General features: G+C 54.0%; 8 protein-coding genes and 1 non-coding gene across 16 annotated transcripts; 2 read left to right on the top strand and 7 right to left on the bottom strand.

The window, feature by feature from the left end:
- Window positions 1–56311: 56311 nt before the first annotated feature.
- On the bottom strand, window positions 56312–94652 carry UACA (uveal autoantigen with coiled-coil domains and ankyrin repeats). Of its 5 annotated transcripts, none has more exons than XM_088063068.1 (18): window positions 94623–94652; window positions 71559–71692; window positions 71009–71097; window positions 70148–70212; window positions 69296–69353; window positions 68704–68774; window positions 68502–68608; window positions 67478–67659; window positions 67004–67041; window positions 66773–66856; window positions 66132–66239; window positions 64603–64701; window positions 64357–64393; window positions 63534–63586; window positions 59753–62422; window positions 59064–59216; window positions 58091–58156; window positions 56312–57998 (listed from the first exon to the last, which is right to left on the bottom strand). In XM_088063068.1, exons 1-18 carry the CDS (start codon window positions 94635–94637, stop codon window positions 57927–57929), a joined length of 4101 nt encoding a protein of 1366 aa, XP_087919194.1. In that variant the 5' UTR covers window positions 94638–94652; the 3' UTR covers window positions 56312–57926. The 5 variants fall into 5 exon arrangements, with proteins under 5 accessions (XP_087919194.1, XP_014106535.2, XP_014106536.2 ...); XM_014251060.2 differs by lacking the exon at window positions 94623–94652 and adding an exon at window positions 82976–83099; XM_014251061.2 differs by lacking the exon at window positions 94623–94652 and adding an exon at window positions 74171–74380.
- A 2397-nt stretch (window positions 94653–97049) lies between these two features.
- Window positions 97050–111025, bottom strand: MORF4L1 (mortality factor 4 like 1). The gene is made up of 13 exons (XM_005521670.2): window positions 110897–111025; window positions 108394–108440; window positions 106240–106307; window positions 104016–104102; window positions 103725–103805; window positions 102079–102141; window positions 101535–101560; window positions 100878–100966; window positions 100673–100774; window positions 100348–100436; window positions 99130–99302; window positions 98758–98842; window positions 97050–97728 (listed from the first exon to the last, which is right to left on the bottom strand). Exons 1-13 carry the CDS (start codon window positions 110934–110936, stop codon window positions 97644–97646), a joined length of 1035 nt encoding a protein of 344 aa, XP_005521727.1. The 5' UTR covers window positions 110937–111025; the 3' UTR covers window positions 97050–97643.
- A 161-nt stretch (window positions 111026–111186) lies between these two features.
- Window positions 111187–111259, bottom strand: TRNAK-CUU (transfer RNA lysine (anticodon CUU)). The gene has a single exon. It is a non-coding gene; the product is annotated as a tRNA-Lys (tRNA).
- A 1710-nt stretch (window positions 111260–112969) lies between these two features.
- ADAMTS7 (ADAM metallopeptidase with thrombospondin type 1 motif 7) lies at window positions 112970–148053 on the top strand. The gene is made up of 24 exons (XM_014250995.2): window positions 112970–113063; window positions 114004–114356; window positions 114880–115051; window positions 116841–117037; window positions 117682–117765; window positions 118287–118411; window positions 119420–119569; window positions 120161–120304; window positions 123507–123651; window positions 124036–124128; window positions 124656–124801; window positions 126065–126234; window positions 126410–126543; window positions 127339–127459; window positions 127712–127956; window positions 129569–129710; window positions 131389–131515; window positions 131936–132149; window positions 134660–136582; window positions 137052–137204; window positions 137881–138054; window positions 138458–138604; window positions 139296–139455; window positions 146233–148053. The coding sequence occupies exons 1-24, from the start codon at window positions 112970–112972 to the stop codon at window positions 146394–146396; spliced, it is 5577 nt and encodes a 1858-aa protein (XP_014106470.2). The 3' UTR covers window positions 146397–148053.
- Window positions 148054–153433: 5380 nt separating this feature from the next.
- On the bottom strand, window positions 153434–156115 carry CIAO2A (cytosolic iron-sulfur assembly component 2A). The gene is made up of 5 exons (XM_005521672.3): window positions 155957–156115; window positions 155509–155673; window positions 154951–155000; window positions 154560–154605; window positions 153434–153873 (listed from the first exon to the last, which is right to left on the bottom strand). Exons 1-5 carry the CDS (start codon window positions 156078–156080, stop codon window positions 153776–153778), a joined length of 483 nt encoding a protein of 160 aa, XP_005521729.1. The 5' UTR covers window positions 156081–156115; the 3' UTR covers window positions 153434–153775.
- A 668-nt stretch (window positions 156116–156783) lies between these two features.
- Window positions 156784–184517, top strand: SPG11 (SPG11 vesicle trafficking associated, spatacsin). The gene is made up of 41 exons (XM_088063377.1): window positions 156784–157022; window positions 157861–158045; window positions 158770–158997; window positions 159529–159715; window positions 160200–160337; window positions 160887–161365; window positions 161591–161736; window positions 162388–162520; window positions 163176–163331; window positions 163785–163963; window positions 164106–164282; window positions 164657–164728; window positions 165126–165253; window positions 165808–165974; window positions 166628–166835; window positions 167298–167501; window positions 168165–168271; window positions 169050–169195; window positions 169507–169668; window positions 170019–170085; window positions 170536–170698; window positions 171680–171882; window positions 172377–172485; window positions 172711–172870; window positions 173689–173901; window positions 174024–174224; window positions 174550–174657; window positions 175034–175193; window positions 175297–175511; window positions 175928–176374; window positions 176546–176897; window positions 177645–177787; window positions 178324–178522; window positions 179081–179218; window positions 179737–179870; window positions 180873–180980; window positions 181436–181604; window positions 182122–182210; window positions 182860–183015; window positions 183430–183581; window positions 184141–184517. The coding sequence occupies exons 1-41, from the start codon at window positions 156820–156822 to the stop codon at window positions 184319–184321; spliced, it is 7272 nt and encodes a 2423-aa protein (XP_087919503.1). The 5' UTR covers window positions 156784–156819; the 3' UTR covers window positions 184322–184517.
- Window positions 184518–184956: 439 nt separating this feature from the next.
- Window positions 184957–194617, bottom strand: EIF3J (eukaryotic translation initiation factor 3 subunit J). Its single transcript, XM_005521673.3, has 8 exons — window positions 194518–194617; window positions 194317–194417; window positions 189000–189057; window positions 188697–188788; window positions 188181–188295; window positions 187217–187375; window positions 186212–186285; window positions 184957–185943 (listed from the first exon to the last, which is right to left on the bottom strand). Exons 1-8 carry the CDS (start codon window positions 194543–194545, stop codon window positions 185815–185817), a joined length of 756 nt encoding a protein of 251 aa, XP_005521730.1. The 5' UTR covers window positions 194546–194617; the 3' UTR covers window positions 184957–185814.
- A 4454-nt stretch (window positions 194618–199071) lies between these two features.
- CTDSPL2 (CTD small phosphatase like 2) lies at window positions 199072–226682 on the bottom strand. Its single transcript, XM_005521675.3, has 13 exons — window positions 226628–226682; window positions 208506–208714; window positions 206828–206966; window positions 205762–205911; window positions 205098–205310; window positions 204020–204098; window positions 203647–203758; window positions 202737–202823; window positions 201940–202002; window positions 201769–201848; window positions 200024–200150; window positions 199664–199759; window positions 199072–199216 (listed from the first exon to the last, which is right to left on the bottom strand). Exons 2-13 carry the CDS (start codon window positions 208695–208697, stop codon window positions 199151–199153), a joined length of 1404 nt encoding a protein of 467 aa, XP_005521732.1. The 5' UTR covers window positions 208698–208714; window positions 226628–226682; the 3' UTR covers window positions 199072–199150.
- A 4597-nt stretch (window positions 226683–231279) lies between these two features.
- GOLM2 (golgi membrane protein 2) lies at window positions 231280–248885 on the bottom strand. Of its 4 annotated transcripts, none has more exons than XM_014251063.2 (10): window positions 248464–248884; window positions 243344–243398; window positions 242277–242379; window positions 241163–241253; window positions 240160–240307; window positions 239862–239942; window positions 239425–239523; window positions 238740–238913; window positions 235921–236088; window positions 231280–232495 (listed from the first exon to the last, which is right to left on the bottom strand). In XM_014251063.2, exons 1-10 carry the CDS (start codon window positions 248788–248790, stop codon window positions 232422–232424), a joined length of 1320 nt encoding a protein of 439 aa, XP_014106538.1. In that variant the 5' UTR covers window positions 248791–248884; the 3' UTR covers window positions 231280–232421. The 4 variants fall into 4 exon arrangements, with proteins under 4 accessions (XP_014106538.1, XP_014106539.1, XP_087919502.1 ...); XM_014251064.2 differs by having other exon boundaries at window positions 240160–240304; XM_088063376.1 differs by lacking the exon at window positions 235921–236088 and having other exon boundaries at window positions 248464–248885.
- Between the last annotated feature and the right edge of the window lie 29417 nt (window positions 248886–278302).

Genomic DNA, 278302 nt, shown 5'->3' with positions numbered 1-278302 from the left:
TCTATTTCTATTTCTATTTCTATTTCTATTTCTATTTCTATTTCTATTTATATTTATATATTTTTATATTATTTATATTATTTATATTATTTATTTATTATTTATTTATTATTATCTGGAGCCCATTAATTAATTAATCATTCCACAGGAAACCCGCTGAGGCCTGGTATGTCCAGCAGGACTTTGGGAGTTTTTGGGTTAAATCAGGCCTTACCCAGGGCACCTTCTCTCTCCCAGTATATCTGATTTCTGTCCCATATATGGATATCTGATATCTCTCCCAATATATCAATATCTGATATCCTTCCCAATATATCAATATCTGATATCCTTCCCAATATATCAATATCTGATATCTGTCCCATATATGGATATCTGATACCTGTCCCAATATATCGATACCTGATATATTTCAATATCTGATATCTCCCAATATATTGATCAGGTTTGATGTGCCTGCAGCAAGGGCTGGATCCAGGGAGCAGCAGCAGCTCTGCCCATCCCCAATTAGTGGAAGGGAAAGGGGCACTAATTGTGGAAGGAAAAGTGGAAGGGCTGGGATTTCCATGGCTGTGGTGCTGCTCCAGCTCCTGGGATGACCTGCCAGGCCTCTGGGAATTTCAAATACAAGGTAAATGAATTTTAAATACCAGGTAAATGAATTTTAAATACAAGGTAAATGAATTTTAAATACCAGGTAACAGGTTTAATGGGAGCACGGCACCGCTGAGCACTCCGGAGCAGCTCGGCTCTGGCTCCCAGGGATGCACCAGGGTCGGATCCACAGCAGGCCAGGCTGCACAAAAAGGGCCAGACACGATGGCAAACACTTCCCTGCTCTTCCCTTTTGGGTTGGGAGGCACTCCTGCTTTGCTCCCAGCTCATCCCAAACCAAACCTGCACACCAATAACTGCCCTGCTCCCTGTGGTGCTGCCCGGGGAGGGACACCGACCATTCCAGGGCTTCTTCCAGCTCCAGCAGGAGAGAGGAGAAGGCTTGGTTTGGGTGGGAAGGGACCTTAAACATCATCCAGCGCCACCCTTGATGCCTTGAGTTTTCTCTTTTGTATTTTTCACATTCTGCCCTGCCCAGGTGTGTGGTTTTGAGCTTCCTATTCAGCGTCAATGAGCTCTCTTCACAGAGTGGGCAGAGAAAACAATTCCTTTTCCAGCTTGGTACCAAGGACAATCGTTACAAGCTTCAGGCCCAAAAGCAGGAACAGCGCTGGGCTGGAGAGAGAAAACAAGAAGGGTGGGACTCCATAACCTGAAGCTGTAATTGGACAATTAACCCCAACATGCAGATGGACCAAAACTTATAAAAATGTGAGCCCTCGAGAGCAGTTGTCTGTTTTGTGACCATTTTTGGTCCATCTTGTGTGCAGCCCTGGCCGGGCTCTTGTGCTGCCCAAGGTGTGTCCTTCAATCCTTCCAATAAATCCCTGCTTTATCCTGAACTCTGCTCTAGGTCAGCCTTCTCCAGGCACCAACCCCATTCCACGAGCACCCTGCAGTCCCACAGGAACCGGGATTTACGGCCTGGATCACCCCCGCAGAGCTCTGGGATCCCATGGCCGGTTTTCCATGGATATTTCTCGGCAGAGCAGCGGTGCCGGTGCCGGATGGGCAGCGCTGCTGTCGGGGCGAGCCCGCCCTCAGCCACGGCCCCGCTGCCTGGGCCGGGCATTAATTATTAACTCCGAGCAGGAGATTTGCCTCTCTGCCAGCACCAGGAGCTGCAATAGTTCCCCACATAAAAGAGCATTAAGTGAAAGCCGGGATAAAGCCGATGCCTTGGCGAAGTGACGTCCCCGCTTTCAAGGCCTATTGCTCGGCAGGAAAATTTACAATCCTTTAATTCCATTTACAAGGCGGCAACACAAAAGGGAGCTGGAGACGGAGGCTGGAAGCCGGGAGACTGAAGGGGAGGAATAAAATAAACAGGAGTCCAAGGGAGCCGGGATCAGGTCCCCCCCTCCGAAATTCAGCCGCTCAGTAAATTCCAGGCGGGATTAGGGGCGGAAAGCGCCGGGTGAGGCTCTCGCTGCTGTTCAACGTGTATTAAGTTATATGGGTTCCATCTTGTCCCTATTCACACCAAGCCAGGTTGTCTATACCCGAGCAGCTCGGCGTAATTTGCTTATAAATAATTGACTTCTTGGCGATTAAAATCTCTGGAGGGGCTCTGGGTTTATTCACAACAAGCCGCCTCGGCCTGCCGTGCAAATTAGGCCTTTCAAACCTGTCTCATCTCCAACAGAAATGTTATGAAGAGTGATTTTTTTATCCCCTGTAATAACCTTCAACTAACCTTTAAACTGAAGTGAATAATTTAAATCTTATTTTCATATCAATGGGGGAGTCAAGCCAAGCAATTATCTTTTATCTGTATACTCTGTCGTCAGAGCGAGGCATAATAAAGTTTTCCCAAGTGGGCAGAGCGAGGCAGGAGAGGAGGAGAGAGCGGGAGCGCGCTGGGATCTGAAGCCATTAATGCGGTGATGAATTATTCAGTAATGAGGACAAGATCTGGCGGCGAGGATCCGCAGCTCGACACAAATCGCCGGATATTCGGCACCACCAGAGCTGGCCCGGCGGGCTGGGCTGGTGGCACCCCCTGCCCGGGGAGGCTGCATCCCCCTCCAGGGTGAGGGACCAAAAAACAGGGAAAACCCCCCCAAAAAAACCAAATTCCCCCCAGAGTTCCCCTCCCTGCTCAAGGCGTTGGGGGAGAGCGGTGCTGAAATTCCCCCCCGTGCTCATTAAGACTCTGCCGGGCTCGCTGCTCCCCTCATCCTGCCGGACCCTCCGTGATCTTCTTTTCCATGAATTCATAAAAGATCGTCGCCGTGATCGAGGCGCTGATTGCGCCAGGGCCGAACGCGGAGCTGCGGGAATATCGGGAATATCGCGCGTTCCAAGCTCAGCCCGGGCCGGGGAAAACACGGCCTGGCATCAAATATTCATCCCTTGCCTTGGCCTGGGGCAGGCAGGAGCGGGATGGGGGCCTGGGATGAGGGGAAAAAGGAAAATAATCACTGCTCCGAGCCTTGCTGAAGTGCCACAGACAGATCCCTCTTCTCCAGCCGGAAAGAGGCTTTAACCTGCAGCTCCCAAATTTAGGATCTCCAAATTCCCCTGGCATCATCCATAAAAGAGATGGCAGCGCCTCACAATCCAGGGGATTAATTCGTGTCACCAACAGCAGGAGGGACAGGGACAGCCAGGGCTGGGACCCTGCTCCATCCATCCATCCATGGATACATCCATCCATCCATCATCCATTCATCCATCATCCATCCATCATCCATCATCCATCCATCCATCCATCCATCATCCATCCATCCCTCCATCCTCCATCCATCATCCATCCATCCATCCATCATCCATCCATCATCCATCCATCATCCATCCATCCATCCATCATCCATCCATCATCCATCCATCCCTCATCCATCCATCATCCATCCATCCATCATCCATCCATCCATCCATCCATGAATTCCATCCATCCATCCATCCATCCATCATCCATCCATCATCCATCCATCATCCATCCATCATCCATCATCCATCCATCATCCATCCATCATCCATCCATCATCCATCATCCATCCATCATCCATCCATCATCCATCCATCCATCATCCATCATCCATCCATCCATCATCCATCATCCATCATCCATCCATCCATCCATCCATCCATCATCCATCCATCATCCATCCATCCATCCATCCATCCATCCATCCATCCATCATCCATCCATCCATCATCCATCCATCCATCATCCATCCATCATCCATCCATCATCCATCCATCATCCATCCATCCATCCATCCATCCATCATCCATCATCCATCCATCATCCATCCATCATCCATCCATCCATCCATCCATCATCCATCCATCATCCATCCATCCATCCATCATCCATCATCCATCCATCATCCATCCATCATCCATCCATCCATCCATCCATCATCCATCCATCATCCATCCATCATCCATCATCCATCCATCATCCATCCATCATCCATCCATCCATCCATCCATGGATACATCCATCCATCCATCCATCCATCCTCCATCCATCCATCCATGGATACATCCATCCATCCATCATCCATCCATCATCCATCCATCATCCATCCATCCATCCATCCATCATCCATCCATCATCCATCATCCATCCATCCATCCATCCATCCATCCATCCATCCATCATCCATCCATCCCTCCATCCCTGCCAGCCCAGAGATGTTCACACCACAGCAGACACGTGTCCAGGGCTTTCCTCTTTGGGCTTTTCCACCTGGCGCTGGGAATTGATGGACACCAGGGGAAAATCCCAGCAGGTGCAGAAAAGCAGGAGCCAGAACAATCCCAGGGAGGGAGCAGTGCTGGATTAGATGTCAGGACAGCTCTGGCACCGAGTATTAAATATCTTCATGTAATCTTTCCACTTAAACCAATGATTAAACAGATTTAGCAGATGATTAAACAAATAAAGATTAATGAAACAAGCAAAGCAATCAAATCTTTATGGGGGAATAAATGCGTGATCCAAAACAATATTAGGACAAATTGTCTAAAACTAATCGAGGCTGTGCTGCTTTTGTCTAAACAGCGTTTGTTATGTTCGCACTTGGGTGCAATCAAAATATTTGCTCAAACCAGGATGGAACTGAAAATCCCAAACACCGTCGAGGATTAAAGGAAAAATAAGGAATGTTTTGCAGGATTCCCTGCGCTCCCGGGCAGAGCCAGCAGCTCCTGCCCAGCCTGGGTGCCTGAGGGAGCCCATGGAAATTGGGCTGAGGATGGAGAGGATGGGGATGGCCCCGGGAATGGCAAGGGATGGGACAGCTGGAGCACAGCCAGAGGGACCCTGGAGCGGCTCCATCCCACAGCCATTGGTGCTGGTCCCTCTTGCATTAATTTTATGGGAACTACGGGATCCCTGAGGTCCCTCCAAGCCAACCCATCCCATCATTCCATGAACTCACAGCTGTGGTTGCTCCAGCAGCAGCAGCAGCAGCAGTGCCGGGGTTTTCGAGCTGTAAGTCTTTTTCTTTCATCAATTTTGCATAGGGGAAGATCGTGTTTGCTCTAAATACTTTTGTTTTTAAAGCCTCCTAAATTTTTGAAATGAAAATAACAAGGGGGAGAAAAGAGAAAAGACTTTTCCAGACAAACCGTCAGGAGGCTGCAGCATCCAAGGAACACAAACAGAGCTGTGCTTCGTTAGGGGGAAGGGAAGGAGGTGCCAAATCCAGGGATAGCTGTGTTCCCTGGAGGGATGTGCCGGGCTGCAGCACCCTGGGGTGTCCCTGCTGGGGATGGGGTGTCCCAGCGTGGGTTTCCGTGTTTTCCTGGGCACTGGGATGCTCTTGGACAAAACCACTCCGAGTGGTTTGGCTGCAACTCCTAAACGTTTGCTGAGGAAATGGCAGTAGTGTTAATGTTCATTGACACTAATGCACACCCCTGTTTCCAAAAACGGTGGGGTGGGATGGGGGGAATTCCTCGTTTGCCAGGGAGGAATCAGGTCCCTCCATTCGGGCCAGAGCTGGAACTGAGAGCAGAAACAGCCTCACCCCCCATCACTGCAGCTGAACATCCCTGCTGGGGGAGTCACAGCATCCCGGGGTTGTTCCTGCTGGAAAAGCCCTCGGAGACCATCGAGTCCAACCATTCCCGAGGCCACCATAACTTCCCGAAGTGCCCCTTCCCCAGGGCTCTGGATCTGTGGGAATGGGGGCTGCAGCCCGGCCATCACCTTGCCCAGCTGGAGCTGCAGGGCTGGCAGGGAGCAGCAGGTTGGAACAGAGGGACCCACGTGCTGCCAGAGTCCTGTCCTGTCCTCCTGTGCCTCTGTCCCCGCAGGCGGAACGGGGCAGGACACAGCCGCAATTCCAGCGGCAATTCCCGGCGGCAGGGCAAGGGCAGGAGCAGGTGGATGCCGTGGGCACGGGGACACCTCCAGCAGCTTTGGCCCCCGTGCCACCCCCGGCAGCCCCAGCCCAGCCTCTGGCACCGTCCCTGGTGGCCCAGGGATCCCCACATCCCCCGGTGCTGCCATTCCCAATGGGAATTCCGGACCCTCCGGCTGAGCCGCTGTCTCGGCTCTGCTTGGGCATGGAGAGGAGATTTGCATCCTGCAGCTGCAGCAGGAGAATCCAGCAAATCCATGACATGAATTCCAAGTCTCCCTCCCTCAAGGAAAGGCTGGAGCCAGCTCAGCATCCCTCCTCTCCTCTCCTCTCCTCTCTCTCCCCCCTCCTCCTCCTTCTCTTTTTTTTTTTTTTGGAGACTCATTACTATATTGTGGATATTCTCCACTAAAGGGCATCTCTTTGAATGCATTTGCTTTTTTATTAATGTGTGCTAAGACAAGTCAAGCCTGATTATCATGAAGACAATTGCTGAATTCCCTCCTGGAGAAATCTCATCTAGACTGTGTAGGCGTTTTAATTTCAGAGACCCATTAATTGGCACAATTGCTTAAGCAGCTGCTTTCCGTGTCATTTTAGGACCACTTTATGAAAAACAGAGCTTGAAAAAAAAAAAAAAGAAAAAGAAAAAAAATAAAAAAAATATGACAGGCCAGAGCTTTCTACATGGCAACATAATTAATGCAAGGAGCTTCCTTGGAGCAGCAGAGCAACAAAAAGCCACCAAAATACGGCTGCCCTGCGCTGGCTGCACGTGGGGAGTGGAGCCCAGCACCAGCTCCCCCGGAATCAGCTGGGAAGGCTGCTCAGCACCCTGTGCTGCCACAAACACCTCCCCAGCCCGGGAGCTGGGGAGAATAAACCCCTGGGCAGAGGGAAAAGCAGGGGGATCTGGCAGGAGCCAGCCCAGCGCTCCCCAAGGGGGGCTCAGCCCCGGAGCACCAGCATTGAGGGTGCCCGGGGGGCAGGGGGGGCTCTCCCTGCTCTGGGGGTGATGAGGAGGGCTCTGGAGGAGGGGGAGGCCCTGGAAGGGAGGTGTGAGAGGCAGCAGGAGCAGAGGGCTCCAAAGGCCCCGAGCTGACCCCAAACATTGCTTCTCCCAGCACTGCTGCCGTGCCGGTGCATCCCAGCACATCCCAGCACACCCCAGTTCATCCCAGCTCATCCCAGTGCATCCCAGCACATCCCAGCACATCCCAGTGCATCCCAGTGCATCCCAGTACATCCCAGCACATCCCAGTGCATCCCAGTACATCCCAGCACACCCCTGCACATCCCAGCTCATCCCAGCACATCCCAGCACATCCCAGTGCATCCCAGTACATCCCAGCACACCCCTGCACATCCCAGCTCATCCCAGCACATCCCAGCACATCCCAGTGCATCCCAGTGCATCCCAGTACATCCCAGCACATCCCAGTGCATCCCAGTACATCCCAGCACACCCCTGCACGTCCCAGTACATCCCAGCACATCCCAGCACATCCCAGTGCATCCCAGTACATCCCAGCACACCCCTGCACATCCCAGCCCAGCCCAGCACATCCCAGCCCATCCCAGTGCATCCCAGTGCATCCCAGTACATCCCAGCACATCCCAGCCCATCCCAGCACATCCCAGCACATCCCAGCCCATCCCAGCACAGCCCAGTACATCCCAGTACATCCCAGTACACCCCTGCACATCCCAGCCCATCCCAGCCCATCCCAGCCCATCCCAGCCCATCCCAGCCCATCCCAGCCCATCCCAGCTCTCCTGGATCGATCCCGGTGCTCGGGACAGGGGCAGGCGGTGCCAGATTCCCGTGGCCCCCGGGGCTCCCTGGATCTCCCTGGATTCCGTCCCGGCACACGCCGGCCGCGCGCGGCTCCCGGCCTTCGGTTAATTACGGAATTAATGAAGGCCCGGGAGCAGCGGCCGGCCCGAGTTCCACGCTGCTCTTCGCCACGGGCAAAACCACACATTCCCGATTATTAATAAATAAATAACGCCCTATCAATGCCCTAAATTATCGGCGGAATAGATTTGCTAACCCAAAGCAATAGCAGGAACAATTACTTATTAATAAAGCAATAGCTAAATCTAATTACATCCCCATCAGATCCTGCAAGTAATAAAACCACAGTTGCCTTCCAGAGCTGAGGGACCTGCTGACCTCAAATCAAAGTTTAAACCATCCATCAGCTCCCAATACATTCCCAGCACATCCAGCAATTACCATGCCCTCCATCGGCTCCCCCGGCAGGGGCAGGGGTCACCCCATGTGCTGCACGGCTGTGAGCAGGAACAGAGCCTCAGAAATCTCATTATCCTGTTAACCATACATTTATCTGACAAGATAAAAGAGACTAGGTGACCAAGCTATCATTAAAGATTAATAGAAAGTATAAAAAATTCAGCTGCAACCAGCATTACTGTTTAGTGCCTGTGATAGGCCTGACAGGATTATTAATCAGGCAGCCAAAAAGATTTAGGGCTTTGCTCTTGGTTTTTGCGTTTCAAGTCTGCGGTGTCGTCCCCTCTCCCTAGCAGGCAGAGCCCGGGTCAGGGGGGCCGCTGCTTAATTGGTTCTGGGGGTTTGGCAGGGGTGGCTCGGATCAATTATTAAACCCAGGGCTGAGGTGAGGACCGGGATGCTCCGGAGAGGACCGGGGTGTTTATGGCAGCGGCTCCTCTCCCGTGCCAGGCTATTAATAAATTGTACAGATCAATGCCGGGATTAATTTTAATCGAGGGCTACAAGGATCACGCAGCTCCCAGGGTGATTTTCCCCTCATTCTTAATTCCATTTAAGTTTAACATGAAAGATTCCCAGGTAACATCTACACAGGAAGAAACGAGATTTCCCTGTTTTTAAGTCTTAAGTATTCTTTTTATTCTGCTTTGCCTTTTCCCTTTTGATCATAAATCAATGTCCGTCGCCGCTTTCCCGGGAAGGCGGGCTGCAGGCAGGGCTGCCCTGCATTTCCCCACCTGCCACAGACAAAAACCAATAAATCAGGGAAGGAGTTTTCTAAAAAACTCTGTGGAGGTGGAGCTGGGGTGGGTGGGGGTCCCTGGCACCTCCCAGCTCTTCCCATCCCTCCCTTCCAGGGATCCCTGCTGGGATCTCCCTCCAAACACACATTTAAAGCAGGGAATGTCCCTGAAGGCTTGACCAGCCTTTTTGGGTCCAGCCCAGGGGCTTGGAACCTCCCAGCCCAGATTTTCTGGGATTCTGTGATTCCACAAAAAACAACGTTTTCTTTTTCTCCCATGAAAACCTCCCAGTGGGAGCTTGGAGAGGCTCAGACCAGCCTTTCCCACAAAAATGAGACAAACCAGAGCAGTACCTGTAAGCATCCCAGGAGAAAAATTTACCTCCAAACAACCCAAAAAAATATTTGTTCCCTGGAAGAAGTGCAAATCAACCTCTGGAAGCCCAGGAAAGGATCCAAGCAAGCGGCAAGAGGAGCAGGGAAACACGGAAGTGTCTGAGCACGGCCCAGAGCCTGGCTGGGAACATCATCTCCGTAAGAACCTGGTTTCCATCCCAGTACCTCATGGAACCCTTCACTGGGAGGTTTCTCTGCTGAAAAAAAAAAAAAAAAAAATCACATTTTAAAGTGTTTCCCCCCTGAATTTCCACGTTTTCCATCAATTCCCTCCATTGTGTGGGATCCTGCAGCTGGCAGTCAGTGATCAGACATAACTGGAATTAGGCACGGAGTGAACTGGGCCTGGAGAGGTGCTCAGAGAGGTCTGGGGACACGGGACGGGGCACACGGACTGGGATGCACTGGAGGCATCGGTGTGGGCCAGATCCTTCCTTGAGGAAGGAGCAGCAGCACCAGAACAAGTTCCTGCTTTTCCAGCAGTGCAGAAACCCTGCAAATCTTCAAGGAATCGTGGAATGTTTGGGCTTGGAAAGGACCTTAAGGCCCACCTTCTTCACCTTCCGCTATTCCAGGGTGGTGCAAGCCCAATCCAACCGGGCCTGGAACATTCCAGGGATCCAGGGGCAGCCACAGCTTCTCTGGGCAGCATGAAAGGGCCTCAGCACCTTCCCAGAAAACAATTCCTTCCCAAAACCCCATCTGTCCCTCCCTCTGGCAGCGGGAAGCCGTTCCCCAGCTCACTCCATCCCTGCTCCCACACCTGTGCTGGACTCGGGAGTTTTCCTGTGAAATTCCTGCCCTCAGGAGCAGGGCCTGGATAATCCCCAGCTGCAGGAAGGTAGGACTCGGCTTCCCGGCCTCTTTGAAGCTCACAAGAGTGAGATAAAAGAGAAATGTTAAAGCTTCTGCAGAGCGAGCGGGAGGGGATCCGGGGAAGCGGCCGCGCACGGCAGAGCTCGGATCTTTCTGCCTCTGACAAACCTGGGATGAAAGGGAAACCTCCAGCACATCCCTCGTGCTTCAGTGAGGAAACTCCACGAGTTCCTCCCGCCTCACATCGATGCCATCAGGGTTGTGGCTCAGTTTGGGGCAAAAAGTGCTGCTTTCAGCCGTGTGACATCGCGTGCAGCCGGGCCCGGCACCGCGGCGTCGCTCCTGCAAGAGGAAAAGCAAATCAAGGCTCAATTCATCTTACAGGGATCCAAACCACAAGGAAACAGCTGGAAATTCGAAACATTCCCAGTTTTTTGTGGTATCCCCGCCCGGAGGGCTGGGAGGACCCCTCAGGCCAATGAAAACCAGGTGCCAGGAGCTGCTGGAGGGGGGCTGGGGCTGGAGGGGCTTCACAGGAACGCTTTGGGTCTGGGACATCTCATTCCATAAAAATCCACGGGATTCTTGCTGAAAATACTCCCCCACATCCCCATTTCTCCTGGCCTGGAGCGGGAGAATTCCCCCACATCCCTGTTGCCACAGGATGCTCCAGCCCCGCCGGGTGACCCAAGGACGCCGCTGCTCTCCCTGGAGGCTCCAGGCAGAAACTCTTCCGTGCTGGGGACCAGAAACATTTGGGAGGAGAATCCATTCCTTTCCCGGGGAGGAACTGTCCGAAGTCGATGGAAGATAAAGTCCAATTAATTATTTACTTCCATGAGCTCATGGAAATCTTCCCTGGAGCCTGGCAGGACCAGCGGGCTCCCAGCTTTTATCTGTTTACCAGGATGAGATGGGAGAAGGGGATGGGGGGTGGGGGAAGGAGCTTAATGACGGTGTCTGTTGATCATCAACGCGAGAAAAATGAATTGCTTCCCTGAACCTGAGAAATATCAAACTGCATAAATAAATCCATTTCAATTATTAATAAAGGAATTTACATTCGGAGCCTGAGCATGAGAATTAATTTCATTTCTTATGCTAAAGTGGCCAGTACGGCTGAGGAGTCGAGAATTAAAAGATTAAAATGAAGGTAGGGGTGGGTTTGGAGGGGAAAAGAGGCAAAGTGGAAATTCCTGGTCCTAAACAAAAACATCTTCCAGCGGCTGTAAAGGAAAGGAAATGGGAATAAAAAGGCAGTTTGGGGTGGGAAGGTGTTGCAGGAACGAGGGTTCCGCTCCGTCACCATCCTCGATGCTCTCCTGGCCAACATCTCCCATGGAAAGAGCTCCATGCAGGATGCCAAGGACAGCACCTTTGGGGACAGCCAGTGCTGGCCCACAATTGATAAAAACCAGATCTAAGAAAACCCAGGACTGAAATCCTTCCCAAGCCACCAGCTGTGCCCTCCCTGCCCCAGCCCCGGGGCCGCTCCCTCGCTCCCAAGGGACCCCGATGGTTTGGGGTAAAGGCTGGCCTGCAGCTTGGGCAGGGCAGAAATCCCACCTGGCTTTTGACCTCTGTGAGAAATGACCCCAGAAATGATGCCAGAAAGTGGCAGTGCCGTATGGCTGCCACTGCTGGGGAGTTTGGGGCAGGAAAGTGAGGTTTGGGCGCTTCCCAGCACCCCAGGGGCTGGAACGGGGCAGTTTCCCAAGGCTGGGGCTTGGTCCCACGCACAGGAGCCACATCAGCCCCTTCCCTGTACCCCAGCCCCTGGGAAGTCCCCCCTCTCCTGCTGTTTTCCCATTCCCAGCATAAACAACCCCATTTCTTTCCATCCGCCCTCTTTGGTGGCGTTCCCCAGAGCTCTGGAGCAGCTCCCTGGGAAGCAGGAGCTGGAGGGGGTGCCCAGCCCCTCTCCCAGCCCCCATTCCCATGTCCATGGGGAGCAGGGGCAGCGCTGCCCCGCTCCTGCCCCAGCTGCAGACCCAGGCCCCGGAGAGCGCAGCGCCGCTCACCCCGCGCTGCCGGGCTGAAACCTTCTCCCAACGCCCCCTTCCCGGAGCAGCCTCCTCCTCGCATTGTTCCTTGGTGTGATGAGACATTCCAGGAAAACCTGCTCAAATCAAAACAGACATTTGGAGGGGCTTTTGTTTGGCTTTTCCCCAGCTCCCCCTGCCCTGACTCCTGTGAAGGCACTTGTCGAGTTGATTTGCTCGCGCTGCCTCCGGAGCCCGGCCTTGCTCCGGAGCTGCTGCTCTTTTCAGTCGGCTCCTCAGAATGAGAAGAAAAACTTGGCAAAGCAACAATAGGGAAGGGGAAAAAAAAAAAAAGGAATAATCTCGGTACAGAAGTTGCATTATGTGATGTGGTTGCCATGTGGTCGAGGCTGGGAGAGGATCATGAGAGCGCATCGTGGGAGAAGTGATAACGGGAGAGATGATCCCGAGGAGCGCCGGGCTTTGGGAACCAAGGCTGGGATGCAAACCCGGTGCTACCAACACAGCCCGGTGCCAAGAGATCCATGAGAGTCCCTCAGACCTGGCTGGGGGAGCCTGGATGAGGACAAAAGTGCTGGTGGCCGTTCCCTGTGCCGGGCACACCCAGCTCCGGTGCCTTTGGCCGCGCGGATTCCCGATGTGCGGATTTAGGCTGGGGGATGTGGGATCCCTGCTGGCAGGGAATTCCTGCAGGTGCAAACCCCAAACCTCGCCGGGGGGAGAATCATCACACAAAGATGGGACCTGGGTGCTGCAACCAACACCAGCAGGACCTGGAGCTGCGGGAGCGAGTCCAGAGGAGGCCCTGGAGCTGCTCCAAGGGCTGGAGTCCCTCTGGAGCCAGGCTGAGAGAGCTGGGAATGTTCCCCTGGAGAAGGGAAGGATCCAGGGAGAGCTGGGAATGTTCCCCTGGAGAAGGGAAGGATCCAGGGAGAGCTGGGAATGTTCCCCTGGAGAAGGGAAGGATCCAGGGAGAGCTCAGAGCCCCTTGCAGGGCCTGAAGGGGCTCCAGGAGAGCTGGAGAGGGATTTGGGATAAGGGATGGAGGGACAGGACACAGGGAATGGCTCCCAGTGCCAGGGGACAGGGCTGGATGGGATATTGGGAAGGAATTCCCAGCTGGGAGGGTGGGGAGGGGCTGGGCTGGAATTCCCAGAGCAGCTGTGGCTGCCCCTGGATCCCTGGAATGTCCAAGGCCAGGCTGGACAGGGCTTGGAGCAGCCTGGGACAGTGGAAGGGGTGGCACTGAATGGGCTTTAAGGACCTGTCAGCAGAAAGCTGCAGGGTCTGGGTGCAGGGGACAGAGGTGGCCCCACTGCCCTTGTCCTGGTGAAGGGGACAGAGGTGGCCCCGGGCCCACAGAGCCCCAGAGCCCCGGGCCTGCTCTGCTCCAGGAGCTCCCGAGCTCCCACACTCAGCTCCTGGAGTGCGGCAGCGGGATCCAAACCCCTCATTCGGCCTGATTAAAGCTTAATGATCCCAGCTCCATGATGAAGGAGCTGCCCCAATTTCCTGGTCCCAAGCAGCGCAGCCTGCCAGGACTCAGGTGGATGGGCACGGCTGGGGCTCGGCCTGGGGGACACCGGGAGCAAACCGGGAATTTCAATGGCTCGGGCGCAGGGAGGAGGATCCCGGACTCCTGCCCGCAGCTGAGCCGCTTCTGAGCGGTGGGAGACATTAAATAAAGTGTGTTAATGAGCGTTTCAGGATGAAAAACAACCTGGCCGCCTCTCAGGCAGCAGAGCAGCGCTGGGTGCAGTCACTGGAGGGCCCAGAGCCCAGGCTGGGGCTGCAGGCCCTGCTCCCCATGGCACCCCCAGCCAGGGCCGGGTCACCCCCAGGGCTGGGGGACACGGGGGTCCCATGGAGAAGGGAATCGCTCCGGTTCCTCGCCAGCCCTCCTCAGGCAGCGTCCCTGGAGGAGCCCCGGCAGCAAACGGAGCTCCCCATCTGCACACGAGCTCTGGACCCCATTAGAGCGGGGCCGGGGGGAGCGGGGCGGCCGCAATGCACACAAGGTGCTCTCCTCATGAAAGCATCTTTTGATTATGTTATTGCAGCTATCAAAATATTGCCGAGTTCAGAGCATTCCTCCGGGATCCCCGAGCTCTTCAAAGGCCGGAGCACCACGGCTGGGGAAAAAGAGGCCTTTAATTATGTCGGCTTCCACGCTCGTTCTGCCGTGGTTTCCTCGCAGAAAAAAAAGGCCTTTAATGAGGAGAAGCCCATATGGCTGCATTGTTCAAACAGGGAAATAAAGCTGATTTGGGGGCTTTCTGCAATAGATGTGCCAGTTCCCTCCCAGCCCCGCATTCCGAAGGGCTCTGGAGCACAGGGACAGTGCTGTGGAAATCCCAGCCTGGCTGCAGAGCTGCTCCCATCCCCATCCCAATCCCAGCCCCAATCCCACCCCAACCCCAGCCCACGCTCCTGCCATTCCCCACCACTTTCACAGCCTCCAGCAGCCTTTCCTTCCTTCCCAGCCCCATTAAGCCCCACACACGTCAGGACTGAGAGACTGCAGTGGGTGCTTTCCACAAACCCCCTCATTTTGCTCAGGTTCCATTTGAATTTCAATGTAAAACCTCATTTTTACCCCCCAAACATAAATAGCAAAGCAGAGCCGTGTGCTACACACTTTAAAGAATTTATTGCGTATATTCTGCTAATAAATTCTCCTATCTGGGGGATGTAATTAAAGGCCAGCATGCACTGCAGGATCCCAGCAGTTCTGCGAAGCTTTTGGATGCTTGGAGTTCTAATAAAGAGAGTTTTGTTCGAGAACTCGCAGGGAACAACCACAATTAATTGCCAAGGAGGGTGTGTGCCTCACTGGAGTGACTAAGCATGAAAAATGATGGAGCAGAGGGTACAAAAAAGCAACAAACCCACGGGGTTTTTGAGCGGAGTGAGGGCTGTGACGTGGCAATTCCTGCCCTTCCCACATCCCACCCAGCTCCCGGCTTCCCCAGGGGGTTCTGAGCAGTGAGGAAGCTTCTGTAGACAGCAGGTCTCAAATCCACCAAGCACCACGGAATCATGGAATGCTTTGGGTGGGAAGGCTCCTCCGAGCTCCTCTCATTCCATGGGCAGGGAAGCTTCCACCATCCCAGGCTGTTCCAAGCCCCGTCCATTCACACGGGAGAAACAAACCCACAAACCCAAACAAGGCAAGGAAACCCAAGACAAGTCACTCAATGGAAGTCAAAGTTTTTCCTGGGAATGTTTCCCCGTCCTTCCTCCCCAAAGCTGTGGAGCAGAGCAGAATTTGCTCCCCCTTTTCCTGAGGATCTGCGGGCAGAGTTTGAGTCTCACAGGGGATCACGTTTACTACCAAAACACAAATATTTATACTTCAATAAAAGATTCGTTTCCCACAAAGGATTAAAATCCACCTGAAGCCCGAGGTTCAGACTTTCCCTATTCCACATCACCAAAAATCCCCAGCCCCCAGTCCTCTGCTTCCCAGACGGAATTACAAAGAACAACTTCTCAAGGGCTGTAGAGGCAGCAGTGGCATTTTAGCGATTTTAGCTGCCAATTTCTTTGCTTTCCATGTTTTACATGACAATTGAGGGAAATCTTCCCCAGACAGCAATTCCCCGTCCCGGTCAGCGGGACACCGGCACCACAATACACAAATTACAGCGCTGGCAGCGAGGAGCAGCCAGAGCTGGAGACGCGACATTGATGCCAAAAAATTCCCATTTCAAGCCACCACAAAGGCAGAACTTTGCTGTGTTTCCCATGCAAATAATCAGGCAGGAGAGCAGCGGCACCTCTGCCTCGGGGAGCAGAGCGGGGCCAGAGCCAAGGGCAGGGCGGATAAGGTTTAGGGAAAAGCTCAGAAAGCTTGTTCGGCATCAGGGAAATCCGATGGATCTGACCCTCAAAATCCCGTGGATCTGAGCCTCCCGTGGATCTGAGTCTCCCGTGGATCTGAGTCTCCCGTGGATCTGAGCCTCCCGTGGATCTGAGTCTCCCGTGGATCTGAGTCTCCCGTGGATCTGAGCCTCCCGTGGATCTGAGCCTCCCGTGGATCTGAGCCTCCCGTGGATCTGAGTCTCCCGTGGATCCGACCCTCCCACAGACCCAGCCCTTGCTGCCTGGGAGTGACCCTGGGTCCGTGCCCACCTCCAGGGCAGGGAGCCCCTCAGCCCCCCTCCCGTGCTCCCCCTGCATCCCAATCCCACCATGCCCAGGATGTGGACAGGGATCTGTCCCATCCTCCAAGCCCCTGATGTCCCCAGAGCTGGGCACCTCCTGCTCAGGAGGTGTTTCCAGCTGGACATCCAGTGGCATCCCGGCCCTGGAGCTTGTTTCCCAAGCACGTGCAGGGATTCAGGGGCTGGAGAATCCCAGGTGAAGGTTCAGCTGTAAATCCAGCCCAGGCACCTGCCAAGGGTGAGGCAGAGCAGGGGGCACGAAGGGATTTAACCCCCAATTCCTGAGGTCACAGCCCTCACACTTCCCAGCTGGGGCCGAAGATGTGCTTCCACGGCAGCCTGCGGGATGTGGGAGCAATCCACAGGGATGCAGGAACAGCCCACAGGGATGCAGGAACAGCCCACAGGGATGCAGGAACAGCCCACAGGGATGCAGGAACAGCCCACAGGGATGCAAGAACAGCCCACAGGGATGCAGGAACAGCCCCTATGGATGCAGGAATAGCCCACAGGGATGCAGGAATAGCCCACAGGGATGCAGGAACAGCCCACAGGGATGCAGGAACAGCCCCTATGGATGCAGGAATAGCCCCTATGGATGCAGGAGCAGCCCACAGGGATGCAGGAACAGCCCACAGGGATGCAGGAACAGCCCACAGGGATGCAGGAACAGCCCCTATGGATGCAGGAACAGCCCACAGGGATGCAGGAGCAGGTCCAGTGTGGCAGGAGAGGCTTTCCATGAACTTTCCCAAAACCCCAGCTCAGCGAGAGGCCACGTCCTGCCCCTGCCTCCCCAGCCCTGAACGCTCCATGCTACAGCCACCAACATCCCGCCCTGATTTCATCGGGCAGGAATGCTGTAAGCTTCCAGAACAATTTTTTCCCTGCAATTTCTTCTCGGGGTAGAAGCGGCTGGCTTTTCCAAGAGTCTCTTTTTTCCAGAGGAAAGCGGGACGTTAACCATTGGAGTGAAGGCGTTCGGTTCCCTATCGTGGCCTTCCAGAACCAGGATTAAAAATGGAAAGGGGCACCTTTAAAACTTTAATACCATTTAAATGTTGCAGTCTCCCTCCTGCACCAGATCGTTCCGTAAAGCAGCTAATTAAAAAATGGCTGCTGTGATGACAGACTCGATTAATAGCTTTTGAAGAGCAGCCAGTGCACCAACTGCTCCTGGAGCCATGATGAAAGCTAATAATGTAGAAAATTCTGCCAATTCTTCTAATTCATGAATATTTAAGCCTGTGAAAAATCTGTCAGATTATAGCACTTCTCTGGTGATTTTCTGCTTAAGTACAGGGATGGGTCCTTGCCAGGGGCTCCCAAACTTCAGGGAAGTTTTATTGTCTGCAGCTCCAGAGCCCTGCGCCCTCCTCTGGCTCCTTAACTCCTGCCAGGGCAGCGGGAGCCAGGGAAAAGGCTGGGCTGGGCTCAGAGGGACACCCAGATGGACACAGGGACACCCAGATGGACATAGGGACACCCAGATGGACACAGGGTACTCAGAGGGACACAGGGACACCCAGATGGACAGGGGGTACCAATGAAGGGTCAGCGCTGGCAGCAGTGAAGGGTCAGTGCTGTGAGGGGTCAGTGCTGTGAGGGGTCAGTGCTGTGAAGGGTCAGTGCTGGTGAAGGGTCAGTGCTGTCACCAATAAAGGGTCAGTGCTGTGAGGGGTCAGTGCTGTGAGGGGTCAGTGCTGTGAAGGGTCAGTGCTGTGAGGGGTCAGTGCTGTGAGGGGTCAGTGCTGTGAAGGGTCAGTGCTGTGAAGGGTCAGTGCTGTGAGGGGTCAGTGCTGTCACCAATAAAGGGTCAGTGCTGTGAAGGGTCAGTGCTGTGAAGGGTCAGTGCTGTGAGGGGTCAGTGCTGTGAAGGGTCAGTGCTGTGAGGGGTCAGTGCTGTGAAGGGTCAGTGCTGTGAGGGGTCAGTGCTGTGAGGGGTCAGTGCTGTGAGGGGTCAGTGCTGTGAAGGGTCAGTGCTGGCACCAATAAAGGGTCAGTGCTGTGAGGGGTCAGTGCTGTGAGGGGTCAGTGCTGTGAAGGGTCAGTGCTGTGAAGGGTCAGTGCTGTGACCAATAAAGGGTCAGTGCTGTCACCAATAAAGGGTCAGTGCTGTGAAGGGTCAGTGCTGTGACCAATAAGGGGTCAGTGCTGTGAAGGGTCAGTGCTGTGAAGGGTCAGTGCTGTGAGGGGTCAGTGCTGTGACCAATAAAGGGTCAGTGCTGTGAGGGGTCAGTGCTGTGAAGGGTCAGTGCTGTCACCAATAAAGGGTCAGTGCTGTGAGGGGTCAGTGCTGTGAAGGGTCAGTGCTGTCACCAATAAAGGGTCAGTGCTGTGAGGGGTCAGTGCTGTGAAGGGTCAGTGCTGTCACCAATAAAGGGTCAGTGCTGTGAGGGGTCAGTGCTGTGAAGGGTCAGTGCTGTCACCAATAAAGGGTCAGTGCTGTGAAGGGTCAGTGCTGTGAAGGGTCAGTGCTGGTGAAGGGTCAGTGCTGTGAAGGGTCAGTGCTGTGAAGGGTCAGTGCTGTGAGGGGTCAGCGCTGGCAGCAGCTCCGCTCCCCAGCTGGCTCTGCAGAGCCCAGCACACGAGGCTGTCTGAGGCACGAGTGCTCTGCTGGCAGCAGCTCCCTGGCAGCGCCGCTCTCCTCGCGGGGGGCTCGTGCTGCTCTGCCAGGTGACTCATTGACAGCGATTTCCAAAATCCAAAGAAGTGCAGCCGGTGGGAACGTCAGCAGCTCCTCTGCTCCGCCGAGCGCTGGAGGCTGGGAGCGGGGGGTGATCCTCCACACTGCCACACAAGGGATGCTCTTTTCCATCCTTCCCAGCATTTTCCCTGCTCAACCCACCTGATTCTCAGTGCTGGACCTTGGAGGAGAATAAAGTCAAGCAGCAGCAGCAGCAACGGGCCCTTCTCCACTTCTTTCCCATCAGGAAAGTTCACTGGGAGGTGGCCAGGGCTTGGTGCTGCCCTTCCAGCCGGGATATTCCTGTGGGAAGGGTCTGGGGACAGAGCAGGAGAGCTCTCCCTGCCCACGGGGGAGGGTGAGTGGGGAGGGGGCAGCAGAAAAGGGGGAGAGGGAAATCCCTGGGGGGATGCTCGGCTGTCCCTCAGCGCAGGGAGGCCTCACTTCAGAGCATTTCAGGAAGTGAAGCACGGAGTGACTTTGAAACAAAAATGAGGAAACAAAAATAAAGGTTCCCACCATGTTACCTATGGCTGAAAAGGCAGCTCAGCCCTGGCCTGGCTGGTGAGGGAATGCTGCTGTGGCACCCGAAACTCCCCCTCCCCATCCCAGCCTCCCCATCCCAGCCTCCCCATCCCAGCCTCCCCATTCCTGCCTCCCCATCCCTGCCTCCCCATCCCAGCCTCCCCATTCCTGCCTCCCCATCCCTGCCTCCCCATCCCTGCCTCCCCATCCCAGCCTCCCCATCCCAGCCTCCCCATCCCAGCCTCCCCATCCCAGCCTCCCCATCCCAGCCTCCCCATCCCTGCCTCCCCATCCCAGCCTCCCCATCCCAGCCTCCCCAGCCCTGCCGCTGCCCCACAAACATCGTTCTGCAATTAGGGCTCACAGGGTTTGCAGCTCTGGGTTTTGTGGTGGGAAACAACTCCATTAAAGCTCTCAAGGTTTAGTGGGTCAGCCTAACCCCAAGGAATTCTCACCTCCAGGAATACCTGGCCATTCTCCAGGAATACCCGGCCAACCTGGGCTGGCTTGGGCACCTCTTGGAGGTGAAGTTGCTCCTGGCTCCCTTCCTGCGGCACCCACAGGTTCTCTGTCCCACTGGGAATGAGCTTTGCAGGCTCAGGGGGGATTTTTGACCTTCACTGGGGGCCGGGATTTCTGCCCAGCTGCAGAGGGATCCACCCATCCCATCCCCAGAGAAGCCAGGGAACAGCCGAGCCCCCCTTCCCCTGCTCATCACAGACCTTCAGCCACTTACAATGTCACTTCAGCTGAGTAATAAGCAATTATGATTTAATTACTCCAATGCTCTTCAGCAGAATTTTCTGAATAATAATAGTCACTTTTATGGCACCTCATTTATCCTTTCTGCTCCTCATCTGGATTTATCCCGCACTGCCGCCAGCCTCGGCGCTGCCAGCGCCACCAGAGCCGGTCACCTTGCCTGGGCTGCCACCAGCCAGGCCTCTGCTTTCCCCACCATCCCTGCCTCTGCTTTCCCCACCATCCCTGCCTCTGCTTTCCCCACCATCCCTGCCTCTGCTTTCCCCACCATCCCTGCCTTTGCTTTCCCCACCATCCCTGCCTCTGCTTTCCCCACCATCCCTGCCTCTGCTTTCCCCACCATCCCTGCCTTTGCTTTTCCCACCATCCCTGCCTTTGCTTTTCCCAGCATCCAGGCCTTCGCTCTTCCCACCCTCGGCAGTTTGGCACGGCGGGATCGCAGCCACACTCACTCCCATCCTGGAAACTCTCAGCTCACAGAGAACCCGACAAGTGCCGCTAATTCATAAATATTTAACACCCAAATCTGCTGCCTCCTGATAGCTTTTTCCAGAGTTTCTATTCTAATCCATATTCCACCCTCTTCCCCTCCCCACCGGCCCTCCTCGGGTTTTTTTTTTCCCTTCCTCTTTGCCGGGCACGATTCCAAGTGCTGAGATGACTGTTTCACTTCCCTGCTGTCATCAGTTGTTTTTATCTTATCTGGCCCGTGGATGCCAGTCAGCACCCGCTGCCAGCGGCCTGACCCCGGCGGATCCGGGCCCTCAGCGTGGCCGTCAGCACTTCTGGGGGGAGAAGGGGCAGAAGGAGCAAATCCCAGCAGCAGCCAGAGCTGACAGCTCGGGGTGAGAGCTCCTTCCCGCTGGGAATTCCGTGCTGCTGCTGGCGGTGCTCGGCCAAAGCCCCCCCCTCCTGCTCTCTTGGAGCAGCTCCGAGGTGTCCCCAGAGCCTTCCCTTCCCAAATCTCTTCCTTCTCCCTGCACCCACAGCCTCGTCCTTCCCCCGTTCCCCATCCCCTTCCCGCCTCACCTCCGGGCTCTCGCAGCACCCATTTCCACGGTTAATTTATCAGTTTAATAATGGCATCGTGGGGAAGGGCGAAGCGAGGCCAGCACCGAGCCAGCTCGACTTTATATACATCTCACCCAGAGTAAAAACGTCATGTAAGATTTACTCAACATGCATTTTATCAAAGTGCTCAAGCGCTGAAGTAAAAGGGCTTTTAGTTCCAGCAGATTGAAGGGGGTGGCATGTGGGGAAGGAGGAGAGAACGGATGGATTTGAGCTCTGCCAGAAGCTCTTGTTGCTTTTGCATCAACATCTTTATTTTCCAAGAGAGGATTTAAGACCTTGTTGTGTATAAACAAGCGAGACTGGAGGAACTTGAACGGTGAGGAACTGTAAAAGGTTATACTGAAAAATGCTCTTAGTCTGCATGAAATAAGATTCTTCCTGGAAACATGACACTGAACATTGAAGGGAGGGGGAGGAATAGCTGTAAAATGGCTCTAGAAAAGGGGTTACAAATTAAATATAATAAAAAGAATCCTTTTGAATGAGATCTTAATTTAACCTCAACATCATGACCATATATTTCAGGAAATTAATCCCTTGGCCTCCAATAAATCCAAAGTATAACACAACCACTTACGGCTCAGCAATGAGCCATTAGTATGGGCTCCAGATCCTGCTAAACCAGCGGAGCCATTCTTTAGGAATGTGCTGAATTCCCCGCGGCCATCGGGGCTGCGCTGCTCCTGGCACCGGCCTCGGGAGGAGCCGGGGGGCTGCGGGGTCCCCAGCCAGCCCATCCCACCCTGCCAGCACCCGCTCCTGGTCCGCAGCCACCGCCTGCAGCGGGATGGGGAGCGCAAGGAGCGAGAGAAAACCTCCCGAGGAGCCTCTCGGGGCTGCTCCGCGCTGCCAGCTTGGCACCGGCCCCTCCTGCACATGCCCCAGGATGAGGGAAGGAGCTTCTAATGAGCCGGGAGTGGAACCTTGCTCTGAGAGGGAACATATGCCACCGCAGCTCCCTTGGCACCCGCTCCTGGAGCCGGCTGCTGCCAGGGAATGCTCTCCCAGCCAGCCCCAGACACTTCGGGGCTCTGAGCGGGAGCACACGGGCCAGGTGAGGAGCACTGGAGCTCTGCAGGAGTCACAGAACCTGCTGGAAGAGCTGATGGTGTCAGGGGGTTCCTCCTGGAGACACAGCCCTGCAGACCCACGGGGATATCGGGGATCAGGTGGGGTCTGGGTGGGAAAGGGGACATTGGGGATCAGGTGGGGTCTGGGTGGGAAAGGGGACATTGGGGATCAGGTGGGGTCTGGGTGGGAAAGGGGACATTGGGGATCAGGTGGGGTCTGGGTGGGAAAGGGGACATTGGGGATCAGGTGGGGTCTGGGTGGGAAAAGGGCTCGTTACAAAGAGCAGCCACCCCCTGTGACGTGAGGGACATCAGGGTCCCGGCTGGGATCTGAGAGCCAGCCCCTGTCCCAGCTGTCCTTGCAGGCAGGAGGAAGGAGCAGGAGTGGGAGTGTGTCTGTCCCAATAGACAGCCCTGCTCAGAGCTGGTTCAAGCTGGAAATGACATTCTGACAGGCAGAAAAAAAACCCAGTTCCCCATCAGAAAGTGTTTTTGTCAACAGCACAAGCACAGGGCAAAACCCCAGCACTGAGTCCCAGAGCATCCCAGGAAGCAGGCACAGGAAAAGAGGCAAAAGTGCAACTTTTGGTGGGGAATCACAAATAGATGGGCAGGAGCCAGGGAATGGCTGGAGCTGTGTTAGGCTGGATATTGGGAAGAGGTTCTCCACCCTGAGGTGGAGGTTCCCCAAGGAACGGGCACAGCCCCGAGGCTGCCGGAGCTCCAGGAGCCTTTGGAACACAATCCCAGGGATTGTTCCAGGCTGGGATTGTTGGGGGGTCTGGGCAGGGCCTGGCACTGGGCAGGATGGCCCCGATGGGCCTCTCCCATCAGGGATATTCCATGATTCCATGGGACCATTCCTGCAGCCCAGCAAGCTCCTTTCCCACAGGGCACCCCCTCGGGGCCGTCCCCCCGACGGGACCCCCGTGAGCACCACCCCGACCCCTTCACCCCAAAAACTTCCCAAATCCACGGCAGGATCTCCCTCCCGCGGCCGCTCCAGGGGTTCCCCAGCTGCGATGGAGGAAGGTGGGAACCAGGGCAGCTCTGTTTTCTCATCGAGCAGCCAGGTTCCCCCTCGGTTCCCAAATCACCAGCGCGGCTCTGCCGGGGCGGACGCTGCGGTTTGGGGCTGGGGAAGCAGCTGGAACAGAGCTGGGCCCGCACGTCCCGCTGGGAGCCTTTCAATTGATGGGCTTACAAGAGATGAAATATTCAGGAGGATTAAGAATTTGGAGGAGGTGGAAATCAAAGTGAAAAAGAAAACAAGCAAAAACAGCTTAATCTGGCCTTGGAGCGTTAATTGTCATTGGGATTCGGGCTAAAACAAACACAACACAACGAGCTGCCAATTTGAAAGGGGAAGGAAGAGGGTGAAGACGATTCCCGTGGAAAGCAGCGTTTGTTTGGTCCCTGCAGCCCCGGGAGGGAACAGCCCCGTTCAGGTGGAGCCCCCGCCCTGCGGGTGCCCCAGTCCGGCCTGGGCACGGTGACAAGGCGGGCACAGCTTGGATTCCGTCACCTTGGAGGGCTTTTCCAGCCTCGGGAATTCCATGATCGCCCTCCTGCCCGGGCAGGGGTGTGTTCAGCCCTGCTGCCACCACCCCAAACCCCTTCAGAGCAGCCCCCCGGAGCTGCAGCCCCCTCTCCCCCCTGTCCTGCAGGGCGAGCAGAGCCCCGGGGCTGAGGCTCAGGGAGATTCTCTGCAGCCCCAGCTCAGTTATCCAACACTGCAATTTAAGTTGACAATTACATGGTAACCGACTTGCACACAAAAAGAGGCTCTGGAAGTATTCCCAGAATACAGAAGTCTGACAGTATCCACCCAATTTGTTGCAACAACAAAGAATACTGGAATATGTCCTTTCATTTGGCAGAGGACTCTTTTATTTTTTAAGGCTAGGTGGGGAAATTTAGCCTGCTATTTAGGGAGCGTGTTGTGCCTTGAGAGTGACAAGCCAAGAGTTTCACTCGAAAGCCAAACTCCAACACAAATTGCAGCCTGCCACCCAAGGAAACTGCAGCAGGGAGAGGAATCAGTGGGATGCATCTGTTGTGGGGGGCTCTGGCTCGGGAAGGTGGGGGCCTTATAGAGCTCCCTGATGTGTCTTCCCTCTCTGCAGGAGCTCCAGGGACAGGAGAATCCCAGCTGTAAAAAAAAAAATCCCTTTCTAAAAATTTCTCTGTCCGTGGCAAAGCCGGATCACGAGGGTGGGCAGGCGCTGGCACAGGGTGCCCAGAGCAGCTGTGGCTGCCCCTGGATCCCTGGCAGTGCCCCAGGCCAGGCTGGATGGGCTTGGAGCAGCCTGGGATGGTGGAAGTGTCCCTGCCATGGCAGGGGTGGGATGGGGTGGGTTTGGCTTTAAATCCCTTCCGAGCCAAATCTCTCTGGGGTTCTGGATTCCACGTGGGGCCTGGGAGCAGAGCCTGCCTGGGGATGCCCAGCTCCTCTCTCCCAGCCCTGCTCCTGCCCTTGAATCACCCTCAGGGCTGCAGGAGGCTGGAAGGAAGTGGTTTGTGGAACGGTGGCAGCGCTGAGCCAGCTCAGAACGTGGCCGTGGCTTGAGGTTTGTGCCCTGGAACGCTGACTAACTTCCACCAGAAACAAGACCACAGGAATAAAAACCATCCCAAGAAAGGCCTGTGTCACCAGCTTCTGGCACAGAGCTGTGGGGGAGGCTGAGGGGCTCGGGGACCTGGGGGTGCCCAGAGCTGAGTCCTGGGGCTGAGTGTCCCCCCTGTGCCAGGGCCTGCCCACCCTCCCAGGGAGCTCTTCCAGCATCCCACCCACTCTGGCAGTGGGAATTCCCTGGGTCCTGTCCCTCCACCCTTGTCCCAAGTCCCTGCCATGCCCGGCAGTGGCACAGGGACCTCACCTGTGCCAGGTGCCAGCCCACGCCCCCAGAGCCCCCGCTCAGGGCACAGTCAGCCCCTGGGACAGGGCTGGGCGAGGGGAGGCTCCGGGAACGCAGCTCTGGAGCTGTGGGGTCAGGGATGTGGGTGGCTCTGGAGCTGTTCCCTGTGGGGTCAGGGATGCTGTTCCCTGTCAGGGATGTGGGTGGCTCTGGAGCTGTTCCCTGTCAGGGATGTGGGTGGCTCTGGAGCTGTTCCCTGTCAGGGATGTGGGTGGCTCTGGAGCTGTTCCCTGTCAGGGATGTGGGTGGCTCTGGAGCTGTGGGGTCAGGGATGTGGGTGGCTCTGGAGCTGTTCCCTGTGGGGTCAGGGATGCTGTTCCCTGTCAGGGATGTGGGTGGCTCTGGAGCTGTTCCCTGTCAGGGATGTGGGTGGCTCTGGAGCTGTTCCCTGTCAGGGATGTGGGTGGCTCTGGAGCTGTTCCCTGTCAGGGATGTGGGTGGCTCTGGAGCTGTTCCCTGTGGGGTCAGGGATGCTGTTCCCTGTCAGGGATGTGGGTGGCTCTGGAGCTGTTCCCTGTCAGGGATGTGGGTGGCTCTGGAGCTGTGGGGTCAGGGATGTGGGTGGCTCTGGAGCTGTTCTCTGCAGGGCCAGGGATGCTCGATGTGGGTGGCTCTGCCTGCCAGGCCCTGCCACAGCCCCCGGCTGCTGCTGCTGCTGAGGAGGAACCTGGCAGAGGAGAACTCCAGAGCCGCTGGAAAAGGCAGAGGCAATCCCGAGCAACCGGGAGCTGCTGCAGCCACGGGCCGGGATCCCGGGGAGAGCTGAGAGCCACGGCAGGGACTCCGGGGTCCCTCAGGGTGGCACTGGGGTGGCACTGGAGGGCCTGGGTGGCTCTGGGCCAGGCTGGGCTCAAGCACCAGCACCACAAACCATCCCCTAATGACACCCGGGGCTGTGGGAAGGGCTCGGGGACCACCCAGGCACCTCCTGCAGGCTGGCCAAACACCCCCGTGCCACCCAGGCTCGGGAGCCAGGTGCCCCCACGGCCCCGCTGGCAGCAGCCAGCATGGCACAGCTCCCCAAAACAGCCCCCGGGTTCACACACACGGCAGCTCCTCCCCCGAGCCAGCAGCACAATTAGGAGGAGGAAAGTAATTACGTGGTAGAAAAACATGAGGGAGAGAGAGCAAAGCGTGTTTTGGGGGGGAGATGTTATCTGTGGAGCTAAACCGTGCTCTCGGGAGCTTTGGCAGGTTTGGAATGTTCCACTGGAGCACCACAGCACAGGAATAAACCCTGTCAGGCACAGCCACATCCCTGCCACCAGAGAGGCTGGCTCTGCTCCATCCCAGACAGACACTCCCAGCCCTTAGACACATCCTTAGACAAATCCAGCCTTTTTCCACCCAAAACCTGCCCCCAGCAGCAGCAGGAGCAGCACAGCTCCCTCTGTGCAGGCCCAGAGCAAACCAACCCATGTCCAAGGGCCTCTGAGCATGGCAGGGCAGGAATACCCAGCTCCCATTCCATGCTGTTTCAGGGCTCCAGGAATACCCAGCTCCCATTCCATGCTGTTTCAGGGCTCCAGGAATACCCAGCTCCCATTCCATGCTGTTTCAGGGCTCCAGGAATACCCAGCTCCCATTCCATGCTGTTTCAGGGCTCCAGGAATACCCAGCTCCCATTCCATGCTGTTTCAGGGCTCCAGGAATACCCAGCTCCCATTCCATGCTGTTTCAGGGCTCCAGGAATACCCAGCTCCCATTCCATGCTGTTTCAGGGCTCCAGGAATACCCAGCTCCCATTCCATGCTGTTTCAGGGCTGCTGGAGCTGCTGGAGCAGCCACGTGCAGCTCTCCCCGCCGAGGGTTTTGCTCCTGGCTCAGGTGATCCAAACCTGTGCCCCGAGTTGGCTCAGCAGGAGCCGCAGCCACTTCAAAACCCGGGCTGGGCTGGCATTCACCGCCAGCAGCGCTGCCCCGGGAGGAACACGGAGCCTTTCCCCTCCCTCCCGCCTGCCTTGCTCTTTCTCAACCTTTTTGGCTCCTTTATTAAAGCAACTGAACAGTTTAGAGGTTGGTTTGTTTTCGGTTCTTTCCCTCCCCCCTCCTCCTGTGTGGCTCTGGGTGTAATCTGCCTTGAATATTTGATGTGGAATCTCTGGTGAGAGCGAGCAGGGTTTTTATGGGCGCTGGAGGAAAACTCTTGCAAGGCAGAAGTGGTAATGAGCACCCCTGAGTCCCCTCTCGCTTTCACAACCGCCTGTCTTTAAAAACGAGCAGGAATTGGGCAAGCGGTTCTCGTGTGGGAGCGGCGCAGCCTCGCGCTCCCAGCGCTGCTCTGCCTTCCAGGAGCCCAGCAACACTTCTTTATTCCAATTGAAGCCGACACCAGCGGCAGGCCAGCCCAAGCAGACGAGCTCGTGTGTGTCCTGTTTTATTTCCAACCCGGATTAACAGCGTCTCTTTAATTCCTAACGGCCCGTTCTGGGATTTGCAGGCGCTCTTCAAACACCAGCCCGGGCCGTGTTGCTTGTGTCCCTCCTCTGCCGGGGTCCCTCCGTGCCCAGCTCCGTGATTTCACACCCGGAGAGAGCTCCCAGCCCAATTACACGGGATGAGCTCCTGGGAAGCTTTTCATCACACCCACACTCATTTCTTTTCCACATCCAGGTCTCTGAATTTAACGCAGCAGACAGGATTCCTCTCCTTTTCAAAGGCAAAATATTCCCTTTCATTTCCAGCCCTCTGTACATCATAACCCTGAGCAAACTCCACGGGAGCTGCTCGGCAACGCTGCGGCTCCGGCTCGGGGAAAACAGCGAGGAGAGTCCTGGGGGGTCCCTGCTCATCCCCAGAGGGGTTTGCCCCCAAAGCACACACCTGTGGAGCACCTGGCCAGGCCGGCAGGGCTGGGCTCTGGCAGGGGTGATGGGGTGGGGGCTGCGGTGGTGATCTGGGCGTGTCGGAGCTCCCTGTGCCTGCAGCAGCCCCTGCACCCCTCAGGATCACCTGAACCCCGATAGGGCCATCAGCACCCCCACAGGGTCACCTGCATCCCAAAAGGATCAGCTGCACACCAACAGGATCACCTACACACCAACAGGATCACCTGCACACCAACAGGATCACCTGCACACCAACAGGATCACCTACACACCAAAAGGATCAGCTGCACACCAACAGGATCACCTACACACCAACAGGATCACCTACACACCAACAGGATCACCTATATCTTGACAGGACCATCTACATCCCAGCAGGATCACCTCCATCCTGACAGGATCATCTGCACCCTGACAGGATCACCTCCATCCCAGCAGGATCACCTGCACCCTGACAGGATCACCTCCATCCCGACAGGATCACCTCCACCCCAGCAGGATCACCTCCATCCCGACAGGATCACCTCCACCCCAGCAGCCCCGCCTGCACCCCCAGGGCTGGCAGTCCCGAGTTCCAAGGGCCAGCAGATGCGGGATGCTGCAGAGCAGGGCGCTCCCAGCCCGGCAGGACGCGCAGGGGACGGGGCTGGGCGGCAGATCCCGTTCGGGGACAGTCGGGGACAGTGGTGAAGCAGCCACACGGGAGGAGAGAGGGACAGAGGGACAGAGGGGCTCGCCGGGGTCCTGCCAGAGCCGGCTGTGGGAGCAGGAGCCGCAGAGATGCCCGGCCGGGCAGCCAAACCCAGCACGGAGCTGGCCCGGGGTCCCGCTCGGCCGGGCAGAGCCTGGCTCTCGGCAGAGGATTAAGGAGTTGCTGATTAGTGAGGCTCGGGCAGGGCTGGGGTTCCCTGCCGGGCTTTGTGCTGGGCTGCCCCGTCCTTCCCCTGCCCTCCTCTCAGCCAAGCGAGACCCCGGCGGGACCCTCCGGCTGCTCCGTGCCAAGGCCGGCTCCAGGAAGCCCCCGCAGAGCCCCGGGGTCACAGCTGCTGCCCACAGCCCCTCAGGGACAGCCAAAGGGGCACCTCACAGCCCTGCTCCCCACCGGGGTACAGCTCCTGGAAAAGGCGTAAGGGATCCAGGACTTTTCTGGGATGTGCTGAGGTTAATTCCCTTCTCCAAGTGACAAGGCCAGCTTGGACGAGGCTTGGAGCAGCCTGGGATAGCGGAAGGTGTCCTTGCCCAGGGCAGGGGGTGGAACAGGGCGAGTTTAAGGCTTTTTGCCACCCAAATCATTCCAGGATTTTCTGATTCCGGTCCCAGCGCTGTGCCAGCTGCCCCCTGCTCGCTCCATGATCCGGGCTGGGGAGCACCAGGGCTCCCCCGGGCTCTCAGCTGATCCAGCACCTTGCAGAAACATGGGAAGGAGATGTGGTTCCCCCGAGCTGGCTCCAGCCCCTCCCTGCCGAGCTGCAGCAGGATCAGAGAACATTATTAAAATAGTGTCATGTTACCTATCAATAATAAATGACCAGAATAAATTCACTGCTCCCTGCTTAATAACCCTGCCGGATTTCCATACAAATATCTGCACAGAAATGGGTCCTGTTTCCAGGAGCCCTTCAGATGGACACCAGTGCCACACCTCCGACACAGCCCGGCAGGACCCAGCCCAGCTTTAATGGGAGAATTATTTTTTCCTGGTGCAGAGGGAGGAGGGGGAATTTGGCAGAGACGAAATGAATCCCGTATCAGCGGTGTGCTCACGTTTAGATGCAGCCCGAGCACCCCCAGCCTCAGCTCCCCCCAGGCATTTGCAGCTGGGCAGTGCTACCCCTGCAGGGTCCCTGGGCCAGCAGCAGCCCAGGGGTTCATTCCCAGCGCTCTGGGGCTGTGGCCAGCACAGATGCAGCACAACAGCAAAGCTGTCCTGGGGCTCCCCCACCTCGCACAGGCTGGGGCAGAGCCCCCAAGGCCCCCAGGGCAAAGGATGGAACTCGCCACCGAAGCCCTTCAGAGCTGCCCAGCACAGGGAGCGGCAATGCCGGCAGAGCCTGGTCTGTGCTGCTGCTCCTCAGCCCTGCTGATCCCAAATCCAAGCCCTGGGGAGGCTCTGCTGCTTCCCAGGAGCGTCTGAGCCCAGCTGGCTCCGGTGTTCCCGATGCCCCAGGCCCGAGGGGCTGCTTTTCGGCTGAGGCTCCTGCAGGGCGATGGAGCTGGGTGGGAGGTGCCTTACAGCCCAAAAAATCCCTTTTTCCACCGCTGCCAAGCGGGACGCAGCGAGGGGCCAGCACAAACAAGCCCCTGGCAAGGCCCAGCCGCCCCGTGCCCTCCTCCTGCGGCACCGCCCGTGCCAGCCCCGCTGTGCCCTGGCAGGGGTGGCAGGACAGGGCCAGCACCCTCTGACACCCACGCTGGACGTGACCCAGAGCCCCCCGTGGGGCACAGACCAGCCCTGGCTCTTCCTCCGACTCAGGGGCGATGCCACACCTGCCTGGGAATGCCCAGCTGGGAATCTGCAGGGCCAGAGGGGGCTGGAGCCGGGGGATCCCACCAAAGCTGGGAGCTCGGAGCCGGCTGCCCGCCGTGCTGCTCCATCCGTGCAGCCCAGCGTGCCAGGGGGCTCTTGCGTGCCTTTTATTTGGCTTTTTCAACATGTCAAAGCAGACTGCTTCCCTCCCAGCGCTCTCAGATGTGGTCAGATTGTTTTCGCCAAAACTTCCCAAATACAAAGTTTCAACCTAAAGCAGACGCTGCCCACAGAAAGCTTTTCCCCCCCGAGCTAACTGTAAAGTTATAAGCAAATAAAACTGGATTTAATAATGGGAAATATTCCTCATTCTTGTGCATACTCCTCTGAAGTCAAACCACCCTCGTTGAAGACGTCCTTCTCCAGCAAAGGGGGTCTGTGCTGGATGCTCGGTGCTCTTTGCACCAAAGCACATGGAAAACTGGCTTTGTTTCCCTTCATGTGGGCACAACCTCCTGGCAGTATTTAAATCTCCTTCCCTCAGAGCCTCAAAATTACCGAGGAGCTGCTTTGTTCCAGCCTTTTTCCAAGAGCTCCCCAAGCCAGGCTCTCCCAAAGCTTCCCAGCCCAGCCCTTGGGTCTGCCGGCATCCCGAATCCCACCGGGCACCTCATGGGCACAGGAGCGTCCCCCTGCAGTTCTCAGTCCAAAACCAGGGCTGAGGGCTCTGGGGACACCTGGCAGCCGCTGCAGGAGGGGTGGCAGGAGGGCACTGTGGAAATACCCGGCAGAGCAGGCAGAGAGCATCCCTGGCACGTCCCACCCCGGCACCACCGCCACAGCCAGCGAGGTTTGACTTTGCCGCGGTCCTCAGCACCTCCAAGCTCTTTGTTCTCCTAATTTAAAACCTAATTAAACCCGAGCCAGGCTGCCTTTCACATTCCCCGCCTTTTATTTATTTTTTTTTTTAATGCCGTAAATCACGAGAGAAACACCCCGGAGTGCCAAAGCACAAGGCAGAGCCTCGGCAGCCACGCAAACATCCACGGGCGGCTTCTCACGCCACGGAGCCGTCGGGCCTTTCCTAAACGCAGCTTGGAAAGGCAGAGCCTGGGTAATGCCAGGCTCCCACAGGAGCGCCGGCCCCGGCGGGCAGGATCAGGCAGGAACATGTGTCTGGATGTGTTTGGGGCGGGAGGCTCCGGCCCGGGAGCTGCTGCAATTTGTTCCTTGCGCAAGGGGCACCGCCGGGCGTCGGGCTCTGCGCGGAGGGGCCGCCCCTCGCCCCTCGCTGTGGGGCTGCGGGAAGGGCGGCCCGAGGCGCCCCGGGTGCCCAGGGAGGTGCTGCCAGGCTGCTCCCACCCCCAGGCAGCCCCCTGCCCCTCCAGTGCCACCCAGGCACCGGGCGGGGCTCAAACTGGGGTTTCGCAGCTCGAGGTTTGCACCGGAGCGTGAGGTTTACCAAGGGGGTTGGAGACAGGAAAATAAGCAGGAAGATAAAAGTCCACTTCAATCAAGAGCAGTGTACAGACAAATCTCTCCCAGGATGTGAGAGGGGAGGAAAACCAACAGTGCTCCAGGCTGTTTTTCTCTGGCAGGGATCCGGAGCGACGGAGAGGAGCACAGCCAGCGGAGCAGCGCTGCACACACCAGGTGCGTTGGAAATTCGGGATGGGAGCAGCACTTTGCCTCAATCAACAAAGCCTCCAGCTCCTCTCCCCGCAGCCCTGGGCTAGCGGGACCGAGCTGGGCCCGACCTGCTGGAGCTGGCACTGCTGCAGGTCCTCGTGTCCCCCACGGGAAGGGACATGGCCAGGCCCAAGGCTCGGTGTGGTGGCACATCCCTGCTGATGGTCCCAAGCGGAGCCCTGGGAGACACCCAGGCCACAGCCCCAGGCTCCTTTCATCCCAAAAATAACACAAGAGGTGAGAAGATCTCACGTGAGATGGGGACAATGTCCCACTTTGGTGCAGGAGGCCACACCTGCCTGGAGCGATGTGTCCAGCAGGACGCACCTCCCAGCTGTGCCCAGGAGGAGGAGGAGCGGCTGAGGAAGGACACTGCGAGTTCTGCCTCTCTGACACACTCGGTCTCGTTCCCTCCCAGTCCCATCCACCACGTGCCCGTGTCGGGAGCCTGGGGGAAGGTCGCGCTCCGAACCCCGCATCAAGGCACCTCCCAGCCGGGGAGTTTATTGTTCTCCCCGATAAGCTGTGATCCCTTAAAGACACTTCCCCGTATCCTTCCATCTTACACAGCTCTTCCCTGCCAGCCTGGGAGCTGCTCTGAGCTGCTGCCTCTGGTTTAAATGGAGGATCACAGGCACGGCTGGAAAGGCGGCGGTGGGGAAGTGACAAATCTCCCGTTTCCCCAGGAGCATCCGAGCAAAGCTCCTCTCCCTGAAAAGGAAGAGAAGGAAAAAGAGCAATGCTTCAAAAATCAGAGCTTCCTTTACAGGGATTTAAAAGGGGAAAGATGCAACAGACGCCGTAAATTCCCCTCTGTGCGAGGCAGAGCTGCGGAGGCGACGGCACAGCCGCCTGACAAGGGCAGCACGGCACAGCCCCCTCTGAACACCTCCCTGGAGCCTGGAGATCCCTTCACTTCCACCCTGGGGACAGGGATTCTTGAGAGGGTTACGGGAGGGACAGCGCCGGCTTCATCCGAAAATCCTGGACGCCTTTGGGGCCACCAAAAGCACTCCCCCACAGCCTCCCTCGCCCTGCCCGTGGCACCGAGGGTGGCCCCAGGGAGGGGACACAGGGAAGAGTCACCTGGACACTGCACAAACCTCCCTGGGACTCTGCACAAACCTCCCTGGTGCTGGGCTGAGGAGGGGCCTCGCTGCTCCTCGTTAATTTTGCATTCTGAGCCTGCAAAACAAGCCCAAGCCACGGCCCCAGCAGGAATGAGCTGCCCCGTATCCCAGTCACTCCTCTGCAGGGGAGGAAAGGATTTATAGAAATCAAGAATTCAAGGCTGGGAATAATGTATCAATCAACAACCTCTTCTTTTGGGCTCACCGAGTGCCATTCAAAGCGCTCAGAAAAAAACAGTGATTCATCTGTGGTGTTATTGTTAAAATCCACACCAAGGTGCTTTTAACAACTATCAAGTGCTCTGGGGAAGAGCATCAGGAATAAAGACCTTTAAAAAAATTAGTATTTCTTTCAAAAGAGAGCTGATTTCTTACATTTTAATCCTAAAATCCATAGTCAGAGAGTCCAGAGGAGGCCATGGGCAGGCACAGGGTGCCCAGAGCAGCTGGGGCTGCCCCTGGATCCCTGGCAGTGCCCAAGGCCAGGCTGGACAGGGCTGGGAGCAGCTGGGACAGTGGGAGGTGTCTTTGCCATGGCTGGGGTGGCACTGGGGGGGATTTCAGGATCCCAACCCACTGCAGAGCTCCTGTGAGTGCTGAGGAATGCAGGGGTTGTTCCTGCGCCTCTGGAGCTCCCCACACGCTGCTGAGCCCTTGGCACAAGCAGGAACAGCCGGGAGCTGAAGGATCGAGCCCTCCATCACCCCTGTCCGGGATCCTGGGAGCTCAGGGCAGGATCCAGAGGGATCCAGGATCCCTCCCGCCATCCCCTCCCCAGCACGAGCAGCCCCAAATGCTAATGCAGATGCCAAACCCTTGTAAAATGCCTGCTGAATTCTGGGGAATTAGGAAATTTCCATTTCAATTCAAATACAAATTAAACTCCAAGTTGTCATCAAAGAAAAGAAGAAGATGAGGATCAAAGTGATGCAACACTCTGGGAAAGGAAAAGATTAAAGAAAGTAAATTGAACAAGATTTTAAAGAGATATTAAAAGGTGTTAATGCAAGCTAATGCGGCTAATGAAGAGAAAGGGAGGCTATTCAATTAACATTTGCAGCAAGGAGAGGAGAGCTTTCTACACCTCCGCTACAACATCAAAGGCTGGATGCTACCTCTTATTAAAAGGGAACATAGAATATTTAAAAGGCAGAATAGATTAAAATAGATTTCAGATAATTACGTCTACCTCCATAATGGCAACAGTTTATCATTATATTCCAAAAACAAATCTAATAATATGTGCCACATACTGCGGTTAGAAACATTCTTTGAAGTGTTCCAGAAAAGCAGCAATTAGAGCCGAGCACAGACGGGTCTATGGTTTCTCGGGAGCCCCGGGATGTCCAGCAGAAGATGGGAACGGTGCCGGGCAGGGCGCTCCGCAGGGAGCGGGGTTGGGATTGGGAGCTGCCTGTTCCCCCGAGAGCTGCCCCGCTCCCAGCCGCACATCCCGCTCCTGCAGCAGGTGGGAAGGGGGAAAAGCCTGGAGAACACAGAGCCTGGTTAGCCACAGGCGAGCAGCCAAAACCTCTTCCCAGAGCAGCCAAAACCTCTTCCCAGAGCAGCCAAAACCTCTTCCCAGAGCAGCCAAAACCTCTTCCCAGAGCAGCCAAAACCTCTTCCCAGAGCAGCCAAAACCTCTTCCCAGAGCAGCCAAAACCTCTTCCCACGGCCCCTGCGGCGCTCCGGGGCTGCCGGCAGCCGGAGGCTCCCCTTGCTCCCGGGGCAGCCCGCGGGGCCAGCGCTGCTCAGCCCGGGCCAGGCTGCCTGGGAGGTTTTCTGCAGCAATTACAGAGAATTCAGGAATGTGCAGACACCTCCAAACCGGACAGTGCGGCCCCAGCGCAGCCCCGCGGGTCTGGGTGCTCCAAGGGTTGGGATTTACCTGCAGGGATCTCCTGCAGAGCTCGGCATTCCCGCAGGGATCTTTGTCACACAGCACCACCGGGAAGAGAAATGACAGAGCTGAGTCCCGGGAAGAGCACAGAGCCACGATTCTGCTGCTCACAGGGAGCAACAAAGCCCCAAACCCAGCGTGGGGGCAGCCAGGGCAAGGCTGGAGAGCAAACGTGGGATGTGGGGACTGTGCTGGAATCAGCTCCCAGCCAGAACCTCTCTGAGAGGCTGCAGGTGTGGGGTGTGCAGAGGACAGGCCCTGAAGCCATGCCTTGTCCCCTTGTCCCTGTGTTCTTCTGCTCCCCATGCCAGAAGGAAGGGAGATTCCAAGCTCCCATCCCATCCCATCCCATCAATCCCATCCCATCCCATCCCATCCCATCCCATCCCATCCCATCCCATCCCATCCCATCCCATCCCATCCCATCCCATCCCATCCCATCCCATCCCATCCCATCCCATCCCATCCCATCCCATCAATGCCATCCCATCAATCCCATCCCATCCCACAGAGGCACAGGCAGCTCCGGATCCCACAGCAGACCCCCTTTCCCAAGAGCATTTCTGCCCTCCCCTGCTCTTGAACACTTCCAGCTCATCCATCTGGCCCCGGGGAGGATTGACTTGTTCCGGATCCCCTCCAGCCTCTCCCGGTGACGCTGCTGCCCCTCAGTGCAGCTCGGAGCTGTCTCCATCCAGCAGGGAGAGGGATGGATCCCACAGGATCCCTCAGGCCGGGGACACCAAGGACCGGGCAGGGATCTCCGGGAGGCTCCGGCTCCGCTCCCCTGTGCAGGGCGGGGGTGGTGAAGGGTCGGAGCCTCCCCAGCGCCGGCTGCGGCTGGCGGGAGGTGTCAGTCCCCATCTCATCCCGCTCCCTCGCCCTTCCAGGACCTGCTCCCGCCCGTCACAGCCGCTCAGCCTCAGCCGTGCCCTGGAGCGGGAGCGCTCTGTGCCACCGGAGCGGGCGGCGGGGGCGAGAAATCCTCCTGGCCACGAGGGAGCTCCTGCTCCTCTGTGTCTGGAACCGCCCCGGGGCCCTGCAGGAGGGAGGGAGGGAGAGAGGGACATCCTGCTGCTGCACTGCTGCCCTGCACTGCTGTCCTGCCCTGCACTGCTGTCCTGCCCTGCACTGCTGTCCTGCCCTGCACAGCTGTCCTGCACAGCTGCCCTGTCCTGCACAGCTGTCCTGCCCTGCACTGCTGTCCTGCCCTGCACATCTGTCCTGCCCTGCACAGCTGTCCTGCCCTGCACATCTGTCCTGCCCTGCACAGCTGTCCTGCACAGCTGCCCTGTCCTGCACAGCTGCCCTGTCCTGCACAGCTGTCCTGCCCTGCACTGCTGTCCTGCACATCTGTCCTGCCCTGCACAGCTGTCCTGCACAGCTGCCCTGTCCTGCACAGCTGCCCTGCACAGCTGTCCTGCCCTGCACAGCTGTCCTGCACATCTGTCCTGTCCTGCACATCTGTCCTGCCCTGCACAGCTGTCCTGCCCTGCACAGCTGTCCTGCCCTGCACAGCTGCCCTGCACATCTGTCCTGTCCTGCACTGCTGTCCCACACCAGAGCTCACCTGCGTGACCCGAGCGTTGCCCCGAGATGGAATCGGTGATGCCCAGGCCCGGAGCGCTCGGCCTGGAGGAAAGGCAGCGCCTCTCCACCCCAGCAAGGGCGTGTGAACCCAGGGCAATTAGCAGAGCTCGTTACTGCACGTGCCAGAGGGTTTGGAGTCACATCGCCCTGTGAGCGGCTCCGCTCTGCCACCGAGCCTCATCCCAGGGCAGCTGGAACAGCTGGAACAGCTGGAGCGGGTCTGGCCACCGAGACCCCCAAGGATCCCCCTCCAAACGCCACCATCACCTGCCCAGACTCCACCCTGGGAACCCTGCTCACCCCTGCTTGGAGAGACCCCCCGGTTTGGGGAATCTTTCACAGGCAAATGTCAGCTCTGCTGAAACATTTAAATTTTCCCATGGGAGACGTCTAAACAAAACATTAACATTTTGACTTAAAATGTCATTTCATTCTGGTTCTTCAATTAAAAACAAAATGACATTTCAAGTCAAAACGTTGATTTGAAACGGATTTTTTCTTGTTGTTTTACTTCAGAAACCAAAATTCTATTTCAAGTAAGAGAGACAAGAGAGGCTCCTTCAGAGCTGGTTCCTCCCAGGTTTGCTGAACAAACGCCCCAGGAAACCCAAATTCTGGAAACAACCTGCTTGAGAGGATTTTTTTTATTTAAAAAAGATCTGACAGGAGGATGCTGGTCCCTGGGCGAATTCATCCCACGAAGGAAAGCTCAGCGAGGGGGGCTGGGATTGTCCCCATGTCCCCAGGGCTCTGCCGGGATTGAGGCATCACCTGAGCTCCAGGTGCCCTGCCCGGAGAGCCCCTCCCCTCCCTGTGCCACTTGTCACCCTTGTCACCCTGGGACCAGCCTTGGCTCATTTCCTTTTCATTCAGCATCCCCACCACAGCATGATTTTCCCTCTGGTAAAATCTGAGTCCGGCAAAAACTCCCTGAGCAATTTTCTGGAGGAATTTAACATCCTTTCCCTGCCTGTTTTCTTCTCTCTGCACATGAAATATTCTTTTCTGTGCTACAAAAACACTTTGAAACCGCTTCATCCTTAAGTGCTACGAGGCCTTTTTCTTCCAGCAGCAGAAACATGGTGGAGCAGCTTGGGCTGTCCCCCGGGGGCCGTGGGGTCGCTCCCTGGCACCTCGGGGCACATTTGGGAAGCCCAGGGGAGGTTGTGGAGGGTCCCAGGGAGTATCCAGTGCTGCAGTTTAAACACGGAATGAGCAGCTCTGTGTTTGAAGCTGGTGAAATGCTCACAGTGAGCTTCAAACCACCCCCAGAGCCCCTTGGTTGTGGCCTGGGTGCAGATCCCAGCTCAGGATGTGTCCAGGGCTGTGTGAGAGCCAGCTCAGCCGGGAGGAATCCCAGAGTTTTCCCCTGAAATCCAGGAGCAGCCAGCTGGGGTGGGGCTGCCCCAGGGCTGTGTTCCAGCCTGGGCTCCTCCACCTCCAGCTCTCCTGGAAGCTGCTCCAGAGGCTGCTCCGGCCCCAGGATCAGGAGATGGCAGCTGAGGGACAGCCAGTGTCCAGCTGCTGGACGTGGAGGGTGAGGTCCTGCGTGGATCAGGGCTTGCATTTCCCATCTGGATGCTCCCAGGAATAGCAGGGCCGGATTTAGATGCCCGAGTTGTTTTGGGATGGAGCCTCGGTGGCTCCCAGCAGGATCCAGGCCTGTTACGGATACACAGACGTGGTTTCGCTCCAAGGAGGTCACTTATAAGGCAAGGCTGGCAGAGGAGAGGAAAAGCAGCCCAGGGTTGAGGAGAAATTTGCTGGAGGCCACCCCAAAGCAGTGCCAGAGCAGGGAACAGCATCCAGGGCTCAGCTCCCAGCCCGACACACAAACCACATCCAAGGGCTTCCCGGAGAGGAGCCAAACCCAACCGCAGACCCGGGCAGCGCTCTCAGCTCCCTTTGTCTGAGGCAAACAAAGAGATGGGGAAAGTAAATCCATCCTTTCCCTCTGATCCTTCCCAAACCTTTCTCCCGACAAGACACTCCCACTTGGCTCCCACAGAGCCAAGCCCAGAGGAAAGGGAGGATGAGGTTTTGTGGGCTCACCACCCCTGGAAGTGTCCAAGGCCAGGTTGGATGGGGTTTGGAGCAGCCTGGGACAGTGGGAAATGTCCCTGCCCATGGCAGGGGCTGGCATTGGATGGGCTTTAAGGTCCCTTCCCACCTGAACCATTCCATGACTGCCGGAGCTCCAGCCCCCAGCCCTGTGCCCCGCTCCAGGCGCTGCCTCCAGGAGCCTTTGGGGGCTGTTGGCAGCGATCTCCTGCTTCCCACGACACTTCCAGCACTGATCCAACACACAGAGTTCCCACATTCCCTGTGCTGGCAGCGCTGCCCTCCCGAGACCCTGCAGACGGGGCTGAGGAAGGACAGAGCTGGGCCCTGTCCCCCCTGTCCCCCCTGTCCCCCCTGTCCCCCCCCGTCACCTCCTGTCCCCCCTGTCCCCCTGTCCCGGGCGCTGGCAGCCGGGAGCTCTGCAGGCACACCGAGCTCCTTCCCGAGCAGGGGAGAAACTGTCACTTGGCTCTAATTAGCCAGATAGGTCCCTAATTAGCTGATGTAATTACTCCGAAGAAGTGATTTCATTTAAGAAAAACTTTATTCGTGAAAGCAGACGGAGCCAGCCCAGCAGCAGCAGGAAGGGCCGGTGGTGGCTGTCACCGGGGTGGGGACAGGATGGTGTGGGGACGGGATGGTGTGGGGATGGGACAGGACAGGGATGGGGACAGGATGGGGATGGGGACAGGATGGGGATGGTAGACAAGGGGACAGGACAGGGACAGTGGACAAGGGGACAGGACAGGGACAGTGGACAAGGGGACAAGACAGGGACAGTGGACAAGGGGACAGGACAGGGACAGTGGACAAGGGGACAGGACAGGGACAGTGGAAAGGGGACAGGACAGGGTGGCCAGGCTGCCCCAGCTGCCCGCGGGGCCGGCGGACGCGGCTCATCCCCTCCACCCCCAGCCCGAGCGGAGTCAGAACCCACAAAGCGCTTCCCACCAACAATTTGTTCTCTCACAAGAGATCAGATAAGCTAATCAGCGCGGCTCCATCTGTCGAAAGGATGGGGGGCGGGGGGAAATAATACTGCTTATTTACATTTTTTTCCTTTTCTTGATGTAACTTCTAGATCTAATCAGCACCAAGCTGTGCTTTAATTGGAATTATGGAACAGACGTGCATTTCTCTACAGCTCGTTTGTCTCCTCAGCACAAAATACCCTCGGTCGGTGCCCAAGGTGGCTCTCGGATCTTCCTGCCCGGGTGTGATGGGGCTGAGGGACCGCCCGGGCCCCGCCCGGTCCTTCCCGCAGCCGGGGGAGGCGGGGGAAGGCCGGGAGATGCTGCAGGGGACTCGGGCACTCGGGGGAAGGCCGGGAGATGCTGCAGGGGACTCGGGCACTCGGGGGAAGGCCGGGAGATGCTGCAGGGGACTCGGGCACTCGGGGGAAGGCCGGGAGATGCTGCAGGGGACTCGGGCACTCGGACGAGCCCTCCTCGAACGGGAAGAGCTATTTCGGTGTGACGCGGCCAACAGCTCGGCTCTGCTCTCCCGAATGAGAGCCGACAAGCACGAGATCTCCCCCGGCCCTGCGGCGGCCCGAGCTGTAAAAGTCGCTGCAGATGCGGTGACCTTTGCAGGAGGCAGGGATCGGGAGCTTGGCGCGGCGTTTCCAGGTCAGCAGAGACGGAGCAGCCCCAGCCCCGGCTCCTCGGGCTCGGCCCCGGGGAAGCCGCCCCTGGAACGGCCCCGGCCCGGCTCGTCCCTGGAGCACCAATTTGGCACCGATGGTTTTGAGCTGCAAATGAGCGGTCGGAAAGCGTTAAGTGCTGCAATTGAAGCGGGTTAACCAGAAAGGGATGGGGACAGGGACGAGACGCCCCGTCTGCTCCCCAAAGCGCCCCATTAAGGCAGAATTAATGCGCGGTGCCGGGCGGGTCAGCAGAGGACAGCGATGTTTGCGCTCCTTTCCCACAGCCCGGCTGGTGGCTAAGCTGGAAAAATCCCCGAGATGGGCAAATGCCAACACACTAAACTGCGGTTTATGTCACCTAGAGCATTCCGCAAAGTCTCAGCGATCTGCAAATAATTAAAGGAGAAGGCAATCAATCTTGTTGTTCAAAACAGCGATTAGCCCGGGAGAGCCCGGCATTGTAATTCCACCGGCACCCCGGGGGGAAGATGCCGCATGCATAATGAGAGCTGCGAGTCCTCACAAGTTGAAGGAGCAGGGGCTGTTCTGGGCTGCCGGTGGGAATTTCCTGTGTCACGCCGTGTTTCACAAGCGCTCCGCCGGAGGAGCGGCCCCGGCTCTTCCCAGGATGGGATGCAGGAGCCCCGTGTGGGGACAGAAGGCCGGGAGGCTTCACCTGGACAGCGGTGCCCCTTTTTAGAATCATTTCGCTCGGAAACTCCTCTAAGATCAAATCCAAGCGTTCCCCCAGCACTGCCAAGGCCGCCACTAATCCACTTGTGTCCCCAAGTGTCGCATCCACAGGGCTGTTAAATCCCCCCAGGGATGGGGACTCCAGCACTGCCCTGGAGCCCGTTCCAATGCTCCTTTCAGTGAGAGAACTGTCCCCAGACTTGTCCTGGCACAGCTGGCAGACCAGCCTTCCTCACAGAGGAGGTTTAGGGCTCCCACAGCCGCCGTGTCCTGCCCTTGTCCCCAGGTGTGACCAGAGCAGAGCTCTGCAGGGCAGGGCCAGGGCAGGGCCAGGGCAGCACGGAGCCACCTCCGGGAGCCGAGAGCCCCAGCCCAGAGCCCGGCAGGTCCGGCAGGAGCCGAGAGCCCCAGCCCAGAGCCCGGCAGGTCCGGCAGGAGCCGAGAGCCCCAGCCCAGAGCCCGGCAGGTCCGGCAGGAGCCGAGAGCCCCAGCCCAGAGCCCGGCAGGTCCGGCAGGAGCCGAGAGCCCCAGCCCAGAGCCCGGCAGGTCCGGCAAGAGCCGAGAGCCCCAGCCCAGAGCCCGGCAGGTCCGGCAGGAGCTCGGCTCTTCCCCGGGAGCAGCAGGGAGGGAAAATGCGGCTCCGAGCAGCACAGACAGGGGTGCAGGGCCGTGCAGCACCTCCCACCCACCTTCTGTGCCGAGTTTGGAGTCAGACCCCGCGTCTGAGGCTCAGGCAGCCCTGGAGAGCCGGAGGGATCGCCCCGAGCTCTGCCGGCCCGGGGTGGGGAGCTGGCTCGAGTCGTTCCGTGGTTTCACAGCTCCCATCCCGCCTCACCACAAGGCCAAGAGGAAATTGCAATCATTTGCTGACGGTTTTTCGGAGCCCTCATCCAAGCCCAGTGCAGCTCCCCCAAAGCCATCCCTTCCCAAGCGCTGCCACAGCAGCTCCCTGGCTGTGCTTCACCACCAAGCTGCTGCTCCCCAGCTCCTCTGCCAAGCCCCTTCCCAGGGCGGCTGTGGGAAGCCTTGGCTTGGAAAAAAATAATATTCCACAACCTAAAAGGGAGAAAGGCAGAAAAGTTTCCCCTCAGCCCCCCTGCTGCATTCCAGAGCCGCTGTGGCCATGAGGAGACCCCAGCCCGGAGCAGGGAGCCTTTCCCTGCAGGGATGAACATTTCTGTGCGCAGATCCGGCCTCCGTGGAATTCAGAAGGAATTTCCACCGGGTTTTCCGTGCAGAGCCCCGAGTTTCTGCGTCCCCAGCAGCCCAGTGTGCCCAGGAGCCGGGCTTTGGACAGAACACCTGGATAACTGCAGTGAGCTTGGATCCAGGTCTGCTCCTCCATGGCCCTGTGGGGACTTTCCTGACAGAACTGCAGCGTTTGCTGCTGCTGGCCTGTCCCTGCCAGGGCAGGAAATGGAGGCAGAGAGTGGTCAGGCTTGGAAAAAACCGCTGAGATCATCCAGCCCAGCCATAAACCCGGAGCCAGCACAGGCAGGGCTGTCTTTGGCACGAGGGTCTCCCCACCAAGGGTTCCTTCCTTCTGCTGCACGAGGAACACAAAGCCATAAGAGATCCAGAACAGGTTTTATTTTTATTTTTATTTTTATTTTTATTTTTATTTTTATTTTTATTTTTATTCAGGTTCTGGATCTCATGAGAGATCCAGAACAGGTTTTACCTCCTGGACATCAAATCAAATAAAAGTTTTTTTGGACAGGCTGATGCTCAGCTCCACCTGGCCTCTGGAAGCACCTGCAGGTTGTTTGCAGCCAGCCCTGGAGGTGACACAAACAGGAGATGGGAAAACTCTCCATGTAACAAAGGCAGAGCACGAGTTTGGGCTGGAGCTCAGTGGCTGAAGGCCCTCGGCCCATCTCGTGCTCGGGGCTGTTCTCACAGAGCTGGACACGGCTCTGAGGCTGCAGAACTCCTGCTCTGTGCAATCTGAGCCAGCTCCAGCCCCACCACGAACTGGGAACCAACCTCAGAGCTGCTCAGCAACCTCAGAGCCCTCAGCACGGTCACCCCACAGCCCCTCTGCCACAGGCTGGGCACCAGGAGCAATTTCCCCATGGAACGGGGGCCTGGCCTTGGCAGAGGCTGCCCGGGGTGGGGGTTGCAGTGCCCAAAGAATCCCTGGGGGTGCCCAAGGAATCCCTGGAGGTGCCCAAGGAATCCCTGGGGGTGCCCAAGGAATCCCTGGGGGTGCCCAAGGAATCCCTGGAAGTGGCACTCAGAGCTCCGGGCTGGGGACAAGGCGGGCACAGCTCGGACTGGATGGTCCCGGAGGGATTTTCCAGCCTGGATGTCCCTGGGATCGTGCTCCAGTCCCAAGGTCTGGCTGCGGGGGGCAGGCACGGCTGGCTCTGGGGAGCATCCTCACCTCTCCCGGACCCAGACTGCGCTCCCGGGCAGGGCGGGCCCCGCGGGGGAACGGGGAGGGATTTGCGGGGGAACGGGGAGGGATTTGCGGGGGAACGGGGAGGGATTTGCGGGAGAACGAGGAGGGATTTGCGGGGGAACGGGGAGGGATTTGCGGGGGAACGGGGAGGGATTTGCATCTGCGGCTGAAAGCTGTGGGAGCGGCGCTGGAATTTCGCGGGAGGCGATGAGAGGGGCCGTCCCAGCGAGAGAGGCTCGGCTGCAATTAGGAAGCCAATTTGGGTAATGTTTTGATTGGGAGGGGTTTACATGCCGGTGGTCTCCGGAGGCAGAACTCCTGCCTGGGAGGGTTTTCCTCTCAGCCCATCCCTTTGTGCGATACTCAGCCTAAGCTGCATCTGAAAGAATCAGCCTCACTTATTATCAAAGCCACAAACCATCTGGTTCCACTTTGCTGGGGAAAGGCAATGAGTGGAAATCTGGTTTCACTTGGGTTTTCCTTCCCCGGGTTATGGTTTGCTCCGTGTTTAATGTTGTTACTGCAATTCGATAGTTGGGCAGTGGGTGGCCCGGTTCCCCCATTTGAAACTAATTTACAGCTTTGTCTGGCAAAATTGTTGCTTCCAATCAATTAGCGCTGACACCGAAATTAAACCGTCCTGGGGTCTCGGCACATAAGGAAGCAGGTCCTCGTTTTTTGGAAGGAATTAGCTCTTCAGAGGGGAATCTGGTGGCTCACCCTTCCCCCGTGCCAAGCTGGGGGTTTGTTTTTAAAGATCCAGCGTGTGTTTCTTTTCAGGAGGTTTAACAGGGAAGGCTGAGATCCCTCGTGGATGCTATTTTTGTTTTACAGCCGTGACCTTGTTAAAGAGATGGACAAACAAGCCAGAAATGGAACATTAATAAATAAAGCCTGAATCCATCAAAACATCCACAGGCACCTCCATCAGCCCTGCAGAAAGCCTGGGAGTGTTCCCAGCACCTTTCCCTGCCTCCCCCTCGTCCCAGCCCGCAGGGCCCTGCAGAGCTGCAGCTCCACGGGAGCACCCCCAGAACTCCCGGGTTTATTGTCCTGCCCTGGTTCTGAGAGCCCCCCGAGGCTGGGGACAGCCCAGGCCAGCCCTGCTGAGCCACTGCCAAAGCTTGGCCTAAGCCCACCCAGGCAAGGCTTGACTCTGTGCACAGGCAGCAATCCCAGCTCGGGGAGCTTTGGCTGCAAACACCGGGATTTTGGAGTCCCTGGAGGACAAAGGATGCCCCGAGACAGGGAAAGCTCCACGGGGAGCTGCAGGATTTGGGCTGGGAGCTGGCAGGGAACAGGACACACTCCGTGTGGCGATGCCACCCTCAGCCCTCTCTCTCCTCAGCCAGAAATCCTCAGTTCCCTGTGCGTGGAGCCAGATGCACAGCGGGCTGGGACCCAGAGCAGGGCTCCAGCCTCCTCCCGGAGCTCAGGGCAGGCTCCAGGAGCCGAACAAGGGCTGGAAACTGCTCCTTGCTTTGCCCTCGGCTCCAGGGTCACACGTGTGGCAGGGACAGGTGGCCCTGGGCAGAGTCCCTGTCCCTTCACTGCTGCAGGGGCTGTGACCTCCCAGCTGTGCCTCCCCTCCTGCCTGGGGGCTCCTCTGCCCTGGCCGGGCCAGCAGGCTCCGAGCAGCTCTGGGACAGCAGCAGCAAAGCTGCCACGATCCCGGGAGTGCTGGCCCGGGCACCGAGCCCCGTCTGCTGCAGCCCTGTGGGGGCAAAGCTCGGCCCCAGCTGCTTCTCTGAGCCCTTCGCTCCCCGATCCCTCGCCCTTCCCACGGCACAGGAGCTGCTCTGGGACATGGCACAGACACCTCCTGCCAGAGCTCAGCACAAACCTGCCCTTCCCAAAGCTTCCCCCAGCACACGGACCCTCAGCAGAGCTGGGCTGTTTAGAACGAGCAAACACGACTGAAAAAACAAAAAAAAATTTAAAAAAATGGAACCTCTCTCCCAACAGGAAGAAAAATATTTTTTAAAGCCTTGAAGTTTTTACAGCTGGTGAGAGGCAGCACCGGGAAGGCTGGAGGGCAGCCCTGGCCAGCAAATTCCAGCCAAAGTAGGAGCATGGGAGAATACCAAAGCAGACAGGAAAAAAGAGATGAAGAAGAAGAAAGGAGATGAAGCAGCTGAGATAAAAATGAGATCGCTGACAGGCTGGTGCCCACGGAGCAGGGCACCAGAGCCTCCTGTCTGAAGATGCACCAGCTAGAGCTGGGAAAATTCCCTGGCTTTGAAGACCAGGTCTTCCTGGAGACAAACAGCTCTAATCCACACTCCTGAGTAATTCTCTCTTTGGCAGCACATCATACCAGCATCGATTTAAACCTCAGGGCAGCTGCTCTGGCTTTAATCTGGGTTTTATTTTTGTAAACTCCAGTTTCAAGGAGCTGCTCACAGAGCAGAGCGGGGCTGGGTGGCAGGAGCAGAGCCAGAATCACTCAGGGCTGCAGTGGAAACACTTGAGCTTCTTCAAGAACAGCGACCAAATGTGAAAAGCTTTGATCCTAAAAAGGTAACAGCCCTGTCAGGGGGAAAAGGGGTCAACCTGCTCCGCTTGTGCTGGGGCAGCTCCCTCTGCTGCCTTGGCTCCGCGGCTGCTCCCAGGAGGAGCAGGGCAGGCCCGGATGGGCTCCCGGCAGTGCTCAGCCACACGGGCTCGTTCCTCTGCTCTGGAAAGTTCTCACTGCCAAGGAACAGCCACCAAACCCGAGCGGGCAAATGTCTGAGCTGCCCCACTGGGGACCCGGCTGGATCGGCCGTGGGGATCAATCCCTGTTCATTGCAGGGGGAATAAATCCTCGTTTGTTCCAGGGGGATCAATCCCCGTTCGTTCCATGGGGATCAATCCCTGTTCATTCCTGGGGGATCAATCCCCGTTCATTGCAGGGGGATCAATCCCTGTTCCTTCCATAGGGGATCAATCCCTGTTCATTGCAGGGGGAATAAATCCCCGTTCGTTCCAGGGGGATCAATCCCTGTTCATTCCTGGGGGGTCAATCCCCGTTCGTTCCAGGGGGATCAATCCCTGTTCATTGCAGGGGGAATAAATCCTCGTTTGTTCCAGGGGGATCAATCCCCGTTCGTTCCATGGGGATCAATCCCTGTTCCTTCCATAGGGGATCAATCCCTGTTCCTTCCATAGGGGATCAATCCCTGTTCATTCTTGGGGGATCAATCCCCGTTCATTCCAGGGGGATCAATCCCTGTTCATTCCTGGGGGATCAATCCCCGTTCGTTCCAGGGGGATCAATCCCCGTTCATTCCTGGGGGATCAATCCCCGTTCATTCCAGGGGGATCAATCCCCGTTGGTTCCAGGGGGATCAATCCCCGTTGGTTCCATGGGGATCAATCCCTGTTCATTCCTGGGGGATCAATCCCCGTTCGTTCCAGGGGGATCAATCCCTGTTCCTTCCATAGGGGATCAATCCCTGTTCATTCCTGGGGGATCAATCCCTGTTCCTTCCATAGGGGATCAATCCCCGTTGGTTCCATGGGGATCAATCCCTGTTCATTCCAGGGGGATCAATCCCTGTTCATTCCTGGGGGATCAATCCCTGTTCATTCCATAGGGGATCAATCCCCGTTGGTTCCATGGGGATCAATCCCTGTTCATTCCGGGGGGTCAGTAGCCCACCGGGAGCAGCAGGAGGGGCCGGGGCTGCTCTGTCGGAAGCTGGAGCTGACCGCACTGCAGGTGCCCGGAGCAGGGGCACGGTGGCACCGTGAGACAGCTCTGGAAATGAAGAGATCAGCCCTGGATGTGTGCGAGCCGTGGCAGGGGCGCTGCTGCTCCCCACAGCCCTGCTGGCTCCGGGAGAGGAGAACCCCACAGCCCTGCTGGCTCCGGGAGAGGAGAACCCCACAGCCCGCCTGAGCCCGTGTGGAGCCCTGGGACATTCGTGGCAGTGTCTCCGAGGACATTCCGAAGGAGTGACATTCCGGGGAGATGCTCGGGGACAGCCAAACCACAATCGCTGGAGGGCTCGGGCTGGAAGGGGAGACCCGTGGGGTGCCCTGCTCCAACCTACAGACACAGGATGGAAAAGGGATCCGGCGTGAGCCCCCCGGAACGCTCTCGGGGCAGATTTCCTCCCCATCTCCCCTCATTTCCCGGCTTTAGCCCCGGATTCCCCCCGAGCAGCAGCTCTGCTCAGCTTTGTCCCCGTCTCTGGCACCATCTGCAGGTGGCAGCGCAGTTCCCTCCCGAAGGATGGAATATCTGGAGATCTGCAGGATCCCCCAGCCGGCTGTTCAAGCCCAGAATCCCAGCTCGGCTGAGCCCTCCCAGCCCAGCCTTCCCTGGGAATGGTCCCTGCAACCAAGAGCGAGCCCCCAGGGCTCCTCCAGCCCAGCCGTGTCCCTGGGAAGGGCCGCGGGCGCTCGGGGGTGTTGGCACCGAGCTCTCCCTCAGCCTGAGCCTGCCCAAACCTCCATCCCACGTTCCACAATTCCCCCTGTGTTCATCCTCCCCACTGTGCTTTCCTCGGGAGCTCACAGGCAGCTCCTGGAGCCCAGGGTGACCTGGGGACCAGCCCAAACCCTCCCTGCCCGGCCAGAAATCTCCCTGCGGCTTCCCAACAGAGCCCCTCGGTGAGACAGAGCCAAGGGAGCCCCTGCAGCGCTTCCAGCAGGGACTGAAGAAAGGTTTGGAAAGCTCCTGGGCTGAAGGGGAGGTGCAGGAGCCGCCCAGGACGGGGGATCTGATCCCACCCTGCTCCCAGCCAGAATTCCCAGCAGGAACGGGCACAGGCCAAAGGCAGGGCTGGAAGATCTGCAAGGCTCAGTCAGGAGGGAAGGATGCACTGACAGAGCCTCAGTTCCCAAATCCTGCCCAGTGAGGTTCTCCCCCGCCCCAGTAGCACCCAGTTCTCATGTCTGAGCTGCAGGTGAGCAGGCCAAGGAGAAGGAAGGAAGGAGGAAAGCGTTTCAGGGAGAACAGAGCCGCTCTGAGCCTCGCTGGGCTCCAGCTGCACATCCCGTGGCCATCCCGAGCCCATCCCACGCTCCAGCCGTCCCCAGCCTGGCAGCCTCACCTGTTCCAGGGCAGGTGCGGGGCTCAGCCTCTCCCAGGAACAAGGGATGAGTTTCCAAGGCTGCCTGGCAGCAGGTGGGAAGCACCTTCCCCCCAGTCCCCTCTCGCCCCTGCTGATGGCACTTCCAGCAGTGCCCAGGTCTTGGCCGGAGCTCAGGGAGTTTATTTCTCTTTCTTTGGAGGAGGAAACAGCTGGGAGAGCTCTGGGGAAGGAATTGTGGTGAAAAGGAGCTGCTGGCACGGGGCTGGAGGGTTCAGGAGTGCTGCAGAGCTGGGTTTTCGGGAGGAGGGCACGCGGCTCCCGGCCCACCTTGCACGAGCAGGGGGCAGCACAAGGACTCCCAGCCCCAGGCAGCGATCCAGGCCCTCTGTGGAAGGCAGATTGTTCCCAGCCACGGAGCCGGGCCCAGCTGCCATTCCACGCTCCGGGTGGGAGCGGGGAATTCTTCCCCTGGCTCCCTGGCACCGGAGCTGGCCGCTCTCCCAGCCCCGTGTCAGGCAGCCAACACCTCCCAGCGGGAAAAACAAACAAGCAGGGAGGCTGCTGAGGAGCTCTGGCTCCGGATTTATCATGGAGAGTGCTGGGGATTGAACGTTCCCGCTGCTCCCAACACCTGGAAGTGCTTCCTCAGGTATCCGCTCAGCAGAGCTCAGCTCTGAGGAAATCCCGTACTGAGGCTCCCCTCGAGCCATCCCTCTCGTGCAGAGTCTCCAGCACACATCCGTGAATGCAGTAATTATCCTGAGCAGCGCTGGTGCTGGGCACCTCAGCCAGAACAGACGGAACCCAAGTGAGGAAATGGAAAAAGCCTTCATTCCACAGACTCGTATCACCAAAGGGATTCCAAACACTGCATTCCCAGCACGATGAGAGATGCCGCAGGATTGGCACGTTTCCTTCCTGAAGAATTTGCAAAATTTCCTTTTTCTTTTTTTTTTCTTTTTTTCCTGCAGCAAAATCAAAGCCAGACTCAGCCTCAAATGATTAAAGGTTAACGAAGACTTCAAACAATCTCACGCGATGGGTCGTTCTCTCAAGAATGATGGGACATAAACTGGGCTTGGGTTTAATATCTGCCTTTAATTAGGGCCGTGTCAGAGGGTGATGAGCAGGGAAAGAGGCTCTGGCACAGATGGGAGATGTGCTCTGGAAATTCTTTGGAAAGAAAAATATTGCTGCACCTGTTCAGGGCAAAATCCTGCCCCGGGGAAAGCGTCCCGAGCTTGGGGTGAAGTGGAATTGGAGCTGTTTTAAAACAAGATTCCACTGAAATGTGCTGCGGGTTTGTTCTCTGGAAAACAAGGTGAGCTGGCTCGGGATGTGAGGAGGCAAACACAGCCCAGGCTGGAGCCAGCTCCGGGAATTGGTCACGTTCCCAGCGCTGCCCGAGCTCCAGGAGCGCTGGGACAGCGCAGGCACAGGGTGGGATTTTGGGGGGTCTGTGCAGGGCCAGGGGTTGGATCAATGATCCCTGTGGGTCCCTTCCAGCTCAGGGTGTTCCATGACTCCCTGGGGTTGGATTCTCCTCGAGGAATTGGACTCTGGGAACCAGGAGCAGCGAACAGAGGAGCACAAACCCCGCAGCCAGAGCTGCTCCAGGCACCACCTCTGCGCCAGCCCTCGCTGCAGCCCAGTCCCAGCAGCATTTTAATTAAAAGAGGTGGCTCCGTGCACCTTTTTCCTATTGATCTGCAGTCAACAAGAGCCCATAAACCAAGAAATTAAAGCCATAATTTACAGCCCTTGGCCGGGCTGCCTGCGAGCTCTGGTTGCCACATTGTACACGATGGTTTCCTGCCTCTGCCAGGACATAAACTCCACACAACAGCTCCAAAAAGAAAAAAAACAACCCTTAACCTCCCCCAGCCTTACGAGGCTTCCTCCAGGAGCCAGCTCCGAGGATGGTTTTCAGCTCCCCGTGTCTGATGTGGGGCCAAGCCGTGGTTCCAATCAGAGCAGAGAGCTGGAGATGAAAGGGCAGCCCTGGTTCTGCACAGCCCGAGCCAGGTGTGCAGCTGGCACCCGCAGCCTCCCGGGGCACTGCTCCAGTGCAGACATGTAAAAGTAATAAAAATAAAATGAGGAACATGTGGCTAAAAACAGCCACTCGTTTCACTGATTTCTATAAATGAGTTTTCCCAGGGCAAGGTTTGGGGTTTCTTTAAACAGGGATTCCAGCACTTCGATCCCTGGGAGAGGCTGGGAACGTGGTGGAGCAGCTCTCCTCCAAGCAGCCTCTTATTTACAGTTGTGCGGGCTCAAAGAGCTGACTTAAACCTTCAAATGACAACAATTCCTCCGAGGCGAGATGCCAGAGTTGAGCAAACAATTTGTAGGGAATGTTAAGTGGCGGGGGAAGCCGCGGAGCTTGTAATGAAGCCGTGGTGGTGTTTCCAATCAGGGCTGAACCCGGCACGGCAGAGCTGCCGAGGGATCCGACAGACCAGGGCCGGGGGGAGGCCGGGCTGGGGTAAAATATCCTTTTCTGTGGCTTGTTGAACAACGTGACGTGGTTGCTGCCTGGTGCTGCTGGCACAGAGCACAGAACCAGCTGCAGCTCTGAGCCTTCCAGGGCAGATTGCAGAGCCCAGGTGCTTTGAGGACTGAGAAAAGGTTCTTAAATGAAGTCGCTTTCACGCCCTCGATGCCGCTTTGAGGCATTACACATGCACAAGGTACAGGACGAGGGGATGGCCTCAAGCTGGAGGAGAGGAGGCTCAGATCGGGCAGCAGGGAAGACACAGAGAGGTGAGGCTGCTCCAAGCTCCATCCAACCCGGCCTTGGACACTTCCAGGGAGTCAGGGGCAGCCACAGCTTCTCTGGGCTCCCAGGGAATGGTTCCTTCCCAACACCCCATCCATCCCTGCCCTCTGCCAGGGGGAGCATTCCCGTGTCCTGGCACTCACTGCTCCGCACTTTGCCCGCGGAGGCATCCAGCTGACACAGGTAATGTTACACCTTCTTACAGCCCCAGGAAAACCCCTGAGCAGCGTTTGCAACCTCTCCCGGGCATCTCGATTTCACCAGGAACACGAGGCTCCTGCCTGAGCACGGCAGATAAGCACATTCCTGGGGACTGCTCTGGGGGCAGAGCCCGGTGCTCCCTCCCGGCCCCACTGCAGAGCTCCAGAGCTGGGGGAAGGCAGCCAGGAGAGCTGGAGACACAGGACAGGGAGCTGGAGACACAGGACAGAGCTGGAGACACAGGACAGGGAGCTGGAGACACAGGACAGAGAGCTGGAGACACAGGACAGGGAGCTGGAGACACAGGACAGAGAGCTGGAGAAACAGGACAGAGCTGGAGACACAGGACAGAGAGCTGGAGACACAGGACAGAGCTGGAGACACAGGACAGGGAGCTGGAGACACAGGACAGAGAGCTGGAGACACAGGACAGAGAGCTGGAGACACAGGACAGAGCTGGAGACACAGGACAGGGAGCTGGAGACACAGGACAGAGCTGGAGACACAGGACAGAGCTGGAGACACAGGACAGAGAGCTGGAGACACAGGACAGAGAGCTGGAGACACAGGACAGAGCTGGAGACACAGGGCAGAGCTGGAGACACAGGACAGGGAGCTGGAGACACAGGACAGAGAGCTGGAGACACAGGACAGAGCTGGAGACACAGGACAGAGCTGGAGACACAGGACAGAGCTGGGGGTGCCTGGCAATTAAACACCTCTGAGAGCACCCAGGGAAGGTGCAGCTTCCAGAGGAACAGCTGACAGGAGCTGGGATGAGCCAGACCCTTCTCCCCCACAGCCCAGCAGGCTCTGCTAGGCCAGGTCTAACTCCCTCGAGTTTTCATCTTTCCTAGAACACCTCAGAGCCTTCCTGCCCCCTGGGCCCCCCCGGCCCCAAAAAGGATCTGGAGACAATGGACACCTGAACATCCCAAACCTGCGCAGAAACGGCACCTCCAAGGGCTGAGAGCAGAAATCAAACCAGTTTGTGACACAACAGCCAGAGGGGGAAGAGACCCCTTCCTGGTGTTTTCATCACCCTGCAGCTCAGAGGCGTCTGAGCCAGGGTGGAAATGCTGGAAGTGGAGCCCAGAAGTGCTGATCAGTCAAACGCCCTGAGCCAGTTCAAACACATTCCCAAGGGCTGGCACAGCAACTTTGCCCTGGCAGGCGCCGTGCCAGGGCAGGGACCTCTGTCCTCACCTCTGTCCTCACCCTGCGGCAGCAGGGAGCTCTGCCCCCGCGGGCACTGCCCCTTCCAGCTGCTCCCACAAAGGCACCAGCAGGATTCCTCTGGAGCCAGAGGGATTTGAACCCAGGCGGTCCCACAGCACAGGGGAATGTTGTCAGTGACCCCGAACCCAGAGCCAGAAATACCTGGAACAGGGCCCCAAACACACCGGGAACAGAGCCCCAAACACACCGGGAACAGGGCCCCAAACACACCGGGAACAGGGCCCCAAACACACCGGGAACCGGGCCCCAAACACACCGGGAACAGGGCCTCAGATACACCGGGAACAGGGCCCCAAACACACCGGGAACAGAGCCCCAAACACACCGGGAACAGGGCCTCAGATACACCGGGAACAGAGCCCCAAACACACCGGGAACAGGGCCCCAAACACACCGGGAACAGAGCCCCAAACACACCGGGAACAGAGCCCCAAACACACTGGGAACAGAGCCTCAGATACACCGGGAACAGGGCCCCAAACACACCGGGAACAGGGCCCCAAACACACCGGGAACAGGGCCCCAAACACACCGGGAACAGAGCCCCAAACACACCGGGAACAGAGCCCCAAACACACCGGGAACAGAGCCCCAAACACACCGGGAACAGAGCCCCAAAAACACCGGGAACAGAGCCTCAGATACACCGGGAACAGAGCCCCAAACACACCGGGAACAGAGCCTCAGATACACCGGGAACAGAGCCCCAAACACACCGGGAACAGGGCCCCAAACACACCGGGAACAGGGCCCCAAACACACCGGGAACAGGGCCCCAAACACACCGGGAACAGGGCCCCAAACACACCGGGAACAGAGCCTCAGATACACCGGGAACAGAGCCCCAAACACACCGGGAACAGAGCCTCAGATACACCGGGAACAGAGCCCCAAACACACCGGGAACAGAGCCTCAGATACACCGGGAACAGAGCCCCAAACACACCGGGAACAGAGCCCCAAACACACCGGGAACAGGGCCCCAAACACACCGGGAACAGAGCCCCAAACACACCGGGAACAGGGCCCCAAACACACCGGGAACAGGGCCCCAAACACACCGGGAACAGGGCCCCAAACACACCGGGAACAGGGCCCCAAACACACCGGGAACAGAGCCTCAGATACACCGGGAACAGAGCCCCAAACACACCGGGAACAGAGCCCCAAACACACCGGGAACAGGGCCTCAGATACACCGGGAACAGGACCCCAAACACACCGGGTTTATTTGTTCCATGTAATTTATTTCCACATGTGTCCCTGGAGCCCCCTTCCATTGCACTGGGGATACTGCAAAGGTGACGGGGAAGGTTTTGTTCCTTCCCAATGTCCCATGTCACCTTCCCCCTGGCAGTGGGAGCCCCTGGTGTATCCTTGCCCCTCTGTGGATGTGGATTTCCCTGTGGATACACCCCAGGGAATCCCCAGAGCCCTCTCTCTTCCTCAGGTCTGTTTATGTCCTCACTCAGGAGAGGAAAAATACAAAAAACAGACTGCCAGAATTCATCAAAGCTGCCCAAATGATTGCATTTTTGTACCCTTCCCTCTCTCCAGGTGAAGCTGAAGCCTCAGGGGAACCCTGCCAGCCTTTCCTCAGGTCCTGCTCTCCCTGCCCACACGCTCCTACAAGGCTCTGCTGCTTGCCAAGGAACTCCTTCTCATCCCAGCTTCGCTGCCCGCTGATTTCTCGCCTTTTTCACCTTTCAGCAGGAGTGGGATGTGGGAGACGTCACAGCCTGGGGCTGGAGGAGACACAGGAGCAGGGGCTCGGGAATCCTGAGGATTTCTCATCAGGAGCACACGGGAACAGCCGAGGTCCCAGTGCAGCCTCCCACTCCATGTCAGCGTGCAGGATTCGGCACAGCACCTCCAAAACCTCCAACAGCTCGAGGCTGCCAGCCTGACGAGCTGAGATCCACCCTGAGCTGCCTTCCATCCGGATTTTCGGCAATTTGACAGCTCCATGGAGCTGCAGCTCAGAGCAGCTGCCGACAGCTCAGGGGAGGAGATGGGGTCATTCCCTTCCCGGCAAGGAAATCATGGATATCACCCCTGGGAATTCCACAGTCCATGCTGGAACTGCTGGCTCCCGTAAAATCAGCTGTTGAAGGATCTGCTGCACTGCCAAAGCCTCCAAAGCCCCATTTCCCCTCCAGCTCCCCCAGGTGCTGCCTGGGCTGGGCTGGAGCTCCTTCAACACCAGCAGGAGAAATCACCCCCAAATGTCCAACTTCTGTCCCCGCTCTGAGCAGGATCTGAGATCCTGCAGCACTTCCCACTCGTTTGTCCCCTGGGACAGAAGGCACAACATTCCCAATCCCAAACTCCATCAAGTTGTACTGTGAGACAAGGGCAGCCAGAAGTGTCTCTGAACTCACACTAACTCTTACCCCAGCCCTGATCCTCCTTAGACAGATCCCATCTCCCTCTGAAATTCCTCATTACATTATAAAACTGTAACTTGATGCCCTGCTGAGAATTTTTAAATCTTCTCCACTGTATTCTTAAAGTATATAAGCAAAACCCCCATCACTTAATGAAGTGTAAAACTAATTATTATGAAATAAAACTAGCTGTTCACCAAGTGGAAAACCAGCCCATTTTCATGTCCTATTTTCCTCTGCAATGTATTCCCTCCCCTGCTCCGCAAATGTAGAAATAAATATCCCTCCCAGCGTCGTGCTGCCTGGAGGCTGCAGCCCACCAATGAAAACCTGCACAATTTAATGTAACCATTTACATTTAATGCAACCATAATTTAACCATTAAACGCTCAGCATCTTTTTCTCTTCCTGTAAAATCCATCTGACCTAATGGCCGTGACAATTACGTGTATGGCCTTCCTATTAAAAGGTAATTTTCTGAGTTGGCAGAGCAACACAGGCAGATGACAAAAGCAGTAAACTCCAAGTTGCCAGCACTCCCAGCCGCTCCTGAGCCAGCTCCTCAAGACAAAAAGGCAGAATTCCCTTTCCAGGGAGCTGTTCCACAGCAGAGCCTCGTGCCAACACCAGCTCCAGGCTCCATTACCTCGGTAATGTGGCGCTGCTGCCCCGGGGGACACCGAGCCTCTCTGGTGGCATTTGACATTCTGGTGACCTCCCCTTTCCTCCTCTCACTCCTGCCCGTGGATGTGGAACCTTCCCCAGGGAGGGGACAGCGTTGTGCTTTGACTTTTCATTCCAGGAGCCTGGAGACACCTCCCCCCCATTCTCCCAGGATTTACACAATCCACACCTATTAAAGCTCAAAACTCCACTGATATTTCTGTACCTTAAAAAGAACTGACCACCACAACACGAAAAAAAGAAGAAACCTTTTTATTGCTGTTGTAATACGGGAGAGATTTAGAAAAACATACCTAGAACTCCCTGGGTAAGGAAACACAATATCAAAATAGGCCAGTTAGTACAACAAAACAAATCCTCTCCAATAAGTTTCAAGTAATGCAATCATAAAAGAATTTGGCTAAAAAGTAACTCTTTACTCTGAGATGTTTTCTGTAATAGTCCTCTAAGAAACTAAAGGAAAGCAGCAGCAGATCTGTTTTGCTACAGACACGTATTTAGTAAATATATTAAGGGTATTTCTATATAAAAACTGCCCTGCACATCCATCACTGTCTGGAGCTTCCACGTGGCCTCTTCAATCCTACAAGACTCTGCCCAAAAAGGGACAAAAAAAAAAAAAGAGATAAACACAACCCTGCTGTAAGAAAAGGAGCCCAGGGCCTGGAGGGGCAGCTGGGGGAGCCCAAACAGCGCAGAGCAGGGAACTCTGACTCCAGCCCTCATTTTTCAGGAGCACGGAGAGGAAGTTTGGCTTTTCTGCATCAGGATGCCACATTCCCCCTTGGTGGTTATCAGCAAAGGCTTTTAAAAAGTAGTGTGAGGTCAGCACTCCCTGGTGCTCAATTTAAACAGCCCCATTTGTTAACAGGCTCATTTCTCAAAGACTTCCCTTGAACAGTAACAAATTTCATAGGTTTTTTTTTATGAAACTTCCTTATGGAAACCATCCTTCAGTTAAAAATGAAGCCTTGCTTCATGGGGAGATTCCAGCAATTAAAAATTCTCCTTTCATTAATCCTCACTACTGACATCTTCCCCCGTAAGTAAGATTAAAGCACATCATTTACAGCTCAGACTTCCAGGAGCTGGTGTTTGAAAATGCAATACCTGAACTGCCTCAGTGAGTCCCACCCTGATGAGGAATGGAATTGTGCAGCAGCAGCAGGGCACTGGGATCCCAGTGCTGCTCCCCACTCCAGCCCCACTCCTCCAGCCTGCAGGAGTCAGGATTGAAGCACTCGGGAACAACCTGGGGGGAGGGACTGTTCGTTTTTGGATGGAAAACCTGATTTTTTTTAAGTCTTGTAGAAGTAAAGGCACTAAATCTTAAGCTTATATATTAAATAAAGGCTGTAACTTGGCCAGCCAAGTTACAAGAGACACCGAAACACCTTCCTGTGTGTGTCACAGCACATCCTGCTCAGCCAGTGTGACAAATGAGCCACTTGCTCTTAATGATTAAGGGACATCCACAGCTACAACACTCAGCCACACTCCTCTGCACAGTTTATTTTTAACCATCCCATGAGAGTTCAAGTTCAAGGATCAACTGGAGCTTCTGGGTATAGGTCCTGCTGTAATAAGTGGTCAATCAGACATTAAATTAATTTAACCTCTATGTCATCATTTTGACAGTTTTACAAGATGTTCTCTACCTTTCATCCATCTCATGAAAACAGTGTCAGGCCTGAAATGCCATAGCCCTGGTTTAGTGTTTTATCAGAAGAAAATGCTTCAGCTTTGAGAGTTGTTTCATACTGGGAGGCTGTAACTGCAGCTTTCTCAGCATCACTCATTTAATATCCACATAAAGCCCTGAAGGTTCTCATCCCACAGGCACAGCAGCCCTCAGCAAACCAGGCCCTGCCTCATCCGGATGATCTGGAGCAGGGCAGCCTGGACATCTTCATCCATGTGACCCTGGAGGAGCAAACATTGGTCACAAACGCTGAGTTCCACCCTGAGCACCACCCCCCAGCCCCAGCCCCAGCAGGTTCCTCACTCAGCATCACCTGGACAGCGCTGAGCAGGTGTGTCCTGTACACCGACACCACCTCCTGGTGCTGCTGCTTGGCGTCCTAGGAGAGACAACAGGGACACCAGGTGAGCTCCCCACCCTCCAGCCCCTGCCCCTGCCAGCCCTGGCCACCTGCTCTTGGGCACTGCCAGACCAGCCAAAGCTGAATTTCCAGGTGGAAGTTTTATCCCCTCCGCTAATCAAGGAAGAAAAGTCGCTGGTGTTTCGCTGGGAGGCTGCCAGAGCCAGCCAGGAGCTGAGATCACAGAACCACAGAATGCCCTGAGCTGGAAAGGACCATCAGAGCCCAGCTCCTCACCTTGCACACTTGTTCCATCAGCAGCAGCAGGTACTTGGTTAAAACCACCCCAATTTTACAACACTTTGCCTTGTAAGAATCAACCCTGCAAATACTCTGACGTGTATTTGTGAACCTGAGCAGGAGGAGAACTCACTTTGCTCAGCCACATTTAATAATGAGCTTTACTGAGGCCAGGTCCCAGCACTCAGGACGTGTCCCCTGCTCTGTCACTGCCTCATGACAAACACCTCACACAGGGCTTGCAGGCAGAGGAACACAACTCAAAGCCATAAAGAAATTACCACCTCAGCCTTTTGAGGTGAGAAAGAACACATGGTCATAAGAAATGGCTAAAGCTGCATTCAGAAATGGTCTTGGCAGGATCATAGCACAGTATCCCATAAGCACAAATTCTCCTGCTTTGCTCACATCCTTTTCATCTGGAAAAACTGCCAAGTGTTGCAACTCAAACTGAAGAGGAGAGCAGAAAAAAATTACAGAGAAGCAACAACTCAGGGGAAAAAACCCCAAGAAAATCATGGCTACTGCACCTGTGAAGTGTGAGGCTGCAGCCCCTGCTCCAGCGGGCACATCCAGATTTCCCTGTTTATACAGGGAATTAAGCAATGCTACTGCACGTCAGACAACACCTTGTGTGAGCACTTACAGCCAGCTGCTGCTGGAGTGTTTTCACTTGGCTCTGGAGCAGTTCCACCTGCTGGTTGTGCCTCTTGGAGGGGATCCCAGTGGTGTATGTCAGCTGGGACAAGCCGTTGAGAGCCTGCTTCAACCGCTCCACGTCGTTCAGCAGCTCTGTTATCTTTTTTTAAAAAAAAAACCCACAGAAAACACCATTTAAGGATGTCTCAGTGCAAAGTGTTCTTTAGCAATCCTTCGAGTCTGAGGAAGCCCAGCAAGCACTGAAGGGTCTCTGTCCCAGCTTGCTGAGAGAGGCGCTGGTTCGCCCTGTGCTCCCTGGGGTGTGCCAGGTACAGACCCTGCAGGCCAGCAGTGACAAAGGGCACTGGAAAAAGGGGGGATCTAAGCATATTCCAGGCCTAACTTCCAGAAGGAACAGTGAACCTTTAGGAGGCAAGTCAGAGATAGCCAACAAACACAGCTCCAGTGGGTGGAGGATGTGCCCAGAAGTCTGTCTGAAGCTTTAACAGAATTTAAACACCACACAATGTCCAGAACATATAAGGGACAGGAAAAACTTTGCATAATGTAAAATCAGGACTTCAGCTGCTTTGGGGCAGCCCTGGGCTCAGCACAAAGTGCTGCTGGAACACATCAGGAGCTGCAGCCCAGTCCCCAAACACCGAGAGCATCAGGAGAGTGAAACCCAGATCTCACCTTGTTGTCCTTGGCTTCCACCTGCTTTGCAGACTCCTGGATCCTCTTCTGCAGGTCAATAATGGTTGTCAGCGATTTGTCACACCTTTCCTTCTGGTCCTTGATCTCCTGCTCGATGCTGCAGCTGCGCAGCTGGAGCAGCTCCTTCTCGTCCTTGAGGGACAGCTCGCTCCTCCTGGCCTGCAGAGCCTCCTCGCAGGCCTGCTCGTACTTGTGGCTCATGCTGGCCAGGTGGCCAGCCATGCTGCTGACCTGGGCCTCCAGGGCGCTCTTCATGGAGCTGTACTCTGCCACAGCCACCTCCTGCTGGCCCTGCAGCTCGGCCAAGGCCCGCTGGCTCAGCCGCAGCTCCGCCTGCAGCCCCAGCACCTCCTCGCTCTTGGCTTGGCTTTCCGCCTCCTTCTCCTCCAGGCTGGACTTGAGGGCCGCCATCTCCCCCTGCAGCCCCTCCTTCAGCTGGGTGTATTCCACCAGAGGCACCGAGCCCTCCTTCAGCTCAGCCAGCTCCCGCTGCAGCTCCCGCACCAGGAGCGTCTCCCGGCCGTATCGCTCCTCCTTCCTGCTCAGGGCCTCCTGCAGCTCCTGCACCGTGCCAGCCAGAGCCTCCCTCAGCGCCTCCACGTGCTGTGCCGGGGGCTGCCGCGCCAGGGCCCCGTCCTGCTGCCCCTCCTGCTCCTCCTGGCCCGAGTGCTTGCCCAGCAGAGCCCTCAGCTGCAGGTTGAGCTCCTCCATGCCGTGGGCACACAGCTGCTCCAGCTGGCGGGACCTCTCGGCCAGCACGTGGCTCTGCTGCAGGTCCCTCTGGATGGACACCACCCCGCTCTGCAGCTTCTCCTTCTCCTCCCTGCACCTCTGCGCCTCCTCCTCGCTCTCCCTGCGCCTCTGCTCCTGCTCCTGCAGCTGTGCCCTTAACTCCTTCACTGTGGCCTCCAAGCTCTGCTCCCTCTCCTCAAAGGAGGCCACCGGGGCATATTTTGACTTGATGCACTCTTGAATTGTGTCCAGTTCCTTCTTCTGGGCTTCGATCTCTGCGTGCAACTGTAAGATTTCGTCCTGCCCCCTCTCGTGCTCAGCCCTAACAGCAGCATTGTTCTCCTGCAGCTCTTGCACGCTTTTATTTAAAGTAGTTACCGTGGTTTCGTGATCCTTTAAACTTATATACTCCGTCTTTAATTGGTTCTGTAAGAGTTTCACCTGATCTTTTAAAGCTCCATTTTCTTCATTTACCCTCAGGAACTCTTGCTTTATCTCTCCAATTTTGCCCTTCAGATCTGACAGCTCCCCGTTGGTCTTTTCCAGGGTGCTGTTCAGGACAGTTTTGACCTCCTCGTGCGTGGTGGCCAGCACGTACTGATCCCTCAGGCTGTCCCTCAAGCCTGTGTTCTCGCTCACCAGTTTGCCCACTTTCGCTTGCTCCTCCTCGTATTTCTCCTGGAGCTCAGCAAGCTGCTTTTCAAGGGCAATCCCATTCGATTTTAAAGCTTCCACCTCTTTCTTGTGCTGCTCTGGAGACAGGTAGGCAGCTTGCAAGTGGCTGATGTTCTCACTTAAGTCCTTCTTCTCTGCCAGCAACTTTTCAGCTTCTGCTTTGCTTTCATTGTACTTCTTTGTTATTTCAAAAAGCTTTTTTGTCAGGTCACCCACAGCCAGATCGTTTGTTTTCTTCAACTCCTCATGAATTTTTAAAGGCACATTCTGGCTTTTAATTTCAGTTTTTAGCATCTGGACTTGCTGCTTCAGCACCTTGTTATCAGCCTGCAATCTTTCAAGTTCCTTCTGCAGAGTCTCATTCTTCTGAGATAGCTCAGAAATTGCCTTCCCCAGCTCCTCTTTCCTCTGCTCAAACCCACTCCTCATCTGCTCGTGCTCCTCTGGCTTCACATGCTGTGCCAGCTGAGCTCTCTGGCTCTCAGACTGCCTCTGTAACAGCACAACCTCTGCCTGCAGCTTCTCCCGCTCCCCCTCCGCCTCTGCTAATCTCCTTGCTTTCTCATTCACCTCGTTTGACAGCAAACTCTTCATGTTCTCGAACTTCTCTGCGCTCACAGACTGGGCCAGTTTGGCTGCTGTCTCTCTCAGCTGCCCTTCCAACTCCTCGACATTCCTGCCCCTTTTATCTCGCTCCATCTCCAACTTCACAAGCTCCTTCTGCAACCTTTTGTTTTCCTCCACCAGCCTCCCCTCGTCCCTCTGGAACTCTGCCACCAGCAATTCATTCTGCTTGATCTGGTTCCTCAGTTTCCCCACCTCAGCAGAGGCTCCCTCGTACTTGGTTTTCATCTCCCGGAGCTGCTCCTTGAGCTCCTCGGTGGCCTTGGTGCTTCCCGAGGCCACCTCGTTGCTCAGGTGGTCCTTCAGAGCGAGGAAGTGGCTCTGCATCTGCTTCACTTTGCCCTCAGAGTCAAACATCCTCTTCTGCACGTCCTTCAGAGCATCCTCCAGCTGTCTGATCTGCCCGTCTGCCTCCGCCTTGCTCCTCTGGCACTCCGAGGCCAGGGCTTGGCACTCGGAGCCCTTCAGGGCCAGCTCCCTCTGCAGCCTGCTGATCTCCTCCTTGGCTGCACCAAAGCAGCTCCTCAGGCCCTCCAGTTCCTTCTTTAAAGCTTCCTTCTCTGAGCTGGGTGACTGGGTGGGCAGGGAGAGCTCCAGGGGCCTCAGCATAGACCTGGACTGAAGGGAAATTGGCACAAAAAACAAAAGTTCACAACTCTGACAGGTCACATACACGTGTTTATTGCTCATTATTTAATATGGGAACTGCCATTTTTTAATCTGGGACCTCTCTAAAATCCAGTTGATCTGAGAATAACTTGTACAAGAGATTTCTTTTTTTTTTTTTACACTGAGTTATCCTTGCCCCTCTTAGAGAACAGCTTCTAACAGCAAAAATACTGAATATAGCTCTACATTATTGCTTCCCAGTCATGGAATGGTTTGGGTTGGAAGGGACCCTAAAGCCCACCCTGTGCCACCCCTTCCACTGTCCCAGGCTGCCCCAAGCCCCGTCCAGCCTGGCCTTGGACATTCCAGGGATCCAGGGGCAGCCCCAGCTGCTCTGGGAATTCCATCCCAGCCCCTCCCCACCCTCCCAGGGAACAATTCCTGCCCAATATCCCATCAAAACCTAGAGGGGCAGGTATAATGCATCCATTCCACTTCACCTGTTCTGCATTCATATTTAATCACTCATCTGCTAGAACAAATTTAATTTATTAAGGTATTTCTCCCATCCCTCAAGTGTGTGAAAATAACTTCATAAGGAATCAGAGCAGAGAATGCCATAACAGAGCCTTCCTGCTGAGAAGACTGAGGAATGCAGTCATTTGGAATTCCAGAAGGGTCTGGGTTGGAAGGGACCTTAAAGACCACCTCATTCCACCCCCAAGGGTCTGCTGGACCTCATTTATACCCAAATTGTTGCTTTAAAAGGTTGATAGCGATCAGGATTATTATATAGCAGACAGGAAAATGAAATCATCTCTTTATTAGCTGAATTTAAATTAGAAAAATATGATGGAGATGAATGCCCAGTTCACGGAGTGACTCTGTAAAAACACGTTTAGGAGGGCTCCTGACAGAGCCTGCAGTTCCCAGCATTTACAGCCCTGTCACAGACAGGACTCTAGAGGGCACCCACAGTTAAAAACAAACATGGAAAAGCCAGAATTCCTCAAAACTGTGCGTTCAGAAGCAATGCTAAATAAACACACATTTACAAGCACATTTAGCTTTCCCAACACGACTGTCTCACAGTTCCTTCCAGTGGTAAAATATTTATTACCTGCGATTCCACTGCAAATGCTTGGCCTTGTTTAAGTAATAAATCTTCTTTCCCTGGATTTTCAAAGCAAACAGCGTTTAGGCTCTGGTTAAAAACAGTAACACAATCACAAGAACACTGATTTTCCTGCCCAGCTTTACTCTGGTCACTGGGGTCACACTAGGCTGAAGGCTGGTGTGTAAGTACTTGTTATTAAAACAACTTCTACTCAATTAATCCCCGCAGGAAGCCTGGCCAAAGTCCTCCTGAGGAGGAGAGAAGTGTTTTACCAGGCTGGATTCTGGTCCTGCGGAAGGGTCAGAGCTGGCAGCTTGCCCAGCTCGTGTCTGCACTGAGCACAGCAGGGAAAGCATCCCCAGCACTGCACATCCAGCACTCCTCCTGCCAGGCACTCCAAATGTCATTGAAGCTGTCAAGAGCCCTTGTGTGACACAGGGCAGGGCAGGTCTGCAGCTGGGCAGGGTGCAGGAGGCTCCAGCTGCTCGCAGCAGTGGCAGCTCAGGTGCTGTGCTGGGAGTCAAAGCTCTGACAGCTGCTGCCCCTCAGCCAGGAAGGATGGCAGGAGCAGGGATCCTGCTCAGCTCGTTCCTCAGCTCACCAGAGGACACAGCAGAGCCCCAGACACATTTCCCAAGGGCAGGCAGCCCTGGGAGATTGGTCAGTGGTGCCCTGCAGCCCCTACAAACACAGCTCTGCTCGGGGCGCTCCGGGCTCACACAGGGCCTGGCTGCATTTCAGAGCAGCAGTAGGAGGAGGAGACCAAAACCCCTTTATTCTAACACTCCATCATGCACAGCAAGCTTCAACAATCAGCTGTACTTACTGTTTCCAAAGTTACCTCCAGACCCCGCAGACTCACCCTAAAATCAAAGAGCAAGGAACAAAAGTAAAGAAAAACTGGAAACTGGAAACTTATCTCAAATTTCTGCTCTGTGTTAAACTAGGGGTGAAGGGGCAGGGCAAGCTTTTGCAATGAGAGCCATTCAACAGCTTCAGCAATTTAAAATGCTGAAGTATTTCCTACTGTAAATCTCAATTGCTATACCCCATTTCAAACCACTCAACATACTTCATAATACTTGAGTTTAGCTTTGAGAGCTTCAATAGTCCTTAAACTTTCTTCCTGCTGCTTTTCCTTGGTAGTCAGGATTTTCTTCAACTCATCTTTCTGAAAGAGAAGGAGTGCCACATAGCCAAAGCCACAAGAATGGATAGGTTTGTAAGAACTTAAGTAACTTTTTAAAGAGTTTAGACAGAACTTCAACCAAGATCAGCACCGAAAGAATCCCTAATTTTTTGCTTCTGGAATCATTCTTCAGGACTGCTCCTCTACAGGAGGAGTCCTGAAGAACGAGTGAAGAATATCCACCAACATCACCTGCTATGTTTAATTAATGCAGATTTGTTAGTCTGGCATTACTGGAAGTCACTAGAGAGATGCCTAATGCTGTCAGTGTGCTGAATATCCTAAGTGTGCTCCAAAGGAGCCATGGGAATGATAATTATTTGTAGTACCAGAAATGCTGTGGAGCTGCACAAACTGATCCAGAGCAGCAGATACCTCATTTGGCATTTTTAGGTAGCTTTTAAGTAATGTATTTAAAACTGCAGAGGAAATAAAAGAGAGAGTTGCTTCCCCTGCTCCCCAGTCCTGTCACACCTGCAGGTGACACATCCTACCTCATTCTCAAGATCATCTGCAAACATTTGCTCCTGAAAAAAATACACAAAAAAAATCCCCCCCAAGTCATTTGTCAGTGATGTTTAAGGGGCTCACACACAGTTCATCAGCTGACACATCCACCCCACTTTCTAATGCTCCCTTCCAAATTCCAGCCAGCTTCATCGCTCTATTTTCCATTTCTCTTGCCAGGAGTTAAGGATGTCTGACAGGGTAATGTCTCTGGAAACTGCAGTCTCTCCTGTTCTCTAGCTCAGACAGCACCCAGGCAGCAGAGCACAGCTCTTCAGAAGAAGTTTGCTGATTTTGGGAAGTGATTATTAAGAGGTTTGTTTTATAAAGGCAGTGCTTAAAACAGGAGTTCAGACAAGCCAGTGGCTGCACTAAGAAATATTATTTCTATCCGTGGGCTACATTTAGGAGAAGCTGCATAAATGTACCTCTACGAAAATACAGCAAAGAAACAGCCTCCACAAAGCAAAAACCCAGCAAAAAATCCTGTTTATGCCTTCCTTCTACTGGTCACACTTAGACCTCCAAAAAGAAGGAATGTTTCTTTAAAAATCAACATTTCAAATCTGTGTGAGAAACTTCTGTTGAAAACCTTTGGCTTTGTTTTCTTGCCAACTGAAGATTTATTTTTTCCCCATGCTGCCACGTCCAGTAACAGCTGGAGAACCAGCTGATGACAAAGCCCTGCCACGCAGCACCTACATCCAGAGGAGAGATGAAGCTCAGCCTCCGAATTCCAGAGCAGCACTGGGAGGCAGAGCCACAGGTGCTCACATGTCTGGGTGTCAGGGAAGGACACTGCATCAGCCTGGAGTGACACACATGGCAGTAATTCCCAGGAAAGCAGTGATTCCATCCCATCCTGATTCCATGTGCTCAGCACCAGCTGGGTGTTGCAGCTTTACCTCAGTCAGCTGCAGCTGCAGCCCACTGATTCTGTCCAGCAGCATCCTCTGCTCCTCCTGCACTTCTCTCATTCGATCTTTCAAGTCTTGGTTTTCCAACTCCAACTCCTTAAAGGTAAAATATGAAATTAAAAAAAGAAAACAACAGATAAAGACCTTCCCACACTACACACACACTGGGAAAGGTGAAGACTCTGAACCAGCAGATTTACTGAGGACTCCAAGTCCTGCCTAGCCTTTTGAAAACTGCAGTGACATGGGAATGAGATGGGAAAATTAATGCTGGTTAGTAGAATAATTATGATTCAGATTATTTTTAGTAAGACACAAACATACATCTCTTGAGAATGTTAAAAAAAAAAAATCTTCCTCATTTGGACTGATTTTACTGCAGAGGCAGAAGGTTAAGGGGGAGGAAAGGTTAAGACAGGGACATTTCCAACTATTCATTACCCAGAAAAGTGCAGTTTTTTCCTGAAAAAGTTTACAGCTCATCTGCAGAAGTGCCACACTCCACATCAGACAATTAGGTTTGAAGCAAACAGCAATACAGGACCTTTTCTGATGGGATCACTGTGCTGACTCCAGCAGCCCAGCCTGTCCTCACCCCTGTGGGAATGCACAGGCTCCTCCCCACCCACCTGAGCGCTGGGATCCTTCTGGAACATTCTGAGCTCCTCCTGCGCTCCATAGCCCCGGCCCCACTTCTGGGACACGCTGGTGACCTGTCAGTGCAGCAGGAGAACATTCCTTTACAGCCATGCCAGCCTCCCAAATTCCCAGTGGGATGGGGGAATTCACCCTGACTGCCCTCAGCCCCCAGGGAGGATCCCCCTCTCAACACCCCGCTGACAAACAGCCCCAGCCAGTACCTTCTGCTCAGCCTGCCCTCTCTTCACGCTGTCTCTTCCTAAAAAGGCACCACAAAAATAGCAAGTTACATAAGGCATTTCATTCAGATTCGTGCAACAATGCCACACATTCAGCTAATTCTATCCCCTTCCCACCCTGCGAGGAGGACATTGCAAAAAACAGCTCACCCCGCCCCCCAATTAATCAAACGTGGAAACATCCACAGCGTTTTCTATAAAATAAAGGCTATTTCTTGCTATAAAATAAAGGCTATTTCTATAAATTAGGGTAAATAACTCCCATGATCAATACTGTTAAGCCCTCAAGGCATCAGAGCCAGCAACCACCTTAAAAGCTTTGCTAAAACCACACAACCCCAAAAACTGTCTTTCCCTCCCTTTGTGGTCAAAGGTCCGCCCTCCAAAACAGCTCCTGGGGTCACAGGAGCAGGGACACAATCCCAGCCAAAGGAAAGTGCTGTAGGTTCCTCCTACCTCTGCTGGAGTCCTCAAGGGCAGCTTTTATTAAAGCCAAAATGTCGATATTGTCCCCAATCCTGGCATAGTAAGCACAGTCATGCCCGAGGCCGTCGGTCAAGCCAACGTCAGCACCGTTCCTGAGCAGCACCTCCACGGCATCCTTGCAGCCATACTCACAGCCCAGCATCAGGGCAGTCCTGGGATGGGACACAGATGGCACTGCCAGATCCAGGGATCCCACAGAGCCCACTCACAGAGCCAGCCCTGCCACCTCCGTGTCTGATCACAGAAACCTCAGCCAAGGCACCTTCCCCTCCGTCCACAGAGGAAACCGCCCTCAAAAGTCACTCAGGCAACGTTTAAGTATTTGTGAAAAAGCAAACAAACCCACCAGAACAGCAGTATTCCCACAAAACCAGCACAGACCTGCTGCCTTTGGAAGTCACCCTGTGTTTGGGAACTCCCAGGACTTCGGGCTCCTCCAGCACACACAAATCTCAGCAGACACAAGCAGCACCAGGCAAGGAGTTTAGACAGGGTTTGGAGAGGGGGTGCCTGGGGGGAGCCCTGGCAGTGCTTCCCCAAACACTTCCAGGCTCTGTCCCACGCCAGCCTCGTGCAATGGAGGAATTCTCCAAGAAATAACTGGCAAAAGCAGCAGCTACAAGCAGAACCCCCCCTGCCCTGCCCCCAGGAATAAACAGCTCAAGGTCCCTTGGGGGCTCCAATGGACTCAGGACTCGTTGCCAGAGCACCACCTTTGCCCACTGTGCACAAAGGCTGCTCTGGACAGAAAATCCCTTTGAACAACCAAGTGTAGGTTCCCTGCTGGCAAGACCAAGCCCGGGAATATTCTGGATGCGAGCAGGAGCAGGGAAAAAATGCCAGGTTTATCTGCGGTGTGGAATTGGCAGATCCACCTCTGAACAAAATCCCAGGCTCTCTTCCCCCAGACTTAGCACACTTCCCGTGCCAAGGGGCAGCTTTCCAGCAGGAATTCCAGCAATGAGGAATTTCAGCAATGCCCTGCAGGCCTCACCTGCTCTGCTTGTCCCTGGCGTTGACATCGGCCCCCCTGTCGATGAGCAGCTGGCAGACCGAGGGGCGACACATCTGGGTGGCCAGCACCAGCGGTGTCCTCCCGTCCTGGGGGACAAAGGGGACAGGGGGACGGGGTGAGGGCAGGGGAGGGGGCAGGGAAGCCCAGCAGGTCTGTGCAGAGGAAGGGGAGGGCTCCTTACCCCGTCCTTGGAGTTGACGGCGGCGCCGTGGTCGCAGAGCAGCTGGATGCTGGCGGAGCAGTCGGACATGGCTGGGGACAGAGCAGGGAGGGGGGGGACACAGGGCAGGGAGGGGAGGTCAAGCTGTGAGAGCAGCCCAGGGAGGCTCCAGGCACATCCCTGGGTGTATCTGCTTCACCAAAATCCCCAGAGCCGAGTTAAAGCCTGGCAAGGCTGCAGGGCTCAGCTCTCACACCACCCAAAGCACCCAAAAGAAATCAAACACCCCCGTGAGATCAAACACCCCTGTGCCACATGCTCTGCAGCAGCAGGAGGATGCAGAAAACCCAGACAAAAGGGTCCTAACCCACTCTCAGCACTGCCCTAAAACTCTGCTTGTGGTACTTGAAGATTTTACTCAATTTCATCTCAAACCTCCAAGCTCCATAAGACTGTCACGTTCATTTTCGAGGACAAATGTCATGACAATATAAAACACTCTCTCCTCCTACAGTCACCAAAATTAAAAGAGAAGAATCCAGCCCATCTGGAAGTGAATCCATCAATTAAATCTTCATTTCCATACAGTTGCCAGCAAAGCAAAGCCCTTCACCTGCATCATGAAGAGCAGTTCTTCCCTGGAGATCCACGTTCTCTGTTGGACAATTGTACTGTTAAAATAAATAGTTATCAGTCAGAATCCAGACTGCATTTACAACATCAGCTGCTTTGAGGTGCAAATTAAAGCAACAAAATATTATTTCAGTAAAAAATAAGCAAGTTTGGAGCTACAAATATAGTGACAGACATGAAAGAAAGAGCTCTGGGTCTGTGCACTTTAGGGCTCTAAACACACACAGTGTAAAACAAATTTAAGGCTGTGCACAGGAATTGCACAATTCATTAGACCTTTCACAGATTATGAGCCTTTAGCTCTGCATGGAGACATGCAACAAATAAAAGTTTAAAAGGACCCATTAGAAATAACAACAAGAAAAAAATAAAAATCAAATGAGCATGCACTGACCAGGAATAAATGAAGAAAAAATAAACATCACACAAACATAAGACAACCCCCCAACATTGTTTCATTAGTGACAGTTTGTGGCTATAAACACCCAGCTTTTGAAGCAGCCAGTGTTACTGTTTGTAAACTGCATTCAGACAGGGAACTGCAATCTTTACAAGACACTCAGCCCCATTTTCTTCAACAACCACAAACTACAACTTGATTTGATGGTCTATGAAAAGATTTTAAAAAAAAAAAAGTTTATTTTCTTTATTTTAGCCCTCTTTCAGTCCCAACCTGAACGAGAAGGTCTTTTCCCCATGAATCTTATTTTTAAAATAAGAGTCTGATTAGTTAAGAAAGGAATCACATATCCCAATTTTGAATCAGTGTACTTAAAGCCACCCTTTCCCCCTCAATTCAAGAGCTGTAAGAGACAAGCTGTATTTTCAGTACCTGCAAGAGCTTCTGCAAGCACAAAGCGTGGCCATACTTTGCAGCCAAATGCAGGGCGTTTCTGCCTAAAAACACAACAGCAGCTCAGGGTTAGGGATGAGTGAATTCCTGATGAATAACTCCCAGCATTTGAGATACAACAGTTCCTGTGTGCTCTGACATCTCCTGTCCACACCTCACTCTGCTACAGCCTTTTCCTGTTCCAGTGAATCTCCAGTCAGGGATCAGAGCTCTTCTGGGAAATCCATCTCAAGATGCTGCATCTGACTCCACACAAGGATTTAATAAATAAACTCTTCCCATAAGAGGAAGAGGCCAAGTTATCTCTGGGAACTTTCTTGTTTTCAGATTCATGTTAAACCTATTAAATTCTGGTCATTTCAGGTAAGAAGCTGGAAATTAGCACCTGTTTTTAGCTGTCTCTTCCACATGGCGTCCCACAAGCTCTGCTATCACACAAGGAAATGTGAAAGGTACAGATGAACTCTGAGCTCCTGAGGCTCAGCTGGGCACACAAACACCACCCACAACATTCCACTGCAATCCTCACCTCGACTTCATTTAAAACTGTTCTTATCCTGCTGTTCTCACCCAGAAATGCTGATCCCACCAGTGAGTCTGGAGCATGTTATAAACACAATTATAGCAGCGCAAGCCCACGTTCCTCAAGTTCTGCTGCATTCATGAATTCCCTGACAGGACATAGCCAGTTTCCTCAAGACCAGCAACAAGTCACACCAATAACTCATTTTTTGCCAGCTACAGAAAGAAGGAAGAGCTATCCTGTGGTTCAGCTTAACTTCACTGCAGAATGAAACCCAGCTGAGAGCATTTTCGGGTTCCCCTGGTGAGGAAACCCACCTGCAGCATCCGTGGCTGTGATATCAACTCCGTGCACCAGGATGGTGTTCAGGCAATCCAGGTTTCCCTTTGATGCTACAACATGGAACCTACAACAAAAAAGGGGCAAGACCTTGCTTAGGCACAGCTGGTTTGTACGCAAAAATGGCAATATTGGCCAGGAAAGCCAGCAGATGTGTAAGGGAAGCGTTAGGGGGGCCAGCTCTGGACAGCATCCAAACTTCAGGGTTCTGCAAATATTACTTCAAGGAACAAGGCAAATTTCTTGAGAAACAACCATTATTTACCTGGATCCCTGAACCAGGTGAAATACCAGTGTGGTTTCAGTTTCTCTTTAATATCCAAACCTGGCAAGAGCAAGTCTTTAAACACTCATCTTCACTTGCAAGTGAAGATTGACTGAGACTTTCCTGTTCTAGCCAGCTGGATTCCAGCTCAGTGAAGCTAGATTTAGATGAGATTTGTGTACTCAAAAAGGCTTCTAGAGCAGCAGAAATACAATTTTCAGCAGCTTCCCACCACCATTCCCGGAGCTCTGGACGTCACTTACGCGGATCTCCCTTCCACATCCAGCTTGGTGGGACTGACCCCTTTCTTGGCCAGGATGGATGAAACCTTCTCCACATCGCCCCTCTCAGCTGCCTTCATTAACCTGTCATCGTACTTGTTCCAGTCGGGGTTCAGCTGCGAGACACAATCACAAAGTGAGCTCAAGCTGAGCCACGAGGCAAACGGGACAGCACAAAACCCACCTTGGTTTCCAAAGCGCTGTAGCCAGCAGGGTGTTTGGAGTTATCTGTGCTACATCCCCGTGACACTGCTCTGGTGTTCAATCTGCAGAGCTCTGGGACAGCCTGCTTAAGCCACTTTGGTCCTAAAGGAGACCTTTAGGATCAGACTTCTTTGGTTTTCCTCATTCTGTTTCAGTTTGTCTCTGCTCAGTTTTCGTGTTCCCACAACAAATGGATGCACTAAAAATACGCTGCAGGACGTGGCTTTTCCTGGCTGTGCCAGACTGTTCAGTGGGTCATAAATTAGCTAAGGGTGATATTCAAGGGAAGAACATCTACTGAGCTGCCAAAGAAAGAAACTCCAAGCTGATAGTTTTGAATTGCCTGCAATTCCCAAAGCACTGTGGAGGGCAGAGAAAGCCCCAGGCAGTTACAAACAGACCAGCAGCCATTCAGCCCCAGACAGTCCTCACCCCCCAGCCCTCTCCTGTTTACCTCAAATTTCGAATTTCAGGCCCCAGGCCAAGCCTCCCACCCCAAATGCAGAGTTTGTTCTCTTCCCTGCCAAACCATCCCTCTGAATGGATCAGGGCTTTTCAGGAGACTGGTGTGTGACAGAAACCTCACATCCAAGCTGGACACTGATGACTTGATATTCATCAAGGCTTCCAAAGGAATATTATACTCAAAACAGGAGGACAGCATTCAAATCTAACTCTGCACAGCAAGAGAATTTGCTGGTGGGACACAAGCAACCTGTGGGTGCATGAAGTTACTTTCCACTGTGGGTCAGAAATTCCTCAGAACAAAGAACATTAAACCAGGTAACCCCAACCCAGGGTTTGTTTAAGTAAAAGAAGGTACACAAAAAGAACAACCCCAAAAATGCACTGCCACCACCTGCATCTGCAGTGGTTTGTAAAAGGGAGCTGCACTCATGGTCAGAGGAACCAGAGGGGGTCCCATCAATCCATGCAAACATCTCCAAGGGGTGTCAGAGGATGACTCCACGCTGTTCAGTGGTACCTGGGACAAGAAGCAATGGCCAGAAACTAAAATACAAGAATTTCCACCTCAATGTGAGGAAGAACTTCTTTCCACAGGGGGCGCAGAGCCCTGAGCAGCCGCCCAGGGAGGGCTGGATTCTCCATCTCTGGAGACATCCCAAGCCCACCTGGCCACGTTCCTGTGTCACCTGCTCCAGGTGAGCCTGCCTGTGCAGGGGGCTGGCCTGGAGGATCTCCAGAGGGCCCTTCCAGCCCTAACAACTGCGGGTGATTATCTTTACTCTGCTTTCCCACAATGAACAAGATTACAGTAATCATGAAGGCTTAGCAGCAGCTAACCCAGTCCAACCCTGCTAGAAGTGACAGGAGTATTAAAAATAGAGCACTAATGACATTAGCACCAGTGCTGCCCGGCTGAGGTGCAGCACTGACTCATCAATCAATTAACACATCCATTAGCCTGAGAGCCAAGGCAGCCTGGCCTGGGAGGTCACTGCACTGGTGACATGGCCTGTGCCATGTCCCTCCCCAGCTTGGACAGGCTGCCCTGCAAAGCCACCTCCTCGTGCAAGGCTTAGCTTCCCATGTCAAATACCCGAGAGACTCTACCTACACCAAGCTCTGCGCTCCCTAAATTCTCCTGGCACCTTCCCATCCCTACAGGACAGGGATCTCACCTTGGGTGATCACACTGGGGTGGGATTGCTGGGATGTACCTCTGCAGCCCATACCTGCCAGCAGAACTCACCCAAATGTACAGAACTCACCCAAATGTACAGAAAATCCTCCCAGTCCCCCCCAGCCAGTCCTCACCCCCATTTCATAAGAGTTCTGATCAACAGAAGCATTACTTTCAAAAAACAATCAACCAAACCCAAACAAATCCATCACCTTCATATTTTTTCCCTTTGATTATGACACTTCAGTAACTTGTATCCACGGCCCATGGTGTGCTAAGTTTAAAAGGGGACGGAGGGACAGGACACAGGGAATGGTTTCCTACTGCCAGAGGTTGGATGGGATATGGGGAAGGAATTCCTGGCTGGCAGGGTGGGCAGGCCCTGGCACAGGTGCCCAGAGCAGCTGGGGCTGCCCCTGGATCTCTGGAATGTCCCAGGCCAGGCTGGACACTGGGATTTGGACACCCTGGGACAGTGGGAGGTGTCCCTGCCATGGCAGGGGTGACACTGGGTGGGCTTTAAATCCCTTCCAACCCAAACCATTCCATGATTAAATAATTATACACTTAACAAATGCATTTCACACTTGAGGAAAACCCCTCGCAGGAGGAGCTGCTAAGGAGATACAACACTCATTAATTAAACAGAAGCGCTACACCACATTTGCACAAGCCAAGCGTTCGCATTTCGCAGCTGTAAATTACTGCCAGGACACGAAAGCTCAGCCAGACCTGCGGTACCTACGGCGTTTTTGGCTGCACAAGAGAACCAACAAATCATGCTGAACTCGGGCTGCCAGGAGCCACCAGCCCCCGGCACATCAGCTCACAGCGAGGAACGGCTGCTCGGCTCCTCCTGCTCCATCCTTCACTTAGCTGGGCTCCCCGAGGGTGATTTCCCCATCTTCAGCATCATCTTCAGCCTTCATAACTCCGGGAAGCGTCGCTGGCCAGAGGAGCGGCGAGTGCGGCCGCGCTGCCCGGAGCCAGAGCGGTAATTCAGGAAACAGCCAAACGCAGCCGAGCATCTTGTAAACAATACGTAACCAGTGTCATCAGCCCCATCTATTTTCTGATAAGGCACTACTGGACAGGCAGCATAGAAAGCAATAGCTATTAATACATTCCCGTGCCCTGAGTCAGGCCGGCGGTGTGTGAACTCAGGGGACAGGCACGCTCTGCAGACACCAAACCCTCCTTCAAAATAACCAACACGCTGCTGACATCCACGGGGCACCCACACCGAGCAAGGTCACACTCAGCACTAATAAATAACACACCAGGACTGAAATACTCCCGGCAGGAATTTTTTCCCCGTTCCACCGCGCCACAGAGCCGTAACCAGACTCGGGCTCAGACGGTTACGACTGCGGAGCAGATGGAATGCGTGATCCTATTTTGACAGAAATGTAACCCATTTTAAATTAGAAAACACACATGCCTCTGCTTTAAAAAAAAAATCTCCTTTTACAGCGCTGAAACCCTTTCTGAATAAAACCTGGTTTCAGCTTACTGCTGCTGCCAGTCTGTCTCCCAACATGTGAAACGAGAGGAGTCACAGAGGCTGTGAAAACATTAAATAGACAGCACAATGATTAACAGGAGGGAGATGGAGAATCCCCTTTCACAAGTTTTAAATTTAAATGGAGATCTCCCAAGTGCCGTATTTAGAGGAGTAGGTCAACAAGACAAGCAATGCACTGTTTTGTCTGCAGGAGAGAAACCTGGTCCGGGGCCAGGAAAAGCACTTACACACACCCTGGAGGACACACACAGCAGAGACTGTGAATAACCATTTATTAATGGATCTTCTCAGCAGAGAACTTTCAAATCAATCACTCAGATTTGGGCAGATTCTCTCTTCCCCAGTAAGTTCTGAACTATCCCCCATCCCCTGTGAGAGCACCAGCCTTTGCCCCACAGCACAAACATTGCCCAAGGAATGTTCCAAGACCTCTCTGCAATTAGCATCCATGTGACAAAGCCACTCCAAAAAAGTGCAGTGACTGTGCTGTCTTCTGACCACAGCCGAGTCTGTCTCCTCAAGCTAAGAATGGCTGTTTTTGGAGGGGTGGAACAAATACATCTCCCAAGTGGCAGCCACAGAAAAGCCCCACTTCACCAAAATCAGTTTGGTGAGAAATGCAGGTAAGGCTGCGGCTCCCAGGTGTACAGTCTGCTCCAGAGTATTCATCCCAAAGGTTTTCCTTGTCTCCACCTGCCTGCAAACATTGAGCTGCACTCATCCTGCAGCCCCTTTGTGCTGCACATCCTCCTGAGACAGCCCTGACCACAAGATTTAGGCTGAACCGCATTCCCCAGCCTGGCACAGAGCAGCTTCCATGGCTCCATCAGCACCGAGCAGCTTCAGGAAACACAGCCCAGCTACAAACCCCAGGGATGAAACCTTCTCCAAGGCAGCTGAACCCAGAGAGCTCAAAGGCACCAGCTTAAAAATGCTCTTTAAAGTAAATGAAGTGTATAACTTAATTCAGATTTTTTTTCCAAAATTAAGACCAGAAACATCATCAGACCCCAGCAGCGCAGATCTCTGGAGCTGCTACATCACCCTCCACACCACAGATGCCTGCCCAGGGCTGATCTTGCCCATTCTGTGTTAACACAGAGCACCTGTTCTCCTAAGCTCAGCCTGCCAGGAATCCTTCCATCCTGCAGCAGGATGCAGACACGTTCCCAGCAGCCTGATCAGGGACACAACACAAACCCACTGTGCCCTCCTGGCTCCCAGTGAGGGACAAACTTCCTGGCTGAAAGAATTCCTCTCCCCACTTGCTCAAGTCCAGGTAAGCTCTGAGCATCCTCCACCCCCTCTGCTGAGAAACTACAGCTTGGGGGAATGGAGTGACAGGACAAGGGGCAATGGCCTCCCACAGAAAGAAAGGAGCTTTAGGTTGGTTTGGAGGAAATTCTTCCCCCTAAGGGTGGGCGGGCCCTGGCACAGGGTGCCCAGAGCAGCTGGGGCTGCCCCTGGATCCCAGGAAGTGCCCAAGGCCAGGCTGGATGGAGCTTGGAGCACCTGGGACAGTGGGAGGTGTCCCTGCCATGGCAGGGGTGGCACTGGATGAGCTCTAAGGTCACCTAACCCAGCTCAGAAATACCAGCTGTAAATCAAAGCAGCTCCTAAGCCCTTGACAGAGAGCTGGGATAAAGCTGTGAAAGTGAGGCCAGCTCCTGTCACCACGAGGCCAGGCTGATCCCATCCCCAGCACAGCCCAGCGGGGACACGGCCCCTGTAATGCCATTAGTGGGTGACATAAGCACACAGGAGAGCAGAGAGCTCTGGTGACACTGCCAGCACCAACACAGCACAGCTCACACGCTCCCAAGGGCCCTTCACACAGCCCCAGGAGAGGCTGGAAGGGATTTAAAGCCCACCCAGCCCCACCCTGCCATGGCAGGGACACCTTCCCCTGTCCCAGGGTGTCCCAGCCCCAGTGTCCAGCCTGGCCTTGGGCACTGCCAGGGATCCAGGGGCAGCCCCAGCTGCTCTGGGCACCTGTGCCAGGGCTGCCCACCCTGCCAGGGAGGAATTTCCTCCCAACATCCCATCCCAACCATCTCTTTCAGAGCCAGGGGCAGGCTCCCACATCCACCGGGCCCCACACTTGGAGTGCCTGCTCTTTCTCCACAGGTCAGAGTACATCTGTCATCAAAACAACGTGAGGACAGACACACCCTGCGCCTTCAATGGCACAAAGTGACAAATGCTTCTGAAGTACTTTGATTTATTTCAAAACAGCACAGACAGAACGGAAGAGTAATCTAGATTAGAAAACTGGTTTTTAGAAATGTTCCCCAAGCGCAGCCTCCCCTGCAGCGCAGGGGCACTTCACTAAACCCACCTCTCCTGAAGAATTTGGCTTACCTGCCCAAAAAAATACTGCACACACTGGGTTAAACCGCACTGGGGGGAGTGGAAATGGTCATTTATGTTTTACAAGCGTATCTCACTTCCCAGGACACGTCTGTCTCCACGTGTAAATGCCCTGCAGTGTCAGAAGCAGCAGTGAGATGTGGGGTTGAGTCTGTGCAAGGGAAAAGCAGACACAGCCTGAACACAGGGTTCCTTTTTCACCCAGCACCTTCCCACAGGCAGCACTCTGTGTTACCACCTCATTCACCAAAAATCCTGCAGAATAAAAAAGCCATTGAATGCCGCCAAGTGGGCAAGGCTTAGTCCAAACTGGGATCAAAAGCAGCATTTCCCTTAGGCCTGGCCTGGTGCTGAAAACACTCCTGTCAAAGCCTCCCCTGAACAGCTGTGCTGTGCCTGCTGTTTAAATCTAACTGCATTAACGCAGGTAACTCTGGCCTAACCAACAGCTTAAAGCAGGCCACCAAATCTCCTTAAACATTCCTGATTTTACCCTATTCTGAAGGCTTTTTCCTCCCAAGTCAGCATATCCCATCAAGATCAATTTATTAAGAATCAAGAAACAATTCAAATCGACTTCTGGCTCTGTTAGAGGTTAAAAATATCCTCTCAAAAATCAACAGGTTCCTCACAGCAGTGCCAGTTTCTCTTTTCCAGGCTGTGCCAGAGGAAAATCCACCAGCACCAGCCACAAGAGCTCAGAGGCTGTACTGGAAGTGCCAAAGGATTCTGCCTATAACCCCTGCAGGAGGCAAAGCCTGCTCAAAGAATTAAAAACAGTCCCCGTTATGTTTTGAAATGACCTTCTCACGTCTCCTGGCCAGCAGTTTATTGCTACAGCAGCCTCAGCCTGGCAGCCCTGAGGCACAGGGACACCAGTCCCAGCCACCCGAGGGGCACAAACAGCATTTCCAACCCTGCTCAGGACATTTCACAGTGACTGGGGCCAGACTGGCTCACACAGAGAACTTCACACCCGGCTGAGGAACGGGAGCCCTGCGAGCCCAGCTCCTGCTGCAGCCTGCCTTCACCCCACAGCTGCCCTGGAGAAATATTTCCCCTTTCAACAGGAGCAGAGTCCAGCTCCCACCTTCCCGTGACTCCAGGCACAGCATTAGCTGCAATTTCTGAGCTCTCAGGCAAGGCCCCATTGATTTGTGCAGCTCCATTTATTAAAGCATCAGGAAATATCAGGGGTGATGAAAGCCAATGTGACCATTGCATCCAGCACATGGGGAAGGGAGCAACAAATCCCACCCTGGGCAGTCACCAGTGGCTGATGAAAACAGCATCAGCCTCAGATGTTCAAGCATGTGCTTGCTAATATTAATATTCAAATACTGACAAAATAGTCCGTAAGTTGCTTCTACACAAAAGGTCATATGAACTCCAAACGCACCGAGCTTATCGGTGTAATTATGTCTGCAAATCTGCTCAGGACACTGAACTCCCAAGCCTGTACTGGACCTCCACTCTTTTAAATATGTTTAATTGCTATATTCCCAAGTGATAAAGCATTAATACTCCTTTCTACGGAGCCTGAAAATTACAATGCACCTGTAAACAGGCTGCACCACAAATTGCCCGTTGTGTTTCTTCAGCTTCACCCCAAACATCACACAAACAAGCTCTAATTCCAGTTAACTAGATGCAAATGAATCACAAAGAGATTTTTCCATGAACAAACACATTAGCACGAGCCTGAATAAAGCTTCCTGGAACCAAGCATGCTCCAAGGAACAACCCCAGCCAGGCCAGGAATGGCATTGGAATATTACAGTGCTGTGAGTGCTTGGCTGCAGCGCCCGAGGATGCCACAGCAAAGTCACCTCAGGCTGCCCCAGGGAGGAGGGACGGGACAGAACTGCTCCAGCAGCAGCAGCAACACTGGAAAAACTCTGCTGATGGGCCAGGGCACTGGGATCAGCCTGGCTGCCAAACTGCTCTGTGTCCTTGCACAGGGCAGAGTCAGGATGCCACAAAAGCCTTGCTCGTGCACAAACCCTCGTGTGCCCCCAGCAGCACCAGCTTCTTCGTCTGTAAACGACCTTGAATCTTTAAAGGGTTAAAATTAGCTTATCAAACACCTATTTTTCACTTCACCCCTTCAGTTACTAATGCACATTTGACAGCACACTGGGGCTATAGAGCACAGGTAACATTTATTATTATTTTAACACCAACAGGAAGGCGGTGCAGATGAATTAGCAAATCCAAGCAGCACACTCCATTCCCTTAACACAGTGGGTCAGCCCAGAAGAGGAGGTGGTACCTGCTCTCTCTGCTGCTCACAGGGCAGAAGATGTTTCGTGGTGAATTGGGTCACCCCACCAAGCTCCACTCCTCTCCCAGATGAAGACTCATCCATTTAACAGAGCTTTCCACAGGGAAAGAAGTGTTGACACAACCTTGAACAAACTCACCTGTCACTAACTCCAGAGCTTGTTCAGATATTCATTTAATAATCACAGCTCATCATACCAGGGCAAGTGCTCAGGTGTCCCTTTGTTCCTTATACAATGGTTTCTGCTAATTACACGGCAGGTTTGGTCTCTCTTAATTGAACAAAAGCCAGCACCACTTTTCCCAGAGGAGAAAGGATTGGTAGGAGCTTTCACATGGTTTTGTATTTTCCCATTCCCACCAGTGCAGGTGAGCCCCAGGCAGTGCTGGTGGGATCCCACACCCCGGGGTGCAGCTCCAGCTCTGCTCAGAGCACCACCAGGAATTCCACATTTCCCAGTAACTCCAGGCGCCCCTTCCCTAAATTCCAGGGCTGATCACAAGGGACAGCAAGGCTAAAACCCCACCTGAGGGGATAACACACCTGAGACTGAGCAGAGCCCCTCCCCAGCAGCTTCCCCAGAGTTAGAAGAAGAAGCAGGTGCCAGTCAGAACTCACCACTGAAAAGCCATTTGCAAAGGTCTGACCCAGACAGAACTTTGCAGAACAACAAACAAACCCTTCCCCAATTGGCTTCTCAAGAGAGACCAACCAGTATCTCACTGGTGCAGACACAATTCCTAACTCTGCTGGAAAAACACATTTCCTTATCACAACCCAGGTCCCAAACACACCTTTATCGTGTCAGGATGTATTCTGGAATCTCAGAAGCACAGCCAGTGGCAGCTGAGTGGGACTGAGTACATGAATTAAGATCTTTCTTGTAAATGCTGGCAAATGAGGCACTCCTGACCTTGGTGCCCCACAGAAGCCCACATCCAGCTTTCCAGCCTGCCCTCCTGCTAGTGACAGGCATTTGTCTCACCATGCAGGGCAGTGAACACACTGCTCAGATGATTTTCCAAGCACCATCAGCCAGCTGGAGCTGGCAAAACCAGCTAATTCCACTTTCAGGCACAGCATTGTGGATAATCGTGGAATTGGTAATAACTAATGTGGTTTTTATTTTCTGCTGCTTCTCGTGGCTTCACTGATCAGAAATCAGTAATAAAGCTATTTATTCCCAACAGATCCCCCTCAGAAGGTACTTAACTGCTACCTTCACCTGGAGGAAAACTTCCAAAAGCAGGCTGGATTGGGTTTCTCTCCTCCCCCCAGGAAATAGCACTGGGTGGGGAGAGGAGAGAGGGATGAAGTTTCTCAAACAGGCAATTCTTGTACACTCCTTTCAAGCAGGATCTCTAAAGCTGCCGCTGGCAGGGTTCCCACCCACTTCCCCTCCTTCCCAGCAGAACAGAGACCCGGCTTCATCCCACCAGCGAACACCCACCCACGGGGATGGATTTGTCCCCCCACAGAGGAGATTAAACTATTTCTCTGTTTGATGAGATGCTGGAGTGAGCACACAAGCAAACTATGTAATAAACAGGGGAAATAAGTTTACTATGGACAAAAAAAATCCTGTTTTTACAGGATCTTGCTGAAAGCAATTTCCCTTCACATATTTTAGAGTAACTTCAGCTCTCAAAGGTATTAAAACTGCTCAAACCTCCTCTGAATGGAAGGTTTATTGGAAGTGAAAAATCTCCATGTCTATTCAAAACCAGACACAGGTGCTGTCAGTCTTTGTTTGAATTTAATTATTGGGCTAATTAGAGAATAACAAACAGCTCTGAAGTCCAGGACAACTAATGAACACAGAGCAGTGCCAGCCCACAGATGACAAATCCTCATAGCAGCCTCATGAATCACTGCTGCTCTCCGTGGATCCTGGGGCACGGGGATGGGAGCTGTCATCCGCCAGGGAGTTCCGTGTCCACTTGGAGCAGCTCCAGCTCCTCCTCACGAGCTGTTATTGTCAGCTAAAAGCCTCGGAGCCAAGGCAAAGGCACGGGAGGATTTCAGAGACAGCCGGTATCCCAAAGGGTAACTGATAAAAGCCAGAGTCCCACATTCACCTCCCGCTATTCCACGGAGCCAGCGGCGAGCTCAGCAGAGGAACACAGGGATACGCTCAGGATGGATTCCTGGGGAAGCATTTACTCAACAGGCACAATTAGAGATGATTTACCATGATTTCCAAACACAGCTTTCTCCAGTTACAAAAACCTCCTCTCTCAACTAAAGCCATCCGCAGGGATGAATGAAGTAAAAAATAAAATAAATAAAGACCAAGATAGCCAGTTAAAGCCAGCTAAAACCAGCCTCAATTTTGGAAGCCGGACAAGAAGGCACAGACAACCCCACCATCACAAAGGTGAATTTCCAGAGGCTCTGGAAAGCATTCCAGCCTGGATGATCAGCAATCACAGCTGCACACTCCCCAGCCTCTGAAAGCTTTCTGTCCACTCTCTACCCAAATCCTCCTTCCGTTAACTCCCAGCGCGGGCCCCGCTCCTGCCCGTGCCCTGCACACCGACTGCCGGGGACAAAAAGCGCTCATTTGTGCCAGAGCCAGGCAGCAGCAGCCAGGCACAGGTAACTCCAGCACAGGTAACTCCAGTACGGGTAACCCCTGTACGGGTAACCCCTGTACGGGTAACCCCTGTACGGGTAACCCCTGTACGGGTAACTCCAGCACGGGTAACTCCTGTACGGGTAACCCCTGTACGGGTAACTCCAGCACGGGTAACCCCTGTACGGGTAACTAGCGTATGGATAACCCCTGTACAGCTAACCCCTGCACAGGTAACCCACGTACGGGTCACCCCGTACAGGTAACCAGCGCACAGGTAATCCCTTTACAGCTAACCCCTGTACAGGTAAGCCCCGCACAGGTAATCCCTTTACAGCTAACCCCCGCACAGGTAAGCCCCGCACAGGTAAGCCCCGCACAGGTAAGCCCCGCACAGGTAAGCCCCGCACAGGTAAGCCCCGCACAGGTAAGCCCCGCACAGGTAAGCCCCGCACAGGTAAGCCGCTGGGCCGGCTGCTCCGAGAGCGCCCGGGGACCGCTCGGCCCCGCTCCTCCAGCCCAGCCCCGCGCCCCGAACACCGCTCCCGGATCCCGGGCTCTCTCCCCCCGCCCTACCGCGGCTCCCAGCGAAGTCCCCGTTCCCCGCAGAGCCGGAATCCTCCGTGCTCTGTCCCTCCCGGAGCTGGGACCCCCGAACTCTGCGCCCCCAGGAGCCGCGACCCTCCGTTCTCTGCCCCTCCCGGAGCCGGGACCCCCGTGCTCCGTCCCACCCCCCTCAGACCCCCGTGCTCTGCCCCAGCCCAGGAACCCGCGGGGGTCCTGCCCCGGCACCCACCGCGCTGCCCCCGATGACCGCTTCGTGTTTTTTCAGCCGGGACTTGAGGCTCTTCATGGCGCGGCCGCGGGCGGGGGGCGCGCACCGGCCCCGTCCCGCTCCCGCCGCCGCCGCCACGGCCGGGACGCGCTGGCCCCGCCCGGCCCCGCCCTCCCGCGGCGCAGCCAATCACCGCCCGCCCTCGCGGGAGCTGCGGCCAATCAGCGGGCGGGGTGGGGCGGGGGGGCGGGACTTCCCCGCGCTGGAGGGGCGCTGCCCGGCGCGGAGCCGCCCGGCCGGCAGGGGGCGCTCTGCGGGCGGGGCAGGCGCGCGGCGGGAGCGGCGGCGCTCTGGCCCGGGCCGAGCCCTCAGGGCACCACCGAGAGGGCGGGACTGAGGCTGCTGAGGCACCGCGATAGCGACCGGGGAAAGCACCGGGAAAAACACCGGGGCAGGTGTACCTGGTGCCACGGAGAGCCCGCCTCCGTCCCTCCAGGTACAGAGCTCCCGGGGGCTGAGAAGGAAGCTCAGAGCCCTCCCGCTCACCTGCACGAGCCAATGGCCGCCGTGCAAACAGTCCCTGCAACAAACACGACATCTGTGCACAAAGGGATGAAGAGGTCACACAGCAGAGGCCCGAGCTGGCCATAGGCAGCGCTTTAAACAACACAATTAACTCCAGCCTCGGCCTGAGCATACCCGAGTTTGAGTTCAGTTCTGCTCATCCCAACGCTTATTTACTGTCCCCTACTCAACCCATTTTCCTCACAGCCCCATCACACTGCACTGATGACAGAAGGTTTTAAAATTTATTTGAGATGTATTTAATTACAGCCCATGGGTTGGGTTTAAGACCTTGGTTATTAGAGCTGGAACGGGGCTGTTTGATCAATGGACCTCTAATACAAGCGAGGCTGGAGGTAAATGTCACTGCCCTTTAATCAATCTGAGCAAATGCTGTTCAAACACTTGGGTTACTCTATAGGTGGCCTGTTGAGAAGTGAAGAAAATGGTGCCATTAAATATAAACTCATTTTGTGCACAGCAGGGTGGCTGGGGAGTCCAGAGAACGCCAAAATGGAAACCTTGGCACTGTGAGCCCTCATCCAGCAGGAATTAATCGCAGATTTGGGCTCTCTGGAGACACACTGCTTATGTCTCAAACAACAGTTAAAGGTTGTGGTGTTTTCTCCCTGAAGAGCCATGTTTTGGGCAGCATCTCTCCTTTCATTCCCCCATGGAAGCCTCCACTCTGCCAGGCACCAGCAGAACTCCAGCATCTCCTGGAGCAGAAGCCACAGCTCTGGACACCCCTCAGCAAACGTTTACCAAAAGTTTCAGCTTTACTTTACTTATTTACAAAATATCATCACATTCTCAGGACCAAGCTAACACCAGTAGCTTTCCCCTTTTGCCACCAAATCTCTGCTGTCTAAAGGAAGCTCCTTCTGAGTCATTCCACTACGAGGGAAAGCAGAATCTTAAAAATAACTCCTTGCTCTGGAGTCAGTGCCGAGAAGCTGCACGGAGCAGTTCCAAGTGCTCGGCCAATTCCAGCGCTGTCCCCTGATAATCACACACATCCAGGAGTTTGTCCCAGCCAGCTCTGCTCTGTGAGGGCTCAGCCGGTGCCATGCTGGGAGGATGGCATCCAGCCCTGTGATCCAGCTGGATTCCCAGGGGAAAGGCTCTTGCTGGCCAGCTCTGTGCGGGGTAGAGCCTTCAGCCAGAGCAGCTGGAGCTGCCCATTTTCCCCTGCTGTCAAAGCAGGAAGTTCCCTATCTGAACACCATCTCCCAGGCCTATGTGTCAGCACCAGAACATGATGTTTCATGTTGAATTACTGGAGCCTGACTTGTCGGTGTGAGTGACAGCCCCGGGAGCCCAGCTAACCAACCTCACCTCACAGTCCCCAGGCCAAGCTGGGCCGCTCCAGTGCAGTCCGGGCAGATTCCATGTCTGGTCCTTCCCTGACCACACTGCCAGGACTATTCCCTCATTCTGGACACTTCTACAGCATTTTTCTCCAGACTCCTCACTTTGCTCTTCAAATTAATTCAGGCTGCTGCTGTTAAGATTCTTGGCATGTAGTTCCCACTTCATCACCCCTCTGCATGTCCCATCCCCTCTAGATGATTAGCTAGGTGATGTATCATGGAGTCATAAAACTCTGGAGTGCTCTGGGCTGGAAGGGACCTCAAAGGGCATCCAGTTCCAGCCCCTGCCATGGGCAGGGGCAGCTTCCACAGACCAGGTTGCTCCAAGCCTCGTTTTTGTTTCTGGCCCCTGATTTTGTTTCGCTCTTGCCATCACTCCATTCCTGGTTCTTGGCTCCTGTCCCTCATTGTCTGGCCAGACATTCTCCCAGCTCTCTTGGAAGTGAGACGAGCCGGGACAAGCCAGCCTGCTGTGGTTTGTGTTGCCGGTGCGTGGGCACCAAGAGCAGAGCACAACCCGAGGCTGGTGAGATAAGGTCACTTCATGCTTTCCAAACAGAAATCTGGAGCTCCTGCTGGAGACTCGTTCCCCGCTCTCCCCAGCCCCGTGGTTTCTCTGTCTGTGACTTTGCCCCCAAAGCGCAGGTTTCCTCAGAGCGGTGGCTGACGCTGCACATCTCTGTGCCCTGACTCAGGGGCTGGTGGATGCTGTGCCTCAGCAGTTCCGTGAGCAGGGAAGCCGTGTCCGCCGGGAGCTGCCTGTGCTGACACACGCTCAGTGCCATCCCAGTGACCAGGGCTGGCGTCTGAGCTCAGCGAGCAGCTCATGCAGCTCCCAAACCATCGCCCTGTGTCTGCTCAAATGGCTCATTTTTGTGACAACCTTCGCTTACAGCAGCACAACAAAGGGGAGATTTAGCCCGACAATGTTTGCCTGATAAGTGCCGAGTTAATGGCACACGAAATGTGCTGGCTGGTCTGCTGCAGGCCTGGGATCTAATTAATCTCTGGCAAGTCCCCCTGAAATAGAAGCAGTGTTGGCCTGCGCATGTAGCAGTCAAGACCAACTAATTGGAGCCAAACCGTACAGCCAGGCAGGAGGAAGGAATTGCTGCAGCACGGTGGGATTTCCAGAGTTACGGTGCCAGAGCCTGGGTTTCTGCTCCAGTGGAAGAGCATTTGTGCCATTCTCTTACCCCAGCCAGAACTCGGAGAGCTTTTGGATCAGTCACAAAAGCACAGAGCTAGGTGGTCACACACTCCACAAAATGGGGTGGTAGCGACTGTCTGAGAGGGTGAGGCCCATATCCATAGGGATGTGACTCCAGAACCTCCACCTGTGCTCAGTGACACCTTCCTGCAGCCCCACAGGAGCTGGGGAGCCCCCTCTGCACAAGCCATGGCATATGTCCCCAAAAAGAGGCTCAGCAAGCTCTGGTTCTCAGCAGTTTCATACGACAGAGAAGCAGATCACTGTGAATATATTCCACTTCTCCAGGGGGTTCATTTATCAATCCATTTGTAACAGGACATAAAAATCAAACCCCAGCACGACTGAAAGGGAAACATGCTCTTGGCTTTCTATTTCCACCTGGGTCATTAAATTACCCAGCCACCTCCTGCATCACTTGCTCCTTTAATCATCCGGATAAATTAATCCCCGTGCCAGACACACATGGAGGAGGATATAATTTTATCTCCCTCTGCTCCTGAGCCCAGGAAGAGTCCCAGTCTCCAGTGCAAGGATAGAGCAGGGCCATGCTGCCATGGCTGGGTGCAGTGTCCCCAGCAGGAGCCGGGTGTCCCAGGGTGACACCAGGAGCACACACACTGTCACTGCCGGGCCCAGCAGCCCCCACAGCCTGGCTGACCCCCACCTTCCCCAGGAGCTGCAGCCAGGTGTGCACAAACCTGCACTGCTGCATGGGGAGGGGACACGGCCCCAGGGACCTACAGACAAGCAGTGGGAAGGTTTAACAACGCATAGCCAAAGCAAACCGGTGTCCAAGCTCTGGAGAATCACGGAATTATGGAATTGTTAAGGCTGGAAAAGACCTCTAAGTTCATCGAGTCCAGATGTCAATCATGCAACACCAACGTGCTCAGCACTAAACTTTGTCCTCGAATGTCATATCCATGTGGTTTTTTGAACACTTCCAGGGATGACGACTTCACCACTTCCCTGGGCAGCCTCTTCCAAAGCTTGATAACCCTTTCAGTGAAGAAATTTTTCAAAATACCCAACCTAAACCTCCACTGGCACAACCTGAGGCTGTTTGCCCTTGTCCTGTGGGTTGTTCCTCAGGAGAAGAGCTCGATGCCACATCACTACGACCTCCTTTCTTCTTGCTCCTTTCACCCCCATCTTGTCCTGGGTTCCCAGAAAGGGAGGAGGAAGGGAACGTGTTTAGACGGCAACCTGCGCTCAGCAGTGTTTGCACACCGAGCTCTGAGCCCGCCTGGCCCGAGGCCGAGCTCAGGAAAAACAAAGCGCGTGCCAACCTCTCGGGAGCCGAGCGCGACGAGCGCCCGGTGCCAGCTTGGCTGCTCTCCCTCGCTCCTCGCGGCTACTCCAGAGCAGAGCCCGACAGGCACAGGGAACGCTCGCCCCGCGCACGGAGCCGTGCCCAGACCCAGCGCCAGACCGTGCCTGGCAGGAGCTCCTGGAGAAGCGCGCTGTGCGGGCAGCGCTGGCAATGGGAACAGGTGGGAAACGGCTTCCCAAAGCTGTATGTCAGGTCACAAGTGGGTGTAGAAACCAGGGCTGCTGCCTGCTGCCGGGAGAGCCAACAGAACAGATTGTCCTGTGAATTCATTACGGATTAAAACACATCCCAGAAGAGGAAAACGCCCCAAAGGAAGGGAATCTGTTTTGGCAGCAAAGGAGGGTAAAGTTCAGACTGTGGATGAAGACTGAAAACAGCTCCTCAGCTTTTTCCCACTCACACGTGCTTTCAGGGGAGTGGTGAATTTAATTTTCTTGACTGCAGTAAACTCTTGTTCCAGATGCCAGGAGAAAGTTTTGGAATGTCACTGGGTAAGGTGTACAGTGAAGGCATCTTTTCTTGGAGCTCCAAGCCTTGCTGAGCACATCAGCTGCTGAGAGAAAGCAAATTCACTGTCAGAGAAGCGGAATTGTGCTGAGGCACGGAGAGACAGCCAGCAAAGCCCTGTTCACTGTGGTCACAGTATCTGTGTGATAAATGGTGTTAATTAAGCAGCACATTCCAGCAAGTTCGAGTTCCCAAGTGAGCAAAGTTCCACACAGACTGAGCTGTGCCACATGTGCTCTGGTTGTAGAATCAGAAACAGAAGTGGATGCAAGGGACATACCAAAAACTTCTCACGTTCCCATCAGGACATTGTTGCCACAGGTTCTGGTTCCGCTCACTCCAGACAGAAGTGAGGTTTGCTTGGTGTATCAGCACGAGCAGGCAGGCTTTCAATGGGACTGTGGAACACGGGAGCAGAAGCAAAAGGGACCTCGGATCAGGGCTCCTGGGGCTGCACCAAGGGACAGAGCAATGGCAGGAGAAACCCTGATCTCCCCTGGACTGGCTTGACCCCCGAGATAAAGCCTTACCCTGGCCTATGGTAAATGGGAGGACAGACAAACAGCAGGCATAAGGAGAAGTGATAAGGAGCCAAAAGAATGTAAAGATCAAAAGGAACTTAAGCAGAGCTGAATGCCTTCCTGCACAGAGCAGTCTGGCCAGGGAGTGACCACGCTGCAGTTTAACCGTTTCATTTGCAGCAAAAGAGAGAGAAAAATGGGACTCTGTGGCAACAGAGTGTGTGAATCCATCAGAGCAGTGGCAGAGCTGCAGACAGTTCTCCAGGGAGACAATGCTCTAGCTGTGGGGAGCCAGCCCGGCTCAGGGAAAAGCATCTCAAATAGCTGCTGTCATCAGCACAATCTTCCTCCATCCTCATGGATGGGCAGGCCGGCTGCACTGGAAACCAGAGCTCCCAGGCAACCACGGCGCACTTTCCAAAGCTTTAGAGTCAGTAGCAAAGGCAAAGCTCTTCCTAAGCTTCTTACCCTTGTGTGTGTGTGATGACTGGGGTTGGACCATCATCAGCTCGGAGCCTTGTTTGAGCTCAAGTGGATCAACAGTGAAACCGGAGCCCCGTGACCTTCAGTAGCTCCCTCACCCTCTGTCCCTTCTTGGCAACTCCTGTCAGCACCGGAGAGGTCCTGGATTCATTTTTAGGGTGATGAGGAGCAAAGCAAGCAGGGTCCCAGGTTAGCAACCATCCAGGCATGCAGGATTTGCAGTGTAATAATAGCAACCCCAGCGTCTCCCGCAGTAATCCCAACCAGCAGCGTCTCCTGAAGCCGCAGAAACCCCACACAGCTCCCCGAGCCTCACAAATTAGCTCCATTATCTTGGCCGTGCCTTCCCTGCTCCCCATCTGCTCTGAGCAGTGGGAAACCAGCGGGGTTTGAACTCCTGCCTGCTCAGAACCTGCAGCAGCCAAACCAGCCCGGGCTGACAGAGCGGAGAGAGGCTGGGGCATGAACAGCCCCTGGCACAGGAGAACAGGGAGACCTGAGGCTGGCCCACGACTGTCACTCGCGCCAGGTACTGCACCCCCAGCTTCACGGTGCTCCTGCAAAGTAAATCCCGTGGCTGCTGGTGCTGCTCTCTCTTGGATGCTGGCCGATGGCAAACGGGGGCTGAATTTCCTGTGAATGGGATTCGTTCTGGAAAGGAGCTTCGGCTCCCGCTAGGCAGCAATCTGCACACAAATCTGGGAGCTGGTCTCGCTGTGGAGCACAGGCCTCGGCCCTTGGAGCAGCCCTGGAAGAAGGGGCAGGCACACTGTGTCCTAATTCCACTGGCACCCCACAGCCCGCTGGACAAAGCCGCGAGGCTGCCCGAAATACCTGCTGGATGGGTTCGGCAGCTGGGAAACCTGAGCCAGCTCCCTGCGGATCTCTGCTGCCCGAGCTATTCAGGGATGGCTTTTCTCAAAGTCTTGGCATTTCAAGAGAAGGGAAAAAATACCCGTGGGCAGAGCACCCAAACAGCCTGGGAACCTGTCCGGGAGTGCTGTGCCCTTTGTCCCGACATCAGCCCCTCCAGCACGCTGGGATGGTGTCTGCTGTGGGGCATCCCACCTGGGATCCACCTGGGAATGCTTCCCTGGCTGCACAGGCAGCTCCTGCTCCTCTCTTCAGGGTTTCTTTTAGCTGGTGAGAGTCCAGCCCTGCTAAACAGTGTCAGTGCCCATCGCCCGTCCTTGTATTCCATTGTTTGAACACTCTGCTCTGTCTCTCAAGTGCAGTGAGCAATCTGCAAACTCCATGGAGAAAATAACCTCTGTCCTGCTACAGGGAAGCTTTCCCACTCAAATTCCACTTCACATCCAGCCTGGGATGCGTTCCAGAGTGGTCTCTACCGCAAGAGCCTCTCAAACAACCTGCTGTATGCAGAGATCACAGCGTGTGTGATTGCACAGCTTCGCTCCCTCTCCATCCCCTGCAGGGCCCGGCAGCCCTCCAAGAGTGTGCAAGTGGGGGAAGAGGCACAGCGAAATCCAAACCAGATCCAGTTCTGCTGGACTGGGATGAACTCTGCCCTAGGGGTTTCCCCTGTGCCGCAGCTCCACATCCTCCTGCATTTCCAGCTCAGATGAGAACACAGGATCACAGAATCCCAGACTGGTTTGGGTTGGAAGGGATCTTAAAGCTGTGTGAAGTCATTCCCACTTGTCCTGTACCTCCAGGACCTTGTTCCAAGTCCTTCTCCAGGGACTTTCAGAGTCCCCTCATCTGCCCAGCCTGGGTGTGTCCCCTGCAGCCCCACTGGGTCACCGCCTGTCGTGACCCCTGTCCCTGGCAGTGCAGTGCCAGGAGCAGCGTGGCTGGGATGTTTGTGCTCACACTAATGAGCTGCTGCTTTGCTGTGCCCTCAGCGCAGCGTTCCAGGCCGCTGCACACTCCATGTGCCAGTTCCAGCTGCTCTGCGCTTGGACATTCTGGTGTTTGCAGCGAGGAGGGAAAGAAAATGGCTTGTATTTTAAATAACAGCTTAAATCCTGGAGCATGAGACCCAAACTTTGGGGAGGACAGCCTGTTGCCAAGCCACCCTAATCCCAGCCTTTTCCTTCTCTTTGTTTAGCATTCCTCTAATGGAATTTGGACTACAGCTAATGCTGATTAACATTTCCATGTTAGTTATTTCACATAATCTCTTCTCCAGCTGTGGCAGAGCCTGGAAACGCACCATTTATCCTTGTTCAGTCTCTGCTTCCCAAGCTCTTCCCAGCCAGAGCCCTGGGACTGAAAGGCTACTCTGTTCAGCTGCCTCTGACATGGATTAATTCCCAGATGCAGGAATGGCATCCTTTCCCTCTAAACCTGCACCTGGATAACAAGATTGATCCTGAGGTGGGAACAGGGCAGCTTGGGAGGCAGCAGCACAGACACCACAGAGCCGGACAGTTCCGTGATGGAGCACTGGTAACAGCCAGCCCAGAAATAATCCAGCTAATTTTACACCTGCACTCATTCTTCCCTGCGGGGATCCAGCGCCAGAGACCAGTGCCTAAAATTAGGGCAGGTTACAGACGCGATCCTCAGCGTGTTAAAAGTAGAAACATGCCGATGGATGCTCTCATCCCACCGCCCCAGCCGCTTCCCTCTCGGGCCGGGGACAAAGCAGACACCCCTGGGGCACCTCCCGGCTGTGCCTGCGGGGCTCGGCTCGGGGCAGCCACACACGAGGGCAGGAGGTGCCCGGGCTGTGCAGGTCAGCCACCCAAACTTCAGTCACCGCTGTCACCGCTGTCCCAGCCGGCCGTGCCGGGCAGACCCACCGTGCTCCCACCCCAGCTCCAGCTCCAGCTCCAGCTCCAGCTCCAGCTCCAGCTCCAGCCGGGGCCGCTCTCCTGCAGCCTCCAGCACCGCCCCGGGCTCGGGGGTGCAGGAGCTGAGCATGGAACAGAGGTGACAGGGTCCCCAAACCAACCACTGACACCTCTCCCGCAGCCTCCAGCACTGCCCTGGGCTCGGGGGTGCAGGAGCTGAGCATGGAACGGAGGTGACAGGGTCCCCAAACCAACCACTGACAGTTCTCCGTCCTACTGCACCTTCTCCTTCCAGCTCCAGCCTGCTCCACCAGCCCTCACCTCCGTCCTCCTCGGTTTTCCCTGCTCCTGGAGTACTGATCCCATCTCCTCACAGGGCTGGCAGAGGCACCAGTTTGGGATTATTCTGGCAGAACTGTGTTTTCCCCTCGTTAAAGAAAAAATAAAAACTCCCTTTTGGTGACACACCAGTTGTTAATAAAAATTAATTTTTCTCTATCATTAATTCTCCAAGGGTGAAGAAAAATATCATGGACACTGTGACTGCATGTTTGCACGATATAATCGACGCCCACTGTGATGTTGACTTTATGGAGGGACCAGCGTTTTCTTTGCCCAGACCTGCGGGCAGGTGAGGCAGCAGCTGCCGCACAGGTTCAGCTGGGGCAACGACACTTAGAGCAAATCACGGGGAACAGCTTTGCTGGGAAACTCCGAGAGACAAAGGATCACGAGGAGCTCCTCCCCGGCCGCTCCCAAGCGCTAATTGCTGAGCCGCTGGACCAAGAAGCACGCGAGGAAGGACAGTAATTATCCCTCCTCCTCCTCGGAGCATCACCTCCACCTGCGGCCGGGTTCCAGCGCAGGCTTGGGGGTGTCGGGGCCAGGGCTCCCCGCACAGGTTTGGGTGTGGTGGCGATACCTGCCCTGGGCCGGGCTGGCAGCGGCAGGAGGAGCTCGGCCAGCCCTGCATTCCTCGCTCCCAGCATCACTCAAGTGCTGAGCAACCCAGGGAGGGAACAGGGGGAATCCGCACAGCCCGGTCCCTGCCGTGCAGCTCTCCTGCTCTGCCCCGCTGTCCCTCGGATGTCAGCGGGAACTGGAATAGCAGTGCTGGGGAGGGCACAGGGACCGGGACATCCTCTCGGTTCGGGGAGGGCACAGGGACCGGGACATCCTCTCGGTTCGGGGAGGGCACAGGGACCGGGACATCCTCTCGGTTCGGGGAGGGCACAGGGACCGGGACATCCTCTCGGTTCGGGGAGGGCACAGGGACCGGGACATCCTCTCAATCCGGGGAGGGCACAGGGACCGGGACATCCTCTCGGTTCGGGGAGGGCACAGGGACCGGGACATCCTCTCGGTTCGGGGAGGGCACAGGGACCGGGGCATCCTCTCGGTTCGGGGAGGGCACAGGGACCGGGACATCCTCTCAATCCGGGGAGGGCACAGGGACCGGGGCATCCTCTCAATCCAGGGAAGGCACAGCTGTTTTGGTGACAGCTCGGAGCCCCAGCCCTGCTAACGCGTGTGGGACTCGCGGGGATGATGTTGATCACGTTTCCATGGAGAGCGCGATAGAGATCGGAAGAGATGGAGAGGGGTGGGATCAGTGCGATTCCGAGCACTGGGGCCCTGCATAACGAACCCGTGTTGATTTATAGGGGAAGGGACGCGGCTTTCCACTCCGCACGCAGTTCAGAAACAAAAGCAGCGATTGTCCGGCTGAGAGCGCCTCCGCCGCTCCGCAGGGAGCGTGTCCCAGCCAGCGCACACCTCACGGCCGCTGGAAAAGCGCTGTCCCCGTTCCTGGGGCTGTGCCGGGGGCTGTCGCAGGGCCGGGAGCCTGGGCAGGTGCTCGGTGTCCCGAGAAGGGCTCCCCGGTTCAGGTGTGCCCGCACCGGGGATTCGTGCACAGGTTTGTGTTTCCCAGCTCCATTAGCTGGCCTAACGAGGTAATGACACCCCTGTCCGGCCCTGGCCTTTCCCAGATCAGCGAGCTGCTTTAAAGGCTGTTTTAGAGAATAAACTAATTAGCCAGCAGCGTTCACTGCTGCGTTTAACAACCCCTCAGTGCCTATTACAGGTGAGAGCAGCGGCTGAGCCACAGCTGCTCCCTGGCCCTGCTGCCCTGGCTGCTCCTGCCAAGGACAGGGAGTGGATCCCATGGGACTCCCATCCTCTCACACTGCCAGTGGGTGCTGCCTGGCCAAGGCCTTGCAGATCCTCCAGCAGCTGGTGAAGCCACGGGAACACCATGGGAATGAAAACCTAACGGTGGCACCCAGCAGCAGGGTCCTCAAGGGGACACACGGCTCCTGGCACCCCCTGCTCATGGCCCAGGGCAGCTGCAGAAAGCTGCTTTGCTCCAGGGAAGCCGATTACAGCTCCCTGACACCCAGGAGGGCCACACAGGCACCAGAACCCACGGTGGGGCTGGAGGCTCGGGTGCCACCTTTGCTCCGGGGGCACCAGCAGGTCCTTGGGGTGAGGGGCCAGGGGATCATCAGGCAGTGCTCCCTGCATCTCTCCACCCTTCATCTCATCAATGCCAGTTAATAATTAACAGGAGAGAGCAGGGCCAGGCCTTGGCACAATGCCGCTGTGGCATTAGAGCGTGTGGAAAGCCGGGTGAGCCTGTGCCTATTGCAGGTAACAGGAGCCCCACGGAGCCTTAATGGGCTTTGGGACCCGTTAGCTCCTTATCCCCAGCAATAAGCTCCTTATCTCTGCTCCAGAACCCCCCACAGCTCCCACAGCCCCGGCTCCTTCCCGGGCCGTGTCAGGGCTGAGCCCCCTCACCCTGAGCCAGCCCCACGGTGCCGTGTGTGCTCGGCCAGCAGTGAGCTCCAGGCACAGCTGCCAGCACACCCCGAGGCTGACGCAGGACACAGCCAGGTGGGGGGGACACTCACCTGTGCGGCTGCCATGGCTGAGCTGGGGCAGCGCTCCCTGCCCCGCTCTGTCCCGCGGAGCCCCGGCAGAGCCCGGCGCAGGGACCGGCCCTGGGATCGCATCTGGCACGGGCAGGCTCGAAAGGGCAGCAGGAAAACAGGGCGAGGATGGGCCCGGCCCTCGGCACAGGAAACCACCCTCACACTGGAGCAAAGGAAGGAAAAAGGCGAAGCAGAGTGTGGGGCAGGATGTACAGCTGGAACATCGGGAATGGCACAGCTGGAACACCGGGAATGGCACAGCTGGAACACCGGGAATGGCACAGCTGGAACATCGGGAATGGCACTGCTGGAACACCGGGAATGGCACAGCTGGAACACCGGGAATGGCACAGCTGGAACATCGGGAATGGCACTGCTGGAACACCGGGAATGGCACAGCTGGAACACCGGGAATGGCACAGCTGGAACATTGGGAATGGCACAGCTGGAACATTGGGAATGGCACAGCCGGAACACCGGCAATGGCACAGCTGGAACACCGGGAATGGCACAGCTGGAACATTGGGAATGGCACAGCCGGAACACCGGGAATGGCACAGCCGGAACATTGGGAATGGCACAGCTGGAACATCGGGAATGGCACAGCTGGAACATTGGGAATGGCACAGCTGGAACATCGGGAATGGCACAGCTGGAACACCGGGAATGGCACAGCTGGAACACCGGCAATGGCACAGCTGGAACACCGGGAATGGCACAGCTGGAACATTGGGAATGGCACAGCTGGAACACCGGGAATGGCACAGCTGGAACATTGGGAATGGCACAGCTGGAACATTGGGAATGGCACAGCCGGAACACCGGCAATGGCACAGCTGGAACACCGGGAATGGCACAGCTGGAACATTGGGAATGGCACAGCCGGAACACCGGGAATGGCACAGCCGGAACACCGGGAATGGCACAGCCGGAACACCGGGAATGGCACAGCTGGAACACCGGCAATGGCACAGCTGGAACACCGGGAATGGCACAGCTGGAACACCGGGAATGGCACAGCTGGAACACCAAGAACAGCATGGTCCCACCCTCCCGCCGAGGTCACCTCAACAGGGACAGTTCATCACTGCTCCTCACGGTGATGATTCCTCACAATCATTTTCCATGTGAAAAGCACTTTTCCAGGAGGGAGCTCGGCCAGCTGCGCTCCCCCAGGCTGTCACAGGGTGCTGTGCCAGGGACTCCACTTCCAAGAGCCTCCCTTCCTGGGCACGGGGCTTGGCCTCCAGCAGTCCATCCTGGCAAAGATTTCATTTCCTGCTCCACAAACCCCTCAGCTCCTCCAGGGGATGCAGCCCTGACAGAGGAACCACAACCCTGAGCACACCCAGCCTCCATGGGGTACCAAGGAAGCCAAGGATTCCTGCCTCAGGCCAGCCTGGAAGAGCTCACCCTTTCCTGGAGGAGCTGGAAAGAGCAGAGGCTCCCAGCTTGGAGGGGCAATAAAGCACCAGGTGTCCTCTCCCTGGGAACCTTGGTTTGGCAGCAGGAGCCCAGGGACCTTCCCACATAAAACAGAATCACCAGAAGCTCCCAACAGCCTTGGTACAAACCCTGTTCTGGGAACACTGAGTGAACACAAGGCCGTTCTCACTCTTGGGGTAGTTGGCAAAGGATAAATCCATTGTTCAGACTGGAACATGATCCTGGCTCCGGGTAATGGCCAGGATAAATAATGAGAAGTGGCTAATTAACAATGCTGAGGTGAGCAGGCAGTGATTGGAACAGCACCAGGAGCCAGAGGAGCACCCACCTTCCCACACGGCTCCAGCCCAGAGCTGGGCAGGGAACCCACAGTGCCCCTTCCCTACTCCCTGCCTGCCCTGGACAGAATTCCGAGTGGGAACCCGCCTTGGGAGTGCCACAGCTGCTCCCAGCCGTGCCTCAGTTTCCATGGCAACTTCCCCTCAGCCCATTGCTCAATGTTGTTCTTTTTCCATGTAACAGCACATCCTGCTGCTTTTTCCAACAGCTCCTTATCCAACCGGCCCATCCCATCCCCAGCAGCTCTGCAGGCTGTGCTCAGCCCAGGAGGGCACAGGGCAGGGTGGGACACGACCCTGCTGGATTCCTGGCCAGGGAATGTGCAGCCCAGCCCGTGCTGGGGACAGTGTGGGACCCTCCTGCCCCTCAGCCCCCGCAGGAAAGGCTCAGTCCCACCCCAGCTGCACCTGGGCCAGGATGGCTCCCAGCTCCCTGGCCACTGGGGCTTCCTGCAGCGACATCTGTGATTAAAACCTGCTATTTTGCCTGCAAACAGCAGCTACTCAGAGCCAAGCCACACAATGCCTTTGAGAGATCCAAACCCCTCATTGCCTTGATCAGCCTGGCCAGGACACTCACACAGCAGTGCCTGATGTAAACACAAACATCAGAAACCACATCTGAAATTAAAAAAAGTTTATTTGCAGATCTGTAAAACAGCCCTGCGAAAGACCAACATTTCCAAACACTACGAGATGAGAATGCATTTTCCTATCATTAGAATATAAAAAAAACAGTCACAGTCCTTCAACTACCCCATGAAAAGCAGACATTTATGAACCAAACATTGAACTTCCAACATCAAAAAGTCACTGGGGTGAGTGAGACAGTCAATAGCACCAGCACAGGTGACACAGGCCTCGTGGCTCTGTCATTACTATGGAATAAAGCAGGTTAGCGAGGCCAAGCCTCTGGGGAGAGCAGCCCTACGAGCACTGAGTTCAGACAATGACACACCAGAACACATTCCTTTACATCCCAGCGATGCAAACACCAAGCCAGAAACACCACAGAGCTCCGGGGAGCTCCGAGCTTCCACTTCAGGACAAGAAACTCCGCAGGAGAAATCTTCTGGACTTATGTGGCAGTTCCATTTCACACACACAACTTTATTCACTTCATGTTTGCAGGAGCTGTGTGACGGGGAGGCGAAGGACAGGATGCAGAAGTGGACAGCGGTGCAGGATCCAAGCCTGGCTCCATGGAAAAGCGGGATTACACCGCTTTCCTGTGGTACTCTGGAGGGGCCACCTCATAGTCACTGGCACTGAACAACGCAGAGGAATTCTTTGCTAAATATCTACAAAAACATAAAAACGTTACATGGCCTCCTGCCCAAACCCTCTGCTGCTCAGTGAGTCTGTGAATCGGGGGGTGTTTGCCCAGACACACCGCAGGCCTTGAGAAGCACCGGCCCCACACACAGCTGCTCACGTCAGCTCTGCCAAGCACTCCAGCCAAAAAATCCCTTCCCAACGAGCTGCCAGGCACCTCTGGCTGCTCAGGATTAGCAGGGGGAAGCCCTTGGTGCCTGAGATCTTGTACCAAGAGCGATACCAGGAAGCTCTGCACAAACAGGGACCCTCAAGGGTGGCAAAACAAGGAATGGCCAGAGGTAAGGGTTGTGTGCCATTAATTCTCATGGAATGGGTTCAGGATGGGCTCACATTTCTGCCTCACAGCCAGAGCTCTTCAGCACCTGCAGCGACCTCAGCCTGCCCCAAAAGAGCAGGGCTATCCCAGGGCAGGATTTCCCCAGCTCCCAGGCTGATTCCTCTCAAGCCCCGCTGCAGAGCCGTCCTGGATTTACTGAGGGTTTGCTTTCAGCTCCCAATAGCTCCTAATCATGGAATGATTTGGGTTGGAAGGGACCTTAAAGCTCACCTCATTTCACATTGAAGTGTTTTATTATTATCAGGATGTTCTCCTCCTAACCATCCCACGGCTACAGGGCACACTAAAGCCCCAGTGACAAAGTCTGTCCCAGAAATAACATTCCTAAAGTTCATCAGTTTTTAAACATTTGCTCAGTTGTTGTTGACTAACTGTTGTGTAATTTAATAGCTTGCTGGAATTATCATCTGCTTTTTTTAGCAGCTATAAATAAAAGCTGAAGCACTTCTTTTGCAAGGAGGAGCAGATGGGACAGGGTAGGAGTGCAGATTAACGCAGCCAGGGAAGTGGAGTCTGAGAGGCTTCACTGCAGCCGTGGGCAGGATCCCACACAAAGGCCCCAGTGAGACAACAATTCACTGAAAGGGGCAGCCTCGCAGCAGCCTGAGCTCCCTGACCTTCCTCTTTCTTGCTGGAAGACCTCGCAAGTACTCACTTCAAGAAGTCATGCAAGTAGTTCAAGAGCAAAGCCAGGCTCTTCTCATCCAGGGGCGTGTAGGCCAGCATGGCCCCGATCCGCACTGCTCGAGGGAAGGACACTTGTCACAAGCACTGCTTCAAGCCCTTGTGTGAGTCCACTTCACACAGAAAAGCAGCCCAGGAATCTATTCCAATTATCTACAATTTCACCCAAACCAACCAGAACTGAAATATTCATTTCCAGCCCAAACCCCGCAACGGCTCTGAGCCTTTTGGATACACGGAGAGGGAACGGACCCGCGCTTTAGAGCTGCCTGTCACAGGCAGAGAGAGGGAAATAAGCACTTGAACCCTTCCCAGAGCTGTTCACCGCCCAGCTGGCACTCACCAAAGAGCCTCAGGAGGTGTGGGGCCCCGTAGACCTGGGACATGGGAGCATCCGGGTGATCCGCCAGGATCTCGGCGTACTGGGGCCTCTCGAACTTGTACAGCAGCTGAGTGCCCAGCATGACATTGAAATACTCCTTGATCCCAGCCACCACCTCGTTGACAGCGTATTCCCTGGGGACAGAGAGCTCTGCAAGGCCTGCTCCAGGGCCAGGCTGGCCTTGGGGACACCACCAAAATCGGGAGGGCCTTTTACAGGCATTCACCTCTCACACGGAAATTTGTCTGGAGACCTTAAACTCCACAGCCCCAGGGAGGGATGCAATTCCAGACCTCCCTGTTCTGAAGTGAGCCAGGATTTAGGCAAACCAAGAGCGGCAGTTCTCAGTCATCCTCTCCAAGGGACGGACCTGGAGCAGCCCTTCCGAAGGCACAGGCAGCACTGGGGACATCCAGAGCTTCCTGCTGTCACCCAGAGCTCACCCCAGCTTCAAAGGACACCACTGGGTTAACTGCACCCAACGGGGGGACAGCCCCTCGTATTCCAGGCACCTGCTCCCTTCCTCCCAGGCCCCTCCTGCCAGGTTCCTGCAGGCCTCCAACCTCACCCAGCCTGGTCAGGAGCTGGCAGTGACAGGAGCACAACCCTCACCACACCCTGCCAACAAATTTACAACAGGCATCAGGACAATTACATCAGAGGAGGTTAAAACACCCCGACAAGTCAATAATCTGCTTCCTCCTGAATGGAAGAAAACTACTTCCCCTTTCTGTTCTCCCTTTCAAACAGGAAAGTTCCCTGCAGAGTAAACACACCTTGTTTTGCTCAGGGCTGATTGCTGGGGTAATTACAAACAATAATTAGCTTTGCCCATCTGAGTATTTACAAGTCCCCTGCACCTCCCTGGCCCCTGGCCCTGTGAGGGAGCCATGGGGCACTGAGCACACCCCACACAGCTTTTCTGGGAAGTTTCTACCAGCTTCCTTCAGGAAAAGGCTCGGGGCAAGTGGGGAAGCAGAAATCCTATCCAGAAAGCAGAAGTGCAGTTTGGAATTGCTCCCTCAGGATTTCTGAACACCTCCATCACCTTGGGCTTGGAACAGGGCACTGGACACGGGGCTGGGTCAGTTTTCACACCCTTATTCCATTTTCCATGGAATCCCAGCCCAACAACAGCAGCCAAGGAGGGGTTGAAGGCTGGCAGTGAACACTACTCACTTGTTATCAGTATTTCCTCGGGATTTTTTGTAGTTTGCATAATCCTCTAAAATGGAGTCCACATTCTTCTTGGCAGGGAGGTAGAAGAGCTACAAATGCAAAATGAAACAAATACAAGTTTGTCTCATTCCAGCAGACATTTACACCTGTGAGCTGAACCTTTCTCACCAGGACATTTCTAGGATGAAATCAGCAGGATAAGGTGGTACAGGTTGGGAAAGAAACTCCTGCAAGAGTTTACCTGGGCATTAAAAAGCCAACCATGCTGGACAAGCTGGGGCAGTGGAAGGTGTCCCCCAGAGCTGGGCAGGATTTCCACAGGTACCTGTTTCTGCCTGGTGATCAAGTCCCAGTCATCCACCAGCCATGGCTTCAGCTCCTCGGGGATCTTCACCTTCACTTCAACTCTGTTCATAAACGTCTCCTCCTGAGAAAAGCCAGGCCAGGCTAATTACTCTCAGGTACTAATTGGGAGCACAACACTCTGTTTTCCACCCTAAAATCCCTGGGAAGGAGTGGAAAATACTCACACTTTCAACTGTTGGGTCCACCCGAGCCCTCTTCTTCCTGGGAGGCTGGGGAGTCTCGCTGGTGCTGCTGCCCTCCCCAATGCCTGGAGCTGTGCACAGCACACACAGCAGCAGGGAAAAACAGCAGCCAAGATTTAGGAGGAGGATTTCAAAGTAAGGCTCAGATTTTTCTCAGGTCACCTTTGCACCTGTTGGGGTTTTTTTTTGTTGTTGTTGGTTTTTTTTGTTTTAAATATTACTTGTGTTCTGGGAGTCCCCTGGTTGTGCCAGTTGGAACTGCTGCACTGGCACTCATCTGAGGTTGGTTTCTGCACTAGCACCACACCAGTCTGTCACATTTTTGGGGAGGATTTTTGGGACCCAGCAGCTCAGCTCTGCAGTCACATCTCCATCTCAGTAACAAAACCTAAGTTTGACTTTGGAAATTATTTCAGCAGATCAGTTTTGCTTTTCAAATGCAAGAGCTCAAAATCCTGACAGACTAAAACAAGTAGGTTTTGTACCAACCAGGAAAGTGTGAACCTTCCTGAGCAGGGAGAGCCCCAGGAGGGACAGCACAAGCTGCCAGTGAATCACTGGGGCAGGCTGAAGGTTTTATTTCAGCTACAAATCCCTCACTAGAGAGACCCACTCAGATGCAAAATAAAACACACTTACTTTTCTGCTTGTTCTTTTTTGTTTTCCTGCAAGAAGAACACAAATTATTGCACATGTCAAGAGAGTGGTACTTAAGGAAGCCACAGCAGAAAGCCAGAAAATGTTTCAAGCCTTCAGGGAGCAGATCCTCAGGGCAGTGTTTGGCTGAGGACACACAGAGGAAACACAAGCTGTAACTTGGCTCCAGAGCTATGGTACCACGAGATTCCTCATGGAATAAGAATGGTTAGAATTCACCATTTTTGGCAAGTTTTGTCCTTCCCAAGTGCTCTTGGAGAGCTACATGAGGTTTGCAGCTGTTTTATTTCAGGCAGCATATGGCACAAGGAAACAGAAGTGCTGGGAATTCCCAGAAAAACCTCACTCATCTGAATTAACTTCCAGTAAAAGATTGGAAATGAACTTCCAGCTTTAGCACTGCAGCAGCAGAGGGAAGATCGGGAGAACTTCATCTAGTACCATTTTCAGGACAGCCAAGGGCTCCCAGGGAGCAGGGGGGACAGGGAGGTCCCAGGGGTCAGTCTGTGTGCCAGCCCTCACTCACCGTGTGGAGATGGCCGGGGTCTCCAGGCAGCAAACGGTGTGGGCTCCATCCCGCCGGAAAAACCTGTGGACAGGGCACACACAGGCTCAGGGCAGCCCTCCCACAGCCCCAGAGCTGCTCTCCTGGCAGCTGAGCACTCCTGGGGGACAAGCCGTGCTTGCATCACTGCCACTCCTGCTTGGCCATCTAAGGAATAAACTGTAGAGTGCAATTTACCTCTCCCTCAGAGCCTGCAGGAGTGCTCAGAAGGTAAATGCTGAGGCACACAGGGCCAGTGTTACCCTTTTGGAACAGCTGTGTGAACAGTTCCTCCTCACCAGCAGTGCTTTCTGTACCTGCAGTGAGCTCACACACACGAGGCCACAATCCAGAGGTTCTGTTTTGGAAGTGTATTTTGGGAAGCATCATTCTGTACTGCAAACAACACACACTCATAGCTGAGTCAAACTCAGCCACAGTCAGCTCCCTCCCACCTGACAGGGAGACACTCGGGTCAAACAGCCCCTTAAGCAGCCAAATTAGTGCTGGTCATCATTTAGACCTGTTTTAATTAAGTTTTAACGACTCGTTATCAGCTGCCCAGGCAGGGCTGGGCTTTGTCTGACCTGCAGGAGGACAGGCAGTGCCAGCTCCTGGGGAGCTCACCTGGAGCACCTGAGCAGGGGATCCAGCAGAGCCAGGGGGATCCAGAACATTCCACTGGCTCCCCTTTCCCCAGCCCAGCAGCCAGCTCCAGCCCTGGGCAATCCCAAAGTGAAGCTCTCCAGGATGCAAAGCCCAGCTCCCTGTCCCCAGCTGTGCTGCACCCTCAAAGCCATGGCTCACCTTTCACACCAAAGCTGCCCTGAATGAGCCACAGCCTGAGGCTGCTGCCAAACCCACCTCTGAGGGCTGCTGGCACTTCAGCAGCTTCCTTAGGGAGGCCAGAATCACAGATGAGGTCAGGGATTCAAAACATCCCATTAGTTAAGGGCCACAAGTGAAACCCTCCCCAAAACCAGCAGATGACAAATGAGCAGAGCTGGACCGATGGTCTGAAAATCTACCATCAAGTCTGCCCTGAAACACCTGAAGGATGGAGTGAAGGAAATCTGACAGTCACAGCTCAAGTTAAGGTTTCCCAGTAGATGCCTGAGCTTGCTTCTGGTCTCTCAGGATGCAAACCCACTTTTAATTGTGTATTTATTGGTTTAGTTTTGTCAAAACCAGCCAAAGAAAGGCTCCTTTGACAACTGCACCATGGCAGAAGGTGAGACATTGTAAAGATTTTATTCCAAAGTGCTTGGAAGAGCTGGGAAATTCTTTAGAGAAACTGATTTTACTCAGCTGTACAAGACTTAGGAGGAATCACCACTTTTTGAGTGTCAGGTCACCAACAACAGAGTGCAAAAAATGCAGAATGTGTCTACTCAGCACCTCAGCTCAACACTAACTCTGCATCATCTGAAAGGCATTTTTAATGAAATACTTTAACAAAGGCCTTTTTGGAACCATTAAGCTGCTTTTGCCCAGGCTGTGCCACAAGAAATGGAGCTCAGCCATTAAAAACAAAACTGAGGAGCCAAAAGCTGGGGGGTGTTTTGGGCAGGGTTTGGGGGTGGGTTGTCTTCCTTGGGTTTTTTATTTTTAAATAAAGAGAATCTTACACTTCAACGTTCTTCTGCTGCAGACCAGAAGTCTTCTTGCCTGGAGCAGCTCCTCTCATCTTCCCCTCTGCATATTGTTCCCTTTAAACAGAGAAGATGCAGAAATAAGGTTTTGGTGGAAAAAGAAACTTCTTTGGTTTAGGTTTGAAACTCAGTAACTTCCCCTGGTAACTTTGGATTGGAGCTCTGTTAATATTAATAATACCTTATTATTATTAATAATAATAATTACATTAATTATTGATAGTATGTTAAATATTCCCTGATAAGCCCTTCTCCCCCACTACTCACTGGTTGGCCTTCTGGAGTTCTTTTTGTTTCTGCAGGTTGGTATCCACGTATTTGAGCACTCTGCTTTCTGGAACCCATTCATCCCAGCTGGAAAAAACCAGAGATAAATAAATCATCACTCAAAACCATCCCCTGACTGCCTTCCACCCACAACAGTTCATTAAAAGCTTCACAGAATTTGGGACTAAACTCTGCTCTGTGTCAGACTGGCACAACTCAGAGGTGCCAAACCTTCCCCACTGACTGCAGCTGGAATGATTTCTCTAGGGAAGTGTAACCCTCTGTCATTTCCAGCTTCCAAAACTTGAAGGATTGACAATTTTATGAGAGAATTAAATTCAAAATTTCAAAATTCAAAAGAAGAATCACAGGGAAAAAAAAAAAGCTTACAAAATTATGGGATATCTGTAGCCATATATATTACTGAGAGAGTTTCCTTTATCTATTCCAACATTCTATAGGTTAACAAATTCAGCAATAGGATCTTACTGTAAGGAGCTCTGATTTCTGTCTGTGGAGGAAACCAAGCTGGCATGAATATTTGCAGAATGTGAACGATTTAAGAGAACAGGTGTTGGGGAAATTGCTGTTACCAGCAGGAATTCCACCCCAACACAGAGTGGCTCAGCTGAGCAATCTGACATCTCAAATAAAACACATTAAAAGTGGCCAAGCTCTTCTAAAGTACATCAGTTAAAGCTCCTTGTGAAGAGCTCTGTGCCATCTTTCAGCAGCTGCCAGTCTCAGAGCATCGCTGTTGCTCCAGGAGCACCATCAGAGGCTGGAGAGAAGGCAAGGGCAGCATCTCCAAACTGCAGAGAAACATCTCCAGCTGTGCACAAAGGCTGGGCTTTGGGCAGTGCTTCGCTCAGCTCTGTGAGCCACTTATCCCACTCCTGCCTGTCCAGCTGTGAGAGACCTTCCAGAAGTGCTGTGTGACCGAGGGACACCTCAGTGCCCCACAGTGACACCTCAGTGCCCCACGGTGACACCTCAGTGCCCCACAGTGACACCTCAGTGCCCCACAGTGACAAAGCTTTCTGGCATCCTGACTGTTGGCACTGGCAAAATAATCCCAAGCCAGGCCCTTCCAGCTGCAGAGGGCCAGATGAAGGCTGTGCTGCCCTGGCTCCTGCAGCAACGCCACTTTTAATATCCTTAACTGGAAGCTTGAAGGCAAAAATAACAACTCAAGCAGCACAAGCAAGAAGAGCGGGATCAGGACACCACTTCTGGTCCCCTCCACGGCACAAACAAGGGAAGGAAGGGCCAAATTGATGCTGCCTCGTTAGCAGGAGCCGCCACACAAAGTGATTATGGCCCTGTAAGTGTTGTGTTTACACCGAGACATCCCCTGCCCCTCTGGCAGGAGGGGGAGCGGATGCAATTAAAAGTCACGTCTGAAACACCAGGTTCAGCTTTTAGTCACCTCAGAGATCAAGACTGATGTGACTAAGAGTCCTCAGCATTGAAATGAAACCAAACCAAACAGGAAACTGCTCTCTGGGACTTCTGGGTCTGAAGAGCTGAGGTTTTTAATCACTTAGAAAAAAAACCTCCACTTTTTCTAAATTCAAACTGACAGGTCGAAAACAACTCAAAAAAAGGGAGAAAAGTGCATCAATGTAACAACCTCATGGAAGCTTTCACCTTTAATGGGCTCAGCATTTATTTCACAGAGGTTCCTGTGTCACTCAGCCGTCTCTCACCTGGAACCCTGCCAGTTTTACAGGAGGGAAGAGTACCTGTAAGTTTACTTTAACCTGAGAGGCTGGAACTGAAACACAGGCTACACCTGCTGCTCAGCCAGCCCCCAGCAAGCTGGGCTGCAAAATCCCCTGCCAAAGCTGGCCCAGGAGGCAAGGGCAGGGCATCTGAGAGGTTCTGCCCCACCTGGGTAGGAGCTGCCCTTCCTCCCAAGGTGTAACAAGGAACTTTTCACAGCTGACTTTTCTGCCAGGGAGGAATTCCAGTGTTCCTCACCCTGAACAACCAGAACGTTCCAGAGCATTCCCAGCAGGCTCCTGACAGCCCTGCAGGAAATGGCCAGGTTGGCAATGCTCTCTCTGTGTTCCATCAATCCCCAGCTCGGGTAGAAAACCACTGTGGTCAGTCCCTGAGGATCTGCCAGCAGCAGGGACATGGCAGTGCTGCTGCCCACACTCACACAAAGCATCTCCCTAGAAAGGAAAGAAATCCTGCTTTTATTCCATGCAGTACTTACTTTTTATTCCAACCACTGTAATGGATAAAGTATTTCACTTGTTTGTCCTTTATGGCAACCTTTACACACTGGAACAGAGAAGAAAGGTCAGTCAGCCCCAGGGAAAACAAGGAGATCTCAGGGAATTTTGCTGCTTTAGCTTGCAGAGTTTGCCTTGCCCCTGAACCTCTTGGCTGTACAAATCAAATCCACCAACTCAACACTTCCTCCAGGAAGTTCAAGTCCTGTTCTGGAGGTGCTGAGATGCTGCAGTCCCCTGAGCAGTGACAGAATGAGGCTGCTGTAAAACCTGCAGGGCTCCAGATCTGAGCCTCTCTAGAAGGGGTTTTTCATCCACTGAAGTATAAACGACTCACAGAAGTTATAATTGGTGTTTTCTTGGCACGCAGAGCCACCTCCAAGCATTGGGGAGGGCAGAACCTTTGGCTACACAGCATTTTGTCAAGACCATGCTGGGCTGTACCCACCTCAACTACAAAATATTGCCACAGAGGAACCTCCTGCTTCAGGAAACATCTGCAAAGTGCCACACATGGAACTTAAACCCAGGCTCACGTGAGCCTGCAGCCAGGACTAAGGTTCTGCTCCTGCTGGATCCTCTGCAGCAGCAGTGGCTTGTTCTGGGATCCTGGAGTTAAAGCCAGCCACACACAGCCTGGGCCTGTCCCTGCTTGTTTTGGGCAATAAAGGGGCTGAGCGCCAAGCAAAGCATGAGTCAAACACAGCTCTGTAGAAAAGTATTTTCCCTGCTGGAGGTTAGAAAGGCCTGAAGTGAATCTCCTTTAATTCTGCATGGCAGAGATGCAGGAACAGCTCCTGTTTGCCACGAGCTCACAATGCTCCCACACAAAGAGCTGCTCTGACCACCTTGCTGTGGGACACCAAGGATGTGGTCAGGAACAAAACAACTGCTGGACTGACAACCACGGGAGAAAAATAGATCAAAGGAGCAGGAAGAAAGCCAAGGTTGTTATTCATTATTACTGACAAAGCAGCTTTTAAAATTAAACCCCTGAAAATAAACAAGTCAAACCTTTTTTAAAATGAAACTGCCAGTTCTTCCTGCCAGTGCAGGAGCTCAGAAGGATCCACTCAGTACAAGCAGCCAGGCAAAACCCACTTGTGAGCTGGGAATTCCCTGGCAGCACCCAGCTGGCACAGCCTGACCCTGCAGCACTCGTTCCTCTCTGGAAAAAGGAGGGTTGTGGCACGGGCAGGCACAGCTGCTGGCCAGCCTGGGCTGTCCAAGTGGCACAGGGTCATCTCCTCAAAAGCAGAAGCCTCAGGCACCCTCCTCTGCAGGCACAACAACCCCCAGCACACATTCCCAACAAAAAGTGGGAATTGTCATACATTCCCAACAACCCTCCTGTTCCAGACAGGAAGGAGCAGAGTAGGAACCCTGAGGTGGGAATGGTCTGGAGCAGCCAAAGCCTCCCAGTGCTCTGGGTGTGATTTTAACATCACAACAACTCCTTCTCCTGAAGAGAGGAGCTGAGTGTTTCTCCTGCCTCCCTGTGTTAACATTTACTGACAGCAGATCCTAAAGGATTTCAATTCCCCCAGGAATTTCTGCAGGCCCCCCAACCCCGAGAGCTCCCAGAGCTGCCCTTTCAGAGGGACTGGGAGCTGTGCCTGCAGTGACCCTGAGGCAGCAGGGACACAGACCTGCACTGCAGGCTCCTGTGGTTAAACAGCAGGACTGGGACACAGAACTGGCACTGTCCCTTCCTCTGTCACTGCAGTGCAGCTCCCCCTGGGCACTGCTGCTGCGGAGGACCACGGGCTGCACCCAGCCACCTCCCCCTGAGGAAGCTCCAGGGGCAGGTGACTGGAGCTCAGGCACCAAATCCTGCAGGCACAAAGTGTTCTGGGATATTTCCAGTGTTCTGGGATATTTCCAGTGTTCTGGGATATTTCCAGTGTTCTGGGATATTCTAACAGCCTCTGGGAGCTTCCCAGAATAGCTGCACCGTGCCACTGGGCTTCCTGAAATTGTTCTGGAATAGAGCTCCAGGGTATAAAATTGATTTCAGACAGGTTTTTGTTAATTCTAGTTCCAGTCCTTGGTCCCATCTAGAGGCACAGCAGACACAAGCATTGCCTGGTTTTCCTGGGGAGCAGCAGGAGGCACCTGCAGCCTCACACACCTACCTTGGCTTCATAAAGGAGAGGTCCATGGAAGCAAAGCACTCGCTCACCTGCAAGGGAAGCAGAGGAACAGCTCAGAGCTCCAGAGGGCCTTTTCCAGAACCTGTGTCATCAGGAACAGCACAGAGCCAGCCCAGGGCAGCCTGGGGAGCAGCTCCAAGGCAGGAACTGACTGCAGCAGCAAATTCACTCTCCACCAAAGGGGATCAGGGCTGTGATTATTTGGATTATTTGGATGCCAGAGCAGAGCTCCCTGAGGAGTGCAGGAGCAGCTGCACACAAACAGCAGTGCCAGCGACCTGGGCAGCACCTGGCACCAAACCCCACATCTCTGCCCCTCCCTGAGCCACCAGCACTGCCAGACCTCCCCCCAGCCCCAATTCAGGCCACAGCCCCACACCAGGCTGGGCTCAGGCACTCCCAGGGAAAGCTCTGAGGGTCGGTGATGCAGGATACTCCTCTGAGGGTCAGTGATGCAGGACACTCCTCTGAGGGTCAGTGATGCAGGACACTCTCAGATAAAGCTCTGAGGGTCAGTGATGCAGGACACTCCTCTGAGGGTCAGTGATGCAGGACACTCCTCTGAGGGTTAGTGATGCAGGACACTCCTCTGAGGGTCGGTGATGCAGGACACTCCTCTGAGGGTCGGTGATGCAGGACACTCCCAGGTAAGGCTCTGAGGGTCGGTGATGCAGGGCACTCTCAGATAAAGCTCTGAGGGTCAGTGGTGCAGGACACTCCTCTGAGGGTCAGTGATGCAGGACACTCCTCTGAGGGTCGGTGATGCAGGACACTCCTCTGAGGGTTAGTGATGCAGGACACTCCTCTGAGGGTCAGTGATGCAGGACACTCCTCTGAGGGTCGGTGATGCAGGACACTCCTCTGAGGGTCGGTGATGCAGGACACTCCCAGGTAAGGCTCTGAGGGTCGGTGATGCAGGGCACTCTCAGATAAAGCTCTGAGGGTCAGTGGTGCAGGACACTCCTCTGAGGGTCAGTGATGCAGGGCACTCCTCTGAGGGTCAGTGATGCAGGGCACTCCTCTGAGGGTCAGTGATGCAGGGCACTCCTCTGAGGGTCAGTGATGCAGGGCACTCCTCTGAGGGTCAGTGATGCAGGGCACTCCTCTGAGGGTCAGTGATGCAGGGCACTCCTCTGAGGGTCAGTGATGCAGGGCACTCCTCTGAGGGTCAGTGGTGCAGGACACTTCCTCGAGAGCCCACCCTGCAGCTGAAAGCCGCTGAAACCCTAACCCTGTCCTTCTCCTGCAGCACGAGCAGCACCAGTGCTCCCAGTTCAGGGCAGTTCAGAGCCCCAGGCTGCTTCCCCACCCAGCCTGTGGGACAGGCCAGCAGCAGAACATCCTCACTCCGGGGTTTTAAACAGGATGAGATTGTGCTGGTTTTATCTCCTCTCTGGCCAAGCCTCACAGTGTGGCTGCGCTGTGGGAGGCACATCTGAGGCCACACAGATATTCCTGGGAGCTGCAGTGCCTCACCCTTCTGGGGAGATGAGCTGCAAACTGTGAAACAGTGAAACAGCCTCTGTGTATCAACAAAGAGGAAGGCTCAGAAGGGCTCTCCCGGAGCCCCGGTACATCACACAGTCTCTGCTTTTATTTCAAAATGTCCCTACAGAGAGGGCTGACAAGCAGAGGTGACATTTCCACCCTCCCTGTCACAGGGCTGCCGGGAGACACCTCCGCTCCAGCGTTTCCCAGGAGAGGTGCCCACAGCTACCGAGGAACATTCATTTTTCAAAACCACACGGACGATCTGCAGAAAGGGCTCTTTGTCTCTGTGATAGCCCGGCAGGCTCCGGCTCCCTCACACCAGGGCTGTCCCCTGCAGCCACACGCTGTTCCTCAAAGCAAAGATCATCCCTGCCGTGGGCAAGGACACCTTCAGTGCCCCAGGCTGCTCCCAGCCCTGTCCAACCTGCCCTCGGACACTCCAGGCAGGGGGCATCCATCTTAAACTACATTGCTATTTTTATTTATCTCACTTACATTGCTCTCAACCGCGACCATTACCTAAAAATCAAAATCCAGGCAGGAAAATCCTCCTAATAAGCCCAATCCATCTTCCTTCACCTAAACCCTGGGCTCTGCTGCAGATGTGGATTCCAGCTGTGCCTCCATGGATCCTGCTGCTCCCTTCCAGGGCACGATAAATAACAACCACCTTTCAAACGCATTAAAATAAATCCCCCCGACAATCCAGAGGGGACTGCAGCACTTCTAATGTCCAATGTCCGCGCAGGAAAACCCAGCATATTTGGAACAGCGGGGTGGGAAGGGCCCGCGTGTTATTGCGGGGGAAGAGGAGGGTCAGGAGGAGACAAAGGCTGCGGGAATTCGTCTTCCCCACCTATTGGAACCTCCGGGGCCGGGCAGGGAGCGAGGAGAGCCCAGCCCAGCCCGGGCCCGGGCCCGAGAGGCGAGGCCCCCGCGCCGGCCGCAGCCCCGGGCCCGGCCCGCCCGCAGCCCCGAGCCCTGCCGCACTCACCCTCCTGGAACTTGGGCTTGGGGTCCTGCTTGGGCGCCATTTATAAGGGCCGGTCCCTCCTCCGGCCGCTCCCCGCGGGGCCCCGGCGCTGCCCGGCCCGGCCCCGGCGCTGCCCGGCCCGCCCCCGCCGCGCAGCCGCGCCTCGGGCATGCCGGGACATGCAGTCCGCGGGGCTGCGGGGGCGGCTCGGCTGCCGAGCCTGGGCTGCCCGCGCCGGGAGGAGCCGGCCCGCGGGGTGGGGAGAGTGAAAAATTACTAAAAAACGAGAAAGAAAAGAGGAAAAGGCAATTCGCCCAACGTGGGGCTCGAACCCACGACCCTGGGATTAAGAGTCCCATGCTCTACCGACTGAGCTAGCCGGGCGCCACGCGCACCCAGTGGCCGCCGCGGGTGTCGGCAGCGGCCCCCCCCTCCCCCGGCCCCGGGTGCTCCCCGCGCAGGCCGCCAGAGGGCGCGTGCCACGGCTGATTTGCATATTTAACATCCTCGCCTAATTAAACGTTATCCCAAAGCCGGCGGTGTGGAGAGCCGGGACGTGCGGCCCGCCCGGGTAAGCTGTGGGATGCCGGGGTCGCGAGCAGCCCCCGAGGGTTTCATTAATAGCGCCGGCTAATTCCGGTTGTCTGGTCCCGGGGCGCTTTAACCTGAGAGAAACTAAAAAGAGGCAGCTACGAGCAGCCCCGACTGAGGACGGGGGGACATGGCGGACAAACACCTTTTTTCATTTTTGACCGAAAATTCGCTGAATTTTTGTGATTTTTTTAATCGCAATGCTCACGGCGGGGCAGCCGAAGCAACGCGGCAAAGGAGCGCCAGGGGACGCCATGGGCCACGGCGGAAACGCGGAGCATCAGCCCCTTGCTGTGCATAACCACGCCCACCTCATCTGCATAACCCCGCCCACATGAAGTGCATTGATGCCTTCAGAGGCTGGGCCGAGTTAAAGGAATAAAATGGGGATTTATTAAAAACGCCTTCCAAGGATGCACCTTGGGCAGCCCAAGAGCCCGGCCGAGGCTCCACCCAACATGGATTGCAGGTCACGAGTTTTCACACTTTGATCGGTTTTGGTTCATTTCCATAGTGGGGTTAATTGTGCAATTCCAGCCTCAGGTGATGCAGTCCCACCCTCCCAGATTGCTCTCCTCAGTTCATTGCTGGTCACACTTTCTGGGCCCGGAGCTGTAACGGTGTCCTTGGTTCTGGGGCTGGAAAAGGACTGGTGTGTGTGTGTGCCTGAGCTGTGAGGAGACCCTGCTGACACTGTGTGTGGAGTTCAGAGCTGTGAATGCAGAAACTGGAAAATGTGAGAGCTGAAACTTGAGGCATCAGTGTAAACCCGCCCATCTGCTGTGCATAGCCCCGCCCACTGTTGTGCATAGCCCCGCCCACTGTTGTGCATAGCCCCGCCCATCTGCTGTGCATAGCCCCGCCCATCTGTTGTGCATAGCCCCGCCCATCTGTTGTACATAGCCCCGCCCATCTGTTGTGCATAGCCCCGCCCATCTGATGTGCATAGCCCCGCCCATCTGTTGTACATAGCCCCGCCCATCTGCTGTGCATAGCCCCTCCCACTGTTGTGCATAACCCCGCCCACTGTTGTGCATAGCTCCGCCCATCTGTTGTGCATAGCCCCGCCCATCTGTTGTGCATAGCCCCGCCCATCTGTTGTGCATAGCACCGCCCATCTGCTGTGCATAGCTCCGCCCATCTGTTGTACATAGCCCCGCCCATCTGATGTGCATAGCCCCGCCCATCTGTTGTACATAGCCCCGCCCATCTGCTGTGCATAGCCCCTCCCACTGTTGTGCATAACCCCGCCCACTGTTGTGCATAGCTCCGCCCATCTGTTGTGCATAGCCCCGCCCATCTGTTGTGCATAGCCCCGCCCATCTGTTGTGCATAGCTCCGCCCATCTGTTGTGCATAGCCCCGCCCATCTGCTGTGCATAGCTCCGCCCATCTGTTGTGCATAGCCCCGCCCATCTGCTGTGCATAGCCCCGCCCCCAGCCCGTGGCCCCGCCCCCCGTTGTGCAGGGCCCCGCCCGGCGCGGACCCCAGCCCGCCGCAGCCATGGCGGCCCCGGCCGCGCTGCGCCCGCTCCTGCCCCTCGTCCCCGTGGCCGCCGCGCTGGCGCTGGCTGCGGGCGGGGGCATCGCGGGGACAGGTCCGCGGGGACAGCACGGCGGGGACCGCGGGAGGGGCGCGGGGTCCCGCGGGGAGGAGCGCCGGGTGTCGGCGGCGAGGCGGGCGGGATGTCCTGGAGCTCCCGGTGTCGGCGGGGATGAGCGCTCGGTGTCGGCGGGGCTGAGCGCCCGGTGTCGGTGGGGATGAGCGGGATGAGCGCCCGGTGTCGGCGGGACTGAACGGGATGAGCGCTCGGTGTCTCCGGGGCTGAGCGGGATGAGCGCTCGGTGTCGGCGGGGATGAGCGGGATGAGCGCTCGGTGTCCCCGGGGCTGAGCGGGATGAGCGCTCGGTGTCGGCGGGGATGAGCGGGATGAGCTCCCGGTGTCGGCGGCGATGCGGGCGGGATGCCCGTGGAAATGAGTGCCGGGTGCCGCGGGGATGCTCGCGGGGCGCTCGGCGGGTCGCAGGGCCCGGTGGCCCCGCAGCTGCCGCGCTCGCCCCCCGGGCTGGGCACGGTGGAGCCCCGGTGCCGGTCCCGGCTCCCCGCGGCCGCAGCGCTGAGCCCGGGCTGGGCAGGCTCCGGGGCGGTCCCTGCCCGGGAATGCTTTGCCTTTAGAGACGGCGTCCCCAGCATCGTCTCAAAGTGGGGATTTGATTTTTGCGGAGTTTGTTTCGTTGTTTGTTCGGTGATTTTTTTACTGGCAGCCGGAGTTTAACAGCGGGAGCGTGTGCGTGGTGACCGGGGCCAGCCGGGGCAGAGCCGAGCTCCGGAGCTGCCTGACTCCCCTCACCCTGACCTTCACGCTGCCCCCCGGCAAGCCCCAGCCCTGACCCGGGGTCGCTGCTGTCCCTGCTCCGTGCCGTCCCGGTGGGCTCCGGTGACCAGACCCAGCTGCGGTCCCTGTCCCCACGGGAGGAGGGAGTGTGGGGGGAAAGGTGAAGAATCCCGCAGGTAACCACTGCACCCCCTCTCCCCAGAGCCGCCCCCGCCGCGCTCCGCCAGCGACATCGTCCATCCCATCAAGGTCGACGAGAGCGGATCCTTCCTGTCCTACGACTTGTCCCACCGGGCCCTCCACCGGAGGTCTCCGGCCTCCAGGAGCAAGCTTCCCGCCTTCTATGAGCTGCAGTACCGAGGGCAACCCCTGAAATTCAACCTGAGCCTCAACAGGCACCTCCTGGCTCCGGGGTTTGTCAGCGAGAGGCGCTTCGGGGGCATCGCCGGTGCCAAGATCCAGCCTCACTCCTACAACTCCTGCCACATGATCGGGGAGGTGCGGGGCCGGGCGCTGCAGCGGGGGCTGGCTGCCCTCAGCACCTGCGATGGGCTGGTGAGTACAGCCCCGAGCCACCCGCAGCCTCAGTCCATGGGGGAATAGCAGGAGCGGGGTGAAACCCTTTGTTCTGCCAAAAGTGGCACCAAAATTCTGAGCAGCAGCAGCAGCACCGGCAGCAGCATCTCATCACAGGGGTGTGGCACAACCATGGATGAGCTGACTGAATTTCCCATGGGTTGCAGTGGTTTGGGAGCTCTCTGGGGATGGATTTACCTGTTTGGGATGTTGGGAAGTTCTTCCCTGGCAGGGTGGGAAGAGGCTGGGCTGGGATTCCCAAAGCAGCTGGGGCTGCCCCTGCATCCCTGGCAGTGCCCAAGGCCAGGCTGGACATTGGACTGGAGCAGCCTGGGACAGTGGGAGGTGTCCCTGCCATGCAGGGGTGGCACTGGGGGGGATTTAAGGTCCCTCCCCACCCGAAGCATTCCGTGGTGCTGTCATTCCGTGGTCACTCCCAGTGCCAGGCTGCTCAGGGTGAGCTGGGGTGGCCTCACGGTGCCACTTTGTGTCTCCCTGGCAGAAAGGTGTGTTCCAGCTGATGAACGAGGACTATTTCATCGAGCCCGTGTCCAGCAGCCCTCGGGAGGAGGGGGCAGCACAGCCCCACAGGATCTACAAGCGCCAGGTGCCCAAGGACAGGGCGGAGCAGGGCAGGAGAGCCCCGGCCCCGCGGGAATCCTGCGGCGTGCGAGGTACTGTCCCTTCCTCTGGGCAGGGTCTGTGACACCAGGGACCTGCTGGGTCTTGCTGGACCTCAGGCCTCTCGCCCTCATCTGCTCCCAGCCCTGCTGCAGGCAGGGGGATGATGTGCAGACAGAGCATTTGCTTGCATTTCCATGAAAACTTTGCTCTGTGACCTGCCAGGGCATTGGACTTTGGGAGTGGAACTCGGTCGCTGCCCCAGGAGCTCCCACTGTGGGCAGAGTGCATGTGGGTCCTTCCCTGAGCACAGCAGATGGGCTGGATAAACTCCTAAATGCAGGATTTCAAGTTCTGGGGAATTCAGTGCATTCCCAGAAGCTCACGGGCACTTTACTCCCTGATGGAGCTGCAGTGCATTACGTGCTGCACATTTCCTGGAGCTGTCTGCTTTCACAAACTGGGGTTTGCTTCTATAATAGGGTTATCTTCAGGCATTCTTCTGATAATCTAAATTAATTATTTAATCTGTGGCAATAATCTTAATGGCTGCTTCTAGGCTTTGAAGTCTGTTCTTGACTCAAGTCCATTCTGGACTTTGAAGTCTATTCTTGCAAATTAATTTCTCTGGGTATAGCATGGCCTGTGTGTAGCTCATGTGGATCTCCTCTGTAATCAGGGCTAGCGGGGTGGGTGTGCTGGGCATGCCCTGGAGAGGAATCCCAAAGGAATCCCAAAGTCTGTAGGATTTTGGTGACTGCCATCCTCTCCTTGAGCTCTGCTGGTGGTTCTTTGCTTTGCCCGCCACAGGCAGATGCTGCTGGTGTTGTTCAGCTCCTGTCAAAGCCCAGGGCTGCTCAGCTGGGGGCTGTTTGACAGGGATCATCCCGGGGGAAATGCCCCAGGAGCCCCCTGGGAGCTCAGGGACACGATGGGAAGGAGCTCTGAGGAAGCTGATGGGATCAGACTGTCACAGCAATTGGCCAAGAGGTCCGGATAGCTGGGATTTTTCAGGCTGGGGGATAAGACACCCTTTCACAGCACACGTTCAGTGCAGCCCAGGAAATGTGGGAGACCATTGTCAGGGAAGTGAGGCTGAGCCCTCTGAAACTGTCCATGAAAGCGATTCCCACTGTGTGGGATGAGGTTTGTAAAGCCTTCACCCGGCTTGGGGCTGACCCTGACCTCGCTCTTGGAGCCACGTCACAGGAAAAGTCCCCGCTGGAGAATTCCCAGTGGCTGGTGTGCGTGAGGAGCGCCCAGCTCTCCTCCTCCTCCTCAGCCCCACCAACATTCCCGGCTTTCCCCTGGGGAAGGAGCAGAGTCCGGGTCTCTGAGGGGATCTCTGTGCTGGCCTGCAGTGTCCCTGCCTGCCAGTCCGGCTTTGGGGGCACAGAGTTTATCCTGATGGGAACTGTCCCTTCCTGAAAAGTTCACATTGGGGGTGACCCAAAACATTGAGCCACCGGGGTTTTTTTCTCAGGCTGTTTCTCAAGCACCTCTGCAGGGCTGTCTGTAAACTCCTGTGCCCACACAAACACTAAGGCTCTGCTTTGGGAGGCTCCCTGTTCCTTGTGGAATACTGCAAACCCTCTTCTGGTCAAAGAAATTCTTTCAAATACTTTGTTTATTGTTTTTGTGTCCTGCTCACACGCAGCAGGCTGAGCTCAGAGTCCTTTGGAACAGAGCACAGCAAAACGCACGTGAGTTATTGAGTTATGGGTCTAAGCGTGGAGCCTTCTCCACATCAAAGATGATTCCTTTGGACTAAAAAAGAAGATATTAAAGTTGCAGGCATTTTCTCAAGGAAAAAAGTCCTTTTTTTCCCCTTGAATGGCTCAGAGTCTCGGGAAGGCCTGGAGCGGTCTGAGCGGCGCAGGGAGAGGTGGGAGCAGAGGCAGCAGAGGAGGAGAAGGATCAAGCGGCGCTCCATCAGCAGGGAGAAGTGGGTGGAGACGCTGGTGGTGGCAGACACCAAGATGGTGGAGTTCCACGGCAGTGCCAACGTCGAGAAGTACGTGCTGACCGTCATGAACATGGTGAGTGCACGGGGAGCCGCGGAAAGGCCTGGAACACCCCGGGTGGGGAGGCACTCGGAGCTCAGCCAGGCCCCCCCTGGCACGGGCAGGGCCACCTTCCCTGGTGTGGTTCCTTCCCCCCGTGGAGGTGCCAGAGGACAGCTGAGGCGAGGAGAGCCAGGTCCTGATGGTCTCTGCTGGGAAGCTGGGGGGCTCTGCTGGTGCCAAGCAGGAGAGGGGGTGGCTCAGTCTGGCCCTCTGCTCACCTCTGCACCGCGGAGAAAAGCTTTGGTTGATGCCAGGAGAGGGTGGGATTGGGCAGAGGACCTCAGGTAACATCCCCGGGTTTCTGGGGGGTGCTGAAGGCACCCAAAGATGTTAAGGCATCCTTTGAGATGTTAAACACTCCCAACAGGAGTGAGAGCAGAGGGGTTCCCCGGGCGTTCCTGGCTGAGTTCCAGTGTCTGCACTGATCCCATCAAGTGTAAATGGATTTCATGGCCCGTGTCTGTTCTTGCCTCCCATGCGGGGAATTCCTGAGATGCTGTCGGCAGCCTGCAGCAGCTTCCCCTGCAGGAGCTGCTGGTGCTGCAGCTGGAGGTGGCAGCAGCAGTGTCCTGGCTGCTCTGTGACCCAGCTCTGTCCCCGTGGCTGTCCCACTGCAGGTGGCCGGGCTGTTCCACCACGCCAGCATCGGGAACCCCATCAACATCGCCATAGTGCGGCTCATCCTGCTGGAGCACGAGGAGGTGAGGGCCAAACTGCGCCAGGCTGGGCTGGGCTGGAAGAGCAGGCTCCCTCCTGGGCTGTCCTCGTGGCCTGGCCGAGTGTGTGGGGGAGAAACCCACGTTTGCCTCCTTGTCCTGGCTGTAGAGCCAGGGATGGCGTGGGCAGAGGAGCTGCAGAGCCCAGGTTTTGGGGTGGTTTGTGGTGGCAGAGGGCTCTGGGTCACTGGGTGGTTCTGTCCAAGCTGTCCTGGGGGGCCTGAGGCCACTCAGGGTCTCCACAGCCACATCCTTCTCTCTCAGCCAGCACAGGGGGTTTTCTGCAGTGGTTCTTGACCCCTGTTACTGGATGATTTAATGTTTTGGTTGAATCACAGATGAAAAGACAGCAGGAAAAGGGCTGTCTTCCCACCCAGCCTACAAGCCATAAACATGGAGCAATTCCATCTGGATGGCAGTCACTCCCACCCTGACGTGTCTGGGGTCAGACCCCTCCCCATCCCCAGATCCAAACAGCTCCAGCACATCTCCCTTTATGTTGGCAGGAGGACCTGAAGATCTCCCACCACGCAGACAACACCTTGAAAAGCTTCTGCAAGTGGCAGAAGAGCATCAACGTGAAGGGAGACTCCCACCCCCTGCACCACGACGTCGCCGTCCTGCTCACCAGGTGTGCAGCCCACGCACAGGTTTGGGGCTGTGGCAGCCAAAAGCTCACCTGGCTGCAGCTGGGGGCAGGCAGGGAAACACCTCCGTGGGAGCTGCTGAAATCTCGCTCTCCCTGCCTGGACACAGCGTGTCAGGTCTGTAATGTGGAATTGGGGATGGTTCCTGACGCTGGAGCTGCTGTGGAAGGTGGCCCTGCCCATGGCAGGGGGGTGGAATTAGATGATCTTTAGGATCCCCTCCAACCCAAACCTTTCCATGAGTCTGTGATTCTCTGGGCTGGTCTCAGATCTCGGGTTTAAACCCGGGCACAGCTCCCAGTTGGGCTTTCCAAGCCAGGTTTTCACCGTGGCCCTGTTGCCAAGCCCCAGAAGGGCTGGATCCTCCCAGCAGTTGTACACTGGATTATCTCTCCTTTTTACCCTCCCAGGCTGGGCTTGCCAGAGGAGCCTCTGGGAAGCCCCTGGCCTCCCATGGAGCTGGCAGGAATTCCTGCCTCCGGCCAAGTTTGTGTACCTTGCAGTCAGAGCCTGCTTTGAGGCTTTCAGGCTGCCGTGGTCTGCCTGTCCTGGTGGTTTGGTGGTGATTCACAACCCACAGCTGCTTTATCTTCTCTGGGAGGTTTCTTTGTAGCAGAAGTGAGGCACTTGAGGCCTTGGAGCTGTTCTTCCTGGGTGGCTGGAGCTGCCCTGGAAAACCACAGCACCTCTGGGATGTGCTTCCCCAAGGCCTTGCTTGATTATCCCCAGCATCAGCTTTATTTATACAAGGGGATAAACGTAGCCAGGCTGGCCAGCAGCTCCCATTAATCAGCCTCAGGCATGGGCTGGGGATACTGGGAGAGGAGAGAGGAAAGGAAAGGTCAGAAATGTTTCCCCTGTGGAAGGATGTTGGATGTCTCCATTCCCGCTCCTGTTTGGCCGCCGTCCGTGTGCCGGGCCCTGCCGCCTTCCAACGCCCTCTCTGCTCTGTGTCTGTCTGTCTGTCCGTGTGTCCTGGTCCCCCTGCCCAGGAAGGACATCTGTGCAGCCATGAACAGGCCCTGTGAGACCTTGGGGCTGTCCCACGTGGCTGGGATGTGCCAACCCCACCGGAGCTGCAACATCAACGAGGACACGGGGCTGCCCCTCGCCTTCACCGTGGCCCACGAGCTCGGACACAGGTACCTCCCTCCTCCTCCTCCTCCTCCTCCTCCTCCTCCTCCTCCTCCCGTTCCTCTGTGTGCACCCCGGGGCTGGAGAAGGCACGGGGGGAAGTTGGGAGATGGTTCCCAAGCGGTTCCTCAGGGCTGCAAACACTCCCTTGCTCCCTGAGGGTTTCATCCCAGAGCTGAGTTTGGGGATGTCCCAGGTTTAGTGAGAACCACCTAATCCAAGGCAAGCTGGAGAAGTTGCACTTGTGTATGGTCCTGGGGTGGGAAGGTTTTGGTGCAGGGGTTGCCCACTGAGAAGTTTTAAAGTAGGATCTGTCTGTAGCATCAGCGACAGAATTTTGCCCCAGTCTCAGTTAGATTTTCACAAGGTCACTCGAACGCTGCAGTTCCCAGCAGACATCTGTGTGTGGGAAAACACCCACCAGCATGACCTTGCTGAGTACTCCTGCGTTTCCAGTGGGAAAGCTGAAGTGAAAGCACGGGACAGGGCTCAGGGCTGTCACCCCAGGGCAGGTCCCCTCTCCGGGGCCGGGAGCGGTGGCTGTGCTGGCTGTGCTGCTCGTGCCTCACCTCCCCTCCGTGGGCTGTGCTCTTACACAGTTTTGGGATTCAGCATGATGGAAGCAGCAATGACTGTGAGCCAGTTGGGAAAAGACCTTTCATCATGTCTCCACAGCTCCTGTATGACACGTCCCCTCTCACCTGGTCCCGCTGCAGCCGCGAGTACATCACACGCTTCCTCGAGTGAGTGCTTCCTCCTCTTCTTCCTCACTGCTGGCAGCTGGGGGTGGGAGCCAGGCATGGGGGCTGCTCTTACCTCTGAGATCTTCTCTCTGAGAGTGTTGGGGGTCTTTGCCCAGAGCAGCCGTGGCTGCCCCATCCCTGGGGGTGTCCTTGGAGCAGCCTGGGGTGGTGGAAGGGGTCCCTGCCCGTGGCAGGGTTGGGATGAGCTGTAAGATTCCTTCCCACCAAACCATTCCATGATTCCGTGGATCCTCCCTGGGTTACTCCCTGTGTGCTGTGAAGGGGGGTCAGGAGCTGTGGTGGGGGGCACAGGGGCTGTGATTGCACAGATAAAACCGGGGTGTTTTCCCTCTGCAGGTTCTGCAGAATCTCTTCCATTCCGTCTGCCTGACATGGGCAAACCAGGCCCAGCCAAATTCTTCCCTGCCTTTGTTTATTTTTAGCACCCGTGGCTGATTTTTCAGCCCGTTGTTAGGAAGTTCCAAGGAACAGAGCCCGGAGTTTGGTTTGTCAGCTTGCACTGGAGAAACATTTTCCTCCCTTGCTGGGGGAGGTTTGAAAACAGTGAGGAGCAGCGAGGGGAGAGCCAGGCCAGGGCCAGGCCCTCGCTCCCAAATCCCAGCCTGGGACGTGTGGGCTTGGCCCTGGGCAGGAGGAATTCCTGCTGATTTATGGCTTTAAAGGAACGGAGCTTTCCCGCATCCGCAGCGCTCTTGGCCCGCTGTTTTAACCTTCACTTGGGGATGAAGAATGTCCTGCTTGTGATGACCCTGGGCTGCTGTGAGCTGTGATGGGGGAGACAGAGCAGCTGGAAGCTGTTCTGCTGGGGTTTGTGTCTCTGCTGTCCCAGAAGGAGCAGCTCTGTCAGCGCTGTGACACCCCCGGGGACAGCAGGGACAGGAGCTGCTCTAACGGGATGCTGGCAGGAGAGCGGGAGGGAGGGAGCCAGGAAAGGGACCCTGCTGAGCTGGCTGAGCTTGGAACAGGCCCCACCTTTGGAAGAACCACGCTCTCCAATGGTGATTATTATTATTTTACACAAGATAATTCTTAGTTCACAAGCACAGCCCAGTGTTGGAGCATCTGAAAGCGATGTCCCGGCACTGCGGTCAGCACTGGCTGCAGCGGGGGCTTCAGTCAGGGTCTGCCTGGACACGAGGGGACACTGGGACAGGTCCTGTCCCTGCTGTGGCAGCAGTGTCCCCAGGGAAGCTGTCCCCTCGCTCAGGCCAGCGTGGGATGCTGGCACAGGGTGGCTGGTGATGCTCTGGTGCTGGAGGGACACTTCAGTCTTTGCTCTACATCACACAAGCAGATTTTCATCCTCTTCCCACAGTGCTGGAGCTCTCCTTCCATCATCTTCCTCCTGCCAGGGCCTGGGGCCTGCTGGCCTTCCCCTGCCCGTGCCAACCCCTGCCAGCCCCACCAGCTCCACGGCTGTGCAGCTCACTCCTCCCAAGCTCCAAGCTCTGCCTTTGTTTTTGTTGAATTCTGTCCTGGCTTCTTTGGACCCTTCCTCCAGTTCTCTGGGAGCTTTTGGAATTTTAATCCTGCTCTCAAATGTATCTGCAGATCCTCTCAGGCTGCTCACAGATGGGGATTTAATCATTGTTCCATCCACTCCGTCCCCCAGCTTGTTAAGGAACGGGCTGGAACAGGCAGAGCAGTGCAGGCCCCTGCATCTTTCCCTGTGGACTGGGATTTACTGCAGATCCCTGGAAGCCAGAGGGAAACTCAGGCCAATTTTTCCCTTCTTGGAGATGTGTTTTGGCCAATTGAACAGACCAGGAGAATGACTGTGAAGTATTTAACAAAGAAATAAATTCTGGAAAAGCTGGGAAGTTGAGGCAGATCCCAATCAGCCCCAGACCAGACAGAGACCCCTCTGTGAGCTGGGGCAGGACAGGGAGTGTCCCCAGCAGGTCAGAGGAGCTGGGGACAGTGTAGGGGGGACCTGTGGGGCCCCAGTGCTGGGACCCAAACAGGCAGAGGGTGAAGAGTCCAGGGCAGCACCGCTGTCACACTGGGGCTCATCCAGGGTGAGCTGCTTGAGCCAGGGCTTTTTCCAGCAGGGATACCAGTCCTGTTTCTAGAGAAAACACTGCAAGTGTCGGGAATGGGATGAGCTTTAAGTCTCCTTCCAAGCCAAACCATTCCAGGGGTGTGTGGTTCTGTGGAAATCCGTGTGGAGGTGCCGTGCAGCCCGTGCCTGACACAGGACCCTGTGTCCAGCTGCCCAGTCCCTGCTCCATCCACCCCAGCTCAGCCCCACATCACCCTCAGCCACCCCACCCTGCCCTTCCCACCGAGCTCCTGCTGTTGGGAGCTGGGAAACCGAGACTTCCGAGCCCCTGGGCTGCTGACAGCAACCCATTTCCTGGTTTTTCCCTTAGGAAAATGCATTTCAGTGAGGATATACATGGGAGTTTGAGGGGCTGACTCCAGCCAAGGGAGCTGTCTGCAGTGTCCGGTGTGGAGCTCGGTGGGTGGGATGGGAAAGGGAGGAGGGGGTGCTGGTTCTGCTGGGCATCACCCCCTGGCACTGCCAGCACCCCAAAGCAGCAGCTCTCCTGCTTCCAGCCCTTGTCTCCCTGCTGCTGGTTGGGGTTAAAAAGGAATCTTCATTTCGAGTTAATTCAGAGCCGTTCCCAATCACAACAAGCCCGAGTAATCTGATCCACCACCACAGCCTTGCCAGAGGCTCGGAACCAAGCTGGAAACGAGTTTGTTTAAATCATCACCGCGGGCTGCACTGGTGACAATTCCGTGTGTGTTTGGGAAGTGTGGGAGCAGCTGGAGCAGAGGGAGGCACTGCCTGCCTTGGCCACTCCAGTGCCACCTCTGCTCCAGAGAAATCCTGTCCAGCCTGGTTTGAGCCCTCTGTGGCAGCAGCATGGGGGTGATGAGCACGTTTGGCTGCTGGCAGCCTCCTTTATCCCTGTTAGCAGGGCTTGCAGGGACCTTTATGGTTGCTGCCCCTCCTGTCTTTGTCCCTTCACCCGTGTCCTGCCACCCCGGGGGGACCTGGGGGATCACTCTGGGGGGCTCCCAGCCCAGGAGGGTCCCAGAGGAGCCCGTGCACAGCGGAGCAGCTCCAGGGTGGTGTGGGTGGGAAATGCTGGTTGCTCCCTGTCCTGGGTTCCCCGGCTCCGGCCGGAGGGCTGGGACAGCTGTGGTGACCCTGCCCTGCTGTCTCTTGCAGCCGGGGCTGGGGGCTGTGCCTGGATGACCCCCCGGCCCAGGAGGTGCTGGACTTTCCCCTGGTGCCCCCGGGTGTCCTGTATGACGTGGGCCACCAGTGCCGGCTGCAGTACGGCCCCTACTCCACCTTCTGCGACGACATGGACGTAAGGGGGTCCCCTGGGGGCCTGGGGGCTCTGCTGGGGCTGATCTGTGCTGGATCTGTGCCTGGGGGATGGGTTTGTGCCTGGGGGATGGATCTGAGGGATCTGATCTGTGCCTGAGGGATGGATCTGAGGGATCTGATCTGTGCCTGGGGGATGGATCTGATCTGTGCCTGAGGGATGGATCTGTGCCTGAGGGATGGATCTGTGCCTGAGGGATGGATCTGATCTGTGCCTGGGGGATGGATCTGATCTGTGCCTGGGGGATGGATCTGTGCCTGAGGGATGGATCTGATCTGTGCCTGGGGGATGGATCTGAGGGATCTGATCTGTGCCTGAGGGACGGATCTGTGCTGGGCAGGAACCATGTCCCTCTGCTTCCCACAGAGTGTCTGCCACACGCTGTGGTGCTCCGTGGGGAACACGTGTCACTCCAAGCTGGACGCGGCTGTGGACGGCACGGCGTGTGGGGAGAGCAAGGTAACGGGGGGGACACCCCTCCCTGGCCTCGGGGACACTCCTCCCTGGCCTCGGGGACACTCCTCCCTGGCCTTGGGGACATCCCTCCCTGGCCTCGGGGATCCCTGCTCCTGCACACACAGGGGCTCTGCAGGGTCTAGTGCAGGCATGGGCTCATCCCTCTGCCCTCGCTCTGCCCGAACACCCTCTGGCCCCAGCAGGGATGCCCTCACTTGGGATCACCTGAGTCCCCTGGGAAGGTGAAACCCACAGTTAATGACCATGGCAGGAGAGCACCAGGCTCTCCCTGGGGAGGCACCTCTGAGCCCCTCTGGGCTGTGAATCCCCTTGCTGAGGGGTCTCCATGGAGCTTTGGGTGCGTTGCCTCCCTCAAATCCTCAAACAGCCCAGCACCTCTGAGATTCCCATGGCTTGAGGAGCTCCAGGCTGTGGCAGAGCCCAGCTGACCCCAGGCACCTCCCTGCAGGCAGAGCAGGGATTCCCAGGGGTCAGCGCTCCCCATCCTCAAGCTGTTCTCCCCTTCCCAGTGGTGCTTCAACGGCGAGTGCGTTCCCGTGGGATTCCGGCCCGAGCCCATCGACGGCGGCTGGAGCTCCTGGAGCTCCTGGGCCTCGTGCTCCCGCAGCTGTGGTGCAGGAGTGCAGAGCGCTGAGAGGCACTGCAGCCACCCCACGTAAGCCAGCCCCGAGCCCCGGGACAGCCACGGAAGCCTGGGCTGGTTTGGGTTGGAAGGGACCTGGTTCCATCCCCTGCCCCGGGAGTGTTGCAGCGTGACTCAAACAAGGGGCAGAGACTCCACGCTCGGGGATGTGAAACACATCCAGTGCCCTTCAGTGACACAACAGCAAACCAGGCATTCCTGGAGCCTGATTCAGAGTTGTTTTGAAAAATCCTGCTGCAGTTTATCACCCTGCTGCGTTCCAGGAGCCAGCGCTGGCTCCTGCCTGGAAGTGTCCGGGCGCTGCTGGAGGAGCTGCCATCTCCACCCTGGGATTTCTGGGCTGACCCATCTGCTTCCCAGATGTCCCCTTGGTCACCAAATCACCATTGCACTGGATTCAGCCAAAACCCCTGGTGCCAGAGCACCCTGGGGTGGGGGGAAAAGGGCTTTGTAGAGATGTTCCAGGGGGTGGCATGGGAGCTCTGGCAGCCCCAGGAGTGAGCTCCTGACGCTTCCAGACGTGTTCTGCCCATCCTCTTCCTCGGGTGAGTTTAGCACGTGCTGCCGGGCTCCCGAGGGAAGTGCTCTGTCATCTCGGTCCTGGGTCAGGACCTGGACTGGGGTTTGACATGAACTGTGGCAGAGGTGCTGTGGTGGTTTATGGAGTGCTCCAGACACAGCTGTGGGCAGGCAGGAGAGCAAACACTGGGAACTTCCCGGGCAGTGTTTGCTTTGGCCCCTGGAGGTAAATCTTCAGCTTTGCCCTTGGGATGAAGTGAGGAAATGTGTGCTGGGCATCCCCCCTCCCACAGCCGTTCCCTCAGGGCAGAGCATGTAAACACAGCCCTGAAATAATCCTGAGCTTCATTCTCTTCAGCAAAGTGTGCCCAGGAGAAGGAATTTTCACGAGGTCAGGGGACACGGGCCATGGACAGAGGTGTGACGGAAGGGAAGGGCAGGCGGGAGATGGTGGCCGTGGTGTGAGGGTCTGCTGGCATCTGAGAAAAACATCGTTGATGCTTCTCAAGTCTCTCTTGCTTTAAAATGTCCAGTGTCAGCTTTGCCATTCCCTGGGCAGTAGAGGAGCAGAGTCAGGAGCTCTGGGTGGGGTGGGGAGCAGGCTGGACAGCCCGGTCTGTGGGAGGTGTCCCTGCCCATCCCAGCCGCTGGAACAGGACTTTAAGGTCCCTTCCAACCCAAACCGCTGCACAGCTCTGTGATCCCGAGGGCTGTGCCCCTCTCAGCCCCCTGTGCCTCCTGTTTTCCCTGCCACAGGCCCAAGTATGGGGGCCGGTACTGCCTGGGGGAGCGGAAGCGGTTCCGGATCTGCAACGTGCGGCGCTGTCCCCCGGACAAGCCCTCCTTCCGCCAGCTCCAGTGCAGCCAGTTCAACCCCATGCTCTACAAGGGGAAGCTCTACAAGTGGACACCAGTGCCCAACAGCAGTGAGTGGAGGGCAGAGAGCTCGCAGCTCGGGGCTGGCTGGTGGTGTCGCAGCGTTGCCCTGCGGGCCGTGGCTGCTGTGTTCTGCGTTTTACGCCGTGGCTGGGCTCGCAGGGCTGGTTTGTGCTGTCAGAGCCAGCCCAGGGCGCTGGGGCTGAGCCTGTGCCTGTTCCCCAGTGAACCCCTGCGAGCTGCACTGCCGGCCCGAGCACGAGTACTTCGCGGAGAAGCTGCGGGACGCGGTGGTGGACGGGACGCCCTGCTACGACAGCGACGCCAGCCGCGACATCTGCATCAACGGCATCTGCAAGGTACACGGGGACACAAAACACGGCTGGCAGCCACCCTTGGGTGCTCTGCATCAATGGCATCTGCAAGGTACACGGGGACACAAAACACGGCTGGCAGCCACCCTTGGGTGCTCTGCATCCCCTGCCTCTCATGCTGAGCTGGCTCCTTTTGCCGTTCCCCACCTGGAGAGCGTTCGTGGGGTGAGCTGTGTCAGCCTCTGCGCTGGCCTCCAGGAGCCGGAGACAGCCCAGGCCAGGATGGACGGGGCTTGGAGCAGCCTGGTGCCAGGGAAGGTGTCCCTGCCCATGGCAGGGGGGTGCCAGGATTGCGTGAATGGCTTGGGGACGGTGCAGCCGGTGCTGTGAGTGCCTGGGGGTGCTGCTGTGAGTGCCTGGGGGTGCTGTGAGTGCCTGGGGGTGCTGCTGTGAGTGCCTGGGGGTGCTGCTGTGAGTGCCTGGGGTGCTGCTGTGAGTGCCTGGGGGTGCTGCTGTGAGTGCCTGGGGTGCTGTGAGTGCCTGGGGTGCTGTGAGTGCCTGGGGTGCTGTGAGTGCCTGGGGGTGCTGTGAGTGCCTGGGGGTGCTGCTGTGAGTGCCTGGGGTGCTGCTGTGAGTGCCTGGGGTGCTGCTGTGAGTGCCTGGGGGTGCTGTGAGTGCCTGGGGGTGCTGCTGTGAGTGCCTGGGGGTGCTGTGAGTGCCTGGGGTGCTGTGAGTGCCTGGGGGTGCTGCTGTGAGTGCCTGGGGGTGCTGTGAGTGCCTGGGCGTGCTGCTGTGAGTGCCTGGGGGTGCTGCTGTGGGGCTGACGGGGCTCCCTTGCAGAACGTGGGCTGTGACTACGAGATCGACTCGCAGGCGGTGGAGGATCGCTGCGGGGTCTGCCACGGGGACGGCTCCACCTGCCACACCGTGCACAAGACCTTCGAGGACAGCGAGGGGCTGGGTAAGGGCACCTCCTGCTGCCCCCAGAGCACGGCGGGCCCAGCACAGCTGCTGCTGCTGCTCCTTTAGCTGCAATTTGTCCATTTTCTGGGGATAAGACAGCAGGGAACTCGGGTGGGCTCAGAGCAAGGCAGGGTTTGGTGCCTCACAGAGGTGTAAGGATTGGCACGGGGGACACTGCACCCACCCGAGGACAAAAATCGTCTGTGACTCCTCTGACTCCACCCAGACCAATGCTCAGTTCCACTCCCAGGTTATGTCGACATTGGGATCATCCCCGTGGGAGCGCGGGAGATCCGGATTGAAGAGGTGGCAGAAGCCGGGAATTTCCTGGCGCTGCGGAGCGAGGACCCGGAGAGATATTTCCTGAATGGTGGCTGGACCATCCAGTGGAACGGGGACTACAGGGTGGCAGGGACCACCTTCACCTACAGGAGGACGGGGAACTGGGAGAACCTCACCTCTCCAGGGCCAACCGTGGAGCCCGTGTGGATCCAGGTAGGATGGATCCTGCCTTCCTTGTGGGGCTGAGCTGCCGTGGTCCCTCACAGCCCCTCCCCACATCCCGGGATGGGCTCTGCCCTCCTCGGGGTGTGTTCAGCCAGCGCTGGAGCAGCCGAGCAGGCGCTGCTGGCCCGGGAAGTGTTTCCAGCCCACAGCACTTCCAGCTGAGCCTCATCCCCTTTGCGACATTCGGTAAAATATTTACATGGGAGAGTGAGAGGAAGGAGAAGGAGCCATTCCCTGAGGCCTTTCCCACCTCTCATCAGGAGCAGGGAAAGAGCCCCCAGTGCTTCTGGCTGGGCTGGACACTCGGGAGTGGGGCAGCTGCCAGTTCATGCGAAGCTGTTGGGAGTCGATGTCCTCGTGACCGGGAGGCCGAGCCTGGCTCTGCTGACACCAGTGGCAATCATCCCACAGATGATGGCACAGCTGGCACCAGGCTGGAGACCCTCGTGGTGCCATGGTGCAGAGGTGGTGATGGCCACGGAGCTGCACCCCAGGGACCCCCAGGATCCCCCTGCCCTGGCAGCCGGGGCTCAGCCCAGCGCGGTCCCTGGAGCATCCCCGCCTTTGCACGGGCTCACCCAGAGCTCGGCCCCCGAGCAGCCAAAATCTGCTCCTGCCCTTCCTTCAGCAGCAGCTCGGGGTGGGATGTGAGGGCCAAGGGCTGCTGTTAATGGGAATGCTGGCGTGCTCAGCACCCACAGATCACTTTCTGGGATTCACGGACTAATTAAAACCTTCGGAGGAGAACGTTTCGATATTCATGGAGAGGTTTTGGAAAGACTCCCTGGCTCCCGCCAAAGCTCCAAGAACAACAAAGCTTTGGCAATAATGGGAGTGCTTAGGCTAAGAAAAACAGGGATGAACTCCCAGCCCTGGCGAGCGCGGGTGCGGGAGGCGCTGTGAGCAGGGCTTGTGTCAAGCACAGGAGCAGCAGGAGCCCGTGGTTTGCAGGGGGAAGCAGTTTAGGAAATTCCACCCGTGGGCCGGGACACCTTCCACAAACCGTGTTACTCCAATTTCCATCCAGCTCTGTTGTGGAGCTGGGCACAGGCTCAGTCCTTCTGCCCCTGCTGGGCAGTTCCTTCTCTCCTGAGAAGCCCCCAGGGCAATGCCACCCTGCACTGCCCTGCCCGGCCACCTCCTGCTGTCCCCTGTGTCCCCAGCTGCCATTCACCCCTGCTGTCCCCTGTGTCCCCAGCTCCTGTTCACCCCTGCTGTCCCCTGTGTCCCCAGCTCCTGTTCACCCCTGCTGTCCCCTGTGTCCCCTAGCTGCCATTCACCCCTGCTGTCCCCTGCTGTCCCCTGTGTCCCCAGCTCCTGTTCACCCCTGCTGTCCCCTGCTGTCCCCTGTGTCCCCAGCTCCTGTTCACCCCTGCTGTCCCCTGTGTCCCCTGTGTCCCCAGCTCCTGTTCACCCCTGCTGTCCCCTGTGTCCCCCAGCTGCCATTCACCCCTGCTGTCCCCTGCTGTCCCCTGTGTCCCCCAGCTCCTGTTCACCCCTGCTGTCCCCTGCTGTCCCCTGTGTCCCCAGCTCCTGTTCACCCCTGCTGTCCCCTGTGTCCCCAGCTCCTGTTCACCCCTGCTGTCCCCTGTGTCCCCAGCTGCTGTTCCAGGAGACCAACCCCGGGGTGAGGTACCAGTACACGATCCAGCGCCCGGCCGACAGCGAGAACGAGATCGAGCAGCCCGAGTTCCTCTGGCGCTTTGGCTCCTGGAGCAGCTGCACGGCCACCTGCGGGACAGGTGAGTGCAGCCCCTCGGGACCCCCGCTCCGGGCACTGCAGCATCCCTGGGGAGCCTTGGGGATTGCTGGCGCTTGGGTTTCGCGAGGTGTTGGGGAGGAAGAAAGGGACATCTGCTGAGGTCACGGCTCGGTGCTCCCCGGGAGCCCCGGGGCTTTGTCAGCGCTCGCTCCCGGCTCGGTGTCCTGTTACCCGGCAGGGGATGGACACAAAAGAGCTTTAGAGAAATCGGGGAGTGTGGAAGGGCCTCTGCAGGGGGGGATATCCAGGGTTTTCCGGAGGGCGCTGGGGTCCCGCAGTGTCCGGGTGGGGACATTTGCTTGTCCCCATCCTGCCCCCCGGGCTGGGCATCCCGGGGTCCCCAGGGCAGCTCTTGGGGCAGCTGATGCAGAGGGAAACTTCTGGAACATTGCCAGGAGAGGCTGCGAGCAGCGAGCCCTTCCTGGAGAGCAGCTGGCGCTGGATAAAAGGGGAACTCAAGGACACTCGTGCTTTCTAGGTAGCACAGAGCGCCAGGACATGGGCTTTGCTTAAAACCAGCTTTCCTTTGTATGATTGGAGCACTTGGCTTGCAGAAGAGAAGGGAAATAGAGGAGTGAATCGGGCAGGAGTCGGGTGAGGGTGAGCAGCTGGAGGAGGGCTGAGCCCCTCTTCCTGCACTGAGTGATGATGTGAGAGGAGCCGTGGGTTTGGGAGAGCTGACACTGAGTCTCTGGTGAGTCCCAGGGCCCTGGCAGCTCCCAAGTGCTGGAGCCAGAGCTCAGCAGCTTCAGCAGGGTTCTGTCAGTCTCAGCTGAGCCTGTGGTGACAGCTCTCCGTGTCACAGGTCAAGTACGTGCTGCAGAAACGGGGGCAGAGGCCGGAGCGTGGTGAGGTGACGCTCAGAAACCCCTGCGAGCAGGCTGGGACAGGGGGCTTTGGGCAGTGCCTTGTCCCCGGGCTGGGCTGGGGCTGCCACAGGGGCTCCCCACAGCCCTGGGCACACGGGCTGGGGTGGCTGGCTGGCTGTAGCAGCTCCGTGCCTGCAGCGCCTGAGCTGCCGTGGGGCAGCCTCAGCACCCCTGGGCTTGCAGCTTCAGCCGCTGGTTTCATTTTCTTTCTGCTGTCCTGGTGGCTCAGGCTCACCGAGGGCCTCCTGTCAGCTGCTGGCTGCTTGGGTTGGGTTTGTGAAGCTGCACCAGTGCCAGTGTGGTGCCCAGCAGTGACCTGGGGTGCCCAGCAGTGCTCCAGGGTGCCCAGCAGTGCCCCAGGGTGCCCAGCAGTGCCCATCAGTGCCCCAGGGTGCCCAACAGTGCCTCAGGGTGCCCAGCAGTGCCCATCAGTGCCCCAGGGTGCCCAGCAGTGCCCCAGGGTGCCCAGCAGTGCCTCAGGGTGCCCAGCAGTGCCCATCAGTGCCCCAGGGTGCCCAGCAGTGCCCCAGGGTGCCCAGCAGTGCCCAGCAGTGCCCCAGGGTGCCCAGCAGTGACCTGGGGTGCCCAGCAGTGCCCCAGGGTGCCCAACAGTGCCCCAGGGTGCCCAGCAGTGCCCAGCAGTGCCCCAGGGTGCCCAGCAGTGCCCAGCAGTGCCCAGCAGTGCCCCAGGGTGCCCAGCAGTGCCCAGCAGTGCCCCAAGGTGCCCAGCAGTGCCCAGCAGTGCCCAGCAGTGCCCCAGGGTGCTCTCAGTGTCCGTCCCACCCGCAGGGGTGCAGCGGCAGGCCGTGCACTGCGTGGAGAGGCTGGCAGGCCTGGTGGAGGAGCGGTTCTGCGACGCGCTCACCCGCCCTGACGACCAGCAGCGCACCTGCAGCGAGGAGCCCTGCCCGGCCAGGTGAGAGCCCCTGCTCCCCTCCCCTCTCCCCAGCCTGGGGATGGCTCCCCAGCCCTGTGCTGCTCCAGGGCAGCGTCCCTGGGGCTGCCTGACCACTGCAGGGCATTGCCTGCCCACAGGCTGAGCTCCCATCCTGGCAGGATCTCCTCTCTGCCTCTGTGCACGTAACCTGGCACAGCTCAGGGACCATCCCATCCCTGACCCCCCCCGTCTGAGCTCCCAGACCTTGGGCTGACACATTTGGGATCCTCCTTTCCCCACGGCCCCCCGTGACGGGCAGTGGGATGGATCCTGGGGCACAGCTCCTTGCTCTGGCTGAGATCTTTCCTTTTCCCCTTGTTCCTTTCCCCTGTCCCTCCCTGTCCCTCCCTGTCCCTCCCTGTCCCTCCCTGTCCCTCCCTGTCCCTCCCGTCCCCGCAGGTGGTGGGTGGGTGAGTGGCAGGCGTGCTCAGCCACGTGTGGCCGCCCGGGGCTGATGAAGAGGACGGTGCTGTGCATCCAGAGCGTGGGGCTGGACGAGCAGAGGGCCCTGCAGCCAGAGCACTGCCAGCACCTGGCCAGGCCGGACGCCACCGCGCCCTGTCACCCACAGCTGCCCTGTCCCTCCCCGTGGGCTGTGGGCAACTGGTCTGAGGTGAGAGGGAGCGCCGGGGGTGTCCCAGTGTCCTGCAGAGGGGTGGGAGCCGGGCCCAGGTGTCCCCAGACACCCCAGCCTGGCCGGGAGCGATGGGTGTGCTGACAGAAAACCCGGGGCCGTGTCTCTGTGGGCTCTGCAGCTCCCAGGGACGGGAATTCCATTGCTGGAGAGGTCTCAGGGCGAGGAAGGAGCGCTGGGCAGTTGAACTCTGCCCCATCTCTGAGCTCACACACAGGGTGCCCAGGAGGGCAGGGGTGAGGTTTCCAACTGGACATGGTCAGAACAGCCTGCTGTGGTGGAAGGTGTCCCCGTGTCCCTGCCCACGGCAGGGGGTGGAACTGGGTGATCTTCAAGGTCCTTTCCAACCCAGATGATTCCATGGGGTCATTAATGGTGACACTCTGTGTAGCCTTGATTTATTTTTGTGTTTATGGGAATCAGCTTAGCCACAGGCTGAGGGTTTCGACCAGCAAATGATAACTCCTGATTTAAGCAGCCGTTCCAAAAGTGTTCAGAGTGAAGACAAATGTCAGGAGAGAAAGGAGAGAGCCTGGGAACAGAGCTTGTTGCTAAGGAACAAATGGAATCAAATGGGAGCAGAGAATTTGAAGGCTAGATGAGAGCGGGTTGGGAATATTTTTCTAGGGGCCCACAAAAACCACAATTAAGGGCTGAGAAAGATGGATGCAATGGTTCAACAGGAAAATTACAGTTTGTTGGTGGGTCAGTGCTGGGCAGGGCCAGCCCCAGCCCTCACAGCTGTCCTCTGCGCTGGTGGCACCAATGGATTTGTGAGCCCAGGAGAAATGTGTTTGGGATTTTGAGGTTCTGTCATTTTTCTGTCCTTTAATTTAAAGGGAGAGCCCTCTTTCTTTTCCATTTCCACCACCACCATAATTAGGGGAGTTGGAGGGGTTTGGAAGCTCCCCAGAGCCGTGGTCCTTCTGTCAGCAGCAGCAGCAGGCTGGGGCAGGAGCACGTGTGCCCGTCTGGCACTGGAGCACCTGGCACCCAGAGGGGCTCTCTGGGGTTTGGGTGGCCCCAGCTGCTTCAGCACTGGGACTTGGTACCCCAGAAGGACCCTGAAGCACCACACATCCAGCCTGATGGACGTTCCAAAGAGGCTGATGCTGTCAGAAGGCTGGTTTGTTGTTCTCCAGCTCCCCCACGGGATGGCTGTGCCCTGGCAGGAGCATGTCCCGCCGTGCCAGCCTGCCCCGATGCCTCCTGCTCAAGGCTGAACCCTCCATCGAGCTCGGTGTGTTCCCACACGGGGCTCCTGGCAGCCCTCACTCCTTATCTGTGTCCCAAGGGCTCTCCTGATAACCCAGCCCTGGTAAATAACCTCCCTGCGTCCCCCCTGCGAGCGCTGCGGTGCCTGGAGTTATCTCCTGGATGGAGCTGGAGGCCTTGGCTGGGCAGTTCCAGCTCGGTGGGAGCTGGGCTGTTTTCCCTGGCTGCTGTGCGGTCCCAGGGGGAGGAGCAGCTCCGTGCAGCCCTCTCTCAGGTGCTGGTGTGTGGCTGTTTGGTTCCAGCTCCTGGAAATGCCTGGTGCTGGCCAAGTGCTGTTACCAGAGAACCCTGGAATGTTCCGGGGTGGAAGGGACCTTAAAGCTCATCCAGTTCCACCCCCGTGCCATGGGCAGGGACACCTTTCACTAGTCTGGGTTGCTCCAAGCCCCAAATGCAGCAGAAAATGCTGCTCTTCTCCTTCCCAGCTTCTCTTGTACTGAGCCATCTCAAAGAGCCCATTATGGGGGTGTGCTGTGTCCCCAACAAAGCTCCTTCCTGACCTCTGCCTTTTCCCTACTGGGACAACACCCGTGTTGTTATTCCCTGCTTCAAAGAATGCTCTTGTAGAAGAAGAGATGCAATTCATGGCACTAGGTCACAGGAAAGACCTATTAGATCATCCCAGCCCTGCCCTGCCCAGCGTCCATCTCCCGGGAAAGCTGTTTGTGCCTGGAGTGCAGGTCAGGGATCACCCTGAGCAAAGTGTCCCCAGCACCAGCCCTGCTCGGGGCTGCTCTGCCGCGGGGACAGCCACAGAGGGAGGTTTGGGCAGTGATGCTGATGTCCAGGGTGAGCAGAACCTGCAGGCTGGCCCAGGGGCAGGGTGACACGGAGGGGACACCAGGAGCTGCCCAGGGGCAGGGTGACACGGAGGGGACACCAGGAGCTGCCCAAAGGCAGGGTGACACGGAGAGGACACCAGGAGCTGCCCAAAGGCAGGGTGACACAGAGGGGACATGAGGAGCTGCCCAGGGGCAGGGTGACACGGAGGGGACACCAGGAGCTGCCCAAAGGCAGGGTGACACGGAGAGGACACCAGGAGCTGCCCAAAGGCAGGGTGGCACAGAGGGGACACCAGGAGCTGCCCAAAGGCAGGGTGACACGGAGAGGACACCAGGAGCTGCCCAGGGGCAGGGTGACACGGAAGGGAGGGAGCAGCACTGGCACCACTCCTGGCCTGCCCCACAGACCTGTCCCTCTCTGTCCCTTGCCAGTGCTCGGTGACCTGTGGGAACGGGACCCAGAGCCGCCCTGTCCACTGCAGCAACAGCACGGGGGCCGCCTGTGACCCTGCCCAGCGACCCAGCCCGCACAGGGGCTGCTCCCTGCCACAGTGCCACAAGGAATGGGACAGTGCCAACGCAGACTGGTCTGGCAGCGGCTCCTCCAGCAGGGAGATATTTAACGAAATCCATTACGTCCCCAGCAGCCGCATTCCTAAATTTAACCCCTTAATCCCAAGCATCCCCGAGTCCAACGATGTCAATGTGATCACCGAGGAGGACTTCTCAGCCAGGAAAGGAAATATCTTTGTTGACGATTTTTACTACGATTACAACTTCATCAACTTCCATGAGGATCTGTCTTACTATCCCTTCACGGAGAAGGAGAGCAAAGGCGAGGAGCCAAAGCCCGAGCAGGGCACTGAGGGCACGGAGGGGCCCTGGGAGCTGCCCACCGAGGGGCTGCTCACCCCCGAGCTGGGAGGAGAGAGCCAGGAGCCCCCCGGCACCGAGGAGAACGCTCCTGTGCATGAGCGAGAGACACAGCCCGGCCACTCAGCCACCAGGGACAGCCTGAGCGTGCTCCCCGAGGATGTGGGACCAGCCACCCCCAGATACAGCACCCCCGGCTTTCTGGGCCAGGAGGAGGAGGAGGAGGAGGAGGAGGATGCGGTGCTCGTGCCCCGTTCTGAGCACCACCCGCCCACCCAGAGCTCTGCAAGCCACGGCCACCCACCCTGGGATGAGCCCCACGGGGCTGTGCCCACCCGGAGCAGCCTTGGGCGGGATGGTCCCCGGGGTCCCCAGGCAGCGGGTCCGGAGGTGTCCCCTGGGCCAGGAGCTCCGGGCAGCACACAGGGACGTGGCCCAGCCAGGGCTGCAGGGAGCGGCCACCGGGACCCCGGGGAAAGGGGTCTGGCCACCAGCAGCGACAGCAGCGGTGCAGCCCCGCAGGCCACGGAGCGGCACGGCTGGGCAGGAGTGCCCGGGGGGATGCTGGACACGCAGTCCCCTGGGATGCGGAGGGCAGATCCTGCCTCGCCCACACCGCTGGGCTGGGGGCTGGCAGGGAGTGCTGGCAGCCCCCACCCTGCCGTGAGTCCCCCTCCTGCGGGTGCTGCTGGGGCTCCCGTGGGACACCAGCCAGGGCTGCACGCCCCCACAGCCCCCACCTCAGTGCCCTCGGTGGCCACAACAGCCCCTCCAGTGCCCTTGCCCCCTGCCACACCCGAGCCACCCACCCAGCTCAGCTCCAGCGGCCTCACCCAGCAGGATGCTCTGGTGCCAGCCCTGCCCACAGCCCCAGCTCGTGGCCCGCCTGCCCACGCAGCAGGGTCACCCCTGGAATGGGGGACACAGGGGGTGTCCCAGCACCTGGACCCGCCCCACACCGAGCTGACCTCCCATGGGACCCTGCTCAGCGTCACTGCTGGGGCACCCTCACCATGGACACCCCCAGGGACATCACCGAGGGACCCCTCACCATGGACACCCCCAGGGACATCACCAGGGGACCCCTCGCCATGGACACCCCCATGGACATCACCAGGGGACCCCTCGCCATGGACACCCCCAGGGACATCACCAGGGGACCCCTCACCATGGACATCACCAGGGACATCACCGAGGGACCCCTCACCATGGACATCACCAGGGGACCCCTCACCATGGACATCACCAGGGGACCCCTCACCATGGACACCCCCAGAGACATCACCGAGGGACCCCTCACCATGGACATCACCAGGGACATCTGCCTCTGGTGATGGGGGACACGAATTGTCCCAGGCCACCCCTTGGCCCCCCCTGCTGTGGGAGAAGAGGCTGGAGGAGGAGGAGGAGGCTCTGCTTCCACTGTCAGCCACCGCAGCAGCCACTGCCAAGCCCAGCTGGGAGGTCGGGAACTGGAGTGAGGTACGTGGTGAGTCCCATGAAAAGTGACACGGCCAGTGCGGATGTGAGACCTGTGCAGGCTGGCTCTGGGCTCCTGGCAGCAGTCAGTGACTGCGGTCATTAATGCTAATTAAGAAACAAAAGCTAAAGGCTCCCCCAGCCCCGGGGTGCTGCCCCTTTTCCCCCTGTGCTGTGGGCAGCCCTGGCCCCGAGAATCCTCCTGGGAGCCAGCAGAGCAGGGAGAGGAAGGGTCAGTCCCACCCAGAGCAGAAACACTGGAATGGGCTGTGGAGGAGCGTGTTCCTCCTCCTCCTCCTCCTCCTCCCCTGGGCTGAGCGCTGCTCAGAGGGGAAGCTCCTCTCCCCACATCACCCCACAGCCCCTTCCTGGTGTTCCAGGCCGGAGCTGTGTCCCCGGGGCTCCCTCGGTGGCCGGCCCCAGGGCAGGGCTGCTGGCGGTGGGGTGGCCACAGCAGGTCCCTGTGTTGCAGTGCTCGGCCACGTGCGGTGTGGGCGCGGTGTGGAGGCCGGTGCGCTGCAGCAGCGGTGCCGAGAGCGGCTGTGCCGCGGCCGACAGACCCGTTCCTGCCCGGAGGTGCTCCCTGAGACCCTGCTCGGCCTGGCGTGTGGGCAACTGGAGCAAGGTAAGGGGCCCTGCGGGGAGGGAAGGTCCCCAAAACCCGCGGGACAAGGCGGCTGTGGGGCTCACGCCTGCTCCTTGCCCCACGGCTCACGTGGGTAAAGGTTTGCACTTGCCACAGGGTTTAAACTACTCATCCCACAGTACTTTCATTTTTCCTGCTCTTGGGCTGTAAAAAAATCGGGAATTTGCAAAAGCTGAACGAAGTGGTTTGATGAAGGGCCAGGCTGGCTGGGGCTGGACAGCCTGGTCTAGCGGGTGTCATCATCCCATCACAGGGGCCTGGAGCAAGGTGCTCTTTGAGGTCCATCCCAAACCAGTCTGTGGCTTGTCAGTCTCTGGACAGTGTTCTGGCCACTCTGCACTGCAGTGCCAGGGGATGTCTGCAGTTGGGTTGGGTGGATTCGGTGGGTTTGGTGGTGGGGAACAGCCCTCCTTGCTCTGGGTGGTTGCTGTTCCTTGGGATCATCGGTTCCTCAAGGCATAAAGACTGTTGTTGTTAGTGATGGGAGCCAGCTGCTTCCAGAGGGGTGCTGGTGACGGACGAGCTGCACACACCGTGCTCTAGCTTGGCCTGCAGCAAGAGGGGAAGGGACGTGGTGTCAGCTCAACCCAAAGTGGTCCCTGGGGCCGCTCGGGCCGTGCTGCCCTTCCCAGCGCGGTGCTGTGTCCTTCCCCAGTGCTCCAGGAGCTGCGGCGGGGGCACCAAGGTGCGGGATGTTCACTGCATCGACACCCGGGACCGGCGGCTGCTGCGGCCCTTCCACTGCCGGGCCGCGCTGCCGCCGCCGCCGGCACAGCTGCCGTGCCGGAGCGCGCCGTGCCTGGCCTGGTACACGTCCTCCTGGAGAGAGGTACGGGCTGCCCTGGGGACAGCTCATCCCTGGCAGGGTCACCTCCCCCTGTCCCAGGCTGCTCCAGCCCCAGTGTCCAGCCTGGACTGGGGCACTGCCAGGGATCCAGGGGCAGCCCCAGCTGCTCTGGCAATTCCATCCCAGCTCCTCACCACCCTCCCAGGGAACAATTCCTGCCCAAGATCCCATCCAGCCCTGCTCTCTGGCACGGGGAGCCATTCCCTGTGTCCTGTCCCTCCATCCCTTGTCCCCAGTCCCTCTCCAGCTCTCCTGGAGCCCCTTCAGGCCCTGCAAGGGGCTCTGAGCTCTCCCTGGAGCTTCTCCTGTCCAGGTGAGCCCCCCCAGCTGTGTCCATGGCGGAGGGGCTGCAGCCCCTGACGCTGCTCCCCGCTTTGTCCCGCAGTGCTCGGAGCCCTGCGGTGGCGGGGAGCAGGCGCGCCTGGTGACGTGCCCGGAGCCGGGGCGCTGCGAGGAGACATCGAGACCCAACAGCACCCGGCCCTGCAACAGCCAGCCCTGCACCACCTGGCTGGTGGGCTCCTGGGGACAGGTCAGGGGTCCTGAGGGGAGCAGGGATCCCAGCCCTGCACAGGGTGGGAATGGGGATCCCAGCCCTGCACAGGGTGGGAATGGAGATCCCAGCCCTGCACAGGGTGGGAATGGAGATCCCAGCCCTGCACAGGATGGGAATGGGGATCCCAGCCCTGCACAGGGTGGGAATGGGGATCCCAGCCCTGCACAGGATGGGAATGGGGATCCCAGCCCTGCAGTGGGATGGGAATGGGGATCCCAGCCCTGCACAGGATGGGAATGGAGATCCCAGCCCTGCACAGGATGGGAATGGAGATCCCAGCCCTGCAGTGGGATGGGAATGGGGATCCCAGCCCTGCACAGGATGGGAATGGGGATCCCAGCCCTGCACAGGGTGGGAATGGGGATCCCAGCCCTGCACAGGATGGGAATGGGGATCCCAGCCCTGCACAGGATGGGAATGGGGATCCCAGCCCTGCACAGGATGGGAATGGGGATCCCAGCCCTGCACAGGATGGGAATGGGGATCCCAGCCCTGCACAGGATGGGAATGGGGATCCCAGCCCTGCACAGGGTGGGAATGGGGATCCCAGCCCTGCACAGGGTGGGAATGGGGATCCCAGCCCTGCACAGGGTGGGAATGGGGATCCCAGCCCTGCACAGGTGGGAATGGGGGCTCTCCCCAGCCTGACCCCGCTCCCATTGCGCAGTGCTCTGCTCCGTGCGGAGGGGGCATCCAGCGGCGCCAGGTGAAGTGCATCGACACCAGGACGGGGGTGGCCGAGGAGGACAGCAGCCTGTGTGACCACGAGCCCTGGCCAGAGAGCACCCAGAAGTGCAACCCCCAGGACTGTGACGGCTCCGAGCCGGGTGAGCCAAGGCACAGCCAGCCTGGGAAGTGGGAAGGGTGCGGGGAGATGGAGCGGGCGTTTCGGTCATGGGTTGTGTAAGGCCGACTCGGCCTTACAATTAATTATCAATTGATAATTAAGTGGGAATGTTATAACTGTCTAGAAACGTCCAGAGCAGCCGTCCCTGAAGGGGCCAAGCAGGGTTTTGCTGGCACAGATGTGGGCTGGGATGTGCTTGGAGTGTCAGTGTCACCACAGGGACAGTGTCAGTGTCACCCCGAGGGACCCTGTGGGGTGAAGGGATCCCATCCAGGGGCAATGGGGAGTTCAGGAAAAGGAAGGCAGAGGGCAATACCCAGTGCTGAGCTCTCAGGAAGATGTTTAGTGGTTTAGTCCCAGAACACACAAGACTTGTGAAACAAGCTGGGCCCAGCATAAGGAAATAAAATAAAGGAGCAGCTCTCCAGCATCTTCAGGTGTGCCTGAGCAGGGAGCCAGGGAGCCAGCCCCATTTTAACCTGTTTGTCATTGACCTGCCCCAGCTGCAGCCACAGTGCTGAGCCACACCACGGGCACTCACTTGGCTTCTTCTCCCTCCTCCACTCACAGAGATCCGTCCCCAGCACCAGGCAGTTCCCTGGCAGACAGAAATCTGGGGATGCAAGGGTTAACAGCACTTACAGAAAAGCAACATAATGAGGGATCAGATGTCACTGATATCAGCCTGTCAGTCACTTACCAGCTTTATCTTTTTAATGTGTCTGAGCAAAAGAAAAGCTCTTTGGCTGCCCAGAAAGTATTGCTGGACAAAGGGAGGGCTGACAGGTGGGGCAGGGGGCAGCAGTAGCTGGTGCCTGGGGTGGAGGAGCCGGATCCACGGCTGCTCCACACATCCCTGAGCCCATTCCAGCCTTCCAGCTCTTTCTGTTTATCCCATGCCCAGTGTGTTCCTCCTGACACCTATCCCAGAGCAGGCAGGAGCGCTGGCTTTGCTTGACTGGGATTTGGGCACTGGCACTGTTGGCCATCAGGATGTTTTTAGCCATGAATCTGCTCCTTTTTGGAGCATTTGCAGGGCCGTGGGGCACTCCAGCGTTTAGGAAATGATGAGTCAGCCCTGCTCAAGACACGATGTGCGGTTTTGGTCAGGGGAAAATTTCCGTGCCAGGCTTGGTGATGAGAGCTATGGAGCCGAGGCTGGACCAGAATAACCACTGAGATGAGTAGGAAGCACACAAATAAATGGTAAAATCCTGGATCAAAAATGACATAAATGCTCTGGCTGCAACCCAGGGCAGGAAACGCCTCTTGGAAATACAAACGTTTCCAGCCAAAGCATGAAGGGGAGCAAAACTTTCACATGGCAGGAAATCCCAGATGTGTAAATGCGCAGTCAAAGGCTCCCAGAAAGACATAAATGTAACTCCAGCCCTTTCCTGTGCTTTAGGGGATCTTCAGTGCACAGGATGGGTTCAGGCTGGAGCAATCCATGTTTTTGTGGGGAGCCTCTCCCTCCTCTGGCGCGAGGTTCCCCAGTGCCAGCAGAACCGGGGCTGGGTCTGTCAGTGGTCATGTCCTCACTGGACACAAAAGTGCCAATAACCCCAGCAGGGTTTAAATGTTCCAGCATTATCAGATGGAACAGATGAAGCACAAACATCTCACAGCAATCGGCTCCTCAATTAAAGGGGGTCGGGATTAATTAGAAGCAGAGTCCTGGTCTGTTGCCAGGTTATAAATGAATTGAAGATTCCACCAAGGTTATTTCTGAATTTTGTCCTACAGCTGCAGCCAGCTGTGAGTCCTCAGATGGCTCCTGGGAGCTGCAGAGCCGTGGGCACCCCAGTGCCTCCGTGTGATGCTCCAGAGGCTGGGAACATTTCTCTGGGAATTGTTGAGGGTGTCTTGGAAGGGAGCTGAGCCCCAGGTCGGGATGAGGGCCTGGAGAAACCTGCAGCAGTTTATCCAGCAGATCAGACAGAATTAAACCAGAAAGGTGGGAGCTGCTGTGTGACTGGAGGAGGGAGCAGGGGTGGATGGAGCTGCTCACTCAGCTGGTCACTGCAGGCTGGTGGCTGTGCTGGACACGGCACGTCCTGCTGGCACTGACACCTCCCTGCCCAGGACAGAGCAGGGCTCTGGGTGCTCATCTGGCCGTGCCATGGGATGAATCACTTCCCTCGTGCCCATTTCTCCAGATCTGATACCTGGGAGGTCTCTGAGCTCCCCAAATCTGCCCCAGGCAGGTGCCAGCCAGGTGAAGGGGCCAATTCTGGGCTCCAACAGCAAACACAGCTGTTCCACAGGTGTCTCAGCTTGGAATTCCAAAGGGATGAGGTAAAGACTTCACTGGCTCAAGGACAAGTGTGTATGAAGTGGTGCAGTTGCTCTGGGAACGGGACAGAGCCCAGCCCTGTGTCCTGAGAGCCCAGTCCTGTGTCCTGAGAGCCCAGCCCTGTGTCCTGAGAGCCCAGCCCTGTGTCCTGAGAGCCCAGTCCTGTGTCCTGAGAGCCCAGCCCTGTGTCCTGACAGCCCAGCCCTGTGTCCTGACAGCCCAGTCCTGTGTCCTGAGAGCCCAGTCCTGTGTCCTGAGAGCCCAGCCCTGTGTCCTGAGAGCCCAGCCCCGTGTCCTGAGAGCCCAGCCCTGTGTCCTGACAGCCCAGCCCCGTGTCCTGAGAGCCCAGCCCTGTGTCCTGACAGCCCAGCCCTGTGTCCTGAGAGCCCAGCCCTGTGTCCCAGGAGCAGCCAGCACAGGGGATGGTGCTGGGGGCTGTGGGGCCCCAGGAGTGAAGGCTCTGCTCACACTGGGTCAGACACCCATGGCTCTCCCACTGCTCCCATTTCCCGGCTCGTTATCCGGGGCTGGCTGCATTTGGAGTCGCCACAAGATTAATTGGCAATTAAATGTGCTGCTCCTGCTTGCTCTGAGCGAGGAAATGAAATTGTTTGTGGTTCTGCAAGTCACAGAGTTCATCCACAAGGGATCCATGTGGGAAATAATTGCAGCAAATGCCAATTTTCTCTGTCATTTGAGCGTGTCCCTATCCAAGTGGTGAGGCCAGGAGAGCAATTAATTAACTGCTAATTGACAACAGGAGTCAGTGGGAAAGGGATGCTCCAGAAAGGACTCCCTGTTTTGATAAAATGTGAGAGAAAGATGTTGCCTGCAGCAGGGCTGACCCCTGAAAACTCTGGGGGTTGTGGGTTTCTCCCAGTTTTCCCAGCTGTGGCTGTGTCAGGGCCAGCCTGTGCAGGCCAGGCTGGCAGCTGGGAATGCATCCCACCCATCCCATCCCATCAATCCCATCCCATCCCATCCCATCCCATCCCATCAATCCCATCCCATCCCATCCCATCCCATCCCATCCCATCCCATCCCATCCCACTGATCCCATCCCATCCCATCCCATCCCATCCCATCCCATCCCATCCCATCCCATCAATCCCATCCCATCCCATCAATCCCATCAATCCCATCCCATCCCATCCCATCCCATCCCATCAATCCCATCAATCCCATCCCATCCCATCAATCCCATCCCATCCCATCCCATCCCACTGATCCCATCCCATCCCATCCCACTGATCCCATCCCATCCCACTGATCCCATCCCATCCCATCCCATCCCATCAATCCCATCAATCCCATCCCATCCCACTGATCCCATCCCATCCCACTGATCCCATCCCATCCCATCCCATCCCATCCCACTGATCCCATCCCATCCCATCCCATCCCATCCCATCCCATCCCATCCCATCAATCCCATCCCATCCCATCCCATCAATCCCATCCCATCCCATCCCATCCCACTGATCCCATCCCATCCCATCCCATCCCATCCCATCCCATCAATCCCATCCCATCCCATCCCACTGACCAGAGGCCACAGGGAGGCACCTCATCCCCAGAGCAGGACCCTGGGATAATTTTCTTGTTAAATTCAGCCCTGGCTCCGAGAGCATCCCGAGGGCCAGAGGTCAGCAGCCTAATTCCCTGGATTTGCTAGCTCAGCTCCAAGCTCAACCTTTCCTTGTTTTTACAAAACGTGTTCCAGGAAGTTTATTTTTCCCAGGAATAAAAGTAAAAGCTTAGGTCTGGCTGGCAGAAGCTTAAATGAAATTTAAAGCGACTTCCACACCGACCTAAAAAAACAGCCCCAGAAAAGTGGGGGTTTTCAGTCTCTCATGTGCTGACTTAGCCTGGATTTTTAAAGCCCTGCTTTAAGCTATTTCTTCAGCCTGAGGTTTGGCATGGACTTACAGAACGTGGGTCCAAATGAAGTGCGAGGATTATATAAAAAATTGTTAATAGAAAGAAATAGCAGTAGAAGGATTAAATGAGAATTGGGTGGGTTCTGTAGGTCCCTCTCTGAAGAGCTGACAAATTAAGTGCTTATTACGGCTTCCCTTGCCCAAGACCGAATTCCAGGGAGGAATCCCAAGCCCAGCCAAGCTTTTCAGAGCTGAGCCTGACCCCGCAGACATCCACCCTGAGACTGCAGCAGGATCTGGGAAAGGGATGGGAACTCAACCCCTCAGCAGCTCCCTTTGACTTCACCAGGGAGCGTTGGGAAAGCGCTCTCAGGGGTGGGGTGGGACTGTGGGGGTGTCCTGTGCAGGGCCAGGGCTTGGGCTGGATGATCCCTGTGGGTCCCTTCCCATGGATATTCTGTGATCCATGAGGTCATTTGGCTTTGGAGCCCTGGGGTCTCCAAAGGTCAGCAGAGCCTCCAGCCAAGGGTGGTGGCTCTTCTCCCCCATTCCCGAGCCCATCCCTGCTGTGTTCCCCAGGAATCCCATCCTCTGTGGGTGAGGAGGGGTTCAGGGAGCAGGAACCCCTGGCAGGGTGTGCTCACTGCTGCCTGGGCATGGGGCAGGGACAGGAATTTCCTGATGGGCCCAGGGCGCTGAGCCGCTGGAAAGGGATCAGGAAAGAGCTGAACCATCGCTCCAAGCCTGGAAAGCGGCCTCCCAGTGTGAGCTTCACAGCTCTTTCCAAGGAAGGCAGGAGGCAGCTTGGTTGTGATCCATAAATAACTTTCTAGGAAGCTGAGGGAGCTAAAAATACTGAGGGGCTGTGCAGGGTCTGCCCAGGAGAGCATTCCCCAGCAGTGCCCAGGACATTCCCACCCGCCCATGGGCATCCAGGCTGAGTCCCGCTCTCATGGGACACCCCAGAGGTGTTCCAGGGCCCTGCTGAGCCATCCCTGTCCTGCAGCACATGGGAATAGCTGTACTGCTGTGCTCCAGTGCAGCCTGGGCGATCAGGGAATGTTATCCTGACAGCCCCCGGAGCAGAGCTCCAACAAACACTGCCCTGTTTCCAGTGGCTCTGGGATGTTCTGCACACCCGACCCTGCCCAGGCTGGGCAGAGATTTCTCACCTGCTCTGCTCCCCCAGCAGGGAAAAGGCACTGCTGCTGTCCCAGCAGGCAGGGGCTGGAGCGAGCCCCCCGCCTGCAGGAGTGATGTGAAGCTGGGATCCCCTCGATCCCTCTCTGAATTTATCTCTCAGTGATAAATTGCTTTTCTGGGGGCACAGGGACACTCTGGCCGGGCACAAAGAGCTGCAGCTCGGGAGGCAGGGAGGAAATACCTCAGCTGAAACAGAAAATGAAGTTTAGAGCAGTGTAGTGACCTCCTCACCGCTGGGCTGGGGGCTGGGGCCGAGACTGAAATCCCAAGCCGGGGGAAAAGTCTCTGCTCTGCATCTGCGGCGGGTCAGAATTCCCGTGGGAATGGGGGCAGCGGCCGTTCCCTGGGCACAGCCTTTGTTCCCAGAGGGGACAGGCCGAGGGGCAGTGGTCAGCGAGAGCTCCCCGGGCTCGGGGGCCTTTCCCCTGCACAGGAGTGTCCTGAGAAAGAGAAAAGCCCCTTCGCCTGCCCCTCTTCTGGAGGAAGGGTGCCCGGGACAAGCGATGGGGGGTTGGCCCCAGAGTGCCTCAGCTCTGCCCTTTCCCAGAGAAAAGCTGTCATGTATTTTAATTCCTTCTACAGGAGGCAAAATTGGAATTGCAGAACCACAGACTTTAAGCTTAGGCTCGTTTTGGAGTTGATGCAGTTTAAGCGAGGCTTGCAGCGCTGGGTGAGGAGCTGCAGGGCTCAGGGGGTCGTGCCTTGCTCTGAGATAAAGTAGAGAAGGAGGAAACCAAAAATTCAAAGAAACCAGCTCGGTATCCATATGAAGCAGGTGTATTTGGTGGTGGCTCTGTGCTGCTGGGCTGAGCCCAGCTGGGGCCTGGTGGAGCCCGGGCTGCCACGGGAGCAGCCTTCCCAAACAAAGCCCATCCTCAGAGCGGCACCAGAGTTGTTTTGAGGGCTGCAGGACACCTGCAGGAAGCGAACCAGATGATTCAGGTTCTCAAAATAACCGGAACAATTCAAAGAAAAAGGAATTCTGGCCTTTCTGCCGCTCTGCTGGCACTGGGGGGCTGGGGACTGGCAGGATGGGAGGGGGCTGTGCCCTGCACCTCGGTTCTGTTCCTGGAGCCCTGGGGAGGAGTTCTGGAGCTGCTGGCAGCAGCACAGGTTTTCCTGGAGCCCTGGGGAGGAGTTCTGGAGCTGCTGGCAGCAGCACAGGTGCAGTTTCTGCCGGGTGGGTGCCCAGGCACAGGAGGGCTCTGAGCTGGGGGAGCTCTGTCCGTGCCCCTCCAGGCGGTGCCAGCTCCCACAGAGTCCTGGGATGGTTTGGGATGGAAGGGCCCGGAAGGATCATCTCCTCCCACGTTGTCACATCAGACACCCGTCGGCCGTGGTGGCACTGACAGCCTCCTGTGCTCTGCCTCCCCTCCAGGTGCGCCCTGCGAGCGCGACCGCCTGAGCTTCGCCTTCTGCCGGACCCTGCGGCTGCTGGGCCGGTGCCAGCTGCCCACCGTGCGCGCCCAGTGCTGCCACAGCTGCCACCAGCACGGGCTGCTGGCACCCGGCCGCGGTCACCAGCGGCTCTCCCGGAGGTGACAGCGCTGGCCCAGCACGGGGCTCCTCCGGGCCAGCCCCGGCTCCCCGGGCCCTGCCGCTCTCTCACGGTGCTCGGCCATCAGCGGGGCTGGGCTGCGGCTGCCGCTGCTCCCCACGCACTGCCGGGACCACGCGGGGAAAGGGGAGCTGAAAGCAGCAAGAGTTCGGGGAACAGCTCCCAGAAACGCTTATGGTGCTATCATTCGACATGTGCAGCCTCTCGGAGGTGTTGGCTGGCCAGCACAAACCTTGATTATTTTTTTTTTATTATTTTTTTTGTATCTCTGAGGTGAGCATCCAACATTCCACCGGCTCTGCCGACCCTTTGGGGTAGGGATTTTTGGTTTTTTTTTTTTTTTTATCCTTGAAGGGACTTGAAGCTGGCAACCCATTCCTGTCATTTTCATTAAAATGTTTACGCACTGAAGCTGAATAGATTTAATTTAAGAAGTGGAGACAGGGCAGAGGAATAAAGTTTCAGCTTCAGTTGGGGGCGTGCAGGGCTCCTACCCTGTCTCCCCACTGCTGTGTCCCCCTGGAGCAGAGGGCACCACAGGGATGCCGAGGTTTGGAGGCCACCAGCTGCTTCCCTTGCGTGCATTTGGAAGAGGGAAGCTGTGGCACATCCCCTCCCTGCTGGGCAGCCAAGCGCTCAGCCCCTGCATTTCTGGATGTGTAGCACTGTAATGCTTGGTTAAGGTGTTTTTCTGTGGCCCTACAGGCTGAACCCTTTTTTTTTCCCCTGCTTATCTAGATTCTCCTCTGTTAAGGTTAGCTGATTTTTAACTAGAATATCCAATTTACTCTGAGGCACAGCCCCTGCCGCCGGCTCCCGGAGCGGTGTGGGAATGAATCCCTGCCCGTCTCAGGGTGGGTTTGCTGGCAGGTTGGTCTCTGGAGGAGGGCAGGAGTGTTTAGGTAGGAATCCCTCTCCCTGTTCAGGCTGTGGAGGATGCCCCAAACCTGGGGGACCTTGAGGGGCAATGCTGCCCGCGCTGGGCAGTCAGGCTGGAGCCCATCCCGGGCTGCAGAGCTCCAGGTGCATCCAGGGCTGTCGGGAGCAGCTCTCAGTCCAAGGGGGAAATTCCTGTGTGTGATTTGTATGTAAAACACAAGCCATGACTTCACCATTTGTGCTTTATTCTGTTCCAAGGTGGTGTCAGTTTTTATGGTCCAAGAAGCCGTGTCCAGTCCTGGTTTCCTTGTCCCCGGCACCATCTGTCCCCCAGCCTGTCTCCCTCCCAGGACTGCAAAGGGCCAGCCCTTGTGCTGGGCTCTCACGGCTCACGAGTGTGTTAAATTAAACAGTTACTGAAGGAAACAGGTGGGTTTCACATTTTCTCTTCCCCGTGGGGAATGCTGAAGGTTTTCAGTTAATTGGAGATGGTTCAGGCGCTGGCAGCAGGAAGGAACGATCAGTTTGCACGCGAAAATCATTCACAGCTGCCGTTTGCAACTGGGATTTGCTGATTAAAACATGAGCCGGGTTGATGGGGTAGATCAGTTCTGCAAATCAATTTATTTGTGGCACAGGATCTGGTGAGCCTCTCCTGCAGGGCCTTTCCACGTGCAGGGTCCCATCTGTGCCCGGCTGAGGGCACGGGATAATCCCTCCTGTGGGACACCAGGCTGTTCCTGGCCACGTAACAAGCCAGGCCTCCCACCAGCACAGAAACTGCTTCATCAGTGACAATAAAACACATCTGGCTTAAATATCTGCAGTATTTTCTTGCAGTGAGACACCTCCAGTGAGGGTCTCTGCAGAGAGGCTCTTCACAAGGGCCTGGCGTGACAGCAGAACAGGGAATGGCTTCCCACTGACGGGGCAGGGTTGGATGGGACACAGAAATGGCTTTTTTTCTTCTTCTAAAGATGCTGTTATTGTCCCAACACAAGCAGGATGTTATTCAGACAGAGCTGCTGCAGCGGGGCGAAAGGAGGAAAGGGCTCACGGATCAAAAGATGCTTGAAATAGGATCATGGAATGGTTTGGGTGGGAAGGGACCTTGAAGGGACCTTAAAGCCCATCCAGTTCCTCCCCGTGGCAGGGGGTGGGACTGGATGGGCCTTAAGGTCCCTTCCCACCCAAACCATTCCATGATCTCCTGGAGGACTCTCTGAGAGGGCCTTTTGGCTTCAGATCAGCAGTCAGAGCTTTGTGCCTGCCTCGGTCACTGCCAGACATTTCCATGCTGGACACAGGAAGGAAGAGGAGCTCGTTGGGAAGCAGCAGCTGCTGCTGGAGGAGCTTGTTTGTGTCTCAGATCCTCCTGGCAGAGCACCTGTGGTGTTCCAGCTCTCAGCCCTCACCAGGGGCCTCTGTCCAGCCCAGGTGGCCCCAGCTTGGGGGGGTTTTAATTCCCAGGGAGCCAAAGGTCATCGCTCCTTCATCAGCTGCACGGGGAGGGGCACGGATCCAACCTGGGCAGGCAGCGGGACCAGCAACAGCTCAGCTCCCACCTGCCCCTAACAACAGGAAAGGGATTTATTTCTTCTTGTTGTTAAAAGCTCCTGGTGCTGCTCAGAAAGGGCTCACGGGGTTCCCACAGCACAGAGGGGCAGGACAGCAAGGGAAGGATTTGAGAAATGTCACTGCTTTATCTTTTTGTTCGGATTTTAATTGGCAGCTGAGCCCTGCCAGCTGCTCCGGTAGGGAACGGCCTTCACCCACCCCCTGCACCCGGTCACTGCCCCGGCAGCTCATCCCGGGATGTTCCCGGGATCATTCCCGGTGGGAAGGGAAGGGAAACTCATCCTGGGACTGCCGGGAAGGGAAGGGAAGGTGCGGGAAGGGAAGGGAAGGTGCGGGAAGGGAAGGGAAGGTGCGGGAAGGGAAGGGAAGGTGCGGGAAGGTGCGGGAAGGTGCGGGAAGGGAAGGTGCGGGAAGGGAAGGGAAGGTGCGGGAAGGGAAGGGAAGGGAAGGTGCGGGAAGGGAAGGGAAGGGAAGGGAAGGGAAGGTGCGGGAAGGGAAGGGAAGGTGCGGGAAGGGAAGGGAAGGACAGAAACGGGAGGGAAAGGAGCTGCCGCAGCCGCTAGCAAGGCGCGGTGTGTTTGCTCACCCGGAGCAACCATTCGGTTGGGAAATTCAACAATGCTGCTCCACATGTGCTGTAGGAGGGCAGAGCTGCCACCAGCCACAGCCCCCTGCCCTGAGCTCAGCCGGGTGTAAACATTTAGAAACATCTACCTGCTAAAAACAGCTCTGTACTGAGTGCTCCGCTGCCAGCTGCCGTGAGTAATAGTTACACCCCGAGTAAAGTGTGAGTAAACATCGGCCCGGCGGGGCAGGGGAGCAGCCCCGTCCCGCTTCCTCCAGCCTGGAGATCTGGGATGGGAAGGTGATTTCCGAGCTGGGAACGGCAGCTGGAGATGCAGGGGCTGCAGGAGATGCAGAGGCTGCAGGAGATGCAGAGGCTGCAGGAGATGCAGGGGCAGCTGGAGATCCAGGGGCTGCAGGAGATGCAGGGGCTGCAGGAGATGCGATCCAGGGGCTGCAGGAGATGCAGGGGCTGCAGGAGATGTAGGGGCAGCTGGAGATGCAGGGGCAGCTGGAGATGCAGGGGCTGCAGGAGATGTAGGGGCAGCTGGAGATCCAGGGGCTGCAGGAGATGCGATCCAGGGGCTGCAGGAGATGCAGGGGCTGCAGGAGATGCAGGGGCTGCAGGAGATGCAATCCAGGGGCTGCAGGAGATGCAGGGGCTGCAGGAGATGCAATGCAGGGGCTGCAGGAGATGCAATGCAGGGGCTGCAGGAGATGCAGAGGCTGCTGAGATCCCTTGGCGTGTCGGGGCTCGGGCAGAGGGGCAGGGGACGGTGCTGGCTCTGCCTGGGGGGAGCAGAGCGGGGAATGGTCCGGGGCGAGGCAGGAGCTAAAGCTGGGCTTGGGGTGCTCCCTCCTGCTTGGAGGGCGATCCCGGGGGGAGGAGGATTCCCCCAGCCCCAGTTCTGGGCTTTGCTGTGCTCTCTGTCCCTCCGCGTCCCTGCACAGGTGAGTGCAGAAACCCAACCTAGACCCAAAGCCAGCCTAACCCTAAACCTAAGCCTAAACCTAACCCTAAAGCCAAGCCTGCCGGCGCAGCTGCTCCCGGGGCGGGGACACGGCCCCTCCGGCCCAGGCTGTCCAGTGATGGACCCCAGCCAACAGCACCGAGCGGGGACAACCTGCACGGCTCAAACCCCTGCTGGGCTTCATCGGCTTCCTCCGCTCCTCCAGCACACCCGGGAGCCCCTGCAGCCCCAGCGGTGCTGCTGCTGAGAGCACCGGCGAGCCCGCGGGGTCCTCGGGATGTTCCCGGAGCCCGCGGGGTCCCCGGGGTGCTCTCGGGATGTTCCCGGGATGTTCCCGGGATGTTCCCGGGATGTTCCCGGGATGTTCCCGGGATGTTCCCGGGATGCTCTCGGGATGCTCTCGGGATGTTCCCGGGATGTTCCCGGGATGTTCCCGGGATGTTCCCGGGATGTTCCCGGGATGTTCCCGGGATGCTCTCGGGATGCTCTCTGGATGTTCCCGGGATGTTCCCGGGATGCTCTCGGGATGCTCCCGGGATGCTCTCGGGATGTTCCCGGGATGCTCCCGGGATGCTCCCGGGATGCTCCCGGGATGTTCCCGGGATGTTCCCGGGATGCTCCCGGGATGCTCCCGGGATGCTCCCGGGATGCTCTCTGGATGCTCTCGGGATGTTCCCGGGATGTTCCCGGGATGTTCCCGGGATGTTCCCGGGATGTTCCCGGGATGCTCTCGGGATGCTCTCGGGATGTTCCCGGGATGTTCCCGGGATGCTCTCGGGATGCTCTCGGGATGTTCCCGGGATGTTCCCGGGATGTTCCCGGGATGCTCTCGGGATGCTCTCGGGATGTTCCCGGGATGTTCCCGGGATGCTCCCGGGATGTTCCCGGGGTGCTCTCGGGATGTTCCCGGGATGTTCCCGGGATGTTCCCGGGATGCTCCCGGGATGCTCTCGGGATGCTCTCGGGATGCTCCCGGGATGCTCCCGGGATGCTCTCGGGATGTTCCCGGGATGCTCCCGGGATGCTCCCGGGATGTTCCCGGGATGTTCCCGGGATGTTCCCGGGATGCTCCCGGGATGCTCCCGGGATGCTCCCGGGATGCTCTCTGGATGTTCCCGGGATGCTCCCGGGATGTTCCCGGGATGCTCCCGGAGCCCGGCCGGGTAGGCTCCTCCCGGCACGGCAGTGCTGTGAGTTGCTGGTGCCCTCTGCAGTTGTCCCTCCCTGCTGTAAACGCAAAGGATTCATAATCCGAAGGAACAATTTTAGGGCTTTTTGATCCAGGCGAGGGCGGTGGCCCGCGGGTGTCCTCCCGGGTTTGGAGGAACACCCCCAGCACTTGAGGTGTTGGCACCCCCTGTCCCTGTCCCTGCTGCTCCCCAGCTGCTCCTCTGTCACCCCCAGTGTCCCCACAGGCCGATGGCACCAAAGCCTCTGCCCAGCCCGGGCTGTGGATGGACACAGAGCCCAAGGCCAGTTCAAATGGGAATGTTGGGAAGCGCAGCAGATCCTGGGGAGTCACCTCCCAGTGCCCCAGCCACGAGCCACTGCCCGAGGAATTGGGAATATTCCTGGTTTCAGAGGCCTGGTTTTGGGATCAGGCCCATTTTCCCAAATTGTTGCTCCAGAGAAGAACTTTTAACCTCTGTGCCCCAGCACAAAGCCCTCAGGGCAGTGCAGGAGCAAGGAGAGCCACCCTGCTGTCACCAGAGCATCCCGTTCCCTGTGCTGCCAGCTTTGCTCAGAGCTGGGGATGCAGCTGTGGTGGTGCCACCGAGCTGAGCAGGGGCAGAGGGCACAGAGAGCCCTCAGGTTAGCCCTTCACGCTATCTCGTGGCCCCAGGATGCACAGAACCTCCTTGCTGGCACAGATAGCTGCGTTCTGAAAACAAAACATCAACCCTGCTGCTGAAGGGCAAAAAAACCAACCAAATTCCAGGAAAGAAGCCAACAGATAACGACAGCTCAGGCTCCCTGGAGCATTTGGTTCATCCCTGCAGGTGTTCCGTGCCTGGACCCCTTCCCACACTGGGGTGGGACACAGGACGTGTCCCCTGGGCTGGCACATTTGTCCATGGGGGTACAAAGGAGTTGGAAATTTAACTGAAATTTAATTGAAGCTGAGTAACTGAAGTTGAAAAGTGTTTTTTTCACACCTGTGGACAAAAGGGGATTGTTCTCCTCCTCCTTCCTCCCCTCTAATTAATTTTTTTCAGCTAATTTGGCACTTGAGGGGAAGGGCCTTGCTGTGCCATGGAGCAGTTCAGTGGTTTACCAAGGGGAATATTCATTCCCCTGTTTGCAATGCTGAGTCCATTCCATCTTCCATGCCCTCAGGAAAGCTTTATGGGGATTATTAAAACAGCCACAAATCCCTGAAATCCCAGCAGATGTTTGCACTGCCCTGCAAGGATCCCTCACCATGGAAGCAGCACTGCAGGGAGGAGCAGGAGCCACTGCAGCAGATCCTGAACGCCTGCCCTGGGAGGAGGAGCTGGGAGGGCACTGCCTGGTTCCAGGGAAAGGTAAATCCAGGCTCAGACCCAGAGCTGCACTGGAAAGGAAACCTGGGAGTGTCTCCCGTGGGAAAGGTGGGACAGCTGGAGGTGTGAGGGATGCTCCAGGTAGGATCAGGGAGGGAGCAGTGACAGGAACAGGACAGAGGGAGCCAGCAGGAGGAGGAGCTGTGGGATGCTCTCACCTCCCACCCTGCAGGAAAGTCAGAAGGAAAAGCAGGATCGAGTTCTCATCCATAGGGAAACTTCACCTTCAGGGTGGTTATAAAGCAAAGCTTCCAGAATCAGAAATGTGTAACATGAACAGGGAAAAGAGCACAAGGATTTAGCAGGAATTGAAGAAATTTCCTTGTTCTAGTCCACTCCCTCAGCTCCAAATTATTTTTCTGAATTAATTTCAGCTTTAATGTTTATTGACACTGAAGAAGCTGAATGAAATTAATTTCTCTGACAGAAATCTAAACTTAATCCTTAAGAAAAAAACAAAACAAATTCAGGACCCAGAAAACAGCATTTCAGTACAAGAATCTGTTTTATTTTTACAGTGCAGTGATTGAAACAATGTAGAAATTTAACTTGCAAAACTGAATTTATATCACAACGTCTCTCAGAAGGCAATGTGGATGTGTTGCTTTGAATCACAAAATATTCCTCTGGACACCAAAAATTACAAACTTCCAGCACTATACACTGGCCTTTCTTTAGAGACTGATTCCTCATAATTTAAATCTATCTTATAAACGATTTCTCTTTAAAAAAACACATGGAAGATAAAAACTCAAGTATTAAGCTCAAGGCCTTGATTATTATTATTTTCCTCAGCTTGCAGCAGGGCTGTCCCCAGGGACAGGCTCCCTAGTCGGGCTCAGTCACGCACTGCTCCACGATCTCCCGCAGGTTCGGGTTCTCCATGGCCGCCGCCACCCTCTCCTTGTCATTGATCTGTTTATTGACTGCAAAACAGCCAGCACAGGGGGTCAGGAGCTCCAGGGACACCCGAGGGTGCCCAGGAGAAAAGGACACGATGAGGAGGGTCACTGGGAAACGGGGAACGAGGCAAACGCAAGCTCAGTCACAACACAGCCATGGGAAATGGTCATTTCTGTCTCTGTTCTAGGTCAGGGAAGGATGTAAGGTGTTCCTGTGGTGTGTCCCAAAATCAAGACTGAAACTGAGGAGCAATCAGCAGCCCAGGTTCTCCAGGTTCAGTTTGCAGCTCTTTAACCAAAATATCCCATTTCTGGCAGAGGCTGGAGGCTCGAGCCCAGGGCACTGCTGGGACTGCAGGGCTGCTGGGGGCAGTGCCTGGCTCAGAACATCCACATCCTGCAAGCCTCACTGCAGAAACTGACTGAGAAACATCAGCTTTTGGTGTCAGGCTTTCAGGACAGTGAGATGAACTGGTGAGGCAGCTCCTCATGTCAATGATCCTTTTGTTACAAACACACCACCTGCCAGAACTGAGGGGCTTTTGTTCTAAAACCAAACCTGCAGCAAGCAGCTGGTCACAGAGCCACCACAGGCTGGGGAACACCTTGATGCCACCTGGTTCTCAAGCTTTCACAGGGGATTAATTTCTGGGAAGGCAGGGGAGGAGAGGACAGAGCACAAAGCAGCAGCATGCACAGGCTCTACTCACTGTCCTCCTCCGTGGAATGCGTGCCCTCAGAAATGTAGATTTCCAGCTAGGGGAGAGATCAGCAGCGTTAGGAGCAGCACAGCAGTGGAAAACATTCCTTCCTGGAAGGAAACCACCTCCCCCTGCACACCCAGGGCCTGTCACCCCTGCTGCCACGCCAGGGGCTGCTGGCCAGAGCTCCCCTTCCAGAGCTCAGCTGGGAGCGTGGAGCCAGCAGCTACGAACACAAAACAACCACCCAAAACTCAACTGCAGAAACCCTCAGGTAATGAAGGTATTCTTTAAATTATTTTGCTCAAGTCTCTAAAGGTCTGTGGATCACTGTGCTTAATTTAGGGAGGTTGCCATTCATTCATGGAATTTAAAATAGGCTTCAAAGCAGGAACTTTACCTTGTGTCTAAAAGGCAAACATCTCTGAAGTTTTATTCTTAAACAGAGGCCTGTTAAAACACAACACAAAAGAGATTTTCCTGTAAAATTCAAGGTCTGGGGTGCATTTTCAGAGACTCCATGTCTAACAACCAGTGTAACTAACAATGTCCTTTTGTATTCTGAGCAGCACAAGCCACAGAGGGAAAGGGAACAAGCAGAAAGTTGTCATTTTGTGGTTGTTTTAAATTTAAGAGCTGTCAAACTGTAAATTAATAACATTAATGAAGTAACTTGGAGAATACAAAGAAGGAATTCTGTACCACTTCCCAGCAGAGTTTTGAGAGGTTCTCTTTGAAGGGATTCCCTAACACGACACAAACAGATGGGTGTCCCCATTTCTCTGGATTTGGGGTTTTTTCTCTTGGTTTGGTTTGGGTTTTGGTTTGGTTGCACTGGTGGCTGGGTTCTCAAGATGCAATTCCTGGTCCAGCCAGCACAGCCAGGCAAGACTGACTGTGAGACAAGCTGCAGTCAGCTGTGTGCTCCTCGTTTCTGGTTTATCTAAAGGAACCTCACCGATGAGAGTGGCCAAGGAGCAGTGAGGTACTGTCGGTGTAAACCTGATGATGACCAGATATTCATCCTCCCCTATCTCCTGCACTTCCACGCAGTTTTCTGTCACCACTTCCAGTTCTTCCAAAGTGTTGGGCTTCTCCGGGTCCCGGATAGTCCGGATTATATCTGAGGCACAAACGAGCAGCAATAAGGAATCTCCCCGCATTCCATAAAAAGGTATTTTCGTGAGCAGCCCCCTCCCAGCGCTGCTGGCGTTCCACTCTGGAAGCCACAACAAAGGAGCCCAACGAGCCAAACGCGGCCCTTTCCCCCTGCCCGGCCCCTCGGGGCCCCTTCACGGCTCCGAGCCCCTCAGGACCCGCCGCGGTTCTTCCCCTCAGGCCCCCAAGGGCAAACCGGGACCACCCCCGGGGCTCCCCCCGCGGCCCTCGCGCCCTCCGGCAGTCACCGTAGACCTCCATGGCCCTGTCGTGCTCCATGGCGCGGCTCGGGGGCGCATGGCGGGCGCTACTGCCGGAGCTCCGCCACACCCGGCCCAGCGCCTGCGACAGCAGCGCCAGCACCAGCGCCATGGCCGCGCTCCGCCATCGGCCCGCGGGCCGCGGCACTTCCGCGTGGGGCGGGGCAGCGCGCTGGCCAATGGCCGCGAGGGGCGTGGCCAAGGAGAACCAACGGGCGGGGAGATGCTGGGAGACCACGCCCATGTTCGGGGCGTGGCCTCGCTGTCCGCGCGGGGAGCCGCGTGCGGGGTGGGGACACGGAGAGGGACCCGGGACAGGGACCCGGGACACGGAGAGGGACCCGGGACAGGGACCCGGGACACGGAGAGGGACCCGGGACAGGGACCCGGGACACGGAGAGGGACCCGGGACAGGGACCCGGGACACGGAGAGGGACCCGGGACAGGCGGAGACACCCCCCCGGGACACGGAGAGGGACCCCGGGATAGGGAGAGAGATCCCTGGCAGACGGAGGAACCCCCTGGGACATGGAGAGACCCCCTCGGGGCACGGAGAGACACGAAGAGCGATCCCGGGACACAGAGTGGGGACACAGAATGGGGACACAGAGGGACCCCCCCCAGGACAGCCCCGGCCCCAGAGTGGGGACACAGAAATGACAGAGATAATTCTACTTAAAGAGAGTTCTGCTTAAAGACCGGTGCGGCGGGGACTACGGCTCCCAGCGTGCATTGCGGCGCCGCGGTGCGTGCCGGGGGTTGTAGTCGCGGCTCGGCTCCGTCCAGCTGACCGGAACGAGGGGCGGCCGTGCCGGGCGGCTCTGAGGGGAAGGAGGAGGAGGAGGAGGAGGATGGCGGCGGGGGCCCGGGCGGAGCTGCGTGTGCTCCTGGTGCCCCGCTCGGAGGAGCCGCAGGGATGGGCGCGGGTGCGGCTGAGCAGAGCCCGGGACGCCCTGGGCACCCTCCTGCTCCCCGGCGGGATCTGCCTGGAGTCGCTGTGGCCGGGCGGGCCCGGGCGGGCCGGGGGCAGCGTCCTGCCGGGAGCCTGGGCTGAGTAAGTGCGGCTCGGGCAGGGCCAGGGGAGCCGGGGCTGCGGCCTCGGAACGGGGAGCGCTCCCCGGGGCTGCGGCCGTGCTGGGTGTGCCCACAGCACGGGGGGTTTCTGTGGAAGGCTGCTGTGGCTCCACAGCCCTGCGTGCCCCGGGCCGGCCGCGGTGCCACTCGGCACTCACACGGTGCCTCCGAGATCTGCTCCGGCAGCCAAAAGCCTTGCGGTGCCCCGCAGCACCGGCGCTGCTCAGACACACAACCCCAGCCTGGTTCGGCTCGGAGGGACCCTGAGGCCCATCCCGTGGCACGGACACCTGCGGCTGGGCCAGGCTGCTCCGAGCCCCCGCAGCCTGGCCTGGGGCTGGGACACGGCTCTGCTCTCCGCTTTGCTCTGCCCCAGGCCGAGCTGGTCCCTCTCTGTCCCCTCCCCATCACCACGGAGCAGCTGCGACACACCTGGAGAATTCCTCGGCTCAAAACCAGGGAGAAATCTGGGGATGGACAATGTGTTCTGCTCTCCCTTGCCAGCAGGGAGGTTTTCCCTCCTGGAAATCCTGAAACAAAACATCCCTCGTGTCCTGCGTGACTAAAGTGCAAAACACACCAGGGTGGAGAGCCCTTTATCCTAGAGAGGAGGAGGAGGAGGAGGAGTTGGGATTGCTCAGGCTCTGTCCTGCCAGGGATGAAGCAGTTCCAGTGCTGGGAGGGACAGGGTGGCAGCAGTGAAGTTTCCCTGCTGAAGTGAAGGTGTTCCCCATCACCAGTGCACGTCCAGAATTGTTCAGCTGGGAGATGGGGAGAGGGAATAAAGGCAATAACCTTCCTGAATGTTTTATCTTCAGCTTCGTGTGGGACAGCGCAGATGATGATGGTTCGCACTCAAACAAGACAAAACTCCTGGCTCTTGGTCAAAACCATGACCTGTTTGTCTATGAATTCAATGTAGAAGATGGAGAACACAACCCGAATTCCCTGCACAGTTGTAAGGAAGAGACGCTTAAAAAGCTCCTTGAAGCTAAAAACATCAGTGAGTAAATTTCAGTCTGTTGCACGTGTGGAATATTGCAGGGCTGGTTCTGCTGCTCCTGCTGGGGTGGATCAGGGAATGGGATTGAGCACTAGGGAATTTCGGGTACCTCCACACTGATCCAGTGTGATCAGCAGGATTCGTGGAATTGAAAAATAATGGGGACATTTCATAATTAAACTCTTGCAGGGTCATGTTTGAGTGATACAAAGTTTTAAAAATAAATTTTAAGAAAATATATGCAACCCTGCTCTTTCAAATTTTAACTTTAATATTGGGACTGATGGGAAGAAAAGAGAGCCAGGGCTCATCAATAACCCTGCAAAGACTAATTAAACATTTAACCTTGTATTTTATGATTAGCAAACATAGTGTGCAGTTAGACCTTTGCTGTTCTTAAACAGTCTCCCTTCCTAAAATATTTTATTTCCAAAGTTTGTAGCTTTTCCTCTCAGTGCTTACTGAAATCCTATTTTGTGCTGATTTTTTATGTCCTTAATAGTATTGTCCACTGAAAAAGCCACATAAAGAGTTTTGGGAAATGGTTCTAGAATTAATGTCCCTGGCACAGAAAATGAGATTTAAAACCAACCACCCCAACTCACAATCTGTTAGGATGGTAACTGGGACAATGAATTTGAGCTGTCATTTTCTTGGGATCCCTTTACAAATCAAAAGTCCCACCTGGCTGTAATACAAACTTTAAATATCTTTAAATTTACAGGTCTGCCTTCAATTTTCTCTATGAAGATTCTGTCCTTTGGAAGTAACAAGTGCAAACTTCTGCTCAACCAGTTTATCCTTGTGCACCTGACCTTTCCTGGGGAGGACTCACCCCCAGAGACCTGTGACTGCTTCCCCCTGGCTCTGCCTCCAGAAGCTGTGGCGAGAGTAACAGACTCCCAGTTCTGCAGGGGGATCCTGTTCCTGTTGGACAGTGCTGGCTGGATTTGTATCCTTTGCAGGAGAGATCAGGGAGAATCATCTGGAAGAACAAAGTTGCTTTTCTTTGCTGTCAGGGCTGAGCAGAATTTTTTTAAAGACGTTTAAGTGATGCCTGTGAAGAAGGTTGTGTGGCCACGTCCTGGTTGTTGTAGTGAGGGGCCACAGTTGTGTTGGGTTTCCCAGCACCCCACTGGAGATCTGCTTCCCTCTGGATTCATGGGTTTCATTCAGGTTTGATTTGTGGGCCTGGGTATAACAGCCTGACTTCTACTGCCACCTGATTGCTTAATTCAGATTAATGAATGTGATTGCAGGGATCAGAGCCTGGGAGGCAGGTCTGTGTGTTGGGATGAGCAGGGGCCCAGACCTGGCACTTCCACCTGGATTGAGCCTGTTCCTGGGCATCTTCTCTGGCACATTCAAGTACAGTAAAGTCAGGTTGTGTGTCCCTCCTCTTGGAGCCAGAATTCACCACCTTCCCCTGGTGGGTAACTCCTCTGCTGGGCACTCCAGGGCTTTTCCTTGATGCTGTTTGCAGACATATTTGGCTGCTCTGATGGTGCCACCTTAGGGAAGGTCAGCGTGGCCCTGGGGGCTGGGCAGGGGCAGGGCCCAGCCCCTGGGGCTCCCCTGGCTGGCCTGGCAGTGTCCCCTGACCTCAGCACGGCCGTGGTGACCGGCACCTGCCACCGTGCCCTGGCTGTGCAGCTCAACTCCTACTTCAGGTCAGCTCCCAGGGCAGTGCTGGCAGCTTTTCATCCTGTGCTAGAGCAGAAACTTCCTCTTTGTTTGAAAATTGTCCTTTTGCTGTTTGCTCTGATTTATTCTCTGCCACTTTCACAAAGGAAAATGTACCACATCTCTTTATTTTAATCTAGCTGTTAACAACTAGATAAACTTTATCTTGCCCTTTGTGTTTTTTTCCAGGAAGATGAGGTGCTCCCAGTGCCAGGGGTGGGTGGTAGCACCTTTTAGAAATACTGTGGGCTACAGAATTATCAAACTCTACTGTGTTGATTTAGCTTGATAAATTAGGGCCAGGTGGTAATTAAGAGGTGGTGTCAGCCTCAGAGGAAGGAGCAGCAGGTTTTGGTGGCCCACCTGTTATCCTGAGAAAAAACTGCATCCAGAGCTCCTGGAGGACTTAAACGTGAAAAAACACCTTAAATCATCTGAGCAAGGTGAAATTTCGTACTTATTTCTTTACAGACAGTTCCCTGAACATTTGCTCTGTAAGAGGGATCCAGAAAATCTTCCAGTGCAGCCTCCAGAGGGGCTGGATGAGGATGAGCTGGCCAGTTCTGAGCACAGCATGGAGCTGCTGTCGCAGCCGTTCCGCACAGACAGGTACGGAGGGGAAGAACCTCCTGACACAGCCAGGGCTTTGCCTCCCTTGGGTCACTGATAATAAACTGCTGATTTGTTCTTTCAGCTGTAGTTGTGACAGGTGAAATCAGCCCATTCTGCTGTAAACCTTTTGAATTTAGGGTGGACTAAGCTTTACGTACGGCATTGAGCAGCTTCAGGGATTGCTGCTTTGGGGTTACCTTTGAGTCTTACTGATACTAATGAAGCATGTCAGTTACAACTTGATGTGTGGATGAGAAAGATTCAGTTCTGGAATTAATTCTGTTTTTTGATTGATGGGGCATTTTCTGTGTGGAAAAGAGAACTTTTTCCTAGAAATGCTAAACATGGATGTTGTCAGCTGATGCATCTGTGATCATTCAGCTGCAGGGAGTATTTAAGTGCAGATAAAGAGGCCATGGTAAGGTTAAAATGCAGGATGCTGGATGGATTTTATAAGCTCAAAGTGCATTTTATTTAACTGAGAAAGCTTTGCCTGCCTTGTTCTTGGAGTTCTTGGTGTTACAGGTGACTTTGTGCCCTCGGCAGGTCCTGGAAGGCACAGTTGTCCTCACTGTGGGACAGAGTAAGGAGAAGAAGAACACCAGCTTCTCCAGATTTTCACTCCAGTCAAGTGAACAACTGGAATTTGCCTTGGTATCAGTTTTTTACCCATCTTGAAGATCACGATCCTGCAATTTGTGATGATCCAGAGAGGATGGTGGCCTTTGTTCCCCGGGCTGTTACGTGGGCGGCTTCCCGGGCGCTCCAAAGCCAGGGCACGGCCCGTGGGGATGCAGGACAGCAGTGGGCACAGATCCCCGTGGCAGCACCCCAGGAAATGGTCAAACTGGAGTGTAAACTGGTGACTGCAGCTAAAGCTGTGTTTGTGGTGCTGGCACAGGACACGGGGCTGTCTCTGGCGCTTTGGGATTTTGAGTCCCAGGACGTGACGTGTTCCCACTTCGGCAGGAGCAGTGTCTTCGTGGAGTGCAGTGCAGAGCTGCCACTGTGCCTGCTGCTGACAGGTGAGGGGCCATAAACTGTCCTGACACAGCTGCTTCAGGGTTTCAGTGTTTTACCTGCTTGCCTGGCTGCTGTTGGGTAACTTCCATTGCATTCCTGCTCGGCTGGAATCCAAACACAGCCGCTGCAGCTTTGCCTCGCTCTTTTGGAAGCAGCAGTGGGTAGAAATGCTGCTGCCCAGGGAGAGGCTGCTCTGTCCTTAGCTGTGGCTTGGTTCTGTCGTTCAGAGCGTGGCCTGTCCCTGGTCCTGTTTGGTTTGACTCAGGAGGAGTTCCTGAGCAGGCTGATGATGTTCGGCAGCGCCGCAGTCGTGGATGCCGTGTGTCACCTCAATGGCTGGGAGAGGTGCTCCATTCCCATCCATGCCCTCGAGGTAAGGAAAGCTGCCAAAGAATAAACTCTGCATTTCAAGCAGGGTGGGTTTAGACACAGTTAAAATCATGCCTCGAACGCAGGGGCAAAAGGAAGTGGTTTAGTTGTTAAATAAGCAGTAAAACAGTTAATTTAACAGTTGTTAAATAAGCAGATGAGTAACCCAAAGGAAGAAACAGAGCAGCAAAGTGAATGCACTTTAATAAAATAAAAGAAAATGCAGCAGTGCTCACAGTTCCCTCTTAGTTGGACCCAAAAGCAATTTTGCCAATTTCTGCAGCAGTTTTTGTCCTTTTGCAAAGTGTTAAATATGAAAAGAAATCCTTGGAACTGGATTTCTGGCTTTACTGTACTGTTCATGTAAAATTGCTGTGAGCTTATTCAGAGTCCTGATTCTCATAGCATTTACTGTATATTGCTGCAATAACATTTTGTGTGTGAAGATGCAGGGCAGGGGTCAAAGGAGCCTGCCAGGTACTCTACAGGTCACCTTCTTATTTCAGGCTGCAGGTGCTGCACACAGAGTTTAAATCCCTTCTGCTTTTCTGTGTTCGTAGTTTGTCACTGAGGATGGAGTAAGAATTCCAGCAGGAAGTGCTCAGTGTATGGGTTTAGAATCCCTTCTTGATTGTTCTGTTTCGTGTTTGTCTAGGCAGGTTTGGAAAATCGCCAGCTGGACACAGTGGACTTGTTTTTAAAAAGCAAAGAAAGTGTTTTCAGTCTGTCTGCACCCTGTCCTGGGCCTGAGCACCCTGGGGATGGCACCTCCCAGTCCTACCTGAGAAGTAAGTGAAGAAGCTGCAGCTGCACAGAGGTGCATTTCCTTCTGAGAAATACACCGAGGTGCATTTCCTTCTGAGAAATACACCGAGGTGCATTTCCTGCTGACAAATACACCGAGGTGCATTTCCTTCTGAGAAATACACCGAGGTGCATTTCATTCTGAGAAATACACCGAGGTGCATTTCCTTCTGACAAATACACCGAGGTGCATTTTGTTCTGACAAATACACCGAGGTGCATTTCATTCTGACAAATACACCGAGGTGCATTTCCTGCTGACAAATACACCGAGGTGCATTTCATTCTGACAAATACACCGAGGTGCATTTCATTCTGACAAATACACCGAGGTGCATTTCATTCTGAGAAATACACCGAGGTGCATTTTGTTCTGACAAATACACCGAGGTGCATTTTGTTCTGACAAATACACCGAGGTGCATTTCATTCTGAGAAATACACCGAGGTGCATTTCCTGCTGACAAATACACCGAGGTGCATTTCATTCTGAGAAATACACCGAGGTGCATTTCCTGCTGACAAATACACCGAGGTGCATTTCATTCTGAGAAATACACCGAGGTGCATTTCATTCCCTCTCTCCCTGTGGCTGGGTGTGGGCTGCAGATGTGTGAACTGTTTGTGGAACCATTGCAGATTTGGAGGAGCTCAGGCCAGCTTTAAACTTGCTCTGCTCAGCAATCCAGGACAGTGACATGGAGCCTCACAGCAAGCAGTTCTCTGAGCAGCTCCTGAGCCTCACCCTGACCTTCCTTACCAAGCAGCTGGAGGAAATCTTTGTGCACACACAGGGTAAGATCCCTCCTGCTGGGTCATATCTAGTAGTGTCATCATTTCATCATTTAAGTAAGAGCAGCTAATTCTTTTAATTAAAAGCTTAAATTTGCCTAGAATTAACATAAAAATACTAGAATTAAGTGAGTGAAAGATGCTCATCCCTGTCTTTTAGATTGGACTTACCTGACTAATATCTGGTTGGATTAATACAAAATTTCAGTTCTCCTTTACTGGTCCCTGGGCAGGAAAACCCCTGAGTGAGGGCAGGGAGCTCTGTGGAGTTGTGGCTGTGTCCTGTGTGCTGGGAGTGCTGGGCTGTCACTGCCTGCACAGGGGACAGAGCTGATGTGCTCTTCCCTCCGAGGGGTTTCTGTTTATTAATCAGCACATTCATTAATTCAGCATTGCTAGACATTAAAATCTGTCCGTTCATTCCCATTTTATTGATGTCTTGGGTGCTTTTGGCAGAACCTGATGAATCCCTGCAGAAGGCTGCAGATATTTTAACTGACTACATCATTAAACTGAGAAAATTCCTGAGGAAATATCCTCGAGCACCGATGACTCCGGGGCACACGGCAGCTGACCTGGATGAAGACCTGCCTGAGATAGAAGAGAGCCAAGAATGGGAAAAACTGACACCAGAGGTGAAACTGAGTCACCCAGATTTTAGTGCTGTGATGGAGTTTATATTAGGAGATGATTTACGTGGAAATACCTTAAAGGACAGGGGAAGAAGATCAGCACAGGGCTGGTATAGATCCGTTTGTTCCTTGTTTTTCCCTTTAGGAGGTCATTGCCGAGGCCATCCTGAGCAACAAAGTGCCAGAGGCCCAGATCTTCTTCCGAAGGCAGCAGCATCCTGCTGAGAGTCTGCAGGAGTTTATCCAGACGGGTTTGAGCCTGGCCTATGACTGTCTGCTGAAGGGCAGCACCAGGGAGGCCTCGCAGCTGCTGAGGAACCTGGTGAGAGCTGCTGGGGTGGGGCTGGCGAGGAGCACGGGGAGCTTCTGGGGCTGCTCTGGGTCCACTGGCTCCACCAGAACCAGGTGGGATTGCAGTGAAAATGGGATTCTTTGAGGGGCTGCTGAGCGAGCCTGGCCATGGGGGTGTGTTGGCTGAGCTGCTGAGCAGCAGGGTCAGGGTGGCTCTGCCTGGGGAGGTGTCCCAGGCTTTGGGGACATCGGGGACATCCCTGTGGGAGCTGCTGCAGGGCCTGTCACAAGCCTGTTTGTCAGGGCTGTGTGCTTTGGAAGGAAAGCAGCTGTGTGTATTCTGTGTTTGATCTTTCCAGTGTATTCTGTTGGCACATTTTACAGTGGGTGTCTTCTCTGTGCCAGGGCTTCGACGTGAAGCAGGAGCTGCACAAGATCTGCTTCCACACAGAGGACAAACACGTACGGGAGCTCCTGGTGAGTGCAGCAAAGGCTCCTCCAGTCCAGGTCTGAGCCCTGGAGCCTGGGGTGTGTTTGTGCTGAGACTGAGCTGACCTTCAGAGCAGAGACAGCCAGGGCTTGTGCCTTCCTCCTCCTGGAGCATCCCTGTCCCTGTCCATTTGCAGTTAAAGTACAGAGCTCTTCAAATGTCATTTATTTGTCCTGGCTCTGATCAGGTTCTCTCACACAGTCTGGAGTCCTCTTGCCATTTAAGTGTATTGCTCTCTGCTTCCAGCATTTTTTTCCTGCAGTTGGTTGTTGTTTGCACTTGCAGGATCATTTACAACTGGAATGTATTAAAGACAGATTAAACTGGGGGTAATTGGAGGTAATACTTTAACAGTTGGAGGTAATGCTTTAATTTGAATTAAAGGTGAAAGTCTTACAAGAAGAAAACTATTTTTCTGAAAAAGAGAAGAAAATGATAGACTTTGTGCATCAGGTTGAAAGCTTCTACTCAGAATCCTTCCAGGAAAATAAAGAGACTCAGTCTCTTTCCAGGTAATGTGGGTTATTAATTTTAATAATTAATTAATAGCATTAATAGGGTTTAAAATGTGCTGGATTCTACATTCTGTGGGATTTACTGCACTAACAGATACAGTCTTTAGCTTCATTGATTTCACACTGCACATTTGCAGAAATCAGAGTCAGTGTGGGGACTGAGTCATTTTCTCATTAATGTAGCAGTTCATGTTCTCTCATGACAAACTCCTGTGTGAGTCATGACAAACTATTGTGAGGGTGACAGAGCTCTTCTTCAAATGAAGAGTTTTTAATAATAATACTAGAATTACTACTCAGTTATTCGTGTTCAGATGTTTGCTCTGTTTTTGATCTAGGATGTCTGTAGCACAGCAAAGGAAATAAGCTGCAGAAATCCTTTTCCAGTTAAATAATGGTGAAACCGTTATGATACTGATAATTTGTTATGTCAGCTTTGGGAAAACGAGGCAGCTCTTTAGCTGTCAGAGCTGGAGTCAGTCCCTCTGGCACCCTCAGGGAGCTGTGCTGAGCTGGGGGGCTGAGGCCAGGCTGACCCCAGCCCGTTGCAGTTTCAGCAGCTGCAGGAGGCAGCAGCAGGAGCTGTGCAGGCACCAGGCAGTGCTGGGCTCGCAGCTGCGCCGGGGCAGCAGCAGGATCAGGGTGCTGCTGAGCTGGGCTCTCTGGTGGGATGAGCTGCTGCAGGAGATGATTCTGCTCCCCTGGAAACCTCGCCAAGGTAAGTACTGTGGCACTGAGGGCTGAAACTGGGAATGAGGATCTCTTTGGGACAGCACAGCCGCTGTGTGGGGCTGGCAGGGGCACAGAGGTCACTTATTTCTTATTTGTGTTACCAGTGGAAGTGGGTAACGATGGCTTTCAGCCTATTCCATCCTGGATCCGGGCTCTTCCTGTAGAGAAGGGTTTGGAAGTGGCTGGAAGGGCCTTGGCTGAGGCATGGCCACGTGTGAGTGCCACCCTCTGCCATGTCCTGCCCTGCTCCCTGTGCTGGGGAGCCACTCCCAGCTCTGCCAGCACGAGGTTCCAAAAGCTGGAGCAGTAGCCTTGATCTCAGCACCATGTTTACAGCTGTTCATTAAAAATTGGTACCTGGAGGGACAGGACACAGGGAATGGCTCCCAGTGCCAGGGGACAGGGCTGGATGGGATTTTGGGCAGGAATTGTTCCCTGGCAGGGTGGGCAGGCCCTGGATCCCTGGCAGTGGCCCAGGCCAGGCTGGGATGGTGAAAGATGTCCCTGCCCAAGGAACTTGATGCACTTTAAGGTCCCAGCCCAAACCATTCCACAATTCTGTGTAAGAAAATCCCAGTATTTCCCTCAGAAGTGTTTGTGTGTGTGCTGATTTCATGCATTCACCTTTTTGAAACCCAGAACTCAAGACCTGCAGTCCTGAGGCCCTCTGGATGCACCTGACAGCCCAGCATGACTGGGTCAGCATTTGCTCCTGGATTGAGGAGTCAGAGCCCAGCCAGGCTCCGTGTGGCCGCTCTGCCTGGCCCCCCCTGAGCCCTGACATCGTTGACAGGAGCACTGTGTGCAGCACCTACATGAGACAGGACATCCTGAACAAGCTGGCCAGGTAGGGCCCCCAGGGCTTCACACTCTCTCTCCTTCCTGTGTGAAGCCAAAATCAGAAATAAAATCCTTGACACATAGTAATTTTTATACTGCTCTTTTTGGAAACAGCACGAATCCATGGGTAAGTGTGATTTTAGTCTTCTACTTTGGGTTGTCTGAAACACTAAGAGCACTCCTCCCTCAGCCCCTGGATGTTTCCCAATGGATATATTCCTGATTCCAGCTTTAATGCAAGGGGGAAATTCTGAGCATTTCACAGCTGGTTCTCTGCAGTGATCACAGTGTTGCTGGGGCACAAGCAGATGGATTTTGGCACATTGTGTTTGTCTCAGTGGGGAATTAATGCCTGAGAGGGAAAGGTCTGCTCTAATTCTGGGCTGAAAGCACCCATCAGAACTTGTCAAAGAGAACTGAACTTGTCAAAGAGAGCTGTGTGATCAGTGTCTGTGCTTTTTTCTGACAGCAAGGGAATCTTTGTCCGTTCTGAGCTGGAAGATTTTGAGCTCTTGCTCCAGAGGCTGTCGTGCCTGGGGGGAGTCCTGCAGAATCCTCACCCTGTTCCAAAATACAGCACTGCCAGTGGCCTGGACTTCCATGGCCAGTTCGTCCTGCACTGCCTGGAGCACAGCCTGCAGTACCTGCTCTACACTTACCTGGACTATTACAGGTAGCAACCCTTCCCATCCCTCAAATCCCGCGAGGGATCCCGGATTTGAAGGAGGAAACACAACTTGAAGAGTTGGTAGGGAGAGTTTTCCTCAGCCCTGGCAGCGTCATTTCACAGAAACTCTGGGGCAGTGTGTGAGATTTTAAGCCATATTTTGCAGCTTTATTCAGATTGTCTTAATATTAATTTGCGTGTCAGTCACAAAAAGAAACAATTGCAGCTGTAATTAGTGTGATGCTGTAAGCAGTACAATCCTAAATGAGCCAAGTTGCTCTTCAGAAGCTCAGAATATGCAGAATTCAGAAACTTTCTTAAGCACAAGTGTGAATTTACTCCTGATATGTTCAAATAAGGAAATTGCTGGTTTCCACCTAAACCAGGGTTAGCTGGGATTTGAAGGTGTAACCAGTGTTAGGTATTGGATGAATACTTCCCAATGAATGGATACTTGGCAATTACAATTTCTGAGCTCTAACTCCAGTCTAACGCTGGAATTATCAGGAATGTAGAAGTGGACAGAAAAAAAGCCACTACCTCATTTTCTGGTTTGTCTAACCACTTGTATTTGGCATAACACCCATGGGATGCTGCAGATCTTTAATGCTGTGTTACATCAGTGGTTACAAGTCCTGTGTTTTCACTCTGCTGCTCATTCATTTCCAGTTTAACCCCTTCAAGCTGCCCTATCCTGGATAACAAGGAGCTGCACGAAGCCCATCCCTGGTTTGAGTTCCTCGTGCAGTGCCGAGGGGTTGCCAGCAATCCCCGAGGTAGGGATCTCGCTGCAGAGCGGGGCTGATGCTCCTGCCCTAGCCCAGGGTTGGGCACAGCTGGGTTAAACCTCTGCCCTGCTGCAAACCCTCTGGCCATGGCCAGCCACCTCCCTGTCCATCACTTGCTCATCTCTGAAATCTGGGTTGTGATTCCTGCTTGAACTGCCCTTGAAGATCTGGAGGCTGCACAGAAGTGAGAATCATTCTGTGTAGGATCATCGTTACCTCCAGCTCAGTCACGTTCCCAAGAGGCTGAACAAGAAGGGAGAAGGGAGAATTCATGAGAAATTCATGAGAAAATACACATCCCATTGGAATGAAACCTTCCTCTAGTCCCTGTGGTACATGTTGATTTCTCTGCCCTTGGATTATGTGTTGGCTTTACTGAAAGCCAGTAGAACTTGTGCCCCTAACTCATCGTGCTTTTTAAACATTTCATCTTCAGAGTCACATTTACAAAAGACAAAAATAATCCCAAGTGAAGGTTTTTTTTAGGAAGTGTGATCAGTGTAGGATAAAGAATTGAAGCACTCCAGTGCTAAACTGTGGGGCTCAACCCCTGGGCAGGCAAAGCTGTAGTTTGAGCAGGGAAAGCTTGGTAAACCTTAGCTCATCTTACCTGTGCTTATTGGCAAAGAGAGGAAAATCAGTATGGACAACAAAAAATAGAAAATTCAGCATTTTTCGCAGTCAGAGGACAGCTGTAACATGTGATTGATGATTTAACACTGGTTTTGCATGGAATTAAGTGTCACTTTTTTTTTTTTCTTTGAAGATCCCAAGATGATTTTCCAGGCCAGTCTGGCCAATGCTCAGATGCTGATTCCCAGCAGCCAGGGGGGTGTGAGCAGCATCCTGCTGGAGGGCAGGACCCTGCTGGCCCTGGCCACCACCGTGTACGGGCCTGGGGGCATCGACCAGGTACTGCCTGGGGCACCTGGGGCCCTGATCCCTGTCCTGCTGCTGCCCTGCCCTCGTGGCTTTGATAGAAAATGTCCCCTGAGCCACGTGTTGGAATGGCCAGAGTGTCACAGCACAGGCACCTGCAGCATCAGCTGCTGGGGAAGATGGGGCTGATACAATTTGAGAACATTTTACAGGAAAAAAGATGATGCTTTCTGTGTTGTCACTGCATGTCAAATTCCCCTGAGGGAGATTGGCACACCCCAAAGTTGTTTTGTTGTCATTTAGTGCAGTTTCCTCCTAATTAATTTTGCTTGCTTGCAATGTAGGTCCTTCAGAACGAAGATACAGAAAAACCTCTGAAGAAAGTTGATCCCCAGCTCTTAAAAATGGCCTTGACCCCTTACCCCAAGCTGAAGGCTGCTCTCTTTCCCTCCTGCACTGCTCATGGAATTTTGCCTCCTGACATCTCTCTCTACCACCTTCTGCAGGTACACAAAGTGCTTTTGGCAGGACACAAGGAAAGAGAAGTTTGGTGTCAGCTGAAGGGGGTGGGAGCCAGGGCTTGTTTTGGGATGCTTAATGTGGAGCTGAAGTTCCCAGCTTCATCCTGAACTGCTTTTTCAAGTGGTCTCTACACCCTGTGACTTGGCACTGCTGGAATGGCAGAGAGGGATATTCTTGCAGTGCTCAGTGGGCAAGGTGTTTAATATTGCAGAAATTACAATATTTAAATTTTAAGATGTTTGTAACGGTAAGAGGATCAGAAATTGAGAATTAGATAGGACAGTGATGTGAAATTCTTAAGCTGCCTCAATATATTTTGTTTCTGATCTTTCAGTCATTAATGCCCTTTGATCCCACAAAATTATTTGGCTGGCAATCAACAAACACTCTTGCTGTGTCAGGTATGTTTCCTGCCAAGGTTTACATGCTTTCCTAGCCTAAGCACCCAAAACAAATTGCGTTCCAGGGGAATTATTTGGCAGATAAATTTACTCAAAAGGCCATTTCTTTCACAGGAAAAATAGTGTAATTTACTAAAACTGGGTTTTGAACTAGAATTCTAGATTTTTGCATTAAGCTCTTCACAGGCAGATCTTTCTCTAAATATCAGAAAGAAAACCACTGTTTTATTTTAAAAGCAAGCTGAGGTGATGCAGAGCACTGATTTTCCAGCGAGGAGTGGGGTTTTGGTGTGGATTTGGGTCTGCCAAGGTCTGGATGAGAGCTGGGGAGCCGCGTTTGATCCTGCCCCACGTTCTGCAGCCGCAGGAGCTGCTGCTGTTGGGTTCAGCTGTTGTCACTGAACATTGTTGTTCATTGTTGTCATTGCTGGTGCTGCTGTGTCATTCCAGATGCCTGGAGCGAGCTGCCCCACTTCTCCTGGCCCGAGCTGGTGAGCAGGCACGCCGTGGTGGAGAGGCTGGGCTTCCTCTTCTACCTGCGCCACGGCCGCCCTGCCTTCGCCTTCGGCACCTTCCTGCAGCAGCTGGCCAGGAGCAAAGCCCCCAGGCAGCTGTGAGTGTCCTCAGCAGGCACAGAACTGAGCACGGGGGGATTCACCCTCCCCAGCAGCCCCTGGGTGTGTCCTAAAGGTCAGAAATCAGCACCTGAAAGGAGGAGAGCCGAGTTTGGAATTACCGCAGTGGAATCCACACAAGGGAAGCGAGGAAAATATTCCAGTCAGATCAAACGTGGGTGGGCTCTTCTTTTAGGAACCTGAGCCCCTAGATGACTTTGTAGGAGAGTGATGCTCCTTTTCTTTGACATTTCCTAATGTCCTTTGAAATTTCCTAATTCTTTAGTTTATCAGTAAGGCAAAAAAAGGGAAAAAGTGCTCTGGAGGCTGATGGATTTAAATGTTCTGGCTGAAGCTTCAAAATCAGGTGTTCAGAAGGGTTACAGTCAAATGGCACATCTTGCTTGAATACCTGGAATTCGCTGTTTAGTGTGAGAATTAGGAGAAATCACTTTGTTTCTGGGATGTCTGGTTTGTGCATTAGTCACTGTTTGTTTCTCTCCATCGTTTCCACACAGATCGGTTTCTCTTGTGTAAACAGGTAAAACTGGAGCAAAAAGGGAAGCAGGCATTAATGCAGAGTGAAACAATGGTTCAGCAGTTCAGGGACACAGGATTATTTCAGTGGCTGCTGTGGGAAAACCCTTTGGGTACATTTTTCTCATTGCACCATCTGCAGGTCAGACTCGGCTTCCTGGTGCTGCAGTGGATTGGAAATCTGCAAATGTGCAGATCTCTTTGTGCCCTCAGCTGCTGAGGGGATGTTCAGTGAATTTTAACACCAATTCCACTGCCTTTAGCTTTTGATAAATGTACTGAATTGCAAACTCTGCTTGTCACGTGTGAGCCTTCATTCCCACCCCCCCCATTTTCTGTAAACATGGAAGTGGTGGCTGAGGGTTCTCTTTGTGGCTGATGGCTGTGGGGTTCAGAGGAGCACACAGCTGCAGCTCCCCGTGTGTGTGTGCTGCTCCCTGCAGGGTCCAGCAGGCAGCACGGGAGGCCCGGCTGGTGGCCCTGTCCTCCTTGGGTGTCCCGTCGGTGGCAGCAGCCTGCGTGTGCTTCCTGGAGCTGCTGGGGCTGGACAGCCTGGGGCTGCGCGTGGATCTCAGAGCTGCCAGCAGCATCGGCACCCACAGGAGCAGGAGCGAGGGCTCTCACCACAGCCACGGGGACAGCCTGGGTAAGGAGCCTTTGGCTGCTGTGCAGTGGGGAGGGTGCAGAGGTGCTGCCTGCTGGCTCAGCAAGTGCAGTAAAAGCATCTGAGAGCTTTGCTGTTCTTTTGTTCCTGGTTTTGTACTAATTTTGAAGGTGCACGTTGATCCTGTGGTGTGGGGTAAGGCAGGAAGAGTGATACAGCTGTATCAGGAGCTAACAGACACTGTCCAGCAGCTGCTAAGGCTGATATTAGTGAGGTTCAGCCTTGTAATGATGTTCCACAGAGTTAAACAAATGCCAAATCTCCTTTCTCCCTCCTGTTTGAAAGCTGTCTTACACCTGCAGGGAGATCAGGTGTTCAAAGCTGTAGGGAAATTAAATTTATCCTAGAAATAACTTCAGAAAGTTGAATTTCTAACTCTAGGGCCACAGGTGGCTGCTTTCCCAACCAGTACCCTTGGAAACGCTGCCCTGGCTCTGAGCCCAAACAGCAACTCAGGAATGTCTTCTCCTCAACAGCTGAGAAGTTTACAAAGTTGGCTGATGGTGAAAAAGCAGCAGCAGCAGCAGTTCTGAGCTCCTTGGAGGAGGCCTTCTGGGATGGCATTGAGCAGCAAGGAGTAAAGAGGTGAGAGCAGCCTGGTTTGAGGGGTTATCTGGGGAAGGGGGCTGAGCACTGGCTGCTCACTGGTGTTTGTGTGTCAGGGCACAGCAAAGAGGCCAGGACAGGACAGTGCCTGCCTCAGTGGCAGCTCCCAGGGCTGTGTGCAGGGTCACAGGGTCACTTCACACCTGAACATCTGCTGCAAATACTGCAGCTCATGGCAGCTGAAGCTCTCTGAATTCCCTGCAGGACATCCAGTGACTCCAGAAGGCAGTGGTCCTTGGTCATGCAGTTCTGCAGAGTCCATAACCTGGAGCTGAGCACGTCCTTCCTGAGGGAATGTGCCAAATCCAACGAGTGGCTGCAGTTCCTCGTCCAGACCCAGCTCCACGGCCACCAGCCAGCCCAGGTGAGCCGGGGGTGCATTAAACTGAGTCTTGTAGCAAGAGGATATCCCAGTGTGGAGACAACAGGGGCCTCAGCAGTTCCTGGGCTTTGGTTCTCTTGGGATGTTGAAACCCTTGGCCTGTGGTAGCCCTTCCCTTGCAGCCAAATAAATTTAAACTCAAGCAGTTACTGCTTTTTTTAATTGAAGAGCTGCCAGATGTTCAGTGTAAGTTATAATAAAGCCACTCATCTTTCCTTTCAAAATGCAAATTGATTTCTTGGTAAAGATACTTAAACTTTTGAGAATCCAATTTTTCCACCTTTGGTTTTGAATGTGATTTAAAAATGAATAAAATACTTCCATAAAAGCAATTGGGAAAAGCCATGTGAGGAAGCTAACTGGGTAATTCCAGGTAAGATGATGCTTAGCAGGCCTAGGATTTTAACTTGGATCTCCTCGTTGTTTTGAAGAATCTGTAACTACTAAAGTAGACCCTTTTCATGCTCTGTTGCTGCCCTACAAGAGAGAACAGAGCTGAGGTTCTCTAGGAGACATTTGAGCTTTGTGGAAAAGGATGAGCTTCAATCTTTCATTAGAATTATTATTTCATTATTAATAATAATTTCATTAGAATAATTATTTATTAGAATAATCTAAATAATTAGAATAATTTATTAATAATAATAATTCACACCTACAGAACCCGTTTTCCTCTCTAGGTCTCCAAAGCTGTTCTAAAAACCAGATTTGAAGAGTGTTTTGTCTTTGTGTATTCAGTGCTTCCATCCTCCTGCCCTCTCCTCTGAGCCTGACGAGGTTTTGGTGCTTTTCCCCAACAGGTCGTTCCCCTCCTGCAGGATTTCCCTCCCGTGCTACGAGATCACCTGCTGCTGGCCCTGGGCAAGCTGCTGTGTGCTGAGGCTGCCCGTGCAGGGAGCGTGTTCCAGGTGCTGCTGCAGTGCCAGGAGGAGCCCAGCCCCTGCTGGCACCTGCTGGCAGAGGGGCTGCGGGCACACGCGCCCATCCTCAGCGTGCTGGCAGCCTGCTGCCCCGTGAGTTACCTGTTGAGGAGAGAGCAGGAGCTTCCTGCACCTGCCTCAAACCTGCTGCTGCTCCTGTGGGACCCCTTCCAGCGGGCAGCTGGGCTATAAACCCATCCTTCTGGCACTTGCAGGATGCAAACCCCATCTCCTGCCTCTGTGTGTGGATCATCACTTCTGTGGATGGTGCCACCAGGGCTGAGGCCACCGCCCACACCCAGAGCCTGGCAGGGAGTCCCCAGTGGGACCTGCAGGACCTCGCTGCCATCTGGAAAGTCCTCCTGAGGAAGCAAAAGAGTAAAACACTTCTCAATGGCTTCCAGCTCTTTTTGAAGGTGAGGGAATGTGGTTTCAGGGTATATTTGATGTGTCTCGCACCTCCTGGGCCTGTAAATCCCCTTCTATCTTGCTTTGTGCCAAGGATAACCTGGCTGTCCACTGAAATTCCCAGCCAAATTAGAAGTTCTTCCAGTTGTCACAGATTTGTAGATCCTACATCAACCTTGCATGCAATTTTAATAAATTAAAACTTCATTGTTCTGCTGCTGAGGAAACAAATTCTACATTTATTGAATGAAATAATAGATGATTTTTTTTAAAGTATGATTTATTTATTGAGGTACTTTTGGGAATTTATCATCTGTTTTTTTTGTGTTAAAGGATTCCCCTTTGCTGCACATCCTGGAGATGTATGAACTGTGCATGAACTGTAAAAAGTACAACGAAGCTAAAACCAAACTGGAGAAATTTCAGGAAAGCCTCACAGAAGTAAGGACACGGATTTTCTCTAAATGTCATTGCTGGGATTTAGCAGCTGGGCTGAGAGTTTTCACAGCCTGCTCCTTGTCTCTCAGTGCAGATGTTTGAACAATTCTTTCCATCCCACTTTTCTGGTTCCCTGAGTATGCTGCTAACTAACATTCCCTGTCACGAGTGGGTTTCCTTCCTGCACCTCAGCAGCTCAGTTCCCTTTCCCTTCACGAGCTGTGCTTGGACAGCGGCAGGGACTGTTTGTCCAGCAGTTCATTAATTCTGCCTGGCCACTGCTGGTCCTGCTGCCACCTCTGATGTCCCCGTGAGGGAGCAGCAGGGCCTTGTTCCCCAGGGAAAGGGACCCCTGAGCCTTGCCCCCTTGTTTCCGCAGCTGGGAGCCGCGGCAGGGGCGGCCCCCGAGGTGCCGGGGCCGTGGCTGCGCTCGCAGGCGCTGTTCCTGCTGGAGCTGATGCTGCAGCAGAGCCGCACCGACTACGAGCTGGGCAAGCTCCTGCAGCTCCTGGCTGCCACAGAGAACCTCCTGCTGGATGGTGAGGACACCGTGGAGCCCGGCCCCTCTGGCAGGGCTGAATCCTGAGGGAAGCTCGGCCTCCCCCGGGGCTCAGCTCTCCTGAGCTGTTCTCTTTAACACAGGTCCCCACGTGAAGAGGCTCTGTGCCCTCAGTGAGGCTCTGAGGGACTCCTCCATCTCCATCAGCCGCTCCATCCTGACCTCCTGCAGCCTGCAGGCCTTCCAGGAGGAGTGCAGCTCCATTCTGGAGCAGCTGCAGGACAAAGCAATGTTCAGCCTGGCTCGGGAGGTGGCAGCCCTGGCTGAGCTGCCCGTGGACAGCGTTGTCACACACGAGGTACAGTTAGTGACAGTCACCTCTTCTTCCTGCTGCTGCCAGCATCGGGCACGCAGCTTCTCAGCCTTCCTGAAACGTTCATTCTTTGTTAAGTAATTTTTTATTTTAAATGTAAGTGCACCAAACACACTGGCTGCACGTGCTGAGCTGCAGGGTTCAGGACAACTCTCCTTATTCTCTTATTTTTTTTATTCATATGCAATCAGTTTTATTTGGGGAGAAAAACAGACAGGTTTGTCTATCAGGGGGTGGAACTAAATGATCTTTAAGCTCCCTTCCAACCCAAACCAATTCTGTGCCTTGTTGCATATTGGAGCACTTACCTAAACCCAGTGTTTCAGTGCTGGCCATCCTGTGTCAGTTGGAGTTTTCTTGCTTGGAAAGATAATTGTGCTAAACCTCTGTATGTTTTACAGGTTCTGAGAGATCTACATCATTTAAGAGACACTGGACAGTGGCATCACACCCAGACAAGAGCTGACTTCTGGAAAAAGTGCAACGACACCTTCAGCAAACATTCCGTCTGCAGCCGAGCCGCAGCGGCGTTCTTCCTCGAGCAGGCCAACAGCGTGTGGGAATGCCCGGGGCAGGAGAACACAGCCGGCCTGCTGGAGAGGCAGCTGCTGCTGACGCTGGCCGGGCACTGGCTGGCGCTGGAGGAGCCCGAGGTGGCGGTGCCGGAGCTGCAGGAGCTGGAGAAGCGGATCTGGCAGTGCCGCGTGGCCGAGCGAGCGCTGGCGGCCGAGGGCTCGGGGCAGGGTCCCTGCGGGCCGGGCCGGGAGCTGCCCTTCGCCAGCCTGGCCCGGCGCTTCTCCTTCGCACAGCTGCCGGCGCTGAGGGCGGCCGGGCCCCGCGGCCTGCAGGCCCTGGGGCCGGGGGAGCCCCTGGGGCCCGGGGAGCCCCGGCAAGCTCCGGAGCCCCGGCAGGCTCTGGGGCCCGGGGGGCCTCTGGGGCCCGGGGAGCCCCGGCAGGCTCCGGAGCCCCGGCAGGCTCAGGGGCCCGGGGAGCCCCGGCAGGCTCAGGAGCCCCGGCAGGGTCTGGGGCCCGGGGAGCCCCGGCAGGCTCTGGGGCCCGGGGAGCCCCGGCAGGCTCCGGAGCCCCGGCGGGCTCTGGGGCCCGGGGAGCCCCGGCAGGCTCTGGAGCCCCGGGAGCGAGCGGCGCTGGCCGCGCTGCTGGGAGCCCTGCTGGACGAGGGCAGCGTGCCCGAGGCCGCCCGAGTGTGCCGCTACTTCCAGCTGTGGCCCAGGGACGTGTCGCTGGTGCTGCACTGCCGGGCGCTGGCCTCGGGGGAGGCCGGGCTGGAGCAGCTGCAGCCCGAGGTGCGGGCCCTGCTGGCGGCCAGAGCCGGGACACGCGAGGCCGGCGCGGCGAGCGGAGCCCCCAGCAGTGAGTGACTCCCTGCCCTGCCTCCCCTCTCTTTGCATCTCCCCAAAACTGCTGCAGAAATCTGGCTCTCCCTGCTTTCTCTCCCTGGTTCCTGAATGCTGTCGTGACAGGAGTTGGAAGCCCGCTGTGCTCCAGGCAGGGTGTTCTGTGAACGGCTGCCATAGATCCCGAACCTCCCCTTTGTTACCTTTGCTCTCAGTTCTGGCCCAGTAAAGCAGCACTGGGCCTCAGCCCTGCTCCTGCCTTCAGAAAACACATTCTACTAACTTTGTTTTTCTGTAGCTGAAGCAGGGAGATGCTTTAATTAATATACTTTCCTGACTCTTTTGCATTCTGAAGGGTTTAGTGTTTCTTGTTTAATAGCAAGGCTAAGGCTGAGAATGTCTGTAAAGTTCTCTGCATGTCTGTGAAATCTGAGTGAGTTTCAGCTGGAACATCCCTTTCTCATACTGATGTGTAAAGCTGAATAGACAGAAGAGCATAAATGAATCCTAACCCATTGGGAAGGCTGCAGGACCCTCATTCAATCTAATGCTTAGAAATTTTATATCTGAGATATTACTTGGGATGTTTGTGTTATGTTACATTGAAACAAATGTAAAATTTAAAAAATCAAGGTGTAAAAATCTCGGTTTTCAAAGACTGAGCAAGTGTCACGCAATTGCTGTAGATTTGGGGAGCTTTGCCTGGGTGTAAGGGAGCTGTGTGCCTTCATGAGATAGGAATTGATGTTTTTTTTGTTTCCAGCATCCAGCCTGGAGGAGTGGACCCCTCTGGGGGCCCCGAGTGGGGACGATGCCGTGGTGGCAGCACTGAAGGCTCTGGCAGAGGAGTGTGTCCATGGCAGGGGCTACTGCCGGCAGGTGCTGTGCCTCTACGAGCTCTCCAAGGTAAGGCTGGGCGTGGGGAAGGGAGGAAGGTCCTCAGCAGGGGCCTGGAGGAGCTGCAGAGGGTGAAATTCCAACCCTTTGTGTGGAAAAAGGCCAGTGGGCTTGGGCATGGTGTGGGTGAGCTGGACTGTCAGCCTGGCCAGTCCCTGCTCTGAGCCCAGCCCAGCTCAGAGCCTGGCTCTGTCTGGTGGCCTTTCCACAGCCTCCCCAGCAGGTCTGTTCACCCTGCCCTCTTCCTTTTCGGGTGTTCCTGCAGGAGCTGAGCTGTTCCTTTGGGGAGGTGTTGGTGGGGTTGCTCTGACTGGGATTTTGGGTGTTCCTGCAGGAGCTGAGCTGTTCCTTTGGGGAGGTGTTGTGTGGGGGATGCTCTGACTGGGATTTTGGGTGTTCCTGCAGGAGCTGAGCTGTTCCTTTGGGGAGGTGTTGGTGGGGGATGCTCTGACTGGGATTTTGGGTGTTCCTGCAGGAGCTGAGCTGTTCCTTTGGGGAGGTGTTGGTGGGGGATGCTCTGACTGGGATTTTGGGTGTTCCTGCAGGAGCTGAGCTGTTCCTTTGGGGAGGTGTCGGCGCGGGAGCCGCGGGAGGTGCTGGGGGCCATCCTGGCCCGGCGGGGGCCGGAGCGCAGCCGCAGAGCCCAGGCCTTCATCACCTGCCAGGGGCTGTCCCCTGCCACTGTGGCACCACTGCTGGCACAGCAGATCACCCAGGAGCTGCTGGCCTCGGCACAGGGAAAAGGTGGGGACACACCTGGGCTTTGGTCCCTGAGAGCTCAGCACAGCCAGGGGTGTCTGAGCAGCTCTGCCCTGTGAGCAATGCCTGCCTGATGTAAAGTTGTGTACAAACGTTCATTTGTAGTTACTCCTGTGTCCAGTGTGGTGTTGCAGTAGTTAAGGTTGTATTTCTATGGACATAAATTCAATATTTTTTTAAAAAAAGGATTTTTAACAGTGGTCTTTGCTGCCCCACATGATCTGACTTGGGAATATCATGTACATTTCTCTGTGTAAAGCATGACAAAAGGTTTTCCCTTTCCTTTTTTCCTTTGGGAAATGAGGGGCAGCTGTATGGCTGTCCAGTAGGATTTTATTGATTTGAACTGGCAAAAAAGTATTTTCTGATTGTTAAATTTAAGCAGTAACACCCAAAGTCTTTAGGATTGTAGTCCCAAGACCTCAGTCAGTCTGGATGATGTCAGATTGGTTTGTTTGGGGGTTGTTAATTAATGATAAACAATAATAGGAGTTCTCTCCTGCATAATTAGCAGTGGTGACAGAATTCTCTCTCTGGCCACAGGGCAGAAGCAGGTTTGGAACCCTGCAGTGGAGAGCCAGGCACTCCTGCAGCTTGCCAAGCTGTGCCAGGATCACACCTTGGTTGGGATGAAGTTACTGGATAAAATCTCCTCTGTCCCCCGTGGGGAGCTGTCCTGCAGTGAGTACATGGGAAATCCTACCTGGTGTAACCTGTGTGTAACTACCGTGGCATTGTTGGCTTAAACTCACAGCTCAAAGGGAGCTCTGCTGCTGATCTCAAGTTTGATATTCCATTTGTAGGGCTGAGGATATGCACAGTAGATAAGGGCGTTGCGTAGGGGGTTATTATCTGAACAAAATTCAGATTTCTGTGCTGAGCAGGAGGTGGGAAATGCAGTCAGGGAGTGACCTGAGCTGTCGTGGTGGTTTGTTTGAGAAGGGGCATTGTGACTTTGTTCATATTCATCACAGTTAGGGATTTTTCAAACCCAAAAGCAAAACTCGTGTCCTTCCTTTTGCAAGCACAGAGCTGGCAGGCAGTGCAGCGATGATGTGTTACACATTCGTCAGCTTCTCCTGGAGGAGGCTGCAAGTTCTGTGCTTCGCATGCATTTTGTGTTTTCTCTTCTGGAGAGAGGCAGTAATTCACTTCCTCAGCCCTTTCAACTGAAATAGCAGAATTCTTCTGCTCTCCAGTCACAGAGCTGCTGATCCTGGCCCACAGCTGCTTCAGCCTGACGTGCCACATGGAGGGGATCACACGCGTGCTCCAGGCAGCTCGGCTGCTCACCGAGGAGCACCTGGCTCCCAGGGAGGAGTATGGGCTGGTGGTGAGTGCTTGTGGGGCTGGGCTGTGGGGCTGTGCTTGTGGGGCTGTGCTTGTGGGGCTGGGCTGTGCCTGTGGGGCTGTGCTTGTGGGGCTGTGCTTGTGGGGCTGTGCTTGTGGGGCTGTGCTTGTGGGGCTGGGCTGTGGGGCTGTGCTTGTGGGGCTGTACCTGTGGGGCTGGGCTGTACCTGTGGGGCAGGGCTGTACCTGTGGGGCAGGGCTGTGCCTGTGGGGCAGGGCAGTGGGGCTGTACCTGTGGGGCTGGGCAGTACCTGTGGGGCTGTACCTGTGGGGCAGGGCAGTGGGGCTGTACCTGTGGGGCAGGGCAGTGGGGCTGTGCCTGTGGGGCTGTACCTGTGGGGCTGTACCTGTGGGGCAGGGCAGTGGGGCTGTACCTGTGGGGCTGTACCTGTGGGGCTGTACCTGTGGGGCAGGGCTGTACCTGTGGGGCAGGGCAGTGGGGCTGTACCTGTGGGGCAGGGCAGTGGGGCTGTACCTGTGGGGCAGGGCAGTGGGGCTGTGCCTGTGGGGCTGTACCTGTGGGGCAGGGCAGTGGGGCTGTGCCTGTGGGGCTGTACCTGTGGGGCTGTACCTGTGGGGCTGTACCTGTGGGGCTGTGCCTGTGGGGCTGTACCTGTGGGGCAGGGCAGTGGGGCTGTGCCTGTGGGGCTGTACCTGTGGGGCTGTACCTGTGGGGCTGTACCTGTGGGGCAGGGCAGTGGGGCTGTACCTGTGGGGCAGGGCAGTGGGGCTGTGCCTGTACACAGGTGATTCAGCCGCTGGGGAAATGCTGCTCTGTAGGGCAGGGGCTCTTTGGCATCCTGAAGGAACTCCTGGAGCCTGGGACGTGCCCAGTGGCGCGGGGTCGGCGCTGAAAGCTTCCCTGCCCGTTTTTCTGTGCTGAAACGATGCAGTTTGGGCTGGTTTGGGAGTCCCCCGTGGCTCCACGGGAATGCCTGCAGCTGCTGTGCCTGGGGAGCTCCTGACGCGCCCTGGCTGCCCCCAGGTGCGGCTGCTGACCGGCATCGGCAGGTACAATGAGATGACCTACATCTTCGAGCTGCTGCACCACAAACACTACTTCGAGGTGCTCATGAGGAAGAAACTGGACCCGGTACGTGAGGGACAAACGTGCAGGGAGTTGTGTGGCTGCATTGGAAGCACAGGGTGAAATTGTCTGGGCATTTGACTTCCTGAGTGCAGGAATCGAGAGTCAGCTTTCACAGAAGTAAATTAATGCTGGGGCTTATTCTCATTTTAGTTGAACCATTTTTCCTTAATTAGTTGAGGGCTACGAGTGCAGCATTGAAACTTAAACTTGGCATTGTCAGTGTTTTCAGACCCCGCTTTATTTGCAGTTAAAGTTTCACGGGGGCTTTAAAAAACCATAAATCCTCATAGCTTTGTTTAAGTCACCAAGAAAGGTCAGGTTTTGACATTTGTGTCGGTGCTAGGTTCTGGTGCCCGGCTGAGCGGGTGTGAGGCTGCTGTTGGGTTTTGGGTGCACTGTGGGAGATGGTGGGTGCAGGAGGAGGCGGGAGCCGTGCTCAGTGTGCCCTGTGTGCCCAGAGCGGGACGCTGAAGGCGGCGCTGCTGGACTACACCAAGCGCTGCCGGCCCGGTGACAGCGAGAAGCACAACATGATCGCGCTGTGCTTCAGCATGTGCAGGGAGATCGGCCAGAACCACGAGGCTGCTGCCTCCACCCAGCTCAAACTCATCGAGTGCCGGCCCTGGGGTGAGCGGGGAGGCAGGGAGGGGAGGTCCCTTGTGTTTGCAGAGGGTGGGATTTAGGGCTCTCTCCCGGTGTGACATTGCCCCGGTGGCTCCTCTGGAGCAGGGACAGACCCAGCTGGGTTTGCAGGGCTCCTGTGAAGTGCTGGGCTCTGTGTGTGGCACCCACGGGCTGAGCTCTGCGGCCTGGGCAGCCCGTGCTGCAGCACCAGCGACAGCAGGAGCTGTGCCAGGGGATTTCTGAATGGATCTGCCCACGGTCAGTGCTGGGCTCTGCCACAAACGTGTGCTTGGGGTTTCTTTCCAGTCTCCAGTCACTCGACCAGGCTGTAGCAAAGCTTTGATCCATCAGCTGAACAGCCAGTGTGTTCCTTCTGCTGTTTTAATTCATCAGTTATGGTTCAGTTTGTTGGTGCTTTCTGAGAGAACGCCAGGGACAGACTTGGCACTGGGAGGGAGTTTTGTAACTTAACTTTGTCACCTTTATGAATAAATGGTTATTCCTTCTTTTTCTGTTTCAGAGGAGTCTCTTCAGGATGTTGCAAATTTAAAGAAGCTGCTGCTGAAAGCTCTGACTCTCTTCATTGATGCAGCAGAAAGTTACTCCAAGGTAAAGTGAGATGGAACAGAAGGACTTGTGGGCAGTGCTGGGAGCTCGTGAGGAGTGGGCTGTGCTGGGAGAACACAGAGTTGCCCCAGGGAGGGCTCCTGGCTCTGTGTCTCTGCAGCACAGCTGTAGCTGAGCATGCCATGCTGGCCCTGCTCAGCCTTTAACCCCTGGGGCTACAGGTGGGTTCCCCACTGTCAGAGCAGGGACCGTGAGCTTAATTAGCAAGGATAGAACAAATGAAGTATTTAAAGCCAAGTGCAATAATGATGGAAGCATTTGTGGGAGTGAAGCTTTGTTTAAGGCTCATGGGATACGATGAACAGGAGGCTGCAGTGCTCTCAGTCACTGCAGAACCCGAGCTGCTCTCAGGGCTGTGTCCAGGCTGCCCTGCAGCTCTCAGTGCTGTGTTGCAGGACTCCTGCTCTCAGGGCTGTGTCCAGGCTGCCCTGCAGCTCTCAGTGCTGTGTTGCAGGACTCCTGCTCTCAGGGCTGTGTCCAGGCTGCCCTGCAGCTCTCAGTGCTGTGTTGCAGGACTCCTGCTCTCAGGGCTGTGTCCAGGCTGCCCTGCAGCTCTCAGTGCTGTGTTGCAGGACTCCTGCTCTCAGGGCTGTGTCCAGGCTGCCCTGCAGCTCTCAGTGCTGTGTTGCAGGACTCGTGTGTGCGGCAGGCGCTGCGCTGCCGCCGCCTGACGCGGCTCATCACGCTGCAGCTGCACTTCCTGGCCTTGGGCCAGAGCACCAGGATCATCAACCTGGGCAGGCAGGACCTGCCTGGAGCCATCCTGGCCCTGCCCAGGTTCTACCAGGTGAGCTGGGGTCCTTCTGGGGGGAGTGACCGTGTCACTGCAGTGCCCCAGCTCCTCCTCCTGGCCTCTGTGTCCTCTTACCCCAACCTTGTATCCTGTGGGATACATGGGATGGAGGAGCAGGACACAGGGAATGGCTCCCAGTGCCAGAGGGCAGGGCTGGATGGGATTTGGGGCAGGAATTGTTCCCTGGCAGGGTGGGCAGGCCCTGGCACAGGGTACCCAGAGCAGCTGGGACAATGGGAGGTGTCCCTGCTCAGGGGCTGAGGAAGGTTGTTCACAGTGTTTTGTTAGCCTGTATTTCACAGCTGCTCTCAACAGCAGCAAGGGGTGGCTCAAACTGAAGCTCCCAGTAGTGAGGATCCACACAGTGTGGAATGTTCTGTGCAATCCCTGTTCCTGCTCTCCCTGCAGGCAGCCATCCTGGCCGAGGCCTACGAGTTCCTGCCGGACTGGGCTGAGGTTCTGTTCCAGCAGGTGATCACCAGGGGTGACTTCGTGTACCTGGAGGAGTTCAAGCAGCAGCGGCCACTGCGGCCCAGCCTGTTCGAGGAGGTGGCCAAGAGGTGAGTGAGGGTCAGGGGAAAAACTGCAGGCCCTGAGAGGGGCAGGAGGAAAGGGTTATTAAACTGTTCAACCTGTTACAGGGGAAGGTTTCATACAGGGGACTTGAGATAGAATTCCAGAATGGTTTGGGTGGGAAGGGACCTTAAAGCCCAGCCAGTGCCACCCCTGCCATGGCAGGGACACCTCCCACTGTCCCAGCTGCTCCCAGCCCTGTCCAGCCTGGCCTTGGGCACTTCCAGGGATCCAGGGGCAGCCCCAGCTGCTCTGGGCACTGTGCCAGGGCTGCCCACCCTGCCAGGGGAGGATTTGTCGGTTTGGTTCCTGAGCACAGCATGGAAGTCACTCTGACCCAGCCTTGTCCTTGAGCTGGACAAGGAGGGAGCTCAGGGCTGGCCAGAGCAAATCTTTGAAATGAATCAGATCAAATAAACAACCAGGAGGTTCAAATGTAGGTGTTGAGTACAACCTCTTGTTGAAAATGTCATTCTTGCAGGCCCAGAGCAAGTCTCAGGGGCCTGGGAAGCTTCTGTGTCTCAGTTCCATGTGCTGTTGCTCCAGGGTCCAGCAGCACGCCCCTGCTGACGCTGCCCTGAGGAACCTGAAGCGGTTCCTCACCCACTGCGAGGACATCTACACCTACTACAGGCTGGCCTACGAACACAAGTTCTATGACGTGGTGAACTCCCTGCTGAAGGACCCTCAGACTGCCTGCTGCCTCAACGACCTCTTATCCAACTGAATTCCAGCCAAATTCCAGCCTGGAGACGAGCGCAGGGTCAGTGCTGATTGACACAGATTTTATCAGTGACCTGCACCCAGGGCACTGCTGCTCTGCAAAAATTACTCCAGAAAAATGGACAGGGTTGTAAATATTTAAAATGCTGAAACTATTAACCTAAAATTGTGTTTTGTATAATAAATCTGTTTATAAATTACTTGAGTCACCAGCAAACAGTGACTGGCCCAGGTGGGGGGGTGAAGCAGAGATCCAGCAGCTCTTTAAATCAGGGGAAGGGAGCACCCCAGGAATTGTGCCCAAGGGGCTGAAACAGATGTGCAGAATGTCCAGGCAAAGGGGTGGAATAAGCAGAAGCAGTGAAGGTTTCAGGTACCCAGTAGACTAATGTGTTCTGTGAGTCAAATCTGATCTCTAAACTTTTGTACAGCTTTAAACAGCACATTCCTAATTCTGCTGTCTTGGAGTAAAAGAAATAATCAAGTACAAATGTATTTTTACAGTTATTAAATAGAAATTCCTTTCCATGCCCAAGCTGTGGGCACACTCCCAGCACAGCACAGCTCAGCTCTGCAACTCTCCCACTTCAGGTATTTTTCCTGTCAGGCCCCAAAAGAACTCCTCCAAGGCCAGCCTGGTGAAGTCCTCAATAGTGATTTTTATTAAATTAGTTGCTTTATAAAACATTGCAGATGTTGTAATTGTTAACATAACAATTTGCCCAACTGTAGGAACTGCTGCAGTTTGCTAAGCAAGTTTGGTTTTTAATGAAAGAAAACGGCCGAGTCGTGAGAGACCCACCACAACCCAGGAGAGCCCCAAGGATGTTGTGTGGTTTGGTTCTTTCTTTTACACTTAACCCCGTAATTAACTGTTAAAGAACACCCAACCCAGACAGCTGCATTAGTAGAAATTTAAATGAATGGAACTAAACTTCATCCTGGAGACACAAGTGGGTTTTGCCTTGCTCTGCCCCACCAGGTGCTGTTCAGGTGTCAGGCTCTGGAGTAGTGGCTGTCCCAGGGGCCACACTCCCAGGTGCAGTATTCCACACTGAAGTTAGCAGTTCCCTTCCCAAAATACTGAAATCCTCAAGCTCTAACTCAAGACAAAGCGACTGGAACTCTACGTGCACACCCTGCCCTTGCTGCAAACTGCTCGTGCTCAGCCCTGGCCCTGGAGCAGGGACAGTTAAGGCCATGTCATGGAGCTGTGCTGGTTATAATCCTTCACCTTGTTCCAATTCCTTCCCAATTTAGTGGCTGTTGCTATAAATAGCAGCAGTGCCCATTATCAGAATTTTGGGTTTTTAACTGCAATTTACAGACCTTTTCCATTCCACCCCGGCCCGGAGCTTCCTCCCGGCACCTCCAGCCCCCAGCACACAGATACTGCAATTCTGATTGTAGCATTTGGCAGAATTTAGAGGAAGAAAGGTTGTGCTACATGTTTAAGGGATTATGGGCAACAGAAAGACAACAGAAGGGAGATAAATGTCACATGAAGTCTTCAAAGTCTTGTACGTACTCGCCGTCGTAGCCGCCGTAGTCGGCCAGGTCGTCTTTCATCGTCGCCTTCAGCCCCCCGCCAGGCACAACACCTTTTTTCTTCTTTTTGGCTTTATTCTGTGCCAAGAGGATGAGGATGGTTATTTGGACAGGCCCAGAGCTCTGCACTGCCCCAGCCAGGGTCAGCCCCGTGGCACTGAGCGGTTTCCACCCCACACATTTCTCTTCCTCGGGAAGCTGTGAGCGTTGCAGGTGTCCCCAGCTCCCTGCACCACAGCCCTGCCCGCCTTTTGCCTTCATCCTGTTTCCCCTGGACTCTCAACAAGTAACTAATAAATGCAGGGGAGCCCCAAGCAGGGGCTGGGAGGAACAGCCCCACTCTTACCTTCTCTTGTTTTTGCTTTTCACTGCATAATACTGTCAGGGTGTTTGTGATCTTTTTCAAATCATCCACCTCCACTGCATCAGGGGGAAAAAAAAGGAAAAAAAAAATTCCTTATCAATGTTGTTCTTATAAGGCAGTTAAATAACATCCACAGACTCTAGAACTAGAAATAAGCATTAGTGTAGCTTTGGGCAATTACTTGATTTAAATCAGCAGAACACAGAGTGGGTGGTTCTGGTCCTTACAAGCCCAACAAGGATTCCAGCTGGTTCCTTGGAAGCCTGAGCATTGTAGAGGGTAAAACTTGCAAATAAAGTTACTGAGCACAAGAGTCTTACTGAGACATTTGAACAGGAAAATGTGGAGACAGTAAAATACAGTAAAATGTATCAAAAGGAGCACTGGATTAACAAGGAATTATGATGTTTATCAATAAATGGTGGAAGAGACTGGAGACCCTCCTGTCTGGAGCTCTGGAATCCCTCTGAGATGGAAGCTGCCAGCTGGGAGGATGGATGTGCCCAGCTCTGCTGGGATCGAGTTACCCCCACTGAAGGACAACACAGGACAGGGAACCTTCCCAGCCACTGCTCCAGCCACCAGGACAGTGGGAAAAGGAGCTTCAATTACTTCATCTCTGTATAGTTACATGCTGAATTCCAGAACAGTTAATCTGCAGATCCAGAACTACATGAACTCGATTTTGCAATGGTTTCCCTCCAAATGAGGTACTCAAATTATCTGCCTCAGAGAATTTACTCTAATTATTTTAGAAATGGTTTCAATAAATACACACATGGTTTAGATCAGCATAAAAATTTACACTTTTTAGATGACGTGCAGCAAGAGCAGCTCTTGCACGAGGAGAGGACCCTTGCTGGAGTTTGTGGGAATAGAACCAGGCCAGTGCTTCATTTAGCACAGACTACCAGAGCCATCCCCTCTGAGCACTGACTTCAGCTCCAGCACAGCTCTGGCAGCAGAGCTGGGGCTGTCTGGACTTACAGGAAATACAGATGTCCCGAAGCAACGCTTCCAAAAACCCGGCGTAATGTAACGACTTCTCGTACTGTGTGATTTTCTCCTTGAGGAGCTTCCCAAATTCCGTGAAGTCATCTTTTGAAGAGGGATTCATGGCATCTATTCCACAAGTGCTATTTACACCTGCAGGGACAGGCAGAGAATGTGAGCTGTGAGCCCTAACAGGGGAGCTGGCTCCCACCTCCCTGAGCTCCCCCCGCAGCCAGGGCCCATCCCTGGCTTACAGGAAGGAAGGAAGTTTGCTGCAAAACTCAGTCATTTCATAGAATCCCAGAATGGGTTGGATTGGAAGGGACATTAAAGCCCCTCCAGTGCCACTCTCTCAGGGCAGGGACACCTTCCACAATCCCAGGTTGCTCCAAGTCCATCCAACACCATCTTGGGCACTTCCAGGGATTTAGGGGCAGCCACAGCTTCTCTGGGCACCCTGTGCCAGGGCCTCATCCCCTCACAAGGAACAATTCCTCCCCAACGTCCCATCTAACAGTGCCCTTTGTCAGTGGAAAGCTGTTCTCCTTTGTTGTCACTCAACACCCTTGTCCAAAGTCTCTGTCCACCAAAGCTGAGTCAAACTCAGCAATTTGACCCAGCTATTCCTGTTCTCTGGACAACCTGCACCAGGAAGCCTCTTCTTCCCTCAAATAAACCAGAACCCAGCTGGCTCTCTGCAGCTGTAGCCAGTGCACACCCCCCAAGCACTGTGCTCTGTGACAACTCACTGAGCACAGCCTCTCCTGAGCAATGAGCTGAATCATTCACCATCATCAAGGAAACGCTTCCATGTTTGAGGAATGCTGCTGTGCATCAGCATCTCTGCCACTTCTTTGTTCTCAGAGCCACGAGCTCTGTGTGCTGGGAGCCAAACCCTGCTCGTGCTCTGCAGGGTCCCACAGGTGCCAGGGGTTGATTTCCTGCTGCTTTAACTCACCAAAGGTTTCCTTTGCCAGCTCCAGGTCCGACTCCTCCTGTAACTTCTTTAGCCGTAGTTTGTCTGCCAGCTGTTCTTCTGGCGTGAGCTCCTTCTGTTCCTCGGGTGCCTCTAACTGCAGGGACAGCACAGAGGGAGAGGGTGGCACGCTGAACACACGGAGCCTTCTCCAGAGCCACTCAATCACCCACTGCTGCCTCGACTCAGGGCACATGGAAAACATGGAAGCCATTCCCTGAGTCTCAACAAATTGTGCATTTCACAAGGAATGGGAAGAAACACCGAACTCCCACTGCTGCCTGTTCCATCACACAAAGGAGCTGGGTAACACTGATCCAATCACTGGTTAAATTATATGGGAATTAAAGCTCCCAGCCCCAGATGGGATCACGTACAAGACCTAAGTTGGGTTTATCAGATGAATCCAGACCTTTTCAGATCTTGCTCAACCTACAAAAAACCAAATCAAACCCACCCTCTGAATTTTCTGTGACCCAGAAAGAAACCAGAAGTTACCCTTTTTTTAAGCTCCTCTTGCTTTTTCTTCTGTAGCTTTTCTTTTTCTTTGATTTTTTCTGCTATTTTCTTTTTTTCCGAGACTTTCGGTTCTGTAAAAAGTGGAACAACAAACGCAGCTCTCACAAGTCTGGTGATTTTTTTCTCCCCCCCACAACCACAGCCACCCTGGAAGGCACCGAGCTCAGCTCCTGGGACTGAGCACAGAGCTAAAGCCATTTCTGTTAAACCCAGCCCCGCTCAGGTTTGATCCTCACACACACACAGTGGCTGTTCCCGTGCTGACAGAGCCTTAAATCTCACCTTGTTTTACCTCTGTCTCCTTCACCTCCTCCTCTTCCTCCTCATCATCCCAGTTATCCTGCAAGACAGTTATGATTCTTTTACAGATACCTGTGGCCTCTTCCAGTGCCCAGTCCCACTGGTCTGCTGTCAGAGTGAGGGAGCCATGGCAGCTGTACCTCAGCGGTTTTTGGAGCTGTCTGAGCTGGCTGGGGCCAGTTCTTACCATGAAAAAGGCAGGTTTTGGTCAAACAGCCAGCTTGTGTCAATAATTACAACAGCCAGGTCACAAGCAGTCAAACAGCACCCCCATGCCCAGGACTTTATTCTCATTTCTGCTGTTGTGAGACACTGAACATGAGCTAGACCAGCACAGGCTGCTCTCTCCTCTCCCACGGCACCCAGGGACCCTCTCCTGTGCTGGGAAAAGCATTCCCGTGGCTGCAGGGGTTTTCTGGGAGGCTGCAGCCCCACGGGATGTGCTGATCCAAGCAAGGAGACACCCGAGTCCCTGCGCCAGCTCACCCCGGATAATTGGCACCTGCAGGGGACTCGGCTTCCCTTCCACATTCCACGGAGCTGACTTGAATTTGGAGCAGCATTATTTTAGCTCACATCTAATTAAGTTTGTTACACCCACTGCTTAAATAGCTCCACTCAGCACTGAGGAGCTGCCTCAGCCCCGGCCTGGCCAGGCTGGCAGTCAGATGCAAACTGCAGAGGAAGGGCAGCCTGGCCATGAGGGATTCATCCATGGCACTGGGACACCTGGAGACTTCACAGAGGGCACGTGGGCAAGGACTGCACACCACGAGATGTGCCCTGACCCCATCCTGCCAGCCAGGCCTGCTTTATAAACCCAGGGAGCTCTCCTGGAGGAAGAGGCAGCTGCCTCAGTGCTGTGTCCTTGCAGTGATACGGTAATTCCCAGAGAACACCTTTACTCCACAGCATTTCAGCACTGTTCCCACGTCCTGGACTACACCAGGGCTCCAGAACATCCTCCCCACAGCGAGGCTGGGAGGTGGCAGGGGCTGGGCACTGCCCCGCTCTGGCTGTGCCAGCCCTGAGTCAATAGATGAAAATTCCTTGGCAGGAGGCCTGGCTTCTGGGAAACATGTGCTGGGGAACACTGAGAGGAGTTTTGTTACCAAAGGTGCTAATTTTAAACCCGGGAAGTTGATGTTTCCCAAATTAACAGGTACTGCAAGTTCATTACTAAAAAACCTTCCAAAACACAGATCTGCAGACACAAAGCACCTTGCAAAATGCGAGATGCCTTAAGAAAGCCATGGCCAGAAAACAGTTCATGCTGCTACCCTAGCCCACGTCACTTCTCTCACGTGGGGATCTCGCCACCGTGGGCCCTCGCACTGAGGCATCCAGAGCCTGAGCAAGGGACCTTTGGGAATCTGGCAGGAAGAGCAAATCAAAGGAAAATAAACCAAAATAAAACACCTTTCTCTGCTGGATCCTCTCTAGATGCAGCTCTGGCACTAAATCCATAATCCCTTGGAAACAGTTAAGCAGCTACATCCTTACTGTGTGTAAGATGCAAAATGTGTTCCCAGTGCCAGAAGGCAGGGATGGATGGGATATCAGGCAGGAATTGTTCCCTGGGAGGGTGGGGAGGGGCTGGGATGGAATTCCCAGAGCAGCTGTGGCTGCCCCTGGATCCCAGGAAGTGTCCAAGGCCAGGCTGGACGGGGCTTGGAGCAGCCTGGGACAGTGGGAGGTGTCCCTGCCATGGCTGGGGTGGCACTGGAGGGGCTTTAAGGTCCCTTAAACCCAAACCATCCCGGGATTCCATGTGGGAAATATTTGCTCCTTTATTAAACAGGCAGAGAGCCCTCAGCTCTCTGAGAACCACTCTGGTCCAGCTCTCCCAGACACTTCTATCCTGCAGGAAAGCCTCTCACTTCCTAAGGAAGGAGGAAAAGCAAATGTCACAGACAGTCTGAGCTACAGGTGTCTGCACACACCTGTCAATCACACACACCCCTGTGTCTGTCACACACACCTGTCAATCACACACACCCCTGTGTCTGTCACACACACACCTGTCAATCACACACACCCCTGTGTCTGTCACACACACCCCTGTGTCTGTCACACACACACCTGTCAGTCACACACACCCGTGTCAGTCACACACACACCTGTCAGTCACACACACCCCTGTGTCTGTCACACACACACCTGTCAGTCACACACCCCTGTGTCTGTCACACACACACCTGTCAATCACACACACCTGTCAGTCACACACACCCCTGTGTCTGTCACACACACACCTGTGTCTGTCACACACACCCCTGTCAGTCACACACACCCCTGTGTCTGTCACACACACCCCTGTCAGTCACACACCCCTGTGTCTGTCACACACACACCTGTCAGTCACACACACCCCTGTGTCTGTCACACACACCTGTGTCAGTCACACACACCCCTGTCAGTCACACACCCCTGTGTCAGTCACACACACACCCGTGTCAGTCACACACACCCCTGTGTCTGTCACACACACCCCTGTGTCAGTCACACACACACCTGTGTCAATCACACACACCTGTGTCAGTCACACACACCCCTGTGTCTGTCACACACACACCTGTCAATCACACACACCTGTGTCTGTCACACACACACCTGTGTCAATCACACACACACCTGTCAATCACACACACCCGTGTCAGTCACACACACACCTGTGTCAGTCACACACACCTGTGTCTGTCACACACACACCTGTCAATCACACACACCTGTGTCAGTCACACACCCCTGTGTCTGTCACACACACACCTGTCAGTCACACACACCCCTGTGTCTGTCACACACACCCCTGTGTCTGTCACACACACCCCTGTGTCTGTCACACACCCCTGTGTCTGTCACACACACACCTGTCAGTCACACACACCCCTGTGTCTGTCACACACACCCCTGTGTCTGTCACACACACCCCTGTGTCAGTCACACACACCCCTGTGTCAGTCACACACACACCTGTCTGTCACACACACACCTGTGTCTGTCACACACACACCTGTGTCTGTCACACACACCCGTGTCAGTCACACACACACCTGTGTCAGTCACACACACACCTGTGTCAGTCACACACACACCTGTGTCAGTCACACACACACCTGTGTCAGTCACACACACCTGTGTCTGTCACACACACCCCTGTGTCAGTCACACACACACCTGTGTCAGTCACACACACACCTGTGTCAGTCACACACACACCTGTGTCAGTCACACACACCCCTGTGTCAGTCACACACACACCTGTCTGTCACACACACACCTGTGTCAGTCACACACACACCTGTGTCAGTCACACACACCCCTGTGTCAGTCACACACACCCCTGTGTCAGTCACACACACCCCTGTGTCTGTCACACACACCCGTGTCAGTCACACACACCCCTGTGTCAATCACACACACACCTGTGTCTGTCACACACACCCCTGTGTCTGTCACACACACCCCTGTGTCTGTCACACACACACCTGTGTCTGTCACACACACCCCTGTGTCTGTCACACACACCCCTGTGTCTGTCACACACACCCGTGTCAGTCACACACACCCCTGTGTCAATCACACACACCCGTGTCTGTCACACACACCCCTGTGTCAGTCACACACACACCTGTGTCAGTCACACACACACCTGTGTCAATCACACACACACCTGTCAATCACACACACCCGTGTCAGTCACACACACACCTGTGTCAGTCACACACACACCTGTGTCAGTCACACACCCCTGTGTCTGTCACACACACCCCTGTGTCAATCACACACACCTGTGTCAGTCACACACACCCCTGTGTCAGTCACACACACCTGTGTCAGTCACACACACACCTGTGTCAGTCACACACACACCCGTGTCAGTCACACACACCTGTGTCAGTCACACACCCCTGTGTCAGTCACACACCCCTGTGTCACTTCCACGCTGTCCACACTCATTCCCAGCGCCTGGAGCTGCTGTTCACACACCTGTCCTTGTCCTGCTGCTCTAATGTGACACTTGGGACACTGGGCTGTGGCAACTAATTAGTTTAAGAAGTTAAATTACACACAGAATCACAGGATCTTGGTAACTTTAGGGTTTTTAAGAGCACATGAACTACTTTTTCTGTACTGCTCATGAGAAGAACTCCACCTGAGCCCAAATATAAACTCCTGGTGCTTTTCAGAGATTCTGGTAACAGTGTCCTCAAAACCAACCCTGAGTCCTCACCCAGTGTTACAATGTCCCAGGGCTGGAGGAAACAAAAAGGTCTTTTTCAGTTGCCTTATTCTACTTGGAGAATCCCGGGATGGTTTGGCTGGGAAGGGACCTCAGAGACCACCCAATTCCACCCTCTGCCGTGGGCAGGGACACCTTCCACTAGAGCAGGCTGCCCCAAGCCCTGTCCAGCCTGGCCTTGACACCCATCCTAACCCTAACCCTAACCCTAACCCTAACCCTAACCCTAACCCTGGCATCCCTTTGCATTATCCACATGAGCAAACGGAGCTTTATGTGGCACCACCACCGTGCCAAGGGCAGCTGGAGCCGGGCAGGAGCAAACGGCCTTTGAGGGAGCTCTGCCTTCAGCAGCACCAGGAATGCTGATCCACGCTTTATTCCCACTCAGGTGCAGACACCACTCTGAAACACGGCAAGATCCCGCCCGGTGGTGTGCGGGGAAGCGGCAAGATCAGGTGGAAAAGACGCGCTGGCAGAGCACAGAAGCTTCTGGTCAGCAGCAGAAGCACAAACACAGCCCTGCCTTCATGAAACCCGTCCTGACGCCTCACCCAGCGCGCCCCACTCACAGCTCAGGGCCCGAAAGGCTGCAGGGAGCGAGGGGAAAGCGCTCGAAAGCCTGGGAAGCAGCTGGAAAGCAGCAGGTGGATGCCCCAGTCTGTCTGTCTGTCTGTCTGACCCTTCCTGCCCTGCAGGTCCCACGGCAGCGACACCGGCTCCGCGCAGGGACAGCTCGGGCTCTCTTGGCATTTGGACTTGTCACCGTCACCGACCCCGGAGCCGCCGCCGCGCCCGGGCCCGGAGCCCGCGGAGCCCCGAGGTGTCCGGCCCGGCCCCGCGGAGCCCCGAGGTGTCCGGCCCGCCCCCGCGGACCCCCCGGGGTGTCCGGCCCGGCCCCGCGGAGCCCCCGGGGTGTCCGGCCCGGCCCCACCGAGCCCGGCCCGGCCCCGCACTCGGGCGCCATATGGCAGCGGCCCGCCCGCCCCCGGCTCCCCCACACCGGGCCCCGGCGCCGCCGCCGCGCGGGACCCGGCGGGGCCCGCCCGGCCCCACCTTCACGTCGTCCTCCTCATCCTCGCCGGCCCAGCGGTCCCCGGCCACCCCCGGCACCAGCCGCTTCGCCACCGGCTCCACCACCTCGAAGCTGTCGGCGTCTGTGGGGAGAGGAGCGCGGGTGAGGAGCGGAGAGCGGGGCGGGGAGCGGCGCGGGGGAGCCCCCGCTCGCCCCGAGCCCCGCGGCCCCGCCGCACCCACCCCACGAGTCCGCCGCCTCCGCCGCCATCTTGCCCCGACCGCGGCCGCCGGCAGCGCCGCGCGGGGCACGCCGGGACAGAGCGGAGTGACCCCGCCCCGCCCCCGGACACGCCCCGAGGGGCGGGGCCTGGGCAGCGCGGGAACGGGGCGGGAACGGGGCGGGATCGGGATCAGAACCGGGATCGGGATCAGAACCGGGATCGGGATCGGCACGGGGATCGGGACCAGGATCGGGATCAGAACCGGGGGCAGGAACGGGATGGGGATCGGCACTGGGATCCCGTCCCGCTGCCCCGCCCGCCCGGCGCTATCGCGGGGCCGCAGCCACGGGCGCCGCCCCGGCCCCGCCGCAAGCACAGCCCGGGAGCGGAGCCGAGGCACCGGGCCCGGTTCGGCACTCGCGGGCTCAGCCGGAGCCGAGGCACCGGGCCCGGTTCGGCACTCACGGGCTCAGCCGGAGCCGAGGCACCGGGCCCGGATCGGCACTCGCGGGCTCAGCCGGAGCCGAGGCACCGGGCCCGGTTCGGCACTCACGGGCTCAGCCGGAGCCGAGGCACCGGGCCCGGTTCGGTACTCACGGGCTCAGCCGGAGCGGAGGCACCGGGCCCGGTTCGGTACTCGCGGGCTCAGCCGGAGCCGAGGGACCGGGCCCGGTTCGGTACTCACGGGCTCAGCCCCGCAGCTCCACGGGCCCGGTTCGGAAGCGGCCGAGCTCCGGCAGGGTCCGGGCACGCCACGCTCGGCTTTACCCACGCCAGGGTCTCGTTCCCCCTCTGTCCTGTACCAGGGAACCGAGAACAGCTGGAATTGGTCGCTTCTTCACTGGCAGCTCCCCATTCCTGCCAGAATCCCGGTACGTGGAAAAGGAGGAGAGATTTTGCATGAAGATAATAAATTCAGAACGTGTCTTTCATATAACAAATGAACGATCTCAGTAAATGCCTGTATAAATCACTGTGTCTAGGAAAAACACAAAGGAAAAACCGAGACTTCCAAATTTATCCTCCTTTTCCTGTTCTCCATTTACCAGACAATATAAATAATAACAGAGCTATACCTATGGATCAAACAATGTCACAAACTACATCCTCACCAAGTCTACACAGTTTCACAGGCTCAGGGTGCTGTGGGGATAATCAAAAAACTGCCAGGAATTGTGCAGTAATTTGGAATATGTTAATACTGGAATATGTAATTTGGAATTCTAAGGGTTTCCACAGAACATTTAAATTTTTCCTTGACAGTAAAACACAGACACGATTTCTTCCACTTCAAGGCTGAAAACTGACAGGAGCAATGTCTTGACTTACAGAAAACTGAGGCTCAGTGAAGGATGATATCAGCTAAAAATCAAAAAACCAGAATCCAGAGCGTAAGTATTTAATTAAACCTTTGTGCTTCTGTAGACTAGAAATGATTGCAATAGAAACAGAAATCCATAGCACAGGACTTCTCCTCCCATCGTATTTTACAAGATTTGGCCCCATCAGCACAATGACATTTTTGCAAGTACCAAGAACCAGAATTCCTCTCCTGCCGGTCCGTGTCGCCCTGGGGCTCGGCGCTTCCCAGCAGCCCCACTCCAGCCCTGGAGCTGGGATGCTGGGGAAGGGGACGATGCTGTGCAGAGCTCCTGGCACCCCCGTGGGGTTCGGTTCCACATTTCAGGGCTCTTCCCAAACCCGATCCGTCTCCGCCGTGACGCCTTCGGCTGCCGCCGCTCGTGGTTTGGGAGATTCCCAATCCGGGCTGGGGACGTTCGGGCTGGACGATTTTCATTCAGCAGTGAGGAATGTCAGGTGGAGTGACTCCGAGGTGGGGGAAGCAGTGACACCGAGGCGAGGGCCATTCCAGGGAAAGCAGGACTGAACAGGAGCTGCCACAAAGGTCTGGGAGGGGTGAGTGTGCTGCCAGAACCAGGGTGCTCCAACACGGAACAGAATCCACGGGGACGTGGGAAACAGGTCAGCACAACCCAGCAAAGACCATCAAGGAAATCATTCAGGACTCTGGGAATAGGACGTGGTGCTCTCCATAAGGACACGGAACGGGGATCCAGCTGCACGATGCTCGGGGGGCACAGGCCACGCTCACACCTGGCTGAGCCTCTCCCGGGCACGGGGGCGGTTCTGGGGACACAGCCTGACCCAGACCTCGGCACGGGAACGGGGAACTCCCCCTCGAGATGAGCACGAAATAAAACCTGTGGATGAGAACTCTGCTTCACACCAGGAAGGTTTGCAGGAGGCAGAACCACTCTGGTGCTTCAGTGATAAACACCAGTGATTGCAGCACAGGAAAATATGAATATTTAATGTTTACTGAGCAATCTCTGTCAGTCCCGTTGTGCATCCATGCAGAACTACATCCCCTCGTTTACGTTCGGGTTTCCCTCGCGGATCTGATGGGCACAACACAGACACAGCTGGAAAGTGCAACACTGCCTTTGGTTTCCTCAGCTCCGGAAGCACTTTTGGAAGGGCTGGAGCCACAGAGGACCTGGGGATAAGGATGTTACTGGAACAGGTGAACATCCCATTACGGCTGGAAAAGGCCAGGAGCTAAAGCTGGGCTTGTTGTGGCAGCTGGGTGAATTTTACAGCAGCTGTGTGAGGAATCCCCCGTTAGCAAAGCTTCACCGCGGAACCGAAACCCCCGGACTCAGAGCTGGGCAAGGAACGAGCGAGGAACTGCAGAGCAAGGGCAGCTCCACACGCTGCCCCTTCCAGCGTCCATCCATCCATCAGCTGCCCAGGGGACACGGCTGCACCAAGCAGATGGAAAGGTAATGTTCTGTACATTTTATTTCAATAAAGACATAAGACAAACAGCGTAAAGATGCCCGGATGCCCTAAAGATAAATACATTTAAAAGATTCTCATTAAAATGAATCTGTAGTATTTCTTTCCTGCAAGCAAAATACCTTTCTTTAAATACAAAAAAAATCAGTATTCTGAATTGCAAATGTTTTCACTTTTTTTGCAGAAAATCTGCCATGATGATTTTGTTTTTAATGAATAAGGATTTTCCACAAAACAGGCTTGCTCTACATGCTAAGTTTTAACAGTTCAGTGACACCATGTGCTAGCTACATACACAACAGATAATATAGTAAGAAAACACTCAACCTGATGAAAAGTTAAAATCTTCATTAATACACTGGAAAAAGTTGACATAACTCATGCCTTTTAAAATCAAAAATACAAAAATTAAATGTTTTGCTAAAAAGATTTTCCTTATTTTAAGGACTCATTTGAAAATGAAGCTGCATGTAATTTGTACAATAAAATTGTACAAGTAAACAGGTAATATACATAAAAAATTAATTGACATACTTCTCAATTATCAGCTGTCCACCTTTAATTTCCAATACTGTACTTTCTTATCAAGCATACAAAATAGCAAACTTCTCTTTAGAAAAAGTGCCGTTCTGTGACATCTTTTACACAAAACCAGTCCGAGCCTGTGGCGTGGTGATGCAGTCGAGAGGCAAAGCTTCCTAACTCGTACGAATTCTGCCTTCCACAAGAAGCCTGCGGCACCCCAGGGCCGGGAGAGCATCAGCTGCGGGCTCTGCACGGGGGTGGGCAGAGGGAAGCCCGGCCTGGAGAGGCTGCTCACAAGCAGGAGTGTCACAGGAGCCCCGTGGCCAGGAGCACGCTCGTCCTGCCCCAGGCACAGCAGAGGCTGAGGTATTCCTTGTCCATGTGGTGCCACTGCCAGCCGTGCTGTGTCCAGAGGACGTGCCATCCCAAGGGGTTGGGATATTCCCAATATTAGTAATTCTTATCTTCGTCTTATCTAGCCAGTCTCTTGATTTTTTGAAAAGGTTTCGACTACAGTAGAATATTACAGAAAAAAAAAAATATATATATATAAATGCGGGGGGGTTTTGTTGGGTTGGTTTTTTTTTTTTTTTTCTTTTTCTTTTTTCTTTCTAAATGAAACTTACGTGGGCTAAAACTAGAGAATATTTTTAAACAAATATACAGGATGCAGGCAGACAAAGCAGGGAAACGGCCAGCCAACTGTTTAATAAAAAACTAATAAAATTTGGCTATTTCCAGAAAAACTATGAAGCGCCTCAACTAAAAGGAATGCATAATGAAATTCTAATCTAATACAGGTCAAAAATGTAAAAAGGTTATAAACCTTAACAGGAAAAATAAAACAACTTTTACTGGCCATTCCTGTTGAAATGAGAATCTTAAAAGTAACAGAAAAGTGGCTACAAACCCACTTAGAGCACCGAACAGAGAGAAAATCCGAGTCCGTTTTCAATCTCTGTTGTATCATAAAATCCTGTGTTTCTACAGGTCAGACTGCTGGTGGCAGAAACAGAATTTTCTTTATAAACTGCAGATGTCCTGTACATAAAAAATTTCCTTGGAGTCGCACTAGTTCTAAAGACTTTTCTGTTCTAGCCTCCCTACTGCGGGTACTGGATTGTACTGATGGCGGCAACCTCAGGTGTAGAAAGTCTCTTTCTGTAACCCTTGATCACTGTTGGGCACCAAAGATAAGAAAAGCAAGACGGGGTACAAAAATGCAAAATTTCAACAGTAATGGCAATGTTTTGTATTAGTCCAACAGGGTCCTGCATTTCCTCCCCTCGGCAGTGAGAGCAAAGGCTTTAATCGGGGGGTAGCAAATCATGCAAGCGAAATCTGTCTCTGATGTGAGGCCGGACGTCTTCGTTCTGTGGGGGAAAGGGCAGGTTTAGGAGAATTAACACAGCCAGAAGCCCCCTGCAGCAGGGCTCCTCCAACACCACCCCTCTTTCAACAGAACAAATACAAGCCACGAGTTCTGCCATTCCAGACTTAGAGAAACAACTCCATAGCATCCACAGCAGCTCAGGAGTGATTTATTGGCCTTTTCGGGACAAGGACACACAGCACAGCCAGCAACCGGCACTGGGGCACCTCAAAAACGCTCAGAGATTCCCCATTTCCTTAGCACTGATGTCACAACCCCACAGCCCTGCCTGTACAGCACAGTCAGCAGTGACAAGTCCCCTTTTGCTGTGTGAACACGTCCCTGGATCTTCACCAGCCTCAGTGACTCAGAAATCCTTAACAATAGGTGAAAATATTAAAGGATCTCACTGACAGTTTCGGGAAAAGCCAAGAAAGCAAACACTTACCAGCTCTACGAGTTTCTCCAGAAATGGAATCAACTTTAGGAGCTCATTATCATTTTTATCCATGAACCAGCTTTCTATAGGAATTCCATTGGAAAGCTGAAGTTAAAATATGAAAAAAAAATTAAAAAATTATCAAAACACAATATATATGTAATTTATCTACAAATATGACTTGTAAAATAGCATTGGGGGAAAAAATGTTTCCAAGTTACAGATCCCTGAGTATTTTTCCCACAGTGTTGTTTGCAAACTTCAGTACAGAGCCCCAGACTTCCGTAAGAAGTGAAATCCAAGTGTGGGGTTCCCTGTCCCCCTCAGGAAGTTTTGCCCCCCTGAGGTGGCTCCTGGCCAGCCCCTCACCTGGTAAGCAAAGGCTTGCGGTGAATTGTCGATGATGATGGTTTTGGAGAGGTCTCTGCCCAGGATGTTTAAATCCTTGATGTAGTTCCCTTGTACACACACACAGTGCTCACGGAAGAGTCGATGCCTGGCATTAAAGGAAAGCACTCATCAGTGAGACCAGGGACACAGAGCTTTGCCAAGCATTATCCACTTTGTTCTCTTCTGATCTCCTGTTAGAGAACTGCACCCTTTCTCTGTTCTCTTTAAAGCTTTTTACTGGTAAAATGCCCCATTCAGGTGATTTTGCAGCTCTGGGGTGGGCGCTTGTATTTGTTCAGGCTCTTCTTCCTGACCCCTTTCACAGACAGGCTGACAAAGGGACCCAGAACACCCCAAGGATCTGCCAAGCCCCAGGCGCTGCACAGAGCTGGTTTATTGGGATTTTTTATCCCTTTATTCCATCCCAGCCCTGACAGAACAGGGTCTCCCTGTGCCACCTCGTGCCAGGACACCAAGTGTCACAAGAAATGTTTCCTCTCTTGTTACACCTCTGCTGCCAATTAACCTGTTTCCCTTATTACATCTCAAAAAAAAGCCTCGGGGCCAAAACATCCCAGCAACTCCTTCCCTTCCCATTAGCCTGCTCCCGTGTAATTTATGACAGAAGAAATGGATGGATCGACTAAAATGCCTCTGACTGAGAAAGCAGCAGCAATAAAACTCCCATTTCACGGTGTATCCACAGAATTATGGAGCTGGCAGATTTGGGGCTGCCCAGCCCCACTGCAGGCTGCCTGGATGTTTAAATGGAGTGCTCAGAAGCTGTACACAGTGTGCCTAATTCCATGCAGGAGCTGAGCTCCCAACGTTGCCATGGAGGGAAATGAGCTGCTGCATTTATATTTAGAGCGTGAGTCACACGTGTGGGGCCTGACAGGCACCTGGGGCTGGTGGCAGAGCTGGGGCCACGGCAGCCCCAGGCAGAGCCAGGCAGCACAGGGACAGCTCTGCAGGTTCCAGAGCCTGCCTGGCTGCTTGTGCCATCGCCTCTCGCCTGTCCCAACACACAGCAGCCAGTCCTGAGCGCTGGCACACGTGTCTGGAGGAGGCTTTGACACCAGAGCCCCCCACTCTGTCCCCCTGGGCACCATCCTCCGGGTGTCACCTGCTCTGCCACCACCGGGGACGGCTTCCCTGGCCTGGGACACCCCACACAGCAGGGATCACTCTGGGTCAGCACTGCCAGGTACAGTCCCCCTGCCAGGTGACAGGGACAGAATCTCAGCCCTAGAATTTCCTTCTGCCTTAAGGAACTGGGAAAGCCAAGCATTTCCCAACAAAGCTCAGCACTGAGAAATGAAAATCCAAACCAGCTCTAATACAAAACCAACAGACAAATGACTTTGAGATTGAATGAGAATTAAAAGCACGCTGATTGGGAAAGCTACACAAATCAGAATTTATAATAACTCAAGTTTGAACAGTTTAAAAGTAATCAGGTACTCATTTCATTTCCTTTATTTGCAGTGTGTATTCCAAAGCCCATTTTTGATCCCCAAGAGGTCGTTTCCCATGAGCCAGAGACTGAACAGGGACAGCTTTTGGCCTGGGGTTATTTTATCACAAGGCACCAACTCCATCACTTCAGTCCATTGTTGTCCCTCTCCTGGCCCAGGCAAAGCCCAAGGGATGAGCCAGGGAGACTCTGCAGGGAGGAGCAGGTCCCACCCCACCCCACTGCTCACCCCACTGCTCTGCTTTACCTGACCAGCTGCTTCTTGGGGTCCAGGATGTTCAACAACTTGTCTGCATACACCTTCTTAGAAGCAGTGAACAGAATGATCTGGGGATTGGAGGGGAAAAAGTCACCACTGGAGGTACAAGCAGACAGAATTTCAAACAGGGAATTTGAAGGTGATTTCTGACAGTTTTACCTCATAAATCTGAGACATCCGCTCCAGGAACTCTCGGAAGAACGGCCTTAGCCGCACATACACCTGCAGCAGAGAGGGGCTTCAGCAACACTCCCAGCCCTCCAGCCACCCCACCACGTCCCTCATGGTGCACAGCAGCTCAAAATGAGCACCAGAAACCCCAGAGACACCAGAATTCCAGCAGCTCAGAGGGGAGCAGGAGCACAGGAGCATCAGCCTTAACACATCTACTGGCAAACGGGATGGAATTAGAAAACAATTTAGTAAAACACAGAAGTTGGGCAATCTCTAAATGGAAAATGGAACTGGTTGCTTGGACTGAACACCCTGACTCGACTCTCACACAGGGCAGCACCAGCTCCAGCCCCAGATACAAGAACTAAATCCTTTTCTCAATAACCACCACCAAGTGCCTGAGCCTGGGGGTGTCAGAAGTGATTCAGGAAAAGGCTTCAGTTGTTTCTCTATTTCCATAAACTCCAGCACCACCAGCCCAGAGCTGCAGCCACAGAGAAACCATTCCCTGTGAGGAGCTGTGGAGCCCCAGGAGGCCCCAGCCAGGAGGGCTCTGCCTCTCTGACTCCAGTAAAGGATTTGGGCTCGCGGGGAGGAGCTGCAAAGGGGAACATTTCAAGTGAACACAAAATTTCCTGCCAGATCTGACACCTGCAGTTTACCACCAGACAGGTGTAAAATGCCAGGCTGCTGCTCCTCTCTCTTCAAACGAGCTGGGAACAACCACACACAGCAAGGATTCCCACAAAGCAGAAGAAAAAAGTTTCTGTTTTTCTATTTACCTGGTAAATGACATCTTGAAAAAGAACTGGAAAAGTGAGTGCAGCATCTTCTAATTCATTTAGACTACAGTGCACTAATGTTTCATCCTAGAGAAAAGTTACATAAAGAGTGTGAAAAAACAATGTGGAAAATAGAAGTAGTTTCTGCATTTTATGTTTATTTTAAAGCAGGTTTATTTAGAATGGAAGATGTGCTTTTGTGCAAGTGCTGTCAAGATTGAAGAAAATTCTTAGGATGAATTAAACATTTCATTATTCTTGTAATTTTTTTTAAAATTGTCACTAAAACTGTGTGCTGGGGGTGTAGTCATAAGGAGATATTTTATTTTGTAGGCTCTTGTCTCATTCAGTTCCAGCCTCTATCTTTCAGTGTGAATAATGAACCCATTCCTACGATCACAGGCCCAACTGATGCTGCTCAAAAAATCACACATTAACAGGGTCTGAAACACCTTTCAAAACAGAGACACTGAAGCAAATCACCACCAAGACAAATACATTTCATAGGATTATTTCACAAATTAGATTTGTGCCCTCTAAGAAAGTTCTAAAAAAAGTCAAAGTTTAATTTTTCATCAATCTTGCTGAGAGACTCATAACTGAATTCTCCTCTTTATTCCACCTCATTTTTCCCACTCTGGATTTAGGGAAGCTTTATGGGGACAGATCACTGTTTTAGATGTTAAAACTGAAATGCTTTTTCTTTTTTATAAGCAGGGTGCAAGTATTTAACAAATGGAGCTCACATTCTATTCCTACCACAATTAATTCTTTTTCAACTATTTTTAACTAAAATTATGCAACATTCAACAGTCTTTGTTTAAAGCAAGCACAACTGATTTCCACAACGAAGAAAATAAGGGAAATGCTCCATCCCCCTGCTTTGGTTTGTGTTTATAAAGATATTTACCAAGTCTAGAACTAATGAGAACTCTGGTGTGCTTCTGGTTTTCAGTGGGAGAGCTGGCTTCCTGTTCAGCTGCTCTTCTGTTAGTGGGGGGACATGTTTGATGAAATAGTATCTGAAAAGAACACAGATTTTACTGTAAAAATGTACATTATTGAACTGCAGTGTTCAACGTGCAATGTTGCAACTCAATATTTGAAATATTTAAGGCACAAGAAGTGTTTTAAATTGAAATAAACCCCACATGAGCAGATACATTTTTTTTTTGTAAGAGCTTTTATTGTAACATGAAAATGATCTAATTTAAATAGAAGTATCTTAATTCAATACCCCAAACAATTAATTTACTATTTCCAGTAGAAACACCGGCACTTACGGATCAAAGACTTCCCAGTCCTCTTCATAGGTGGCTTCTGCATGAGCTGATGAGTAGCCACTGTCTGGAGATACTGGTGCTGAAATTCAACGAAAATGACCAAAACAAAAAATAAAACAAAAAACCACGAGAGCTGGTCTTATTAGTGCAGTTCTTTAAAGTGGCAATTTGCACTTGACACACGAGGGAGGAGAACAAACTGTCCCTCCAGCCCCACCTCCCCTGCCAGGGGCTCCTGCACCCAGAGCAGCCCCTCTGCTCAGGGGTCACATTCACCCCCTCCTGAAAAGCTGCTCACCTCCGGAGCCTGCAGGGTCTGGGGAGGGCTTAGCCAAGGATTTGATGCTGCCCATGCACACAGAGGCTGAATTTTATGGCTACGGTTTTTGTCAAAAAAATAAAGATGCTGTCTTCTGAAGAAATTGTGGAAAATGAACGTAGGACCTGTGTGATTCTCAGATTCTCAGTTACCATGTGGTTCTAATGCAAGACATCAAAATGTAGCCAATTTCTCACTGGAGATCAGCAAGTCCAGAGTGTGCAAGTTCAGTGTTAATAATAATTCCTTTCCTCTGGAATCTCTGCTTCCATGGGAAGAAGTGTTAAGAGGCCAGCTGAGTTACACCAGGAATAGATAAACCCTGCCAAAACTGTCTTTGCTGCATAAACCAGATGTGTCCACCAACCATAAAAATCAGAATTAACACTGTTTGCACACCCCAAGGGGAGGTGGCACAGGAGTCCCTGATGAGGTGCTGGACCCTCTGGGAGCACTGTCCCTGTCCCTCAGCCAAGGGGAGGTGGCACAGGAGTGCCCCATGGCACTGTCCCTGCCCCATGGCACTGGCCCTGTCCCTCAGCCAAGGGGAGGTGGCACAGGAGTGCGCAGAGCCCCATCCCTGCCCTGTGGCACACCCCTGGCCCTGTCCCTCGGCCAAGGGGAGGTGGCACAGGAGTGCCCCATGGCACTGTCCCTGCCCCATGGCACTGGCCCTGTCCCTCAGCCAAGGGGAGGTGGCACAGGAGTTCCCAGAGCCCCATCCCTGCCCCGTGGCACACCCCTGGCCCTGTCCCTTACCCGTGAGCGGGGGCAGGTCGCGGTCCCCCGGCTCCTCGGTGTCGCCCAGGCCGTTGTTGACAGCCCGGAGCTGCAGGGCCTGCCCGGGGAAGGCGGCGCCGTTGGTGGAGGTGGCCGTGCTCGTGGTGATCTCGTCCACCTGCTCCATGTCCAGCTGCTTCACAATCTCCTCAGCTTCCACAGCCTGGCCCGGAGAGTCGGAGCCCGATGTTCCTGGGGGACATTTGCAAACACTCCTTACCCCTGGGCCGAGCTCCCTGCTGTCACGCTCACTCACACACAAAGCATCAGAGAATTCAAGATATCTGCACTGATCCGTGCCACAAAAACAAGAACCAAACCAAAGACCATGACAATGACTTTAAAACATGTTTGGGACAAGGAATGTAACCCCTTGGGATTTTTTCCTTCTCCTTATTTTGTTTACTGAAAGGTGCACCACTAAATACACACCATGAAAGAAATGTTTGAATGCTTTTCAATTTCCTTCATTATCCATCAACCCATCCAAGAATTGAGGAGCTTTTTTGCCTGGCAGCAGTAACTCTTGGTTTGTAAACCAGAATAAAAAGTGTACTGTCACTCAAAGCAGCTATTTCATACAAAAATCTATCACCTTCACTATCTATCACTTAAGACTATTGGCTTTTTGAATAATACTCACCATTTTTATTTGCTGGTGAAAAAAAATTGAAAACAGGAGAAAATATGGTTCCCAGTAACGTTGTTCGTGGGGGGCTGCCTGTGGTAGGGTTATCTTCCAATTTTCCATTTTGCTTTACGTGTTGGTTCGTCATCTCATAACTTCCAGCTTCTGGAAAAGAAAAAATACAAGTTTGAACACCACCCAGCTGGGCTTCAGTTGCCTCTGTTCCTTTATGGTCAGCATTTGCACTCTAGGGGTGCACTCTTGTTCGTGGCTCAGCTGGGGCCATGAGAACCAGCAACTTCCTACCAGCAAAAACCCAAAATGTGCATTCTCAGCACCCACATGAGGCAGCAGCCCCTGCTCACACAAACAGCAGAGGTGGGAATCCTGGCAGGGATTTGGTGGGAGGCAGCCCCGGAGCTGCCAGTGCCAGGACTCCACTAGAGGGAGGCAGGAGAAAGGTCAGAACTCCCTGGCTGAGCCTCCAGCTGCTGCAGAGCCCGGCGTTTGCTCCTCTCCACACACACAGGCACAAACAGCTCGGAAGGGAAAGAACTGTCAGCTGCTATCACTGATAACAAAGGACAGAATTAAATGAATATCCAGATTACACACCTGACACGTAACAAGGGTGATCTCTGAATGTTAGGGCAGGTATGTACATCCCACAGCTCAAATCCCCGCCTCACAACTCTGACAGAATGTGTTTGACAAGTGCTTTCAGCATCTAAGGACACCTGCTTACTTCCACAAACCTCAAGAGTTGGGGGGTCTAAAAGGTTTCCCTTTTATTTGTGAGAAAATGGGAGAAGAGCTAAATCAAATTATTATGGGACTTTTAGAATAATAATTAAAATTAAAAAAAAAAAAGTTAAGTAAGTTCCAAAGCAGCTGCTGCTGGTCCCAACTGTGGATGTGTCTGGGGGGTGATGGAAGTGTTGCTCCCACCCCTGGAAATCCTGTTTTGCCCTGCCAGAAGCCCAGGAAGCTCCCCCACTGCAGATCAGCCTGGATCAGGGCACAGCTGGGAGACCAGGGAACTCTCCCTGCCCTGCTGTGCACAGTGTGAGCATTTGCCAACCTCCGTTCATCTGACTTTTCCGCCGCACTCGCGACAGCTGTTTGTTGGGCTTCTCTCCCGTCTGGGGCGTGGAGGTGATCAAGTTGTTATCGATATCCCGCTCAATCCGACTCCTCTTGGTGGGATTTTCTCTTTCTTCCTTAAAATAGAAAAGAGGGAAAAAAGAAACGTACTGAGCAGTGCCTCTTTTTCCATGGAACAGACCAGAGAATGTTATCTCCAGTAGAAAGTTCACCAAAGGTCCCTTTACTGCTCCGCTTCAGATGCAGAACGTGCAACAAGTGTCTGGCCAGCTGGGATTTCACATGAGTTTAACCCAAGCAATGGGGAATGAAAACTGCACACAGAGCTGCTGGAGTAGAAAACTTGTCTTTACAGCCAATCTATAAATATTCCAGTGCTGCAGAGGCTGGGAAATGCAGAGACAAAGCTACTAAAATTACCTTGATTTCTCTGCCTGTTAAATGCACAGGAGGTGAACTGCCCAACAATATCCAGTGTGACAATCCAAAACAGTACAGGGCAAAACTGAGCTGTGAAAAATCCAAGGATTCTCCTTACCTGGAAATAAGTGACTGCAGCACTCATGGGAATGAGACAGAACCAAACAGTTTTGCACATCTTCTGTGCATGGCTCTTTGTGCAGGCACACATTTATGACAGGTTTCTTACCCTCTTCCCCCAAAACACCTATGACAAGTCGGTAAAGTGTTGAAATTTTATCAGATTTTTATGTAGCTGATCTGGAATACACTGCAAATGAGTTATGACTTCTTGGATACTCTTCTTTCCAATCTGCAGTTACATAATGGCAGTGTCTGAGGGCTGGGATGGATGATGTGGGGTTTTTAACTGGCCTCCATCTAGAGAAAAAAAGCCAGTTTTTGAAGTAATTGCAAGGTTACATTCAGCCTACCAAAGTTTATATATATGTATGTGTATATATATATACACACACACATATACATATGTATGTATGTATATATATATTTATACATACATACATACATACATACATATATATATATATGTGTATATGTATATTTATACGGGTGTGTGTGTATTTTTCAGCCTCAGAAGTCCCTGCAGCACATACAACAGGTGTTGACATGTGCAGGTCAGTAAAGCTCAGCTTTCTAGCTGCACCAGGGTGTGAGATTTTGTGTTTTTCCCCGACAAGATGTGGATGTCATGCTCCAAGCAGGGCACTGCTCACTGCAGGAATCCCTGAGCAGCTGCATCAATTCCATGGCACTTGGATTTGTGAGGTTTGACCTTCATTGATTAAATGACTCCTAAACAATTTTGAATAAAATTGCCAGAAATAGTCAAGAAATTAATGCTTACAGACTGGCTTTTCTAAGTTGTTAGCACTGGTAATTCCTTGAATCTGGATTCAAGGAATCCTTAAAATAGAAATGAAGAATGTGCTGAATTTATTTGACATTTTCACAAGGAAACACCAGGTAATAAAGCCTGTGATTTGTCGGCCTGCAATTGACTCCTGAAGGTTTCAGAGTCTGCTTTACCTGACACAGCTCACAGGCTCTTGTTGCCTTCCAACTCTTTACGTTTTGCTCCCACCACACAATTAATTCTTAACAGAACTGCTTTTCAATCAAATTTGAAGTGATCATGACCCACTTGAAAGCAAAGCAGGGGCCTGCAGCCGGCGTACCTTGGGTGTGCTTCCTTTAATGAACTTTTTGATCGAGGACAAGAGGCCTGTCTCATTTTTGGGTGGTTTTCCCCCGCCGCCAGGTAAGGGCTCCTCCACCTCCGAGTGTTTCCGCTTGGCCCGCAGCGCCCGCTGCGTGTGGAGCTGGTTGGACTGCTGGGAAGCTTTCCGTGTCCTCAGCCTCATCTTCATGGGTACCACATGGAAAGCTGTGGAAGGAAAAACCAGGAATCCTCCGTTGAGGAAACGCGTTCAGCTCCTGAATCTGAAGAATTACATAACGCTGGTGGTGCTGCCGACGCACGGAGCAGCTTCCTCAGCCAGAGCAGCCCGCTGCCAGAGGCACAAACACATGGACTCTGGCCATGGATCCATGGATCCACATCCCTGAGCCTGGCACAACCCTCCACTTGGGGCACCGAGGGAAAACCAACCTGCTCAGGTCATGGAGTCCAAGGTGTGAACAGTCACACCTCGTCAGCCAGGAGGGTGTCAACCGCCTCAATGAAAGGATTGATTGTGGGGTGTCTGCACCCCCAAATGACTGGACTCTGTGACCCAGGAAGTTCTTTCCTCTCTCTGCTCCTCAAAATACTTCACTGCAAGTCTCCACATTACACTTGAGATGAGGCATAAATCGAAATTCCTGCCAAGTGCTCGCAGCAGGAACGGTGAGCTTGTGCACTCAGAGAGGGTGAGCAGAGAGCAGCTCTGCAAAGGAACCCAATCTGAGCTTCGATACAGCGGGCTTTGGGAACCACATCAGACCTTGGAACACTCAAGGGCAGTGTTTATTAAAGCAGAGTGAGAGGCCATTCCAGGGAATGCATCCCATTTATCTGCAGCCTCCAAGCGGGCTGCTGGTACTGTCACTCCCCAGCCTCAGTGTCACTGCTCTCTGGGCTGGGGATGTGCCCTCTGCAGCTGCCTGGAGCTGGGTGGGTTCGAAGGGGACTTCTCGTGCTTAAAATCATTCTTATGATGGATCAGGAGCAGAAAAATGAAGTAGCAGGAAGTCCACCTGAGGTGTAACGCACAGAAATACTGGAAAGAAAATAATTTTCCTTTCCTAGCTGAAATTATGACGAAAAACAGGTTTTAAAAGAAAAATAGTATGGTTACCACTACAGGAATCAGTACCTGCCTTTCTGGAGTCCATTTAGTGTGGATCCCATTGCTGCAGAGACAGAATAAACAATCTGCAACATTCACCATGTAAGTAATGTCACAACAGGTACGTTGTTTAGGAGAAGGCAAAGGTGGCACTGGGATGAGTCACAGACAGGGAAATACTGATAATATTTTTGAAAGCCAGTCCAAAACCTGTTCCACAGCCGTGTTTGTTCCCAGGTAAATCTCAGTCTCACACAAAGGTGCTGCAGCTAACGAGGAATGACCCGAGCACTGACACTGCTGTCAGGCTCAGCAAGGAAAGTTCTCCCTGGCTATTGCCAAGGGTGAAACATGATGTTACACAGAATTACTACATGGAATATTCACTGTAACTGCCAGCAAACACGGGGGGTCATTTTCCACAGGTCCGTGCTCAGCATTTCCCCCAGTGGTCAATGCAGCAACAGGAGGAAGTTCAGTCCAGCTGCCCCAGCACTGCAAGGCACCCACATCCCCAGGAGCCACATCCCCAGGGCTGTTAGAGCTCCCCAGCGCTGCCCTGGGCAGCTGGGCCACGGCTGGACAGCCCTTTCCATGATGAAATATTCCCAATATCCACCCTGAGCCTCCCCTGGCCCAGCCTGAGGCCGTTCCCTCTCCTCCTGTCCCTGTCCCTGGGAGCAGAGCCCAAATCCCCCCGGCTGTCCCCTCCTGCCAGGGACTTGTGCAGAGCCAGAAATTCCCCCTGAGCCTCCTTTGCTCCAGCCTGAGCCCCTTCCCAGCTCCCTCAGGAATTCTCCAGCCCCTTCCCAGCTCCCTCAGGAATTCTCCAGCCCCTTCCCAGCTCCCTCAGGGATTCTCCAGCCCCTTCCCAGCTCCCTCAGGAATTCTCCAGCCCCTTCCCAGCTCCCTCAGGAATTCTCCAGCCCCTTCCCAGCTCCCTCAGCCCCCCTCACAGGATTTATATTTCAGACCCCTCCCCAGCTCTGTTGCCCTTGTCTGGACACACTCCAACACCCGAGTCCTCCTCACTCCAGATCCTGTCTCCTCCTCAGAGACCCGAGGAGATCACTGAGCTAACAGGGAAAATCCCTCCATTTTTATACCATCAGATCAGTTTGTAAGGGGTTCCCAGAGGGCATGTGAGCGATGCAGCAGAGTCAGCGAGTGACACAGCTGGGCATCACACACTGGGCTCTGGACAGCTGGACAGGACACAGTGTGAGGGTGACAGGACACAGTGTGAGGGTGACAGGACAGTGTGAGGGTGACAGGACACAGTGTGAGGGTGACAGGACAGTGTGAGGGTGACAGGACAGTGTCAGGGTGACAGGACACAGTGTGAGGGTGACAGGACAGTGTGAGGGTGACAGGACACAGTGTCAGGGTGACAGGACACAGTGTGAGGGTGACAGGACAGTGTCAGGGTGACAGGACAGTGTGAGGGTGACAGGACAGTGTGAGGGTGACAGGACAGTGTCAGGGTGACAGGACACAGTGTCAGGGTGACAGGACACAGTGTGAGGGTGACAGGACAGTGTCAGAGTGACAGGACACAGTGTCAGGGTGACAGGACACAGTGTCAGGGTGACAGGACACAGTGTGAGGGTGACAGGACACAGTGTGAGGGTGACAGGACAGTGTCAGGGTGACAGGACACAGTGTCAGGGTGACAGGACACAGTGTGAGGGTGACAGGACAGTGTCAGAGTGACAGGACACAGTGTCAGGGTGACAGGACACAGTGTCAGGGTGACAGGACACAGTGTGAGGGTGACAGGACACAGTGTCAGGGTGACAGGACAGTGTCAGGGTGACAGGACACAGTGTCAGGGTGACAGGACACAGTGTGAGGGTGACAGGACAGTGTCAGGGTGACAGGACAGTGTCAGGGTGACAGGACACAGTGTCAGGGTGACAGGACACAGTGTCAGGGTGACAGGACAGTGTCAGGGTGACAGGACAGTGTGAGGGTGACAGGACACAGTGTGAGGGTGACAGGACAGTGTCAGGGTGACAGGACACAGTGTGAGGGTGACAGGACAGTGTCAGGGTGACAGGACACAGTGTGAGGGTGACAGGACAGTGTGAGGGTGACAGGACACAGTGTGAGGGTGACAGGACAGTGTCAGGGTGACAGGACACAGTGTGAGGGTGACAGGACAGTGTCAGGGTGACAGGACAGTGTCAGGGTGACAGGACAGTGTGAGGGTGACAGGACAGTGTCAGGGTGACAGGACAGTGTCAGGGTGACAGGACACAGTGTCAGGGTGACAGGACAGTGTCAGGGTGACAGGACACAGTGTCAGGGTGACAGGACAGTGTCAGGGTGGCAGGACACAGTGTGAGGGTGACAGGACAGTGTCAGGGTGACAGGACAGTGTGAGGGTGACAGGACACAGTGTCAGGGTGACAGGACAGTGTCAGGGTGACAGGACAGTGTGAGGGTGACAGGACAGTGTGAGGGTGACAGGACAGTGTCAGGGTGACAGGACACAGTGTCAGGGTGACAGGACAGTGTGAGGGTGACAGGACAGTGTGAGGGTGACAGGACACAGTGTCAGGGTGACAGGACAGTGTCAGGGTGACAGGACACAGTGTGAGGGTGACAGGACAGTGTGAGGGTGACAGGACAGTGTGAGGGTGACAGGACAGTGTCAGGGTGACAGGACAGTGTGAGGGTGACAGGACAGTGTGAGGGTGACAGGACAGTGTCAGGGTGACAGGACACAGTGTGAGGGTGACAGGACAGTGTGAGGGTGACAGGACAGTGTGAGGGTGACAGGACAGTGTCAGGGTGACAGGACACAGTGTCAGGGTGACAGGACAGTGTCAGGGTGACAGGACAGTGTCAGGGTGACAGGACACAGTGTGAGGGTGACAGGACAGTGTGAGGGTGACAGGACAGTGTGAGGGTGACAGGACACAGTGTGAGGGTGACAGGACACAGTGTGAGGGTGACAGGACAGTGTGAGGGTGACAGGACACAGTGTGAGGGTGACAGGACACAGTGTCAGGGTGACAGGACAGTGTCAGGGTGACAGGACAGTGTCAGGGTGACAGGACAGTGTCAGGGTGACAGGACACAGTGTGAGGGTGACAGGACAGTGTGAGGGTGACAGGACAGTGTGAGGGTGACAGGACACAGTGTCAGGGTGACAGGACAGTGTCAGGGTGACAGGACACAGTGTCAGGGTGACAGGACACAGTGTGAGGGTGACAGGACAGTGTCAGGATGACAGGACAGTGTCAGGGTGACAGGACAGTGTGAGGGTGACAGGACAGTGTGAGGGTGACAGGACAGTGTCAGGGTGACAGGACACAGTGTCAGGATGACAGGACAGTGTGAGGGTGACAGGACACAGTGTGAGGGTGACAGGACAGTGTCAGGGTGACAGGACAGTGTCAGGGTGACAGGACACAGTGTCAGGGTGACAGGACAGTGTCAGGGTGACAGGACACAGTGTCAGGGTGACAGGACACAGTGTCAGGGTGACAGGACACAGCAGGGAGTCCCGGGGCTGTGCTGCCGGAGCACTCACGCTGGTGGAGCTCAGGGCTCAGGCAGTGGCGAGGTGGCAGTGTGTGTGGGGCCAGGCTGAGGATGTGGCACACGGAACAGGCTGGCCCAGCCGTGCTCTGTGACCTCCAGGAGCCACCAGTGATGTCATGGAACAGCTCAGCTCGGAGGAGACCAGGGGCAGCACCGAGACCAACCCTCCCCAGCACTGCCAGGCCACACTGACCACGTCCCCAAGTGCCACATCCTCCAGGGATGGGGACTCCACCAGCACCTGGAGAACTCCCAGTAAAGAAATTTTCCTTAATATCCATCCTGAGCCTTCCCTGGCCCAGCCTGAGGCTGTTCCCTCTCCTCCCATCCCCGTTCTCTGGGAGCACAGCCCGACCCCTGACACAAGTGAAATTCCAGTGTGGGAATGAAAATATTACTTCAAATTTGCTATAGTGTAAGTTGCCTGATTTTTCCAGAACTGAAACAAATATCAGTCAGACCGAAGATAAACCAATTTACTATCTGTCAATGGTGAGCACATATTTATCCAGCAGGGAAACGCTCAGCTCCTCCGTGCAGCACTGCCAGGGGCTCCTTTGGCTCACTGCACACCCTGGGTATCAAGCCTGGGGTTATAAATACCTTTAATGGACTTAGCAACAGGTACCTACAATCCTCTCAGAGACAGGAGCTTGCTTTCCTAGCACTGGATCCAGTTGGCAGGGGAGTGTTTATTGAATTGTAGTTGTGATTCTTTCCTGAACCAGGCTACAAAACTTAACACAGTGAAAAGAATCAAGTCTGAACACGATGGAGCATTTCCTTGCTCAGAGCTGCAGGATTTGGATTTCCCCAGCACGTGCCATCCCTGACGGCACATCCAGGTCACCAGGGACTGAGCCCGGGCTGCCACTGCCACCTCCAGTGCCAGAGAGTTTTGCTCTGGGAAATCAACTCCCAAAACCCTTCTCCCTTCAATTACTTCTACACTTAAAATAAACCCAGAAAGAGTTGGGGGGAAAAAGGAAAAACCTTGTTCCTCAAGAGAGAATTACATGGCAAAGAAGGACTAAAAGTAATATCCAATCACTAATTTGTGGGACAGGAAAATAAAACGCAAGAGCTGTTAAAAAGCAGCAGCTGAAGGAGCTATGGCTGCAATAAATTCCATTTTCCTGAGTTCACACACACCAAGTGTCAGGCTCCCTAGCATGACAATACTGTTGTTATCCCATGGCACAGGTACACTGTAGTTACAGGAAAGAAATTCCTGTGAATGACTCATATTTCAAAGTGAGAGCACACCTCCATGGAATCTGCACTTAGGGATGGTTTATTTCCCACCACATATGACACTGCTGTTTTCTCTACTTGCCCCCAAAGTATTAAAAGGAGAATTAGGTGAGGCACATCTAATTACAGGGTTTAGGGCTTTCCGATACAGGAAAAGGTTGAAGATGGTTAAAAGAACAATGGTGAAGAACAATAGGAAGAGGTAAGTGACAAAAAGGTTCAAAACTATAGTGTTGAACAGTTTCTCCGTTCAGTTTGGCACTCAGGAATAGCACAGAACTGCCAGCACAGAAATCAATCTATCCCAAACCTCCACACCACAGGAGCTCCAGAGATTCACACTGCTGGAACATGTCCAGAGTGTGACTTTGGTGACAGCAACACAGGAGGTGAAAAACTTCTTGTACTGATCTGGGGCTTTTCTTGAAACATTTTTTACACAAAGCCAAAAGAATAAATTATTTTTTAACATTTCTTCACTTTAGAGCAAGAGCATCAAGGCACGGTGTGATCAGAGGTGGAGAGTGCCCAGAGCCGAGAGCTGTCCCCAGGTGTAGCAGCGGTGACACCGGAGGGGTTTGGAATGGAGCAGCAGGGTCACTGTCCCCAGGGGCACAACACCCCTGCAGAGAGGATGAGTGTGATTCCTTCAGCCACTGCTGCAGCACGGGGCAGAGCCACAGCACAGGAACCAGGAGCAGATACTCTGTTCAGCTTCACACCCAGCCACAGCACAGGAACCAGGAGCAGATACTCTGTTCAGCTTCACACCCAGCCACAGCACAGGAACCAGGAGCAGATACTCTGTTCAGCTTCACACCCAGCCACAGCACAGGGGTCAGCAGTGTCACAGCTGGGATGGGACCCAGAGCTCAGGGTGGGGAAACATGCCCAGGAGGAGATGTGCTCCCAGAGCCGGCTGGAAGCCACTCACACCGTGCTCGGGATGTTTGCAGGGGACACTGAACCCGGGCTGGTGTCACAGAACCGTGTGCTGGTGTCACACAGCCTGTGCTGGTGTCACACAGCCTGTGCTGGTGTCACAGAACCGTGTGCTGGTGTCACACACCCTGTGCTGGTGTCACACAGCCTGTGCTGGTGTCACACAGCCTGTGCTGGTGTCACACAGCCTGTGCTGGTGTCACACACCCTGTGCTGGTGTCACACAGCCTGTGCTGGTGTCACACACCCTGTGCTGGTGTCACACACCCTGTGCTGGTGTCACAGAACCGTGTGCTGGTGTCACACACCCTGTGCTGGTGTCACAGAGCCTGTGCTGGTGTCACACAGCCTGTGCTGGTGTCACACACCCTGTGCTGGTGTCACACAGCCTGTGCTGGTGTCACAGAGCCTGTGCTGGTGTCACACACCCTGTGCTGGTGTCACACACCCTGTGCTGGTGTCACAGAACCGTGTGCTGGTGTCACACAGCCTGTGCTGGTGTCACACAGCCTGTGCTGGTGTCACACACCCTGTGCTGGTGTCACACAGCCTGTGCTGGTGTCACACAGCCTGTGCTGGTGTCACACACCCTGTGCTGGTGTCACACAGCCTGTGCTGGTGTCACACACCCTGTGCTGGTGTCACACAGCCTGTGCTGGTGTCACACAGCCTGTGCTGGTGTCACAGAGCCTGTGCTGGTGTCACACAGCCTGTGCTGGTGTCACACACCCTGTGCTGGTGTCACAGAACCGTGTGCTGGTGTCACACAGCCTGTGCTGGTGTCACACACCCTGAGCTGGTGTCACACAGCCCCAGCCACACGGGAGGGACTCGCTGGCAGGACACAGCCCTGTGGGTCCCCACCAACACAGGGTGAGGCAAAGCCTTCACCCAGCCCAGCCCCAAAGCACTGCTCACACCCCAAGGAAACACTCTTTGCCAGCTCAAGATGTTGAGACTCTTCCCCTTCAACAACTCTTGGCCTTTTTTAACCAACTTATTCTCCTTCTCCAGAAAATGACAGCCATTTCATGTCACTCCAGCAGATGTATTTCACATTTTCTAAGGTACTGCACTACTTGTCACTCTTCTCCAATCTTTAGGTGTGTTTTTCTGCCACTGCAGAACTGAGACAGCAATAAACCAGGAGACCCTGACTCAAAGCAGTCTGGAAGTGAAGCCACTCTGGGGTAGGTGGACACAAAATAAAAAGGCACTGATTTATTAAAATAGCAAATCACCCAATATGTACTATTCAGATGTTGGTCCTGGGTTATGAAATCTGGATAAATGTATAAAGCAACCACAAGTTCCACCAAAACAACAGTAAAGAATTACAACTGTCAAAGGCACCGCTAAATTCCCCCTGTTTCACTGAAAGCCAGTTTTCTGCTCCTCCCCACCTTCCAGGGCACTAAATCATTTCCATCTGAAATAAAATCCTGCTTGAAATCCTGGGTCTTCAGTCGCCCTGTTCAAACCCTGATCCCTCAGGACATCTACCCTGTGCTCACTTCTGCTCTCCCCAAGTTTGAGTATCTCCCCTAAAGCAAACACATCCTTAGAAGGATTTTCCCAAAGAAGAACGGCAGCTTTTCACAAGATCTTTTTACAAAACAGATCTTTTGTTCCTTTATTTTTCTGCTCCAGCCATCATATTTCTGTTTTGCCATTGCTTTGCTAGTGAGGCTTTGTTTTGATTATACCAAATGCGTTTGGAACTGAAAGTTTATTCCCTCCCAGCCAAGATATTTTTCTCTTTGCACTGAGGGTACACGCTGGTAATTAATTCAGGCTTTCCAGTTTGTGTCACACTAAGCAAGGGGGAAGCTTGGGGAGTTGGGGCAGCCACGGGACAGCAAAGCTCAGAGCAGGAGCCCAAAGCCTGCTGCAGAAATCAGAACCTGTTCACAACCTGGGGGCTGCCAAGGTGACAACTTCACATCAGCCACCTTCAGATCTTGTGGGGCTCCTGAGAGCCTGGGAAAGGAAAGTCTGCAGAGCTGGAGTTTGGGAGGAGCAGGAACAGATTCCACAGAAGCAGCACTGCTCCTGTTGGGATTCTGGGAGGGAGCAGCTGTCCTCAGGCTCTCTGGACATTTAATCCATACTGCCAGGCACACACCGAGCCTATTTATGGAAGCCAAGTCCCTCTGTCACAGCCCGTGGCACAGCCAGGTTGCAAACACTTCCTGAGCAGATCTTCTGGGATGCTGTCTGACTAGAAAACAATCCTGAGGAGTTACCTGTTCTTCAGCTCGCCCATATTAGTTACCTTTCCAATCAAAAACAAACAAACCAGAAACAAGAGGATTAATAAACCCAAGTAAGTCTGTGTTGGAGTGTGGAAGCCATGGAGTAACTCCTGTGTTCGCGAGGAGAATCCAGGAATTTCTGCAAGGTCTGCACAGCAACAGAGCTGCCTTTTGCTTAACTTCAGCAGAAACCCTAATCCTGCTGCTCTTCACCCGAATCCTCCCGGGGGATCACAGGCACAGTCGTGCATCCCACAGGACCTTGTCAGGTTGCTGTCTTTTAAAGGGATAGATAAGGCTTCTGGCTGCTCCTTTGGCCTTAAAAATAGCAGACTATTTTTATTGCAGGATAAAGACTCTTTCAGTGATAACATGATTCTCATTGTGAACACTTTCCTTGGTGCACTGTATCCCTTCAGAACCCTCCCCAAGAGGGGAAGCTCCGCTCTCCCCTCTGCACAGGGCTGCCTTCATGTTCTCCTCACACCTGGCTTCCCTGATTTAAAATAAAAAATCATTTGCTAAAAATGGGGAGAAGTCCAGCACAGTTAGGATTTGTATTACTCAGTGTCCAGAAAAAGTTTAAATGAAACATTTTCCCTTATGAATTCAAGCTGAATTAATCCTGACTCTTTCACAGCCCATCCTGTTAATTCTTACAAAATTGCAAATCTCAGATTAATTTGTGCATGTACCGGAGTTAAAACATGAAAAAAAGTTGTAAAGGTTTAACATCTGTACTCATTTGTGAGTGATACTAAGTTTTTACCCTTAAAACATAATATTGAGACACGATGAACTTGAAACTTATCCAGTGTCCAAAACCTGCCTGAAGCGAATTTCAGAGACCCATCTGATTCCATCACAACGAGGCTATTTTATACATTTTATTTTCATTCTCTTTTTCCCCCCCTGTTTTATTTTGGGTGAAAAATCCACAAGAAAAAAACCAAAACCAATAAGCCTTGTTGCCTACTCAATGGAAAGTTATAGGCAGTTTCTGCTCAATATTCCAATAATACAAAGTATTAATAAGCACAAGCTACCAATGACAATAGAAATTTTGTAGGGTAAAACTGCCCTGCACTCACACTGCAATATTTCCAGTCCATTGCACCCTGAATTTCTCTTATTTCTTTCACAAGATCATCACCTGCAGGTTGGTCTAATGTATCTCTGTCACTCTGAAATGTGCAGCATGTACTGAAATAACTTTGTGGCAGATGTGGCTCTGCCAACAGCCGGGGGATCGCTCTGCTGGGCCAGGAGATGCTGCCTGGCTCGTGCCTTGCTCTGGGACGTTTCTGTCCGAGGGACTCTGAGCTGGGGAAAGGGGGCTGCAGCAGGAACTCTGCCTGGGGAGTGCCCTGACCTCCACACAGCCTCAAAACCTGGGTTGAGGGCTCCTCAAGCAGAGGAATCAGCGAGAGCAAGAAGTGCTGGGATCGCCTGGGAGCTTCCACGGCTGCTGGATTTGTTTCCAGTCGTTCCCCAGAACGAGGAGTGAGCCTGGCCTCTCCATCAGGAACTCCCGTGATGAGGAAAGCACCAAGCCACCTTCCAAAGCAACACAAGTCTTGACAGTGGTTACTTCATCGCATTACAAAGCAGCTACATTAGAATTTGGGGAATTTTTCCAGCTACTGAGGAGATCTGAGTTAAATAACAAATTGAAGTCCTTACCCCTTATCCAGGCACATTCCACCTTGCTTCCTCGCCTAGCCCACCTCTGGAATATTTAAAAACCGGCACATTAAAGTAGGGAGAAATTCCTTGCTTCATCCTTTTGGTATCACGTGTGTTATAAAACAGAAATTAGTGGTTTTTTTAATTCTCTTGGAACACAGAGGATAAGCAAAGCCCAGCCACCTGAGCTTGAGCAAGCATCTATTGCAGAGCTCAGGGCAGGAGCAGGGGTTTGTCTGTGCAGCCACAGGGAAGGAGCAGAGCTGAGCAGCACATGGAAAAGCCTCATTCTGACCCATAGAAAATGCACAGTTTCTCAGTGCTATCCTGTGGATGCCAACTGGGGGCTTTGAACCCTCTTTTACAGCCTTTTCACCCTGGTTTGTCCCTGCCTGCTCTCCCAAGGGGTTTACCAGCACGGTGGGCAGCGGGGATTTATCAGCACAGGCACTTGAGTGCACAACCAAAAACAAACCAGCACAGGAACAAACAAGCCTTTACCCCCGTGGTCCTGAGCAGCACGAGCCATCTGTGGGCAGTGAGCCTCTGGAACTGCCAGAACAGCACAGGAGCAGCTCCACACTCCCAGCTCACAGCCCCAGGCAGCAGGGAACACAAATCCATCCAGCTCAGACACAGCACACAAACACTCTCCAAACGACTTGCTCATCTGGAAAGCACATACCACCAATGACAAATGTTTACTTTCTAATCTTCAGCTATTTTATGGTTTGGAACCCTATTATGTTAATTGACTTCGGACATTTCTACATTAACTATTAATCTTTGAGATGGAACATTATCAAATCTTATATCAGGTATATAACAAACCAATCTACTATCAAAGGAGAATTATCTTCAAATAAGTCCAACAGGGTAATTACACCTAAGAACCAAGCCTGACACCTCTTCACCTGAACCTGAAACTCTGCAGTCCATTTTTCCAACTGAGCTCCCAAAGACCTTTCTCTTAAAAGTACCAATGAGCTTCCCAGTCCCTAAGCAGCACAAAAGTAAAGGACTCTAAACCCAGTAATTACCGTTGTTTAGGAATATTATTTTAGCTACAATGAAGTCCTCCAAAGTTTCTTCCAAATCCTTATTTTTAAGAACATAAAAACATCAAGATTACACTAACTTTATTTTCTCCTGTAATCTTAATAATTTCTGGCCTGATAAGCAAAATAAACAAGCTTTGTCAATTGTATTTAAACTGATTTAACTACAGCTGCTTGGTCTTGACACCAGCTCAAGGTGTCAGACAAACTGAAGTAGGTAATTCAATCAAACATACTGTAGTTAAATCCCACATTCACAATGCCTGCAAGTACCTTGAACATTCTTGTAAATATTCCTGCTATTTATTAAACACTTCCTTTACTTTTTATACAGTTTCCCCCCTCTGAAAGCAAACCCTAAACCTTCAGTTCACACTTGCTTTGGCAAGCCCCAACACAGAATGTTGTCCATAGAGTGAATAAGGAGCTGTCCCTTATTCTCTTTTCCTTTCTGAACTCCTGACCACTGTCCATCATTTCCCAGCTGCTCCCAGAGCCTGGGGCACATCCAGCCCACAGTGCCAGGACCAGGAGCTCAGCCCTCACCTGCAGATTTCCCTCTCTCCCAGGTGATGGACTGGAATTGGGTACCAGGCATCCCCAGCCCGGAGCATTGCTCCAGATGACAAGAAACCTCCTGCACCTAAACGAGCTCCCCCGGGAGGGTAAAACGAGAGAAGCTCCCAGGATGGGGAGGACAGAGAAGGTCTCAGGTGGGGTTACATCCTCTGGAAGGGGCACTGGAGGATGAAACAAGGACAAAGGACAGCCCCCAGCTGTCACCTGGAGCCAGGTGAGCTCTCCTTCCTGGAGCAGGGCACTCTCCAAGCACAGCAGTGACTGGATGGAAAGCAGAGAAGGGCAAGCCTGGAGGGAACTACAGCAGGTGAAGCCAAATCCCAGCCCAGGGAAAGAAGCTCAGAGCTGTGCTGGGCCTGGCTCCAGCACTGCTCCCCTCTGTGCTGAGCAGAGCAGCCCTGGCCTCTGCCTAGACTAAGGAGACCTGTGCTAGGCTGGGTCTAACCCACAGCTTTCCCAGGCCTACAGCAGTGTTGGAAAAGGGAAGGAGGGATGCTGCTGCTCCCCAGGCAGCCCAGGAGGGCAGGGGCAGGCACAGCACCCTGCATGGGGCTCCCCATTCAGCAGGTGCTGCTGTACCCCTGGGGTACAGCCTCAGCCTTACACTGAGCTCCCTCCCTTCCTCTAATTAGCACCTCCTCAAGTACAGCCTAAATCAAAGCAATCACAGGTTAGAATGGCCTAGGCTAAACTGAGTTATGATTTAGACTGAATTGGTGCAGCACAGGCCAAACTGCTCAGAACAACTGCTATGATTTGATCAGAGTTCCTGTGACTTTATTAACTTAAATTGGCTATTCTCAAACACAGCCTAAATAAGGACAGGATCCCTCCTGTCCCCGTGAGGCTTTGAGGATGCTAATGTGCCCTGCAGCATCACCTCCCTGGCCCTATTCTGCTGCTAACAACACTCTTGTTTATACATATAAGGTAATTAATTTACAGGTAAGTTCTAATCCAAATGCTTTAGACTCCTAGATTCTTTTCTCCCACTTACACTTGGAATATTGGCAATGACTAGTAGGATTTTTTGTAATTGTGCTCCTTAAAGTAAGTATCCACAGCTTACTTTCCAGATGCTGTGGAGTTAACAGCTCCTGTTAGTTAAACTTATTTTCATGACAGCACTATACTTAAAATTATACTGCTACACTAAATACTATGAGCACAGAACTAGAGGTGTTTCATGCATCCTAACTAGACTCCTCAGCCACCCAAAGGGAATTCTGAATTCAGACAGGTTAAGACTGTTAGGGATAACTTCTATTTCCATCATCTCTTTTCCAGGTAACTCCAGCAGAAGCATCACTTGATGGGCAGTGGATCCTTGTTGGATCTAATGCAGCACAGGCACTTCCTAAATGTTTGCTTCAGGGTTATTTTCAGCAGGATGCACAGAAATCTGGCTGATGGGGCTGGACTCTGAAAACTTCCCCCGTGGGGAGCTGTATTTTGACTGTCCCGATAGGACAGAGATCAATGCACTGCTGAGTTAATCCTGTCCAGCAGCAGCTGCACTCTTCCTTCCCCTGGCATTACCACAAACACTGACCCATCAGATAGGGAAACTGAGGCAGCAGAGGCTGTATCTCCTCAGATGCCACATGGAGCAGAGCTGGCAGAGGTGGAAGTGCACTGCAGGCTGATGCTCCACTCCCTGTTTTCTTACAGCAGATTGTCCTGATAAGGGTTTTCCTTGGATCACAAGACATGATGAGAGAACTTATCATTTAAGAAGTTAAGAGTACCTTAATCAAAGTAATTACTGAAACTGATCTGATTGGGAAGTAATCTATTTAGAAAAAGTTAGGACTGCCAACTGGGAAGCTCCAACCCAACCCCTGAGTTGATTGCTTTAGATGTGGATGATTTCCCACTTAATTTTTCAAGTGCTATTGAAAATGTCTTCATCTGTGAATGTCAAATATTTATTTTTCTAGAACACTAAATAATGGCCATTTAGGCATCTCAACATGTAAACAACATGTTAGATAGGTTTTCAAGCACCTGGGTGAACCTGAGTTTCTCTGAAGCAATCGGAAGAGCTGCACCTCACTGCAGCTCCGGTGGCACTCCAGGGAAATTCCCCTGGGACAGAGCTCTCGGGAGGGCTGGCACTGCCACATCCTGCTCCTCTTAAACCAGCTGCTGAGAGCCTGCTCTTCCCTCCCAGGATCCCAGCAATGATTCCATTTGAACGCTCTGCCCCCAGAAAATCACAACCCATCAGTATTTGATTAATCAGCTCTGCAGTTGTGGTGCGTATTTGCATTTTCTGAAGATTGGGATGTACAAACATCAAACCACAGAACTGTAGAATGGTTTGGGTTGGGAGGGACCTTAAAGCTGATCCTGTTCCAGCCCCTGCCAGGGCAGAGACACCTCCCACTATCCCAGATTGTTCCAAGCCCCAGTGTCCAGCCTGGCCTCGGACACTTCACGGATCCAGGGACAGCCCCAGCTGCTCTGGGCACCTGTGCCAGGGCTGCCCACCCTGCCAGCCAGGAATTCCTTCCCAATGTCCCACCTATCCCTGCCCTCTGCTGGGAAGCCATTCCCTGTCTCCTGTCCCTCCAGACCCTTGATAAAGGGTTTCTCTCCATCTTTCCTGTTGGCTCCTTCAGGTCCTGGAAGGCCACAATTAGATCACCCTGAAGCTTCTCTTCTCCAGGCTGAACAACCCCAGTTGTGCCAGGCTGCCCCCACAGCAGAGCTGCTCCATCCCCCTTGGTGCTCTCCTCTGGACTCAGCCCAACAGGTCCAAGTCCCTCCTGTGCTGGGAACCCCAGAGCTGGAAGCAGCACCCCAGGAACTTCTCATACACAACAGGCAAAAACCAATCTCCTATTTAAAACGTACAAGAGATGGTGACGGTGATTCAGGGGCCAGCAAACGAAGGGATTTCATTCAGATTTGGTCCTTTACTTTCTGGGCTCAGAGGAATAAGAATCATCACATCCCATCTACTCTCAGTGATGGATGAGAAAGGCACTTGTGGAGAGGAATACTCCCGAGGAATTACGGAACAAGGATGCAGTCACAGAGGGAGTGTGTGCCAGGGGACAGCTGTTAAATCTGGGATAATCTTAGTGGTCCTGCACTGACATTACCAAAGTCTAAAACCCATCAGACATCAGAATTGCTTCCCTAGGGAGAGCAGGCTGAACTTGGACAGGGTTTGGACAGGGCACAGCTGCACACACATAACTAGGAAAAGGCAGTTTTGGGGTTATGTGGTCACATATTCAGCTGAGATCCTGAAATGATCACGATGATGCTCTGGAACCCCAAGGTACTGTCCCAAAAGGGCAAAAAGTCTCAAGCTCCTCTCAGAGCACACATATATCTAGAAATACACAGGAATGTTAAATTTCTGTCAAATTCCAGTCCTACACCATGCATCCTGCTTTTACAGACTCCCAGAATGGCTGAGGTAGGAAGGGAACTCTGGAGTTTCTCTTGTGCCATCACCCCTGCTCAAGCTTTTCTCGCAAGTTCTTGCCAGAACAGCTCAGCCTGACTTTCAGAATGGCTTTTACAAAGATGTGAAAGTGCTCCAAGTTATTCTTCCACTTACACCTGCGGAAAAGTTTCTTGCACAGGAATGAAACATGTGCTCAGAAATCTGTCAAAAGAGCATATGTGATTCCTAAAGTCTCCTGAAAACATGATTTCTGTTGGTGTCAACCTCATGGCATTACAAGAGATCAAAGAAAAGCCAACGCAGTGTGGAAAAACTTGGGAAGGCGAAGACTCAGCTTCCTTTTGAATTCAGACAACTTTTTCTGTTTTTCAAACTGCTTTTTGCTACTGAGCCTCTGCCAGTGTCACATCCTTGTGCTGGGGTACCACCACCCTGGAAGGGACTGACCAGCACTCGTCGTGCAAGGCTGGGGATGGAAAATCACCTTTCAATTATGAAACGCACGTACGGCCCCAGCATACGTGGAATGTTTACATCCTTAGAAAAACGATCCAACTGTCCCATCCAATCTCCAGGGCAGACTGACAGGGGAATTTTTCTCTAATAAAGAACTTTGATGAAACAGGAATGTCAGCTTTAGTGCACACTGCACTGACTGGAACAGGATCAAAACTAAGTTCCACACGATGTTTTCAGGGGAAAAGACGAGAATGTTTCATGGAATTTAAGTCGGGATTTGGCTTGCATCCTAGAACATATATCTCGTTATGAAAACTGCTGAAACACTTTCAAGTGGGCAAGCCATAAGTGTCCTTGGAGCTATCCAGTCAACTGGAAGTCACACGGGCAGAACCTCCTAAAGGGGAAAAGCCTGAAATTGGTGAGGGAGGGGCAAGTAATCTTGGAATCTTATCTGTTATCCAGAACGGTTCCCTTGTGCCTACAGCATGAAGTAGTTACAACTTGTTTTCTGCTATTGTCACAGATCCAGGACGTTACTCTGGCTAAATCACAATCTCTTCCTGCCTCAGTTCATCCATGTGCAAACCTGGCTCGCTAACTCTTACCTTAATGTGTCATGGGGCTTAATTAATAACACTTAGGTCTTTTAAGTCCTCTACAAACATTAACTACTTCTTGTAACAACTCTCCAAGGTATTATTATCCCCATTTTACTCAGGGAGAAACGGCAAAAGAGGTTGTCACTTGCCCAAGGCAACAGAGTAATAGTTATACTTAGAGATCCTCTTCACGGACTCCTCTAACAGTGGAAGCATATCAAGAAAGGTAAAGACAATAACGACCAACTCAAAATTACTTTTGAAAGTGCACCGTAAGCACCTGGAATACGATGGAAAATCCCTCCCAGAGACAACAGGCTTTGGACCAGAAAAAGCATCACAACTGTCGCCACGGAGAACGGTGTACCCCGGACAGACCTAGGCTTGAGCTCACCCAAACAGCCACACAGACACAGCCAGACCTGTCCTCTCGAGCGCTCTTAAGTACCATAAAATTGAGCAACAGGCTTGTACAGTGCTCTCCAGTAACACCGAGCGAGCAGATAATCAATGTGGTATGCAGCACGCTAATTCCTTCCGCCGCGTTCCCAGCAGGGACCGGGAATGCCAATAGCGGCCCTGGCCGGCGGGGGTCCCGCACGGTGCCGGCGCGGCCGCCGCCCCCACTGCTGACAGCGGCAAAGTTGGGGTCCCCGCCGCGCTGACATCCCCGGAGCCGGCGCCGGGAGCCGTGGCCGGGCAGCGCGGAGCCCGGCAGCCGCCCCGGCCGTGCCCGTCCCGCTGCCCCGGGGCCGGTGACAGGCGCGCCCGGCGCTGCCGCCCCGGCGGCGACAACAGCGGCAGCAACAGGCGCGTCCTGCGCGGGACCCGCGCGGGCACGGCCCGCGATGCGCCCGCAGCGCTGCGGCCCCGGCCCGGCCCCGGGGCGAGGGACGGGCCGGCCGGGCGGACCCGCCGCAGGCCTCGGCCTGGAGGGGCGGGCGGGGGGTGTCAGGCGGGGTGACACCGCTCCGCCGCTCCCCGCGGCAGGGCCGGCCCGCCAGGGCTGCGGCCGGGACTCTCCCGGGGCTCCGCGGCGGCAGCGGGGGGCGAGCGGGGCGGACGCGGTGTGCCCGCGGGCGGCGGGCCCGCGGCGGGCAGGCCCCGAGGGGACATCCCGCCGGTCACTCGGAGCGCCCACCCCGCGCCCCCACCTGATCCCGGGCTGGGACGCGCGCGGCTCCGCCGCGTCACTCACCTGAGGGAGCGGGGGCCGGGGAGCGGCGCCGCGGGGCCGCGCTGCGGGCGGCCGGGCGGGCGGAGGGTGCTGGCGGCGGCGGCTGGTCCGCGCTCCGGGCGCTCGGCGCTCAGCGCTCAGTCGCCATTTCCCGCCTACCGACCCGCTGCACCGCACCGAGGGACCCGGATGGCAGCGGGGCCGCCGCGCAGGCGCGCCCCGCCGGGGGAGGGGGCCGGGCCGGGGCAGGCCGGGAAGGAGGGAACGGGGCCTGGCGGGGCAGCGGCGCCCGCGCCGGCGGGACCGGCGGCGGAGCCCGAACCGCCTCGGCCGAGGAGGCGCGGCCGCTCCGCGGTTCTGGCGCCGGGCCGGGAGGTGAGGGGAGAGGGCGAGCGCTGAGGGGCCCGCGGGGGCGCGAGCGGGCAGCGGGGGCGGGCCCGGAGCAGCGGCAGCGCCGGGCAGCACTCGCCGCGGACGGAGGGTCGGACGGAGAGAGGAACGGACGGACGGACGGACGGGCAGCGCCGCTCGCGGCTCCGGCCGCCCCCTCCCCGCGCTCCCCGGCCCCGCCGGCCGCTCCCCCCGGCCCTGGCCGCTCGCCCTCCGTCCCGTTCCCGGAGCGCAGGACAGTGCTGCCGTGTGCTTTCGGTTGCTGTTTTTAAGTCGCCAGTGGAGTCCGGTGTGAAGTTTTATTTCCGCTTTTTCTTTTTCTAGGCAGCCTCTTTGTGTGTGAAATGCTGAGGATGCCGCATGCTTTGCTGTAATGAAGCAGCTTGGCTATCTCTTGTGGTATAGGAGTATAGTGACGTTACATTTCTCACTTCAATGCTACTGAACTTGGATATTTTAACTTTTCTCTTGATGATCACTTTTACTTACCAGACTTTGTAGCAGAAATCGGTTCTCAGGTTCACCTGTGTTATGACAGGATAATGTCTCAAGGTATTGCCCAGAAGAACGGAAGGTTTTTACAGGAGTATGTGGCATTCTCTAATTTAGCAGTAAAGAAACCTACATGGGTGTTGTGTTTCCTGGTACCTGTTCACTCCCTGCTTAGCTTTTGAATGTGGATCAGATTATAGAAGTCCCAGCTCTCTAGTCACCTAAAATATTTATTGGCTTGTTAAAGAGAAGCACATCTGCTGCTGTGAAGGCAAGATTTGTTTTAGAATTCTGTCACAGGACTCTACTAGTCTGTCTTTAACAGAAGACACTATAAAGCTAATTTTACCATAGAAAAGAGGTCAGAACAGGGAACCATATTCCTTTGGAGCATTCAGGTATTTATTGTGAATATTTTGTAAATGATCAGCTGTGAGAAAGGTTAGTTTGGACATGTTAGAGCCTCATTAAGATGGTTTGGCAGTCCCTTAGGAGGAACTTGTATGGCAGGATAACTGTGTGATGTCTCACACTGTTACCCCAAAAGGACATTCACAGATACTTAGAAAGTGGGGGTTTTGGGAAATGGCGGGTGGGAATACTCTCTCAAGCCGTGTAATTAAAAGGAGCTGCCAGAGGAGATGATCCAGCAAGATTGAAAGCAGGCAGGTATTTGTGTGAGCACCAGCACGGCCAGAAACACTCTGAGATTAATCGTGTGACTCAGGGTTCAAACTGATCCTTATGGCAATGAGAACTGGCCTTTTCTGTGTAACAGGATATCAAAATTTGCTTTTCACAGTGCCTCGCGCTCTCCTCGAGTTCCCTGGTGCTGAATTAGGGAGAAGGGGCTGCACTGGCAGGAAAGGGAATATGGCAAATCATCTTGCTGATGGTGTTGCTGTGCAGGGAGAAGTTCAGAAGCCCCCACGGAGCAGGGCCCTGTACCCGAGCACAGCTTCAGCTCTGTGTGGGACGTGTAAAAACCCTGTGCAGGCACACGGAGCCTTCGGAGTGTGTGTTCGGGCCAAAGAAAAGGCTGAGCTGGCAGCAGTGGGCTGCCCCTTGCCAGAGGATTTGGGCTCCTGAGATTCGAGGAGCATGTTTGCTTCACAGAGAAACTGAAGGGGAAATGTGCAGTTGTCAGGCCACTGCCCATTCCTGCAGTGAGATCCCGACTGCTCCTTGACCGTTCCTCATGGTTTAGGATTTCCCCTCACCTCTTTCCCCTGAGCCTTGCAGAGCCCTTAGCTCTGTGTTTATCCATCATATAAACCTCCAGAGTGAGCTCCCCGATCGTGCAGAGCTGATGTGGGGCAGGTTCAGTGTCTTGGGCAGCTGTTTGCAGCATCTGCAGCTCACTGGGGTGGGGTTTATTCCAGTTCCAGCTTAACTTCAGCGTCTGGCACTTCTCAGCAAATTCAGTTTTCTTTGGGTTTGTATCTTACTATTGCCCATTTCCCGTGTTTGCTGTTTCTTTTGCCTTTCTGAAGGGAATCTATTCCATTGGATAGTGACCAGAGTTAAGAGAAGCAGCTCCCAGGCTGTGCTGCTCCTCCATCCCTGGTGTATGGGAGCCAATCTGGCTGTCCAGGAGCAGCTCCAGACATTCCAGTTGACAGCAGCAGGGATTCATCTGCTCCAAATCCCCCCAGAAACACAAGGGAATGAACCTTGTGTTTGGTCTGGCACGGTGCAGCGCTGGAGAGTGGCATGGGACATTCCTCCAGCCATGGAAATGCACAGCCACCAGTAGTCAAACCCTGCTTTGGGAAGTTGAACTATAGATTACCCATCCCAGTAATCCCAGGGTGGCTACACGGGGTTCCACATAGGTTGAGGAATTGGAGTATTATGGTTTCTATATTGGCATAAAGAAGTTCAGGCATAAATATCATTACTCTGTTTCTGGCTGGCTTGAAAATTCCACTGCACTCTCATAAATAGGGAGAGATGGCCCTGGTTGGTTTTGTGGGTTTGTTTTCCTGTTTTATTTAGACTACAGGAATCTGGTCTCCTCAGTCCTGGAGCCAGCTGGAACAGCAGGACACTGCTCCTCCTTATAAAGTGCCTGATCTCACATTTTCTAGTTCATCACAGCAAGACTTCTGATCCTATCAAGTATTTTGGTCAGTCTCCTCAAGGAAGGTTACTTCAGCTGGAAGTTCCCTGCTTGGGTGCCAGGTTACTGAAAGCTCTGTGTATCTCCTGGGATTGCAGCTGACAGATGGAATTCCACATGGCATGTGAAAATTCTCCTTAATAGGGATAAAGGAGAAAGTTTTCAGATAGAGAATTTTTTCAGAGGTGTGTACAGGGAAATGGATCCTGCTGAGAGCTCAGGACCTCCAAAACCACCACATGAACCAGCACAGTTCAATTCAGAGTGCAAACTGTAAACAGGGGCAGTAAACAGATTTATAGAGAAAACCTTTTGTACTTTCTGTGTGTACTAGTACAGAACACTCACAAGCTCTTCTGTCCTGCAGGCTTCGGATTTCCCACTGTTGCTGGGTTTGCATATATAAAATGTAAAATTATAACATTTAATAAAATCTACAAACTATTATCTTGTGTCTGTTTCTTGTCACTTCAAAGTATTTTTAGCTCTTCATGGCTATTAAAATGCTGAAAAATGTGGGGGTTTGTTTCATCTAGAACTGGGTTTGACCTTTTGGCAACATCCTGCCCATCGGTTTGGTTTTCCTCATTTGGAAATTAAAATGGGTTCATCGGCGAGTCTTTGTTTTTGTGAGATCCGTGTGACTTTGGGAAGGCTTTGGCAGAGTCTGCTGCAAACCTCCAAAACTGGGCAGCTACGACAGGCTGGAGTAACTGGAGTTGTTTCTCTGGCTGTTGGGTGGAGATGCCTGCATTTCTGACACTGCCTGAACTCGTCCCTCAGCCTTGGCAGTGGAATCTTAGCTCCCTTCTCCTTGTTTGAAATGCACTGCCACGTGGATCCAAGGGATTTATAGCGAGCCTCAGCCCCTGGGTGTGGGTTAAGATGTGGCTGTGTTGGGTTCCTCCTGTGGACCCTGGAATGTGAGAGCCCGTTGGATTCCTGTTGGATTCCCGTTGGATTCCCGTTGGATTCCCAGTCTCGCTGGGTGCTGAGGGAAGCAGCTGCTCGAGATCTGTCAGCGTTGTCTGTGCTGCCATTGCCATGGCAACAGGAACAGGCTCCACACAAACGGCACAGGCTGTTGGAAGAGCGCTTTCAAAACAAACCCGAGCTGGTTTGTCACTCTCGGTGCTCAGAGCCCAAATGGTGCTGCACAGTCCAGCTGCAGGGGCAGCTGTGAGCCCACAAATCCTCATCTCCTGCCTGGGGAGATGCTCCAGACCCCTCATCATCTCTGTGGCCTCCTGGACCCTCAGCAGTAGCCCCTTGTCTCTCCTGAGCTGTGGAGCCCAGAATTGAGCACAATACTCCAGATGTGGCCACACAAGGGCGAGGCAGAGTAATCACTCTGATGGAAAGAGGAAAGAAAGAGAAATCATGGAGTGCAAAGAAAAAGAAAGGCAGAGGAGGAACATGGAGCAACCCACCTTTGGCACAGGAGCACAAGAGGGAAGGTCCTGTTGATGGGCAGGGAAGGGAAAAACAGCTGAAGCTGTGAGTAGAGTGGTTTCATCTCAAAATTTCACGAGTAGCTCTTTATTTAGGGGTCTCTCCAAGCTGTGTCATGTGATGCTGCAATTCCACTTTCTAAATGCAGAAACTGAGAGGAATTTTTTTTGCCATTGACATTTGAAGTAGTAATAAACTGTCTTAAAAACCCATAACATAATTGTATGAGCATTGAACTTTTATTTAAGAGGTTCACTGAGCTGGCAGGAGCAATCCTGACCCATTACTCCAGCCCAGCACCAGAGCACAGGGGTGATTTCAATCACCCTCTTCAGGGCCTACAACCTGTGTCCACAGGAGCCCTTGGGGCAGCAGGGGGGACAATTCCCTTCATTCCCACCACTGCAGAGCAATGGAATCATCTCCATCAATTCTGGAAGTGCTGGAACACAGAATACAGAAAAGGGTCTTTCTTACAGGTCTGATGGAGAAAACCAAACCGTGGGATGTGGTGGGTGTTGAGGATCAAGGGATTGAACTGGGAATGAACAGGAGTGGCTGGAGCTGGGATGGACACTGGGACAGCACACCAGCACCCACAGTGTGTTTGCCTGTGTGAGGGCTGCTCCTTCCATCGAGGGGCTGACACAGCTGCTGCAGATGTGTCTCTCACTGACACACCCTCTGTAACACAAAGATTTCCTACAAGCTGCAAATTATTTAGATCACCTTTTAAATCCAGCTACTAGTTGCACAACTTTTTTGGGATGTATGAAATTATTCAAGTCCTCCTACAGATTTCCAGCTCTGTCTACAAGATGTGGTCACTGTGCAGGAGTTCAGTGGGGTGTGGTGCTGGGTTGCAGTGAGGAAGGAGCAGTTATTGAACCGTGCAGTTCCCAGTCCCTCTGAGGTTCCATTCTCACTGCTGTACAAACCCCAGCTCCCAGGAGCAGCAGTTCTGCCCCACGGCTGGGACTGTAGAAAAGGAGTTCTTGGCTGTACACGGCTTCCACAGCAGCTTTGTTACATCAGGTACAAACTGTACAAGTTCTCCAGGTTCCAAGTGTTGTAAGTGGCAGAAACAGTTCAGCCTGTGTTTATAGACTGGGTTTAAGTGTAGAGATTATTACAGGTAAGGACCAGGCAGAGTACCCAGCTCCATGGAACAGCAAAGATGTGGGTTTAATACAACCTGCAACAGTACAGATATGTACATATGTACAGAGTGGATCCTCTTCTGCTGCTGCTGAGCACACTCGGCACTTGATCCTCAGCTTCCTTGGAAGTAGGAAACACTGGAGCAAAACAGGTCCAGTTCTGCAGCACCTCAAGTTCTGGGTTGAGCTCTCTGTGACCCTACAGGACCCCCTCGTTGAGGCGGGACTTGCTGTAGTCCCCCAGGTCGTTCTGCAGGTCTCGCTCCTCATCATCTGCAATTACAGATTGTAATTAGACTACAGTTAAAATGCTCAGATCAGATCTGATGTGGTATCACTGAAAAAATACCAAAGTACAGTTCCCAGGACATGCTGCTAAAGGGCACAGCCCCGAGCTGGCCAGGGCTGGTGACAGGATGGAGTCAGCAGGGACAGGATGTGTCCAGCCTGGCTGGCAGCATTCCAAGGGGATCTCTGGCTGCAGGGCAGCCCCAGCTCACAGTCTGCCTGACTTCAGACACTGCAGCACTGTCACACCAGCTGCTGGGCTTTGACACTGCCTACCAAGCTTTCAAACTCCCCCTCTGAAACCCGGCTCCTGCTCAAAGCCCCGTGCCCAGAGTTGACACCATAAGGCTTCACAGAGGGTGGGAACTTGAGGGACTAGCACAGGGAAGTCACTGGGACCCCTTCCATAACAAAGGCCTCCTTCCCTCAAAAAGTGAAAAACCCTAAAACTTCTATTTGTTCCAACTAATAAGCTTTTCCTGCACCTCAGAGCTATTCCTTTCTATCAGGAAAGACTCTTGTTCACAGCAAAGGAAATCCAAGTTGAGCTCCCCCATCTTCCTGGAGCTCTCCACACCTTCACACCCAGCACCCTGGGAGCCAGGCAGGGGCCTGAGGGGTTGCTCCAGCAGCAAAAGGCTGGATTTCACCTGCAGGACACAGGTTTGTTCTGTGACAAAGTGCCACCACAGCACCTGGACATCCTGGAGTTACTCCCCCTCCACCATCCAGCCACCACTAACACATTTTAGAAGCTGCCACCTTCAAACATCCCCTTGTCCTCTAGCAGGTGCCTGAGGGAAGGAACCAGGCTGGGTGCTGCCCTGCCCCAAGGAACATCCCCCAAATTGGATATTTCCCCTGGACAATTCAATCTAAGCCTGCACATTCCTAGAGACAAGAGAAATCATGTGGAATCCAGTGGCTTTGTAGCACACGCCACAGGCTTTGTTCAGCCCGATGCAGACCCGGGTGATGTTTTCCTGATGGCTTTTAGACAGAAATTTTCATTCCTTTTTTCCCCTCCCTAAACAATTACAACCACCCTCCCTTCAACCCCTCCCTGTTCTGCCCTCTCCTGCCCTGCAGACAAATCAGCCTGAAGCAGCCACTTTTTCTGGAATACTGTCCCTGGAAGCTCCACTGGTCACACTCAAATCACAGCTCAAGCCAACACAAGAAGTTATTAAGGAACAACAGAACAAAGCCTGGGAAATGTGGTTTGAGGTAGTAACACACTGTTCAGATCATTCCTCAGGAAGAACCTTCCAGAAGTCACCCTTTAACCTAACTATCAGCTCTTAATCCAGTCTGTCTATACAGAGACAAAGAGGGGTTCCTCAGGAAAAGGATCTTCCCCAAGTTCAAATTCCAAGCCACCAGAGCAGGGACCTTGCAGGGACCCCACCTGGAAGGGAAATGGCTTTACAGGGTCACTGTCAGTCAGAGCTCTGTTTTTTCAAACACCACTCACATTGCAAGTTACACAATCCCAGTGCCTGGGGTTTAACATTTTCCCACCACTTAGAGCTGGATCACGCCACCCTTTCCCAAGTGGCACAGGGGAATGCTGCCCATGTCACTGCAGCTGTTCAGCTGCCTGAGCCATCAGCTCCCCTGGGAAGGTCCCCACAGCCAGGTCCTCCTGCTGACGGAGCAGCACAGAGCTCTGAGGGGCAACAAGAGCTCTGTGGGCTGGGGACAGGGACAGGGCGCTGCATCCCTGCACCACGTGGCAGCCACCTATGGTCTGGCTCTGCTCCCAGGGAACAGGGACAGGACAAGAGGAAACAGCCTCAGGCTGTGCCAGGGGAGGGTCAGGTTGGATATTGGGAACATTTCTTCACAGCAAGGGCTGTCCAGAGCACACAGGCTCAGATGGCAGCAGCCAGCACAGACTCAGCCGCAGTTACAACTTCCAGAGTTGATCTGAAGCCCAGGTAAGGAACTACTGCAGAGCTGGGCAGGACCTGCTGCTGACTTAGGGGAATGGGACAGAGCTATGAAACCCCCACCCACAGAACTGCCAGCGTTTGCAGGGCTTGGGGACACACAGGACACCCTGCACTCCCTGCCCACAACAGCCCAGCACCATCAGGGACACACTCCCATGGCCCCAGCACCATCAGGGGCGTGCTCCCATGGCCCCAGCACCATCAGGGACGTGCTCCCATGGCCCCAGCACCATCAGGGACGTGCTCCCATGGCCCCAGCACCATCAGGGACGTGCTCCCATGGCCCCAGCACAGACAGAAAAGTGCCATGGGAAGGGACACTTGCTATGGGACCAGGCTGCTCTGATCCCCCCATGCCTTTGTGCAGCTGCCAGCCCAGGGACCACCCTGCAGAGGGGCAGGCAGGACACACAAACCCCCTGCAAGTTCTGAGCACAGGGGGTACAGAACAGGCTGCAGCTGGAGCAGCAGGCACTGCAGCTCATTAGTAAGTTAATTAATCACCACAGGTTCTGGTCCATCCTATTCTTCCACTTGTGCACGAGTTTCAGAGTGCCAGCCCAGTCCAGCCTGCTGACACTGCACTTAGCTGCATGCTCACACAGTCAGCTGCTTTTTACTGGCTTTGCCCATTCATTTTGCTTAGATGCCAATTAAATACGGTGCCTGAAAAACCTCCAGCTAAAAACTTACTAACTTATATAACTTGTATTATGAGGGTCAAAATCAGGGGGGCTGTAGGATTTTTGTCCCATTTCCTGGGGGTTTTTTCCCCTCTTTATTTTACACTTCCATTTAATGGGAAATACTCTCTCTATGTTTACCCAACATTCTCGCCCTAGAGACATGCAGGCCTGTCCCAAATATCCCCAAAGAGCTGGATGGAGGAGGCAGACAAGGCAGGCAGAGGCAAGCGAGGGAGGCGATGCAGGAGCTGCATGCAGGACAGGGAATGGCCATGCACACACGGTGTTAGGCAGCACTGGATCAGGAGCTCCGAGGTGGGTTAGCAGGACACCACAAGCCTGTTGAATCTGTGTATAATGCACAAGTGACACCTGGAATCACCACCTGAGGCCTCAGTGCACACCAGCTCCAGGCAGGTGTGACAAGAGCAGGAGTAAAACCACTTAATTCCTCTGTTTGACAATTTAGGAATGTCAAGGCCCAAAGCCCTCCCAGGCAGGGGCCAGAGCTGGGGGTTTGGGTAAATCATTGCCTGGAATTTAGGGTCTCACTCTTCCTAGCAGGGACTATTGCAGTAAGGTGCCAAAGCCCCCTCACTCAGGTCTGTTGCATCATTGCTGTCCCACAGAGAGTGATACCAAATTTCAAGCTTGTTTGTTCTGTCTGAGCAATTTGTGATCAGCTAAAGCAGAGAGGCTTTACACAAATTCAACAAGTAACTCAGCATGGATTTATCACAATGGGATGGAGGTAAAGGCCCAAGCTCACCTTGGACGTCTTCTTCTCCACCATCACCATCCTCTTCCTCATTGTAAGCCAGCTCGGCCTGTTTGTCTGCCTCATACTCACCCACGTTCCCATCATCCCCATTATAATCTGCCAGTTTAGAACCCTGCTGCGGGTCCACAGGGGATTCATTCTCATCAAAGAACCGGCCTGTGGGGTAGGAAAGGAGTGAGTCAGCAGCAGAGAGGAAAGAAACAGGGAGATCCTACATGAGAGCAGAGAGGTGGAGGCAGTCGGGGTCTGTGGTAGATCCAGCTGGAGAGAAAGGGGGAGAAGGGAGAGGGGTAGGGGTCGGACAAGGTTCGTGGAGCACCTCTGAGCAGGTGACTCCTCCGTGTCACCCTTGTGACCTGACTGTCCCACACTCCTCCCTCCACGGGCAAGGGCTGTGAGTGAGTGCCCCAACAGCTCCTTGGATTGCCCACAGGCACCAACACAAGGTTTCCCAAAAAGCACAAAAGCACCCGTGGAAGGGTCAGTGCCTTCTCCTGAGGCATTTTGCACAGCCTGGAGGGATCCAAGGTGCCTGCAGGGGTGTCCTGCTGGCACAGACCTGCCCTCACCGTGCTGCTGGGAAACTCAGCCAGCTGGCTTTACACTCTGCTTTCCTAGTAAGCTCCAACAGTTTTCAAAATGCCCCAAACCCAGTATTTTCATCTCCTCACAAAAAATTAAGAATGGTTTCAGATCCTGAAACAATGCACAAGAAAATGGGAATGAGCTGGAAATAAGGACTGAGCAGATAATCACTGAGGCACATAGTGAGAGATTGCTGGTGTGAGGTCAGCTCAGAGCTGGTGTTTAACGGGGTACAGGGAGATCTCTGCCAGCCCAGTGCTGGGGGGAAGCAGCTCTGAGTCTGCAGAGGCCACTGGCCTGGAAGATCGTGTATAAATGGAAAAAATGGGAATAAAGTGTGATACAATTCTCACACACTGGGTACCAAGGCTGCCACGGCAGGTGGTGATTCCCAGTGCAACTGATGGGTAAGTAAAACTGGAGAATGATTTCAACATCAGGATTAAAAATGGGCAGATGTAAAAGTGAAATTATTCCCTAAAACAATGTGTATATAAAAATCAGGACAGAAGCAGTACCATTCTGCATCTCTGCATGGGGGGAAAAGCAGCAGAATCACACCTAGGATGTACAGGAACACCTGTATTTTACATAAATACACAGGTGTTTTCATAAAACAAGCAAAAAAACCTGATCTGTTTAGAAATCCAAAGTTCCATACATTATTCATTGCCTGCTCACGTCTGAGTGATCCTGTTGGTATTTTTGACACTGCACTACATCCAAAACCTGGGTAGGAGAGTGGGATTTGCACATGTTGAACCCAAACTGAGCCATGGAAGACAAGGGCATGTAGCCAACTTCCAGCAAAACCAGCCCATGGACAGCCAGAGATACTGTGACAAACAAGCACTGAATGTGTTGAAGCTGACAGAAGGAAAGGTTGAAGTGGATGAAGAGATCCCAGGAAATGCAGCAGGCCCACAGAGGCTACAGACTGAGCTCAGGGAGCACAGTCAGTCTGGTGAGCCCACCCTGTCCCACCCCTGCCATGGCAGGGACACCTCCCACTGTCCCAGGTGCTCCCAGCCCTGTCCAGCCTGGCCTGGGACATTCCAGGGATGTCCCAGCATCCTGTGCCAGGGCTGCCCACCCTCCCAGGGAACAACTCCTGCCCAATATCCCATCCAGCCCTGCCCTCTGGCACTGGGAGCCATTCCGTGTCCTGTCCCTCCATCCCTTGTCCCCAGTCCCTCTCCAGCTCTCCTGGAGCCCTCTAAAGTCCCTCCAGACTCCTCCTCCAGGCTGAACAGCACTACTCTGCACCCTCTGCTTCAAAGCTCTCAGTCACCAACACCCAGCCAGGCAATGGCCACGGTGGGAGCTGCAGAGCTGGGCCAGAGCTGGGCTGCTCCATGCCAGAGGTGAGTTTGTCACCAATGGACCTTTCAGAACAGCCACTGACCATCAGGACAGACCCTTTCACAAACCTGGATTAGCTATTTCCTTCCATGATGAAGTGTCTCCCTCACGGCACCATTAAACCTACAATCGGAGCCATGGCAAATGTGGAGCAAAGAGAAGAGATTAACTGGGGACAATTCCTGGCTCTCAGGTACCCCCTCACAGCCTACAGCCAGACATCTCCCTGCCAGCTCCTGCCTACACAACCACCCCCACCATTCCATCCGTCACCAGGGAAGAGAGACAGCCCATTAACAAACCAAACTACTGAAATCAGAAGCTTTCTCACTCCACAAGTTTCTTCCAGAAACCACTTTGATAAAATAACAAGCCTTGCACACCTCAGGGTACACAGAGTGGAAGCCAGGCCTGCCCAGGCTCTGTGACAATTTGTAATTGTAACACACTTGTCCCTGCCCCATCACAAAGTTCCACAAGTGATATTAAAACAACCGAAGTTTTCTCACTTTTGGCTGAATTCTTACAGTACTGTCCAAAAAGTGTATTGAAGTAATAAAGTGAGTAACTTAGCATCCCTCATGTATCAAATCTGTGACTTAACCAATCTAACTGTGCAGTAATTCCCAAAAGCATCTTAAATTCCAATAAGGAAATAATTTTTAAATAACTAAATGCACATGTGAAAAATAACACATTAAAGCCTACCTTTTACCCAGGTACACAATATATTCCTTCTCAGGCTCCCTCCCCAAAGCCACCCTCTGCAATGGTCCCTATTTTCCAGATAGGCATTTACACAGGTAAAAAATGAAGGGATTTTTTTAATATATTGAAGTGTGTGATACTGGCCAACTTACTTTGCTTAATCTTTTGCAAGTCACTAACTCGACTCTTTGGGATTTTTATCTGGTCTGGCTCAATTTTGTGGTCTTTCTGGGCTTCCACATTTTCTTCAAAATTCAAGTGCTGGAGAGAATTCGGAGGGATCTGCTTGGCAATGTTGGCGTTTCCATCACTGTCACCGGGCAAGCCTACAACATTAAAATGGGAAGTTACACTCAGAATTTTAGCAGGACAACAAGCCACCTGCAGTGCAGGCATAACCTAAGGTGACTTGATCTGCAAGCACAGAGTTTATTTTCTTTGGGTTTGTCTCTCTTCTAACTGCAATTCCTCCAAACCCTTTCACTGCAGGACTTTCAGTTCCCACATCCCAAACCTTGCCCGTGTCACCCTCAAGTGAGATGCTCCCAGGGACGGGAACCTTGGTTTATCTGCTTGTGGTGCAGCCCTAATTAGTACCCTGAGGAGGAACAAACATTTCCATTACTCTGCCCACTGGAGGCACTTTGAAACTTCTAACTCAAATTTAGCGGTGATTGGTCAAAAGGCTCAGAAATTATTTGGTGTGGAGAGTACAAGAAGAGATCATACAACAACAGCCCAAGTACCTCAGCCAGGTAAAAACACAACTTTGGATCCTGCAGAAATTTATCCTTGGTTTTCTTCTTGTAACCAAAATACTGCTAACAGGAATTTTACCTGGTGCCAGGTTTGGAGCATGGGGCTGTTCAGTTGGAAGATTGATAATGGACTGATGACCTTCACTTTTAGGAGCTGAAATAAGTGGCTTCTTTAAAGCTAAAACAGAACACAGGGACAAAAGCATTAATATGAAACAAACACACTACTTACCTGGTCTTGCTCTAACAATCCTGTAAAACTCTATTTTTTTATCATTTCCTTAATGAAAATATAAAAAATAAGATTTCAGGAGGGGCATCATCCAAAACACTCCATTTTGAGAATTCAAATCTCCAGGGCACAGTAGAAATTATCTGATTTTACACCCCACTTGAATTTTATTACCACAGAGAGATTTTAAAAGTCTGCACTCACTGTGAACCACATGGTGTTCACACACAACATCTACATCACCAAGACCCAAACGTGAAAGAATGAAGAGTATTGCTCCTAACCAGTGGGAGTATCTTCAGCTTTAGCAGGGTCATTATCTTCTATTTCAGGCATGCCTGCATCTCCTCCTGGTTTGATTTTCTCTGCAAGACAAGAAAAGGATATTCTGCCTTACTAACCCTCCAGTCTGAACTGTGAATTTCCCTCTTGCGGAAGGCTCTTAGACAATCACTGCAGCTAATCAGTGTAGCTGGGCCAAACAATTCCTTCTACTTCAGAGAAATGCACTGTCTGGAGACTGACAAAAGATGCAACACAACTGGCCCATTCTCTATCACAAACGCCCAGAAAAGGAAATACCTTTGCCATTTGCAACATGTTCTGAAGGCTCCTCATTCTTCACTACGACTTTATCTTCCACCTCTGCAACAGTCTCAGGTATTGCCTGGTCACCATTGCTGGGGCTGACTGCAGTGTCTTTACTAGACTGAATTTTCTGTGTGGCCTGCTAGAACAAATAAGGAGACAACTTATTATTAATTAAACACTTCCCTGGAAATTACAAAACAAACATCCTCAAAATCAAGGTTACTTTGGGTAAGCAAAACTGCATTTATGAATTCAAGGATCACCAAAGCAAAGCACAGAGCACTCTATGCACAAAGCTGGACCCCGGGATCTGGAAACACAACTGGACAGAAAATGTTCAACACAGCACAGCTGCAGGACATTTTTACTGCCATACACAGGTGTTGAGCACAACAAAACCAGGTTAAGGTAACATCAGCCTTAAGCCTCAGGTCAGAGCCTTGAAACAACTCTAGACTGTAAGAGAAGATGACAAACTTGCTCTCATTCTGCCCTATTATTTGAGATGTTTATAGATGAAGTAAGGAAACAAAATTTTAAGCATCTGTTTGCAGGAAAGAGGCCCAAATTCTACTGGCAGCCTGTCTGGTGTAATCACACCCTTGATACCATTCCAGTACCATCACGATTTGCATCACATTAGCACCTCAAGGCCTCGGCAGAGCTCAGGCTCCCTCTGCAATAGGGTAAGGCTGTGAGAACACAGATCCCACCCTGGAGAGCTGAACAGGGATATATATCCATGTTACAGGCAACAACTGAAATCCTCAGCAGTGACATCATGGAGGAAGGCTGGAGCAAAGAATTTGGCCTCAACTTCCAGCTCAGTCCACTGGGTAAGACAATAGGCAGATTTCTTACGCTAACACCCACTTAGGGCTGCTCAGGGGGATACTGAACACAAAGTCAGGGAAGAAATGTCCCAGGCCTCCACATCTCTGAGGCAAACAGCAGGCTTGGGCTCTTCTCATTCAACAAACTTTCTTCACGCTACCTTTTGCTCCCGTGCAATTTGGTCCATTAATTTCTTCATGTTCTCTTCATGCTGCAGTCTCATTTCCTTGATCTGCTGCCCACACTGCAGGCTTGAGGAGAAACACACCATTAGTTACACTTAATTTGTTGGATCTGCTCTCCTACAAATAAAATACGGGAAAAAATATGGCACAAAAAGCCAAACCTGAGCTATAACCAGAATAGTCTGTCCAAGAAGCCTGGTGCATGTGTATGCAGTGGGAATGGACTGAATACAGTAAGAAAGCAGAGCCGGAAAAAAGTAGGCACAGAGCCGAGAAAACGGTAAAATAAAGAGAATGGCCTTGAATATACTTCCTCCAGAAGCTGGAATGCAACCAAAAGGTCAAGCTCCACAGTTAATCTGTCCGCAAATATTAATTCCACTGGGAAAGCAACGTGTCTCTCCTGGCTGTCAACAGAGAAGGTGCACGAGTGCTACTATCAGTTACTGCTCCCAACTCAAATAACACAATCTGAATACACAGCCAGGTGCCCCAACTTCCCCAGCAAGCCACGGCACCAGCCCAATCACCAAAACTGCCATGTCCCACAGACACTCAGCACAGCACAGAAACTCCTCATGTGTAAAAGTGTCAAACACTTTCTCCAGAGTTAAGTCTTCCTCATTCCTCAAAGCTGCAGGAGTATTTGTTCTCCCTGTTTCTCTATCATCAACTTAAAAGGCTGAAGTCAACTTAAAATTTCAATCTACACAAGGTGCTTTCAGCGTCAGCTGGAACAAATGAAACCACACTGCTAGAAAGGCAGCAATTAACAACGCTGGTGACACAGGACTGTGTCCTTCAGACTCCTTCATGTATAAGTGAACTGAATCTCCATGTTATAAAAAATACATTGACTTAAAAATGCAGAACAATTCCACTAAGTCAAGATTTTCCTATCTCATGTTGGGGGAAGGACTACAACACCACAAAGAACTTGAAAGTCAAACAGCCAGCTCAGGTGCATCGCCAAGTGAGCACACTCGCGTTTGAGAATTAGCAGACACAAGATTAATTAGCACTTTTTAGTTAAATACAGGTCTCCTCACACACACCAACCTGCAGCTACCAACACTCCTGAGGACATACCTGTCATATTCCAGCCTCCTTGTCAGGTATGTGTTGTTCTTCTTGTACTCGTGCAGCTGATCTTCCTGGCGGATGAATTCCTGCCGTAACTCTGCCAGTTGTTCTAGGCCAAAAAGCAAAACCAACATGAATACAGAAAGATAAGGAAAAATGCCCCAAGGCAGATACACTTCTAATATTGCTAAGTAAGTAAGAAATTGCCCAAGTTTCATGTCTAGACATACTTTAAAGATTCTTAAACCAATTTGAAGAAGATGCCACTTTACTCATGCATGCCAGATGGCAGCATGAATTACAGACCAATTCTTCTGATACTATGCTAATCTCCCTAAATGTTTCTGCACCTTTGCATTCAGAGACCTTGCACAACGCTACTTCACTTATCTGTTGGAAATCTCCCTAATTTCCTGAACGGTTCTGTCGCTCTGAGTAACACGGAAGCACAGCCAGGTTACTCCAGGCAGGATGCTCAAACACTGTCTGCAGTGAGTGTACAAAAGGAGGCACCTTTCCATAAAGCCAACATGGATTTCCTGTCTTCACAACTGCTCTAGAAGTCCTCCCTGCTCCTCAGGCTATGAATAATGAAGCTCCCTGCTATTTTAAGCTGCAGCTACACGGATACAGGCAGAACCCATGTGTGCTGCATGCGGGGATGTTCACATCTGATCACGTTCTGGCTCACTCTGAAGTACTCTGAATACAGCAACACCAGAGGCATTATAATCATGCCTGTACAGAACTTCAGAGATGTGCCCTGGACCTTTTCTAACCCAGCATAACCATCACAGTGTTTCTGATCAAACACTACTAAACTGCGTATTTGGCCATGAAAATGATTCTACTGTCTTGTAACTCAGCAGTGCCAGAACACACATCCCTTCTGCAGCAAAGTGAGAGCCAACTCTGCACTTACCCACACCAGGTAACAAACACAATGAAAGGTTTCACATTATGAGATGTTCCAGCATCACCAGCTCCTTCATTTAAACTGCATTCTGCAGCACCTGGGCAGTTAAAATGCACAACTTCAGCCTGCCAAATGAGTTTGGCCATGAATCCCTCACCCTTTAGCCGATGTATGTCTGCCATCTGATACGAGATGTTGTTCTGCAGCTTCATCTGGAAGGAAGAAAAGGTTGGATAAATACAGGGGACCAGCAGGTTGGGGAGGGTTTGGGCTGTGAAGGTTCAGGTGTGTCTGTTTGCTCAGTAAAGCCAACGCACTGACAGGATTATCGGAGTGACGTGCACAGAGTTCCCATAAATCTAAGAAATGTGTGTTCAGCAACTGTAAGTGACATCACCAAACTACACACTGTGCTCAGGCTTTGCTAACAAAGGCTTAAATTTTAATTCCAGAACATATTTATATCAAAAAAAGTAGATTGTCTGGACTAAAATAAACATGCTGCATCCTGATACTGCAAGAGGGACAGTAAACAGCCAATGTCAAAGCACAGGTGGATAAAAATAAACAGAGCATCAACAGCAAAACCAATTGTTACCTAATGTATATGATACAATAGAATTGTTAAATAATCTTTTATGTGTTGCTATCTAACATCCTAACATACATTTTATTTTGAGAGGGAATCCCAATACAACTACAACAGCTTTTAATTTGGCATTTTTAGTAAGGAAAAAAATAGTTACAATAGGTAAGAAATGCACATACACAAAGTCCTGAAGTAAAGATGCTTTGCTTTGTCATTACATAAAGATAAAAACCAGCAAGAACAAAGAGAGATTCATGTGTGGAATATTCTGAGAAAGGGGGTAGAAATCCCTGCCTGCCCTCAGGCACCTCGGGCGCTGTGGTTGTTTTTCTTGCAGTTTCACAGCGACACAAAGGGTAACTGCAGGAAGGTGCTGAGCAGGGCTGTCACGCGTGGGTGACAAGGTCAGCATCACCTCTGGGAGCAGCACTCTGCAGAGCCAGCACAGCCACTCGGCCAGGACATGCTGGGACACACATGGGGACACACTTTCACACAGGGGCTGTTTCAGTTCCCCCCACAGTCCCTGAAGTGTCTGTGCAAGCCCCCTCCATTTCCTGTCAAAAAACCCAAAACACACCTGTCCTGCCTTTAGGACTTCCTCCCCGCACCTGCACCTTCCCTTTTATCAAATGATGCATTCTTTAAATGTATTTCCCACTGTGGTTTTGTTGTTACAAGACGCACTCTGAGCAGCCTGATCCATTTGGCCCGTGTGGGTATGATTCCTGCTTTGGGATGCAGCCACGCAGGAACTGCAGAGATGGTTTACATCCTTACAGGACGCACAAAGCAACAGCCCCTCTGTGCTGGCCTGGGTAGGACTTGCAGAGCTTCACTTTAAAAGCACAGCCAGCCCTGCAGTGGGGACACCCAGGGAAGCAGAAGACACAAGCCACCACCAAGCCTCTCCCTCTACTGGGTACCCAGCGTGCCAGCTCCCCCTCCAGCGACCCAGGACGGGGGAGCAGGTACATCCAGTGATTTGTTGTATTAATGAACAAATAGCTCCCCCTCTTTTGCAAAACTACAGGCAATAATCTCATTTTCCTGTCTTCCACTCTAACGCAGTTGTTTCCCAGAACCCAATCAATCTGTGAACAAAGGAGATCCTGGGAAGTAGCAGGGTCTGTTTTCAGAATTCCTCACACACACACCCTTCCCAGTGGCTCCTGCTTATCCCATAACCATGTGCCTGGCTGGGGGAGGGCTGCTGTCTGTGAGACCGAGCTGCATGGCAACGCGCAGCACTTTTATCACACAATCTTTCCTTTGGGTGATCCTGAGTTTCAGAGAGAAGTGACAGAATTTATATCCAAACCAGCTCAGCTGACAGCAAATGTCCCTGATCTGAAGGATAGAAAAGGAGGAAGCTTTTTTATGATTCATGAGATCTGTTCCACCTACACATGCAAAACCCACAATCCATGAGCCGTGGCGCAGGTCCAGTTCTTCCTGGGCACCATTCTCCTTTGGTCTAGACCTGTTTGTATTGCTGAGCTCTCAAGGGCTCCTCAGGGCCTTTCCAAGCACTTGGGATGGAGAAAATAAACCCTCTGTAGCCCAATGAGCCCTGCACAGGAAAAAACACCAGAAATCCTATGCATGGTCATGTGGCAACCCTCCAGTGCTGTCTGAGTTGTGAATCTTGCCATGTAACAACTCCACATTGCTGCTGTCAAGCTACAGCTTTGCAAACTGGGGAGTTACCAAGTTTTGGCAACAAAGAACAGACCCAGCAGCTGCTGGGGATGTGTGACTAAACAGCTTCATCCCTGAATCCACATTTCTGGGCAGCAGTAAGGGCAGGCCTGTGCTCCACACTGGCATGGCCAGCAGCAGGTATGGGATGAGAGGTGCTCCCTGCACGCCTGCCACCTGGAACTTCACCAGGGATTCCTGCCAGTCCCACGTTTCACTGTGCTCATTGCAAACAGACACACAGAGCTATGGAAAAACCCCAAAACCTAACGGCATGCTGCAAAAACCCCACAGAATGCTCAGGAGGGTGATGCTACCTGTGCCTGCAGCACCACTCCAAATCCCAGGGTAGGCATTACCCCTGCTTGCCTCTCACGGGGCGCTTCAAAAGAGAACTCCTTGTTTGTTCCAAGGTCCAAGAGACCCTCAGGAGCTCACCACAGGAAAGAATTCCCAAGAATTCATGCTTTTTCTCTTTCTTTATAAACACAAGACACTGGCTCACGCCCCCATATTTGCTCCCAAGAGCAAACACCATCCTGGTGCAGTGTGATGGGCTCGTTCCACGAGCAGGGGACACGGGAGAGCCAAGAGTTTGGCCCTGACTCCAGAAATCCCTGAGCCAAGAGGAAGCTGCAGCAGAAACTGGAGTTGCCTCAGCACTGGGAAAGGCACTTGATTTATGTGACCACAAGGCAAAGAACCTCAGCTGAGGACAAAGGAGCACAAAGCAGAACTGACACTGAGAATCTTCAAATGAGTTTTTCTTGTGATCACTTGTACCAATGTTGGGATTTTATTTCAGCTCCTGCATTTCACAAATGAACTAAGATCACAGGTAATGAGCAGTTTGGTCAGACAGACTCGACAAATTCTATTTTGGGAGGAAAAAAATTATCACTCAAGCCTTTTTTGGTCAGACACTTTGTATCTACTACTGTTTCCTTGTGACAGACTTTCATTCTCTAAAACAAAGCTTTATTCTCTACTCTCCCAGAAGTAATAGTCCTTAAATACAGTCACTTAAAGGGTTTTAGAAAAAAATAAACATTGTTGCCAATGAGAAAAGACAGTGGCTTACATGGGAGGAAAAAAAGGCCAGCCACGTTTTTTTGATAAAATCCTGCTCTTCTGGCCTCTTAGGGCACTCTGAACATTTTGAACACAAGAGAGAGAATGTTCAAAAGCTACGAGGTCACACAGCCTTAAGTGTCAGCTTCTGGAACAAAGCAGGAAGACACAGGGCACACACGGCAGTCAATTAACATCAGATGTAATCTGGGAGGTTTACCGGGCAGGTTTCTCTCGCTGCCCTCCGGCTGTGCCCTGTGCAGTGTCACACTCAGCGTCCAAAGCCCAGGCAGATCTCAGGGAGCACAGCGCTGGGCAGGCAGGGGCAGCCAGCAGCAGCTCTTTGTGTCCCGTGGCTCCTGTAACCAGCGCTGCACCGCCCAGCTCACACCTCCATCTCCTCCCCCAGTGCCCTACAGGAACACGTCACAGATCTCCGAAAAAAAATACAAATTCCTTGCATTAAAAGCACCCCTTGTCATGCAGCCCAGTAACTGCTCCCAGAATCCCTGAGGCTGGAAAAGCCCTCCCAGACCACGGAGCCAAACTTGTGCCCCATCCCCACCTTCTCACCCAGAGCACCGAGTGCCACATCCACACCTTCCCTGCACACCTCCAGCGATGGGAACTCCACCACCTCCCTGGCAGGTTCCAGTGCCTGAGCACCCCTTCCAGGAAGAAATCCTTCCTGGACTGTGCCTGACAGCTTACCTGAATCCTGCCAGCTGAGTTTTACACCCGCAGTCAGTGACACTAACACACCAAACAAGCTGATTGCCCTTTTGCAGACAGAAGGGGAAGTATTTTGGCTAAACCCCAACTGCTTTAGAACCACTGAATCACTAAGGCTGGAAAACACCTTTAAGATCATGGAGTCTGTTTCATATCCAATTGGATTTTTTATTGCAATCTAAGGAAAGATAAAAATTAAAAATATGTTTGCTGAACACACAAAGGGCTTAATTTTAATGGTTCAGTAGGAAACATTAATACAAACTTAATCAGTTTGAGGGAGTCTAACTGTGGAATGTGACATGTACATATTTGGCTTTTTCTGTGACAACTCAATGCATTTTCTGAGGCTGCTCACCCAATGTGTGATAAGAAAGGGCCAGAAAAACAAAGCTAGCCAGCAATAACGCCATAGAGTGTGACATTTACATAAACCCCACTGTGAGAACAGTGTTCAATGAGCAGAGTGATGACCTGCATGCAAATCCACCACACACCCCCTGAAAAGAATTTGCGTGCTGAGCCCGTGAACTTCCTAGTTCAGGACGATTATGAAAGCAGAACAGTGAAAGTTGAGGCATTCACTCATCTTCCACAACAAAAGAAATCCCCAGGCCACCCCCACTGAAAGGGCCAGCTGAATTTTCAATGAGCTTGGCTTCTCCAAGACAAGGAAAATGACACGTTAGTCAGCAGCAGGGTTGTTTGCTGGGTTTTCTTTTCCCCTCAAGTACACGCTGGCAGCATAAAAATCAGAGTGTGCTGCATCAGGCAATCCAAGAGGGAAGCTCAGGGTGCTACTGAACACCATACTGGTTTCATTTCCCTTGAAACTGTAGTTTTACTGCTGAGGCTGGCTTCTCGAATGATCACAAAAGATCAAATATTCTCAACAGAGACAGAAAACTAAAAAACAGTAAGTAAATTCGAAACAGCCATTTGGAAACGAGCGATCTCTCGGGATTTTCATTGTGTACACACACACTGGACCTCTTCAGCTCTTTTTGGGGACGTTTTCAGAAGACAGAGAGTGCTGCAGTTGTCCCAGCAGCAGCAAACCTGAGCCTCGGGGCCCTGATTGACTCACGGCTGTAGAGGCTGCGGGGACACCTCGGGCAGGCGAGGGCTGACAGTGCCCCGGGCCGAGCCGAGCCCCGGGACCCCCCGCCGCCCCCTGCCCTTACCTTGCCGTCCTCGCACCTCTTCACCTGGCCGTCCCTGGCCTGCAGCTGGCTGCTCAGGTGGCTGTAGTCCGCCTCCTTCTGCTCCAGCTGCTTCCTGTGCGAGTCCACCTTGCCCAGGAGGTCCGAGTTCCGCCGCTCCAGGCGGCCCCGCGCCACCTCGGTGCGCTGGGCCTGGCTCTGCAGCTCGGCCAGCTCCTCCCGCAGCAGGGCCTGGCGGGACGCCGCGTTCCAGCAGTGGAAGGCGAGCACGGCGATCACCGCCAGCAGCGCCACGAGCACCAGCGAGGGCAGGCGGCCGCCCCGGCGGTTCGCCCCGAACCCCACCATGGGGGAGGCCGAGGGCGGCAGCTTCAGGCGCAGCGGGGAAGGCGCTCAGGGGGGCCCTGAGGGGAAGGGGGTATCCCGAGGGGGGGAAGAGGGAATGCCCGGGGGGGAGCTGGGGGGTCCGTGGTGGAGGGGGAGGGGGGGTGAGGTGGGGGGCCGAGGGAAGGGAAGAGGCGCTGAGGGCAGCGGGCTAAGGGAGCTGGGGAGAACGGCGGGAGGGAAGAGCCCGAGGGGAGCGGGCGGTGGCCGGCAGGGCTGTGCCGGTGCCGCCGGGCCGTGCGGGACCGACCGACCGGCCGAGCCGCCACCGCGGCGCCCCGCCTGCCGCCCGCCCCTTGCGGCTCTCGCGAGAGGAGCCCGCGGAGCTCTCGCGAGAGCCGGGGCCCGCCCGCCCTGAGGCAGCTCTCGCCGGGGGCGGCGCGGCCGCGCTGGCAGTGTCACGGCGTTGCGCTGAAGGGCATTAAAAACCACTAAGAGCTGCCCGCGATGCACCGTGCCGTGCGCGGGGAAGCTCTTCACAATCACAGCCCCGTCCAGCCTGGCCTTGGACGCTCCCAGGGATCCAGGGGCAGCCACAGCTTCTCTGGACACCCTGTGCCGGGGTCTCCCCACTCTCAAGGGAATAATTCCTTTCCAATATCCCATCCATCCCTGCCTTCTGGCAGTTGGAAGCCATTCCCTGTGTCCTTTCCCTCCAGCCCTTGTCTCAAATCCCATTCCAGCTCTCTTGGAGCCTCGTTTGGCACTGGAAGGGGCTCTGGGTTCTCTGGAGCCTTCTCCAGCCTGACTCCAGGGCAGAGCACAGTGGGGCAGGAACGCCATGGGCTAACCAGCCCCACACCTGAGAGGTGTTTCCTGAGGGGACGAAATGTGTCCTCGCAGTGAAGAGAGCGGATGAATCATTCCTTTTATAAGAAATACTCAGATAACACATTTATTCCTGGGCACATTCCCTCACAGCCCGTTAATGTCACTCTGTTGCTGGTTCTCACAGGGGAAAATGGGACGCACAGCTGGGCTGAACACAACCAGCTCTGGGCATGGCTGCAGCCACTCCCTCGGTGTGAGGGGAGAGATCCAGACAAAGTCAGGGCTTGGTGTGAGGGGAGAGAACAAAGTCAGGGCTTGGTGTGAGGGGAGAGATCCGGACAAAGTCAGGGTTTGGTGTGAGGGGAGAGATCCGGACAAAGTCAGGGTTTGGTGTGAGGGGAGAGATCCCAGCAAAGTCAGGGCTTGGTGTGAGGGGAGAGATCCCAGCAAAGTCAGGGTTTGGTGTGAGGGGAGAGAACAAAGTCAGGGTTTGGTGTGAGGGGAGAGATCCCAGCAAAGTCAGGGTTTGGTGTGAGGGGAGAGAACAAAGTCAGGGTTTGGTGTGAGGGGAGAGAGATCCCAGCAAAGTCAGGGTTTGGTGTGAGGGGAGAGATCCCAGCAAAGTCAGGGTTTGGTGTGAGGGGAGAGAACAAAGTCAGGGTTTGGTGTGAGGGGAGAGATCCCAGCAAAGTCAGGTGTGCAGGTGTTCACCCACACATGGACTTTGGGCTTGGCTTTGCTCCCTGTGCTGGGATTTAGGAACAGTTCTGTGCGCTGCTGTGACCAAGCACCTCGGGCAGCAGAGGGTCACAGAGAGCCTCTGGGCACAATCGCGGTACCTCCAGCTGCAAATGGTATGGGGAGGGTGTCGGAGAAACAGAAGGGGATCCGTTTTTCTCCTAAAAGAAGCAAAAAGAACAATATTTAAGAAATAAAGTATAAAATGCCTTCCTGAGACACAGCACACATCATGCACAATTGTCAGCTGTGACGATGGTGTCACAGCTTTCTCCATCCCACCTGATTCCATACTTTACACACCAATATTTGCACTTTGGCAATTTAGTTGCTGCTACCCTGATGGCCCATTAATTTGCCAGCCTGCTCTCTGCAGATGGCAGTGCAGATTCACATTCCAAATCCAGTGTTGCAAATTTTCAATTCCAGGGTTTAAGTCTGCTCTGTTCAGCTTGTTCCTTCCGGCTGCACTTACTCTGTGTCAGCCTGTCCACTGCAAGCCAGGAAACGTTTCACTAAATAATGGAAATACAGTAAAATAAAATAAATAAAAATGTGACAGTTTTGAGCTCAGACCTTGCCTGGGTTTACTTTTATTTAATCTATACCTATATATCTATTCACACACTTTGGTTTTGTAGTAACCTGTAAGAGTCAGCTCAAAAATCTCTCCATGTAGTGCTCAGTGGTGCTTGCTCCTCCCTTGTTTCAGCTGTTCCTGTTGGAATTTGTTTGATTTCCCAGCTCCTCAGAGTTCAGGGTCAGAACTGGCTCCTGCAACTTTTTTTTTGTGGTTTCCTTTGCATGTCTGGGAACTGAGGCAACACCAGGGAGTTTTCTTTTTCCAATTAATTTGCCGTTTAATTCCATCTGTGTTCCACGCCCTGTGGTCCTGTTCTTTTCCTGGTTGGAAAGGTGTTCCCACTGCCTCTCCCTGGCTGTAATCTTACACTGTGTTGGAAGAATGTATCCCATGGCATGTTCAGCTCAGCCTCTGACAAGATCTTGGCTGATCCTTGGCTTCTCTGCCCACGATGATCTGGTGTGGATGGGGAGATCACTCACCGGAGCACTCAAATTGTTTCATCCTGAAACAGGGCAAGCACAGGAACTAAGCCTCAATCCCTGTACTTACGGAGAAAGTGAAGGATCCAAGGAAGAAAATTTATTTGGTGTTGAATCAAAACCTTCCAGATCTCTCCATGTGCCTTTTCCATTTGTCTGCCACTAACCAGATTAATATACACAAAGGTTATTAACAAAATAGTAATAAAACAGAAAACTCTTACATCCACTAATATATGCAAGAAGTAACACAACCAGTATTTATGGACTTTTTCCTACGTAACAGAGAATAAAAACTGATATAATTGAATGACTTTTCTGTTGGCATCACCAGGATGTCATAAAAATGTGCAGAAGTTTGATAATATAAAATTACAGTGGTTCTGGAAGGTGTTAACATTTTCCAAGAAAGAATGCCCAGGACTGGTGGTGCTGCAGAGGTGTGTGAGCAGCAGCATGAGAGCCCTTATCAGCAGAGAAAACACACAAAGGAACCTCAGAAACTGCTGCTTCAACCCTTCCACTCTCACAGCCTAGGACAGGGCATCCCCCTGCCTTGGTTTTGCAGATGAAATCCATCATATGCATTTGATTGTCTTCTTCCATTCAGACATTTGACTTTGCAAAGGAATTGCTGATTATTTGCTTCCTTTTTTTTTTTTTTTCTTATTTTCCTGCTGTGAGGTTGGAAAGTTTAGGAACTCCACATGTGATATTTTTAGAACCAGTGTAGTATTGTTACTGCCATGGCATTTTTATCAGTTAAAGAAATAAAATATATGAGGTGTTGCTCCAGCCAAGTATTTTGATCCCTTCAGAACCCAAAGCAGGCTTTTAAATGAAAGACAAATTTAGCCATATTTATTTTTTGTGCATAATTTAACTCAAAGATAAGAAGACAGTCTGATTTAATAATCTATTCAGCATTACAGAAAATGGGTGATTTTAAAAGCCTCTGATTAAAGATTCTAGGATCCTGCTTCCTTCCACTGTAGCAGAATAAACCTTTTTTTAAATCTATTACAAGTTTGTGGTTTTTTACAAACATTCTGAAGACAGAACTCAAATTATCCCAGACTTTTAGCATATCCTTAAAAGCTGATTAACATACTCCATCTGTTGGTATGCCAAGCAACTGTCCAAATGAGCAGCATTTCCATGGAGATTTGTAAAACTCCGGCTAAAGTAGGAAAACAGCTCTAGCAGGGGGATGGCATTGGAGGGGTGTTTTGGTGGAATGTGATTGTTGCACTGGTGAGTGAGGTTGATGCTTAAAGTGCTGTTGTCCTGCAAAGTGTCCAGGACCCCCTTACCCCAGAGCTGTGCCTGTGAACACTTCGGGTGCTCACTTGCAGGAAGAATGGTAAAAATAATTCATTTCCATTTCAGCACATTCAGTGAGTACCCACGAGCGGCCCTCAGTGGCATCTCTTTCCCACCTCTAATAAAGTGTAACTTGGGCTGCAGAAGTCAGGGAAGGCCCGCTGACTTCTAAGGAAAATGTTTGCTGTATCCCTGAAGGGTGAAGATGGCACTTGAGCAGCTGGAGAAGGACTTGAATGGAATCAGAACTGGGGTTTAGAGCTGAAATGGGGTTGTGTTTATTTACAGGCACCTGAGGTTTGGAAATCTTTGTGAGAATAAGTGTTTTGGAGTGAGGTATCAGAATCAATCTCCTCGAACATGTTGCTTTATGAAAACAAAGCCAGGAACATCTGGGATTGGCTCAGCAAATGGCAGCCCAAAGAGCAGACCTGTAGCCAGGGAATTGTGATTGGCTTGAAGCTGCATCCCAGGCCGGGAGCAGGGAGCACATCTGTTCCTGGGAAGCAGCTGGGGAGGCTCAGTGCAGTCTGGCATTTAGGAAAAAGGTGCTTTCTCTCAATAGTATTCCGCAGAAGAAGGTTTGTTTTCATTTTCAGGAGCAGCTCCGAGGGGCTGGTGGAATTCCTGTAACAGCAAATGACATTTCCAGCAAGGATAAAGCTACAGCTGCTGGCAGGAGCTCCCATAGGTTATTGTGGATCATCACTGAAAAGACAAAGCATTGATTTTGGAGTGATTCTTGCAGGGAAGTGTCTGTGAGGGAATGAAGAGTGAATGGTGCACTGGGAATGTTTTTGTCTGAGACTCAGAAAGGAGCTGAGGGGTCAGGGCTCACTGAGCTCCTGGAGATGCAAACCAGGCAGGGAATGCCCAGAGTGGGTGTGGGGGGGATCAAAATTCCCCTTTTCCCTCGAGCAGGAGTGGCTGCAGGAACAGGAAGGCATTGCTGTGGATTTCCCTGGGAAGGGATGAGCTGCAGAGGAGCAGAGCTGCCGCCAGGTCCTCGGAGCAGCTGCTGAAGAAGGTGGCCTGGGGAACAAGAAGTGGGGCAAAAAGAAACATATCCCTGGAGATGAGATAGCTGTGGCCCCAGAGTGAGTGCAGGAGGCTCGTGGTGATCCCCTGCTCCTAGAAGAAAAGGTTATGTGTGCTGGGAAGGCGCTCAGCCAGAGTGCAGTCAAGTATTTTAACACAGGGAGTTGAGGTTCTGTTGTCTCATGTTGTGGTTTCACAAAACATCCACCTCATTTACTGTTTCTTTGTTGCTGGGGAGCACAAGCAGAGGAGGAAAATAATAATTTAAATTTAACTCTGCTAAATATACATGAGATTTCCTGGGACAAAGAAAAGACTTCTGTAGCTTGAGGGGGTGTTGCTGTGCCAGATTTCAGAGGCTCTACTACAGCCAATAACATTCTTGGAACAGCTTAGTTGGAAGCATTTTTATAACATTTTTTAGGCAACACAAATACAGCCATTGCCTCCAGGAGTGTATGGGATTACTCTGGAAGTCACACCAAATATATCTGTGTGGTGCTGATTGTGACTGGGTTTATTTCGGGGAATTAGAGAGTCCAGGATGATACAATTTTCAGATCATGCCCTTGAAATTTAAAGAAAATGTTTAAAAATCTATGTCTGGCCTCACTTTCCCTGGATGATTATGGTCACAGTATACACATTTAGATATTCCAAAGGCAGGGGCTCTGTGTTTTCACTCTCCCCAGGACAATGAAGCCCCTCCTCAACTCTTGTTGCTGAAACTGCCTTGTAATAAAGACTCCAGCTGCCACATGATGCCAGCTACATGTGCAGTAGATCAAAGTTTACTACATTTCATGGGTCAAACAGGTAGTAGACAGTTCTCCAAAAAACATGCCTTATTGAAAAAAATCTGTGTGCTGCATGGTATTATTCTGAGGCTCTTTCTGATAAATGGGAATTGGTTGTACAAAATATCTTTTTTAAAACCTTAATTAGGTAATGTGAGTGCTGCTAAAAATAATTGATTTCTGAACTGGTAGGGATGGTGGCAGTTTTATGTTCCTACCTATTCTAAATTTGATAACAGCTTGAGGCCAAGATTTTAAGGCATTTAATCATCCCCAGCTCCATCAGGGAATTTTCTGCTCCATCCACCAAAAACTCCAACAGTTCTGCCATAACGTATGAGGATTCACGTGCAGTGTCACAGGACAAAATCTCACCTTGTCCTGGTTGTGCTCTGCATTCACAGCTGGGAACTGATGTTTCTGTTTTAATAATTTAATATCCCCAAACTCACATTAAAGTAACAAGTCAAAGCTCATCATGCCGAGGGACTCTGCTCCTCAGGGGTGAAATGTTTTCACGAGGAGGGGGTGGATATTTTGGGGGTCAGAGCTCAGGCCAGTGGGACAGGCTGGGGAGTGCACTTCACCCAGTCAGCCCTTCCTCTTGGGAGCGGTGCTCCATTGCTGAGTCCTCAGGGAGGCTGCAGGAGACAAGAATATTCTGAGTTTTACAGCCTAAACCTCCAGCCAAGCTGGATCGAGGTTTTCCTGCCCCTCCCCGCATTCCTGTCTCCCAGCACTGTGCACTGTCCTGCGCTCCCACCGTGCTGTACCCAGGGCAGTTTGAGCTGGGAGAGCACTTCGCAGTGGTTGCTGAGCGCTGCTCTGACCCACACCAGCTGCTTCCTGCAGAGACAGACGATTTAGGAGTTGGATTCCATGATCCTTGGGGTCCCTTCCACGCCGGGATATCCTGTGATTCCATCATCCCGTGGCCCAGCCAGGCATCCCAGCTCTAGATGGTGCCATGGTGAGGAATGGCAGATCCAATTGCACAGGCACTGGAGCGAGGCAGAGCCGTAAAACTCCGCTGCAAACAATGTTCATCAATTATGCCATAAGTACTGGGCTACGATAAAAATCAGCAATTAAGGCCAAATGCTTATTAAGGATTGAAGGATTCAATGAGAGCTCACTGGGCCGTGAGGAGCAGTGCTGGAGCCCAGCTGATTCTTCTGCTTTTCCCAGCTTACACACAAATGGCTGCTGCTGCTAACCACTTGCTCCAGGAAACAATTGGGAATGGCAATTCTGCGGGAAGAGCTCTGAAAGGCCAAATAATTTGTTTCAAGCAGGTGATGATGGTTTCTGTATGTGAGTTCAGGAATCCACTGTGTCAATAGCACAATTCCTTGTGCTGTTTGTGCCTGCTGCTTAGGTCACAGTTTTGATTCCTGGCCTAGGTGGTTTTTGGTTTTGTTCTTGTAGACTAAGAAAGCCACAAATTGAGCATCAGAGATAGCTGGTGTGTGTGTCAAACCCTGACATGAGCTTGGAGCATGCTTTTGTATTCCCAAGTATAGTTTAAGAGCTCCTTCCTTTGTTCTGAAGAAAGAAAGAAAACAAATTATTATTCCAACACCTGGATTGGAAAGCACTTTTTATCGTACTTGGAAATCTGTTGTTTTTTCTGCCTTCAGAATAGACCCCCAGGATTTGATTGGTAAACTGTTGGTCACAGTTTGGGCAGATTTCCTTTATTGCTCTAGAGGAATTGTCATTTTAGTGTAGGAAATGCAGCAGATTGAGCTGAGGACTAAGAGAGCTCTCTGTGTGCATTGTGCATTAGCATAGTTTCAATTATATATAAAGTGTGCATTTCTAATTCAATTTAGGTGTCAGTGAAACAGCAGTCATTGAGCAGTGGATATTTACAGGCTCTCCAGCACGGAGCTGAACCCAACCCCCCTCCCATTATGCTCATCACATCAACAGGAATCATCTTCCCTGGGACTTCTCTGGGAGCCTTCCAGAGGATGCTGAGAGCTCAGGCAGCCTGTGCAGGAGGGACAGAAGGAGACACCCTGGGCAGTCTCCCAGTGCAGTGCTGGGTGTGGATCAGGGGCTCAGGTCACAGAAGCCAGAACACCTGGCTGTGCTGGTCCTTCCTCAGCAGCACAGTGTAGCAGCTGTGGGCTTTAGTGTGGACTGGGTGAATTCCTGAGTCCATTCCAGGTCTGTTGGCCATGAATCACTGCACTGAAATCCTGGGCTCCAACCTTAAAGGAAATGGAAGCAGATGTTGTGTAGATGCTCCCGCAAAGGCAAAAGGAATATCGAGCCAGGTTAAGGAAAAGCTGACACAGGGCAGAAATGGGATACGTTTTCAAGAGAGAATGGTTCCATTTAGTCCAGGGAAGCACTTGTGTCCTTGGAAGTCAGAGCTGGCCTGAAGTACTCTGTCCATCCAGGGAACTCAAAAACTGAACAGGCCTTGATGTGTTAAATTAGGTTACAAATCATTTAAACAATGTTTCCAAAGAAAATTTGTATTTCCTCGTCCCTCTGACTGTTTCTTCTCTTTCTTGCCTTTGCTCCTCATCCTCTGCCACACACGCGCTACAGAATTTTTGTCATTCTCTAAGTGCCAAATTACTTCACTCCTGCCACTCGATTTTTTTAATGTTCAGTCTAATCAAGGCCTCGGAGCCAAGACATGCAGAACAAGGGGGTCAATTGTGCTCCCACTTCCATGGTGCGAGCCTGGAGCAGCCCTGCGGAATGCTGCAGTAAATTTCCATCAGCCTTGGCGGAGCTGCTCCGCCGGGCAGCTCAGGGGGAGCTGACTCAAACCTCCCAGAGCGTCAGGAGGGCACCAAAGACAATCCATTACCACGGGGAGCTGCTCCACTGCATGGGAATGAGAAAGGAAATAGCTGGGAGGCAGCCAGGCTGCCTCATCCCGGGCTGTCCTTGGGAGCACTGCTGTCGTGCGGGCTCTGGGAGAGGGAGAGCAGGGTGGGTGGCCATAGGGAGCATCCTCAGTGGCCATAGCTGCTTTCCCTCTTGGGAGAGCCCAGTGTCACAGAATCCCAGGACCCCTGAGGTTGGAAAAGACCTCCAAGATCCCCGAGTCCACCCTGTGACCAATCCCAACCTTGTCAACCAGACCACAACCAACCAGTGACGAGGCTTTTCACAGCAACTGGTTTCCTTTTCTGCCTTCTAGATGCTTTTTCCACAGGATTGTGGTTGGCATGGAGCATTCCTGTGGGAACAGAGAGATCAGGAAGGGGAGTGATTGTCAGGGCTGCCCAGTGATGGGCCTAATTTAATGGGATGGCTTCGACCCAGGCTGGAGGTTGAGTAGGGAAGTGATGCAAGTCGGAGAAGAGAGGTCACGTAAATAACATCATCCAGCGTGTTTGCTGTGAGCCAGCAGAATGTGAGTCGGGCAGAAATCTGTCTCTGTCAGGGACTCCTGCCGATCCATTTCTCCATGGATCAGCTGCACGTAAAGTTAATCTGCTTATGCAGCAGCTGAGAGGCTGAGATGCCCTCAATGCCCTCATCTCATCCCTGCATCCAGACAGAGTCTCCACATCCCAGGGGAGCCAAAATTCCATCTGCATTTGGCATGAGCACCCCTCATGCCTCTCGTTTCCTCTCCCCCTCTGCAAGGCATTGGGTGGGACAGGATTGAGCGGGAGTGAAGTCACCTCTGAGGACACATCTCGTCGAAGGTGTCCCTGTCCATGGCAGGGGGTGGAATGAGATGAGATTTAAGGTCCCCTCCCACCCTAACCATTTCATGATTCCAGGATTCTGTGGGCTGGAGTAGGAGCTTGTGGGCTTAGAGCCTCGGTGCCACTTCAGTTGTCTGTATCTCTGTCATGGGTGTTCAAGGGAATCACACGTGTGTGTGACCTCCAAAACCTCGGGCTGGCCTCCATCAGTGGCTCCTTGTCCTCACCAGCAGCATCAGCCAGGCTGCCCCAGGCAATCTGCTCAGACCAGTCTTATTGTGCAGCCACTGGAGCTCAAATGCCACGAGAAGGAAAAGAAGAAAACCTTTATTTTGTCCTAATTTAAAATCAGCCAAGGTGTGTAGGTTGGAAGATTCAGTTCATGTTTGTAAACATTAGTGGCAAATGTGTAACTTAATCTGCATCTTATTTTATTTATTTCCTTTAGAGTATCATTCATAATACCTCATCCTGTATTTTATAATAACATTTCTATCACATCGCAAGGGCCAACCAGAATTAATCCACAATGCTGCCCTCTAGCTCATTTCTAGATAGAAACCCTGGCAGATAATTTCTGTTCAATACAGGTGTCCCTTACCACCTAGACCCGTGTTCCTTGTCACCTGGCCTGGTGGGTCAGCACAATCCCTTCTGCATGTGGTGCTGCCTCCAGGCCCAGCTGCTCCTCCATCCAAGCGCTGGTGGGTTCCAGGGAGCTCATCCATGTCTGCACTCCTGGAATTTCCTGTAAGGAGCAGTGCAAGGCCCTTGCTGTGGGGATGGCTCTCTCCTGGGGATGCTGCTCCCTGCTCCTGCAGAGCTCTGCAGCATGGAGCTGCACGTTGGGCACGTTCCAGTTCCAGTTTGGAACACCTGTGTGGGCAGCACAGCTCAGGACACTCCCTTTGTGCTGCGTCACTCGCTGCAAAGCGGGGAAACCGCTGGGGGAACGCTGTATTTCCATGGGGAGCAGCTTGGGATGGGGAACAGCTTGGGATGGGGAAGGGCTGGGCCTGCTGAACACATGAATGTGCATCCTTGCCTTCCCAGATTTAGCTGGGTTTCTGAGGGCCCAGTCACATGCACCCCTTTATGTAGCTTTATTTAGCTTTGCTCTCTGGAGGAGACCACAGGCAGTGCACTGTGAAAGTGCTTCTTCCTGATTGCTTTCCCTTTCCAGCTGCATTTTAGCAGGACAGCAGGTCAGCCAGCGGGACCTCCTGCACTTTGAACTGTGTCCTAAGAGCATCGTTTTTCCAAGCCCCCTCATCCTCCCTGAGATTTCTCTCCCTGCTTAGCACAGCAACAATCCCATTCTCATCACCTGAGCGCCTTCAACAGATTCTCAGTCTCAACAAGTTAATTAGATTAAAGTGTTTAAAAAAAATCACTTTCACAGTGAGACATGAGCAGAAGGCAAGATGCTTCTCCTCATCTAAGAGAGCAAGAGCCATGTATTATATCAGTTAATTGGTTCAGCTAAAACTGGGATAATTCAGTTACTGCAGAGTGAGTGATTTAATAACGAACCCTTCGGTTCACAGCAGCCCAGTGCTCGGGGTGTGTGAAGATGTGCAGCAGGGCTGTGTGCAGGCAGGGCTGTGCAGGGTCCTCTCAGGAGCTCCAGGTGTCTTCAGCCAATGCAGCCACCAAGGGCATGAACCTGCCAGGATAAAGGGAGGAGCAAGCAGCAGGCACCCAGAGAGGAGTAATTATTCCTGGGGACCTCTTCACAAAGGTCATCCTCAGATGGTTTTAGTGCAGCCTCTTAAGCCTGCACCTCAAGACTGTCTCTGTTACAGTGATCTACATTTTTAGCCCAGTTTTCCCCAGGATGAAGCATTGCAGTCACACCATCTGGCTGCCTGCACGGTTCCCTCCCAGAGCCTTTGTCGTGTGCTTTGACATGTACTGTTAGGTAGGCTTTACCAAATTGCTTTTGCTATACTTTAGTATTTTTCAAAAGTTAACACTACTAAAGCTTGCTTTCAAAAATATTTACCTCAGAGACAGTGGGGGAAAAGGCTCCCAAGTGATATTGAACATAAGAGTTTATGTAGGAAAATAATGGGGAATTTTACATCCACTTAGTTGCAGTCACAATACAGTGGTGTTCATCTCACAAGTGAATCTTGATCTTGAGTACCTGCCCATGGGACAGCCAAAGTTTAAATAATAGCTGCAAACATTAGTGAGGATTGAAATTAATGGTCTTTAAGGTCCCTTCTGACCCATACCATTCCAGGTTCATTCTGCACCTGACCATGACCCACAGGGATCAGTGGAACTGGGTTTTTTTCACTTCTTGGCTGTTTTGTTGTGGTTCAGAGGAAGGCGAGGGGGCCTTTGGGAAGGGCTGTGTGCATGGGTCAGTGTGCAGAGAAGCTGAACGTGTCCCTTGGCTGGGGCTGTGCCTGCAGTGCTGGGCAAACATCAGCGCTGTCTGAGCCGTGGCTCCGAGCCACAGCCCTGCTTCCTTCCAGCACTATTCAAGTGCTTGCCTCTGTCTAGACTATTTCTTGTCCTTCCCAGTGCCTTTTTTATGCCCAGAGTTTTATGGCAGCAGCCTGGGAGCATAATTCCCTTGCCCAGGAGAAACAGCCATCAAGACAAGAGAAGTGCTGGGGTTGTTTGTGCTCTCGTGCAGCGTTGTGCCCGCACAGACAACTCCTGCCTTTCTCATGGCATCTGCTCTCTGGCACAGTTGGTGTAAATCTCCTCAAAGCCCTTTTATATCCAGCTGATAGTGAATCTACTGGAATTACATCCACACATTCTCCTCCTACAGCTCATGGAACATGGAGTCACAAGTGTTAAGTTCTTTGTTTGGTAGAGGACATGCTAGGAACTGCTGGTTCAAAAAGATTAGGCACAGTAATTAAAGCATAATTGCTATTAATAGTTGTCTTCCTAATCAGACTTATCTCTCTGTTGCTCCTTACCTCAGAGAATTTTTTCCTTCTTTGTGTTTTTTGGGAATGTGTTTGTTATGGAGGAAACAAAGCAAACCATGGCCATAAACCTGGGGTAAATGTGTGTAATTCAGTGAGCCCAGCACACACTGCTGGGTCCGTGGTGGGGTGGATCTGTTTTCCTCCCCGTGCAGCGGGGCAGCAGCTCCTGGCACTGTTTCATTGCCCCCAGCCCTGTTCTGAGCAGTGCAGTGACACAGCTGGGGCTGGCTGGTGTCCCTGGGTGCTGGCAGGAGGCAGTGCTCAGAGCGGAGCCAGAGCACGGGCTGCTCCTGCCCCATGGCTCCACAAGCAGGCTCCTGGGCAGGACAGCTGGGGATCTGCTCATTCCAGCCCTCAGCACGGCCTTTCAGGGGACTTCAGAGCCCAGCCCAGCCCTGTCTGGTGCCAGCTGCGTTCCTCTGAAGGTCTGTGTTGGCACAGGGGTAGGGCAGGGGGTGCTCCATCAGTCCTTTCTCTGCTTCGCTTTGTGCAAAGACAACGCATTTTCCTCCTGTCCTGGTTTTATCTTTCCTGCACTCCTCTGTGCCTCCTTGCTTTCTACTATTCCCTTTTCTCCTTGCTTCTTCCTTTCCCTTTTTTCTTTCCCAGTATTCATATTGCCCCCGAGTGCAGTCGTGCAGCTACAGGAGAAATCCCCAAACAATCTGCCAGCCCTTTGAAGAAGGGTTGTGTTCTTCTGTGTCAGCTTAATTACTGTGTCCCACTGAGGATGCCAGGGCCTTCTGGGAGGGGAGAGCAGAGGCAGCCCTGAGCTCTGGATTCAGGCTGGGGCTGTGCCCAGGGCACTGCAGGGCTCCCGTGGGACACTGCCTGTCACCTGCCCTCTTGTCACCCTGTCTGTGCCTCCAGCATCTTTTTGTGTTGTATTTATTACGGGTTGGTTCTTCCAGACCTGTCCCTCAGGTGCTGAGCTCCTCACCTGTGATCTGGAGAAGTGCTGAGCAGAGTGCCCAGGAATAAGCACTTTATTTAGTCACTGAGCTGGGCCAGAGCTGGCTGTGCCCGGTGGGAACAGGCCTGCACCACACAGAGGGAAAATCAAATTACAGAGTCCCTGGGGACAATCCCTGCTGACTGCCCTCCCTGCTGGCTTTCTCCCTGAACCTGTAGATTCTGCTTTTCCCACACCCCAGGTCCTGCTTCTGCTTCTCTTACCTGGTCACCACCAATATTGACAAACTGAGCTGCCCAGAGCATCAGCTTTGCAAGAAATTCCATATTTTTCATGGCTGAACAGCTTTCCTGTCTAAACACTGTGATTTCCTGGAAACAGCATAAAGCTGTTGTTAATGGGCCTGATCCCGTGAGCTCACTTCATTCCCACTGACTTCCTTGGCAAGTGAATAAATTCATTTATATTCATATAAAATACCATAAATATAAAATAACATACAAAATTTATTATACAAAATGAATATATCCATTTGTATGAATTATTATATAAATATTCATGTATTCATCTGACTGTCACAGTCTGCCAGCGCATGTCTGCCCTTCTTATGAGGACTTGCTTTAGCAGTGGAGAGAGGCAATGGAAGGGATGTACAGGACTTGGGCCAGGTTTAACTTATCCCCCACCCCAATCAGGCTAAGCCAGAGCATCACCTCTGGAACCAGAGCCCTCCTGGAGCCTCAGGAGCCTGCAGCTCTGGTGGCACCGAGCTGGAACCTCAGTTGTTTTGATGGACCGTGTTTTGGGCTGGCCTGTGGGTGCTGTGTGCACCAGCCCAGCGTGTTTCTGGGCCAGACAGGGTCACATCAGCGCCGTGCTTTTTACAGAAATAGCTCCCAGATGTAACCATTGTGTCACAGCACATTTATGAAATTTGGCAGAATTGCAGGATGTGTGGGGTTTGTGTGCGTGAGGGTGAATCTGTGCTCCAGCCTCCTCTCTGACCTGCAGACAAGGTTTGTCCCAGCCTCTTGGGCTCCGTGTCCTTGCCTACTTTGGGACCACAATAAACCAGCCCTGGATGGTGATAAGAGAATGCCAGGGCTTGAACTGCAGGCTGGAGTTTTCTTCTGCTGGCTGAGCTGGACATGGAAGCAAGGGTCAAGGCATTTCCAATCTCCAGTGAAAAATGAGAACAGAATTATTTCCCTTCCTGCATCTATTTGACATTTTTTCATGGCTCTTTAATGCTCTTCAATGGTGTCAGAAAAATCCAAGCATGAGTGAAAGCAAGACTGGTAAATGCTTTTATTCCTTCAGCTGGTGGGCACCAAACATCTCCCATTGCCTCGTTCTGTTACACTGTAATTAATGGCTTGACTGATCTGTGAAAGTGGGGAAAAATAATCCTAACTCTGTGCAAAGAGCTTTATTTGCAAAACAAAAGGCCACACGAGGAAGAGGGCATCTCGGGTTTGCTCCTGGTCATGCGCATTTCCAGCCATCGAATGGTGTGGTGAGTGATGAGCAGTGACACTTGGGAGTTCAGTTCCTTCCCGTGTCACAGGAGGCAGCCTTTGAGGGGGGTTTAGTCACAGAACTGGGGTAAGAAAGGCTTTTCTCCTTGTGGGAGTGAATAAACCCTCTCTCAGAGTCTCGGGAAGCGGGTTCAGTGGGGTCCCTGGACCTCTCACGGGGTTCCCACCTCACCAGCTCTCCCCACGTGCAGGGGACAGGCAGAGGCCAGAGCTGCTGGGGACAGTGTGGCAGCAGCCAGGGTCACCTGGCAGGTCACGCTGGACAGCAGAGGCTGTGCCACTCCAAAGCCTGGAGATGCTGGTGGCTCGCCTTGCTTTGGGAGGAACAGATGGAACCCGTTTGTTGGATGTCTGAAGGGCATTAGGAAAAGGTCAGTGGTTAGAATATGGATGACATGCTTCAAAAGTGCATTAAAATAGTACAGTTCATTAAACTCTGAGGAGCAGAGTGTTCACAGTTAAGGGGGGAATTGCCTTTACAATCCCCTTTGTGGCCGGTTTTGTGGGGAGGAATTTAAAATAGTTTGATATAGTTTTGCATAGGGATTTTTGGCCTTACTATGAAATATTCATACTGCAGTTAAAAGAACTGAATCAGGACCTGCAGTCTGTGACCTCCTGTGACTGCCATGTATCCCCATGCCCTGCCTGTATTCCTGGTTTTTTCCAGTACACACACAATGGTGGAGCAAACACAAGCGTGTTCCCTGCCGTTGGGAAGCCATCCTTGCTAAGAACAGATTGCCTTCAACAATTTGTCTTCAACAGATTGTCCTCAGCCTCCTGAAGGAGGAGTGGATTTGCTTCTCCAACTCCAGATTGGAAACTCTGCCCCTGAGCCATGAAAGCAATGGCAGAAAACAGCTCCCTGTGTTCTTCTGAAATAGAAGTGGTTTATAGACGAAGCCAATCAAACAAACGAGGCAGTGCTTTAATGAGAGTGGCCCAGGGAAGCAGGCAAGGGACTGTGCCTCAGGAATGTGTCTGCTGCACCCATTCCCTGCTGCCAGAGCGGGCAGGAGCCCCTCTCAGAGGCTGTGGGCACCCAAAGGATGAGGACAAAAGAGCTGATCCAGTCTCCTCCAGCACCATCAACATGGCCAGCAGGTCCATGGCAAGGCATTTCCTCTGGCCACGCTGGAGCTCTGGTGCTGCAGGCCCCCAGCTGGCCCAAAGGGAGCCCTGAGCAGCCCCATGGCTGGCACTGCAGGAGCTTTCATCCTCCTGTCCCTGGAACACGCAGGGCTGGGATGGAAACTCCCTCGCCCAGCAGTGCCAGGACTGTCCCTGATTCCACGGGTCACGGGGAGAGTCGAGAAGGCTCGGTGCCTCTGCTGTACCAGCAGGTGGTTCTGGCTGAGGGAATGTCACCCCAAAACAGACATCGGGCTGGACAGTGGGCAGCTCTGGAGCTCGCTGAGTTCCACCAGAGTGCCACCAGCAGTGGGCTTGAAATGGGCACGAAGGGCTCCGCGCTCACTCCGTGCTGCTGAACGCTCTGAACTGCTGGAAGTGCAGGATTCCTGCTCCGTTCAGTCGCTTCCCGAGGGAGAGGCAGGTGAGCTCTGGAGCCCGTGGTGCTGTGGGATGAGCCGGCAGGGAGGGGAGCTGCCCGCTCCTCACTCCCCGCACACCGCATCCTCCGCGGGGCCGGGCGGGATCCGCGCTGCTCCCGGGCATCCCGGGCCGGGCTCAGCCCCCGGGGCAGGGCTCGGCGGGCAGGGCACGCTCCAGCCTTGCTCCCGTGCTTATTTTAGGCTTTGCAGGGCACGGCTGAACCTGCGGCTGTGGTCACGGAGCTGGCGAGGCTGACAGCGGCTTTAGCGAGCAGCAGACAGGTACCCACACAGCCCTGCCCTGAGCACAGGCTCACCTGTGTGACCGCAGCAGTCTCAGATGCCACCCACGGGCTGCTGAGCCTCTCCCATCCCCGGTGGATGAGTAATTCACCCCTCCGAGCATTCCCCGGCAGCTGGAGGAGTCCAGGCTGTGCCCAGAGCCTCGCCACGAGCAGGATGAGCAGCGAGGGCCCTGCCCTCACCTGGATACTGTTGCTTGGGAAACCGCTCCCTCCGCTTCTGCTTCCTCCATACAGGGGTTCTGCCTTCCCGAAGGCAATGTCGCGATGGAACAGCCCCAGAGACAGCACAGGTACGAGACACAGCGCAGGGAAGGCGTGGAAATATTCCCGAATGTCTTGTGAGAACAAGTAACCAGAAATATTTGTGTTTTCACGTGCAACATGCAGGGAAACAGACTTGTGGTGGTGTGGGGGTGTGCTCCAGGCTGCAGTCTGCTCCAGGCCAGAGGCTGCTGGGCTCTGAAGACGAAATTCTGACCCTGCAGCTCTCAGGGTCTGAGCTTTAACTGTGCTATGAGTCCTCAAGGGAAAAATTGGGCATTTCAGTCGAATTTTCTTTGCCTGTTCCTGGGAGATCCCCCTCTGGTCACCGAGACATTAGGTGTGGTTTTTTCCAGGGTTCAGATGTTCAGATGGGGTGAGTGGTGGTTCATCGTGCCTTTGGGTCCTGCAGGTCACCCTCCCAGCTGGCAGCACAACCTTCCCTTTGAAATTGCTCCCTGATCTCAAGAACTGGCACTTTTTGATACTCCTAAATGATGACATTAATCATTTGCTATTTTTGTTCCCTCTGTCAGAAACATTTGGTAAAGCCTTTTTGTTTCTCTTCCCTTCCCCAGGCTCTCACAGCCCCCTGCCCTGCACTGGGAGCCTCCTCTCTGCCCTCCCAGGCTCCGTGCTGGGGGATGGAGCGGAGGGAGCAGAGCGAACAAGCAGCATCTCCACAAGCTGCTCTTCTTCATTCTGCAAAAAGCAGGTTTTGAATGGCAAGGCTGTGTCCCAGAGAGGAGCCGGGATGGCAGCACCTCTGCCAGGCTGTGCAGCGGGGGCACAGCTGGGGAACGGTGTCCAACACCAGCGTCCCCATCCACTGCTAACGTCACTTCGATCTGACACAGACACAAACATCTCTCTGAGCTAAAGATCTTCCCACCCCAGTCTCCAGGACACTTAATTACCATGCAGCCAGTACATTTCATGGTGCCATTACAAATAATTTAGCTACAACGATATGGCAGTTTAATTTGCCTTATTTATCTCAATCATTTTGCAAGAGGGAGATAAATGCCTCAGCAGGATTTCACGTGGACGCTCCGTCTCCTTCACTGTGGCTTCAGGTAAAGGCTGCACGATACATCCCTGCACAAAAATTAATCTTGCAGGCAATTGGCCTGAACTGAAACAGCCAGAGCAGGTGGACAGAACTTTGCCTGGTGGCTGTGAGCCGAGGCAGGGCTGTGCCGTGAGCTGCTTTAGGAGTGCCTTACCTTGGAGGCCAGGAGAGGGGAAAGGCGACACAGATCCCCCCTCAGCCATGTCCACGGCGTCCTGCTGAGCACGTACTTTGCTGCTCCTTTCTTTTTTTAGTTTGGAAATGTCAGCACTTTCGGTTCCCATGGGAACCCTGCCTTTTCCCTCGGCACGGCGCGGAGCTGGCGGGGCTGTGCTGGCTCTGGAGGTGTGTGCCAGCCATCCCTGGCCCCTGGCCAGCACTCAGGGGTGGTCCCCAGCCCTTCCCCGGGGGTCCTGCCCCTCCACACCCCCGAGCAGAGCCGAACCCAGCAGCTCTGGGCTTCCAGGGACAGCCTCAGGCGAGGAATAACTGCAACGAGGGGTCGGCAGCTGGCGGTGAAAACTCTTATGGGCCCGATTGTAATCCTTTATTGCAATTGTCGTAATTATTCTATCTCTCTATAGCCGTGTGGGGTCAGGCTCTGCTCCCAGAGAACGAGGGACGAGAGGAAACGGCCTCGGGCTGTGCCAGGGGAGGATTAGGCTGGACATCAGGAGGAATTTCTTCACAGGAAGGGTGGTCAGGCAGGGGCAGGGGCTGCCCACGGAGATCTGCAGTCCCTGGAGGTGCCCAAGGAAGGGCTGGACGTGGCACTCAGGGCTCTGGGCTGGGGACATGGTGGGCATCGGCCACAGCTGGGACTCCATGGGCTGGGAGAGCTTTTCCAACCTCAGTGAATCTGGGATTCTGCGGTTTTACAAAGCACCCAGTGACCTCACGGGAGAGTAGGGATGTCCCCAGTGCAGGGAGCCTGGCAGAGACACAAGCACTGTGGTGATGGTGAAACTCACAGGCTTGGAGTAAAAACCTCATTTTGCCACTGTTACAAATCCCCAAGTTAGAGGGGACCCCCCTTTGCTCCTGGAATCCTTTGTGATGTGCTAAAGCAGCAGCAGCAGGTGTGGTTCAGCAGTCAGCACTCCTGCGGGACACTCTGGGCTTTATTGGGTTAACGCAGTTCCCAAACACGCCGAGTTCACTGGGTTTAGGGGTGCCACGGCCGTCATCTTCATTGCTCAGTTTTCTAACGCTGCTGCTTAAAAAAGCTGCTTTCAGAGCAGTGGGACGTGTGAAACAATGCGGAGCTGCTGACAGGTACCATGGCAATGCTGTGCCAGGAGCTGCTCTGCTATCGCCTCAGCTAATTCCCACTCCATATTTATGAGTATTCCCACTCCTGAAGGATGCTGACAGCTCTTCCCTGGATTGCTGATGTCCCGGGCTGGGGGCTGTGCCCTGTTTGTGCTGGGCAGGGGGAACGTGGCCACGGCTCTGTCCGTGCCTGGCGGGCGGGTCAGGGCTGCTGGGGCTGGGAAGCGACCCTGAGATCAGGATCCTCCCCCGGGACGTTCTGAGGCTGCACTCCCACCCTGCCAGCCCCAAGCCCTGTCCCCCAGCCCCATCCCAGCAGGGCTGTGCCATCCCTGGTGCCATCCCTGGTGCCATCCCTGGTGCCATCCCTGGTGCCCCCAGCCCCATCCCAGCAGGGCTGTGCCATCCCTGGTGCCCCCAGCCCCATCCCAGCAGGGCTGTGCCATCCCTGGTGCCATCCCTGGTGCCATCCCTGGTGCCATCCCTGGTGCCCCCAGCCCCATCCCAGCAGGGCTGTGCCATCCCTGGTGCCCCCAGCCCCATCCCAGCAGGGCTGTGCCGCAGCAGGGGCTGCTCCCCTCCCAGTGCAATGTTCCAAGCTCTGGGAAGGCAGGATTTCAGAGCAGGAAGGTTAATTGCTATTTGCTTTCCAAGCCTTTATCTCGTTTTTAACTCCTCTCCCTTTCATCTTCCCTCTCTGCTTTTTGAAGAACCACTTTTAGAGATCAGTTTGCAGGCTCCAAAGCAGCTGCAGGTTCGGGGCCGGGGAGAATCAGCAGAGGAGGCTCATCTGCAGGCTGTGGTGGTCCCTGGGCAGGACCCTCTGCTCCTGAGAGACACATTTTGTGGGAACAGGGCTTAGGGGTGTGAGGAGTCACCAATCCCAGCTCCCAAGGGTGGCCTGGCCCTGTGAGCCCCGAGTGCTTCCTCTCTCAGCTTCTCTGTTGGCACCATCTCTGCCTTTCCGTGTGAAAGAGAGGTTCACCTTTAACCATCAGGTGCTTTCCTTACCATAAAGATATTTACACACTTGAATAAAGGCAGCTCTCAGCATTCCATGGAAGTTAAGCAGATGGAGCTCGTGGGGTGTTTTTGCAGCCTCTCAGGGATTTTACTCATTCTCTCTGCACTTGCTGCACATCTCTGTTAAGCACTCAAACACCAAACCTGAATGCAGATCTCCAGGGTAAGTCTAAACACTGGGTAATTGAATTTTCCATGGCCAAATTCACTGCCCTGCTCTTCTGGCTGGTGCCTTTGTTCGCCTGGGAGCACCCTGGATGCTCTTGGTGCGTTGTTTCTCCCCCCCTGCTCTCCCAGGGCCTCCTAGGAGCAATCTCCAGCATCCCCATCACGGCCCAGTGCCTGGGCATGGCCAGGGTCTCACACTCACATCTCCAGTTTTATTCCCACATTCATTAAAGCCTCTCTGTTTGGATGAGTGGAGTGTTTGGTGGCACAGTGTGCCTCAGCTGCTCTTCCTCGTTAGTGACTCTCCTGCCAGGCTCTTAATCACCCATATGTTTTATCAGCAGTGATCTTGCATTTGCTAACAATCTGCAGATTAGAAAGGAACGATCCCCGGTCCCTGGCGAGGCGCTGCACAGGCCGGGTGTTGTGCTGGTGGTGTTCTGCTGGTTGTGCAGTGCTGGTGGTGCTGTGCTGGTTGTGCAGTGCTGGTGGTGTTCTGCTGGTTGTGCAGTGCTGGTGGTGCTGTGCTGGTGGTGCTGTGCTGGTGGTGCTGTGCTGGTTGTGCTGTGCTGGTGGTGCAGTGTTGATGGTGCTGTGCTGGTGGTGTTGTGCTGGTTGTGCAGTGCTGATGGTGCAGTGCTGGTGGTGCAGTGATGGTGATGCAGTGCTGATGGTGCAGTGCTGATGGTGCAGTGCTGGTGGTGCAGTGATGGTGATACAGTGCTGATGGTGCAGTGCTGATGGTGCAGTGATGGTGATGCAGTTCTGGTGGTGCAGTGATGGTGATGCAGTGCTGATGGTGCAGTGATAGTTGTGCAGTGCTGATGGTGCAGTGCTGATGGTGCAGTGACGGTGATGCAGTGCTGATGGTGCAGTGACGGTGATGCAGTGCTGATGGTGCAGTGCTGATGGTGCAGTGCTGATGGTGGCACAGCACAGCCCTGCCAGCTGCCAGTGCCACCCCAGCCTGGGGCTGATCTCGTCCTGCCAGCCCCTGGGGCACAGCTGCAGCACAAGCTGCCAGAGGACAGGGTCAGATGTTGGGATGGGATTCCTCCCTGGCAGGGTGGGCAGGCCCTGGCACAGGTGCCCAGAGCAGCTGGGGCTGCCCCTGGATCCCTGGAATGTCCCAGGCCAGGCTGGACACTGGGGCTGGGACCATGGGAGGTGTCCCTGCCATGGCAGGGGTGGCACTGGGGGGGCTTTAAGGGCCCTTCCAGCCCAAACTATTCTGGGTTTCCAAGATTCTGTGAATTTCACTGACCTGTGATCTTATCAAGGAGTGGAAGCACATTTATTTGACAGAATGTACTGTCTATAAAACTGTATTAGCCACAACTGTATTTTTGTCCCTTAACTCTGTCTCAGTTTTTCCATTACTTTTCCTGTCTGGAAATCTGCCTGTCTGCTTGATTTTCACTACAGCATCAGCACTTTCTTTCTGATTTTCCCCTGCATTCAAAGGTGTATTCAAAATCAACAGCACTGGGTCAACTCCTTATTTTTAGATTCTGGTGTTCCTGACTGTGGCTATTTCACATCAATGGCTTTTTTCATCAGTTCTCTTCTCTCTCTGTTTCCTCCCCAATCTCTTTGCTCCTAATTCAGCTCATTAGAAACAACAATTGTATAAATATCTGACCTCTGTTAACAAACCTGCCCATTTAATATCTGTGTTTGGTGGTGGATTTAAAGAACTTGCTTTATTTCCAGTTAATACAGATGCCAATTGCTTTCCTAAATGTGCTTCCACCAGGGTGCTTTAGCTACAGGAGCTCTCGCAGTTCTTATGCTCATCCCTACTTTTTAATTTCATGTCTGGAGCTCGGCAGAGGCTCCAGCTCCCAGACAGCTCTCAGGAATCCACAGGGATGAGAGGATTTCATATTGACTCTAAATAAAGGGTAGTGTTGCACAGAGGAAAAAAAACATATCCAAACAAAGCAGAAGCCCAATTCCCAAGGTTTGCTACGAGGAAGGGAAGGTTTCATTTGTTACCCCGTGCCTGAGGTCAGCCCTGCTGCAGCACCACGGCTCTCATTCCTCCTCCACTCCCACGAGGAGAACCCTTTGGAGTGCATCTTTTTCTTTAGAATTCCTTTTCTGGTGAAAAAGCATCTGTTTGGCATTTCCTGGGTGACAAGTGGACGTCCCCTCTGTGTTGGGTGTTGTGCACAGAAGCAGCGTGAGGTGGCTGGGGCAGGCTGGGGGCTGGATGGCCTCGCTGGGCTCAGAGGAAGGTGGCTCCACGGTCCCTGTGTCCCCAAAGGGCAGAGGGGCTTTGGGTGACATCCAAGGTGAGTGTCCCTGTGCCAGGGGTCCCTCACACATCCCTTCCACCCAAAATGTGCAGCGAATGCTCGTCCCTCTGCAATGCCAGGGATTATCCCCTCCCTGCTGGCAGCCTCCTGACGTGTCTGCCCAAATTACTGCCTTTGCTGTTCTCTCATGCTGTTCTCTCTACCATTGCCCAAAAGTCTGGGTACAGAAAGAGGATAATAGAGCAGTAAATATCCAACCCAGGCACTGGAAGTTGTAGCTGTAGCAGCATCCCAGGAGTCCACTTGCCTCAGACAACAGGGTTCTATGAGAAATATTTTGAAGAAAGTAATTTTAAACATATTTAAGAGAAAAATCAAAGCAAGTTAAGGATAGTAATGCCCATAGCCTGGAACACTTCCCAGGCAAATGCATTTTCTGTGGTGCCCGAGCGCCAGGTGTCCCTGTCCCTGTCCCTGTCCCTGTCCCTGTCCCTCCCTGTCCCTGTCCCTGTCCCTGTCCCTCCCTGTCCTGTCCTGTCCCTGGCCCTGTCCTGTCCCTGTCCCTGTCCCTGTCCCTGTCCCTGTCCCTGTCCCTGTCCCTGTCCTGTTCCTGTCCCTGTCCCTGTCCTGTTCCTGTCCCTGTCCCTGTCCCTGTCCCTGTCCCTGTCCCTGTCCCTGTCCCCGTCCCTGTCCTTGTCCCTCCCTGTCCCTGTCCCTGTCCCTGTCCCTGTCCCTGTCCCTGTCCCCGTCCCTGTCCTTGTCCCTCCCTGTCCCTGTCCTGTCCCTGTCCTGTCCCTGTCCCTGTCCTGTCCCTGTCCCTGTCCCTGTCCCTGTCCCTGTCCCTGTCCCTGTCCTGTCCCTGTCCTGTCCCTGTCCCTGTCCTGTCCCTGTCCCTGTCCCTGTCCCTGTCCCTGTCCCTGTCCCTGTCCTGTCCCTGTCCCTGTCCCTGTCCCTGCCTGCTGGGGCAGCTCTGTGTTCCAGGGAACTGTGAGATGCCAGGAGCAGTTCAGATGAAATCCCAGTGAAATCCAGATGAAATCCAGATGGAACCCAAGGCTTACCAAACCTCCTGCGGTTGTGGGGAGCAGCGCTGGGCTGTGCCCAGGTCAGGAGCCTCGGGGCAGAGACCTGCCTGCCTGCCTGCCCTCCTCAAGGACAGAGCTGTTCCAGGAGGGCTCCCCAGGTCTCGCTGTCCCTCTCGGAGGCTGCTGGAGTTAACCCCAGGGGATGAGCTGAGGGAAACCTGCCGTGTGCCCACCCTGCTGCCACTCGTGGCCACCTTCCCCTGCAGTGAAGCCTGGATTCCTGCCCTGCCTCCCACTGCCTGCCACTTGTCATGGCCTCTCTGGGTGCAGGCTTTAGCTGGCAGAGCTTTTCTGCTGCCCTCTGTGTCCCCTGAGGCCCAGGGAGCCGGGCCTGGGGGTGGCAGGACGGGAGCCCTGCAAGCACGAGGGGTCCCAGGGGCATTTAAAGGACGGGGCTTCAGCAGAGCTGAACGGACTTGGGGGCCCAGATCTTGTAGGATGATGTGCCCAAGCCCTTGAAGCATCCTTCAAGCATCAATGTACATCTCGTCTTCACTTACAGCTAGACTCTTGCACACGCAGCAGGGACAGCATTGGCAAATCCAAGCCCTCACGCTCGAAAATCAGGAGCCAGGGATGCAAAGCCTGGGATGGAGAGTGAGAACCCCAGGGCTGCTTCTCCTGCTGTGTTATCTGTGACCCCTGCTGAGCACCCTCTGGGCCATCTGCCTCACATTTTCCAGCCCTCTTTGACAATCAGCGGAAAGATTTTTCTTTTTTTTTGATTTTTTTTTTTTTACAGAGTCTGTGATTACTTTTCATGAAGAGCAGGAAGTGGGACTTTGAGGAAAATACCACTAAATATCATGAGAATCATGAAGGAAACAAGTGCTGGCAGCGGTGCCCAGCTGTGGGTGGTGGCAGAGCTTCCCTGGCCGTGCTGGGGGACACACAGCCCCGGTAATGTGCTTTTGTGACCCCCCGTTCACAGCAGAGTCCCCACAGGCAGAGATGCACACAGATACCCTCCTCTCTGCCTGTTACAACATTTACAGAAACAGTCTGTAAATAGAATTATGGGAGTGTTTTAAATGGATTTCTGAGCTGGATTCAGAACTATTCCCTCGTTGCATTCCCTAAATATAAAGCAGAGCTTATCTTGCTGGCACAAAACTGCCAAGAGCGTCTTTCAGCCTTACCTCTGCGAGCAGCCGAGGAGGCTGCAGGCGGGATTTGCGCTTTTTAGGGACTGCTGAGGTCCAGCTGCAGCCCAGGGAGGGAGCCAGGCAGAGCAGGAGAGGCTGTGCCCCATGCAGGAGCTGCAGAGGGGACACTGCTGTGAGCACACGGAGCGAGGCTTGTCCTGCACACCTGATCAGCTCTGGCAGCAGGAACGGGGCTGGGGCGAGGGTTTGCTGGCAATTCCTGATCTGCACAGTCACACAGTCAGGCCTAAGTGTCTCTGCTGTATTGCAGAGTGAAAACTGACAATTGTGAGTCTTGGTCTGGAGTTGTTCGGTGCAATAATGGAATCACAGAATCCTGGAATGGTTTGGGTTGGAAGGGACCTTAAGGCTCATCCAGTGCCACCCCAGCCATGGCAGGGACACGTCCCACTGTCCCAGGGTGTCCCAGCCCCAGTGTCCAGCCTGGCCTTGGGCACTGCCAGGGATCCAGGGACAGCCCCAGCTGCTCTGAGCACTGTGCCAGGGCTGCCCACCCTGCCAGGGAACAATTCCCTCCCAATATTCTCCTATCCCTGTCCTCTGGCAGTGGGAGCCATTCCCTGTGTCCTGTCCCTCCAGACCCTGAGCTTTGCCCCTGCTCCTTCCCCATCTCCAGAGCCTCTCTGACCCCTGCAGCTCCAAGGGAGTGCAGAGGTGGCTGTGGTCAGCTCCTCTGACCTGCCCAGCAGCACAGGCTCTATAATTACTCCCTGGAATATCTGCCTCAAGCCAGAAGTTGTGTGCTGGAACTGAAGGAGGCTCTGTCTAATGAGCCTGTCCCTGGAAGTCAGCAGTAATTAATGTGCATCACCCTGCAGGTTCCCACCTCCTCTTAATAGGCTGAAATTCTATCCTCTGGTTATAATTGCAAATTATGGTTAAAATTTTACATGCCTGGGAGTCGGGAAGCTGGATGCTCCAGCTTATTCCCCTGTGGGTACACGTGGGGATGTTGCTGAGATGGTTCCAGCCCCTCCTTTCACTCCTGGCCCTCTTACATTTGACTTCCACCCTCGTCACCCTCTTCTCCTCCCTTGTCCCCTTCTCTTTCTCACTTTGTCTCCTCCTTTCCTCACCTTTCTTTGCCTCCTTTTCTGTGTCTGAGGGGCAGCATCTGAGCCTAAATAACTGCAACTCTTTGACCTCATTTGGCTGGAGGAGACAGCTCAGCTGCTGCTCCCGACGTTCCCCGTGGCCATCAGTGCCCAGCTGAGGGTGAAGGATGCACAAACTCTCTCTCAGCTGATGGCAGAACGCTCCCGCTGCTGCACCCGCTGCAAAATCTCCTGCCTGGAACCAGGCTGCAGTGCTGGAACTGGCCTGGGGCCAGTGCTGAGCCCTCGACCGTTGCCATAGTGTTAGAACTATTCATTCTTGTAGGAAAATATTGCACAAAGAGGTGACAGACATTTATTCCAGATCCAGGGCAGGCTGATGGGGAGCAGCTCGGTGGCTGGATGCCATCGCCAGGTGAGCCTCTCTCGAGAAGAGGTTCAGTCTTCTTTCCCAAATCTTTTCACCAAAAACCAGTAATTAAGGAATAAGAGAGAATCCGGGCTTTGTTCCTGCCGATGCTCCGTGCACGGGAAGCTGGGAGCAAACGTGAGGTGGTGAATGATGGGTCAGGAGAGCTCCCAGGGACGGTTCCAGCTGCCCTGCAAGGCTGATGGCAATGCTGACAGCGCTGTTGACCACTCGAATTACGGGCAAGCCCTGGGAGCTGGGCCCCACTCTGACATCTCTGCCGGCCAGCGCTGGCTGGTGTCAGAGCTCAGAGCTGAGGACAGCGGGTTTATATAATTTCAGATGTAGATACCTGCTGAAAGGCAAAGCAGAGCTGACAGCCCCGCTCCCGCCTCTGGGAAATGCCAAATGTGTCCAAACACAGCAGGCTGCACTCAAACAAGGAGCGCTCCCGAGAGCAGAGGGCTGTGCTTTGGTCATTTCAGCACAAGAAGTAGTTACTGATTACAACATTTGCATAATTGAGAGATGAACAGCCCTCCTTTACCCCTGTGGCCGCTGGCCGGGGTCTCCAGCCAGGCCCCCGAGCCTGGGCCCTGCTCCAGCCTGTCCTGGACAACACCCTCATGTCGTTCTCCACACCTCACCTGCACCTGCTTGGCTCTGAACGCTCCAGCTGCCCGTGGGTGACGTGTTGTAAGGGATGGCAAACACGTGGATTACGTACAGAATAGATAATCAATGGTATTTTCTATTGAAAGCACAGAACCACGGAATCATGGAAGGGTTTGGGTCGGTGGGGACCTTAAATCTCATCTTGTCCCACCTCCTGCCATGGGCAGGGACACCTTCCACCATCCCAGGCTGCTCCAAGCCCTGGCCAGGACGGGGAACATTTGAAGGGATCCGGCAGCCACAACTTCTGTGGGCAGCCCGTGCAACTCTCTGAGTGAAATTTAACCTGCTGGAAAACAAACACGGCTAAGAATTCACTTTACATTTGGAAAGCTGCATTTTGAATTTTTTTAGCTCAAAACTGCAAGCGACAGAGAATCCAAATCGGGAGAATTTGTAGGATTTACAGTATAAATTATTAAAAGGGAAAGAAAAAGACGTTACTCACAAAAAGTGCATTCTTGTCGATCAAAGCTGCAAACAGAGAGTACTTTTATAAAGGCATCTGCCAGCCTTTGATATGCTCTGTGGAAACCTTGTCAGGTATTTTGAGAGTGGAACGTGGAGCTGTCGGGCTCCAGTGCTGTTCCCTGTCTCGAGGACAAGGCAGAGGCAGCACAGGGGGGTGAGCTCAGCCCAGGGGCTCCTGTGCTGCCTCAGCGAGCGGCTCTAGGAAAAAAAAAAAATGCAGAAAGCTGGAACCTGAACAAAATCGTTCCCTGGGTGGAGGAACAAAGTGGCAGCGGCGCCGTGGCCCAGGCAGAGGCTCGGCACAGCCGGGCTGCTGTGAATGTGCTGCTCATTAAAGTGCTCAGCTGCTGAAAGCAGCACCTGCCAGCGCCCAGGATCCCATTCTCCAGCAGCAGCTCAGCTGGTTCAGAAGGGGAGCTCGGAGGCAGATGAACAATTTATGCAGAGTGGGATCCATGACAAAGTAGCAGCTACTTTGGTGAATACAAGCATCTTTGTACAAGTGCCCAGATGGTTCAGGAGCGGGGCCGTGGCTGTGAAAAGCGCCCTTGTTGTTGCAGGCTCGGCAGCACGCCCCTGACAACGTGCCGTGGTCTGGGAGCTGCAGGATCCCACACAGGACACGTCCCCGGCTCTGCTGGCAGTTTTTCTGCAGGATAATGTCCTTCCCATGGCATCCCCACTGCTGCAGCCCCACCGTGCAACGCCGTGTTCCCCCTCTGTCCTTTGCAGCACCTTGCCCTGCTGGACACTCAGAGAGCCAAGCCTTGTCCTCAGGGACACGTGGGGCTGTGGGCTTGAGGGGCACACAGGGGTGTCCAGCCCCACAGCCAGCCTGCCTGGGGATGGGGTGACAGCCTGGGAGAGACCCATCTCTCATCACCCATCATGAGATAACCTTGAACCGGAGGATCCTGATGGATCCCAACCCCACTCACCAGGAGAGCCCCTGGCCTGAGAGCAGCTGTCCTTCCCGTGGGGGCTGGAAAGACGTGCAGGGAGAGCCCCTGCCCTGCAGCCAGGAGTGATCTGGAGGGGCTGGTGGGAACAGCTGGGGAAGGTGAGGAACATGGCTCTGTGAATCACCTTTCTGGTTGGGAAAGTCGGAGCAGAGAGAGTTTGGGGAGAGGCTGGACAGCTGTGGCCCATGGAGGCTGCTGCTCCTGGGGGGGAGGATGGAGCTGCACTGCAGCCCGGCAATGCAGCCGAGGGGACAGAGGCGAGGCTCCAGGAGAAGAGGAGCTGAGGCAGGAAGGTGCAGTGGGAACAGGGCCTGTGGTGCCGTGAGACAGACTGGGGACAGCTTAACACAGGTCCTCACTGTGGTTTGGTTTGGGGATTTGTCGGTGTGTGTGGAGCCAGAGAGGTGTGGGGAGCACTGCTGAACCTCTTTGGTGGGGGATGGCTGTGGGGACTGGGACACCCAGGCAGGGGAAGGGCTGGGGCTGGAGACAGAAGCCTTCAGGGTGCTGGCTGGATTCCCATCCTCTCTGGGCACTGCTGATGCTGCCACCAGGTATTTCAGTGCCCCAGAGCAGCACCAGCCGCATCCCAGCAGCACTGATGGCTCTTAGAGTCCATTTTCTCCAAAAGCCGGAGATTTAAAGGTTCCCCTCCATGACAAATGAACACTAAGGGACAAGCTCACATCCTGGGGGCCACGCTGGCACTTTGGCTGGCTCTGCTGGAAGGGCCGCGGCGGATGCCAGCCCTCCATGAGGATCCAGCCTGGTAAGGGAATTGGGCTCTGACAAGAGAGCTGGGCACGGGCCGGTGCTTCGGCAGGGACTGTGGGCCGGCTGGGTCACGCCCAGTCACCTGCCGACCTTGGGGACACGGAGTCCCCGGGGCAGCCCCCGCCCCTCTGATCG

The sequence above is a fragment of the Pseudopodoces humilis genome, chromosome 16 (genome assembly GCF_049639895.1).
Source record: "Pseudopodoces humilis isolate 2021_Gansu_Grassland_sample_001 chromosome 16, ASM4963989v1, whole genome shotgun sequence".
Lineage (NCBI taxonomy): Eukaryota > Metazoa > Chordata > Aves > Passeriformes > Paridae > Pseudopodoces > Pseudopodoces humilis.
This window is presented reverse-complemented; position numbering and strand designations above follow the sequence as displayed.

What these genes read in the sequence shown, in the direction of transcription:
- UACA (XM_014251060.2), bottom strand. Translation starts at nt 83,032, where the DNA reads ATGAAGAGCCTCAAGTCCCGGCTGAAAAAACACGAAGCGGTCATCGGG. An exon ending in GATGTGGAAGGGAGATCCGC is followed by an intron (nt 71,098 to 71,558) that starts GTAAGTGACGTC and finishes TTTTTGTTGTAG; the next exon opens with GTTCCATGTTGTAGCATCAA. An exon ending in CACTCCAGCAGCAGCTGGCT is followed by an intron (nt 58,157 to 59,063) that starts GTAAGTGCTCAC and finishes TGTCTCTCCTAG; the next exon opens with GACGCCAAGCAGCAGCACCA.
- MORF4L1 (XM_005521670.2), bottom strand. Translation starts at nt 110,936, where the DNA reads ATGGCGCCCAAGCAGGACCCCAAGCCCAAGTTCCAGGAGG. An exon ending in TGATCACCAGGCAGAAACAG is followed by an intron (nt 100,437 to 100,672) that starts GTACCTGTGGAA and finishes TTGCATTTGTAG; the next exon opens with CTCTTCTACCTCCCTGCCAA. An exon ending in CGAGGAAATACTGATAACAA is followed by an intron (nt 99,303 to 100,347) that starts GTGAGTAGTGTT and finishes CTCTGTCCCCAG; the next exon opens with GGAATACGCTGTCAACGAGG.
- ADAMTS7 (XM_014250995.2), top strand. Translation starts at nt 112,970, where the DNA reads ATGGCGGCCCCGGCCGCGCTGCGCCCGCTCCTGCCCCTCGTCCCCGTG. An exon ending in CTGTGGGCAACTGGTCTGAG is followed by an intron (nt 132,150 to 134,659) that starts GTGAGAGGGAGC and finishes GTCCCTTGCCAG; the next exon opens with TGCTCGGTGACCTGTGGGAA. An exon ending in GTGTGGGCAACTGGAGCAAG is followed by an intron (nt 137,205 to 137,880) that starts GTAAGGGGCCCT and finishes GTCCTTCCCCAG; the next exon opens with TGCTCCAGGAGCTGCGGCGG.
- CIAO2A (XM_005521672.3), bottom strand. Translation starts at nt 156,080, where the DNA reads ATGGCGCTGGTGCTGGCGCTGCTGTCGCAGGCGCTGGGCCGGGTGTGG. An exon ending in CAGGGCCATGGAGGTCTACG is followed by an intron (nt 155,674 to 155,956) that starts GTGACTGCCGGA and finishes TTTGTGCCTCAG; the next exon opens with ATATAATCCGGACTATCCGG. An exon ending in GTTTGCCTTTTAGACACAAG is followed by an intron (nt 154,606 to 154,950) that starts GTAAAGTTCCTG and finishes TCTCTCCCCTAG; the next exon opens with CTGGAAATCTACATTTCTGA.
- SPG11 (XM_088063377.1), top strand. Translation starts at nt 156,820, where the DNA reads ATGGCGGCGGGGGCCCGGGCGGAGCTGCGTGTGCTCCTGGTGCCCCGC. An exon ending in CTCCCAGTCCTACCTGAGAA is followed by an intron (nt 162,521 to 163,175) that starts GTAAGTGAAGAA and finishes GAACCATTGCAG; the next exon opens with ATTTGGAGGAGCTCAGGCCA. An exon ending in CCCTGCCCAGGTTCTACCAG is followed by an intron (nt 183,016 to 183,429) that starts GTGAGCTGGGGT and finishes CTCTCCCTGCAG; the next exon opens with GCAGCCATCCTGGCCGAGGC.
- EIF3J (XM_005521673.3), bottom strand. Translation starts at nt 194,545, where the DNA reads ATGGCGGCGGAGGCGGCGGACTCGTGGG. An exon ending in GGAGGCGGCGGACTCGTGGG is followed by an intron (nt 194,418 to 194,517) that starts GTGGGTGCGGCG and finishes CTCTCCCCACAG; the next exon opens with ACGCCGACAGCTTCGAGGTG. An exon ending in GCTGGCAAAGGAAACCTTTG is followed by an intron (nt 187,376 to 188,180) that starts GTGAGTTAAAGC and finishes CTGTCCCTGCAG; the next exon opens with GTGTAAATAGCACTTGTGGA.
- CTDSPL2 (XM_005521675.3), bottom strand. Translation starts at nt 208,697, where the DNA reads ATGAAGATGAGGCTGAGGACACGGAAAGCTTCCCAGCAGTCCAACCAG. An exon ending in GACTGGGAAGTCTTTGATCC is followed by an intron (nt 203,759 to 204,019) that starts GTAAGTGCCGGT and finishes TGTTCTTTTCAG; the next exon opens with ATACTATTTCATCAAACATG. An exon ending in CCCAAGAAGCAGCTGGTCAG is followed by an intron (nt 200,151 to 201,768) that starts GTAAAGCAGAGC and finishes CTTTAATGCCAG; the next exon opens with GCATCGACTCTTCCGTGAGC.
- GOLM2 (XM_014251063.2), bottom strand. Translation starts at nt 248,790, where the DNA reads ATGGTGGGGTTCGGGGCGAACCGCCGGGGCGGCCGCCTGCCCTCGCTG. An exon ending in AGGAGGCTGGAATATGACAG is followed by an intron (nt 241,254 to 242,276) that starts GTATGTCCTCAG and finishes TTTCTCCTCAAG; the next exon opens with CCTGCAGTGTGGGCAGCAGA. An exon ending in CTTGCAAAAGATTAAGCAAA is followed by an intron (nt 236,089 to 238,739) that starts GTAAGTTGGCCA and finishes CCTACCCCACAG; the next exon opens with GCCGGTTCTTTGATGAGAAT.